Source organism: Malaclemys terrapin, chromosome 1 (assembly GCF_027887155.1).
Source record: "Malaclemys terrapin pileata isolate rMalTer1 chromosome 1, rMalTer1.hap1, whole genome shotgun sequence".
Classification (NCBI taxonomy): domain Eukaryota; kingdom Metazoa; phylum Chordata; order Testudines; family Emydidae; genus Malaclemys; species Malaclemys terrapin.
Genome location: NC_071505.1, coordinates 102,467,433 through 102,755,790, shown reverse-complemented (window position 1 = coordinate 102,755,790; position 288,358 = coordinate 102,467,433). Strand labels below are relative to the sequence as shown.

Sequence of the window (288,358 nt, the reverse complement as noted above, 5' to 3'; positions counted from 1 at the left end):
TTTATTAAATGACATCAAGAGATGGAGAATCCACCACTTTCCATGGTAGCTTCTTCCTGTGGTCAATCATCCTCGCTGTTGAATATTTGTGCCTTATTTGTCATAGGAATTTGTCTCTTTTCACCTTCCAGCCATTGGGTCTTGTTCTGCCTTTCTCTGCTCGATTAAAGAGCCCTTTAATACCCAATATTTTCTCTCCATTAAGGCATTTCAACACTTCAGTGAAGTCACCTTTCAATCTTCTTTTGATAAGGTAAACAGGTTGAGCTCTTTCAATAGCTCACTAGAAGGCATTTTTCTCCAGCCCTCAGAACATTTCATGGCTCTTTGCTGCCCCAGCTCCAATTTCTAGGACCATCTTTTTCAAAGGAGGACACCAAGACTGGAGGCAGTATTCCAATAGCAGTCTCACTGCTGCTGTGTCACCTCCCTATCCTACTCACGGCTCTGCTCCTACGTCTAATGATGGCTTTAGCCCTGTTCACCACAGCATCACACTGGGAGCTCATGTTGAGTGGCTTCTCCACTCTGGCCCCTAAATCCTTTTCAGAGTCACTGCATTCCTGGATACACGTCCCCATTCTGGAGGTGTGGCCGGCGTGCCTTGTGGCTACGTATAGGACCTTGCATTGGGCTCTGCTCAAACTTGTTTTCTTTGAATGGGTCCAGCTGGCCAAATGAGCCAGATCGCTCTGTATCACTGCCCTCTCCCCATCAGGAATTACCACTCTGCCTGTATTTTGTCACCCCTCAATCTTATCCGCAGTGATTGTATGTTTTCTCCCAATTCATTGATAACAATTATTTTAAAAAATTAGTCCTTGAGAGCTTCTTCAGACCGTTAGTACCCAGGACCTGCTCCCCACAGCACAGTGAGAAATGCTGTCCAGCCCTGCTGGTACATACGGGATAAGCAGAGAACAAACACACTTTAGGAGCTGTGTTGTCCATAGGCTCTGAACAACATGTGGGGGTCAGCAGATTACAAATGCACGACAGACCTGTAGTGTAGACAGGTCCCAACTGTGTCTCGGTTCCCCACCCTGCTCTAAGTTTAGTCACAGCCGCCATGTCTTTTCCGCCATGTCCCTTAACCCCACGTCACTGCAGAAGAGAGATTTTCTGGTAGCCAGCTGGCTCTCCTACATGCGGATTTCGTTCCAAAAGACGTGCTCTGACTCAGTCCCATGCTATGGTTGGCTGAAGGAACCACTTGGTCACATTCTAGGCCCTGAGTTGTACAGGAGGGGCGACTAGATGCACATAATGGTCCTTTCTGACCTGAACCTCTATCAATCGCTACATTTTCTGCTGCTAGGAAGAGAACTCTGGACCTATTTTCTCTCATTCACTTTCAGTCGGAATAATTTCAATCCAGGCCAAAGGATTTCCTCTTCCATTGTGTCTTCAGCACCTTTGCGAGCAAAGAGTTACTGTTACCCACAGGTTACCAGTTTCAACCTGTCCCTGGGTGAGATGGCCAGGAAAGGGGTTGGAGCTCAACTGCACCTGGCCCAGGTGATGCAGCTCCCTAGGGTGAAGGGAATAAGTGTGGGGGTCACGTGACAAGACGCAGCCTGTGACTAGGACCCAGGCCTGCTGAGAGATAGAAGGGCAGCCTGTGCTCAGCCAGGAGAGAGACCCCAAGGGAAGCAGGCATGGGAGGGGCTTGGAGCGTCCTTTAAAGGTCAGGGACAAGCTGGGAAGGGGCCAGGCTGAGCACTAAGGACAAGGCCCTAGGAGGGAAAGACAGGACAGTTTAGGAGATGGGGCAGATAGTCCAGTTGGTTTCGGCTCCCAGGACCAGACACCCAGAGGTGAAGGTGATTGTCGGGGCTTCTGTCCTTCTTCCCCAGTGTAGATTTGATAGTGGAGAAGACTGATGCCGTAAGGGGGAAGTGAGTTACCCCAAGGTCACCCAGTGAGTTTATATCACAAATGCATACTCGGAAGGATCCAATAGAAACATGGATTTTCCAGTCTCTTCTTTCTAGGAGTCCCCAGGGCTAAGGTAAAATCCCTGCGGCCCCTCCCCATTCTGCTCACCTCCAAGATGTGCTGGAGTTTGTCTGTGCTGAGGGGTGCTGTCAGCAGGATCGAGAGCTCGTCATCCATGTTCTCTGGGCAGGCCTTGCTCAGAGCCTGCCAGCGGAGGGAGACCAGGGGTCAGGATTATGGAACCTGGGGTGACAACTGCCAGGATGACAGCAGGCTCTGTAGTCCTTGCCCAGAGCAGCTCTCTTGAGAGAGTCTGGTGCACAGCAGTGTAGGGAACAGCCAAGCTGCTAGGGATGGGAGCTGGGCTTCCTGGCAGAGTCCAGCACCCAAAGCCCAGCATCTGCAAGGAAGGGATTCCCCACAGAGGGGCAACACCATGTCCCACACACAGGGAGTCTCCCCCTGACACTTGATTCATCCTATGGCCTGTTCCCATCTCTGCCCACCACACTCCCAACTCAGCAGCTCCAGCTACCGAAGGGAGCACGAAGCAGAGGCCTTCCTGCTCCTGGGACAGAGGAGTAGGTTGATGATCTACCTGGATGTGAGCGTTGGCCTTCCCCATGCCCAGGGTCTGGACTCCATTCAGAGCAGCGCACAGGAACTGCGATTCCTATTCTGGATCTAGTGGCAGCTTCAGTTTGCTGGCAGGAGACTGTACATGAGACCTTGCAGTTGCGGGGGTGACACAGGCACTAACATGTGCATGGGAGTTTGAGCAACAGGGCAGAGGCCTGTGTGGGGCAAGGAGGGCAGGGATTTGGGAAGCAAGAGCAGAGGATCAAACCCTTTCTTAATGTGGGTCGGGATGATCCCCATTTCAAAGATAGAGAAAGTGAGGCACCAGGTGGGAGAGTGACCTGGCCAGGATCACGTTACCGCTCAGTGGCAGGACTGCAAACAACCCATTCCCTGATCTCCTCACTGGACGCCGCTGCCCCTCCTGTATAACCCCTCCAGCCATCCTCGCCCACAGGCCATCCCCACCACTCTCCAATACCAGGCTGTTTCCACAATGGAAGCAGGCTTGTAACAGAGTTCACTCACCGATAGGTGCCCCTTCCTTCAAGGCCTGGGGTCACAGATTTCTTGGGCTAGCACGCCCGCCAGCAGGTTTTTGGCTGGGAACTCAGCCCTTCGACCAGGCGACTATCTTTTAGTCCCACTCCTTCCTGGGTCTCGCTCATCCCAAACGAAAAGTCAAAAAATGTCTGTAACTGAAACAAGATCCTCTGTCCCTTGGGGGCTTTTCCTTAGCCTGACTTTGGCTCGGCCTGCCCTTGCTGGCCTTGGTAGCCCTTTCTATGGCCCTGTACATCCCCTTCCTTAGAGACCGTGGGAGAACCAGTCCTACCCTGGATTCTAGGTTCTGCCCCAAGGCCCTGTACCCAACAGCTAGGCCTGCTCCTGTACCTTTGTTGCGGTTTCCCCTGGTTTCCCCTCAGCTGGAGCTCACTCTGTAATCCATTTGGCCTAGCTCCAGGCTTTATAGCCCACAGGCCAAGCCCCCCGTTATATACCCTCCTCCTTAGAACCTGGCCCACGCGGGGGCAAGTTCTATTCTTCTCCAAGCTTCATCCTTCCTCATCTCATCGCCGTCACCGGCTGCGCGCTTGTACAGCCTGTGCGCAGTGTCTGCAGCTCCACTGCCAGCTCGCTCGGGGCAAACCTTCTCTTATGCAGTATCCCAACGCTCTTCCTGCAGCCACTCAGTCTCATGAACAGCTGCTTGCAGAGCCTGTTCTGAAGCCTTTAGCGTCTTCTGTTGCCTTTTTGCTACTGCCGCTGCATATGCCAAAACCTTTTCGGTCAGGGTCTGAGAACCCACCATGGACTGCTCCACCCTTGTGTTTGTCCCTCCTCCAGTCTGCTTCATCTCTGGACCAATCATTTCGTCCTTCATCTCCCTGCAGCACCCGACAGGGTGTGTTGGTGGAGGGTCTGCAAGGTCCATGGCCACCCCAGCCACCTCCACCTTGCCTGCCTCATGGGGGTTTGTGTCAGAGGACACCTTCTCCTTTCTTTCTAACTTCTTAGGGCCCTGGCCCCTCGTTCAGCCACTCAGCAATTTCCTAAGCAGGCCGTGTCTTTTGATATGGCCTGCTTCTCTGCCCCCAAAACAAAGAACTCTTGCTCCCATCTTGGCATTAGGCCACGCTTGTACACTTTCTCATGCCCTTCTCCCTGGGCTAACCTTCTCAGCACAGCCCAGGCATGCTCTCCTTCTCTGCTCTTTTTGTCCATGGGCATAGCAGATCCTGGGTTGATTTCCCTTTGCAGGATCTCTCACAGGTATTGCGGCTGCTGCGTCTGTAGCTCCATCTGCACTTCCTTCTGCGTCTGTTGGTTTTCTAGGAGCTGCTGGAGAAACCCCTAGATCTGTTTTGGCTGCTTAGCCAGTCCCTGGAATTGAAGTGGGAAATCCAGCGACCAGCTTGGTCCCTTGATACACCTGCTTGGGGGAGGGATAGCTCAGTGGTTTGAGCATTGGCCTGCTACACCCGGGGTTGTGAGCTCAATCCTTGAGGGGGCCATTTAGGGATCAGGGCAAAAAACTGTCTGGGGATTGGTCCTGCTTTGAGCAGGGGGTTGGACTAGATGACCTCTGGAGGTCCCTTCCAACCCTGATATTCTATGATTCCTTCAGCAACCAAGACTTCCCTCACGGATCACAGGGGGAACTCAATACTACCAACTATGCCAATCATAAATGAATCTACTCATTGTTAGGTGCCCCCCGGTGGCCAGGCATGGCATCACAGCCCTCTCGCTGGGCTAGCGTCCCCCATCCATGGTCGCTCCAGCACCACGGCAGTTTCTCTGCCTGGTAACTCCGGCCAGGTCACCACCTTTAGTCCACCCTTCTGGGGCCCAGCTTGCCTCACACTAAAAGTCCAAAGAGGTCTTTCCACAGACAGAAGTCCTTCTGCCATCGCTGGGGCACTTGCTCAGCCTGTAGCCCCCTTGCTGGACTTGGGAACCCTCTCCAGGTGCGTGTACGCCGCCTCCTCTGGGGCCGGTAGGGGAACCCAGTCCCACCCTGACATTGATAGCAGCCCAGGGCCATGGACCCAACAGCTAGGTCTGCACCTTTCTCTTTGCTGCACTTTTCCAACCTCTCTTCTCAAGTTCCCCTCCAGGCTTTCCTTGCTGCTCTGAACTTCCTACCTCGTTCTCAATCCTGTTGCTACCCCAGCTGGGCTGTATCACCACTGAAGTCTGGCTCTTTAGGGGGGGGCGGATATGGTGCCTCTCAGTTCGGGCTCATTCTGTAATCAGCTTTCTGTGAGTGCCAGGGGGCTCCATTTCCCCTTCCACTAGCTCCCAATTTACAGAGAGCGAGAGCAGTACCTGCAGCAGGGAGCGGGAGTTGCTGGTGGCCTCAGAGGCACAGGCCCTGCATCGCCTCAGGCACCTGGCGCAAGTGCCGCATGATACGGAGCTGGCGCATCACATTGACCGTGACGTCCTCCTGCTGCAAGGGAACGAGAACCTGTCTGAGACTCAGACGCCTCTGAGGAATCAGGGGGGATTAACGGCCCCTGGAACCAGCAGCATTTCCACCCAGCCCCTGCCCACCTCTGAGGGATGGATTCCCCCTCCTGACTCCCAGGATGGAGTCTTGTTGTCCTTCCTAGTGACCTCCAGTGGCAACCCCCCTCCTTGTACGGGGAGCTCCTGCCACTTCCCCCGTCAGTGCCCCTGACAGCTGTTCCACCTCCAATCCACAGCTCAAGTTCTCAGACCCCTCTCCTCCAGCCTCACCCAGGTTGGGTAGGGAGGGGACTGTAGCTGGGGGGGGGCAGGAGGGATTCTGGCAGCAGTGAAGTGGGATGTGGGGAGGTTGAGACCTTTCCCCAAGTCACCCCAGCCACTAATGCTGAAGCCGCAGGATGGCAGCCCTGGTGAATGGGACGGATCGGCAGCCCCTGCTGACTGAATCCTCCTGTTCTCTCCAGCAGCGCCGGCTTTAGGAAGGGCGGGGCCCAATTCAAACATTTTTGGCGGGGCCCCGGCAGGGATGACTAACAAAAAAAATAATGGAAAAAAAAGCTTTTCATTTCTTCCATGTATTATTTACTTTCCATAACTATATAAATAATAAAATTATATATTCTGTACATTGCATCATATATGCTGTTGATCGGTTATTAATGAGCTCCGTTTCATGTGTGTGGGTCCCCGCCACTCCCGGGGGGTGTGCTAGGGTGACCAGATGTCCTGATTTTATAGGGACAGTCCCGATTTTTTGGTCTTTTTCTTATAGGATCCTATTATCCCCCACCCCCTGTCCCGATTTTTCACACTTGCTGTCTGGTCACCCTAGTGGTGTGCACATGTGTGGGTCCCAGCTGCTCCCTGCCCCCCTCATTGAAGCAGGTGTGCAGGGTTACTGCCCTGGGAACTGCAGGGCACCAGTGGATATGGGGCTGGCTGGAGGCAGGGCAGGGGCTCACTGGAGGTAGGGTCTGGCTGCAGGCAGGGCAAGGGGTGCGGGGCTGGCTGGAGACAGGGGTGTGTGGGGCTGGCTGGCTTTGGGCAGGGCCGCAGGGGGGTGCGGCAGGGGTTGCCTGGAGACAGGGCAGGGGGTGCGGCAGAGGCTGGCTGTGGGCAGGGGGTGCAGGGCTGGCTGCAGGCAGGGCAGGGGGGCGGGGCTGGTGCGGGCAGAACAGGGGTGGCGGGGCTGGAGGTAGGGCAGGGGTGCAGCAGGGACTGGCTGCGGACAGGGAGTGCAGGGCTGGCTGGAGACGGGGCTGGCTGCGGGCAGGGCAGGGGGTGCGGGGCTGGTGCGGGGACGGGGTGCAGCAGAGGCAGCTTTAAATAGCCCCCGAGTCCCCCGCTATCCCAGGGCTCTGGGGGCTATTTAAAGGGCCCAGGGCTCCCCTGCTTCTACCGCCCCGGCCCTTAAATAGCCGCGGGAGCCCTGGGGAAGCAGCGGGGCTCCAGTGGCTATTTAAAGGGCCGGGGCGGTAGAGGCAGCGGGAGTCCCGGACTTTTTAAATAGCCCTCAGAGCCCCGCAGCCCTACCGCAGGGCTCCAGCAGTGGGGGTCTGGTGGCAATTTAAAGGGCCTGGGGCTCCGGCCCCTGCTGGGAGCCCTAGGTCCTTTAAATTGCCCCCTGGGGAAGCCGGACCACCCTGGTACAGCGCACTGGCTCTTGCCTGTACACCGTACCGGGGCTTGGGCCTGGGGCCCGATTCAGGGGAATTGGTTGAATTGGCCTAAAGCCGGCCCTGGTGGGGGTATGGCCACAGAGCCGCAGGGAGGGGAACCCTGAGGTGTGGGTGCTGGGTGGGTACTGGGAGTTCCTCCTGAAGGGACGGGGGTTGGCCAAGGTCACTCAGCCCCGGGGTGTGGGAGGGGGACAGGCTGAGGGCACTCAGAGCCCCAGGAAGTGGGGGGGGCTGAGGGGAGGGACTGGCCAGGAGCACTCAGAGCTCGGGGAAGGGGCTGTCCGGGGGGGGGCACTCACAGCCCCAGGAGGTGTGGGGGGGAGGAGCACACAGGATTTCAGGAATTCCCTGGCAGTGAAGAGCTGCTGGCGGCAGGCAGGAGCCAGCCGTGACAATCCCCACTTGGGATCCCTGGCTGGGCTAGAGGGTATGGGGGCCCGTGGCCAAGCTGCAGCGGAAGGTGACCTGAAGAAAATGCCTCGGCCTCCTGCTAGGAAGGGCCTGGGCCAGACAATGACCCACCGTGCAGTGTCCCAGCTCCCTGCCCCACACCTGTGGGGCACGGCCCCTCCTCTGCAGGGAGGTTGGCATGTACCTTAGGGCTTGTCTATACTTACGCGCTGGTTCGGTGGCAGGCAATCGAACTTCTGGGTTCGATTTATCGCGTCTTGTCTGGACGCGATAAATCGAACTCAGAAGTGCTCCCCGTCGACTCCGGTAATCCTGCTCGCCGCGAGGAGTACGCGGAGTCGACGGGGGAGCCTGCCTGCCGGGTCTGGACCGCGGGTAAGTTCGAACTAAGGTACGTCGACTTCAGCTACGTTATTCACGTAGCTGAAGTTGCGTACCTTAGTTCGATTTGGGGGTTTAGTGTAGACCAAGCCTTAGTGCTGCTTCCTCCATCCCCAAAGGCCTCTCCCAGCCAGTCTCTGGCAACCCCTGCCGTTCAGTACGCACATTACCCTGCTGTGACATACCGGGGGGGGGAACCCCTCGGGGATGTGGGGGCTGTCACACAGCTGGGCAATTTAACCCGGCTGGGCAGGAGTGACTGTCTCCCTGGAGCGTTGGTCTCAGCCCAGGTGTCTCTCTGTCCTTCCCCCCAGTAGCGCCCCACATTGAGTTCCAGCCCCACATTCACACCCACAAGTGCTGGTGGGTTCCAATCCCAGCTGAACACGCCCACCCGGCCCTAGTGCGGAGCAGAAGGGCCCAGCGCTGCCCCACAGACCCTCTGGCTCTCCGAGCCAGCTCTTACCCATCACCGCAGCACGTCTGGCCCATGCTGAACGCTGCTGCTCTGTGCAGAGAGGCTGGCACTTGTGGCTCCTGCCGTACGAGGGGCAGGTGCTGCTACCGACTGCTCCCCCTAACCTCCGCCCTGCTGCGCTCTGGGGATGCTGCCCTGCTGTGGAGCTCTCAGGTGTCTTGAACTGGAATTTGTTTGGAGAGAAACTGCTAAGGAGCCTTATCAGCCCCGAGCAGAGAGTACCTGGGAGCCTGCCTGGGTCGGGCGGGTCTGGTACAGCCTCCCGCCAGATAAGGCTCTTCCCTGGACCTGCCACCCATTGGAATCTGGAACGATTCCCTCCGAGGTAACACCCGGGGCAGCCAGGGCAGGGCACGGCCTGCTCCCCTGGAGCGTTAGGGCTTTCAGGAGTCAGAGCTGCCAGCAGAGCAGGTTGTACGTTAAAGCAGCGAAGGCGTTGGGGGGCAGAGGAATTGGGTGCTTTGCCATTGCACTTGATCAGCTCAATTTGAAAATTCTTTCAAAGGAAATCCAGATGTATACATCTGACTGGGGTACATGTACACACATACACACGCACACTCACATGTGCACACACTCATGTGCACATACACGTACACGCATACATACACACATGTACACATACACATATGTACAGATGTACACATACACGCACACACGCTGTCCCTGGAGTGCCCCAGGATGCGACTGACGGGGTGGCTGGCTATTATGGAGGCAGAAGGGGGTTGGGAGAAAATAATCAAGAAGAACTTTTGCTGAAAATGCAAACCTAAGCTGGAAATCTGTGCAGGGCTGGGTCAGCGAAAATGATCTTTTGAGCTGTTCTTATTAACCGTGGTCCTGTACTTCCTGGTTTGCGTCGGACCCAGGCAGGAGACTGGGCTGCTCTGAGCTGTAGAAGCCATTGGAATGAGCCAGGTCGGAATGAGCCAGGCCCTCAGAGCCTTCTGCCACCAATCGCCCCAGCAGTCACTGATCCACACCAAACCACGTCCTTCCAGTCAGGCAGTTTCATATGCACACGTCAAACCCTTGGTTTGTCACTCAGACACCACGGTGATGGGCACAGTAAGGCCCGAGAGACGCTAAACAGGCAGACAGACAAGGAAATAGTGGCCCTGCCTACAGGTGTGTGTGTGGTGCAAACTTATGAACACCAGTTGCTGGCTGAAGGCACAACCTTAATTCCCACATCTCCTTTCTGTCAGCTATCGTTCGCTTGGCAGCCTGAGCTCCGATTTCTAACGCAGCGTTTTGCTCTGGCCTATTGTGGTTCTCATGTCCGGGGGCGCCTTGGCCCCTGGTATCAGGAGCGGTGCTAAGGAGGCTGCTTTTCAAAGGTCCTTAAGTAGGGTTGTCAACTTTCTCCTTGCACAAAACCAAACGCCCTTGACCCAACCCCTTTCATGCCCTTCCCCAAGGCCCCACCTCCATTCACTCCAGCCCAGCCCACCTCTCTCAGTCGCTCGCTCTCACACCCTCACTCACTTTCACTGGGCTGGAGCTGGGGGTTGGAGTGCAGGGAGGGGTGAGGGCTCCGGTGGGGATGCGGGCTCTGGGATTGGGCTGGAGATTAGGGGGTTGGGGTGCCAGAGGGGGATCCAGGCTGGGACAGAGGGTTGGGGTGCGGACTCTGGGAGGGAGTTTGGGTGCGGGATGGGGCTCAGGGCTGGGGTAGGGTATTGGGGTGGGGGTGTGGGGTCTGGGAGGGATTAGGGTACAGGAGAGGGTTCCGACCTGGGGCAGGGGGTTGGGGTGCCGGGTGTGAGGTCTGGGAGGGAATTTGGGTGTGGGAGGGGGTTCCGACCTGGGGCAGAGTTTCTGGGTGCGAGCTCCGGCCAGGCGGCGCCTACCTCAGCCAGCTCCTGGTCAATGGCACACCGGTGCTAATGCAGGCTCCTGACCCCTGGTCTCCCTTCGCTGGCAGGCTCTGAGCAAGGCCTGCCCAGAGAACATGGATGACGAGCTCTCGATCCTGCTGACAGCACCCCCCAGCACAGACAAACTCCAGCACATCTTGGAGGTGAGCAGAATGGGGAGGGGCCGCAGGGGTTTTACCTTAGCCCTGGGGACTCCTAGAAAGAAGAGACTGGAAAATCCATGTTTCTATTGGATCCTTCCGAGTATGCATTTGTGATATAAACTCACTGGGTGACCTTGGGGTAACTCACTTCCCCCTTACGGCATCAGTCTTCTCCACTATCAAATCTACACTGGGGAAGAAGGACAGAAGCCCCGACAATCACCTTCACCTCTGGGTGTCTGGTCCTGGGAGCCAAAACCAACTGGACTATCTGCCCCATCTCCTAAACTGCCCTGTCTTTCCCTCCTAGGGCCTTGTCCTTAGTGCTCAGCCTGGCCCCTTCCCAGCTTGTCCCTCACCTTTAAAGGACTCTCCAAGCCCCTCCCATGCCTGCTTCTCTTGGGGTCTCTCTCCTGGCTGAGCACAGGCTGCCCTTCTATATCTCAGCAGGCCTGGGTCCTAGTCACAGTCTGCATCTTGTCACATGACCCCCACACTTATTCCCTTCGCCCTAGGGAGCTGCATCACCTGGGCTAGGTGCAGTTGAGCTCCAACCCCTTTCCTGGCCATCTCACCCAGGGACAGGTTGAAACTGGTAACCTGTGGGTAACAGTAACTGGTTGCTCCCAAAGGTGCTGAAGACACAATGGAAGAGGAAATCCTTTGGCCTGGATTGAAATTATTCCGACTGAAAGTGAATGAGAGAAAATAGGTCCAGAGTTCTCTTCCTAGCAGCAGAAAATGTAGCGATTGATCGAGGTTCAGGTCAGAAAGGACCATTATGTGCATCTAGTCGCCCCTCCTGTATAACTCAGGGCTAGAATGTGACCAAGTGGTTCCTTCAGCCAACCATAGCATGGGACTGAGCCAGAGCACGTCTTTTGGAATGACATCCACATGCTGGAGAGCCAGCTGGCTAGCAGAAAATCTCTCTTCTGCAGTGACGTGGGGTTAAGGGACACGGGGGAAAAGACATGGCGGCTGTGACTAAACTTAGAGCAGCAAGGCCAGGAAAACCAGGGTTAGGTCCCAGGCCTGGCTATCAGATCTGCTGTTTTCTATTCCTGGCTTTGGGACCATGAGCGAGTCTCTGCACCGCTGGGTGCCTCGGTTTCCCCAGCTATCAAATGGAGCTAATCAAGGTTTTGTTTGTTCTCCCCATTTTACAGGGTGGGAAACCGAGACACAGTTGGGACCTGTCTACACTACAGGTCTGTCGTGCAATTGTAATCTGCTGACCCCCACATCTTGTTCAAAGTCCTATGGATAACACAGCTCCTAAAGGTACGTTTGTTCTGTGCTTATCCCCTATGTACCAGCAGGGCTGGACAGCATTTCTCACTGTGATGTGGAGAGCAGGTCCTGGGTACTAAGGGTCTGAAGAAGCTCTCAAGGACTAATTTTTTTAAATAATTGTTATCAATGAATTGGGAGAAAACATACAATCACTGCGGATAAGATTGAGGGGTGACAAAATACAGGCAGAGTGGTAATTCCTGATCGGGAGAGGGCAGTGATACAGAGCGATCTGGCTCATTCGGCCAGCTGGACCCATTCAAAGAAAACAAGTTTGAGAAGAGCCCAGTGCAAGGTCCTATACGTGGCAACAAGGCACACCAGCCACACCTCCAGAATGGGGACGTGTATCCAGGAAAGCAGTGACTCTGAAAAGGATTTAGGGGCCAGAGTGGAGAAGCCACTCAACATGAGCTCCCAGTGTGATGCTGTGGTGAACAGGGCTAAAGCCATCATTAGACGTAGGAGCAGAGCCGTGAGTAGGATAGGGAGGTGACACAGGAGCAGTGAGACTGCTATTGGAATACTGCCTCCAGTCTTGGTGTCCTCCTTTGAAAAAGATGGTCCTAGAAATTGGAGCTGGGGCAGCAAAGAGCCATCAAATGTTCTGAGGGCTGGAGAAAAATGCCTTCTAGTGAGCTCTTGAAAGAGCTTAAGCTGTTTAGCTTATCAAAAGAAGATTGAAGGGGACTTCATTGAAGTGTTGAAGTGCCTTAATGGAGAGAAAATACTGGGTATTAAAGGGCTCTCTAATCTAGCACAGAAAGGCAGAACAAGACCCAATGGCTGGAAGGTGAAAAGAGACAAATTCCTATGACAAATAAGGCACAAAGATTCAACAGCGAGGATGATTGAACACAGGAAGAAACTACCAAGGAAAGTGGTGGATTCTCCATCTCTTGATGTCATTAATCAAGACTAGATGCCTCTCCGGAATGTGTTTGCCCCAAAAGTAGCTATTGTGGTCGACAGGAGGCCTGTGATATGCAAGGGGTCAGATTAGACGCTCTAACTGTCTCTTCCGGCCATAAAGTCTACTCATTTCTGAGAAACCGAGTGTAGCCTTGGGAGCAGCCTCTGATGTTTTACTGTCTAGCCGGCTTGCTTCCTAGAATGAACACTCATTGAGCGGGGTGATCCACAGAGAGTAGCTCAAACCTCCAAAGGGTCTGGCCTGCGGCAGGACATTAACACTGCAGGGGAGGGGTGGGTGTGGCAGTGACATCACAAAGGCCTTTTGCAGGACATCAGCCTATTGGCCAAAGGTGCAGGGGAGGTGGTGACCTCACAGAGGGATGCTGACATCAGCCAGGCAGGACAGGGGCGCAGGGCCAGGGAAACCTCAGAGACCCCTGTGTCTTTGCTTCAGCAAGTCTCCTTCTCGAGGTCTCTCTTTGAGGTCTGAGAGAGTATTTGGGTTCACGTACGTGAGCACCAGGAGGAACCTCTTTTGAGTTTTCTCCTTTCTTTTTCCTGATTTCACTAGAAAACTGAGGTCCCTGTTTAGAAGGTAAGAGCCTCCGAGAGGTTTGGAACCTGTTCAGTCTGATACATCTGGCGCCAGCTGAATTTTAGGCATGGAAAACACTAGCTTAAGGTGGCCGAATTTTATTCCGCACCTGGGATTTTGTCCCTTAGAATCACTGGGGACATTAGGGTTTGTTCTTTTTCTTTTACCTTTTCCTCCATCCCTCCCTCCTTTCTCTTCATCTCTTACTTCTTTTGTCCTTTCCCCGTTCCTCTCCCACCACCAGGAGGGGGGGGTGTGTGTCGTGGGGGATGCTCTACAACTCCCATTGTGGGAGGTCCACCGAAAAATGTGGCATTGAAATAGTGCTCAGACAGTGATCCCCAGCGGTGACCTGGGCCATCCTTTGGGCTCTCTGGTGAGAACCCTCATCCTCCCGCCCCTCGGTCGCTACCCTGATTGGCTGAGCAGGGGGTTATTGACAGGGAGGAGACTCAGGTCCCTGTTGTTTTCTTTTAAGACCAAGAAAATAGTCATAACCAGTCATATGTTCGACAAATTTTGCTGCTTCTCTGCAGTTCATTATTTTCTCTACCATTCCAGTTCTCCTAAAATACTTGCTGAATAATTACTATGAACTCTTGCTGGTCTGGAACTCACTTTATTCAGGTCATTCAATGTCTGAAATTCAAGATCTGATGGTTAGTTTGAAAATCAGGGCTCTTGGGTCCTATTCCCAACTCTGCCACGGACTGGCTGTGTGACCTAAGACAAGTCAATTCTCCTTTCTCAGCCTTAGCTTCTCCCTCTTTCAAGTAGGGATAACAATCCGCTCCTACCTACCTCCCGACAGGTGGAGGATGGGGATCTATTGGAGAGTGTCACTAGGAGCAGTGCATAAGATGAGGTGTCCTATCACGTTTACTCAGATCAGATTAGGACATAATAGAATGGCTGAAATAATCTATTTTATTTGTATTTTATTATGTTGCAATTGTTAAGAGCAGCAACTACTTAGCTCAGACTGAAACATCTTATCTAATTTTTGAGATCTAAGTGTCTCCTCTTTGTGTGCAACAAGACAAACACGTACTCCTGTTCTTTTTGTGACACAGAAGATGCTTTTGTTTTGCAACAAAATATTTTTGCAAAGAATTTTCATGCCACTTGATATGATTTCAAGAAACAAACTGGTTTAGTTTGAATGGGATTTTCGGACAGAAACGGTTTCAATGAAATTTCCCCAGCATCTCGATTTCTGGGCTCTATCCCTGTCTTTGGGGGGGTTGCTGTCTGTTAGAACAGGAGTCTGATTTGGATAGGGATAGAGATCTCTTTAATGTTTTTAATGAAGTAAATACTAATGGGAATTGTGTGATCATGGGAGACTTTAACTTCCCAGATATAGACTGGAGGACAAGTGCTAGTAATATAATAGGGCTCAGATTTTCCTAGATGTGATAGCTGATGGATTCCTTCACCAAGTAGTTGAAGAACCAACAAGAGGGGATGCCATTTTAGATTTGGTGTGGGTAGTGAGGATCTCTTAGAAGAAATGGTTGTAGGGGACAGCCTTGGTTTGAGCGATCATGAGCTAATTCAGTTTAAACTAAATGGAAGGGTAAACAAAAATAGATCTGTGACTAGGGTTTTTGATTTCAAAAGGGCTAACTTTAAAAAATTAAGGAAATTAGATAGGGAAGTGGATTGGACTGAAGAACATGTAGAGTTGGACCTTGCAAAGGGAATTCAAACCAATAGTAAAAGGTGTAAAAGGTTCTATAGCCATATAAATAAGAAGAAAACAAAGAAAGAAGTGGGACCGCTAAACACTGAGGATGGAGTGGAGGTTAAGGATAATCTAGGCATGGCCCAATATCTAAACAAATACTTTGCCTCAGTCTTTAAGAGGCTAATGAGGAGCTTACAGATAATGGTAGGATGACAAATGGGAATGAGGATATGGAGGTAGATATTACCACATCTGAGTTAGAAGCCAAACTTGAACAGTTTAATGGGACTAAATCGGGGGTCCCAGATAATCTTCATCCACGAATATTAAAGGAACTGGCATATGAAATTGCAAGCCCATTAGCAAAAAATGTTAATGAATCAGTAAACTCAGGGGTTGTTCCATATGACTGGAGAATTGCTAACATAGTTCCTAGCTTTAAGAAAGAGGAAAAAAGTGATCCGGGTAACTACAGGCCTGTTAGTTTGACATCTGTAGTATGCAAGGTCTCAGAAAATGTTTTGAAGGAGAAAGTAGTTAAGGACATTGAGGTCAATGGTAATTGGGACAAAATACAACGTGGCTTTACAAAAGGTAGAGCGTGCCAAACCAACCTGATCTCCTTCTTTGAGAAGGTCACAGATTTCTTAGACAAAGGAAACGCAGTGGATCTAATTTACCTCGATTTCAGTAAGGCATTTGATACGGTTCCACATGGGGAATTATTAGCTAAATTGGAAAAGATGAGGATCAATATGAAAATTGAAAGGTGGATAAGGAATTGGTTAAAGGGGAGACTACAACGGGTCGTACTGAAAGGTGAACTGTCAGGCTGGAGGGAGGTTACTAGTGGAGTTCTTATATTATGGGAACAAGTAAATAACTTTTCCTTATTCACTTTCTTCACATCACTCATGATTTCATATACCTCTATCATATCCCCCCATAGTCTCCTCTTTTCAAGCTGAAAAGTCCTAGCCTCTTTAATCTCTCCTCATATGGGACCCCTTCCAAACCTCTAATCATTTTAATTACCCTTCTCTGAATCTTTTCTAATGCCAGTATATCTTTTTTGAGATGGGGAGACCACATCTGTACACAGTATTCAAGATGTGGGAGTACCATGGATTTATATAAGGGCAATAAGATATTCTCCGTCTTATTCTCTATCCCCTTTTTAATGATTCCTAACATCCTGTTTGCTTTTTTGACTGCCACTGCACACTGCGTGGAAGTCTTCAGAGAACTATCCACGATGACTCCAAGATCTTTTTCCTGATTCGTTGTAGCTAAATTAGCCCCCATCATATTGTATGTATAGTTGGGGTTATTTTTCCCAATGTGCATTACTTTACGTTGTCCACATTAAATTTCATTTGCCATTTTGTTGCCCAATCACTTAGTTTTGGGAGATCTTTTTGAAGTTCTTCACAGTCTGCTTTGGTCTTAACTATCTTGAGCACTTTAGTATCATCTGCAAACTTTGCCACCTCACTTTTTACCCCTTTCTCCAGATCATTTATGAATAAGTTGAATAGCATTGGTCCTAGGACTGACCCTTGGGGAACACCACTAGTTACCCCTCTCCATTCTGAAAATTTACCATTTATTCCTACCCTTTGTTCCCTGTCTTTTAACCAGTTCTCAATCCATGAAAGGATCTTCCCTCTTATCCCATGACAACTTAATTTACATAAGACCCTTTGGTGAGGGACCTTGTCAAAGGCTTTCTGGAAATCTAAGTACACTATGTCCACTGGATCCCCCTTGTCCACATGTTTGTTGACCCCTTCAAAGAACTCTAATAGATTAGTAAGACATGATTTCCCTTTACCTAAACTATGTTGACTTTTGCCCAACAATTTATGTTCTTCTATGTGTCTGACAATTTTATCCTTTACAATTGTTTCAGCTAATTTGCCCGGTACTGACATTAGACTTACTGGTCTGTAATTGCCGGGATCACCAATAGTGCCCTTTTTAAATATTGGCGTTACATTAGCTATCTTCCAGTCATGGATACAGAAGCTGATTTAAAGGACAGGTTACAAACCATAATTAGTAGTTCCGCAATTTCACATCTGAGTTCTTTCAGAACTCTTGGGTGAATGCCATCTGGTCCCAGTGACTTATCAGTTAATTCCAAAACCTCCTCCAGTAACACCGCAATCTGTGACAATTCGTGAGATTTGTCAGCTACAAATGCTGGCTGAGGTTTGGGAATGGCTGGAAGGTGAAAAGAGACAAATTCCTATGACAAATAAGGCACAAATATTCAACAGCGAGGATGACTGACCACAGGAAGAAGCTACCAAGGAAAGTGGTGGGTTCTCCGTCTCTTGATGTCATTTAATAAAGACTAGATGCCTTTCTGGAATGTGTTTACCCCAAAAGTAGCTATTGTGGTAGACAGGAGGCCTGTGATATGCAGGGGGTCAGATTAGATGCTCTAACTGTCTCTTCTGGCCATAAAGTCTACTCATTTCTGAGAAACTGAGTGTAGTATTGGGAGCAGCATCTGATGTTTTACTGTCTAGCCGGCTTGCTTCCTAGAATGAACACTCATTGAGTGGGGTGATCCACAGAGAGTAGCTCAAACCTCCAAAGGGTCTGGCCTGCGGCAGGACATTAGCACTGCAGGGGAGGGGTGTGTGTGGGAGTGACATCACAAAGGTCTTTTGCAGGAGCTCAGCCTATTGGTCAAAGGTGCTGGGGAGGTGGTGACCTCACAGAGAGATGCTGACATCAGCCAGGCAGGACAGGGGCGCAGGGCCAGGGAAACCTCAGAGTCCCCTATAGCTTTCCTTCAGCAAGTCTCCTTCTCGAGGTCTCTCTTTGAGGACTGAGAGAGTATTAGGGGTCACGTACATGAGCGCCAGGAGGAACCTCTTTTGAGTTTTCTCCTTTCTTTTTCCTGATTTTACTAGAAAACAGACGTCCCTGTTTAGAAGGTAAGAGCCTCCGAGAGGTTTGGAACCTGTTCAGTCTGATGCATCTGGCACCAGCTGAATTCTAGGCATGGAAAACACTAGCTTAAGGTGGCCGAATTTTATTCCCCACCTGGGATTTTGTCCCTTAGAATCACTGGGGACATTAGGGTTTGTCCTTTTTGTTTTACCTTTTCCTCCATCCCTCCCTCCTTTCTCTTCATCTCTTACTTCTTTTGTCCTTTCCTCTGTTCCCCTCCCACCACCAGGAGTTCTCTGTGTGTGTGTCGTAGGGGGTGCTCTGCAATGGGAACAGGGACAATTCTCCAACTTTGGGCAGTCGAGAGCCTGGGTGAGATAAGGGGCGTTAAAGCCCTTTGTAAAGGAGAAAGGGGAGTTTCACAGTGTTGAGAACCAAGGAATTCTAAACTTTGCTAAAACATCTAATCTGCAGAAACCAGAAATGGTCGGGGCCACATTGTAACCATTGTCCTTTTTAAAGCCCATTGAGGGATGTGAGTCCCAATCTTTTAGGTTTCTGGGGTGCTGGGAGGAGAGAAGAGGTGCCTGTCTCCATTTTATGGCCTCAACAAACTAGGTGCTGTGTCCCAGTTCTCGTCAAAGATCCCTGAAAAAGAACATCTTCCCATCCATTAACATACCTGGAAAGATACTGGAACTCCTTATTAAACACTCAGTTTGTCAGCACCTACAGGACAATTTGGTTCTTAGGACTACTGAGCATGGACTTGTCAAGAACAAATCATTCCAAACCAATGCTAGCTCCTTCTTTGGCAGGGTTACGGGCCTAGTGCAGGTGGGTAAACAGTAGCTGTGATCCATCTTGGTGTTAATAAGGACATTCTCACAAACAAACTAGGGAGAGGTGGTCTAGATGCAATTAGTATAATATGTGTGCACAGATGGTTGAAAGCCCGTACTCCAACAGCCCGGAACCAAACACTCCTCCTCCTGGGCAGTGCGCTCCGACCTCTAATGGTCAGATGCTGCTTAGCACTGTCAGAGCAGCTTTTGCTGGGGGATTCTCCCAGCACTTTCCAATAGTGGGAAAGTATGAAATCCCCATTTGACTGCTGGGGACAGAGCCTAGAGCGGGGAGCAACTTACCCAAAGTCCCACAGGTCAATAGGAAACCAGCAATGGAACCCAGGAGTCCTGACTCCCAGTTCCCTCCTCCAATCACTCCAGCGGAGCACACTCCCTCTCAAAGCAGGGGGACCGGACATGAAGGCCTGGTTGTAATTGCCAGCTATGGGAGAGAGTGTGCAGCAATGGTTAGTGAAGGAGCCTGGAAATAAGGACTGCTGGGTCCCATCCCTGGCTCTGACACTTGGTGTGACCCTGAGCCAGTAGCTTCCCCGCCCCAGGCCTGTTTCCCATCAGTAGGGTTGGGGTAGCAGCCCCTACAGACCAGGGGGGTTGGGAGGCTCCAGGAAGGTGTGTAAAGTGCCGGGATGTCAGGATCCCGGAGGTGCTGTCACCCCCGCATTAGGCCAGTGTTCTGCACCCCCTGCTGCTGGCCGAGTTTCTCTGTCCCTTGGCAATAAGACAGACTCTTGTTTTCACAGCCAGTCGATCGCCCAGTGCTATCCCCCTGCCTGCTGGCTGGGCAGGGTAACTCCTCAGGTCACCACCACCCTCTCCAGCCTGCCTTGGCTTTGGGGAGTGAGGAGGAGGGCGAGGGACGATACTGAACATCCTCCATCCATCGCTCCGTCAACAGAGCAAGTGAGTTGCATTAGGGTTCCCCGTTGGTGTCTCCTGTCTGTCTGGGGAGAGGCAGAAAGAGGGGGAAGGAATCTCTCCCAAAGGAGATTGGATTTGCAAACCGCCCCCAGGAGCCCCTCGCTCTCAGACCGGGGAGGGGCTTCTCCAGAGCCGTCTCCAGTGTGTTTGGAAAGGTCCCAGCAATGGGGCTCCCAGCCCTTCCCTTGTGGGAGACCGTTCCCCAGGCTGAGCGTCTCTGAGCTGGGCCAGACCCTGTGAGCTGCTGAGCATGGAAATCAATGGGAATGGCAGGGGCCCTGGCCTTGCTCTGCCTCGGGACTTTGACGTGGGGAATGGTTTCCCAGGAGAAATCCGGACTCCTGGGTTCTGTTCCTTCTCTAGCCTGGGGGGAGTGTGGCCTGGGACGGCAGGAGAGAGCTGCTTGTCCAAAGTGACTGAGCCCAGTGATGGAAAAGGAGGAGACTCCCCGGGCATTGCAGCCCCAGGGGTGACGAGGGGGAACGCTGGGAGCAGATCATGCAATGATCTCATGCCAATGCGTGTAGATTGCATTACGTGCACCCCTGTGGGGGAGGAAGAGCTGCTCTGGATGGGGCAGGGATGGGGAGGGACCAAACAGGCTGGTTAGTGAGAGGCTGCCTTGACCCCAGAATCACGCCCGCTCCCCGCTGGGTTCCAGGATGGCCAGGCTCCTGAGGAGGTTCAGGAAGAAGGCTCTGCAGGTGGCCCCAGAGCCTGAGGGAAGCAGCTGCCATCTTCCCCCGGAGCAGAGCGGCCCCTCCGTCCCCACTGGCGGGGAAGGAGCTCCCGGCCAGGCCAGGAGGTGGAAGTGCCCAGCCTTCTGGCGGAGAAAACCCGCTCCCAGCGCAGGCGCCGAGGTGGGAGAGGCCAGGTCGAAATGGAGCTGGGCCAGGCTGCGGCTGGGCAGGCGGGACCCAGCTCAGGAGGGGAGCCGGGCAGGGTGACTCTGGGGCATGTTGTGTGGGCAGCAGTGGCCCCAGGAGCCCAGCCCTGATTCCCAGCAGGAGGCATCGCCCTGCCCGGTCACTGAGGACCTTCCAGCCTCCCCAGGGCAGGAGGTGGAGGATCCCTGTCCCACCACCAGCAGCTCGGCCCGCTCCCCATGGGACACCAGCAGTGCCTGGGACTCGGGCAGCAGCGAGGCTGATGGACGCCGCTGCTTTGTTCCAGGTGAGAAGTCAGGCTGGGCTCAGGGAGAGGTGAGGGTGGGGCTGTGAACACCCTGGGCCCAGGCCCTCGATCAGTGCTATGGGGGTGGGTCCCCAGTCCAGGGGTCTGGCTTGAGCCACATGAACCCCACTGACACTAGATGCTGCCACTTTGGTCCTAGGAGCTCCAGTTGGGGGGAGGCACCTCCCAGGGAGTCCAGGACAGCGTGGGGGGGTCTCTTTGCTATGGGCTCCTGAAGGAGTTGGGGGCTGAAGGCATCACTGAGAGGGGGGAGTGTGGAGCCCGATCTGCCCTGGGTCCCGGAGCTGGGAAGGGGACACATTACCTCACCGTGCCCCTGTCCTTCCCCCGAGTGGCAGCAGGCGTCACCCTGTCCCCTTCTCTAGGGTTACCATACGTCCTCTTTTTCCCGGACATGTCCGGCTTTTCGGCAGTCAAACCCCCGTCCGGGGGGAATTGCCAAAAAGCGGAACATGTCCGGGAAAATGGCGGCTCTGTTTAAGAGCCGGGCTGCCTGAACGCTCCCAGCTTCGGGCAGCCCCGTGCCTGGAGACCCTGCGCCGCCGGAGCCCGGGAGGGGAAGTGCCCGGCTGGGGGCGCAGGGTCTGGAGGCACGGGGCTGCCCGAAGCCGGTAGCTCTCGGGCAGCCCGGCTCTTAAATAGAGCCGCGGGGACTGGAGCCTCCAGCCGCCGGGGCTGTGTGTAACTGACACAGTGTCAGTTACACAGAGCCCCAGCCGCTGGCGGCTCTGTTTAAGAACCGGGCTGCCCCAGAGCTACCGGCTTCGGGCAGCCCCCTTGCCTCCGGACCCTGCGCCCCCAGCTGGGCACTTCCCCTCCCGGGCTCCGGCGGCGCAGGGTCCGGAGGCACGGGGGCTGCCCAAAGCCGGTAGCGCTGGGGCAGCCCGGCTCTTAAACAGAGCCTAAGAGGAGCAGAGCCTCCAGCTCTGGAGGCTCTGCTCCTCTTCGGCTCTCTGTAACTTATACAGTGTAAGTTACGCAGAGCCGCCGGAGCCCCGGAGGGGAAGTGCCCAGCTGGGGGCGCAGGGTCCGGAGACATGGGGGCTGCCCAAAGCCTGAGCGCTACCGGCTTCACGGTTTGCCGGGCAGCCTCCAGACCCTGCGCCCTCGGCTGGGCGCTTCCCCTCCCGGGCACCAGCTGTGCTGGGGAAGCGCCGGCTGGGGGCACAGGGTCTGGGGGCTGCCCGGGAAATCGTGATGCTGGTAGCATTGGGGCAGCCCTTTCCCCCTGGCTGGGAGTGGAAGGGAGGAGGGGGCGGAGTTAGGGTGGGGGAAGGGGCGGAGTTGGGGCGGAGCTAGGGGTGGGGAAATGGGCGGGGCCATGGCCCGTGGAGGGTCCTCTTTTTTTATTTATGAGATATGGTAACCCTACCTTCTCTCCCTGGTGCAGGGACCGCCAGGGACTCAGGGGACGAGCAGGAGGAATGGGTGGACATGGCCACAGAGGAGGCTGCTCTCAATAACATCCGAGAGCAGCTCCAAGACGGAGAAAAGGTACAAACGTTCCCCAGCTGTGCTGGAACCGAGACTGTCCTGCCCCTTCCCAGCACCTGACCCCCTGCAGAGGGTCTTGTCCCTGATGATCCACCAGCCCTAATGGGGACCTTTCTCCTCCATGATCTGGGACCCCAGAGGTGGGGGTGTCTGTCACACACCAGCCGGGTCTCCTCCCCCCACAGGCACTGTCCCAGTTCCTGACCCTGCTTGTGGTGGAGTGGTGGGTGATTTGGACAATGGGCGGGTCCCCACTATCCCCCATTCAGGCCTGAGTCCTGCAGCTGCTGTGTGGGGGCAGGGAGGTCCCTGGCTAACTGGCTCTCTCTCCCCTAACCCCACTCCTGGTGGGTGCAGGAGGAGGCCCAGCAGCTCGTGTTCCTGCACGCCATCCACCCCGCGTCTCGCTGCACAGCAGAGAGGGCAGGACACACTGGAGCCGCACTGCTGCAAAGCGGCTGTGGCGGAGAGGATTGTGGTGAGCGAGACACGGTGCCCAGCAGCTGGAGGAAAGACAGAGACATAGGAGAGGCAGGGGTCTCCCCAGGCCAATGGATGGGGGATGGCTGGTGCTGGAGGGGCAGCAGAGGGCAGGGATTGCTGGGGCTGAAGACTGGGGAGAAGAGACGGGAGAAATTCGGAGAGTGGTCACTATTGGGCAGGAATCGGAGGAGCAGGGGGCAGGTGGGGGGATCCTGCTGGCTGTGTGGGGTCCTGGCTGTGTAATGGCTGGGAAGTGTCAGTGAGGCCCGAATCTCACACGCTCCTTTGTCTCCTTTGGGTCTCACAGGAGCTAATTGAGGAGCTGCCTGATAACTCTCTACCCGGCGCCGTCCTCGCTAACTCCCTGATTGCTGTGGGCAACCTCAGGTACCGAGACCATCCGGCCCGGTTCCCCTAACCCCAGTGCTGCTCAGGCCCAGGGCTGGGAGTCACTGCCCCTCCCACTCCAAGGTCACCGCCCAAGGGTGGCTCCTCTGGCAGAGGTGCGGGGAAGGTTCACTCTCTCCTGGCTGGGCTGTTCTTTTCACTCCAGTAACATTGCAACGGCTTTGGGGAGAGGCTCACTCCCAGGATCAGATACAGGAGGGGCAGCAGGGTCCAGGGAACAGGCTATTCCTGCCCTGCCACTGTCTGTGTGAGAAACCTTGGCCTTGTCATTCCCTGGCTCAGTGCCTCAGTTTCCCTTCTTGCCAGCCTGTGCCTATTTCGCTGCAGTTTCACCTGAGTCTTGGTGCCAGTCCCATCCCCGCACTGCACAGTCTAATGCCGGCTCCTCCCTCTTGCCAGCACCATGACACCTGCCGTGGAGCTAGAGCTGGAGAGCCACCTCCTCCAAGCTGCCCTGCACGCCGTCTTCACCCTGGGCATGGAGAAGGACACCGCCCAAGTGCAGGTAGATCACCCCAGCTTCCTGACTCCAGGGGTAGGTGGGCTGCCTCCGACGGGCTGTAGGATCTGCTGCTGCAGGGGCTGTGGGTTAGGAGTGTTCCTCTTGGGGAGGCAGAGTCAGAGCAGAGAGTGAGCCTGGCTTGAGTCAAGTTCTTCTTGTCCTAGTTAAGTGGTGACTCTGGGCTTTTAAGGGGACTGTGCTCCAGGTTCATGCCTCCCTGTCATCCTGGAGCAGCTGGGGAAGCAAGTCCTCATGGAGGCCCCTGCCCACAGCCCTGTGCTCCAGGCTTCCTTGGGGGCAGAGGAAATTAAGGGTCTGGCTCTAGCTCCTATCCTCTAGCATCTCCTGCAGAGGGGCTGAGGGGAAGGAGAGTCCTGGCCCGGGGGGGACTGGGAGCTAACAGGAAAATGCTGATGGAGTCCCCTCTCCCGTCCATTAGAACTCAGCGGAATTCCCCAGGATGGGTCACCACATGGCACAGCTGGCTCTGTCCGTCAGTGACCAAGCCAAGGACATCAGCCGGCAGGCCAGGGAGGGGGTTTACCGGCTCTACCAGCTGCTGCTGCACCAGAGGGGTAAGGAACCCAGCTGGGAAATGGCACCCGCTAGAAGAGTGAGACTGGGACCCCAGCCAATTTCTCTCAGACTGACCCCGGCTGGAGGATGACTCTCTCTATCTCTTTCTGTGTTCCACACCACGCCCTGCAATTCTGTTGGGCCGGGCACGCAGCGAGGACTCTGCCCACTGTGCAGCCACCAATGGGATTGGAAGGACACAAGCCCTGCAACCAGAAGGACAAATGTGTGTGTGTCTCTTTCCCTGTCACCTACTCCCTCCTGGGGGAAACCCAGCAGCTGATGGGGGACAAGGTGAGCAGCTGCATTAGACTCAGGAGATTGGGGCGGGGCCCAGCCTCATTCCCATCCTGTGGCCATTCGCTGGCCTGGCACAAGGAGCCTGGTGGGGAATGAAAGGGAGAGCAGGTGCTCCTGGGAAGGGAGATGAATTCACCTCCATGAGCAGGAGCGAGCCAGCTTGTCGCCGGAGCAGTTCCACCCAGCTCTTAAGCCAGGCTAATTAATGACAAGCTTTGCCTCATCCCAGACTTATGTTCCTAGGACAAGCTGCTAACGCACTTGGGAAGGGCAGGAGAGTCCCCCAAGTGCCCTCTGCGAGACTCTCCTGTCCCACAGGGCCGCACCCAATTCCTAGTGGTCTGGTGTCTGTGTCACCCGAGCCACCACCCAGAGTTCCTCCCATCACTGGCAGCCTGGGAGGCCAAGGACTGACGGGTGATGGCGTCTGACCAGGCAGGGCTGAGGCACATGGGCACGGGACGCTAGTCCTGCTACTGGCAAGGCTGGACCTGTTTTGGAGAGAACAGGAGGATTCAGTCAGCAGTAGGGTTACCATGTCTAATAAATAAAAAAAGAGGACCCTCCACGGGCCCTGGCCCCGCCCATTTCCCCACCCCTAGCCCCGCCCAAACTCCGCCCCTTCCCCGCCCTAACTCAGCCCCCTCCTCCCTCCCACTCCCAGCCATGGGGAAAGGGCTGCCCCAGCGCTACCGGCTTCACGGTTTGCTGGGCAGCCCCCAGAACCTGCACCCCCGGCCGGTGCTTCCCCAGCGCAGCTGGAGCCTTAAACTCTGAGAGGGGAGGAGCGGAGCACCTCAGCTGGAGCCTGGGAAGGGAAGTGCCTGGCCCGTGGCTCGGGGTTCGGAGGCGGGGGGGGGCTGCCCGAAGCCGGTAGCGCTGGCTCGGGCAGCTCGGCTCTTAAAGTCTGAGAGGGGAGGAGCGGAGCAGAACAGCCGCAGGAGGGGAAGTGCCCGGCTGGCATTTTCCCGGACATGTTTGGCTTTTCGGCAATTCCCCCCGGACGGGGGTTTGATTGCCGAAAAGCAGGACATGTCCGGGAAAAAACGGACGTATGGTAACCCTAGTCAGCAGGGGCTGCCGATCCGTCCCATTCATCAGGGCTGCCATCCTGCGGCTTCAGCATTAGTGGCTGGGGTGACTTGGGGAAAGGTCTCAACCTCCCCACATCCCACTTTACTGCTGCCAGAATTCCTCCTGCCCCCCCCCGCTACAGTCCCCTCCCTACCCAACCTGGGTGGGGCTGGAGGAGAGGGGTCTGAGAACTTGAGCTGTGGATTGGAGGTGGAACAGCTGTCAGGGGCACTGAGGGGGAAGTGGCAGGAGCTCCCCGTACAAGGAGGGGGGTTGCCACTGGAGGTCACTAGGAAGGACAACAAGACTCCATCCTGGGGGTCAGGAGGGGGAATCCATCCCTCAGAGGTGGGCAGGAGCTGGGTGGAAATGCTGCTGGTTCCAGGGGCCGTTAATCCCCCCTGATTCCTCGGAGGCGTCTGAGTCTCAGACAGGTTCTCGTTCCCTTGCAGCAGGAGGACGTCACGGCCAATGTGATGCGCCAGCTCCGTATCATGCGGCACTTGCGCCAGGTGCCCGAGGCGCTGCAGGGCCTGTGCCTCTGAGGCCACCATCAACTCCCGCTCCCTGCTGCAGGTACTGCTCTGGCTCTCTGTAAATGGGGAGCTAGTGGAAGGGGAAATGGAGCCCCCTGGCACTCACAGAAACCCTCTCCCCTCTTTGTGGAGCAGGGTCCTTTCCTCTGCCCCCAAATTCCTTCATCTGGGACAGGAGCTCTTTCCCTCACACCCATTCCCCTCCCCCCTTTCCTTGATCTACCCCCATCCCATTCCCCCTGCGCCCAGGCAGAGCTCTGCCTGCCCCATATGGTGCAGAAAGGCCTGTGATATACAGGGGGTCAGATTAGACGCTCTAACGGTCTCTTCTGCCCATAAAGTCTACTCATTTCTGAGAAACCGAGTGTAGCATTGGGAGCAGCCTCTGCTGTTTTACTGTCTAGCCGGCTTGCTTCCTAGAATGAACACTCATTGAGCGGGGTGATCCACAGAGAGTAGCTCAAACCTCCAAAGGGTCTGGCCTGCGGCAGGACATTAGCACTGCAGGGGAGGGGTGGGTGTGACAGTGACATCACAAAGGCCTTTTGCAGGAGCTCAGCCTATTGGTCAAAGGTGCTGGGGAGGTGGTGACCTCACAGAGAGATGCTGACATCAGCCAGGCAGGACAGGGGCTCAGGGCCAGGGAAACCTCTGAGTCCCCTGTAGCTTTGCTTCAGCAAGTCTCCTTCTCGAGGTCTCTCTTTGAGGTCTGAGAGAGTATTAGGGGTCACATACGTGAGCACCAGGAGGAACCTCTTTTGAGTTCTCTCCATTCTTTTTCCTGATTTTACTAGAAAACAGACGTCCCTGTTTAGAAGGTCAGAGCCTCCGAGAGGTTTGGAACCTGCTCAGTCTGATCCACCTGTTCCACAAGTCCTTCAGTCCAATCCACTTCCCTAACTAATTTCCTTAATTTTTTAAAGTTAGCCCTTTTGAAAAAAAAAACCCTAGTCACAGATCTATTTTTGTTTACCCTTCCATTTAGTTTAAATTGAATTAGCTCATGATCGCTCAAACCAAGGCTGTCCCCTACAACCATTTCTTCTAAGAGATCCTCACTACCCACACCAAATCGAAAATGGCATCCCCTCTTGTTGGTTCAGCAACTACTTGGTGAAGGAATCCATCAGCTATCACATCTAGGAAAATCTGAGCCCTATTATATTACTAGCACTTGTCCTCCAGTCTATATCTGGGAAGTTAAAGTCTCCCATGATCACACAATTCCCATTAGTATTTACTTCATTAAAAACATTGAAGAGATCTCTATCCCTATCCAAATCAGACTCCTGTTCTAACAGACAGAAAACCCCTCCCTGAAAGGCAGAGATAGAGCCCAGGAATCGAGATGGTGGGGAAATTTCATTGAAACCGTTTCTGACCAAAAATCCTATTCAAACTAAACCAGTTTGTTTCTTGAAATCATAACAAGTGGCAAGTAAATTCTTTGTCACAATGTGTTAACTTGTCTCGTGGCACTCAAAGAGAAGACACTTAGATCTCAAAAATTAGATAAGATGCTTCAGTCTGAGCTAAGTAGTTGCTGCTCTTAACAATTGCAAAATAATACAATACAAATAAAATAAACTATTTCAGCCATTCTATTATGTCCTAATCTGATCTGAGTAAACATGATAGGACACCTCATTTTATGCACTGCTCCTAGTGACACTCTCCAATAGACCCAGCAGTCCTTATTTCCAGGCCCCTTCACTAACCACTGCTGCACACTCCCTCCCACAGCTGGCAATTACAACCAGGCCCTCATGTCCAGTCCCCCTGCTTTGAGAGGGAGTGTGCTCCGCTGGAGTGATTGGAGCAGGGAACTGGGAGTCAGGACTCCTGGGTTCCATTGCTGGTTTCCTATTGACCTGTGGGACTTTGGGTAAGTTGTTCCCCGCTCTAGGCTCTGTCCCCAGCAGTCAAATGGGGATTTCATACTTTCCCACTATTGGAAAGTGCTGGGAGAATCCCCCAGCAAAAGCTGCTCTGACAGTGCTAAGCAGCATCTGTTTGCTTGTGAGAATGTCCTATGGGACTGTGTCAAAAGCCTTATTAACACCAAGATAGATCACATCTACTGTTTACCCACCTCCACTAGGCCCCTAACCCTGCCAAAGAAGGAGCTAAGAACCAAATTGTCCTGCAGGTTCTGACAAACTGATTGTTTAATAATCAGAGGCTGCTCCCAATGCTACACTCGGTTTCTCAGAAATGAGTAGACTTTATGGGCAGCAGACACCGTTAGAGCATCTAATCTGACCCCCTGCATATCACAGGCCTCCTGTCTACCACAATAGCTACTATTGGGGCAAACACATTCCGGAAAGGCATCTCGTCTTTATTAAATGACATCAAGAGATGCAGAATCCACCACTTTCCATGGTAGCTTCTTCCTGTGGTCAATCATCCTCGCTGTTGAATATTTGTGCCTTATTTGTCATAGGAATTTGTCTCTTTTCACCTTCCAGCCATTGGGTCTTGTTCTGCCTTTCTCTGCTCGATTAAAGAGCCCTTTAATACCCAATATTTTCTCTCCATTAAGGCATTTCAAGACTTCAGTGAAGTCCCCCTCAATCTTTTTTTGATAAGCTAAACAGGTTAAGCTCTTTCAATAGGTCACTAGAAGGCATTTTTCTCCAGCCCTCAGAACATTTGGTGGCTCTTTGCTGCCCCAGCTCCAATTTCTAGGACCATCTTTTTCAAAGGAGGACACCAAGACTGGAGGCAGTATTCCAATAGCAGTCTCACTGCTGCTGTGTCACCTCCCTATCCTACTCAATCCAATAGAAACATAGATTTTCCAGTCTCTTCTTTCTAGGAGTCCCCAGGGCTAAGGTAAAACCCCTGCTGCCCCTCCCCATTCTGCTCACCTCCAAGATGTACTGGAGTTTGTCTGTGCTGGGGGGTGCTGTCAGCAGGATCGAGAGCTCGTCATCCATGTTCTCTGGGCAGGCCTTGCTCAGAGCCTGCCAGCGGAGGGAGACCAGGGGTCAGGATTATGGAACCTGGGGTGATACCTGCCAGGATGACAGCAGGCTCTGTAGTCCTTGCCCAGAGCAGCTCTCTGCAGAGAGCCTGGTGCACAGCAGTGTAGGGAACAGCCAAGCTGCTAGGGATGGGAGCTTGGCTTCCTGGCAGAGTCCAGCACCCAAAGCCCAGCATCTGCAAGGAAGGGATTCCCCACAGAGGGGCAACATCATGTCCCACACACAGGGAGTCTCCCCCTGACACTTGATTCATCCTATGGCCTGTTCCCATCTCTGCCCACCACACTCCCAACTCAGCAGCTCCAGCTGCCGAAGGGAGCACGAAGCAGAGGCCTTCCTGCTCCTGGGACAGAGGAGTAGGTTGATGATCTAGCTGGATGTGAGCGTTGGCCTTCCCCATGCCCAGGGTCTAGACTCCATTCAGGGCAGCGCACAGGAACTGCAATTCCTATTCTGGATCTAGTGGCAGCTTCAGTTTGCTGGCAGGAGACTGTACATGAGACCTTGCAGTTGCGGGGGTGACACAGGCACTAACATGTGCATGGGAGTTTGAGCAACAGGGCAGAGGCCTGTGTGGGGCAAGGAGGGCAGGGATTTGGCAAGCAAGAGCAGAGGATCAAACCCTTTCTTAATGTGGGTCGGGATGATCCCCATTTCAAAGATAGAGAAAGTGAGGCACCAGGTGGGAGAGTGACCTGGCCAGGATCACGTTACCGCTCAGTGGCAGGACTGCAAACAACCCGTTCCCTGATCTCCTCACTGGACGCTGCTGCCCCTCCTGTATAACCCCTCCAGCCATCCTCGCCCACAGGCCATCCCCACCACTCTCCAATACCAGGCTGTTTCCACAATGGAAGCGGGCTTGTAACTGAGTTCACTCACCGATAGGTGCCCCTTCCTTCAAGGCCTGGGGTCACAGATTTCTTGGGCTAGCACGCCCACCAGCAGGTTTTTGGCTGGGAACTCAGCCCTTCGGCCAGGCGACCATCTTTTAGTCCACTCCTTCCTGGGTCGCGCTCATCCCAAACGAAAAGTCAAAAAATGTCTTTAACTGAAACAAGATCCTCTGTCCCTTGGGGGCTTTTCCTCAGCCTGACTTTGGCTCGGCCTGCCCTTCCTGGCCTTGGTAGCCCTTTCTATGGCCCTGTACATGCCCTTCCTTAGAGACCGTGGGAGAACCAGTCCTACCCTGGATTCTAGGTTCTGCCCCAACGCCCTGTACCCAACAGCTAGGCCTGCTCCTGTACCTTTGTTGCGGTTTCCCCTGGTTTCCCCTCAGCTGTAGCTCACTCTGTAATCCATTTGGCCTAGCTCCCGGCTTTATAGCCCACAGGCCAAGCCCCCCATTATATACCCTCCTCCTTAGAACCTGGCCCACGCGGGGGCAAGTTTTATTCTTCTCCAAGCTTCATCCTTCCTCATCTCATCGCCGTCACCGGCTGCGCGCTTGTACAGCCTGTGCGCAGTGTCTGCAGCTCCACTGCCAGCTCGCTCGGGGCAAACCTTCTCTTCTGCAGTATCCCGACGCTCTTCCTGCAGCCACTCAGTCTCATGAACAGCTGCTTGCAGAGCCTGTTCTGAAGCCTTTAGCGTCTTCTGTTGCCTTTTTGCTACTGCCGCTGCATATGCCAAAACCTTTTCGGTCAGGGTCTGAGAACCCACCATGGACTGCTCCACCCTTGTGTTTGTCCCTCCTCCAGTCTGCTTCATCTCTGGGCCAATCATTTCGTCCTTCATCTCCCGGCAGCACCCGACAGGGTGTGTTGGTGGAGGGTCTGCAAGGTCCATGGCCACCCCAGCCACCTCCACCTTGCCTGCCTCATGGGGGTTTGTGTCAGAGGACACCTTCTCCTTTCTTTCTAACTTCTTAGGGCCCTGGCCCCTCGTTCAGCCACTCAGCAATTTCCTAAGCAGGCCGTGTCTTTTGATATGGCCTGCTTCTCTGCCCCCAAAACAAAGAACTCTTGCTCCCATCTTGGCATTAGGCCACGCTTGTACACTTTCTCATGCCCTTCTCCCTGGGCTAACCTTCTCAGCACAGCCCAGGCATGCTCTCCTTCTCTGCTCTTTTTGTCCATGGGCATAGCAGATCCTGGGTTGATTTCCCTTTGCAGGATCTCTCACAGGTATTGCTGCTGCTGCGTCTGTAGCTCCACCTGCACTTCCTTCTGCGTCTGTTGGTTTTCTAGGAGCTGCTGGAGAAACCCCTAGATCTGTTTTGGCTGCTTAGCCAGTCCCTGGAACTGAAGTGGGAAATCCAGCGACCAGCTTGGTCCCTTGATACACCTGCTTGGGGGAGGGATAGCTCAGTGGTTTGAGCATTGGCCTGCTACACCCGGGGTTGTGAGCTCAATCCTTGAGGGGGCCATTTAGGGATCAGGGCAAAAAACTGTCTGGGGATTGGTCCTGCTTTGAGCAGGGGATTGGACTAGATGACCTCTGGAGGTCCCTTCCAACCCTGATATTCTATGATTCCTTCAGCAACCAAGACTTCCCTCACGGATCACAGGGGGAACTCAATCCTGCCAACTATGCCAATCATAAATGAATCTACTCATTGTTAGGTGCCCCCCGGCGGCCAGGCATGGCATCACAGCCCTCTCACTGGGCTAGCGTCCCCCATCCATGGTCGCTCCAGCACCACGGCAGTTTCTCTGCCTGGTAACTCCGGCCAGGTCACCACCTTTAGTCCACCCTTCTGGGGCCCAGCTTGCCTCACACTAAAAGTCCAAAGAGGTCTTTCCACAGACAGAAGTCCTTCTGCCATCGCTGGGGCACTTGCTCAGCCTGTAGCCCCCTTGCTGGGCTTGGGAACCCTCTCCAGGTGCGTGTACGCCGGTAGGGGAACCCAGTCCCACCCTGACATTGATAGCAGCTCAGGGCCCTGGACCCAACAGCTAGGTCTGCACCTTTCTCTTTGCTGCACTTTTCCAACCTCTCTTCTCAAGTTCCCCTCCAGGCTTTCCTTGCTGCTCTGAACTTCCTACCTCGTTCTCAATCCTGTTGCTACCCCAGCTGGGCTGTATCACCACTGAAGTCTGGCTCTTTAGGGGGGGGCGGATATGGTGCCTCTCAGTTCGGGCTCATTCTGTAATCAGCTTTCTGTGAGTGCCAGGGGGCTCCATTTCCCCTTCCACTAGCTCCCCATTTACAGAGAGCCAGAACAGTACCTGCAGCAGGGAGCGGGAGTTGATGGTCGCCTCAGAGGCACAGGCCCTGCAGCGCCTCGGGCACCTGGCGCAAGTGCCGCATGATATGGAGCTGGCGCATCACATTGGCCGTGATGTCCGCCTGCTGCAAGGGAACGAGAACCTGTCTGAGACTCAGACGCCTCCGAGGAATCAGGGGGGATTACGGCCCCTGGAACCAGCAGCATTTCCACCCAGCCCCTGCCCACCTCTGAGGGATGGATTTCCCCTCCTGACCCCCAGGATGGAGTCTTGTTGTCCTTCCTAGTGACCTCCAGTGGCAACCCCCCTCCTTGTACGGGGAGCTCCTGCCACTTCCCCCGTCAGTGCCCCTGACAGCTGTTCCACCTCCAATCCACAGCTCAAGTTCTCAGACCCCTCTCCTCCAGCCCCACCCAGGTTGGGTAGGGAGGGGACTGTAGCGGGGGGGCAGGAGGGATTCTGGCAGCAGTGAAGTGGGATGTGGGGAGGTTGAGACCTTTCCCCAAGTCACCCCAGCCACTAATGCTGAAGCCGCAGGATGGCAGCCCTGGTGAATGGGACGGATCGGCAGCCCCTGCTGACTGAATCCTCCTGTTCTCTCCAGCAGGGCCGGCTTTAGGAAGGGAGGGGCCCAATTCAAACATTTTTGGCGGGGCCCCGGCAGGGATGACTAACAAAAAAAATAATGTAAAAAAAAGCCTTTCATTTCTTCCATGTATTATTTACTTTCCCATAACTATATAAATAATAAAATTATATATTCTGTACATTGCATCATATATGCTGTTGATCGGTTATTAATGAGCTCCGTTTCACGTGTGTGGGTCCCCGCCACTCCCTGGGGGTGTGCTAGGATGACCAGATGTCCTGATTTTATAGGGACAGTCCTGATTTTTGGGTCTTTTTCTTATAGGATCCTATTATCCCCCACCCCCTGTCCCGATTTTTCACACTTGCTGTCTGGTCTCCCTAGTGGTGAGCTATAAAAGCCACCCTGCCCTTATAGAGTCTAAAGATGCTATACGGCCCCTTTGACGATCCTATTCATACACCTCAGCCGCTAAACAAAACGCTGGGGGGGCGGCAGGGGAGAGAGATGGGCCTTCTGCAGCAAAATCCAGATTTCAGGTTGCAATAGGTGGCGTAGGCAGGTTAATAACCAGCCTCCAGGGAACTGTAATGATACCCCAGAGGGTGAGAACATAAGAACATCAGAATGGCCGTACTGGGTCAGACCAAAGGTCCATCCAGCCCAGTATCCTGTCTACTCACAGTGGCCAATGCCAGGTGCCCCAGAGGGAGTGAACCTAACAGGTAATGATCAAGTGATCTCTCTCCTGCCATCCATCTCCACCCTCTGACAAACAGAGGCTAGGGACACCATTCCTTACCCGTCCTGGCTAATAGCCATTAATGGACTTAATGCAGAAGGGCGGTATGGATGGACTATGTAGAAGCTGTGATTATGTATGGAGGCATAACTATAATGTGGAGATGCAGAGCAGCTTTCATTGCATGGGAGCCCGATGCATTTTACAAACGGTCTGTATAAAACTCACTATACCCACAAGAGAAGTCCAACCACCTCTTCCAGGGGGGATGGGACATAGCAGGCGTTTAACAGCACCATAGTTAACCTCAGGTAAGCAAGCATGCAGCATGCAGGTGGAATATAAGCTAGGGTGACCAGATAGTAAGTGTGAAAAAAAGGGATGGGGGTGGGGGCGTAATAGGCACCCATATAAGACAAAGCACCAAATATTAGGACTGTCCCTTTAAAATTGGGACATCTGGTCATCCTAATGGAGTGCAAACCTCCAAATTAGATGCTACGTTCCCATGCTTGGAGAGAGTCCCAAGGATCACGACTTTGGTTTTATGCCCCGTCTGAAAGATGGAACATCAGAATGGAGCTGCCACATGCTCCTGGTAGAGCGCCCCTTGCTGGAGTGTTTGGCCACCACGTGCTTTAAACTGCCTGAGTCTGAGCAGAGTTCAGGCACTGCCTCTGTTTGAACCCAGAGCGTGTCTCTATGCAAACTCTTGGGGTGCACATGCTCTGTCTAGCATCCCTTTCTGGGAGTGGAGACCCCACAGTCCAAGTGCCTAGGCACAGAGACTAGCGCCAGCTCCCCGGTCACGTAAGCACACCCTTTCCAGAGTCCCAACCCTGGAGATCCTCACCCCTGTAGCTGAACCACGTAAGACAGAAGCTTTGCAAAAAGGGCTTCTAAAGCAGCTACTCTTTACTTTAGACAGGACACAAGATATACAGCTCCAGACCCAACAATCACCTTCCCTCCCTCAGTTCCCTCCCCACTCTCAAGTGTTTTTGGGCCAGGCCAGAGTCTTTTAAGGAATTCAGGGTCCCTCCCCCCTACAGCTCATGGCTTCTCTGAATCATGGAATCTCACTCTTTTCTCCTGCTAATTTCCTTTGCCCTTGGTCGGCCCCCGCATCCTTTGTTTTTCCTGGGAGCCCCCTCCTCACCCTGTCTCTGGTGCCCTACTCCCCAGCCCCCTGCACAGAAGTTAGAGAAAACTGACCATCCTCATTTCAGGGTGCTCCCATATGAATGGGAGCCATTCAGGTTAATGACTCTCCATTGTCTCTGCTCTGGGAGAGATGAGGGTGGAGCCCACGTACACCAGCGAACTCCCTTACACAACAATTTCATGAAGATCAGCCAGAATTCTGAAGTTGCACCTAGATTCCCCAAAGTGTCCCATCGGCACTGGCTCAGTGCTGACCCAGAGGGAAGAGCGCCACCTATTGACTCACCACCACCACTTCTGGCGGCACCCTGGGCTTTCCTTGGCGCTCTCCCATCCAATACTAGCGACAGTAGAACCTCAGAGTTACGAACACCAGAGTTATGAACTGACCTGTCCACCGCACACCTCATTTGGAACCGAAAGCAATCGGACAGCAGCAGAGACACACACATGCACAAAATCAACTACAGAACCGTACAGTATTGTGTTAAACGTAGACTACTACAAATAAATAAATAAATAAAGGGAAAGCGGCATTTTTCTTCTGCATAGTAAAATTTCAAAGCTGTATGATGACCATGTTCCTTTGTGAACTTTTGAAAGAACAGCCATAATGTTTTGTTCCGAGTTATGAACATTTCAGAGTTATGAACAACCTCCATTCCTGGACTCCCAATCCTGCATCCCTTGCGACAAGGTCACAGGCAGGGCTACCTGTTCTGGGCGAGTAGATCTCTGGACCCAAAGCTTGGTAAGCAGCATGGACATGTGGGCACGGTTGTGGTGGCGTAAAACTGCCCATTCCCAGCAGACTCGTCCTGTCCCCCAGCTGTGCAGAACAGAAGTACTCTGCTGACACCTCCTCTGGGCCTGTATGATATCCTCAACTGATTAGAATTGCACCTGGCTGCCAAACTCTCTAAACCTAATGGTGAACCTCCTCTTCCCCCGCCCACTCCGATTAGCTCCCCAGGGCAGCGGCTAAAGCTTTGCAGACAGTGACAGCCTGTTATACAAGACTTAGGCATTGTTTCCTTTCTGATCTTTCTCTCTCTCGGCAGGTTGGCATCACAAAGCAGGCACCAGGCTGCAGAGCGGAGATAACAGATTTCAGAGTAGCAGCCGTGTTAGTCTGTATCCGCAAAAAGAAGAACAGGAGTACTTGTGGCATCCGAAGAAGTGGGCTGTAGCCCACGAAAGCTTATGCTCTAATAAATTTGTTAGTCTCTAAGGTGCCACAAGTACTCCTGTTCTTCTTTTTTTGGAGATAACAGAGACCATTAATTCCATCAGGGCTGGGACGACAGCTCATTAGCGGCCGGAGAGGAGACTAATGGTTCCCTTTGTTCCTGCCATTTCCTTCCCTGAGCGGTGACCTTTCTGGAAGAAAGCCCCTGGCTTGGGGAACGCCACCCCCTTTGAGAGAGCATCTCAAATTTAATGGTGTACCATTAAATCGCTGCCTTCCCCCAGGACACCTTCCCCCCCAGAGCTGCTCTCCCAGCCTTGTGAAGAGTCCAGGGCCCTGTCTGTGCGAAGCCCCATCTCCTCTAGCCAGAAGGAGCAGCTCAGTAACTCGGCTCAGGAAAGCTCCCTGCAGCGGGTTCCCAGCTTTGTGACTCATCCCACACAGGATTTCAGGACAGACTGAGCATTGCTTCCCCCTGGCACTACATTGAAACGGTCTCTGATTTGCAGAGCACGCGGCTGCCTCTCCGTGAGATGCTGCTTCACTCGGATGCCAGCTCAGCCGGGGATAAGGCTGCCGCCAGCACAACGTGCATCATCACCTGGGGCTAAAATCCTGGGTCAGGACTGCACGCAGCCAGGGGGAGGCAGCCGGTTCATGGAAGGCCCCATGGACGCCGGGTTTTACCTAGAGGGAAGCTGGGGAGGGCGCCAGGCAAAACACTTACCGGGAGTTGGAGTGTAGCATTTGTAAAGCCGATTTAGGGGCCAGATGCAGAGCCCGAGCGCCTGAGACGGTTCCCACATTGTCTGGCAAAGTGCCTCAGCCCCCATGTGAAGGAGCCGCCTGAAGGGGATGTGGGAATACCCTGACTGAAGACGTTCTAGAGCAGCCCTGGGAACGGAGGGCTGGTTGGGTGGTGAAGACAGTAACCTCTGGCTCAGGGGTCTGGCTTTGAGGTCTACCTCTGCCTCTGAGGCCTACCTCTGCCTCAGCATCCCTGTGTGAAAGGGCACGTTCCTCAGGGCCAGACTTTCAAACATACTTGGGTGCCACCTGCTTCTGGAAAATCCTATCTGCAGCTCTAGGCACGCTGAAAATCTGGCCCTTGATCGCTCTTGGCCGCAGGCCCCCTGTCTGCAAAATGGGGACAATGAGCCTTCGTGTGTCTGGCTTGTCTTTTTAGGGGCACGGACGGTCCCTCCCTACGTTTGTGCAGCACCTCGCCCCGCGGGGCTCCTACCTGCGAGGGTCATCTCCGGCATGGACAGCAGCACAGGGAGCGGCAGAGCCGCTGTTGTGAACCGGGGCTGGGCCGTGACTGGAGAATGCCCAGAAACGCCTCGACTGATGGCTTACCTGTAGAGGACGGATCCGGCTGTCATCCCGTGGAGCTGGACTCCTCGCCTGCTGTGGTGGGCTGTGCATTTCAGAGCCCTGGCCGTGGCATGCAGCAGGCCAGAGGTGTGGGAGGCGCAGGCGGAGGGAGCTCTGATCAGGCTCCGGGAAAGGTCGGTTTGTTCGGACGTCAGCGCGTGCCGCTGCTTCTCCCATGTTTTCTGGGCTCGCCACCGGGCGGGTTTCTCCAGAGCGTTCCCTCAATGGCTGCATAGGAGTCCGAGGCAGGCTGAGAGCAAGAGGGGAAGGCGCTGGGGAGCCCTGCCCGGAGGCTGTTAATCAGACTGCAATGCAACGTGGGCTCGATCCTCAGCTGGTATAAATCACTGTCCACTGAGGCCAATGCAATTACCCCAATTACCCTTCCAGCTGCGGCTGTGCCCTGGCGTGGGGGCCGCCAGGCTGTGGGATGCTTTTATTAACTGCCAGGCGTGCCCAGGGTGGCCCCATTTTAACCTTTTCTGTGCGTCAGGGCCAGGGCCGGCTTTAGGAAGTGCGGGGCCCAATTCGAACAGTTTCGACGGGGCCCCAGCAGGGATGACTAAAAAAAAAAAGCCACTTAAAAAGAACCCTTTCATTTCTTCCATGTATTATTTACTTTCCATGACTATATAAATAATAACAAAATTATATATTAATTAGCTGATTTTCACCTTCATATTAGGAAAATAATTTATGTTTTGATAGTTGTACAACTGATTTTCTTCAATAATGTTTATTTTATTAAAATTTATAAAATATTTCCTTATTGATATAAAATTGTGCCCTCCTCCTCCCCCCCCCCCCCCCCAGCGCCTCCCGGCCCACGGAAACAAACTCTGCTTCCCCAGGGCCGCCCCGCCGAAACAGCTATGGGCCGAAAAGGAAGGTTTGGGGGTGGGGGGGTGACATAGGGTGACCAGATCACAGCAGTAAAATAGGACCCGACCCCTCCCCGCTCGGCCCCACCATCACACCCCTCTTCACCCCCTAGCCCCCCGCTGGCTTGCTGTGTCCCTCCTAGTCAGTCCCCCACCCACCACTTGCCTCCTTTCACCTTCTCCCTCCCCCGCCAGAAACCCCCATGCCCCCATCCCCTAGAACCCCTGCTGGCTCACTGCTTGCCTCTTTGCCCACCCGCTGCTTGCCCACCCGCTCGCCGCCCCCAAGTATAAAGCCTCATTCAAAGACCCAGGGGTCACTATATTACTGCACACAGCAGTCAATCAGTGCAGTTGAAGATAAATCTCTGCATTATGCATTTTTGTATAACTTTTATATGACTTTGTATTGAACCTTGGTAATGTTATAGCTGGCCCCTAAGGTAGTATAATTAAGGTAAAAGAAAAATGTCTTTTTGCTAGAAGTAGAATAAGTTCTTCCCCCACTTTGTAATCACTTGACCTGTTGAATGAATGAGGTGTGAATGAGGAAGGTGTGGAAGGCAGGCACTTCCAGACAGCTGCAACCCTTGGAGAGGGGCTGGGAGCCAGCCAAGGAGAGCTTTGCCCAGGGCTGAGTGGGACAGAGTTTGGGTGCAGGCTCTGGGCTGGGGCACGGTGTGGGGTGCAGGATGGATGGAGGGGTGCAGGCTCTGGGAGGGAGTGCGGAGGGGTGGGTGCAGGCTCTGGGACAGAGTTTGGGGGCTGGAGAGGGGGTGGTGGGTGCTGGGGGGAGGGGACTGCCATCACATGTGGCTTCCTTCCTCCCCTGCTGCCCCTCACCATAGCCTCGGTGGGGGATGGGGCTGCCCCTTGCCCAGTGTTTGCAGGAGTGGTGGCTGGGGGGAAACCCAGTCAAACTCTGGTTTTATTCTTTCGTTGATGGGTCACTTTAACCCCTTACAAACCCCTTCCCGCCTCTCTCACCCCCCTTTTCTACTGGGCTTGCTTGATCTTTTTGGTGGAGCCAGATGAAAACCACAAACCCCAGCGAGAGCAACAGGCTGGAAGACTAGACTGAACCCACCACCCACCCAGTCTAGTCCATCCCAGAGCCCAGGACTGAGGGCAAATGTCCCCCCACCCCCGGGCCACGTGCTTCCACTCCTGGCCTCTCCTAGCGCCGCCAGAGATTCTGTGTGGCTGCATCAGGTGGGATTTCAACCGGACCCCCCCCCTGCTAAATTCACCCCTGTTTTGTGACCACTCTGCACCAAGAGCCCCTTCCTTCCCTACCCTAGAGCTGCTGGATGGCTAGAAAGCTGAGCTGGGCGTTTGATCGATCTGGAATGTTATCGTGCCCCCCCCCAAAAAAAACCTTAATGTCCACACAGCTTGGGGAGGGGGGATATTCCTCCCCCCCAAGCCAGTCTATTTTATTGTTGTAGGGCAAATGAAGGAGCCAGAGTTTAATGGAAATATTCAGCCCCTACAGCAGTCTTGCAGCAGGGGAAGCAGAGTTGATGGGAAGGGAACTGGTTTGGATAGGAGCCCCCCGTCCCCCTCCTTTGCAAAATAATTTGGGGAGGGGAATCAGATCACTCCGTGCCTCAGTTTCCCCTCTCTCAGGGGAGAAGGGAGAGATAAAAGTCTCAGCCTGCCGTGTTGCAGACCTTTCGCATTCTCCCCTCCTGATGTATTTGATTTCCTCCTCCAAACCTCCCTGTCTCTCTCTCTCTCACCTGGAATTCACAGCACTAAGTACTGGCTCGGGGCTTTCTTCCTGGGTTACATGATCCCGAGTTTAGTTTTGAAACAGACGCAGGCAGGCACAACTCACCCTCAAACAGCAACACCACCGAAAACCACAAAACCAACCCAATATTACACACCTCTGGGGAATCACGGGGTCAAACTCTCACCGACCGAAGCCCCAGCAGCTGCTAAGGTGAGTGAGGTCCACTGCCGAGATTCCTGTCTCCCACCGGACCGGAAGCCCCCTCGGTGTCTCCTCCAGGTGAGTGCTGGGGGGAGGGGAGGGGAAGGCTGCAAAGCACATGTGCCTTCTCCTCCCCTCCCCCCTCCTGACCTGCAACAGCCGCCGCTGCCTCTGCTGCTTCCGGGAGAGCCACAGAGCTTTGCTTCAGGCAGGGACACTGCCCGATCTGCAAGGGGCCCTCTTAGGGGCGGGGCCCAATTCAGGGGAATCGGTGGAATCGGCCTAAAGCCGGCCCTGGGTAGGCAGTCCCGGTTGGAGAGCTCCCATGTCCTTCATAACGGCATTCACTGCACGAAGATCATGGAGTAAGCGCCACTTCCCCGATTTTTTGGGAATAGTAAAGATGGGGGTATTCCAAGGGCTCACGGAGGGTTCAAGGTGGCCCTTGCTCAACTGTTCCTGGACCAATTTTCGTACATGGGCGAGCTTATGGGCTGGAAGCGGCCACTGAGCGACCCATACCGGAGTAGAGGTCAACCACTCCAGCTGCAGGATCGGCTGCCCCTCAATGGCCGCTAAGCAAAAGGAGAAGTCTGTAGTACAATCCCCCACTGGCTTAAACAATCACGTCCCAGCAGCCAGACAGGGGCAGGGAGAACATATGGTCGTACTTTTGCTGTCACCGCGGGCTCTCCCTCATCAAAGATAGTGATAAAGTATGTGCTGATACGGGTCAGTTGAGTACCTCCAATGCCGTGGACCGACGACGTGGCGGTTTGTAAGGACCAAGACTCGGGCCAGTGCTGAGCGGGCACGATGGTCACATCGGCCCCAGTATCTATAAGGGCTTCATGTTGGAGTTGGCGCCCGTCTGGACCGATGAAACACACCTTCCGTAGTGGCTTTCGTTGCGTAACTGTCATGGTGAGGTTTATTTGCGGTGAGTCGGTGGATCCAAAACCACGGGGGCCGCGTTCTACCGCAGCGGTAGAGGGCACCGCACCCTGGAAAGGGATCAATTGTGCAATACGAGAACCCGCCACAATGTTAACCGGCGGGAAGAGGGCGCGGACCATGATTCCGATATTCCCGGTATAGTCGGCATCAATAAGGCCAGGTAGCACAAAAACACCTTGTTTGGATGTAGAGGACCGGCCGATTAAAAGAGCGCTAAGTCCGTAGCCCAAGGGGCCAAACACAGTGGAGGAAATAACATGTACCTTGTCATCTTCCAGTGTTACATCTGTTGCGGTGGCCAGGTCCACTCCGGCACTCCCTCGGGTGGCTCCGGAGAGGTATTCCAAACAACCGGCCTGGCACTGGGGAAGGTTTGTGTCGTCGCGCCCCCCCGCCGGGCGCTCGTCGTCCCGTTTCCTGGCAATGGGGTGCCGTCTTTCTTGAATCAGGACCGGCAATCAGAGGCGCGATGTCCAAATTTATCACACCGGTTACAGACACCGGCAAAAGCCTTTGGCCGATTCTCGGTCCCTATTTTACTATTTCTTGTAGGGCATTCACGTTTTAAGTGTCCAGATTTTCCGCAGGTAAAGCAAACCCCGGAGGGCCGGGCAACGCCCTTTTGGCCACGGCCCGTGCTTACCACCAGGGGGCGCAGCGCCACCGCCAACGCAGACGCATGGGCCTTGGCGTGCACTTCCGCCTTTTCAGCCTCCTCGTACACGGAGGCTCGATTACAAGCTTCGATCACTTCCATTAACGAGGCTGTTTTGGGTAGTGTTGCCAAAATGCGACGACAGATAGGGTTGGCGTTTTGGATGGCTAAATCAAGCCCAACGGCAGCTTTTGCTTCCGCCGTTAAATTGGGGGAACGATCGATTGCCTCCTGTAACCTATCCAAGAAGGTGGAATAGGGTTCGGAGAGGGCCTGGGTAACTTTGGCATATGGGGGGATTGGCTTACCCATTTGTGGAACTTCCTTGAACGCAGCCAACGCCAGTCCCTGTGATTGCTGCAGGATGCGCGGGTCGAGGCGCGCCTGGAGTTGTGGCTCCACATAGACCCCTTTTCCCATAAGCATGTCCTGGGTCGCGTAACGCAGCGGATTATCGTCAGGTAAGTCTAGGTTACGCACTATAGCCATCTCGACATGCTTCGCCCAGTTATCCTTCCACAATAATCGCTGTGTCGGCGTTAAAAGCATGTCAGCAAATTTCACAGAATATAAGGGCACATGGCCTGCCCAATAAATATCTGCTCGATCAAGGACTGCACATATGGGTTATGCATACCATATGACATTATAGATTTTTGGGCCTCCCGGACAAGCTTCCAATCTAAGGGAGCCCATTGCCGTCTGGCGGGGTTCTGTGGATCCGGTGTCACTACTGGATAAGCCTCGGGCGCAAATTCCCCTCTATATGGGCTTCCCTAATAAGTCCATGCCAACGCCTTACAGGGTCCGGGGGGCCCGAGCCTCCCGGGATATTGTCCGAAGCATGTCGCAGGGTGGAAACATCGGATGAGTATGCCGGAGGCTTTGGAGCAAACGGGTTGGCGACATCCAGTGGCCGGTGCGTGGACACGTTATCCCGTCCAGTGCACCCAATTGCGCAGCCCCACAAACCACAACGAGGACAGGGGGTAGCTACATCATCCGCCGGAGGGATCTTATCCGGTGTTTTTTTCCTATATGTCCTTTCAAAGTTAGATAAGCCTGGCTTCGCCATTCTTTCCAACCTATTCCGCAACTGTTCACCCTGCCCCGGGAACTCCGCCCGGAACTATGGGGTACAAACATCATTGGTGACAGGAAAGCTGGGCTGGTTCAGGGCTCGCAATGTGTGGGACTGCAGGGGATGGCTCTCACCGGCCAAATGGGACAACTGATTCAGCATGTCCTGTAGCTGAAGGCCCTGTTTGTACATTTCCGCCCAAAATTCTTGTAACTTATCCCCTTCTGGGCTCGTGACCTCCATTTTATCCGCAGGGTCGTCCGGTAACGAGACGATACTAGGATCAACTTCGGGTGCACTGGGGATGAGTGGTATGATAGTGTCCTCACCCCCAAAGAACTCACGGGCTCCCACCGGCAACACATAAGGCGGCTCCTCTTTTGGCCGAAAGAGGTCATTAATGGCCGACTGGACCTCGGCTTCTGCCGCAAGCGTCTCTATCAGTTTCTTAGATTTGCACCATATTTGGCTGAATGACACGGCCTCCTTGTTGCCGTGAGAGACCGACTCCCAGAGGTCAGAGCCTAGACTTTCCCAGACTGCCTTATCAAAGACAGTATCAGGAGTAACAAAAAACCTGCGTCTCTGCCCCCATTTCAACAAACGGGACAACGCATCAGAGGGAAGCTTCTCTCCCCGCTTTTCAGCGATGTGTAATAAAAAATCATGCACCGTCTCCTCCTCTGCAGACAAAGCAGAGCCCATTTTATCAAATGCAGCCGCTCACCTGTGAGCTCACGAACGTCTCTCTCGGACGACCAGGAGCTGGTATCCTCCGGTACCTCCTGCCGCGGCTGCCACCTCCGCCTTTTCTCACCAAACGCTTCAGTCGGCTGCCTCGATGTCCAAGCTGAATCACGTCGGGGTCACCATTTGTGGGGTCCCATGCGGAGCGGATAAAACACACGACCAATATGGTTGCAAGCTGAATCGAATCCTGTTCATTACAAGCTTTCTTTTATAGTTTTTCTCAACATTACATAACACAATTAGGCTATAATCACACATCTACGGATTGGACAAGAAGGAGAATCATGTGTTTATCACATGTATAGCCCCACACCGATTGGTTCAACCGTTCCTTACATAAGGCCATGATTTATCACCTTGTTTACCTCATCTTATACAATCCCTAGACCACCAGGGGGCCTTACATAAGGCCATGATTTATTACCTTGTTTACCACATCTTATATAATCCCTAGACCACCAGGGGGCCTTACATAAGGCCATGATTTATTACCTTGTTTACCTGCAAGGCCATGAGCCGTTGCCTGGCAAGTGTCCCATCGTGACCCTTACCTCCTCATGGAACTTTCCATTAGGTTGCTGTAAGGATGATACATCCCCACAGAAGAGGCGGGGCCAGGGCGGTGATTTGGGGAGGGAGCCAATGGGGGACGGAGGGGGCGGAGTCGGGGGGGGGGGGGCAAGAGCCCTTCCGGGAGGGCAAAATTGCTTGTTTGTCCAGTGTCCCGACCGCACATTGGTCGGGACGCGGGACAAACAAGCAAATATCGGGACAGTCCCGATAAAATCGGGACGTCTGGTCACCCTAAATGGGTCTAACTCAAAAATACCATTTATAAACAATCTACATTTAGATTAAAGTTAACACACCTTTACTTAACAATTTAAGAAAACATGATATAACAGACAGATTAAATGTCAATTTAAACCAGCAAGGGGCAGTTCAATAAATCAATTAACAAATGTAGTTTACAGTAATAAATGAAACTTATCTAATTTGCATTTACACTGCCACCATTTTTACACATGCCACTGATTGCATCTGCAGAGGTAAAAAAGAGCTGTTTATGGCACCCTAACCCTGGACCAGTTGTAAATTGTCCTTAGACTATGATACAGCAGCTGACTACAGCCCCAAAGGGCATCTGCGAGCTAGGGATTGCCATAGCACAGATTGCTTCAGACACCCCCCCTATCCATGGGGCTGCAAGTAGGGTTACCAGGTGTCTGGTTTTCAACTGCAACGCCTGGTCGAAAAGGGACCGTAGCAGCTCCGGTTGGCACCACCGACTGGACCATTAAAAGTCTGGTCAGCGGCACAGTGGAGACCCAGAGCTAAGGCAGGCTCCCTACCTGCCCTGGCTCCATGCTGCTCCTGGAAGCAGCCAGCAGAGAGGCTCTGCGCACTGCCCCCAGCACCAGCTCCGCAGCTCCCATTGGCTAGGAACCGCGACCAATGGGAGCTGTAGGGGGTGGCGCCTGTGGGCGTGAAGGCAAAGCACACTGCACAGAACCGCCTGGCTGCATATGCGCCTAGAGGCCACAGGGCCCCCTCTTGTATCCCAAACCCATCATCCCCAGCCCCACCCCAGAGCCCACACCCCCAACTGGAGCCCTCAAGCCCTCCCGCATCTCAACCCCCTGCCCCAGCTACGTGAAAGTGAGTGAGGGTGGGGAAGAGCGAGCGACGGAGGGGATGGAACAACCAGGGGGCGGGGCTTCAGAAGGGGCGGGGCAGGAGTGTTCCATTTTGTGTGATTAGAAAATTGGCAACCCTACCCTCAAGGGTGTAGCAAAGAAGCATGCTCTACTCTGCCTCTAAGCCCACTGAAAGTCTCTCATGCTGGAAGAATCCCCAGCCAGAAGGAGGCTGAGAGTTACTGCTCCCTTTGCTCTGCCTGAGCTGTGTAAAGGGAGCAGAGCTTTGGGGCAGGATTTGGGCCTAAAGGCCTACGTTAAATTCTGAAACCTCACGGCAATTCCAAAGTAATAATAAAATGCTGTTATTAATTAATATGTCCAGATGTCTAAACAAAGTCTTCAAACAGTTGGTACCTTGGGATCTGCTGTTGCCTCTAGAAGCCTAGGAGAATTTAGTGGAATGAATCTCAAATGTATTTCTAGAAGATTTAATTCTAACAGGCTTAGCTGAAGTCAGTTTCAGCCTTACTCTGAATTTTTTCCTTGTTTATGGGCCAAATTTTGCACTTAGTTAAATGGGTGGAAGTGCAGTTCCCACTAAGGTCAATGGAAGCTACACCCAAGTAACTGTGATCAGAATTTGCCTGTGTGTGTTTAAATCAGACCCATTTAACATTTCATAATGCTGTTTTAATGGGCTGGTACTCTGTAAGGCTGTCATTTATTTTGCAGAAAATAAGTTTATAGTAGAAAATCGATCTTTAAAAAAAACCCATATTTTTGCTCTATAAAGTGCAAGATTAATTATAGTGGCTGTAGCTAGGCATAGACTAAGCAGGTGTTGTGTAAACTTCCCCTTACTAGCTTTATTGCTGTTGTTTCTATCCCAGCCAGATACTCTGCTGTTCAAATATTCAACACCACCACCCCATCACACTCCTCCCCCCCCTCCCCTCCCCCCGTGGAGACAAATTGTTGAAGTGGTTTTGTGATGCAAAAAATGTTGTGTAAGGGCTAGTTTTTTTTTTTAAATGAAAGGCACCCTGTGCCTTACTTTCTCTATCCCCGATAATAATTCTAAAAGGGGCTTTATAATACTAAAAAATCTGTCACTGAACCACTTTTTCTGGTACATTCCTCTGCAAATAATATAATGATTTTCATAAAAACAGGAAAGCTTTAAAATCATAATCGAATCATTCATTTCTTTTCACTTTATTGTAATATTGTAAGTCACGATGAACTCTTGGTAGCTATAGAAGTATCTATGTGGTATTAATATGGGATTTGTCATCTAATATTAATTCAAAGAAAGCAGCACAAAGCCTGATTCTTGCTTCTTTACTCAGAGTGGTTTTAATTTCTCTTCCCTACTGAAAAGCACTGATCAGTGTCGCTACTTTAATGGACAATCATTGGTTACACATATATTCAATTAATTTAAACGATGTGTGAAATCAAAAAGACATTCAAATAATGGGGCCTAGTCTCTTCTTGCTGCATAATAACTTTGAGGAAGATCCACCTCCCTGTAAGGGAGAGAATGGGTAGCTGAGAATGTTCATCAAAGGAATAAAAGGCTTTAAAGCACACCACATAAAAGGCTGGGTAGAAGATACTTTGGATATGAATGTAGGCTTCAACAAAAGATGAGAGAGAAAGGGGTACAGAGAGAGCAAAGGCCTTTGTGCAGAGATGGGTAGTGCATACAGAAGAGGTTGCTGAGGCAATACACAATACCATGATGTAAGAGGGAGTATGCTGTAGGTACAGGGCTATGAGCAGACACAAAAGCATTTTGATGAGGGGACAGGCTGTGCAAAGGCAGACTATGGCTAGAGGAGGAATGAAGAGATCTGAAAAAGGAACAGGGCTTGGAAAATGACACCAATTAACTCAAGATAAAATTTGTATATTGCCACTGATGTAAAACAAGCATTCTTTCAAGTCCACAAATGGACAAAAGAAACACATGCAGAAGAAAAATGGGAGACTAATTGTGGCGTTTTAATTTCAATGTCTGTATTTTAATAAATGTTTTCCTTTTTCACATATCAAAAGCAAAAATATGGTTTTTGACCTGAATGAAATTAAAAAGCACCCAATTACTCATCAATATATATTGAAACAAAAATCATAACACTTCCTCACGCTTATAAAATACTACATGGAAGATGTGTATTCCTAGCAGAATCCAACTGATTATATTATATCAGAATATAATATAAACGGATTAGTGGTGCAGTGATTTAAATTATATCTACATCCACTTCTCCAGAGAAAGAAGAAAATAAATGCAAAGGATCAAAGAAGATGGCATTCAGGCAGCTCGGTGCTTTTACCCTTCTAATTTAGCATCATCTGAGAAGGGTTTAAAGAGCAAATAGAGCATTAATTTTATATCTAGCCAATATCTCAGCTTGCTATCAATAAGCCATTAATAGCCATAGTGGTTAAATATGTATTTAATAAAAAAGTGGAATTCCATTGAAATAACAGAATTGAGCTGCTGCAGCTGAAAGGATAAACTGACCCATTAATGATAAACAAAATACTTAAGTACTGAAATATTTAAAATTCTTAATTATGTCCTGGCTAAGAACTTTAGAAAGAAACGCTAAAATGTAATCAGTGCTGACTACTGTGAGGTTCTTACGCCTTTCTCTGAGGCATCTGAAACTGGCCATTGTCTAAGACAGGATCCTGGACTAGGTGGACATTGGGTCTGATCCAGTATGGCAATTCCTATGTTGCAAATACCATTCCTGCAGGTGCATTAATGGAGAAGTGAGTTCCAACACTACTGTCTGATTTCCAGATCAGCACCTGCTTAACCTATGCCTAGAATACAATAAAGACACTGTTGACATTTCAAGATGCATTGATCAGGCTCAAACCTTATAGTTCTTGTCTGGCTGTAGAATTTAGCCCTTAAAAAAAAAAAAGGAATTAGATTTGGTTAAATTCTTAGAGTTGGTCCACATCAAAGAAAACATAGATATGCTGGAACCAAACCCAAATTTTAAACTCACTTGTGAACTTTCCAGGTTATCGGATATGTCATGTCCCAAAGGTGTAGGGACCTGAAACTGGATGACACATCTCAGGTCAATGGCCAGGAAATTTTTCAGACATTTTTTCTCTCATCTGAGTGGCATTGTTCAAAGACTTATATCTGGAAAATAAAAAATAGCTTGAATAACCTTGAGAATTATCAAAACTCTTGTTCCTGTTTGAGCAAATTGCAAAATGTAGTAGCCAGCCAACAACTCACCTAGTGCCTTCTTCTGATGCGTCTGAGCCAATTGGAGAGACTGGATATCTCCTCCAATTGGGAGCCATGTGGGCAGTCCCTATGGTGATTTAGGGTCTACCAGCCCACACTCCCTACTGGTACTAGTGAGTTCCTGGGGTATGGCTGCAATCTGAGCACTGCCTGCAGACCTGGGTGTGAGATCTGCGAGGCCTCATGCTCCCACTCAGGTCACCTTTACCATGCACTATCCCAACTCTCTCCCCAGCCTTTATCTAAGTACTTTCTTGGCTGCTGGCCAATCAAAACACTGGGCTGCATCCAAACTCTAAATTCTCCTCAGTGGTTGTACTGACCTTCAGCCAAAATCTGGATGAGGAAACTCCAACTCCACATATGGGGATGAGGAGTTTATTTTGAAAGGGATGCCGGCAAATTTAGGTTGAGTTGACAGCTGTGTTTACATGGATGCCATATCTGTTGATGAAGAAGCCTTCTCCTTCTTGCTTAGGTTGCATATATAGTTTTAGAGCGGGAAAACATAATATTCTAGTGCTCTCAGACAAGTCCAAAATCAGTTCCTAGTCACTATCACAAAAACAGCTCCAGTAATATACCTTTAACCTTTTTACTCTTATCCATGTTTTCTCTGCTGTGTCCTGGAATTATCTGTAAACTATTGTTTATTTAAACACTGGATTTGCCCCTGTAACACTGAACTCATTGTTTTTCCTCCAGCCACAGATATTTCTCATAGCAGATTTTATAAGCTTTGAATAAGGTTATCCCTCTCCTCCTGATGATACTGTTTTAAAGCTAGTATATATGTTACAAAGGTGAGAACTAGGGCGGAGCAAAGGAATACTTTGCCAGTTGTTACATGTTGTGACCTTTATGTTGAAATGCCCCCAATTTATATTACATTGTTAAAGATAAGGGTGCAATAAAAACCTAACTAAGGCTACATCTACACTATGGACCATACAGTGACACAGCTGTACCACTGCAGCTGCGCTGCAGTAAGGTCTCCTGTGTAGCCACTCTATCCCAGCAGGAGAGAGCTCACCTGCCTGCCTAATTAAACCATCCCTAACGAGCGGCAGTAGCTATATTGGCAAGAGAGCATCTCCCGCCGACATAGCGCTGTCCACACCGGCGCTTTTGTCAGTGAAACTTATGTTGCTCGGGGGGGATGGAGGGGTTCACACCCCTGACCGACAAAACTTTTGCCAACAAAAGAACTAGTGTAGACAAAGCTTTAGTTTACAGATTTGAGCCTCTAGGTTGGTTACAGAAAAATTATTTAGTAGAGAACCACTAGGTGACACTGTGAATGAGAAAAATGAAACTTTATTTAAAAGGAAAATGATTAGTTAAGCAAACAGGCATGCCATGACCACTTACCCAATACTGCAATTATACTTACACTCAAAGATGAAATAATGTATCAATGGGTGATAAAGCCGTTGACAGCAGAGTGAAGTACAGCCTTATAATCCTGGAACCTAATGGTACCCTGCTGATGTTAGTTGGAGCTCTTCCCAAATTAACAAAACTACTCCTTTTATAATCCATTATCATACTAATTAACATTAAACTACGCCTTACCATAATTATATTTCTGATAACTCCTTATTGCCTCTTTACATTACACATTACTGTATTTAAATTGACATCTACACCAATGTCCTTCCCATACTATCAATATAGATAGCATTTAATAAAACATTCACAATTCTCAAAAACACTATTAAAAACCTTGTTTAAACCAGTTATAACCATAATGTAATGGCAACATAACCTTGGGTCATGTCCTTGCTAACTTCAATTTTCGCATCTTACTGTCTCCCACTTATCTGTAACTTTTCCACATTAGCAATCTCAATTTCCCATACTCCTCTACACTTAGGCTAAGTTTAGGCCAAAGTCTAATTTCTACTTAACATATTTTATATACTACACTGTTAGTTTTTCCAGTATATTATACCAGAGTATAGATGTGTGTGGCCCTTAAATAAGATAAATGTTTTGATGGAGCATCTTGGTTTGTTTTCAAGGGGCTGTATGTCTTTTAAACAAAAAACAAAACAAAAAATAGTTTGTGAGAACCCAGCTCTCGTGTCTTTATTTAAAAAGCCCTATTTACAGCGAAAACCTTAAATGTGTGTAGTAGAATCCTGAGAAAAAACAAAAAAAAAAGCTTTTAAAGCAAAAAAAAAAAAAGCTCCTATATTGTGTATAAAACAGGGATGTTTGAGACGTGTGTTTGAATACAATAGAGCTGACTCACCCTGTTGAATTGAATGGTTTAACCACACCCCTACTGACTCTACTGCCTTGAGTCTATAGGTGTAAGTCTAGATATGATTATCCACCTTTGTTTCCATCAGAGTTAAATGTATTAGTGATCAGTAATTAAGTTTGATGGGTGTACACCCACAGTAGGGAAGATGGGTGGGTGGGGATGGTGAGCTCTGATTAATGCTGCTAAATTAAATAAAATCTCAGGAGTTTGTAGAATGCTATTGGACAGTTCAAATAAAACCTCAGGAGTTTACACAAAGACACGAGTTCATCTGGGTTCTCACAAACTATTGTTTTGTTTTGTTTTTATTTAAAAGACATACAGCCCCTTAAAAACAAACCAAAATGCTCCATCAAAACTTTTATCTTATTTAAGGGCCACACAGACCTAACAGAAACACAGATAGTCACAAAGCCTTTTTCAATAGATATTTTTATTTACAGCTACCAAGCTTTATATCGCATGATTGTTCCCTCACCATTCTCTAACTTAATCCTTTTAGATTTCTTACAAATAGACTTTTTCTTAAGCAGGGTTCGGTAACTGTGCAGACCAGACGGTCAATATAATGCGCTAAGCGGGTATCCTCCGTTTTTGTCATTTTCTTTAAAACACTGTCGGGTGTCGAGCACTTTTCACAGCATTTACCAAGGTCACCCCTTGTGCTAAATTTTATTGGGTTAGGTACAGACATTGCAAAGCATAACCTATGGCAATAACAGCATTTAATAAGCTTTCCAAACACAGGTCAGCGCACAGGTCCCGGAACTTGCAGTTTATATCCTCTGAAGTCCAAGTCACACAATCATGGTGCCGTTGGCCTGGTGCGTCAATGATACAGCCCTCACAGTCTTTGAAAAGCAACAGAGGGTCCTGTGGCACCTTTGAGACTAACAGAAGTACTGGGAGCATAAGCTTTCATGGGTAAGAACCTCACTTCTTCAGATGCAAGTAATGGAAATCTCCAGAGGCAGGTATATATCAGTGTGGAGATAACGAGGTTAGTTCAATCAGGGAGGGTGAGGTGCTCTGCTAGCAGTTGAGGTGTGAACACCAAGGGAGGAGAAACTGTTTCTGTAGTTGGATAGCCATTGACAGTCTTTGTTTAATCCTGATCTGATGTTGTCAAATTTGCAAATGAACTGGAGTTCAGCAGTTTCTCTTTGGAGTCTGGTCCTGAAGTTTTTTTGCTGTAAGATGGCTACCTTTACATCTGCTATTGTGTGGCCAGGGAGGTTGAAGTGTTCTCCTACAGGTTTTTGTATATTGCCATTCCTGATATCTGACTTGTGTCCATTTATCCTCTTGCGTAGTGACTGTCCAGTTTGGCCAATGTACATAGCAGAGGGGCATTGCTGGCATATGATGGCATATATAACATTGGTGGACGTGCAGGTGAATGAGCCGGTGATGTTGTAGCTGATCTGGTTAGGTCCAGTGATGTTGTTGCTGGTGTAGATATGTTTGCAGAGTTGGCATCGAGTCTTTGAAAAGCTTCTCCTTTAGGCAGTGATTAAGGACAGCATAAACAGCAACACATACAATAGACAGCATGATTTTTTTATGCTCATGACACAGCACTGGCTCTGTTAGTTCTATGCCAAGGGTTCTCCTTAAATCCATATAGCTGTCATCCTCAGCGTCCTCATCAGCAACTTGTACCGGCATTGAGCAAAAATAAGATGGGCTCAATTCATCTTCGCTGTCTGATGCAACGCTCTCCAGGGCCTTTAGAAAGGTATCATTAAGCTGTCAAGAGATTTTCAGAAAAGAAACAACTGTAAGCCCCACGCCTATTTTTTTTTAAGATTTACACAATCCCGGCTCAGCTCCTACTGGTTCCATGCAGCTCATTGGTCTGCCTCACAAATGGTTGGGTTTTGGGGTCGGGTTCCAGCGTATCCATCAACAGCTGGGTCAAAAGGCTCCCTTCAGCCACTCCCTCCTCCTCCTCGGAACTATCTATCACTGATGTAGTGCTTTCTCTACAGGCATTTGAAGGCCTTCGGCGCTAAAACAAATTCTGAAGTTTTCACAGAGGTGGTGAAAGAGTCGATGTTTCCTCTCAGTGTTTCCACGATTTCTGAAACACGCATTCTTGAAATAAGATGGCCTCTTCTGTGCATCGCTGGGACTTACGGGCCGGGTTCTGCCAGCCGGCCAACCGTCAAGGTCCACAGATCGGGGGGGTTCCAGCTTAGACCTACGTGCTACCCCTATTCTGATTGGTACACATTTCCCTTTTGGGACAGCCTAAGGGGGCTGAAACCCACCCCAATTGGTAGAGAGCAATGGGAGGAGTTCTTAGAGGGGTCACATGACCCACTTCCAGATGGCTCACCCCACCCCCGAACTTCTCCCAATTGGTCAAATCTCCTCTTGGGGTGGTCATATGGGGGCAAAACCCATCCCAATTGGTAGAGGACGATGGGAGGAGTTTTTAGAGGGGTCAGAGGATACCCCTTGCTTTGAGTCATGTATCCATCTTGACCCCGGAAGTAATACCCCACATGGCAGGTCTTAGGGTGACAGATGGGCAGGGCCTGACAGGTCAGGGACGGGGAAAACATTTGATTGCTGGTAAGCCCCTTATAATATCAGCAAAGTGCTCCTGGTGTGACTGCAGTTTATATTTGCAAAATTGAGCTTTTGCAGGTAAAGCTTATTCAAGCCTCCCCAAGCAAAATAAGCTATCCCAGTGAATTTTTGCTGGTATGACTGTGTCTACACTAGGGACAGTTATGTCAATCAGAGATCACACCTCTTACACATCCCTAACCAACCTAGCTCTGCTGACAAATGTTTGTAGGGTAGACCTAGCCCTAGTTTAAATTGTAATGTTATGTCCTGGGAATCCCAGGATGTAGAAACTTGAGCTAACTTAGAGCTCCCCATTGATATTTGCAATTTTTACTGCATTATTTTGTTCACAGACATTTTAGACATGTAAAAAATCTATTAGCTCATTTTATTCATCCTTCTTACCATGCAGAGTTGTTCCCTGTTTTCTAGTGCTTTGCCTACTTTAGTTTAAATGATTAAAGCAATGGGGCTTCCAACATTTCCATAATAAGATAATTCCACAGTCTAAGAAGTCTCACTGTTAAGAAATACTTCCTGTTGTGTTATTTCAGTATATTCTAATGTGTGGGGTGAATGTATAGCTCATGAAACCAACTGGGCATAGTGCAGAAAAGCAATGTGTAAGCCCCCTCACACAATTTGCCCATGCACCTCCATTTTAAACTGTAACGCCCTTTACTATTCCATTTCTGAACCTGTCTCTAAAACTCCTAATTGTACGCAATTGTAATTAGTGTTTGCGATGCAGACTCTTATCCAGCAGGGACCAGGATGTGATCAAACAGACTTGGATCGCTCATTACAGTAGTTCTCAACCAGGGGTCGGCCTCAAGCAGGTTTCAGGGGGGCCTCCAAGCAGGGCCAGCATTAGACTCGCTGGGGCCCAAGGCAGAAAACCAAAGCCCCACCGCATTGGGCTGAAGTCCAGTCCCTGAGCCCCATTACCTGGGGTTGAAGCTGAAGCCTGAGCAATGTAGCTTTGTGGGGGCCCCTGTGGCATGGGGCCCCAGGCAATTGCCCTGCTTGCTACCCCCTAACACCAGCCCTAGCTTTTATATGCAGAAAACCAGTTATTGTGGCACAGGTGGGCCGTGGAGGTTTTCTAGTATGTTGGGTGGGGACTTTCAGAAAGAAAAAGGTTGAGAACCTCTGACTTATTACTTTGTAATGACTAAAGAAAGTAGAAAGCAACAGAGAGTCCTGTGGCACCTTTAAGACTAACAGAAGTATTGGGAGCATAAGCTTTCGTGGGTAAGAACCTCACTTCTTCAGATGCAAGTAATGGAAATTTCCAGAGGCAGGTATAAATCAGTATGGAGATAACGAGGTTAGTTCAATCAGGGAGGGTGAGGTGCTCTGCTAGCAGTTGAGGTGTGAACACCAAGGGAGAAGAAACTGCTTCTGTAGTTGGATAGCCATTCACAGTCTTTGTTTAATCCTGATCTGATGGTGTCAAATTTGCAAATGAACTGGAGTTCAGCAGTTTCTCTTTGGAGTCTGGTCCTGAAGTTTTTTTGCTGTAAGATGGCTACCTTTACATCTGCTATTGTGTGGCCAGGGAGGTTGAAGTGTTCTCCTACAGGTTTTTGTATATTGCCATTCCTGATATCTGACTTGTGTCCATTTATCCTCTTGCGTAGTGACTGTCCAGTTTGGCCAATGTACATAGCAGAGGGGCATTGCTGGCACATGATGGCATATATAACATTGGTGGACGTGCAGGTGAATGAGCCGGTGATGTTGTAGCTGATCTGGTTAGGTCCTGTATGGTGTTGCTGGTGTAGATATGTGGGCAGAGTTGGCATCGAGGTTTGTTGCATGGGTTGGTTCCTGAGTTAGAGTTGTTATGGTGCGGTGCGTGGTGATGAAGAGGTGTGATCCCTGACCAACATAGCTGTTCCAGCAAGAGCACCTAGTGTTAACACAGATATACTGGCAAAACATTTATGGGAGATAATGCTGCCCACTTCTTAATTACAATGCACCTGAAAGTGAGAACAGGCATTCTCAGGGCACTGTTGTAGCTGGTGTGGCAAAATATTTATGTTCCAGATGCACTAAAGATTCATATGCCTCTTCATGCTTCAGCCATCGTTCCAGAGGACATGCATCCATGGTGATGACGCTCGTCAAAAAAATAATGCATTAATTAAATTTGTGACTGAACTCCTTGGGGGAGAATTGTATGTCTCCTGCTCTGTTTTACCCACATTCTGCCATATATTTCATATTATAGCAGTCTTGGATGACGACCCAGTATATTGTTCATTTTAAGAACACTTTCACTGCAAATTTGACAAAATGCAAAGAAGATACCAATGTGAATTTTTTAAAGATAGCTACAGCACTTGATCCAAGGTTGAAGAATCTGAAGTGCCTTCCAAAATCTGAGAGGGACAAGGTGTGGAGCATACTTTCAGATGTCTTAAAAGAGCAACACTCTGATGCGGAAACTACAGAACCCAAATCACCAAAAAAGAAAATCAACCTTCTGCTGGTGGCATCTGACTCAGATGATGAAAATGAACATGCGTTGGTCTGCACTGCTTTGGATCATTATTGAGCAGAACCCGCCATCAGCACGGTCACATGTCCTCTGGAATGGTGATTGAAGCATCAAGAGACATATGAATCTTTAGCGCATCTGGCATGTAAATATCTTACGACACCGGCTACAACAATGCCATGCAAACACCTGTTCTCACTTTAAGATGACATTGTAAACAAGAAGCGGGCAGCATTATCTTCTGCAAATGTAAACAAACTTGTTTGTCTGAGCAATTGGCTGAACAAGAAATAGGACTGATTGGGCTTGTAGGCCCTAAAGTTTTACATTGTTTTATTTTTGAATGCAGGGGGGTTTTGTACATAATTCTACATTTGTAAATTCAACTTTCATGATAAAGAGATTGCACTACAGTACTTGTACTCAGTGAATTGAAAAATACAATTTCTTTTGTTTTTTACAGTGCAAATACTTGTAATAAAAATAAATATAAAGTGAGCATTGTACACATTGCATTCTGCATTGTAATTGAAATCAATATATTTGAAAATGTAGAAAACATTAAAAATATTTAAATAAATGGTATACTATTATTGTTTAACAGTGCGATTAATTTTTTTAATAGCGATTAATTTTTTTAATCATTTGACAGTCATAATTAATATATGTCTGCATATTATCTGTATCAATCTGCAACCTCCATTTGTTTTTGTTGTTGTTGTTGTTTTTGTGAAGGCCATTTTGATTGTAAATCTGTTCTGTGCTTTCACGCTGGCTCTGTAGCCTTCATATTGAGCTTGAAACACATTGGAGGTACCAGGAGAAATTCTTGCACCTAGCAGAGAGCTAACAATGGAGAGTTATTAAACCTTCAGAGTAACAGCCGTGTTAGTCTGTATCCGCAAAAAGAAGAACAGGAGTACTTGTGGCACCTTAGAGACTAACAAATTTATTAGAGCATAAGCTTTCGTGGACTACAGCCCACTTCTTCGGATGCATATAGACAGACCTGCGGGTGGCTATATTACAACAGAAAAACTTCAAAAACAGACTCCAAAGAGAGACTGCAGAGCTAGAATTGATATGCAAACTAGACACAATTAACTCCGGTTTGAATAAGGACTGGGAATGGCTGAGCCATTACAAACGTTGACTATCTCCCCTTGTAAGTACTCTCACACTTCTTATCACACTGTCTGTACTCGGCTAGCTTGATTATCACTTCAAAAGTTTTTTTTTTTTTTTTTTTTTTTTTTTTTTCCTCTTAATTAATTGGCCTCTCAGAGTTAGTAAGACAACTCCCACCTGTTTATGCTCTCTGTATGTGTGTATATATATCTCCTCATTATATGTTCCATTCTATATGCATCCGAAGAAGTGGGCTGTAGTCCACGAAAGCTTATGCTCTAATAAATTTGTTAGTCTCTAAGGTGCCACAAGTACTCCTGTTCTTCTTTTTATTAAACCTTGGTGACTTCCATTCAAATGGAAGTGCCCTCAGATAAAGGGCTGATTACCACCCAAGGAAATCCACTTCTCCCAGGTGGGCTGGTAACCAAGCAACAAATCACCTGATGGGAGATTTTAGTCACCTGATGGGCACTTGAAGCAGATCAGAGAGGTCACCTGACAGACACCATTGGAAGTTATAAAATGGCATGGTCTGCTCTGAGTAGCTGTCTCTCAATGACTAGAGTAAGAAGGCAAAACTGAGTTGGAGTAAGGAAGAAAGGAGAGGGGATACAGCAGACTTCTGGACTTCCTGAACAGACACTGACTGAATCCCAAAGGACTCTTAGAGTGGTGAGTAAAGTGAGGCAGGGATTTGCATGCAGGTGTTTCTTATTTTGCATAGATCTGAATATCTCTTGTGTTGTCTATGAGTAAAGTTTGATAGGTTTAGAACTCCTCTGGCAAGGTCTGTGTTTTCTTGCTTCAGCTATCACCTGTGTTCCCAAAGGGTTAAACTATAAACCGGAGAACCCACAAAGACAAAGTTCTGAGAAAGAGTGTGCTTGAGCTACTGGGATGTCTTGGGGAATCAGCACTGGTCCTGGAGCATAGGGCAGCTGTATGTTGGGGGTCTCTCTCCTGAGAAGTGATACCAGACAGAGCGTCTATGTCCAGGAAGTAAGCCTAGAGGCCAAAGAGAGAGTGGATGAAGCCTGCTGAGACCCAGGGGAGCTCAGAAACACATCAGATCCTAGGTTTGGATCCAAGCACAGCAGCCTGGTGAGAATCCAGCAAGGGGGAGTTCACTCAGGTCTGTGACACTACACTTCTGCAGGTATAACTCATTTCCCACAGGGGGGCTGGAATATAAAGCACAATATAAGATGCATCCATACTAGGACTGCTTTGCTGGTATAGCATACTGGTATCACTATACCAGCAATGCACACCTAGTGTAGACCAGGCCTCAGAAGTATAAGACCAATTTTCCAAGCTTATGCAAAGCAGATACTTGATGAGAGAGATAGCAGAGCATCTACTTGATGCCTTTACTTTCACTAGTTAACATGCAGGAAGCACAGTGATTCCAGATTACGATATCTAAAATACATGAAGAACTTTCCCAAAATTCATGTGTTCAAATGCAAAGCTCTGGTTTTAGTCCATATCTAAAAGTGGCTAAAGCTTTGTCTTCTAAATTTGGCCATGACTTTCATGTTCTTTTAAAGATATCCATGACTTTTAAATATCAAATGAGAGGTGTACTAATAATATCTTTTCAACTAGATGGATTACTGGTTTGACGTTTTATGCAAGTGGATGAATGTGATAGTGTGGTGATTTGGGGAACTTATGAATACAACTTATGAATTCTCATTGATGTTATGAAGTTGTCACTATGAAAATTGCTGTATCATGAATGTGCCTCTGTGTGAGACAAGATGGTTGAGGTAATAGCTTTTACTGGACCAACTTCTGTTGGTGAGAGAGACAAGCTTTCAAGCTACACAGAGCTCTTATTCCTGGGATCAACCTCTATCTCTATGTCCACTGTTGCTGACGAACCTTAAGTATGCATCTCCCAGACCAGGTACAATGATGGGTCTTTAGAACTCAAAGACCACCTGTTTCAGGTGAAGCACTTTTGGACAGTGAGTTTGCTGGAGCCTAGGAGAAGATACTTCCTCCAGTGGTCTGAAGAGAGGAGGAAGTAGAGAGAGTGGAAATCCCCCAAGCAGGACAAAGGGAGAGAGGTGACCAAACAGAAGGTTATAAAAGGGGAAGACTCAGACATGCATGAAGTTTGGGCGGAAGGGGACAGACAAGCCAAGGTCAGAGGAGGCAAGCTTGGGGAGAGGGGAGGAGAAGGCATCGCATTTCAGAACTCCAGGCATGCACTGCAGCAGAGGAAACTGGACGGCCCCAGACAACCATGATTCCACCTCAAAGAACGTTCTGGAATGGTGAGGAAACCAAGGCAGGGAAATGCATGGAGGGTTTATTATTTTTATATAGACTTGTGTAATTCTTGTGCTATTAAAGAAAGAGCAAAAGTGCTGTAGAATCCTGTGCTAAGTGTCTGTGTGTTATATGCTACTCCTATCATGTGCTCTCTTCAAGAGGTAAACCAGAAGGCTCATATCTTGAGATAGAAGTCTGGGAGAGGATGTGTTTAAGCTATGGGGAGGGTCGGAAGGGTCAGCATAGGTTCAAGAGGCTGGCTGGGCAAGGGGCCACGTGGTTGCAGCTTTCAGGAGGGGATGCCAGAGAGTGTGCCCAGGGGCCCAAAGACAGCAACAGTGCCTGAACCGCATTCAGATTCTGGGATCTTAAAACACGCCGGGACTCAATGGCTGGGTCCCCACACAGCAATCCAGTGAGTGACCAGAATTGGGATGGTCATCTGGACCTGTGACAGACAGTAATAGCTATGAGTTCAGATTCACTGAGGTCTGCAAAGTTACTCCCTGGCATTCATAGGTGACTAAAGGTCTGCAGGAACTCCATGGCAAACAGCCAAACCTGTCTGGTTCTCAAGGACAGCTTTAAATCCACAGAGTGAAAAGAGAAGTGTAAAAATAAACAAACAAAACTTAGCCAGGTTGAGTTTACAAAGGTCAGATCCAGCCTAGCAATTTCTCTGTTCAAACCTATTAACTCAGGGGTGGACCGGCCGTTTCACAGGCTAGGACATTATGCTACAACCCCAAACAACATGCCAACAGTCTCAAGTGTCTTAAGCTGCTTAAACAGCTTAATGGCTTTAAGCAGCTTTGAAGACTTAGGCACTTAAAGCTTATAAAGGAGCTTAAGCTACTTATGCCACTCTAGGACTTAAAGATGGCCCAAGGGTGTTGCTCCTCCACTGGATGAGTGAAGTGGAGCTGGCCCTGTGCAGTTGAATGAAGGAGTGCTGCTGCCACTTCCCTGCCAGAGAGGGAGTGCAGAGGAACCATCATTGGTGCTACTCCCCAGATGGGTCACCAAAGGCAAGATACCATATCTCAACTGTACCTGTAGCTTCTGCCACGGTGAGCCAGATTCTCACCTGGTATAAATCAGTGTAGCTCCACTGAGGCTGAGGATTCTGCCATGTGTGTACAAATATATGAATAATAATTGAGTTTTGTCATATTTTGACAAAAATGTTCTTTCAAATAATAATTAACAACTTACTCTATCTCCCGGGTTTTTTTTCCCCTCCTTCTTTTACTTCCAAGGCTACTTACCTTCCCCCCATTCCCCCCTTTTCTTCTGTTTGGGTGTCTCCTTTATTCAGTCTCTTTCAGTCTTTGTTTCCTCTTCAATGAGCTCTTTTCTAAGAGGTCACTAAAGTGATTCCACTACAGTGATGTTCCCCTGTGAAGCAACCAGGCTTTGAGCCAGTCTGCCCCTGCAGCAGACCCAGGCCACCAAGGGGCAATTCTCCATACCCACCACAGATTCATGTAATTTTAGAACCTCCATCATGTCAAGAAGAGCATGAGTCGGCAAAAGCAATCTAGCATATCCTAGCCATACAGCTAGAAAGGATCAGTGGCAACCAGTCAGAACTCCCATTTGTGGATTACACAGTATACTGGATGAGGAATTGGAGCTAGACTTCAGGGGAAGGAATGTGCTATCCACAAGCTGCATCAAAGGGCTTGTCTACCTGCAGTGCACACCAGGGGCATGTGATTTATGGAGTGTTCAAATGTACTGTGCTCCTACTGCCTCATGTAGACTCTGCTGACATGCTCCAAGAAATACCTAGATTGTGCTAATGGAGTCCCGCGAACTAGGTACCTCTTACAGCATGACAGCAGAATCTACGTGAGGCAGTTGAAGCACTGTACATTTGAGCATTCTATAAATCACACATCCTTGCTGTGCACTGCTGGTGCTGTGTAGACAAGCCCAAATTTCCTCTGGTGCCAGACAAGCCCTTTGATGCAGGTTGTGGGCTCAGGAAGGAGGCATTATTGAGGGAAGGTGGAGAGCTGGGCTGTTACCTCTTGATGCAGGAACCATCTTTTTGTCCTGTGTTTTTACAGCACCTAGCACACTTGGGTCCTAATCTATGACGAGGGCCTCTAGGTGTGATAGTAATACAAATAATTAGTAGTAATAATAATAATAATAATCCAGGGAAACAGCTAGTTAGTTTTCCAACAAAGCAACACATATTTACCTATGTGTGTGTTTCTGGTAGTGCTCCAGATTTAGTAAGTGCTGTACAAACACACAAGAAGGCCCAGTCCATGCCCAAAAGAGTTTACACAATTTAGAAACTAGACAGTTAAGTACAATTGAGTGACTCATTATTGTGTTGATGGGCATTACCGTCCTGCAGTCCCATTGCCAATTGTCACGTGTGTTTCTGACCCATAGAAGCAGGGTGGTGATTGCCACCATGACACCAAGTAATGTGTTTAGGCGTGTGTGTTGAGTATGTTTCCCTCAGTTGTGCACTGCTGTAGGTCCCACTACAGACTTGCCTAACCCTTGGCTTTCTGACACTGGCTACAGCTTGCCAGCCTCCCTGGTGGAGTCTCTCTAGGTTTTGGCTGTCTACCCAGAAGGATGAGGACAGTGGCTCAGACTCCCTTCCTCTCTCATCCCTTGTCATCTAATTAAAGTTGTTCCTGTCCTTAGCTTGCCCTTCTCCTCCAATGAGAGAGACACAGAGGAAGTCCGGGGAAGGAAAGCTAAGCAGCAGGTTGGGTAAGGTAAGAGATGGCATTACAACAGCAGCAGCAGATTCTAAGAAGTGGACTCCGAACAAAAAAAGAAGCCTGTGTATGACATAATGGATAGGGAAGGGGGAGAAGAGAGAACGAATGGGGGAACAATAGTGGATATTTGGTGGGGAAGAAGAAAAGAAAAGATACTTGATAGAGAAGATGTGTAGATGAAACATAGTGTGAGAAGACTGAAGAATATGGACGGTAGAGATTGGTTTGGGGAGAGTTGTGCCATGAGGTGCCTACTTTATGAGAGTACATGTAAATTTGCATATGTATTTATGTGGAAATTTTTCTTAGGCTTTTTGCCTAGCTCATGTACGTAGGTCTGCTCCCTAGTACACTTATGCACAGCTCTGCTGCTGGAGTGGAAACAATTTGCTAGTTGCTAGGCAAATCTTTGTGGCTTCTGAGTTTGGGGCCCACCTGAAAATTATGGCAGAAGAAAACACAATTCCTGTTCATTTTCCTTAAGCTATATACAGTATGTGGGACTTGCTGGCAAACATCAGTGCATTGCTAAAGCAGATGCTGTTATACCATTCATGCCTGCAGAACGGATCAGGGCCAATTGAGGGGGGAAATTCTGGGGAATTTGGGCTCCACACAAAGAGCAAGTTAAACCCTAAGTTGGTGCAACTCCAGCAACAGCAGTGTAGCTACACTACACCTGTTTACCCTAGGCCTTCATTAGCCCAAATAATTCTTATCTAATCTTGCGGGAATATGAGAGGACCCTGTTCCATTCAAATATTTTGTGACACAATTGAAATTGAGGAAAGTTTTGGGGGATTTTTTCTTAAGCATGTGACACTCCAAATATTACATTCATGCAATATTAAGATCTCAGACTTAAATAAACAAGCCAGGAAATGCAATAATGAAGATATCTCATACATAATTCATCCACATTGCAGATACTGAATATTTAGATATAAAAATAACAGAATAGCTAATCATCTAAAATATTTTGCATATGCAATATGCATAGCGATTGTTACTATGAGGTTTGTTATATTTTGCAAGTCTTATCTTCTTTATTTGAATGTATAGCTTTAACCTGGTATAAATGTAGGTTTTTCCATTTAATTTTTTGGGGAAATAGATGTTATTTTTGGTCTTCTAAGAAAAGGTGTGTGGGAAGGGGGGGGAGAAAATACTAGTTTTTAATCATTTTAAATGGCCCTCCTAAGCACATTAGTTATATCCTCTCTGATGTGAATGGAGGATGAGTTGAAACCTTTTCTGCTGCTGTTTGCCTGCAGTATAGACAGTTTTCTGCAATGGTAGATTAAACAAGCAGCAGCATATACAGCTATATTGGGAAACCACTCTCTTCAGACTGTCACACACAGCCCTGATAAAGTTCCCTCTGCTGGACAGACACTCCCCTGACTCCATTGTTGGATCTCTAGACCCAAGGGCTCTTAAGCTTTCCTAGGTCTCAGTTGGCTGCAGCACTGTCTCTCCCCTTGGCCTCTCTGGGTATGTCTACACTGAGCACTAACCCTAGGTCTGTGGGACCCAGCTTGTGGACTTGGTGTTTCCAAGCCAGTGCCTGAGCATCCATACTGCATTGTAAACCTGGGTTTACACTTGCTGGACCCAGGTCTCACAGCCATGCTAACACATCCATACTGCTTGACACAGACCTTCTGACTCAGGTGTGCAGCTGCGTCGACACTGCAAAATGAGATGGCTTGAGTTGCAGTGGGACTCAGGTTCCCTAGCACAGTACTAGGACCAGAGTCCTGAGTACTTGTTGTCCTGATTCAGGCTGATTTGCAATGTGGATGGAAGGGTGGCTTAGGCGCACACCCAGGTCAGATCCTGAGCTTAGTGTGCAGTGTAGACATACCCTCCGACGCACTACTTGGTACAGACTCTGTTTGTTACCCCCTCAGCTGCCCTCCAGCCCCAGGAGAACTACTTGCCAGTCCCAGATATCTCAGTATCTACTTGCCGGTCCCAGATATCTCAAGCACACCCGCTTCTAGAACTCCAACATTGTGGACACTCTGGGTTTCTAGTTTAACTCTTCAGGGACACAGGATAGGGGAAGAAAACAGACACAAAGATAGGCTCTGCAAAGGTTTCTAAACAGCCACTTTTGACTGTAGCTAACATAAGGAATATACAGTTCTAGACAAAGTAATGAACACACCTATCTGCATTTCCCTGTCACAATTTCTTCACCTTGAGTATTCCCTTGGCCTTAAATCTGTTTTCTAAGGAGCTTTTTCTCTCCTCCTTGCCCTCCCACACTTGACTTCCCCTCTGAAAAATGGAAAGAGTGAGTCTGTCCGTTGTATTCCCTCTTTTTCTTCTTTTTTTTTTCCTTTCTGTCACTTCTTCTCAAGTGGCCAATGAGAGACCCTCTCTTTTATAAGCTCCATCCCCTTTGTCAAGAGACCCATGAACAATCTCCCCAGATGATTTAAGTCATCCACCACGCAATCTGTTGCTCAGTTACCAGTCCTCTAGAGTTCAGACCTGAAAAACTCTTGTGCCATGGGTGGAAGCCATCTCTTTATCCAAGAATGCTCCATTTGAATGGACGATCATTAAAATTTAACGACAGTCTATTGTTAGCCCTTGTAATTTTAGTGCAAGATGGAGGTAAAAGACAGCAGAAAGGCAAAGACCAGTCTTACAATCAAAATGGAGTTTGCAATCTGATACAGACAGTTCATAATCTCAAACAGAATTCATAAATTGTATATGACAAATTCCCCAAATCAGACTTTCTACAATAGAATAATATAGAAACTACGGAAGTTTAGGATTTGCACAAAGTTGTGGTATGTTGCAAAAATCACAAAGTTGTGGTATGTTGCAAAAATCACATGATCAGTGTGATTTTCTTCTGTCCCTGATGTCACATAGTTTTGAGGGAGAGCTTTGCTGTGATTTTCAGTGAGTATGTCTACATTGCAATTAATGACATGGATGGCCATGTCAGTTGACTCGGGCTAAGAGGCTCGGGCTTAGGGGCTGTTTAAGTGTGGTGATAAAATAATCAAAATTTACAGATAGGCAAAGTAAGTAAAATGCTGTTCGAGAAATTATTAAAGTTTTGATTTAAGGATACACCTCTACCCCGATATAACACGACCTGATAGAACACAAATTCAGATATAACGCGGTAAAGCAGCGCTCCGAGGGGCGGGGCTGCGCACTCGGGTGGATCAAAGCAAGTTTGATATAACGCGGTTTCACCTATAACGCAGTAAGATTTTTTGGCTCCCGAGGACAGCGTTATATCTGGGTAGAGGTGTATTTACTTGTATATTTTGACATATGATGTTGACAATTTGTGTTTTAATGGTTATAAAATGTAGACTGTTGGAATCTCATCACCTATTGTCATTATATTATTATTCTCTGATCCTCCATAATTTCCCAAAACTGTGATAATTTAAATAGATACAATTTCAAAAAAGTTTAAAACTCCTAATCAACAGTGAAAATTGAATCAGTAAAAATAGGAAAAAATGCTTTAAATAAATATTATCGATCAAAAAGATTTAAAAAAACATATTCTGCCAACCGTATACATATCTTAGTAGTTGCCTATTGAACATGTTCTGAAGACTAATAATTTTGTTTTCAAACATAGTTTGTTTTAAACAAATAAATACATTATCCTACAGTCATCACCACAGACACTATAGCATTATTATTGTAAGAGTTAGTGTTTTGGATCATTGCTGTAGAATAGAGTAATATCCTTTATTATACTGTCCCTCAAAGAGGACTAGCCACATGTTAAGTGCTATAGCTTAGCTGTTCTTAAATTAGTGGTGAGAAGAAAGAGGGGAAAAACCAACAACAAAACAAAACATAACTGTTCTTTTTTTTCATTCTGAAAAGGTGTATGTATTTTTTCCTTTCTCAATAACTCAGTAATGGCCTTAGGGATTTTCCTTAAATTGGAAAAGAAAACTCATCCTTGGGTTCAGCCTAAGTTTGGAAAGTTTCAGCCCTAAAAGAGAATTTTTCTTAAATATAAGCAAGAGAAAACAGGGAAGTTTCTATGCAACCTTAACTATAGTATTTGTTATCACAGATAGCATTATGCATTATACCACGTATACAGACCATGATTCAGCAAAGCACTTAAACCCGTGCTCAGCTTTAAACAGGAATTTAATTCTCATTGGCTTCTATGAAACCTTAACTTATGGTTAAGTGCTTTGCCGAATCAGGTCCATAGTTATGTTTCGGATTCACATTCCACTGTGTGTCTTGACTGATAACACTTTTTTATTTATTTATTTTACATTTAACACTGATCTGATTAGTAAGATAACAAATATGCACTGATCAGCTGATGCACATGAAGCTCTCAAGCCTGTTGCCGGGCAGATCACCAGGTGCTAGAAATTGCCCAACCCTGTTGCCAGGCAGATCACCAGCTGTTGTTGAGCTGCCAGGCATTTGTTGGTCCAATTACTAGCTGCTCACACTACTAAAATTAAAGGGCCGGTATCCTTATCCTTCCTCCCTCACAGCAGGTCCACAATCTCCTTGAAGATTCTTTTGTTCCTCCTGTTTAGGATTACAGCTGACCTCTTCCCCTCCTTTGAGCTCACCCATTTCTATCGGGAACCAGGATAATATGTGAGAGCATGAGCAAAGTTGCTTCTTCTTGCTGTTCCCCTCAATTTCATCCCTTGCTCATCTCACCCCGAAGCTTCCCGCTTCCTATGCACCCCTAACTTTTTAAAATAATGTTTTTAACCCTATATAGAACTTGCTAACTTTTAAAAACAACCTTTTTTCCTCACTACTGATGCTTTTGCAGACCACACTCCCAGAGATGGCTTCATCTAACTGCTGGATATAGAGTGGATTTTCTGTGTACTTCAAAGCACACATTTGTGGATGTTGAGAAATGTATGGAAATCTCAGCACCAACCCAACTCTTGTACTCTGCTCAAAGCCAGACCGAGAGCAGGGTTGGTTTTGATATTTTAGGACAGGAGCCAGAATCCACAATATTAATCCTGCTTGACTGACCTTCCCACTCACATTCTTGAGTATACAATTTACCCTAGCTGCCAGCCACCACTGTGTTCACTTCAAACACATACGCCCCTTACTTTGATGACTACGGGGAATGCTGGGTGAACAGGTCAGACAGTCATCAACTAAACTGAGTCAAGGACTTTGCAGAGGCCCCCCCGCCACCAAATTGCCACCGAAGACCCGGTGCTTCGGCGGCGGGTCCCAAGGTGGAAGGATCCCCCGCCGCGGGTCTTCAGGGCACTTCGGCGGTGGGTCCTGGAGCGGAAGGACACCCCCCCCCGTCACCGAATTGCCACCGAAGACCTGGAGTGGAAGAAGCTCCGGGGGCCCGGGCCCCACGAGAGTTTTCCGGGGCCCCCAGAGCGAGTGAAGGACCCCGCTCCAGGGGCCCCAAAAAACTCTCATGGGGGCCTGGGGCAAATTGCCACACTTGCCCCACCCCGGGCGGCCCTGTGTAGAAGACACAACAGGAGCAATCATTAGACAGGAGAGAGAATGTGAATGCACAGCAGATGTTCCAGCCACCTATGGGGCAGGTGACAGAATTCAGAGAAGAAACTACAAGATGTGTGCATATCAGCTCAGTCTGAGCACATTTCACCAGCAGCTAGGCCACCCAGTTCTTACTTAATATTATCACTGCTAGTACAGTACAAAAACTGCTGCATCATATGGTATGCTGTATGGGCTGTGATCGTTTGCTCCTCCCTGAGAGAACTCATCATCGGTTGGCTTTGAACAGCAATAGTGTTCTAGTTAACTATGAAGTAAATGGACTTTTGTTTGATTTGTAACCATCTGATGCTATAACACATTCCCACTGTGGAAAATCAGTGCCATAATATTTTAACCACTGTATATTAAGTTTTAACAGTCTAGCTAATTGAAAATATTATGTATGTACAATGTGGCTAAGTTATGAGAATCAATGTTTCTTTGCTTATAGTTACTAGAAAATCAACCTGTATATACTTGGATTAGCTCTCTGCTTTCTTTGTTAAAGATAATTTGCTTTATTTAAGATAATTTGGTTTATCAGCTATTATGGGAGCGAGTTGTTGTGAGCCTTTCTGAAGAGAAGGAAAATTAAGCTCTTACCTCAGCGAAGTAAAATGGAGTTAAAGGTATTCAGTCTGAAGTACTCTGTCAAATACTTGAGGGAGCAGGGTTGCCAAAAGATGCTGCCAAGTGTACGTTGCCAAGTGCTTGCTGTAGTCACAGTGGAGCAAAGGGAAAAGTCTAGAGGACTAGAGAGGGTGGCAGGTGTAGGGGACTGCTGGTGACAAGCCACAAAGGAAATAAGAAGATCCGTGACTACAGATTTTATCATCTCCCTTATTGTGTTCTTAGATATATCTAGAGCTTGATAAAATTTGATCATGGAATGAACAAGGTATCTTTTAATAGTACTGTGTGACATTTCAATACTCTTGCTTGTGTCCTATCATTCATTTCTTGGGAATAATACTGTAGCACAAGTGGTAGACCTATGAAATCAATGATTTAACTGAAACAAATATCTGAGATGACACTTCCTCATAAGTAAGGTGACCAGATGAAAAATCAGGACAGGGTTATAGGTGCCTATATAAGACAAAGCCCCAAATATTGGGACTGTCCCTATAAAATTGGGACATCTGGTCACCCTACTCATAAGTGCATGTAGGCATATGTGTCAGCCTTTACATGTTCAGCAATAGCTCCCACACAAGCTGGGACATTAGTACATGTTTCATTGAGAGAAGGAATTTTGGCCAGGACACCAAAAGCTGATCCCCTTTTTCTTTTGAAAAGCATCATGAGATCTTCAACTTACTCCTGGCCAGCCCCCAGAAATTGGTCTTATTTTGTAAGTAGCTTAGAAAATGTTCTGGATGCTGTACAGACATTCAGGAAGACAGTGGCCGTCCCAAAGAGTTTACAATCTACAATGTACAAGAAAAGTGATCATGGTGATGGCTGGCATGTGACTTGTTAGTAACAATGTATTTTTATTCTACACAGTTATAAGTTTATTGTACGCAGTTATATTCCCTCGGTATTTAGCACTGATGTGACTGCTACTGGAATACTGTGTCCAGTTCTGGTGCCCACAATTCAAGAAGGATGTTGATAAGTTGGAGAGGGTTCAGAGAAGAGCCACAAGAATAATTAAAGGACTGGAAAGTGTGCCGTATAGTGATAGACTCAAAGAGCTCAATCTATTGAGTTTAACAAAGAGAAGGTTAATGGGTGACTTGATCACATTCTTAAAGGGGAAACTAAAATTGGATAATGGGCTCTTTAATCTAGCAGAGAAAGATGTAATAAGATCCAATGGCTGGAAGTTGAAGCTAGATAAATTCAGACTGGAAATACAGTGCAAATTTTTAACAGTGAGGGTAACTAACCATTGGAACAATTTACCAAGTGGTATGATGATCGTTTATCCGTCACTGTCAATATTTAAATCAGCATTGAGTTTTTCTAAAAGATATATTCTCTAGTTCAAACAGGAATGTATTCAGGGACGTTCTATGTCACACAGGAAGTCATAATGATGACAGTAGTCCCAGCTATGCTTACAAAACCTCTAGTTCCTTATCCCAGTCCTAACCTACCTAGTCCCAGTCTCCATTCCTCAGCCTTCTCATCTTAGTCCCAGCCTCATTGCCCTGCCAGCTCCAGTTCCACATCTGGCTCCTCATCTGATCTATCTCTTTCCCTCACTCTGGCCGCCAGTTGCCCTTCCCCACCCAAGTTCCCTGTCCCCACTAGTTTCCAGCCCCAATCTCCCTCCCTGGGCTCCTTGTCCAATTTTAATGTCTCCCCACCAGCCCACTCCCCCAGCTCCTTGTCCCAATCTTTGCCCAGCAAGTCTGTTTTTCCTCTACACCCTGGCTCCTTGTCAGCTCTGTCACCCCTGCCTCTTCACCTCCATCCTGCAGCCCCACTGGTTCTCAGTCCTAGTCTTCTTGTCCATCCAGACCCAGTGTCCCCCCCCCCAAGTCCCTCATCCATTCTCAGTCCTCCCCTCATCTACTGGCTCCCAGTCTCCACCCAACCCCTATTTGCCTCGCTTATTCCTAATACAATTCTTTTAGCTCCGCTAGTTCCAGTGTCTCCCTCCACCCCTACTCCTAGTCCCAGTTTTCCTCCCCACCCGCCTCAAATACCTAGTTACCCCCCCAGCTCCTTGTCCCAATCTATTCCCCATATCCCCCTGCCCCCAAGTCCAGCTCTTGTACCCTCTGCATTTGAATCAAGCAGCTCCCTCCTCCATGCCACCTGGGCCCAGCAGTGGGGTTAGTGAGAGCATAGGAGAGACCAGCTTCCTGCTCTCATTATGGGTGCCTGGCCTTGGCATGGCCCACAGCAGCTCAGATCTGCAATGGCACGGAAAATCCTTCAGAGCCCCAGGCTGGAGCATGCCCTGTGTAGACAGACTCTTCTGGGGATTCAACTGCTAAAACCTAGGGAGCATGTGAAACTGGTGACTTTTTCAAAGGCTTATCCCTTGGTCAAATTTAGACAGATTTTTATAGGGACAGTAGCAGGTATATTCCTGACTCAAAGACCGCCAGCTGCCAAATGTCAAGTCCCTTCTCCAAAGCATGGAGGGTTTTTTAGAGATTTTCAAACAAAGGTGGTCAGAGTTTATTGACATGGTCAGAAACAACACATTTTTCTCTAGCCTCTCTTTTGAAGATGGCAAAATCATTTTGGATGAAACTTTGCAGGGGGAAAAAAATCAGCTTGAGGCTGAGACCTGGCATGCAAAAATTTCAGCTGAACGGTTAAAGTTTGGCAAAGTTATAAGCAACTGACAACAAGGTCTTATAATGGGAAGCCTCAGGCAAACTTAATAATAGGTGATGCTACCATCACAGCTTATAATATAAAAAACTGCCTTAAAAGACATTTTTAAGGTTACAAAGCAAAGCCCTTAAAAGTTAGGAATCACCTGAATCACAATTGCCTGTACAGTTCCGAGCCTGTTACACAATCTTAATTCTGCCCCTTATGAATGTGTGTCATGTTACACTCTTTAATTACATGATCACATAATGTTTAGGTAGGAAGAATATGGAGTATAATCAAGACATTAGGGTTAGCACCTTTAATCTTGTAAAAAATGTCATAGCATCTTTAACCACCCTACTGACCCTTATTACTTGTACATGCATAAAGTATGCCCTTGCAAGAAAGAAAGGTTATCATCTGAATCACCTTATGCCATGCTGGAAGATGACTCACTTCATGCCATGATACTGACTCACTCTGTGTAAGTGACTTCCATCATTCTCTGCTCTAGTATGGGCCTGACTTATGTTATTATCTAGCATTGGTACAGTTAAATAGGAGAGAATTTACTTTATAGAAATGTATTTTATTCCTAAGGAATGCTCATTACTAACTACTATACATACAAAAATATTTTTCCCTTAGCCTAGTAATTTTTTGGTAAGGAAATGGTGGCTCAGTATCATAGTAGGAAGTGAAACTGTAACATATGAGATATTGTGGACATTCTTTCAACCTGCATCTAATCTGATGTTTGAGAGATTAGTCTATAATGAGGAACCTGTAACCAAAATATCCTATACAGAATTATTAGAAAATACAAGATCAGTCCTACGTTTGATGGGGTCCCTCTTGTAGTAATTGGGCCTACAAAATTACCCACTATAAGCTCAACTGTAAAAGGTATGTAAAAGTTCATAAAATGTCACAATAACCTATAACAACAAATTTTGATGGGGGAGAGAAAAATTGAATTAGTTTAAACAAAAAGGCCTACTGATATAACTCAAGGACTATGTTAAAATCATGCTTGGTTAAAAATAGAAGATATGGAACCAGAAATTAATGAACCAAAATTGGTGTGTCTGACACTAGGCCTAATTGGTGGACAAAATAATGAGGGGATGGACTAGTCCTTTGTGGGTCCTTTTAAAAAAAAGAGGGGGTGGGGGTGGGAAATAGAGAAGAACAAATGTACACAATTGGAGTGAACTTTACCGTCCTCGCTACCACCCTTGGTTCCTGGACCCCAGGAGAAGACCTGACCAGACTAAACTAAAGAGAGAGAGACCCAAATAACATTGCCACCATGATCAGCTACAGCTGAATCCCAAACACTACCAGAAATGAAATGGGAATGGATTTTAACAACCAGAGTAACAACAACAGCTCCAGCCCATCTCAACTAACTTCTTCTCTTTTTCCCAAAAGGACAGTTATTACCATCTTTGTTATCATCTAAGAGACTGTCAAATAAGGGTTTTTTCCTTCTAAAACCCTCTCCAGCTAAAGGGAAAGGGACCAAGGGATGTTGTTAAAATGAAAGCCTTATTGAGTGCTTTACATTTCAAATACTTACGCTGTTTTTTCTTCTTTTCTGTATCTTTAAGAAAAAGTTAAAAGGATGTTTAATGGTGTGTTTGCCATGGTACTAGGTAGGCTAAGGTCTCTATACCAAACCCTGAACCTTGTTTAACACTGTTTAATGTTGGACAGAGAGTGGGTTAGGTTAACATCTTTGCTCCATTTTTTCCATCTAAATTAATACAATGCCCTTCCCCTCCTCCCCCAATGGACACAGTTATTACACTCTGCAACTCAATTTATTCTGGCACATTTGCCCTTTATCATGTGCAGATAATACTTGTGTGATATATTGTGTCAGTGCCAAAATATTTTTAATATAAAAATGTCAAATAAGAAAAAGACAGTTCAGCCATACAAGGATGTGATTGCTACAAAAACAGCCACAACAGAAAAGAGTTAGTTTACAAGGTCAGAGTATGAAAAAGGCCCTGTTTGTGCTAACTGGCCTCTCTTCTCCCAGAGTTCAGAAAGCCACATATCAGAACCAGAGCTGGTCAAAAGAGGATTTTGTTATTGCAGTTTATTTTTTAGTGGAAAGTTTACCAAAAAAATAGTTTTTTTTAATTAAAAATATAAAAACTGAACATTGTTAAGGGTTTTGGAAACAGAAATTGGATATTTTATTTGGAATTATTTGAACATTTGTTTTGTTTCCTTTGGTTAAAGCAAAACAATTTTGAAAAAATGTTTTGCAAAAAAAATTTTTTTTTCCACAAAGCCATTTTTTGTCAAGTATCTGTTCAATCTGCTCACATGGGAATCTTGAATGATGGTAAGGAAGTCAGAATCCGGGCATAAGCCAACCTGTGACCACTGGAGAACAAAACTTTCCTTGGGGTCAGATTTTCCCATAACTACCTACTCCAAGTCGCTTGCAATTTCCTCTGAAGCATCTAGTGCTGGCCCCTGTCAGTGACTTCATCATGGACTAGCTGGACCTCAGGTCTGATCCAGTCTGGCAATTCCTATATGCCAAGACAGCCCTGTGCCTTGATTACTGTGCTATTTAAATAGCTAACTTTTTCCTAGTACAGCTGGATTTATTTTTTCACTTACCTTTGTTTTTAATATGTGAAGTTTTTTGGATCACATAGATATGAACGGTAATGCTTTTTTAAATTGTGCTCTATTCCCTATTAGGTGAAATCCAAAGAGAGTTCAAGTGGGACTTAAGTGGTGTAGTGCACATGTGCTGGCCCTCTGTATAGGGGTGAATTGCACTCTGTTGTGACTCTCAGTTGTGCCTGGGGTTCACAGCACAATTGTAGAACTTAGGTTCCACCACTGAACTTGTTCCCCTTCACCCAAATACCTCCATTAGTGCATGAAGTTATATCAGTGGCTCCCAATCTGTGGGATCTATTACCAGTGTACATATTTCAGGCCATTCTGAATTTGATGAGATTCTCTTCTGTGATGTGAACCTTTTGTGGGCCTGGCGCCAAATATATGTGTGGGCCCCCATGGCAGCAATGGAGCATGACATGGGGAAATCAGTCCCCGGAACGAGGGGCTGGCCAGGGACATGGTATGGCAGGGGCGGCCCTGCTCCGCCCAGCCTAGTGCAAAGGCACTATTTTTTGCCAGACGCAGTGTCCTACCCGGCCCTGTGCTGCCAGCATGCCCCTTCCTGTCCGGGGTGGGCCTATGCCGTGCCACACAACCACCCCGCCCAACACTCCCACCCCCGACTCCCTATGGCCAGCACCATCCCCGAGACCCTCCCACAAATGCACAGCACCCTGCACAACACCACCGCTGCCCATAGCCCCACCACAACTGCCCAGCACCTCCCACAGAGTCCCCACTCCCTAGTGCCCCAACACACACAGATCCTTTCCTCCCCTTCACAGCCCAGCACCCTGACCCAGACCACCCAGAGACCCGTGACCCCACTCCCTGACTCCTGGCTGCACTCACTGGTCTTGCTGGGAGGCGATGGTGTTTGCCGGGCTGAGCCGACATCATAGCCAGGGCTGGTCCTGGGATGGGGAATCACTCCGGCCCCTTGGGAGTGGCACAATCAGCCAGGCCTGGACCTGCCGTAGCCGGCCTCCCTCCGGACCCACTTGCCTGGAGGGGCCCAGCCCCTCCCTCCCTCCCCTCCCCCCTGACTGCCAAGACTGGACAGGCTTCTGTATCAGTCCCAGGTGGCTCAGCTCCGGGGAGACAGGCAGGGCCCCACAGGTGGTGGGAAGCAGAGACTGCCTAGGGCCAGAGGTGCACTAGGGTCCAGGCAAAGGGTGGAGAGGAGCCCTCAGCTGGGCCAGCAGGCAGGCCAAGAGGAGTAAGTGATGTGGGGTGGGGGAGCCAGTGGGCTGGCAGGGTCTCTGGGCACAGTGCAAGCAGAGCAGGCCAGGGCCCCTTCTGAGCATGGGCCCGGCTCCATGGCAACACTGGCGCCATTGTAAACCCGGCACTGGATGTAATTGGCCATTGCAGCCCACCTCCTTTCAGTTCTGTTAACTCTAAACCAAAGTGGAGTTTGAGCTATTTCAAACTGATAAAAGAACTGGGGTATTAGAGGCAGCATAGTCCAGTGATTGTGGTACTAGACTTGGATGCAGGATATGTGGGTTCTCTTTCCAGTTCTACCATTGACCTGGTATGTGACCTTGGGCAAGTCACTTTGCCTATTTGTGCCTCTGTCTCCTCTCCCAATTAGGACCCATGAAATATTCATGAAGTTCTAACACCTTAATATACACACACTTTGATCTAGGATTATTTAATTACAGGGATATACATAATGTCATGCAATAGCAATCAACAGGTTTATAGATAAGTGAAGACAATGCCATTAACATACCCTTTGAACTAAACTAAAACAAATGACTTGGTCCATGCATACTAATACACTTACCATTTCTTTGCTATTCACACACAAGTGAAATGGTCTGGCTCCAAACTGTCAGCATCACACTTCTAAAAGGTGGTATTGCAGAATTAAATGTTGAATCCACAATGTTAAATTGGCTTTCTGAATTCAGCAAATCAGATGATGTGTTTGTTTGTCCTGTAGAACAAGGTTGTTGCAAGACAACATTCTGTTGTTACATTGCAACAAAACTACAGATAAACATTATGTTACACCAGCCAATAGTAAATGTCAGAATATTTTAATCGGATTGCAGGTCATGGGATAATTCCTTCAAAATTAAGACTCTCCTGGAAAAATTAGGATGGGCAGCAACCCAATGCCATTGTCTCTGATAAAAAGTATATCATTCATTCCCCTATTACTACTATTCTAATCTTTTAGTAATGCTGATGTATTTCTAAGTGTTTTTAATTTTTAGAACTCAGGAACTTATTTTTTATAAAGGCTGCCTGATTCACTACTATTTTTCTGATGCAACTGGAATGCTGCTTGATAACATCATTTCTTTTATGTATAATGTACCAGTACATAACTGTCACAGGACTGAGGTTTGACTAGGGAATTACTGTAATATCACTGACATCTAGCTTGAGATATTTGTGGTGGCTGTTTGTATAGAACTTTGAATAACTAAGATTTTAGTAGATTGTAATGTCACTAAGGAATTTCTCTCTCCTTGTTTCTGTCTGTCACATTTTTTCTGACAACAGTTGATGTGTAGAGACATTTTCTCTTCATTTTAAGGATTGTCTCTCTTTGGCACCATGTGATTTTTCTTCCCCCAAACTCCTCAGAAACTTTCCTTAAACTATAGTGAAATTTTCCCTTAGCTTGAGATACTTAACGTGGTCATCTAGACAAATTACTAGAAAATTGATTATACAAAATAATTCTGCTCTGGCTGAGTCTAAAGGATGGGCTACAGTCGATGATTTAATAGTCCCTTTCTATTTTTGTCTTCTAGAATCTTATAGGCAACTGACTGTATATATTTACATAATTTTGTCATAGCTGGCTTGTTCTAGCTGAAAAATGTATTGGCTTTTTTTCTAGAAGATAATTTAAGACTGCTTTTACTACACTCCTGTTTTGTTTATATTATTCCCTCAGGGCAAAAGGTTGTCTCCCTGACACATCTATATCAGTTGTAAGAAAGTAGCATATTATCACAGGTTCATTTTTACATTAGTCCATCCTGGGTTATCAGTCTTGACTGTGAATAATCAGAGAGAAGTTAAGAAATGAAATGATACATTTCATACTATTTCAAACATTCTTCACTGCAAACTAAGGAAACAAAACAATAGCCATAAAAAACTACAAATAGGAACATTTGGCCAGATCCTCCAGAGGAGTAAATTGGTGTAGCTCTATTTACTTCAATGGGCTATGTCAATTACACTAGCTGAGGTTCTGGTCCCTCACGTACCCTTATTACAGAAGTAAACAGTTTTTATGTTCAGGAAAATTGATGAATAATATTTGTCCTCTCCTAAAAACTTTATTTTTTCCTTGCAAGCTTTTGTAAGTTCCATTCAACCCAGTTACACCTGGACTCGGAAAGACACACTGTTTGCTGCAGTTTCCAAGGCTTGGTCTATACTACCAACATATGTCAGTATAACTATGCCATTTGGGTGTGGAAAATCTGGGATGTGTTATTATACTGACAGAACTCCAGGCATAGACAGCACTATCTCAACCTGAGGGCTTCTCCTGTCAACACAGTGACTGCCTCTCGGGAGAAGCTCTCCTGTTGGCATAGGCAGTGTCTTCAATAAACGCTACAGCAGTGCAGCTGCACCAGTGCAATTGCGTTGCTGCAGCACTGTAAGCAGAGAACCCATTCAACCCTTCTTCCCTAGGCCAGCATCTTAGGGCATGGCTACATTTGCAGATGTAGAGCGCTGTGAGTTAAACCCACCTTCGGAGAGCGCAGTAGGGAAAGCGCTGCAATCTGTCCACACTGACAGCTGCTTGCACACTGGCGTGGCCACATTTGTGTCACTTGCAACGGCATTGGGAGTGGGTGCATTATGGGCAGCTATCCCAGCATGCAAGTGACTGCAACGTGCTTTACAAAGGGGGGGATGAGGTGGAGTGGGACAGGGAGTGTGTTGTGTGTATGTGGGGGGAAAGAGAGTAGGGTTTTGGGGGGCTGTCAGCATGCTGTCTTGTAAGTTCAGACAGCAGCAGACCCCTCCTCCCCCCCACCTCTCTCTCACACACAGCATTCCACACTAATGGCTTGCATGCTGGCTGTCAGAAATGGAGCTTTGAAAGGGCATTTCCGCATTCCTACAGGAGTTCAAAACAATGACAAGAGTGGCCACTTGACTTAAGGGAATTATGGGACGTTTCCGGAGGCCAAACAGAGCGCAGTAACCCAACACCTCATTCACACTGACGCCCATGTGTTGTAGCCAAGGCGCAGCAAATGGGGGGAAGTGTTGGTCCCTGTCATGGTGGCAGGGCGGCTGGCACAACCCCGGGATGCAGTGAGAAGCTGTCACTCAGCACCTCCCCAAGGGACTCCTTCCCCAGGGCTGGGAGGTGGGAGGGCTGGGATCCAGCAGCTGTGGCTTGCAGGAGAATGGACCAATCGGGAAGCAGACCAAATGGGGGTTCTTTCTGAGCTGCCTCTTGTCTGCTCTACAAAAGAATCCTCTGTCACCCCAGACATTTCATGTTATTTGAAAACCCCATCCGGTCAGAGAAAGCAGGCTTAAAAAAAGTGTCTGTCCGGGAACTCCGGACGTATGGTAACCCTATGAGATTACAGATATATAACAGCAGAAGCTGTGCTCCCCTCTCTTTCCTCCTGCCCAGATAATTCCTGAGTTTCTTAAAGTGAATCTGGTACACTAACAGTGTTACTTGCCCTGCTGGGAAAAGCTATTTCTGGCCTTTTATGTGTCAGAAGAGAAATTGGTGTGATGGATTTGGAGCTGCCCTGTGATAATTTATGAATATGTTATGTTGGTCTGATTATTGGGAGGTCTGAGGTATGAATATCTGGGTTTAACTAACTAGTGTTGGTCTGGAGCACAGGCAGGAAGAAGGTGATCAGACCAGAGTCCTCAGGGCCATTGGCTTGGCATTATCCAGTAATGACTCTAAAGTGTCTGTTGATGGATGGCTATCTGGAGCCATCTCCCCCTGCCTGCCTGCCTGACCAAACCTCTAGTGAGTTAAAACACAGATATTCAAACAGAAAACATCCCTATAACCAGGCCAACATATTGCATTCATACATTATCACAGGGCAGCTCCAAATTCATCACACTGGAATTCCACACTTCCATGCTGCACAGCCACGGATTTGAGGATCCTCCAGGGGCACAGATCCAGTGCTGAGGTACAAAGCTTCTGCACAGATAGCCCTAACCTCCTGCAGATCCCCCTATGTGGAAAACCTTTTAATTGGTTTTTATGTGTTTTCTCTGTATGTTTTTATCATGAATAAATGTGCTGCTTAGAAAGAGCTGTGTGGTAACATATAACTGCTGGCATACACTGTTCGTTGCCCTTGGAAAGAAAGCAAAGCACAGCTGCTGGACTCAGTCATACCTGCTTGTTGGGGAGAATCACAGTGAACTTCAGCCAACTCTTTAGTTTAACAAAGGTGAAGTGGTGTTTTGATTACCAGCTACGAGTACCTCCATGGGGAACAAATATTTGATAATGGGCTCTTCAATCTAGCAGACAAAGATATAACACAATCTAATGGCTGTAAGTTGAAATTAGATGAATTCAGACTAGAAATAAAACATACATTTTTAACAGTGAGGGTAATTAACCATTGGAACAATTTACGAAGGGTCATGGTAGATTCTCCATGACTGACCATATTTAAATCAAGATTGGATGTTTTTCTAAAAGATCTGCTCTAGGAATTATTTTGGGGAAATTCCATGGCCTGTGTTATACAAGAGGTTAGACTAGATGATCACAGTGTCCCTTCTGGCCATAGAATTTATGAATCTATAAGATCCACTGGGGCTTAGGGATGGGACCTGCAACTGCTCCATAGGTGGGAGCAAACCTGCCCTCTGTGGAACAATTGGGTAGAACACTGCAAGAGAAAGTTCACTGAGATTTCCTCCCCTTTAGGTCTCACCCCTGGAATTTTCCATGAGAGAGAGCCATGAGGCCCAAAATGAGGGTTGGACTTAAACACATTTTTGGTCACTCTCAATGGGAGCCCTAACTAAGGCTATATCTGCATTGGCACTTTTGTCGGTAAAACTTTTGTCAGTCAGGGGTGTATAAAAAACACCTTTCTGACCAACATAAGTTACACCGACAGAAGTATCAGTGTGGACAGTACTATGTCGGTGGGAGATGCTCTCCTGCCAACATAGCTATCGCTGCTCATTGGGGGAGTTTAATTATGAGCAATTACACAAGAGCCCTAACAGCTGTGCAGCGATGCTGTTGTAAGCTCTCTAATGTAGACATAGCCTAGGAGTAGCCCCCTGAGTTTTAACTCCATGTCTGACCTTGGGCAAGCCTTTATCTCCTCATCTGTAAAATGGGGTCATAATACTTCATGGGGTAGCATGAGAATGAATTTGTTAATGTTTGGCAACTTCTTTGAACATGTAATAGAATGCGTCCTTGGTAAGCATTATTATTCCTTACTTAACTGGAAGACATATTGGAAACAGTATTTTACTGGGTTCTTGAGAATGGATTTTAGAAAGATTGGAAACAAGCCTAGACCATATTGTGCATTAATTCCTAAAATAGCCACTACAGCCAATGATGCACATATATTTATTCACTGCTCATTCTAGCTATTCTGGCATAATAGTCCTTCCTTGTTCACTGTAGCCAGAAAGGCTAATATATTAAATCTGTCTATGTATGAATTTCTAATGCAGTCATCTGGCCCACACTGCACATTTTTTACATTTTTGTGGTATTCATTTGACAACATAAATAATATATTAAGGAATCCTTTAATCAAGAAAAACTGGAATAGGAAACAATGTATATTTTGGGCCAGACCATCCAATGGCTGCTTTGTGCTACATAGCTGGTAGATTCTGGCCATAGAGCTGACATATCCAGCTCTAGGATAACCCCAGTGCAAAGGGGATTCTTCAGTGGCATAGGTCCAGCACAGAGGCACCTCCACTGCTGCCACATAGAAGGTGTGGCTGAGACACCCTGATAGAGCTGCGATCTCCAGGTGTGATGGGAGCCATTGGCAACCCATGGAAGCCATAGGCAACCAGCATAGATTAGAGCAGCCCTCCAGCCAAGCAGAGTGTCTCACAGCTACATGGATGCTGCATATTCAGAAGAGAAAGCACTCACTAGTGGTGGCTGCAGGAAAAATGTGAGGTTTGTGCATTTAAAAAAGAAAGCCACCGCTGCTAGAAAATTTAGAAACTCATGAGAGGAAGCAGCCAGAGGTAAGAGCAGAAATTTGGACCCTCCAGACAAATTCTGGTGGTTACACAGCTTCTAATTGCAGTAGAACCTCAGAGTTACGAACTGACCAGTCAACCACAAACCTCACTTGGAGTCGGAAGTATGCAATCAGGCAGCAGCAGAGGCATACACAAAAAGTAAATAGTGTTAAACATAAACTACTAAATAAAGGGAAAGCAGCGTTTTTCTTCTGCATAGTAAAGTTTCAAAACTGTATTAAGTCAATGTTCAGTTGTAAACCTTTGAAAGAACTATAATGTTTTGTTCAGAACTCTGAACATTTCAGAGTTACAAACAACCTCCATTCCCGAGGTGTTTGTAACTCTAAGGTTCTACTGTATACTGTCTATGAAAGGCACTACTGAACAAGTGAGCCAATATATTCTTCAGTAGTTGAAGTATTTTAATTGTAACCATGGGCGGTGAGTATAATAGTCCAGGGGAGACTAAGTCTCCCAAACAGTCCCCACTGCCTTTGAGTGTGCGGACATCTGGGTCATGGTCATGCCTGGGTCATGGTCCTGCCTGCACTCCACCCCGAAGCCAAGCTCCTTCTCTTCCCCCGTGGCCCTGCCCGTGCTGTTCTTCTGCCCGTCCCCACCCTATCTCTTCCCCTGAGGCCTGCCCTCATTCTGCCCCTTCCCATCCCCCTCCGCCCCTTCCCCCAAAGTTACCACCACCTACCACTCACTGAGTCACTCTTCTCCTCCACCACCCTCTCTTGAGGCCCCTGCTTCTCACTGAGTCACTCCTCTCCTCCACCCCATCCCCCGAAGCCCCCACCCGCTGAGTCGCTTCTCTCCTTCACCTCCCTTCTCCTGAGGCCCCCACAGCAGAGGAGAGTAACTCAGTGGGTGGGGAGGCCAAGCAGGGAGGGGGGGCGAGTGGGAATGGGCCCTCGGGCCGAGCTTGGGTGGGGCCTGGGGCAGAGCAGGGGTGGAGCATGGGCAGGGTGGCTGGGGCGGAGTGAGGGTGGAGTGTGGGTAGGATCTCGGGAAGAGGAGGTCGAGTGGGGGTGGGCCTGGGGGCAGAGCCATGGTCTGGGCACCACAGGAGCTTCTGATGCTCACGCCAGCCTCCCCAAATACTGAAGCCATGCACCGCCTATGATTGTAACTCCACGTATACACTGCAGTAATCCAGTCTGAAGGTGACAAAAATATGGATTGTAATAGAAAGAGCATGAGATATAAGGCCTAAGGCCCAAATAGAGTCAAGCCCTGCAAAAAAGCAGATGCCTGCCTGCAGGTTCACTGCCCAATACATGAACTTGGCAAGAACAAAGCTGGTGTTGCAAAAACACAAACACTCCAAGTGCTAGGCACAGGACACTCACGTAAACACCTTACAGAAGAGTAGTACCAGAACACACCAATACCAAGCATGGTATAAACACACTCCCTGAAGATAATAGGGGCATACCCCCGCTCCTAAAGATAAGGTCAGGATGACAGCATGATGGATAGAGATGTTTCAATCAAACCAACATGAACAAAGTAAAGGGTGGTAATTAACCATGTCAAAGGGGCAATATGTAACTTGGTTATATCAGGGTATAAAAGAAGCATCGCAGAGGGTGTGTCTTTGTGTGGCCTAAAGGGGAATGGAAAGTCCCACCATTCACTGAGCCGAGTCCATTGCAATGAGCCTACATGTGTTAGTGTACCTGTAACCATTGAGCCAGGGCATTAGGTCCGTGCTTCATTGTCAATAAACCCGGCCAAGCGCCTTCGCTATGGAACCGAGTCTGTGGTCCTATTGGGCAGTTCAATCAAAGTCTGCTGTGTTCCCTATCTGCGCAGAGCTGTGACAGCACACAGAGAGAACACACACATGCAACCAACAACTGACTACATGGATTACTGTGGCAAGGTCTACATCCAAAATACCAGGCCAACTGCAGATGGAAAAATGTCACTCTTGGAAAGTGCTGTTATCTGGATACCTAGCTGAGGATTGAACAAAACTTATAATTTGTGAACATGAGTAAAAAATAGCAGGCAAGCCCCTGAACTGACGGAGCTGATCTCACTATTTCTTCTTCTTCTTTTCTGCATCCAGTAAGCATAACCTCCATATTATCTGTGCTGAATATCAGCTTGCTCTCATCTTCAGCCACCACTATCAACTTGCTCCATTCACAGCTAGATATTGGAGAAACCATTAAACCGTACTCTGACTCTGATGAAAAAGAGACATTGAATTAGCTGTCATTTGGCTATTGAAGATAGCGCATGCCATACTGCCTCACCAACTCCCCAAACAACTGTGGTTACAGTAGATTGAAACAGGAAGAGGAGCTCCCATCATGCCAGACAAAGAGGAGAGATGCACAGCTACTTCAAGTTAGTGAGAGGAGGGGCAACTCTTCCTCTTCTTTACCAGAGGAGGCGAAGCTGAGCTCTCCCATATTTTAACAATGTCACAAACGTGTTGACAAATTGATGAAATGACCAAATAGAACCCTGTGGCACTCCACATGAAAATGGCCTTGGGACAGATGAACAATCTCCCAGGGCTACTGTCTGGGTCCTCTGAGAGAACAAAGAATGGAGCAACTCAGAAGTAATTCCATTTGCCCCAAACAGGTATAATGACTAAGTCCCAAAATTATGAGTTATTACTATTTAAGAATTGCCCAGACAATTGCACCACAGAGGGTCATAAAGTGATTTATGGAGGTAAGTTCCTGACCAGAGCAAACCAGCCAGGGTTCAGCCTGTGTCCCAAGATGATTGAACCAATAGCTATGGCCTATCTTGTCTTATACAAGCTGATAGAATAAGACTGGACAATTCCAGCCTCACTTGGAAGAACTCAAGTGTGATGCCTCATTCCCTGATTGGATGGTGAGAGAGGATAATTCTCATTTTGACTGGACATTTCAAATCTTTGGAAGGAGTATGAGTCATCATCTGATTGGTCCACACCAGCATCTCTAAGAAGAGGAACCATGTTGGACCACCCTATAGAAATGGGATAAAAGGGCCCAGCTGCTTCAGCACATTGTTTCCTGAAAGCAGAAGACACCTGGAAGGGAGAAGACTGAGGTCCTGGGCCACCCACCTGGGAGTCCTCCTGGTGATATCCAGTACCTATCTTATATAGGCACCTTTAACTGTCTCTTTCTATTTTCCAGCCATTTGGGTTATCTGCTAGCACACCAGGAAAAGACTGTAGTCACGTCCATCCTTCACTCCAAATGTATTGCAGTGTCAATCCCTTCTGTGGATGGTAGCTGAGCTGAAAGTTGATGCTGAACACAGATCTGATCATAAGTAACACAGATATTTTCTCCTGGATGATAAATCAGTCAGTTGACTACATCTGGAAATTGGGTAGCTAATTAGTAAGGAAGAGTACATACTTGTGAAGTCACAGAGTTACAGTATGTGTCTTTTTTTTTTTTTTTTATTTTGGTAACAGATTGCTGTAAAATAGCTTTGAATATGAACTAGTTACCATGGTTAACTAACATTGTGAAACACTATGTGTCTACCATAGTTAATGGTTTCATACTGTCTTTCAAATTCTAGACATAAAAGGAGACCAAGCGTGCAAGACTCTTGAACTCTTCTCAGTCTGTACAACTTGTTATAAATGTAACAGTTCATGTTAGGTAGTTAGGAGAGGACCTATTCTGAGCGACCTACTAAAAAAACTAAAGAAAGTCACCTTCTCAGGATAGTGGTTAAGTAAGTGTCATTTTCTATTGTGATTGTGTTTATTTGATTCTGAAAACCTGGATAGTTATTGCATCAACCAATTTTCTAGTTTATGTTAGTAAAATTATAGTCCAATATAATTTTTGCCTTCTTATAGACCAGAGGACTAGTTGCTGTAGTTAAGGATAGTTAATAAAACTCAATAAAATTAAATTAAACTCTGGAGTCTTTGCTTCTTTATTTAAGCAATCAAAATTCAAAGAACCCTGAGAAAGGTGGTATGGGTAATCAATTTTGTTTTGTACCCTTTCTTTCTTACACTGGGCTTGCAATTATGTCAATGACTCGTTGTGATCACCAGCAATCTGGCAACAAAGCCATCAAACAGATCTAAAAAAAGGAGAAAAAAATTCAGCATGCTCACTCAATCCTCATCCATCACCAGAAGGAGATGATTGATCAACAAAATCAATATAGTATTGATGCCATAGGCAGGTCTAAAATGGGATTGATCAGGGACAAGGAACTCTATGGACTTCAGATATTGTCAGGGTTGTTTTGCTACCACTTTCTCCACACATTTTTCCAAAGAAGGGAGATTAGAGATTGGGTGATAATTAACAGGATTCCCAAAGTAAAAAGTTTATTTCTTAAGCAAAGATCTAAGGATCACCATTTTAGGAGGAACTGGCCCTCACCTTCTCTAAAGTCTTGTCTACATGGGAAAGTTATACCACCATAAGCAGAGCCGGCTTTAGGAAGTGCGGGGCCTGATTCGAACAGTTTTGACGGGGCCCCGGCAGGGATGACTGAAAATAAAAAAAAAACACGTAAAAAAACATGTGGGGCTTGTTCTCACTGGGTGGCACTCATAGTCTTCGGCGGTTTGTCCTTCACTCGCTCCGGGTCTTTGGTGGCACTGAAGGACCTGCTGCCGAAGTGCTGCCGAAGACCCAGAGCGAGTGAAGGACCCGCCGCTGAAGTGCCGCCGAAGACCTGGAGCGCTGCCGGGTGAGTAAAAATTAAAAAGGAGCCTCTAGCCAGGGAAGGGATTCTCGGCCACTTGCCCTGACCCCGGTGGCCCTGCCACTGGGTGCGGGGCCCTCTTAGGCGCGGGGCCCGATTCGGGGGAATTGGTGGAATTGGCCTAAAGCCGGCCCTGACCATAAGGTTGGGTGTACATTTAAAGTGCTACAGTTGTACCAGTATAACTCTCCATATGCACACACTTCTTTTGATATGAGTGCCTTTTTTCAGTTTAGTTTGTCACTTTGGGAGGGGTTTAAGATAAACAAACAAAAATAATTCCACTTATTCCAAAATAAGAGTCCACCTGGGGGTTTATATCAATGAACTATAGCGGTTTTACTATAATGTTATATTATCTCGGTATAACTGTTAAAACTTTCCAGGTAGACAAGACCTAAGGGAGGCATTGGCAGTTCCCTCCAAAAAAAGGACCTAATGCCTCTCTGCTACATTTCAAGAAGTGTGTTTTGGAAGTATTGTTAGAGGTAGGGTTAAACTTTGTTATTATGGATTGGATGTAATCACCAGCTTTCAGTCAGAACAATTGTGAAGAAGTGGCTGAAACAATAGCAGTAGCAAGCACCCAAAACACAGGGGCATAGCAAAGCTTAAATAGAAGCAGAACTATGTGGCTAAGGGATTTCAAATGCATGGGCAAGGGCTTTGACTGGAGAAACTGTTTTTATCTGTGTGTGTGTGTGTGTGTGTGTGTGAGAGAGAGAGAGAGAGAGACATAATCTTGACCAGAAAGCCAAGCAGATGGTAACAGAAGCACAGGTAATGTGGACGTGGGAGAAGGCTACGAGAGGAAGCTCTTTGGGCATAGAGTGTTGGCTGGAAAGGTAGGTTTGAAACAGCAAACAGAGGAACTGTCTCCTGCTGTTTGATTACTGTGTTCTGGGAAACTGGACTGTATGTACAATATTTGTAAATAAATAAGATTGCATCAAAGGAAATACCTGGCTGGCTCTATCATCAGTTTCTTTTCTTAGTGGCAGGGCCGGCTCCAGGCACCAGCTTACCAAGCAGGTGCTTGGGGCGGCCACTTCGGAGAGGGGCGGCACTTCCAGCTGTTCAGCGGCAATTCGGTGGACGGTCCCTCACTCCTGCTCGGAGAGAAGGACCTCCCGCCGAATTGCCGCTGCAGATCGCGATCGCAGGGTTTTTTTGTTTGTTTGTTTGGCTGCTTGGGGCGGCCAAAACCCTGGAGCCGGCCCTGCTTAGTGGAAACAACCTGCAGGACCCTGAACTTGACCAGCCACTTGGATAAAAAGGGGTAACAGCGTGTTATTCTCTTTTCAATTTCTAATGGATACAAGTGTATTCAGGGCTTGAGAAGTAGACTGAGTTTGATTTTAAAAGTGAGACTGGGAAAAACGTTTCCTATTCTGGTTTATGCTCCATATGCAAAATTAAGGCCCAGGCACTCTAAGGTCTGGTCTATACTACCCGCCTGAATCGGCGGGTAGAAATCGACCTCTCGGGGATCGATTTATCGCGTTCCGTCGGGACGCGACAATCGATCCCCGAATCTGCGCTCTAACTCCACCAGCGGAGGTGGTAGTAAGCGCCGCCGACAAAAAGCCGCAAAAGTCGATTTTGCCGCCGTCCTCACAACGGGGTAAGTCGGCTGCAATACGTCGAATTCAGCTACGCTATTCACGTAGCTGAATTTGCGTATCTTAAATCGACTCCCCGCTGTAGTGTAGATGTACCCTAAATCAGTGTTCAGAGTCCCAACTCCTCTAGCCATGAGATTACATCAAAATCTCAGCTTCCATTACAATACAAGTAAGTTTCTTGTCTTTGTGGTTATGGAGAATATGAAATGGGTATAACTGAGTGAGGCATGCAGTGTAGCTGAAGCCATGTCGGTTACCCGAAGAAGAGCTCTGTGTGGCTCAAAAGCTTGTCTCTCACCAACGGAAGTCGGTCCAATAAAAGATATTACCACACTCACCTTGTCTCTATAATTGAGAAATACAGATATGTCTGCCCAAGACAGCAGACACATTAAAACAATAGCGCTAACTGGGAGAAAACTTTCAGAGTAACAGCCGTGTTAGTCTGTATCCACAAAAAGAACAGGAGTACTTGTGGCACCTTAGAGACTAACAAATTTATTAGAGCATAAGCTTTCGTGGACTACAGCCCACTTCTTCGGATGGACTACAGCCCACTTCTTCGGATGCATATATATATATATGCATCCGAAGAAGTGGGCTGTAGTCCATGAAAGCTTATGCTCTAATAAATTTGTTAGTCTCTAAGGTGCCACAAGTACTCCTGTTCTTTAAAAAGACTTCATATTACTGCCTCTGCCTTTCTTGGAGGGGTCCTACCACCATGCCTACCATTGTGCCCACAAGGAAGAGTGGGGGCTTGCTGCTATTTTTGCCTGTTCGAGGATTTGAGATCCCATTTTTCCAAAAAGGAGTGGTGGGAGAATCCTCCTCCAGCAGCCAACTTTTGTGAGAGAGGGCCCTGCCACTGATAGGGGTGGGGTCATAACATGGAGATATGGAGGGCCTGTGTTGTGGTGTGCATAGGATTGCCTTAATCCAGCCCTGATATTTCTTTATGACCAAAGAGGAAACAAAGATTTTAAAACTGCATCAAGCAACGGGGCAGAAAACCTAAAGAAGAGCTCTGCATAAGCTTGAAAGCATGTCTCTTTCACTGACAGAAATTGGTCCAGTAAACAATATTATCAACAAAGAGTCTGGTGGCACCTTAAAGACTAACAGATTTATTTGGGCATAAGCTTTCGTGAGTAAAAACCAAAGCTTATGCCCAAATAAATCTGTTAGTCTTTAAGGTGCCACCAGACTCTTTGTTGTTTTTGTAGATACAGACTAACACGGCTACCCCCTGATACTAAACAATATTATCTTACCCATTTTGTTTCTCTAGGAGACCAGTTAAAACATTTAATAATAAAAAGAAGAAAAATACTTGACAAAAGAGTAGTAACCTTTTGTACTTTCAGTATCCATATCTGTAAAAAAGGGCAATGCAATTTTTAGTGTACACACTAAATTATCTGAACTGCTTCCCACTGTGACTGCTCCAGTCTGCAGACCTAAATATCATTTTTTTATTTCTTGAAATACAGCAATTGCCTCTGAAATCAATTTGCAATAGAGTGAATTTTCTATTTTTACTGTATTGTAGAATATTTTCCTGTTTCATATATTGGCATGCTTTTGAGGTAAAAATTTTTATATGAATTTCAGTGAAGACTAGTTTAAAAATGTATCTATTTGAGGATGTCATAACAGACCTGGTGTTTACTATCCCTTCTCTACCATGTAAATGAAAGGTGAAAAAGAAACTGCTGGGGTTCTTTTACAGGCAGAAAAAAAATGAACTGCATTAATTAGTTTTTTTCAGTACTCAACTACTGCAATTCCACCTTGAATGGCTTTTTGTTTCACTCTATTGCAATTGACCGGTTCTATTGCAATTGCAAGTCAATAGCTACTTATCTTGCAATGGCTATTCCAGTTCCCCCTTAAATGGCTTTTTGTCTTGTTCTGGATATCCCACAACATTTCCACCTTAAATGGGAAGAGAAGGGGGAGGAGGGGAGACGAGAGCGTTAGTGAAAGCTAGTGTATATTAATATTAATGACTGAAACTGAAGACCCCACCCTTCTGTTGATTGCTCTAAGCAAGGCAGGGAGATACAGCAGGACTGGAGAAAAGAAGACATGCAGAAGACAGATGAGCTGGCTGGCCTCGTTCTTATTAACATAAATAAGACAGAAGAGTTAAGAAAGAGTAACCTGGCCGTGTGGTGTTATTCCCAGGAAGAGAGTGAGCTTTACCTCTTAACTGTCTCTCTATTTAAATCCAAAATTGCTTCTGTCCTGAAACAACTTGGTGGGATCATGTGCTTATTACTGTAATTGTTGAGGCTGGATCGTGAAGATGAGCATGCTTACTAAGCATTGTTCTGTGTGGTAAAAAAAAAATAGTCTTACATCATTAAAAGCTTTTTACACTAATACTCTTCGTGTGCCCATTCGGCTGATTAATTATGTCCCTATGCGGAGGCAGTGTCTTTTGTGGGTGGGGAGGAGAGAGATAATTAGGTTAGCGCTCACTTCAGTAATAGTATGGCTGCATTACAGTGGAAGTTTTTTTTCCTTCCACTTTGAGTTAATTGATTTCTAATTAACTTCAAGTAGTTGGCACATCTGTAAAGGCTAGTCTGGACACGCCCCACATGCTTGTTCCAGAGTGTAAAACGTTTGTGGTTTAGCGTAGTTTGAGCCTTAGGGTAAAAGTGGTGAAGAGGAGCCTTAAGATTTTTTACTGGCATGACAAGCTCTACCAAACTCAGCATTTAAAAAAATAAATGAAGAGAGAGCGAGAGAGACAGTCACTGTGGCTAGGTGCTGGAATTAGGTGGGATCCTTCTAAATTGTTTGGGGTTTGAGCCCCTGTATCTGTGAACAGTCCTCATCTCTGATGGGTTGGCAGGTTGCTACACAGCATAATGCCCAAGTAGGGTGACCACATGTCCTGATTTTATAGGGATTGTCCTGATATTCAGGGCTTTGTTTTATAGAGGCACCTATTATGCACCACCCCGTCCTAATTTTTCTCACTTGCTGTCTGGTCACCCTATGCCCAAATCTCTGCATCTCACTAATTCTGGCCAAAGGCTAGGGAATGGGAGAGCCAGCAAGTGTCCCTGGGACAGGTGGAGGAAACAGCTAGTTGAAAAAAGTGGGAGGAAAGGAGGGCATTAGGCTTACCACCTAGCCTGTATTTGAGCGGCCTGGATGATTTTTGTATGGATTTGTCAATGGCCAGAAAAAAAAATTAATCTGCTGGGGTTTTTTTTTATGGGGGTCTAAAGATTTGCATTATTATCACAATACACTGGGATAGCTAATGTTAAAAGTAGGGCTGTCAATTAATCACAGATAACTCATGCGATTAATCGCAATTAATTTTTTATAGTTAATCTCACCTATAACAATTCTTGCATCTGAAGAAGTGAGGTTCTTACCCACGAAAGCTTATGCTCCCAATACTTCTGTTAGTCTTAAAGGTGCCACAGGACACTCTGTTGCTTTTTACAGATTCAGACTAACATGGCTACCCCTCTGATACTTGACACCTATAACAATAGAATACCAATTGAATTTATTAAATATTTTGGGATGTTTTTCTACATTTTCAATATTGATGTCAATTACAACACAGAATACAAAGTGCACGGTGCTCACTTTATATTATTATTTTTTATTACAATATATGCACAGTAAAAATTATAAACAAAATAATTAGTACTTTTCAATTCACCTCATACAAGTACTGAAGTGCAATCTCTTTATCGTGAAAGTGTAATTTAGAAATGTAGATTTTTTTGGTTACATAACTGCACTCAAAAACAAAACAGTGTAAAACTTTAGAGCCTACAAGTCCACTCAGTCCTACTTCTTATTCTGCCAATCACTAAGACAAACAAGTTTGTTTACATTGACAGGAGATACTGCTGCCTGCTTCTTGTTTACAATGTCACCTGAAAGTGAGAACAGGTGTTCGCATGGCACTTTTGTAGCTGATGTTGCAAGGTATTTACATGCCAGATGTGCTAAACATTTGTATGCCCCTTCGTGCTTCGGCCACCAATCCAGAGAACCTGCTTCCATGATGATGGTGCTCGTTAAACAAATAATGCGTCAATTAAATTTGTCACTGTACTCCTTGAGGTAGAATTGTATGTCTCCTGCTCTGTTTTACCTGCATTCTTCATATATTTCATGTTATAGAAGTCTTGGATGATGACCCGGTACATGTTTGTTTTAAGAACACTTTCACAGCAGATTTGACAAAACGCAAAGAAGGTACCAATGTGAGAGTTCTAAAAATAGCTATAGCACTGGACCCAAGGTTTAAGAATCTGAAGTGCCATCCAAAAGCTGAGAGGTACGAGGTGCAGAGCATGCTTTTAGAAGTCTTAAAAAAACAACACTCTATGCGGAAACTACAGAACCCAAACCACCAAAAAAGAAAATCAACCTTCTCCTGGTGGTATCTGACTCAGATGATGAAAATGAACATGCGTTGGTCTGCACTGCTTTGGATCGTTATCAAGCAGAACCCATCATCAGCAAGGAAGCATGTCCTCTGGAATGGTGGTTGAAGCATGAAGGGACATATGAATCTTTAGCGCATCTGGCATGTAAATACCTTGCAACGCCAGCTACAACAGTGCCATGCGAACGCCTGTTCTCAATTCCAGGTAACATTGTAAACAAGAAGTGGGCAGCATTATCTCCTGCAAATTGTAACCAACCTTGTTCATCTGAGTGATTGTCTGACCAAGAAGTAGGACTGATTGGACTTGTAGGCTCTAAAGTTTTACGTTGTTTTATTTTTGAATGCAGTTTTTTGTGTGTATAATTCTACATTTGTAAGTTCAACTTTCATGATAAAGAGCTTGTACTACAGTACTTGTATTCAGTGAAATTGAAAAATACTATATTGTTTATTACAGTGCAAATATTTGTAATAAAAATAAATACAAAGTGAGCACTGTACACTTTGTATTCTGTGTTGTAATTGAAATTAATATATTTGAAAATGTAGTTTAACAGCATGATTAATCGCGCAATTAATCATGATTAATTTTTGTATCACACGATTAATCATGATTAATTTTTTTAATTGCTTGACAGCCCTGGTTAAAAGTTTGTGTGTCCTGTTAAAGATGCTGCAGTGTTCTCATTTCTGCAGTTTAAGCGCTAACAGATCAAAACAGTTGAAAATACAGCAGCTGTCTGACCACCAACACTGTAAGCACACCACGCAGGCGTGTGAGAGGGTTTGAGTCAGGTGCGAGTGAGGAGATGTGCAATGGTATCAATCTTTTCTATGTGTGTTTTCTCTGTAGATACTGTAAGTGACTGTTGAAGGGGTGGGGGTTGTAGAGTTGCCTTATGGTTGGTGTGGGGGTGGGCTGGCCTTCTGGGGGGTGGGTGCCAGTTTTTTTGCTTTTCAAAGGTGGTAAGCCTAGAAAGGGTAGGGAAGAAGAAAGGGGAGGGATAAACCCCCTACTTCCCCCCTCCCCCCAGGCCAGGTGTATTGTCCTGAGAGGGAGTACAGTTTCACTTTAGGAAGGAGTGTGGTGTGATGAGGAAGCCAGGCAGAATTCAGTCAGAAGCCAGCCAGGAGGACTGCAGAAGCAGGACTCCCAGGCCAGGGACACCCATAAGAGGGTTGGGGGGTGGAGCTAGGGAAGGGGACGGGGCAGGAAACACTGGTCTACAATTTTTGAGAAGTCGTCTGCTTCAGAGATAAAATGTGCTATTTATTATGTATTTTGATGTGCTGAATTCAAATATGACAATTAAAACAACTGATTGGCTACTGTTTCTAAGATATTTAAGTTTTTACATTTTATGTCTATGTATATTGTGTAGATAGTAGAGTTTTAATCATAAATTGTAAACCTAGGTCTTTTCATGTGTTTATGGTTGCTTTACATGATGATATTTCACCTGTCCTGTTTATGTAACACTTTAAAAATCAGCAAAAAGGTTATATAAATAAAATTTATTATGAAACAAAAGGCAAAAAACTATTATGTACGTAGTTTAGTCCAATTCAGTGTCTACTCGGCGCTTCTTGGCTTGTCTCTTGTATTCATTAAATGGAGCATCTCTTGTCACTGTCCAGCAATAGTCTGCAAGCATTGATGGGCTCCATTTGCCCTGATAGCGTTTCTCCATTGTTGCAATGTCCTGGTGAAATCGCTCGCCGTGCATATCGCTCACTGCTCCGCAGTTCGGTGGGAAAAAATCTAGATGAGAGTGCAAAAAATGTATCTTTAGTGACATGTTGCAACCAAGGCTTTTGTATGCCTTGAGGAGGTTTTCCACCAACAACCTGTAGTTGTCTGCTTTGTTGTTTCCGAGAAAATTTATTGCCACTAACTGGAAGGCTTTCCATGCCGTCTTTTCCTTGCCACGCAGTGCATGGTCAAATGCATCATCTCGAAGAAGTTCACGAATCTGAGGACCAACAAAGACAACTTCCTTTATCTTAGCTTCACTTAACCTTGGAAATTTTCCATGGAGGTACTTGAAAGCTGCTTGTTTTTTGTAAATGGCCTTGACAAAGTTCTTCATCAGACCCAGCTTGATGTGTAAGGGTGGTAACAAAATCTTCCTCGATTCAACAAGTGGTGGATGCTGAACACTTTTCCTCCCAGGCTCCAATGACTGTCGGAGTGGCCAATCTTTCTTGATGTAGTGGGAATCTCTTGCACGACTATCCCGTTCGCAGAGAAAACAGCAGTACTTTGTGTATCCAGTCTGCAGACCAAGCAAGAGAGCAACAACCTTCAAATCGCCACAAAGCTGCCACTGATGTTGGTCATATTTTATGCACCTCAAAAGTTGTTTCATGTTGTCATAGGTTTCCTTCATATGGACTGTATGAGCAACTGGAATTGATGGCAAAACATTGCCATTATGCAGTAAAACAGCTTTAAGACTCGTCTTCGATGAATCAATGAACAGTCTCCACTCATCTGGATCGTGAACAATGTTGAGGGCTGCCATCACACCATCGATGTTGTTGTAGGCTACAAGATCACCTTCCATGAAGAAGAATGGGACAAGATCCTTTTGACGGTCATGGAACATGGAAACCCTAGCATCACCTGCCAGGAGATTCCACTGCTGTAGTCTGGAGCCCAACAGCTCTGCCTTACTCTTGGGTAGTTCCAAATCCCTGACAAGGTCATTCAGTTCACCTTGTGTTATGAGGTGTGGTTCAGAGGAGGAGGATGGGAGAAAATGTTTGTTCCTGTGACATTGATGGTTCAGGACCAGAAGTTTCATCCTCTTCCCCTTCCTCGTCTGACTCAAGTGAGAATTATTCTGGTACATCAGGAACCGGCAGTCCTTCTCCGTGGGGTACTGGGTGTATAGCTGATGGAATGTTTGGATAATGCACAGTCCACTTTTTCTTCTTTGACACACCTTTCCCAACTGGAGGCACCATGCAGAAGTAACAATTACTGGTATGATCTGTTAGCTCTCCCCAAATCATTGGCACTGCAAAAGGCATAGATTTCCTTTTCCTGTTCAACCACTGGCAAAGATTTGTTGCACAAGTGTTGCAGCATATGTGTGGGGCCCACCTCTTGTCCCGATCTCCAATTTTGCAGCCAAAATAAAGGTGATAGGCTTTCTTAACCGTAGTGGTTATACTGCACTTTTGTGATGCAAAAGTCACTTCAGCACAAACATAGCAGAAGTTATCTGCACTGTTCACACAAGTACGAGACATCTCTGCTCACTTTGGCTAAACAGAAATGTGTCCCTTTGCAAAATCAAACACTGACAAATAAGAGAGCACGACACTGTATGATTTCTAGAGCTGATCTAGGGCAATTTGTTCAGCAGAGTGATGTAAGCTTTGTTATGATTGCATCATCCATGACTTCTAGGAATAACATGATGCAATTCATATCATGTATGACGCAATACCAGCTTCAGATTGCATCATTCATTGTTTTGCCTAAAAAGCAAGTACTGTCCAAACCCAGTCATAGATTTATTCAAAGATGTATTTTAGTCATTTCTGGTTTAAATTGAGATCCCTTCTCTTTATAACTCACTTATCCTCCGCCATTCCCAAGTCAAGGGTCGTGTATACTGACCCAATAGCATATCTTGAAAACTAGAGCCAATCAACAATTTTAAGCATCATTTTCGTTCTTAGTGACCCAGAATTAGTCAAGTTTGACTACATTTATTTCAGAAGCATTTTGGCTGTAGAGCAGTGAAACAGGTTGTGAGTGGAGACAGGGGGGAGGGCGGGTAACCGTGCGCAGAGGGGGCGGTGCTGAGGGTGGAGCTAAGCGGAGGTGGGCGGGGTCTCCAGCGCGCGGTGAAGGGGAAAGGGCTGAGCCAGTGGGAGGAGCGGGGCGGGGCTAGGCGGAGACCCATCTCCTAGGAGGGGGCGGGGCCCGGCTAGCCGTTGGCCGTGTCGCGCGGGTGCAGTTGCAACCTCCGAGGATAACAAACACCGCGGCGGGCGGCGGGGGCAGGGTCCGCTCGTGGGCGCCGCGGCCCGGGGTCTCGGGTGGGGATCGGCCGGTGGAGTCGCACTCCCCCCACCCCCGGGGGCGGGAGGCGCCGGGCGGCGCAAGGACAATGGAGGCGGCGGGGGCCTGGCCGGCGGATCGAGCGGGGGCCGCGGCGCTGAGCGGGGAGAACGAGGCCGAGAGCCGGCAGGGCCCTGCGGAGCGCGGCGGGGAGGCGGCCCAGCTCAACCTGTTGGACACCTGCGCCGTGTGCGGGCAGCACATCCAGAGCCGGCGGCCCAAGCTGCTGCCCTGCCTGCACTCGTTCTGCCTGCGCTGCCTGCCACAGCCCGACCGCTACCTCATGCTGCCCCCCGCCGCCCCGTCCCCCTCGCCCGGCCCGGGCACCCCCAAAGAGCTGCAGCCGCCGGCGTCGCCCTGCTCGCCCGTCCCTTCGCCGACCTCACCCCTGCACTGCACACCGGGTAAGTGCCGCTCTGCCCGCCCCCCCGTATCCCTCCCCAGGCCGGGCTGCTCGCCAGGGGGCTGCCGCGTCGCCACAGAGCTGGAGGGCGAGAGGCGCCGCTCGTGCGACCGCTCTCCCAAGCGCCGCGGCGGCCCCCTCTGGAAGGGGAGGGCAGGTGCTCGCGTGGGTCGCCGCCCTTTGGCGGGCAGGGGGAGCGGCCTGTGGGCTCTGGCCGCTCCCACCGTGGCTGTGGTGTAGGGAGGAATTGGTCAGGGTGGTGAGTGAGTGCCTGGGTCATGTCGCGATACGGGGGAAGGGGGGCTATTGAAAGGGAGCCCGGCCCCTCTGTTGTGTCTGCTCTGCAGGCAACTTCCAGGAGCAAATGGGGGGTTGTGATTTTTTTTTTTTTTTTTTTTTAACTACTACTCTTCTGTCGGGGACCTCATCATTGCCGCTGTTCGTGCGGTGCGTCCTGTGTTGTTAGAAACGAGAGACGGGAAAACCCTCTGATACCCTGTACATCTTCCACCCCCCTCACGCTGCTGGGTTGCTCTCTGCCTGGTGTTCTCCGGCACTTGACTCTCTCGATCTAGCTCTGGTTCTTGGAAGGAGCTTCTATTATTTCCTTTTGGTGCCACACCCATAATCGTCTGTAACAAGTTGCATGTCCTAAACGGAAGGCGAGAAAGCCGAACTGTGCAGTGAAGTTTGTGATGTGGATGTGTTTGTGGTTTTGCATCTTCTTACTGATCACTTTTGCACGTTGAAGAGATTTGATTTGCTCCGTACTGCAAAAGGTAGCTGAGAAGGGCTTGTGGTAGGGAGAAAAGAAGTATGGCAGTAAAAGATCTGTCATTTGGTGGTGAGAAAGTTGTTTGTGTTCCGAAGTTTAACTATTCATGTTAAGAGCAAGCTTTTAAGCAGCCCTAGATGGATTTTTTTTTACACCTTTTATAGGTGTGACATTGCACCAAGATGAAGTTGTCTATAAGGGAATGTGAAGATTGTAAAGATCTTTGATCTCTGATATATTTCTAGGAAATAGATGCATAGTACCAGAAATCTAGTACTTTGTTAGTAGTTTGTCAAAAAATGGGGAAAACAGTTTAAAAATAATTTCCTGATCTCCTTTCTTATGCATAAATTCATCCTGAAGAAAAGCTCAAACAAGCAGCTTGGGATGGAAATGAGTGAAGTTGATATATTTATTGTGGGGGAAAAAGAAGGTGTAACAAAATTAGAGCTGCTCTGTAATAATGTAGGTAGACCTATTATTGGGATGGTTACTCCATGAGTAAACTTAGTTCAATAGGACTGTGGTTTTCAAACTTTTTTGGCAACCCAGTTGAAGAAAATTGTTGATGCCCACGACCCGATGGAGCTGGGGATGAGTGGTTTGGGGTGCAGGAAGGGGCTCTGGGTTTTTGGGGAGGGGGCTCAGGGCTGGGGCAGGGGATTGGGGCATGGGTTTACCTCGGTGGCTCCCGGTCAGCGGTGCAGCGGGAGTGCTAAGGCAGGCTTCCTGCCTGTCCTGGCACCATGGATCGTGCTATGCCCCGAAAGTGGCCAGCAGCAGGTCTGGCTCTTAGGCAGAGGTGCGCAACCGGCTCTGCACAGCTCTCACCCGCAGGCACCGCCCCCCCCCGGCTCCCATTGGCCGGGAACCCTGCCCTCCTCCCCTCGCTTAGGAGCCGGACCTGCTGCTGGTCACTTCCAGGGCACAGTGCAGTGTCAGAACAGGTAGGGATTAGCCTGCTTTAGCCAGCAGCACTGCCAATGGGACTTTTAACGGCCCAGTCAATGGTGCTGACCAGAGCCACTGCGACCCAGTGCCTTACGTTCCGCGACCCAGTACTGGTTTGCGACCCGCAGTTTGAAAACCACTGCAATAGGAAACACTAAAGTGGGGGTCGGGGAAAGCAGGAAGGGAATAGAATAGCTCAATATAAGCCATCCCTCAGCAAACAAGGATTGTTAAGGGGCAAGGTCAGAACTCTAGCTCTGAATATTTTACTTCCTCCTAGCCAACCCGCAAAACTAGATGGAACCACAAGAAAGGGACTGCTTGTCACTGAAGGGCAGATGTTCTCTGTGATAAGTTAAACTCCTCTCCCAATAGCTCATTATCAGGAACTACTCCTTACAGATGTTTTCTGTCAATGACTTGGTTACATGTGTCTTTAGCTTATCAATTAGATAAACCAGATATGGTGAAAAGAGCTCTGTGGGTCAATGTGTTTTCTTTCTCATGAATGATTACCTGACATCTTGTATTATTTGAATCCATAAGAGGATGGTGAGCCATTAGGTAAGATAGACTTGCATGTAGACTTGTTTTAAAAAATTTTCTCTGGAAGTTTTGTTTCTACTGTGAAATAAACATTTTGGTTTTAAGAAGATGGTTTGGTCACTACATACGCTAAAGGCATTAGACTTTGCATGGGCTGAACCCAGTCAAACTTATTGGGTAAGCATTGTTGATATATAGGTTGTTCTAGCCCAGGGCCTGCTCTAGGGGTGGAAGGATTGCAGAGCTCCACCCAGGAGAGGTAAAGGCATGTGACCTGACACATGAGGTGGTGCATTCAGAGACTAGAAAGGGGATAGGGTTACAGCCAGCCCTGTAACCATGACAGTGGGGTTAGGTCATATAATCATCTTTTGTTGGTGTATTCTCTTGAGTTTTGAGGTCATGAGCAAACACAGCCCCAATGAAACGTGAATCCAAACTGACAAGTTAAATATAGAAGAGGTCCATAGTCAGGAGACAGATAAGATGTAGGGAAAGAGTGAAAAGATTCGGACTGTTCAGAGATTACTTGAACAAGAGGGACGTATAGTAGAAGTACATAAAATGAAAAAAAATGGAAAGCGTAGATTGAACACTTCTGTCTTTTACCTTTTTTATGATTGTGGAAGTGATGGCTGCAACTGTAGTTTAAAGATTTGGTTAAGGTTGCTTTTTTCCCTCCACTGTAAGGCTAGCCGGGATGCTAGCACAGGCTGGGGCAGGAACAGGCACAGTCTGAGGAGCAGTCTGTCAGAACTACCAGGCAGCTGGGAATCCTGGCAAAGTGTGGCACTCTGTACATCAAAACAGCACCTTGGAACCCCCATATTCACACCTGTCATGTAATTATGATATATTTCATACAAAGCATGCCATGTAAGATGTCATATGAAGAGTCATGATCTGCTGAAACCCATTGTTATGGGAAAAAAAGTATATCATTAGTATGTATTAAGTTATGAGATTTTGCTATATATTATTGAAATGTGTTATAAGTTTGCTAGTGACAGACAAAGAAGGCAAACCACTCCTATGAGGGTGTTCGGTGACCATTAATCATCGGGGGAGTTGTAATCAAGGGATTTACAATTCAATGACAATTGCGCAAGCACCACACAATGGGGACTGCTCAACTCTAGGACTCAGTTGCACAAGACCATACCAGGGAGATTGCTCAACCCTGTGACTCATCAAAGCCCACCAGGACATGTCTGGGCTAGTATTTTCCAAGCACGTGAACTGAGGATATAAAATAAGGGACAGTGGCATCGTGCCTTGGCCTTTCTCCTCCCCCACCTATGCTTGAAGCAACAAGAATGTTGAAAAGACCGACTTCAACAGAGGAGACTGGCCCCAGGATAGAGAGAGAAGCCTTTGTATTAAGTATCGTAACTTCTAGTGGGGTGAGAACTGCTTGATCTAATAAGGTTTAAGATTTAGACTGATTTTCTTGGTAACTGTCTCTGACCTTTTATGCTTGCCACTTATAATAACTACAGAAAGATAAATTTTAAGTTAATAAATCTGTTTTATATTTACCTAAAACAGTGTGTTTTGGCTGAAGTGCTTGGGAAATCTCAGCTCGGTTTACAAAGGCTTGTGTATGTCCTCTCCACATTGAGGGGGGGCGGACTAGATAATAAACTTACACTGGTTAGGCTTCGGACCAGGGCAAGATGGTACAGCTCTGGGGTGCAAGGTTGGAAAGCTGGGGGAAGTTGGCTGGTGTCATTTGTGAGTGTCTGGCAATCTTATCTGGTGGGCTCCACATGCTGTTGTGCTGAGTGATCACAGTACCTGGAGGGGTTTGCTGCTAGTAAAGTATTGTGAGAGATAGCTCATACTGGAGAGTAAAGGGGGCACAGCAGTACCCCAGTTCCAGGTTGTACCCTGGGGATCCTGTCACACAAGGTAGCAGTCTTGTGCAGGCTGAAGTGGCTTGTTTCCTAAGGAGCCTATATACCTTGTTTTGGGGTCTCCTAAAGTTAGGCTCTTGCTTGTGGATTGTCTGGGCCCTGATTCATTAGCATGGGCCTATCAGAGGACTTGCAGGTAATTACCTCAGAACACTCACTGGCCTCAGGGATGACTCATCACACCCACTTCACAAAGAAGTTGAATCCCTGCTTACCTTATTGAGAATACAATGTATCTCCTTTCAACACTTACCGCATTATAGTTCAGGTCCATTGTGACATGAGAACTCTTGACCAAACTGAACCAGAGTCACTTAATGCATTATGCCTACACCTACGATGAAGTTGAAAACTACTGCTTATGAAGCTAGTTATATGTAATGCTGGTGCTGCAGTGGTGGTTATACCACATATATGGAATGAAACTGTACTAATGTTGGGTGAGTTTTACCACACGCTTGGGGTCAAGACACTCAGGTTTATTAATTCAGACCTTTGTTTGAACCAAAAACATGGCTTTGCAGTTGCAATTACTATAAAAGCAATGAATGACAGCTACACAGAAAAATAAATTGATCCGTTACCTTCTCCTGGGGCATAGATGGGTCACAAGAAATTTCCCTTTACATTCTAACATCTATACCATTCCAGATTATATGACCATCCAGTCAACATTAAGCATTGTTTTACATAGCAAATACAATACCATGTGAAAGCTTCAGTTTACATACATTTTTCTGCCCATGCTATTTCTCTGTCATGTTTCGTTTCTTATTACCACTAATCATGCATGCTGGCCAGGCCTTTCACCTCTTACCAGTGTAGGGACTTCTTGGCAGTACATTTTGTGTGTTCATTGTACTGATAACTTCCTCTTATCTATATAATGTCCTTCAGCTCAGTACATTCTGTTTAAAAAAACAAAACAAAATTTTTTAAAAAATCACCTTTGTCCTGTACAACAGCTATAAGCATCATTAAGCAAGTCCACATAAGGACATATTAGTAACCAAAGACTAGGCAGAAGCCAGCTACTTTAGCATAAGTATTACCCTGGCCTGTCCAATGACACTTCCAACCATGACTAGGAGTCATGGCTCTGGCGAATGGATGTATTAAGCAAAAATGTAAACTGCTTTATTGTTCTAACTGCAAGTGTGATTGAATAAGGTGTACTTGTGGCACCTTAGAGACTAACAAATTTATTAGAGCATAAGCTTTCGTGGACTACAGCCCACTTCTTCGGATGCATATAGAATGGAACATATATTGAGGAGATATATATACACACATACAGAGTGCATAAACAGGTGGGAGTTGTCTTACCAACTCTGAGAGGCCAATTAATTAAGAGAAAAAAAACTTTTGAAGTGATAGTCCACGAAAGCTTATGCTCTAATAAATTTGTTAGTCTCTAAGGTGCCACAAGTACTCCTGTTCTTCTTTTTGCGGATACAGACTAACACAGCTGTTACTCTGAAACCTGTGAATAAGGTGTGTTGTACAGCAAGTATAAGAAAGTAGCTAGAAGCAATCATGGTATATCAGATTTTCAAATGCTTTCTCTTCATGTTAAGTTTTACTGTGGAAACTTACTACTCAAATTATTGTAACTTCTGTTCTTTGTGTAGGGTCTGTCAGAAAATAAGACTTATGTTCTGTTGAGGTTTATCAAGTTTTCAATCAACCATCTGTAATTCCATACCTGGTAATCTATATTGAGTCTGTTTGGTTTACAGATGCCTCTGTGTCTTGCAAACCTTGTATGGAGCTAGGTAAAAAGGTCTCTGGTAATACAGAGGAATTTGTGGAGTTTTCTATCAATTGTAAACAAGTATGGCATAAATATGGCTGGGTTTGAATGCATACCTTAGAAGCAGGCTTACAGTGCAAGGTGTAATACTGCAAGACTGTTTCCTGAAGAGGGCAATGTATGTATGACTGTGACATTACACAGGGTACAATCTGGACTGATGGATAGCTGTGTCCCCTCAATTCTCCAACCTGGGGTGCCTTTTACATTGCTTCATTGTAAGAGCAACCACTCATGGTCTGCTTCCACACCGCCTCCAGCATGTAAATCACTCCCAGATATACTGTATGAGTGTTTATAGCCAGCCACTCAGGAACTACACTGCAGGGCAACACTAGCAAGTTCCCATTCCCAGACTTCCCCCCCCCCCCCCCCCCAGAAGTGTGTGTCTTGTACTATCAGCACCCTCCTGAACAATACAAGGTCATATAAAATCTGTAATTTCATTAATAGAAAATGATATGCACAAATCCTGTTATCCCAAATAAAGTTTCCCGAACACACACTGGTTTAGATAAAACAATAAAACAAATAAAATTTTTCTGTAGTTATGAGGCATAAAAGTCAGAATTGGTTACAAAGCAATAAAAGGTAAAATGTAGCTAACACCTAGCTTAACAAGCTAGAGTGAATTCAAAACAAAGGTTTCTCTTGCCACATGCTTCAGCAGTCTTACTGGGTGCATCCTTTCAGCTAGGTCCCCCTCCTCCAGTTCAGTGTTAATTTCCTTATCCTTCAGGTGTTGATGCCATGGGCAGAGAGAAAGGGAGGAATATTTTGGGGTGTCTGTTCCCCTTTCTTATAGTTCTTTTTTTTCTTTGAAAATCATCTCCAGCTGAGGTTCAGGAGACAAAGTCTGTGGAGATGAGAACCTGCAGCTGTTTCTTTGCCAAGACGTAAATTTCTCGCTCACACCTTTTTTCTTGCCAAAGAATGGCCATTTGACCAGGTGATAGTCCATTTGATCTTGTTGACACCTAGCTGAGCTGTCAGTTTGCTCTTTCTTTCTGAAGAACTGGTTTGTGGCTGTTTTTGCAAACTTGGACTATGTATCAGGCTTTGTCTACACAAGCACTTTTGTTGGTCCTGGGTGTGAAAAAAACAGTCCCCTGACTGACATTAGTTTCACCGATAAAAGTGCCATTGTGGACAGCGCTATGTCAGTGAGAGGTGCTTTTTAAATACAATGTTGCCACACACAAGACAATAATGATCAACAATTGAGTTTTCGATGATCAGCCATACTTTTCACAAAGCATACTTTTTACAAAATGTATCATGGTCTTGTAAAAGGGGTAAATGTAAGGTTACAGACTGTCACAGTGACTTTTTGTGTTCAGTCTTGTCTTCAACTACTTGGCTCTTCTCTGTGTCAGTTGACCCCGTTTTCTCTGTTCCTAAAAGTTTGATGGCTGTATGCTAGCAAATTAAGACTTAGATTCACTAGTATGCTCCAGCTGCCTTGCATTTCATAACGTGAAACAGCTGTGAACCTGGGTTTAAGTGACCAGTATGCTCCAGCTGCTTTAAATTGCTTCTGGCCTTAAAATGAAAAGAAACAAACAAATTATTACATATCTTCAACTAAATAGAGATATCATATGGTAGCATTCTTCCAAGTTTCTTATTCAGTGTTAATATATGAAATTTTAAATAAGTACTTTGTCTAGGAATATTTTAATCAGTAACTTTAAGGTAAAAACAAGTACAGGGCGAATTATCCCACCAGCATTGGAAACTGAGGGAATTCAGATTTAGTGCTTGATTAAAGGAAATCAAACACTTTTAGGTATGGAAATGACACCCAAACAACCTTTGTGTCCTGTATTGATGCTATAGGAGGTTGGTGTGGGAAATCTGAGACCTCAAAGATGTCATAATTAAGGCTGCGTGTCTGTCACAGAAGTCATGGATTCCGTGACTTCTGCAGTGGCAGGTGCTGGCTCAGGGCCAGCCTGAGCCAGGCAGCCCTTGGGGCGGTTTGGCTGTGGGAGGGGGTTGGGGTGTGGGGGGTGCTTACCTGGAGGGGGCGGGGGGAGTCCCTGGCTCCCACTGGCATGTTCCTGCAGCTCCTAGGTGCAGGAGCCAGAGAGGCTCCATGCACCGCCCCTGCCAGCAGGCTCTGTCTCCGCAGCTCCCATTGGTAGCAGTTCCCGGCCAATGGGAACTGTGCCTGCGGAGCAGGTGCTTGTGGCGGGAGCAGCATGCAGAGCCCCCCTGGCCACCCCTCCCCCTAGAAGCTGCAGGGACACGGAGCCAGGTAGGGAGCCTGCGAGCCTCACCAACCCCCCCCCAGCACCTGCGGGGTCCTGGATCTCAGGCCGCGCGCCATGGCCTGCCTTCCCTCCCCCCTGCAGGGTTCCCTGGCCTGTGCACTGCGGCTTAGGCACTCCCCCTGCACCAGCAGGAGTCCCGGGCCACCCCTGCAGCACCCTGGATCCCCCCAAGAGCACCTGCGTGCGCCCCCCCCCTCCAAGTTTTAGTTAAGGGTATACAGTAAAAGTTATAGACAGGTCACGGACCTTAAATTTTTGTTTATGGCCCGTGACTCATCCATTACTTTTACTGAAAATACCCGTGACTAAAACGTAGCCTTAGTCATAATCAGCATCGGTTGTTTGCATAGCATCGGTATAAAAACAAAAGAAAGTTAAATGAAATTGAAAGGTAGTATGCATTAATATCCTCTAGGAATTATTTTGGGGGAATTTCTATGGCCTGTGTTACACAGGAAGTCGGACTAGACACATGTAACCAAGTCATAGCTTAAATCTGACACTAAATATTTTGGTGGGGGGGGGGGAGGGTCTCTGTCCTACAAGTTTTAGATACCCTACACCTTGTGTGGAGGCCTTGTCTCCTATGGCATGAGAAGCCAACTTTGTAGAACCTTAATTTGTATTGTTTCAGAATTAAGAATGTGCCTATTAACCAATTAGTAATGTTAAAGAAATATAGAAAGCTTTGCAGCTCAGGATAATTGACGAGACTGTTTTTAAAATTAAAAGAAAAGCATACACCATTGTATCTGTTCAGGTAAGAGATGCAATTAACTGGAGGGGTGTCTGGTCATGAGTTTCAGGTTTGTTTTTACACTCTTGGTAGTGATGCTTCTTTAAGCCATAGACTAAGGAAATATATCTTACCTTATGGGCCTTGTCTTCTCGGGGGATGAGAGAGAGAGAGAGAGGTGAATTAACTAACTTGAGATAAAATCCTAGTGAAGATTGAAGACAAGACCATTGGTAGTCTTAACACAAGTTAATTTATGTGAAGATTACAAATTACCTATTCCTCATTAGAATTTTACCTTAAATTAGCTAACTTGAGTTAAGAACACACCTTCCCCTCTCCACCTCTCCAGTGAAAACAAGGCCATGGTGTTTAGTGCACTGTTTGGACACTAGAAACATTCTTTCAAAGCCAAAGGGATACAGGAGTTTGCATCTACCTGCTGTGGATGGAATTTCCGTGTAACATGGGTGGAATTGCCCAATTATGGTACATCTATAAAGTTGGTATTGCTTACTGCAGCTGAGCCCCTTATAGGGTTGGGGAAATCCTGAAATATTTAATCTGTCAGAAGTGAATTTTGACTTAATTGTATGAACAACCTCTGATGCATAACTGAACACTCAGACTTCATGATGGTAAATACTATGAAAGCTCAATTCTAATAGTACACTTGATTTTAAAATTTGCCATTTATGCTGTGTGATTTAATCAAATAACATTTTACGGTGGATTCTGCTTAATAGCAATCACAATTTTAACAACTTCCCCTTAATAGCAACAATTTGCCAGGAACTGATCCCATCCCATTGACTTTGATATTAATGGGATTTAGATATTGGCAACAGGAATACCACTTCTTCTCTTTTTAGAAGAGAGGTCCTACCTGTAATCGATTTTCTGGCTCTCAACCTGGGCAGCAGAGCACTTCTGCTGCAATGTCATGGTGGACCTCTCTCACTGACCGAGCTAAGGTTCGGGAGGCCCTATGTGAGCCCAGTTCTACGCATGAGTGGGTAGCTGAAAAGCTTGGTGTCTTGAAATCTGTTTTGTGCATTGTTAAGAATAGCAGTGATATTTTAATAGGAGCATGAGAGCAGCACAAACCAAGGCTTCAAGTAGCAACACAATGGCAAGGAGGTGGACGTTAGTGACATTAGTGAAGTCTTGCGGCTCTGGTTTCAACATATACCTGTCGCCAAAGTACTTGGATTTTTTCCATGCTGATATTGAAACAGAAAGCAGCTCACCTGGCAGCAGCTCAGGGAAAGGAGTTCAACCCTTCTGATGGCTGGCTTAGTTGCTGGAAAGGCCAACCCTATGTTCTTCAGTGTAAGGAGCATGGCAGGAAACAAGACACTCACCTTCCAGCAGCTCTGATTTGGAGGGTGGACACCCTGGCCAGCTTTCTAGTCCGGTTCCAGCCATGTGACTTCTTCATTGCTAAGTCTGCTCTCTTCTGCCTGGCTTTCTAGACAGAGGCCTTGGTTTGGTGAAGAAAGAGTTTGCAGGACGGGGGGGAAAAAGCCATGGGCCTCATTACATTGTTATGTTGTGCATACATGGCTGGGACAGAGAAAACTGCTTCATATGGGGACTGGAAAGAGCAAGCACCAATTTTGTTTCCTTTAAGATCATTCAGAACTGCCCATAGCTACAGAAACTCTATCAATGCCTGGAGGACTAGTTTATTTGAAGAGTGGTTGAAGACTTTTTGAACAGGGAGCTGCACCTACAAATAGTCACATGTGCCTGTTGATTAACAGCTATCCTGGTCATTAGTTACAGCTGTCACACATTGTGTTTAAAATTTGCCTCCCAACACCACATCAGGCATGCAGTTGATGGACATGGTGTGTAATAAAGAACTTCAGAAGTGTCTATCAGACTCATCTGAATGTGTGTATCGTTGCCTCTCTTGATGCTGACCCACACCTACAAGTGGTGGATTTTGCAAAACAAAACAAAATATCCTTTAATTGATGCAGCACATCTCGCTAAGGAGTCATGGATGCTGTTCTTCCCAAGACTGTTTACAACTGCTTCAGAAAGAGAGGGTTTGAATCATCCACAGAAAATACTGGCCTGGTGGACAATGTGTTGTCCCAGTAATCTAACAGCAGAGGAATTTGAAGCCATTATTGAGCTTGACAGTCACCTGGAGACAGGAGGTGACTCACAGATGCCAAACTTCTTGTGTCTGTTTAGCACCCAGAGGCTGAAAAGCCACAAGAGAGTAATGTGTCACATAACAAACTTTGCTTCCAGAACAAATATGTGCAGTGGACATTTTCCGCAGGATATTCCAGTATTGTGACGTTGACAGTGACTACAAGGCTGCATGCAAAATTGAGAAGGATTTACAGCTAGAGGTCGCAGATCATAAAAAGCAGGCAACATTGGACATATTTTAATTATTTTTTGGTTTTATTTTAAATTTAACTATTTTGATTTGTTCATAAAATTGTGTGCTGCTTCACCCCCCATGTCTCACATAAGTACTACACAGGATATACCAAGATTTAAATTTTCTCTGCTTCTTGCAGTGTAACACTTATGATCCTTCAATGAGAGGATGGTATTTTTTTTCCCTCCTGTGGCCTGATTTTTTTGGTAGACTACTGGCTGTGGTGGTGTCACTATCACCATTTCATTGGTCACAGAGGCAGGCCAATCACTTTGCAATATTGTTTCCCTTGAGACATGCACCAGGGTGGATTGATTTAAATAATCAATTTTAATCGTGTTTTGTATTTGTACTTTTCTATAGGAAAATAATTAAAAGGTAGGTTCTCGATGTTTGGTAATCACTAGGACATGTTTATTTGCAACTGAATATAGCCTTTACATTAAATTTGGTGCTTCTTTTTGCTAATCAGGAAGTTGTTTGATATCTATACACATGTATATAAGCAATTATATAGCTTAATTTACATTTTTATCTTCGAAAATGAACGATGCATTTCTTATTTACTAGACTGTTTTTTTTTTTTTGTCCAGCTCCATTTTAATGAAAATTCAAATTAAATTAAATGCACAAAAATATCACTTCAACTTTTTATTGAATAAAGCTATCTTAAATGTGCTGGATGCAGAAGACAAAAAGAGATATTTATCAAAATAATGTTTTGCATTTAAAAAACGGATTTATTGAACAAAGGAATGATTTTTTGTAGTTAGATATTGAACTGATTTTGTTTCTGTCACCGTGTCTTTCAAGACTTTAGAACTAGCAGAGCTCATCCTCTTACATCTAGTTTTTATTCATAGTTTGGAAGAGGAAAACAACTTTTTTCCTGTTTTTTTTCAAAGCCCCAGTTGGTTTCTTAACTTCAAATGAACTTGTCATTGAACTGAACTAGTCAAATAAACTGAAATGAAAGAAATATTCCCTACACCCACAGAAGAGGCTCAAATCAATGAACTGGTTTAACTTTCTTTAAAACTTGGCAGTAAACATGTACTGCTTAATTTTTTTTGTATTTAATTTCAATGATTTTTAATAAATATTTGGGCAGAGATTCCCCTGAAATATTTAATGTCAGAGGAAGTTATATTGATAGGTGGCACTATGTAGTCACAGTTTGCTATCCTATCATCAGCATATTTTTTCTTTTAAATGCGAAATGTTGATTAATTGGACATACCTTCGATAATTATATTTGCTAAGTATCTGCTATATCAGTTTAATGTTGAAAAGCCAACATGAAGTGGAAGTCTTCAAAATGACCCATTGAAAGTGTCATAAAATACTTGTTTATTGCTAATGCCTTGTCTACACAGGTTTTCTGTAGATTTAGATTCGTGTGTGCTAACTTGTGGAATTACTATCCTGCAATAATTTCATCCACATGGCTGGCTTTTACTTACCTGCCTCCAAATCAGTGCATATACATGGCAATAATTTTTTTTTTTCTGTCTAAGTATTCAGCATTCCAGACAGGTGCTCTGTCCTGCTGCTGAGTTCTGTACATTCTGGGATTTTTCTGATGGCATATTGTGGGATATCGACCAGAAGCTGTTGGAATTCTGGGATTTGGGGTCACAGTAACAAATTCCCATGATTCCTCTCCTTTCATTCTAGATGTCTTTTGTAAGTTAGCACCACTTTCAAACTTTGGTGCGCTGGAATGCAGGGCACATTGTTGTATGTCTTAGTTGAATCATTTAAATTGTTGGTCAGGAAGCCTTGATTTAATCATGAATTTCTACACAAAAGTGCATTCGTGTTGGTTGTTATAATTTTAATACATATTCGTCACAACTCAGAGATAGATGTAGGTTTCATTTTTAGAAGGTACGCACTATACATTTTTAAAGTGATTTATTTTGAAAACTTTTCAGATTAGTTTTACAGCTATATCAGAAAATGAATGATTTGGTTATTTCATTTACCAAAGGTAATTGAAGCAGATAGTTCACCTCCCAATGACTTAATAAATATCTCCAATTCAACAGGTTAATCATTAATATTTCCAGAATTTTCTTGCCATGCTGTATTAGGAGGAGAACATCACCAGGCAGACATTTAAATTGTTTTATTTAACTAAAACAACAAAGTTCCGTATTCTGGATTTTTTTTCTTCAACAGCAAGCATATAATATTTTAACAAAACAAGCATATGAATTTTTGAATTTAGTTGACCATTCAAGTTGTTTTAAAATGAGGTTTGTTTTTGTTCAAATTGTTTTTAATTAAAATAGTTAAATGAAATTTAAAAAAACAACAACAAAAATTAAATTGATTATGTCAGCCAGGTCAACATGAGAAACTTAACATATTGGTTTCTGCAGCTAACTCAGTCGTCTTCACCTTCATTTTCCTGTTTGTTCATAATCTGGAAGAGGAAAAACAAGCTTTCCTGCTTTTTCAGGTCCCAAACAATTTCTCAATTTGGAATGCATTAGTCCAAAGGGAGAAAATATTCTTTCTTCACCGTCAGGAGAAGCTACTGCTGTTAAAAGTGAGATTCTCACTTCAACAGTCTCTGAATCCAAGTGCATTAGTGACTTCCACCAGTTCACTGGTGTGACTTTCTTTAAAACATAATCAGCAAACATATTTCTTGAATGGTTCACCCTTAGCTCTGAAGTTTATTATAGTTGGCATTATGGAGGGATGATTGCTGAATGTCCATGTCATAGCCAACTCCTCTTTTTCAGCATTTATGGTTTAACCCTGGTACTGAGTATTGAGAATATTTGCAAGAAAATAAGCTGGAGATAATGCTTGTCCCATTCATTTTTTTTTTAAATGCTTGTAATTTAACTCTGTCATTGCATGTTTCTCTTTTTAAGATCTCACTCCGTTCCTTCCAGTTTTCAACAGTGTCGGCAATAAAACAGCTATTTCCCTGCATTTTGTTCAAGGCTACAGCAATAGGCTTCGGGGTACTCAGCATGTGTTCAACATTTCTCTTAAGCCCAATGTTGAGAACTTTGGCTGTGACACTGCCATCTATTTATTTCACCATTTTGTTCACAAACTGTTATCAGATTAAGCCAGTTCTTGATATAGTGCTCAAAACAGGCCACTGCTGAATTCCTTCGCACATCTTGTGGGAGAGTTAGCTTGGTTCCTCCCACTTTTTTCAGAGCAGCTGCTGCAAAGTGGTTGTTACGGAAGTATTTTGCAATTTCAACAACATTAGCCTTTATTTCTGGAACACTGAAGTCTTTGGCTAGGAGGTGCATCAAATGAGCACTGCAAGTGCATGTTGTTAGCTTGGGACTGTCTTTTAAATAATTTCTTCTCATCTAAGGGTATGTCTACACCCAGCCGCTAATTCGGCGGCTGGCAATCGAAGTTCTGGGTTCGACTTATCGCGTCTTGTCTGGACGCGATAAGTCGAACCCGGAAGTGCTCGCCGTCGACTGCGGTACTCCAACTAGACGAGAGGAGTACCGCGGAGTCGACAGGGGAGCCTGCCTGCTGCGTGTGGACCGAGGTAAGTTCGAACTAAGGTACTTCGAACTTCAGCTACGTTATTCACGTAGCTGAAGTTGCGTACCTTAGTTCGATTTGGGGGTTTAGTGTAGACCAAGCCTTAGATACATTTGCAGCATTGTCTGTGACCAAGCTGCGTACTAGACATTTCAGTTTTTTTTTCACAGTTTGTTAAAACTTTTACTGCTACTTCTTGTAAGTATTCTGCTGTGTGTGCATTTCCTGATGTATCCCCTTTTTGTAATCTGCTGGTTCTTATCACAGATTTATCTATGGTTGTTCCTGGATGATGGAGATTTTTTTTCTCTTTGTGCTACAGGTGATATACTGTGGCTATGGGACATACATGATATGACTGAAACACTATATTTGGCAGATAACTCTGAAAGTATAGAAAATGATGGTGATCTTGTAGGTAGATAGCCTTCAGAATCCTGTATGTTGAGAATGGATTCTCCTAAACACAATAAGTCCATTCAGTTATTTATTATTACTGTACTGCTCATTTAGTATTACTCATTGCATTCACTGACACTCAGTACTACTTTAAAGGTGAAATTGTAAAAGGAAGATCTGCCTATTTCAGCTATTTATTTTTTTTATCACAACTGCATCGAAAATAATAGTACCATAGAGTAACAACTATATTTTTTGCTCAAACATGAGAATTCAAGAATAGTCTAGAAAGAATACAGGCAGTCCTTAAGAAAGAAGTATGAAATAAAAAAGTTTACCAACCTGAAGATCCTTCATGTTCAGACAGGTTCCTTTTATCATCTTCAACGCAGCTTCCTCCTGAGAAGGAACACTTCTCATGATTTTGTTTCATTCGGGCAATCAGGCCTTGCATTTCTTTGTTGCACTGTTTGCATTTTGCACGCATGCCTGTCTTACCCACAGGTAGAGGAACTTCATTAAAATATTCCAAAACTGGGTCTCTTTTATGGCCTGCTGCCATTATAGGTTTTCTCCTCTAGTGACAAAATGGTATGGTAGATCTCAAATCAATGAAGGCTACACTCAAAAAGACCTCAAGGCTTCTGGAATATGCTGCTCAAACAGTTTCACTTTTGTTTCTACTGCCTGTCCCTCCTTTCTCACATTTATCTCCAGACTTCTTCTCCTTGTCCAGATCTATTCCACCCACAACAATCTTCTATTCATTGAACTTTTTGAAACTTTGCACTTCGAGAGAGAGGTAAGGGATTGACTCTGTGTGTACACAAATTTTCAGTGGGACAGTAGGGTTGAGGTCTGTTATTTCTCACCTCTATATATTTATTTAAAAATGCTTTTGCTGTTAACAAGCATGTTATCTATGGGGAGCCAAATCCACAGTTTGAGAACTGCAAAACTAAGTATCTCTGATGGTATCTTCTAGACTGAGCACTGAGTCCCATTGGGTAGATAGATTAATCTAAATAATCTATACAGAAGCCCCTGGAACTCCATAGAATGGGTCCCTAATCCATGAACTATTGGAACTAATTTACAAAACTTTTCTTAAACATTACAGGAATATATTGTCTCATACTATAGAACTAGAACTTACAATCCCTATTTCATGATGAGATATCTTTGAGTGAGAGAGTTTTAATTAAGAAACAATCTTTAGATAAAATGCTTTTTGAAGAAAAAAATTATCAAAAAAATCTGGGATTTTTATTTTTTTTAAATCATTGATTTTTATCCACCCTGACTAATACACAGAAGCTTTGCCCATGTATTTGCAGTCATACAGCCAAGGGACTTTGGCTTTGGAAGCCAGCCACTGTATTGCTGAGATGATTTCAGAGGAGGAAGAAATCAATCAGCTAACTGGGAAAAGTTTTCCTGGAGTAGCGTTACTCTATTGAGTACCATTACTGCTTTTGGGAAACCAATGGCTGGTAGGAAGTGATAGTGTTGCATTCTTGGGATGACCAGAAGTGGAGGCATAATTTCTGCATTACTTTGCTAGAGATCTGTGTGGAGCTCACCTTGGAGCTGCAGTAGCATCACACCAACATGAGAGTTCCCCATGGTGTGGAGAAGTGTGTGGCCATCTCCATCTGGAAGTTAACCACTACTGATTACTGCCGGTCAGCAGCTAGTCATTTTGGGTATTGGTAGATCAGTGGGTCAGGGCTGTTGTCGTGCAGGTTTGTGCTGCTTTAAGATGCTGATGATACAAATCATAAGGCTGGCAATGTCCAGGAGGCTATTGATGGATTTTACGGAGCTAGAATTTCCTAATTGTATTACGGCAGTTGATGGAGCCCAAGTCCCTATTGTTTTGCGCTCCTTCTCTCCCCCCCCTCCCCCCCCCCCCCCCAATCCGCACAAGGCTTCAAAGTCCATCAACAAAAAGGGGTACTTCTCCCTGGTGCTCTAAGGCCTGACTAGCACGAGTATTAATCCTGGGTGATCTGGAAAGGTCCATGATGCTAAGATCTTTAAGAACTCACTCCTCTTTTCTTTAATGACAAATGGAAAATTTGCTGCCCAGACCACTGTGGATATTAGTGCTGGTGTGATTCTCCCCATCGTGCTGGGATTCCCAGCTTACTTTTGCTTCCCTAGCTTATGAAACCTTTTACTGGACACTTGGATAGGAGAAAAGGCCTCTTCAGCTGAAGAATGAGTAGCTGAAGAATGACAGTGGAGTGTGCATTTGAAGGGTAGATGGCATCTTATGACAAGGCTGAAGGTTACTGAATCGTAACTTCTTGCTGTATTTTGCACAGCATCTGTGAGAGCAAGGGAGTCTCACTGATTGGTGGGAGGTAGAGTTGCAGAGACTTTCAGGACACTAGGAACTTCCTGAGAGGCTTTCTCTGCAAACTGAAGCAAATCTTCAGGGCCTCAGGGTCAGGGATACCCTGCCCTGTACTCCTCCTTTAAGGTAAAGAGCTGAAAGGTTGCAATGTAATTTTATTATGCTCTATTATACCAAGCTTTCATTACTCGGTGTATAGATTAAGTGAGATAGAAGTGTATTTTGCTTTTTAAATGCTGTGTTCAATGATTTTTGGAGAGGGCACTTTGTTTATATGGTTTACAGTAGATTCTGCTTAATAGCAATCCTGATAATAACAACTTCTCCTTAAGGGCAACATATTGCCAGGAACCAGTCCTCTCCCATTAACATCGTGTTAATGGGGTTTAGATATTAGCAACAGGCATGTTGCTTAATAGCAACTCTTTTAGAGGGGAGGTTCTATGTGTAATCAGTTTCCTGCCTCTGAGCATACACAGCTGAGTGCTCTCACTGTGTGCTATCTCTTGCTGATAAAGTTCAGGTCCTGTAGACCCTGTGTGAGCCCACTTCTTGTGGGGCTAACTTAGCTGATGTGAGCAGGCCCAAGTTAAGACAAGCCTGAATAAGTAATTGCTGAAACTACTGATTATTGTGAATGTCTATAGTAAATAAAGTAGGCAGGAACACCTGCACCTGAAAAGCTTACCTTACACAATCTGCAGATGATTGCTCACAGTATAGATGTTAATCGCTAGGAAAGATGTATATAAAGTTTTTTTGGTATGTGAAATAAATTGGAATTGTGGTATCACTTTGTACCTAAATCCCCAGTGTCTGGGCGTGGCCAATGTTGGCAAAGAGCTGCTACATGCCTAATATGATAACCTGAATAACGAGGTGGAGTCAAACTGAGGTGTGTTTTTTTTTTTTTTTTTTTTTTGATCCCGGAGAATTGGATGAAGTATTTGTCCATAACTGGATGTGTTCTGGTTAAACTGAGTGGAAAGGTCTTGGAGGGAATCCCAACAGTGCTAAGCAAGTGAGAGTAAGTGAGGGGTGTGGTATCTCAAAGTTTGTCTTGTGCATTCAGAAGAACAGCCAGAACATTTTACAGGAGTACAGGAACTATATAAACTGAGGCCACAAGTGCCAACATAAGGGAAAGGAGGCAGGTGTTGGTGACGCTCTGTGGCTATAGTTTCAGCATAAGCTTGAATAAGATGCTGGACTCTTGGGCTACTGCTGAAACAGAAAGCGAGGCAGCTGACGGCAGAATAGGGGAAGGACGTTAACTCTCCAGATGGCTGGTTCAGTTGTTGGAAAGCCCATTGCAACATGATTCAGCATAAGGACCACAGTGAGAAACAAGACCCTGACCTTATGGCAGCTACTGAATTGCAGGCAGACATCTTACCCACCATTCTAGAGCAGTACCAGTCACATGACATCTTCAGGGCTGACCAGACTGGTGTATCCTACTGGGGTTTTCCTGACAGAGGCCTTGGCCTGGGAAACAAGCAGGGAGAATTGGAAGTCCTGGCACAGTCAAGGAATTATGATGTGATTGGAATAACAGAGACCTAGTGGGGTAAATCACATGACTGGAGTACTGTCATGGATGGATATAAACTGTTCATGAAGGACAGGCAGGGCAGAAAAGGTGGAGGAGGTGCATTATATGTAAGAGAGCAGTATGACTGTTCAGAGCTCCAGTATGAAACTGTAGAAAAACCTGAGAGTCTCTGGATTAAGTTTAGAAGTGTGAGCAACAAGGGTGATGTTGTGGTGGGAGTCTGCTATAGACCACCAGACCCAGGGGATGAGGTGGGTGGGGCTTTCTTCTGGCAACTAACAGAAGTTACTAGATAACAGGCCCTGGTTCTCGTGGGGGACTTCAATCACCCTGATATCTGCTGGGAGAGCAATACAGCGGTGCACGGACAATCCAGGAAGCTTTTGGAAAGTGTAGGGGACAATTTCCTTGTGCAAGTGCTGGAGGAACCAACTGGGGACAGGGCTCTTCTTGACCTGCTGCTCACAAACAGGGAATAATTAGTAGGGGAAGCAAAAGTGGATGGGAACCTGGGAGGAAGTGACCATGAGATGGTTGAGTTCAGGATCCTGACACAAGGAAGAAAGGAGAGCAACAAAATATGGACCCTGGACTTCAGAAAAGCAGCCTTTGACTCCCTCAGGAAACTGATGGGCAGGATCCCCTGTGAGAATAACATGCGGGGGAAAGGAGTCCAGGAGAGCTGGCTGTATTTTAAAGAATCCTTATTGAGGTTGCAGGAACAAACCATCCCAATATGTAGAAAGAATAGTAAATATGGCAGGCGACCAGCTTGGCAAATCCTTGCTGATCTTAAACACAAAAAAGAAGCTTACAAGAAATGGACGATTGGACAAATGACCAGGGAGGAGAATAAATATTGCTCAGGCATGCAGGAGTGAAATCAGGAAGGCCAAATCACACTTGGAGTTGCAGCTAGCAAGGCATGTTAGGAGTAACAAGAAAAGTTTCTACAAGTATGTTAGCAACAAGAAGAAGGTCAAGGAAAATGTGGGCCCCTTCCTGAATAGGGGAGGCAATCTAGTGACAGAGGATTGGAAAAAACTAGTGTACTCAATGCTTTTTTTTGCTTCTGTCTTCATGAACAAGGTCTGCACTGGGCAGCACAGCATGGGGAGGAGGTTACCAGCCGTCTGTGGAGAAAGAAGTGGTTCAGGACTATTTAGAAAAGCTGGACGAGCACAAGTCCATGAGGCTGGATGTGCTGCATCTGAGGGCGCTAACGGAGTTAGCGGATGTGATTGCAGTCATTGGCCATTATCTTTGAAAACTCATGGCGATCGGGGGAGGTCCTAGATGACTGGAAAAAGGCTAACATAGTGCTCATCTTTAAAAAAGGGAAGAAGGAGAATCTGGGGAACGACAGGCTGGTCAGCCTCTCCTCAGTCCCTGGAAAAATCATGGAGCAAGTCCTCAAGGAATCAATTCTGAAGCACTTAGAGGAGAGGAAAGTGATCAGGAACAATCAGCATGGATTCACCAAGGGGAAGTCTTGCCTGACTAACCTAATTGCCTTCTATGATGAGATAACTGGCTCTGTAGATGAGGGGGAAGCAGTGGACATGTTATTCCTTGACTTTAGCGAAGTTTTTGATACGGTCTCCCACAGTATTCTTGCCAAGTTAAAGAAGTATGGGCTGAATGAATGAACTATAAGGTGAATAGAAAGCTGGCTAGATCGTCGGGCTCAACGGGTAGTGATCAATGGTTCCATGTCTAGTTGGCAGTCGGTATCAAGCGGAGTGCCCCAAGGGTCGGTCCTGAGGCCGGTTTTGCTCAATATCTTCATTAATGATCTGGAGGATGGTGTGAACTGCACCCTCAGCAAGTTTGCAGATAACACTAAACTGGGAGGAGTGATAGATACGCTGGAGGGTAGGGATAGGATACAGAGGGACCTAGACAAATTAGAGGATTGGGCCAAAAGAAATCTGAGGTTCAACAAGGACAAGTGCAGAATCCTGCATTTAGGATGGAAGATCCCATGCACTGCTACAGACTAGGGACTGAATGGCTAGGCAGCAGTTCTGCAGAAAAGGACCTATGGGTTACAGTGGAAAAGAAGCTGGTTATGAGTCAATAGTGTGCCCTTGTTGCCATGAAGGCGAACGGCATTTTGGGCTGTATAAGTAGCGGCATTGCCAGCGGAACGAGGGAAGTGATCATTCCCCTCTATTCGGCATTGGTGAGGCCTCATCTGGAGTACTGTGTCCCGTTTTGGGCCCCACACTACAAGAAGGATGTGGAAAAACCGGAAAGAGTCCAGCAGAGGGCAACAAAAATGATTAGGGGTCTGGAGCACATGACTTAAGAGGAGGGCCTGAGGGAACTGGGCTTGTTTAGTCTGCAGAAGAGAAGAATGAGGGGGGATTTGATAGGTGCTTTCAACTACGTGAAAGGGGATTCCAAAGAGGATGGATCTAGACTGTTCTCAGTGGTAGCAGATGACAGAACAAGTAGTAATGGTCTCAAGTTGCAGTGGGGGAGGTTTAGGTTGGATATTAGGAAAAACTTTTTCACTAGGAGAGTGGTGAAGCACTGGAATGGGTTACGTGGGGAGGTGGTGGAATCTCCTTCCTTAGAGGTTTTCAAGGTCAGGCTTGATGAAGCCCTGGCTGGGATGATTTAGTTGGGGATTGGCCCTGCTTTGAACAGGGGGTTGGACTAGATGACCACCTGAGGTCCCTTCCAACCCTGATATTCTATGATTCTAAGAAGGGTTTGCAGGAGGGGAAAAAAACTATGGGCCTCATCACATTGCTCTGTAGTGTAAACATGAATGGGATGGAGAAGTGGCTTCTTCTGGTGATCAGAAAGATCAAGTGCCCTCATTGTTTCCCTGAGGTCCAGTCAAAGATGCCTATGTTCCACTGAAATTCGGCCAATGCATGAATGACAAGTTTGCTGTTGGCTTAAGAACTGGAGCAGGGAGCTGTGGCTAGAAGATCAAACTGTGCCTCTTATTTGACAATTGCCAAGCTCATTCAGCTAATGCAGAACTATCACACATTGTGTTAAAATTCTTGCCCCCAAACATAACCTCTGTCAAGTAGCCAATGGACATGGGCGTCATTAAAAACTTCAGACGTCACTACCGTGCTTATCTTAATGTGCACATTATTGCCTCTCTGGATGCTGACCACGTCTACAAATAGTGGATGTTACCAGAAAAGCTGATTGATTGCACTTCATCTCACTAAGAAGTCATAGGCCTTCGTTCTCATACAAACTCTTCTAAACTCCTTCAGAAAGGGAAGGCTTTCATCAGCAACAGAAAATGATGGCCTGGTGGACATTGATGTGCTGGCTCACGTTTCTGTTCCTGAAGATCTAACTGCAGAGGCCATTGTTTAGTTTCCCAGTTATTTGGGATGAAAGGTGAGCTTTCTGATGCTGAGTTTCTGGAGACAGTAACAGCTGGAAAGCACCAACAGACTGAGGCACAAAAGGATAGTGCATCTGATGATGAACCTGAAGAGCTTTCCTTCACAGTGCAGCTACATGTAGTGGATATTTTTTGCCAGTCATTGCTTTGAACAGCTGCATGCAAAATTAAGAAGGATTTACAGGTGAAGGTGGCAAAATATAGAAAGCAGATAACATTGGACAAATTTTGTTCTTAGATTTTTTTATTGTTGTAAAATCTTGTGTGGTTTTAATTTGTGTTTCATGTAAGGATCCCTAACAATAAGTATAGTACTGTTTCGCTTACAGAGACAATATACCGTAAGTTTTTTATAAGTTTGCTTTATGGGGTTTTAAAAGCTCTTTCTTTATATGGTACTGTAGAATTGTGTCCTGCTTTACAGTAGCACCTGTGACACATGGCAAGCTAAAATTTCTTGTTTGCTCTAAGCACTCTGGTACATTGTACAATGTATCCATACAACGTATCATTGATATGTTCTTGTTTTTATGTGCCTGCCTCCCTCCCCACTTCCCACCTCCCAAAAACAGTACCTTTTGCTTAGTACTATCATACCTGGGTTTTGGGAGTTGTCTGTTGTTGTAGGGCTGCCTTGGGCTCTTGTGTGGGGAAGAGATCCTAGCCTTCAGGGGAAATCTCATCAGAATCCTGGCAGGGGTGTAGAGATTCTCCTTTGGTGCTATCCACAGCATACCAGGGCTCAGTTGCCTCCCTGGGAAAAATCCAGTCAGCTTTTCAAAGTAGGGCAGGTATTTGGAGCACTGTCAAAGTCCTGTTTCTGTCCTTGTGTGTGTGTGTGGCCTTTTTTTTTTTTTTTATTAATAATTCCGTCAGAGCTGCTTGTGATATTGAGTGTTGTCCTGGTAGTGACCTTTCTTGATCATATGCTTTGCTATGCACACATATATTTTCTTATTACAGTGGCTGCTGTTAAGGCAGGACTGAACAGTTTCCTCTGCCTAGATCACAGTGGAATCCATGACCTCTGCATGGCTCATGCAGATGCACGAGGCATGGCTGTGATAATGCTGAGAAGGGTATGTTACTCCAGGAGTGCGTGACTGCAAATAGGGCATGCCTGGCTGTGCATCATATTGTAAACAGGGAGGTGACATCCAGTCATCGTTACTCCAGTAGAGTGCACATGGGTAAACAGACAGGTCAGTCTTGGTGTGAAGCAATGCAGTGTGGAATAGAAGTGAGGACTGAAATTAATCCCGAATATATGCTTGTCCGCACAAACCTTTTCCTATGTTAACTTTATTTCAAAATCTCTACTTGCAAAGTCACAGGTGCCGGCTTCTAATTTTCCCTGGGGGTGCTCAATCCCAGGTCATGCCCCTACTCCACCCCCTCCCCACCTCTTTCTGCTCCCTCCCCTGAGTGTGCCCCATCCTCACTCCTCCCCCTCCCCTGCAGCACCTCCTGCATGCCGCGAAACAGCTGTTCTGCAGCCTTCAGGATGCACTGGGAGGGAGGGGGAGCAGTTGATCGGGGCCACTGGCGGATGGGAGGCACTGGGGGGAAGGGGAGAGCTGGCTTCTGGTGTGTTCTAAGCACCCACCAATTTTTCTCTGTGTGCTGCAGCCCTGGAGCACCCATGGAGTCAGCACCTATGTTCAAAGTGGATTATCCAATTGGCACTAATTGGTCAGTTAATTCAGAAGAAAAAATGTGATGGGTGGATGCAGGACATTTTAATGGGAAAAACCTCTTCTGTTAGTGTGAAATAATACCGTTGTATAGGCAAGTCATAAATGAGGCATGGATAGCTCAGAAACTCACAGGTGATTAGTTTCTTAACTGTAATGCAAAGGAAAGCCTGCATAACTTATACTGCGCAAGGGGGTGTTTTTTCACACCCTTGAGGTAGTGGTAGTGTAGACATGGCCTGAGTGCTGCACTTGCTGATTACCACGGAGGGATTCCTACTCATGGTCAGAACTGGAAAAAAAAAAAAATTGCCACAGGTAAGCACCTTATTTACCTGTCTTTCTACTTTGCTGTCCCTAACAGAAGAGTGCAGCAGTAGTAGAATAAAACAAGACTACAGCTGAAATACCACCTGAAACTGAACTGAAATATCAAGCAATCATTATGAATTGTCATATTAGATCAGTCTATACTCCAGCTCTATGTTGTAAAGAAAGCACGTACTTTCTTTTTACCCAAGTGACTTAATTATTTAAATATTTTCCAGAAAGTATGTACCTGAATTAAAAAGCATGTCAGTTTTAAATGTATAATCTAGACTTTTTTGTTTACTAACAAACTGCACCTCAGTACCTAGAAACTTTGAGCCAATCAGAGATTAAAATGTGCAGATGGGAAGTACATTGTTAGTTCACCATAGCATTAGTTTAACGGGAGCTTTACATATGCATTGTAAAGATATTGGAGAACTTGCATGCCTAGTTCATGACTTGTGAGGCCATTGATTTGATAATCTCTCAGACAAAAGCTTGAATTAATTTTATAACTCAGTTAACCAAGTGATAAAACAATTGAAAAAGAAATTTCAAAGTTCATAGTAAGCTAAAATTAGGATTGCAGGTTACCTGTAATAATCTCTACTGGTCAAATTCAAGAGGATTTAGAAATAACTTCTAATAGGTAGTAATTTAATGATGATTGTGAGTTTCAAAAAAAATACCCCACAACCCCACAGAAAATCTGGGAACGCAGTTTTGTTTTGAAGCTTCAGTAGTTAAGTAACTGTTCAAATTTGTAGTATGTAAATCTTGTTTAAATTCACACCAACAATTCTATAACTTTTGGCAAATCTGTTAAGGCTCTATTTGAATATTGACTTTAAAATCACCCACTCATGAATATAGAATTTGAATAAGTTTATCATTGCGGTAAGACTTTGATAAAATTTGAATGTGGTGTGATTGGATATACTTTAGTAAATTCTCATGTTAAATTCTCTTAAGTTTGCAAGTATTAGCACTGAGTAACTTTTTATTTATTTTCTGTAACTTACTTTGGAAGGGATTTTCAGAGACACTCTGTTGGCCTAACTCTGCTTCCAGTTGACTTCACTGGAAACAGACTTGGGCCAATACTAAATGCTCTATAACAAGGGTGACCACACTATGGCTCTTTTACCATTAAAGTGCGGCTCATGGAGCCCCACACCCCTCCCTCCCCATCTCCACCTACCAAACTGAGGGTGGGTATGGGGAGAGCTCAGGACCTCTGCCTTGCAGCAGGGTGGTGGGGTAGGGGCTTCTGCCCAGCGGAGAGGGTGGGTCTCGGGGTGCGCCCCGCCTCTTGAACTTCTGAAGATTGTCCTGTGCGGCTTGGAGGGTCAGTAAGTTTGGCCACCCCTCCTCTATAAGTCCACCTGTTTAGCTTTTCAAAGTTGTGTTTTTGATTAGTAAAACATAGCTACAGGAAGTCTTGAGATTTTAGTTTGGCGAAGTAACCTGAAGTCCAACAAATTTGCAAGAAATGTGATGTAGGTAACTGATTAATCTTAATGACTTAACCAAAATTACTTACCCTTCTCTGACCCTGTGTGTCTTGTCTATTTAGGCAATATTATTTCCTTGTACTCCGCAGTCTGTCTATCAGTCTGTTTTCCCTTGTCTTACACTTGGATTGTAAGTTCTTTGGGGCTGGGGCAGGGACAGTTTGTACAGTGCCTAGCACATTGAGATCCTTGTCCATGACTGGGAGTTCCTAGGCACTACAGTCATACAAATAACTATTACCATAATGTTCTCTCAAACTCCCTTCCTGCTTTCTCAGGCAGGGTGTGTCTTTAACCTCATGCTTTTGTTCTTATGCTTATCTCCTCCTGCAGTTTGAAGAGTGAGAAATTAACGCTGATGAGGGCTATGTCTACATCAGCACTTTTGTCAGTAAAACTTCTATTGGTCAGTGTGTGAAAAACCATCCCCCGATGGACATAAGTTACATGACCGAAGCACCTGTGTGGACAGCACTATGTCGGTGGAAGATGCTCTCCCATGAACATAGCTACCACCGCTTGCTGGGAGTTGTTTAATTATGCACCACCTACAGGGGAGACCTGACAGCGGTGCAGCTGCATCGGTACGCTGTGCCACTGTAAGGTCTCTAGTGTAGACATAGCCTTAGATTTGAAAAATCGTGCCCTAAACCTGATCAGTACCTGATTATTTTTTTTTTTTTAGAAAAAGCATGTGGCTAAGAGAGCAGAACCTGGCTTCTGGAGACTTGTGACTTTTGTCTCCCAACAGCCAATAAAAAAAAGATGGGAGAAATTTTCCCTGTTAGTCCAACAAATTAGAGAGATGACTTATGCTTTTCTTGACAGGCTGTGGATCACATCAAACCTTGAATCGCTCTGTCTTGGGACCCACATGTATCGGAGGTACCCCCAATACCTCTATGCTTTTTAACCTGTTTGTGGGTGGAGAGGATAGTAGTGCTGTATGGAGGCCCAGTTAATAAGCAACTGTCTCGGCAGGATGGTGTTGGAAATAACACAGCTATGGGAGAATGGAGGTATGGAAGGAGTAAGTAGTTGACTCGGGGATGATCAGGCATCTTGGGGGTATCTGCTCTCAATTAATGCTCCATATTAACACCATCTCCTTGGCCTGAGACAAGATGTGTCCTGTCTCTCCTCCCCCCGCTCCCCTCCCAGCATCATTGACAGAGAGCAGATTGCTGTGGGAGCAGTGCTCTCTCCATCAAAATTTAGAATTTTTGTCCAAGGGAGAAGTTGACTTGGATGGAGCTGCTGGCTCTGCTCTTGACCTGCCTATAATTGCAGCTTTCCTCCCCTGTTGGCTTCCTTTGTAGAACATCTGTTCATCTTGAGTTGAAGGACACTGCTCTTTAGACATTCCTTCCTTCTGGCTTGTGCTGTCTCCCTCCCTTTTGACGCTTGATCACAACCTTATTTGTAGAGGTACTTGGTACCCCCATGCACTGCAGTGAGGGTTAGAAGTCTGTTCAGCCAGATTTTCTATAAAGAACCCGATATTCTTACTTTGGGGGTCCTGTACTCTCTGCCCTCTTCATATGAAGAGATTGTGATGTTCCTGTCTCCCCTGTTTTTTAAAGTGCATGCATACCGACAAAAACCTTCCTAAAAGACACCACTAAAAATGGACATTGTTGTATCCTCATCTCTTTTTGATAGAAAATGGATTAATGATATCACATTTTATCTAAAAGAAATCTCATCACTTGTGCACGTACACACAGCAGTGTCCTTGTCTCACTGTTCAATGACGTGATCTTGAAAGAAATTAAATGTTCATATAACTTCTCAATAAAAAAATACTTTAGTTGATCCAAAATAGTCATATGAAATCTTTTTAATTGCATCTTTAAAAAAAAAAAATTGAAAATGGTCCATTTCACTAATCTTGGACAAACACTTTCTCAAAACAGGGAAGGTTTAGAAATTCTCACCTTTTGACAGAACACTCTCTAGTGTAGCAGTTCTCAAACTGTGGGTTGGAACCTAATTTTAGTAAGGTTGCCAGGGTTGGCATTACACTTGCTGGGGTCTGGGGCCAAAATGGAGCCCCACCGCTGGGGGCTGAAGCTCTTGGGCTTCAGCTTTGGCCTCCCCCATCCAAGGTGGTGGGGCTCGGGCAGGCTCAGGCTTCGGTTCCCCCCTCCTGGGGTCAAGTAGCAATTTTTGTTGTCAGAAGGGGGTCGCAGTGTGATGAAGTTTGAGAACCCCTGCGCTAGTGCCTATGTGTATTTCTCAAATACCATTAGACAAATTGTACAAATCTTTAACTTCAGCATATTAAAAGTAGCATTAATAAAATGTTTTGCTGCCTATATATGGTAGTAACAGTTGTATTGCTACTATTACCTGCATTTAAAAAGATTTCTATGTTATTACTTTTACTAGATAGTAGTAATGTGCAACATTGATACATGACTTGGAGTTCTGTGATACTAAAATACACAATTATGTGACTATAACAGTATTTTAAAGCTATCATGCATATAACAGATGACTCCAGTAAAAAAAATCTTAACAATTACTGTTTGAATGTGACCCAAGGTCATAGTGATTTTACTGTGTTGTAATACAAACATAAATTACTTGGCAGTTCAGTTGTGCTCTTTCATCAAAGGCTAAGTGCTTCATAAATAACTAAGTTTCAACACTTCTATGAAGTAGAGAATTGTTTATACCTGATTAACAGATGAGTTAAGTGACTTGCCCAAGGTCTTACAATGGGTTCATCTAATTAGATGTTCTGTAAATTTCTGCATTGGAGTTATCAACTGTGTACACAGGGTGCAGAGGTTTTTACTATACTGTTATCTAATGTTGCAGTAAAATGGGTAGGAAATCTTCTAGTATAGACAAAACCAATGAGTCAATGGCAGAGCCTGAAAAGAATGCAGGAGACCCAGTTCCCAGCTCGTTCAAACTAGAAAGAACTCCTTCCAAACACTAATACATTAAAAATTCCAAATTGCACTTCAACGCCATGCAACTTGAGGATGAGTTGGGCAGCAATCAGCATAGATACCCTCGACAGTGCTGAACAATCTCCCAGAGGAAATGCTGCTTAATAGAACTAGAAGAAATTACTTCTAAGAGACCAGCAATATTTGGCAGATTGACAGTTGTGCTGTCGCACAATTCAACAGCATCTTCAAACTTGGAAAGCTTGTTTCTCTGACATGACAGCTCTGTATTGGCAGCAGTTGGGGAATCTCTGGATTGTTATTCCTCTAATGTCCCAATAGCGCTACAGATATTTCCCACATTAGTTTCTTTAATAGTTAACAGATTTTTACTTTGTCTTTCATTTGCCGTCATAGCTACTGTCATTTTTTTTTTTTTTTTTTTTTTTTTAAGCTTACTTCATTGAGTAAATCTTTGAGTGACTCCTTTGGCACAATAAAGGTTGGCATATGAGCGAAAAAAATTTAAACCATTCATTCAGTACACAAGCCTATCTTTATCTTTGCTCTGATTCACTGTAGCTGAAATAAAGTGAGATTATCAATAACTTCTGTGGTTATGTACGGGTGGTAACACAAGAGGGATGCAGGGTTGGTTCGTGCTATTATCTAGTCTCTAATGGCTCTAGTAGGCAAACAGAAGCCATCTAACACTAAAGGTATGTCTACACTACGGGATTACTCCAATTTTACAGAATTCAATTTTTGACAACAGATTGTATAAAGTCGAGTGCATGTGGCCACACTAAGCACATTAATTCGGCGGTGTGCGTCCATAGTACTGAGGCTAGCATCTACTTCCGGAGTGTTGCACTGTGGGTAGCTATCCCATAGCTATCCCATAGTTCCCGCAGTCTCCCCCGCCCATTGGAATTCTGGGTTGAGATCACAATGCCTGATGGAGCAAAAAACATGGTTACGGGTGGTTCTGGGTACATGTCGTCAGGCCCCCCTCTCCCTCCCTCTGTGAAAGCAACAGCAGACAACCATTTCGCACCTTTTTTCCTGGGTTACCTGTACAGACGCCATACCACGGCAAGCATGGAGCCCGCTCAGCTCAACGCAGCAGTCATGAACATTGTAAACACCTCACGCGTTATCATGCAGTTTATGCTGAACCAGAACCTGCAAAACCAGGCGCGGAGGAGGCGGCGACGGCAGCGTGGCGACGAGAGTAATGAGGACATGGACACAGAATTCTCTCAAACCGTGGGCCCCGGCGCTTTGGAGATCATGTTGTTAATGGGTCAGGTTCATGCCATGGAACGTCGATTCTGGGCCCGGGAAACAAGCACAGACTGGTGGGACCGCATAGTATTGCAGGTATGGGACGATTCCCAGTGGCTGCGAAACTTCCGCATGTGTAAGGGCACTTTCATGGAACTTTGTGACTTGCTTTCCCCTGCCCCGAATCTCCAGAATACCAAGATGAGAGCAGCCCTCACAGTTGAGAAGCAAGTGGCGATAGCCCTGTGGAAGCTTGCAACGCCAGATAGCTACCGATTAGTCGGGAATCAATTTGGAGTGGGCAAATCTACTGTGGGGGCTGCTGTGATGCAAGTAGCCAAAGCAGTCACTGAGCTGGTGCTACCAAAAGTAGTGACTTTGGGAAACATGCAGGTCATAGTGGATGGCTTTGCTGCAATGGGATTTCCTAACTGTGGTGGGGCGACAGAACCCATATCCCTATCTTGGTACCGGAGAACCAGGGCAGCTAGTACATAAACCACAAGGGGTACTTTTCAATGGTGCTGCAAGGACTGATGGATCACAAGGGACGTTTCACCAACATCAACATGGGCTGACCAGGAAGGGTTCATGACGCTCGCGTCTTCAGGAACACTAGTCTGTTTAAATGGCTACAGCAAGGGATTTACTTCCCAGACCAGAAAATAACTGTTGTGGATGTTGACATGCCTATAGTTAACCTTGGGGACCCAGCCGACCCCTTAATGCTCATGAAGCCATACACAGGCAGCCTGGACAGGAGTCAGGAGCTGTTCAACTACAGGCTAAGCAAGTGCAGAATGGTGGTAAAATGTGCCTTTGGACATTTAAAGGGTCACTGGCGCACGTTACTGACTCGATCAGACCTCAGCCAAACCAATATTCCCATTATTATTGCTGCTTGCTGTGTGCTCCACAATCTCTGAGAGAGTAAGGGGGAGATGTTTAGTGTGGGGTGGGAGGTTGAGGCAAATCACCTGGCAGCTGATTACGCCCAGCCAGACACCAGGTCAATTAGAAGATCACACCAGGAAGCGCTGCGCATAGAGAAGCTTTGAAAACCAGTTTCATGACTGGCCAGGCTATGATGTGAGTTCTGTTTGTTTCTCCTTGATGAAAACCGCCCCCTTGATTGACTCATTCCCTGTAAGCCACCCACCCTCCTCCCTTGATCACAGCTTGCTTTCAGAGGAAATAAAGTCACTATCGTTTAAAAACCATGTATTCTTTATTAATTGATTATAAAAATAGGGAGAGAACTGACAAGGTAGCCCAGGTGGGGTGTGGGAGATGGGGAGGAGGGAAGGAAAAGGCCACTTCAAAACTTGTTGAATGACCGACCGCCTTTTTGCTTGGGCTGTCCACTGGGGTGGAGTGGCAGGGTGCACGGAGCCTCCCCACGTTCTTGGGCGTCTGGGTGAGCAGGCTATGGAACTTGGGGAGGGCGGTTAAACAGGGGCTGCAGTGGCACTCTGTGATCCTGCTGCTGTTCCTGAAGCTCCACCAGACGCTGGAGCATGTCTGTTTGATCCCGCAGTAGCCCCAGCATTGCATCCTGCCTCCTCTGATCTTCCTGCCGCCACCTCTCATCTCGAGTGTCCCTCCTGTCCTCACGTTCGTTGGCCGCTTTCCTGTACTGTGATACTGTGTCCTTCCACTCATTCAGATGAGCTCTTTCATTGCGGGTCGACTGCATGATCTCAGAGAACATTTCATCTCGCATCCATTTTTTTTCCGCCGCCTTATCTGAGCGAGCCTTTGGGACGGAGGAGGGAGGCTTGAAAAATTTGCAGCTGCAGGAGGGAGGGAAAAAAGGAAGAGAAGTATTTAAAAAGATTCATTTTACAGAACAATGCTTATACTCTTTCACGGTGAACAACACTATTCACATTATATAGCACATGTAATTTCGGTACAAGGTCGCATTTTGCATCTTAATATTGAGTGCCTGTGGCTTTGGTGTTAGAGATCACGGATGCAGGGCCGGGCAACAGAATTCGGCGTGCATGCAGCCATGGTAAGCCATTGTCTTTCAGCTTCTGCAACCTTCATAAAAGCAGCGCCCTCCTTTCCCATACCAAGCAAAGCCCGTTGAGTGCTGCAGTTTCGTGTTAATGTGCAGCAGCAGAAACCAAACTAAATCTCACCCCCTCCCCCCATCCAATTATCTGGAATGATCGCTTTACCCCTTCCCCCACCGCGTGGCTGGTATCAGAGAAGATCCCTGCTAGCCAAATGCGAACAGCTCAGTGCCAATGGCCCCCCTGCCCCCGCTTGGCTAACTGCAGGGAAGGATTTCTTTTCAGCCACAGGCAAACAGCCCAGTAGGAACGGCCACCTCTGTCCCCTTAATTAAATTCCCGTATTTCAACGATATCACTCTCCTGAGGATAACACAACGAGATAAAGAACGGATGTTGCTTGAATGCCAGCAAACACTGGGACCATACGCTGCCAGGCTTTGTCACGCAATGATACCAGATTACTTACATGGTGTGGTCAAGTGTCCTACCATGGAGCATGGAATAAGGCTGCCCTGCCCAGAAACCTTCTGCAAAGGCTTTTGGAGTACCTCCAGGAGAGCTTCATGGAGATGTCCCTGGAGGATTTCCGTTCCATCCCCAGACACGTTAACAGACTTTTCCAGTAGCTGTACTGGCCGCGAATGCATCCCAAGTCCTCAGGGCAAATTAATCATTAAACGCTTGCTTTTAAACCATGTTTTATATTTACAAAGGTACACTCACCAGAGGTCCCTTCTATGGCTTCATGGTCCGGGATACCGCCTTGGGAGGGTTGGGAAGGTACTTCAGTCAGGCTGAGAAAAAGATCCTGGCTGTTGGGGAGAACGGTGTGCTCTCCGCAAGCTCGTCCTCGTCCTCCTCCTCATCTTCCCTGTCCGCAAAATCCTCAGGCATGGCTGAGAGTAACCCCTCATCAGAATCCACAGTCAGGGGTGGGGTAGTGGTGGCGGCCCCCCCCCTAGAATTGCATGCAGCTCAGCATAGAAGCAGCATGTCTGCGGCTCTGCCCTGGACCTTCCATTTTTGCTTCTTTAGTTTTCTGGTACGCTTGTCTGAGCTCCTTAACTTTCACACGGCACTGTAGTGAGTCCCTATTGTGGCCTCTCTCCATCATGCCCTTGGAGATTTTTTTCAAATGTTTTGGCATTTTGTCTTTTGGAACATAGTTCTGCTAGCACGGAATCGTCCCCCATATAGCGATCAGATCCAGTACCTCCCGTGGATAATGGACTATGCTGAAGACCCCAGGCTTTAAAATCTCTGCCTCCTGTCTGCATTCCTTGTTGGTCAGTGAGGAACATGAATGCTGCCTCTACTGCTTGGGAGAGGGCTACATTGCATCCAGGTGCAGTATCTGCTAGACGTATCCGAGAATGTCAGGCTCTGCCTCAGGAAGCATTTCATGGAAGTTGCTATGAGGCTTCGTTCGAATACCGGCCGGCGACTCCCTGTACGTCAGCTTGAGACAGCCAAGAGTGCCCATCTGGCAACAGAGTCTGAGTCCAGCACTATGGACCCTATGCCAGGGCCTAGTTGGGAGACTCAACCTCTCCACGCTTGTCCAGACCCTTTATTTCTAGGGAGATTGTACCTCCCCCCCTATAGACATGCCACATTTGGCTCACGGCTCATCTCCCACTCGGGTGGTCCGCACGCTTCCACCAGTTCTGACAGTACCTCCTATGAAACCAGTCTCCAAGTTGTCATCTTCAGATGAGTTGGATGATGGGCAGGGTCTGTCCATCACATGGCGCCGCCACCACCAGGACTACTGCAGGAAGCTACCTACACCATGGCAGTATCCTCTGTTGCAGCCGCCATGGAGCCATTGGTTTCCCATGCCATGGGTTCTTCTGCAGCCCCCTCCAGATTAGTCATGCTGCCCATGTTGGGGACCTTGGCCCCAATACCCGCCATTGGAACCCATGTGATCAGCAAGTGAGATTTCTCCAATTTCCCCATCCCATGCTCCTTCCAGCAGGTGCTTGGAACCAGTGATAGAAGAAGAGCCACTCAAACTAGTTCCAATGGTACTGATGGAGCAAGAGATTCGTAGACTCATAGACTTTAAGGTGAAGGGACCATTATGATCTTCTAGTCTGACCTCCTGCACAACGCAGGCCAGAGAATCTCACCCAACCACTCCTGTAACAAACCCCTGACCTATGTTTCCATCTTCCTCTCTGGACACAGCACTTGCGTCAGTGTTCACTTTACCGCCTGATGACTTCTGCCAGGATATAAAGTACCTTTATAACAGTGTATTGCATCTACACTAGAGATTTTACTGGTATAACTATTTTGGTTTTAAAGAAAATTACCTCCCCCATCCTATCAAAATATTTACACTGGTATGTAACTTTTAAGAGTAGATCAGGTCGTAGGTAAGAAAAGTACATTAAGCAGATCCACATCAGTGTTTCTAAAAGTATTGGGTATGAAGAACTACCTGAAAGGATGAAGATGTATAAATTAAGTTGGGGAGGCGTTAGCAACACAGTGAGGACAGTAAGGGGTGCTTTTGGTTTAAATTTCCTGAAGGGAACTCAGCGTTTAAAAATTTGGAAAGCTGTCTTAAATAAAACCCAATTTTTGAAGGGTAGCCTTGAAAAGCTCTCAGAAATCTACTGATGGAAATTGCCAAAAGCAATATCGCTTTTCTTAATGAGCAAGTGTATCAAAATAAGGATTTTCCAAAGTAAGTGTTTGTGCTTTCTTCACTCTTATCCTGGGGCAAATACTATTGCACACATGATTTTAAAAAAATCCCAGGTTTATTGTGAAAACAAATCTCAGCTCTAACATCGCAACCTTAATGGCAACGGATTAGTAATAAAGTGAAACCTTTGCCTTATAAAATATTTAGAAGTTGTTGATAAAGACAAGTTAGAAAGTTGTGGGTTTTTGTTGTCATTAGAGATACAAGTGTGCTGGACATTGTACTTTATGGTGAGTATACAGTTATGTCATCAGTGAATAGCTTATTGCAATGACACTGTAATTAGCATGAATTATAATTTTGGGTTGGAGTCTAAAACTTCCTTTAAAAAATAAATGTTTTGTGTAAATGTGATACCTATTAGTTTATTTTATATCAACACAAGCTGGAGTTACACTGCAGAACAGTAAGGATAAATGGATGATATTTCTAGAAGCGAAGTTAATCTAAATACTGATTCAGCTCTGTAGTTTCTTTAGTTGGAATAAATTACTTAGCCGTGGATGAATCAGAAATGACACTAAGGGTACATCTACACTACCCGCCATATCGGCGGGTAGTGATCGATCTTTTGGGGATCGATTTATCGGACGCAATAAATCGATTCCCAATCGCTCTGCCGTCAATTCCTGTACTCCACCACGGCAAGAGGTGGAAGAGGAGTCGACGGGGGAGCAGCGGCAGTCTACCCCATGCCGTGAGGACGTGAGGTAAGTTGACCTAAGATACGTCGACTTCAGCTACTCTATCCTCGTAGCTGAAGTTGTGTATCTTAGGTTCATCTCTTTCTCCCCCGCACCTCCCCCATCCCCAACCCCTGTAGACCAGGCCTAAGGAAGCTAGGTTTGCTACTTGGTAACCCAGCTAAATATTTGACTCTCATTAGTGTCTGTGAGACAAGTCAGAGTTGTAGTTTCATTTTTCTATTTGACAGGGATATTTTGTCCAACAATTCCCTCTCATAGACTCTAAGGTCAGAAGGGACCATTATGATCATCTAGTCTGACCTCCCGCATGATGCGGGCCACAAAAGCTGACCCACCCACTCCCGGAAGAATTCTCTCCCTTGACTCAGCTGTTGAAGTCCCTAAATCATGATTTAAAGACTTCAAATCACTGAGAATCCTCCAGCAAGCGACCCCTGCCCCATGCTGCGGAGGAAGGCGAAAAACCTCCAGGGCCTCTGCCAATCTACCCTGGAGGAAAATTCCTTCCCGACCCCAAATATGGCGATCAATTGAACCCCGAGCATGTGGGCAAGATTCTCTAGCCATACCCTCTGGAAAAAGTTCTCTGTAGTAACTTTTAATATCCCATCATTGACCATTGTTGCTAATTACCAGCAATGGCACATTATTGACCTATTGACTAAAATCACTTTATCCCATCAAACCATCCCCTCCATAAACTTATCAAGCTTAATCTTAAAGCCAAAGAGGTCTTTCGCCCCCACTGTTTCCCTCGGAAGGCTGTTTCAAAACTTCACCCCTCTGATGGTTAGAAACCTTCGTCTAATTTCAAGCCTAAACTTCTCGACGGCCAGTTTATATCCATTCGTTCTCGTGTCCACATTAGTACTGAGCTGAAATAATTCCTCTCCTTTCCTGGTATTTATCCCTCTGATATATTTAAAGAGAGCAATCATATCCCCCCTCAGCCTTCTTTTGGTTAAGGTAAACAAACCGAGCTCCTCGAGTCTCCTTTCATATGACAGATTTTCCATTCCTCGGATCATCCTAGTGGCCCTTTTCTGTACCCGTTCCAGTTTGATTTAATCCTTTTTAAACATGGGAGACCAGAACTGCATACAGTACTCCAAATGAGGTCTCACCAGTGCCTTGTATAACGAAACCAGCACCTCCTTATCCCTACTAGAAATACCTCGCCTAATGCATCCCAAGACCGCATTAGCTTTTTTCACGGCCACGTCACATTGCCGACTCATAGTCATCCTGCGATCAACCAGGACTCCGAGATCCTTCTCCTTTTCCGTTACTTCCAACTGATGCGTCCCTAGCTTATAACTAAAATTTATCCCTAAATGCATAATCTTACACTTCTCACTATTAAATTTCATCCTATTACTATTACTCCAGTTTACAAGGTCATCCAACTCTCCCTGCAGGATATCCCGATCTTTCTCCGACTAACAAAACAGAAAACCCAAAACAAAACAGAAAACTCCAAAAAATCCAAAACAAACTGTGTATCCCTATCCCCTAATATCCAAACCTGAAGTATCAGATCCATAGGTTAACAAACTTGCCTCTATCTATTCTCTGTATATGCTGTCCTCCTGGGGTGGTGTGTGTATGTACAGGTTTTTCCTCTCTGCAGTTATGTAATTTCTTGATAAAACTGATAATCCTCATTACAATTACATCAGGTTTAATCTGTTGCAATTTAAGTACTGTGGAAAATGAAGATATTGAGAATTACCTGCCCTGCACAATGGCCTTGAGGAAATTTAAAAATTGATATCAATGTAGCAAAATACAGATTTCTTGTTTTGCTTCTTTTTGATATATGAAGACCTGAAAATAATCTGAGAGGTATCAGCAACATCAAATCTTATCTTGTTTTTGCTGGAGGACTCCTCTAAAGTCTAGAAAGTTGTGGCAAATAAGGCAGCCTTGAATAGAAGGGGTGGGATGTCAGAATTATTAAAAACGAGGAGTCCTTGTGGCACCTTAGACACAAATTTATTTGGGCAGATTTGATACAGACTAACACGGCTACCACTCTGAGAATTATTAAAAAACAAACCAATAAACCCCCCAAACCACTTTTTCCTCATGTGTTTGAATTAAAAACAAACACAAGACAGTGTTAAAATGGCAGTTAATAGTTTAACAAATACAAAGAACACATTCAGTTGAGGTTCCTCTCTTATGAGGTCATCCTACTAATTTTCTCATCCTACAAGTTCTCTCTTGGTTTTTACTGGACAAGACCCGATACTCTTAATGTAAAGACAGGCAGAACAAGTTTTGTATGGTGGGAAGCAACTTTCAGGCTTTCTTTATATAAAATAACAAAACAAGCTTTTCTTGCTGTTTTCCTTTTAAATGTTAATCCATTATACATCTTTACCGACTTGTATAGTAGATCCTTTTTAACTTCTCCTCCAGCAGAAATATGCTAATTATTCAATTGTTCCACTTATCAAATTTATAAAAGTATATCATGCTGGTATATATTCTGTTTGATTTCACAAGCTGCTTTAAAATGAGCCTTTAATTTTAATTTTTTAAAAATATCTTTTGATTCATATGGTTAGCCAATATTTCGGGTCTTGGTGGTTGTTTTCATTAGGAGAAGAAATTGATAGGTACACCTCTACCCCAATATAACACAAATTTGGATGTAATGCGGTAAAGCAGTGCTCCGGGGCGGGGAGGCTGCGCACTTCGGCGGATCAAAGCAAGTTCGATATAACGTGGTTTCACCTATAACGCGGTAAGATTTTTTTGGCTCCCGAGGACAGTGCATTATAGGGGTAGAGATGTATTCCTTTGATGCAATCTTGTTTCATTATAAAGAATGTACCCAAAGTCCTGAATGCTGTAGAAATCAAACAGGAGACCGTTTCCCTGCTTAGTATTCCAAGCCTTTTTTTCCCAGCAAGCACTTGACCCAAAAAAGCTTTCTCTCAGGGTTAGTCTATACCAGTGGCTTTCAACCTTTCCAGACTACTGAATGCCTTTCAGGAGTCTGATATGTATAGCATACCCCAAGTTTCACCTCACTTAAAACTACTTGCTTACAAATCAGACATAAAAATACAAAAGTGTTACAGCACAGAATTACTGAAAAATTGCTTACTTTCTCATTTTTACCATGTTATAAAATCCATTCAAATATAAATATTGTACTTACATTTCAGTATATAGAGCAGTATAAACAAGTCACTGACTGTATGAAATTTTAGTTTGTACCGACTTCGCTAGTGTTTTTTATGTAGCTGTTGTTAAATTAGGCAAATAACTAGATGAGTTGATGTACCCCTTGGAAGACCTCTGGATGAGAACCACTGTAGTAGACTTTGCTGGTACAGCTATACCAACAATGTACCAAAGTGGAGATGTAGCTTATATCCTTTTGCTGTTATAGTCAAACCACCTCCCCCCAAATGACTGTATCAGCAAAAGGACTCTTTTGCCAGTATAAGATATGTCTACATGGTTTTTTTTGTTTGTTTGTTTGTTTTTGCTGGGGGGGGGTGTTTTTGCTTGCATTACTATGTCTGTTAATGGTATGATTCTCCTCCCCCCCCCCCCCAACACTATAGCTATGCCAGCAAAACTTTGTGGGGTAGACCTGGCATCAGGTCTGGCTGTCCTTGGCTTTCTGCGCTCTTCTATCTTCTGTGGCATTTCTGACTGCATCTGTATTCTCTGTCTTCTCTCCACTAAACCAATACCCAGCCCTCTATTTGCATTCAGCCCCCAGAGAAACTCCTACACCTGAATAGGTCAGCTTTTATCAGGGCATGGCTACACTTGCAGATATAGAGCACTTTGAATTAAACCAGCCTTCGTAGAGCACAGTAGGGAAAGCGCTGTAGTCTGTCCACACTGAGAGCTGACAGCGCTGTGGCGTGGCCACATTAGCAGCTCTTGCAATGGCCACAGAGAGCAGCACGTTGTGGTAGTTATCCCAGCATGCAAGTGGCTGCAATGTGCTTTTCAAATGGTGTGGGGGGTGGAGTGTGACAGGGAGTGTGTGTGTATGTGGGGGGGGAGAGAGAGTGGGTTTCTGGGGGGCTGAGAGCATGTCAGCATGCTGTCTTGTAAGTTCAGACAGCAGCAGACCTCAACGCCCACCCCCCGTCCCCAGCATTCCACAGTAATGGTTGCTTTGTCTCGGAGCAGATAAGCATGCCGGCTGTCAAACGGAGCTTTCAAAGGGCATATCCAAAACAATGACGAGTGGCCACTTGACTTAAGGGGTTTATGTGACATTTCTGGAGGCTGATCAGAGCGCAGTAATGCAACACCTTGTTCACACTGATGCTGGAGCACTCTAGCATCAAACGTTATTCCTCTCGCCGAGGTGGAGTTCCAGGAGCGCCGTAGCCGTGGAGTCCGAGCGCTCTACATGCCTTTCCAGTGTGGACGGATAGTGAGCTAGTGTGCCTGGGGCTCCTTTGATGCGCTGTAACTCACAAGTGTAGCCAAGCCCTCAGAGTTGCATGTGGGCTGGGTTTTGGGCGTTGGCTCCTGTTTTTCAACTATCTCACTCTAAAAGGAAGTTAACTGCTTCTTACACCTAGCCTGAGTGAAGGACAGCTATTATGTCCACCAGTTTCATGATGATTCACTCAACCCCCCAGCACAACAGTGTTTAAGTTCATGGTACTTACACTCAAAATAAAACTGAGAAGCAGGATAAAGCAAACAAAGATCCATACAATACACTTTATGCTAGTAAATACCAGCTAACACGTGTTGTCTGCACAGCATATGTACACACAGATTTGTAATGATACAAGGTGTGAATTAAAACTGATTTTAGTTACTTTGGTGCAAGTTTGGTATATACCAACACTTGAGATAAGTAAAGGGTTACTGGCAACAGAGCAAGTATGGATTAATGCACGAAGATGAGAGAGAGAGAAGGCGACAGAGGGAGGCTGCTGGGAAATTCAGTGGAGAAGAGTAGGTGGGGGGTGTTGTAGAAGTATTCAGAGATGATTTTGTTTACATAATAGTGCTTTAAAATGAAGTCTTTATTCCTACGTTCAGCTAAATATGTAGGAAAAGATACTGCTTTTTCAAAACTCTTGGCTTATGCAACAATAGTGAATCTGAAACTTTATTTTGTGAGCAGTATTGTCTCACTTCAAAAAACAAATGCCTGGATAATGTAGACTGAGCCCAATTAAAGACTAGATGGCTCTGGGCACTGATGCACTGCCCACAGGGAGCATGCAGCCCATCAGGGTTTTGTTTGGAGCTGTGGGGCAGAGTCTCTTCAGGCACTCTGTAAAAGCAGCACTGCTATTTGCTTCTTGGCTGCTCTTTCCTGCAGGGAATTGGCATTGACTGATCGGTTGTTCAGTGCTGAAGTAATATCACTGGACGAGCATGAAAAAATTAAGCCGCTGGTATCAGAGGCCTACAGATGAGTGCAGAAGAGCCTTGGTCTCCTAATGATCATCATGACCTGGATAGAGAGAGGGCTTGTCTCAGGGTGGATTTGATTTAAATCATGATTTAAATCTCTACTCAGGAAGACTCGGTTTAATCATGGATTTCTACATAAAAGTGCATTCTTGTTGGTTGTTATAACTTTAATACGTATTCTTCACAACCCAGAGATAGATGTAGGTTTCATTTTTAGAAGGTACACACTATACAGATAGTTTTTCTCCCAATGACTTCATAAATATCTACAATGCAACAGGTTAATCATTAATATTTGGAGGATTTTTTTGCCATGCTGTATTAGGAGGAGAACATCACCAGACAGACTTTAAAATGTTTTATGTAACTAAAACAACAACATTATGGATTCTGGATTTTTTTTCTTCAACAGCAAACATATAATATTTTAACAAAACAAGCATATGAATTTTTGAATTAAGTTAAACATTCAAGTTTTTTAAAATCAGGTTTGTTTTTGTTAAAATTGTTTTTAACTAAAATGGTTAAATGAAATATTTAAAAAAAACCCCAACAATCGACTATCAGCCAGGTCAACATGAGAAATGTAACATTGGCTTCTGCAGGTAAATCAGTCATCTTCATTTTCCTGTTTGTTGATAATCTGCAAAAGAAAAACAAGCTATCGTGCTTTTTCAGGTGCCAAACAATTTCTCAGTTTGGAATGAATTAGTCCAAAGGAAGAAAATATTCTTTCTACACCGGCAGAAGAAGCTGCTGCTGTTAAAAGTGAGATTCTCACTTCAACAGTCTCTGAATCCAAGTGCATAAGTGACTTCCACCAGTTCACTGGTGTGACTTTCTTTAAAACACCATCAGCAAACATATTTCTTGAATTTTATTATTTAACTCTCAAGTTTATTATAGTTGGCATTATGGAGGGATGATTTCTGGATGTCCATGTCATAGCCAACTCCTCTTCTTGAGCATTTAAGGTTTAACCCTGGTACTGAGTATTGAGCTTATTTGCAAGAAAATAAGCTGGAGATAATGCTTGTCCCATTCATTTTTTTTAATGCTTGTAATTTAACTCTGTCATTGCATGTTTCTCTTTTTAAGATCTCACTCAGTTCCTTCCAGATTTCAACAGCATCGGCAATAAAACAGCTATTTCCCTGCATTTTGTTCAAGGCTACAGCAATAGGCTTCGGGGTACTCAGCATGTGTTCAACATTTCTCTTAAGCCCAATGTTGAGAACTTTGGCTGTGACACTGCCATCTATTTATTTCACCATTTTGTTCACAAACTGTTATCAGATTAAGCCAGTTCTTGATATAGTGCTCAAAACAGGTCACTGCTGAGTTCCTTCGCACATCTTGTGGGAGAGTTAGCTTGGTTCCTCCCACTTTTTTCAGAGCAGCTGCTGCAAAGTGGTTGTTACAGAAGTATTTTGCAATTTCAACAACATTAGCCTTTATTTCTGGAACACTGAAGTCTTTGGCTAGAAGGTGCATCAAATGAGCACTGCAAGCGCATGTTATTAGCTTGGGACTCTCTTCTAAATAATTTCTTCTCATCTTAGATACATTTGCAGCATTGTCTGTGATCAAGCACATACAACAGGATCATTGTGGACATTGCTCCACCCAACAAGACTCAGGTTAACAATTTTACCCTCTAGACCTTTTGCACACTGCTCTATTTCTCTTTTGTACACTTTATCCTGGTCTTAATGACTGAACCATGTTAATGAAGTGTGGGTTCTCAATCATAGAGAAAGGAGAGTTTGTTGCATAAACAAACTGGGCAATTTTTTCATCAATTACCCTTTTTGTAATCTGCTGGTTCTTATTACAGATTTATCTATAGTTGTTCCTGGATGATGGAGGTTTGTGGTTTTTTTTTTGTTTTTTTTTTTTTGCTACAGGTGATATACTGTGGCTATGTGACATACATGATATGACTGAAACACTATCTTTGGCAGATAACTCTGAAAGTATAGAAAACGATGGTGATTTTGTAGGTGGATAGGCTTCAGAATCCTGTATGTTGAGGATGGATTCTCCTAAACACAAAGTCCATGCAGTTATTTAATTATTATTACTGTACTGCTCATTTATTACTACATGTATTACTCATTGCATTCACTGACACTCAGTACTACTTTAAAGGTGAAATTGTAAAAGGAAGATCTGCCTATTTCAGCTATTTATTTTTTATCACAACTGCATCAAAAATCGTAGTACCATAGAGTAACAGCTATATTTTTTGCTCAAACATGAGAATTCAAGAATAGTCTAGAAGGAAGACAGGCAGTCCTTAAGAAAGAAGTATGAAATAAAAAAAGTTTACCAACCTGAAGATCCTGCATGTTCAGACATGTTCCTTTTATCATCTTCAACGCAGCTTCCTCCTGAGAAGGAACACTTCTCATGATTTTGTTTCATTCGGGCAACCAGGCCTTGCATTTCTTTGTTGCACTGTTTGCATTTTGCACGCATGCCTGTCTTACCCACAGGTAGAGGAACTTCATTAAAATATTCCCAAACTGGGTCTCTCTCATGGCCTGCTGCCATTATAGGTTTTCCCTTCTAATGAGAGAATGGTATGGTAGATCTCAAATCAATGAAGGCTACACTCAGAAAGACCACAAGACTTCTGGAATATGCTGCTCAAACAGTTTCACTTTTGTTTCTACTGCCTGTCCCTCCCTTCTCACATTTATCTCCAGACTTCTTTTCCTTGTCCAGATCTATTCCGCCCCCAACAATCTTCTATTCATTGAACTTTTTGAAACTTTGCACTTTGAGAGAGAGGTAAGGGATTGACTCTGTACACAAATTTTCAGCGGGACAGTACGGTTGAGGTCTGTTATTTCTCACCTCTATATACACGTCTACCCTGATATAACACTACCCGATATAACACTAATTTGGATATAACGCGGTAAAGCAGCGCTCCAGGGGAGCAGGGCTGCGCACTCCGGTGGTTCAAAGCAAGTTCGATATAAGACAGTTTCACCTATAACGCGGTAAGATTTTTTTGGCTCCCGAGGACAGCGTTATATTGGGGTAGAGGTGTATTATTTATTTATTTAAAACATTTTTGCTGTTAACAAGCATGTTATCTCTGGAGACACAAATCCCCAGTTTGAGAACTGCAAAACTAAGCATCTCTGATGGTATCTTCTAGACTGAGCACTGAGTCCCATTGGGTAGATAGAAAGATTAACCTAAATAATCTATACAGAAGCCACTGGAACCCTGTAAGAATGGGTCCCTAATCCACAAACTATTGGAACTCATTTACAAAACTTTTTTTAAACATTACAGGAATATATTGTCTCACAATGTAGAATTAGAATTTATAATCCCTATTCCATGATGAGATGTCTTAGTTTTAATTAAGATGCATTATAGCTCAATCTTTAGGTTTTTTTCCCTCAAAAATCTGATTTAAAAAAAAAAATCATTGATTTTTATCTACCTTGGCTTGTCTACACTTGAAATGCCACAGTAGCACAACTGTTGTAGGGGTTCTCCAGCTGTTGTAGGGGTTCTCCCGTTGAGATAGGTAATCCACCTCCCTGAGAGGCAGTAGCTAGGTTAATGGAATAATTCTTCCATTGATTTAGCACTGTCTATGATGGGGGGTTATATCAGCGTTCTCCTGAAGTATCCACAACCCTGAGTAACGTAATTAAGTCAACTTAATGTTCTAGTTAGACTATGCCTAAAACAGCTTCAGTTGTGATCAGCCTGGGTGTTGGAAGGGGTTGAGGAAAGAAGGTGCCACTCTTGTTGCCCACTTACCTGGTGGTGAGAGGGATCAAAGTCCTCAGACAAAGAGGGATGAGGAAACAGGGTAGAGTGGAAAGAAATGTGAACTTAATGGGAAAGGGAGAAAAGGTCATGAAGAAAAAACGTGGGATGCGGATTAAAGATTGAAAAGAAGTTTTCCTTTTTTGTAAGCTGTTTTGTAACATTAAGGTGTCTAATGTAAACACAAAAGTCAGGAAATGGATTAAAATTTAGCAATGGATGTTAATTTTGCTATGAGAATCCTGAGTACTACCTCACTGTTACATGATCATTTGCAACATATTAATTGCAAAACCTATCTTAATGCATTTTTTAAGGTTTCCAAATGCTGTGCTGTGGCATGAACATGTTACAGTACTTGAATTGAAACTACTGTACTCCTGGAAGTCTTCTAGTGGCAATCTTGTGTCGGAAATGTTTCCTAGTGGGTACCCAACGATCTTCTACCTAGGCCCTGAATCAAGTAAGATCTCTATATAGGATGGCATACCAGCATGTGGTTACATCACATTGAAGTCTGGCACCTAAAGTTTATTCACAGGATCGCTTTCAACCTGACCACTATTATGAATGCAAAATTCTTCGAGTTCTCTCTGCAGTATTCATTAGATCAATTTGTGTCAGATATGACAGTGTCCTGAAATATCCTGGATAAACCTTAGTGAATATCTTTGAGGTTCATTGAAAAATGCAAATGTTTATGTACTATTGCGGGATTGTATGGAACTTCTTTAACGGAAGACAGGATTAATGTAATCTTTGGTGATATTAAGACCTTTTGGGGACAACGCGTGAAGTGAATTTCCTAGGAAGTACCTGGGAGTGAAGTGAATGCAGATGGCCCACTTTGGAGCCATCCTTTTGAAGCTACATCCTGGGGAGAGAAACTATCTGTTTGTTAATTATCTGGTCAAGTGAAAAATTCTCTAAGTTATATCTGCTTCTGTAAACTCCAGTTCAAAGACCACCAAACTCTCTAAAGTTGAGAACTAACTTTTCTTGGGGTTCTAGTTCTTGTTGGGATTCCCTCTGAGACCACTCTTTCACTTGGCTTCCTAAGAACTCAGTTCGACTCCAGATTTTGACATTTAGGTATCTTTATTTTGCATAGAGCAAAGCTATGCTGAGTTGATCAGACTCAGATGCAAGGATATATCACAAAGCTAAGTTGCACAGAAAAACCTCTTCCTTTATATATATTTACCCATTACATTGCGTCACACATTTTGGAGTTTGGCTTGGTTACTTTGCAGTAACCAATCCGCGTACAACATGCTCTGTCCACACATTGTCCATGCACGACTTACTTTTTACCTCATCCTGTGTCCTAGGCTTATCTTGTCCATTGTTATGTTGTCCATTGCAAATGGTTCCCAGGATGTTTCCCCTTGTGTTAGCTAGTTCAGATGTTCTGTCTCTTAGCTTAGTGACCCATTTACCTATCTTGGCACAGACGTTTCCAGTCTGCTAATCTACTTACCTCTCTAATCCTCTCTTCCCAAGAAATGAGAAATGAGTCTCCCTCATGTCCAATTACTCATGTCAAGTCAAGCCTGGAGTTTTGAGCTGAAACTGTTATGAGCTTGTGACCACAAAAGAGACCTCTTTACAGGGTGTTAAGGAATCACCTTTATAGAGCCCATGTTGGAGGCAGTTGAGGGGATCTCTGGTAAGCTTATTAGCAGGGGTGTAGTTTCTTTTGATTTTTTTTTTTGTTTGTTTTCTCTGTAGTGATTTTGCTTTAAAAAATAAAATAAGCTTACATAGGAAATGCTGTGTGGTAACTTATAACTGTTTCAATTACATTGTTATTAGTCTCTGAAGAGAGAGCCTATTTAAGTAGATTGTCTTTTGCTGGGAATGACACTGAAGGCAGGGAACTGGTCGGACTTGAAATACCTGCCTCTCTCCCTTCTGACCAGGGCATCCACCAAAGATTGGGCAACTAGTAGGAAGCCAGGAGCCTGACAGTGGATGCCCTTGCTGAACCATTAAGGAGAAATACAGGTGCAGTTGCCCTGAGCTGTGATACATCTTACCTGCAGAGTGGGGTGGAAAAATCAAGATAGAAAGTGCTCACAGGGCCCTGATCCAAATACTAGTGATAGCTGTCTCTAAACCTGTAATCAACCAGTTTCATAATTTTAGTGTCTACCAGAGGATCTTGGCTGTAGCAACAGGAAAGAATATCACCTCTCAGAGAACGTACTTTTTCATCTGCTATGTAGGCAACCAAGGTCTCACTGCTCTGAAGTCTTCCTGAATCTTCTTTTTTTTTGTGGTGTCCTGCCTGGGATTGGCTCTAGCTTCCTAAAAGACAGTGTCTTTCTACTTCACCATAATCACAGCTTCCACTACAACACCAAAGGTGTTAATTAGTAGTGGGAGACTGAAATTTCACAGAATCTAGACTTATAGAACTCAATGCCAAAAGAAATAAAAAATATTACTAACCTTGCCATCTTCAGAGCTAAATGTAAGACCCACCTCTATGCCAGTTTTTTGGTAAGAGTTCTTTTACAGCAACACTCTCCCACTTAAATATATTTATTAATAACCATAAACTTGTGTTGTTGGTTTTTTTTTGTTTGTTTTTTCTTCTGGCAAGCAGAGAGGAAAGGGGAGCTATTGCTTTCCGTACTCTGGAGAAGCACTGGGGCACTATATCCTTGACCACCAATATAAGACCCAGGAATGTAGATATATAAAATTTAGATTTGCAAAATATTATTTCAGTGGCATTTATGTAAGGTTCCTAACAGAAGCTATAAGCCTAGGCAGTATTAAAACTACAGTGGATGTCAGTCTTAGCAATCCGAATATTAATGACTTTCAGTTCATAGCAACATTTTGCTGGGAGCCATTGACTTTGAGCCTAATGGGGTTCAAGTATTGGCAACAGCCATACCGCTTATCGAGAATATCTTTTGGAAGAAAAGCCCTGGCCTTAGGGAGGTTTGCGGGACTGCAGCCAGGGAAGGAAATTCCGGGGCATGCCTTCCCTGGCTGCAGCCCTGAAAACTTGCCCACAGCTGGGGACCTGTTACCCTGTAAGGGAGTTCTCTGGGGGCCACAGGGCTACATGTTACCTCTCTCTGTGCCCTTCCATGGCACTAGAGGCCTGGGCTTTGCACATCCCAGTGCTTCCTTCCTTGGCTGCAGCCGCAAACCTGCCTTTCACTTATTGGCAACCTTCAGATTATAGCACCTCTTTGCAGGGAACTAGAGTTTTCAAAGTTAGAAATTTCTTTTTAGAACAACAAATTATATCAAATTTAACAAAAGTCTCTCTTTGAAGACTGTTTTGTCTTGTGAAATTGGATTCATTACATATCCGATAAATATAAGCATTGGAGCACTTGTAGATTTCAGGACACGAAAAGATATTTCTTTAATAGTCATAATTTTAACAGCCATCACAATTGGTGTAATTGTTGGTAGTCTTTAGGTCAAGGTTTAGTTGAGGACAGGGAGGTGAGAGGAATTGTACACCTTAATGATTAATGCTGGTCTGGCATTGTGGCACTTCTCATACCACTAACATTGTCTTTTAAAGAAAATAAATTGGAGAAGAAATACTCTTGCTTGCAGCCATACATTTTGCATTCATAATGTTATAAGTTTCAGTGCAGCACAACAGTTGCAAAATCTGTAGGTTGATAGTTAAGTGAAACATTTAAAGGCTGGCATATGTGGTAAAAACAATAAGTCACTTTGCAGAGCAGCTGAAGTATTTTTAATTCTGCTCTGCAGTGCTTTCCATTCCAAGAAAGTCAATGCACTGCTGCATCAAAACTGGCCTGTAACACTTTTTCAGAGAGGGGGATTGCAATCAGGTAGTCTCTTATCTTTAATATATTAATCCATTTTATATGATGTTTAAATACACCATTCAGATTTTAATAAACGAATTTGCTTGATTTATAGGTTGGCAGTTAGAGGCAGGTTTCCTCTAGAGACACGTGTGCTTGTTGGTTTAACCTATTTGAACTCCATTAGAAGCAGCAGACTGCTAGAACTAGATAGAAGCAGTTTTTCTGGAGGAAACCAGTTTGAAGAAGTTGTTAATTTTGCCAGCACAGGATTGACTCACTGAGGAAAGGGGTATCTTTTTAAAATGTATTTAGGCTTATTGCGAGTAGTAGTATCTTCCAGTGTTATGTCTTTTGTTAAATGTTACACAAAATTTATTAAAAATGTGACCTATATGAGGACTACAACCAGTTTTTCCCCCACCCATATATATGTTTAACAATATTTGTGTAATATTAATGGGAGTTATGTGCACATATTAAGGCAAGGAAGTTCTTTGTTACAAGTGAAACTTCCTTATTTTTGAGTTAGAAACAGTTATGGGTTGGCAATGTTTTAAGACTTAAAATACCCGGATTTTTTTCTGTTAAAACTACCATGTCCATCTTTAAATCCTGGTTTCTGTACTTATAACTCTTCTTCAGTATTTATAATACTATACTTTTTTAATTAATCAGTTATAAAGATCTTGCATCAACTAAGAATTTTCATGCTCTGAATTTTTGTGAAGTTGGAAAATCCTGTCTTGCTGAAGTTCTGTCATTTTACCACCTTTTACAATGCTAACTAATCTGCCTAACCATAGATATACTTGGGGAAAACAAAGGTCCCCGGTTGCTCCCAAGCACTCTTCAGGGGAAATGCCCTTTAAAACAGGTAACAGTTAAGCTTTGGCTTGGATTATTTTGGCACTATTTAACCATTAAACCCCTAGAATGTTTATAGGACATTTCCTCTCCTCAAGCAAAACCGCCCCAAATCTCCAAATGGCTTACAACTGGTTTAATTACCATTTGGAACGGGCTATTTTTCAGCAAGTTTAACTAGTTTAGTGCAGTGCTAGTGCACGCTAGATTTAACTAATTCAGCTGGTCTTCCCACTACTGTCGCAGAGTGCCTTGCGAAATCTTTCCATATTGCTTCTGGGAGCTGAGTTGGAAACTGTGGAATAGATATCCAAAGGTAATTGAAACTGAATGGTTTAAAATAGTGCTAGTGTGGATGCCGGGCAAAATTCTTAAGGGCCTTGTTAGTTAAGAACACAACTTGTTCATAGCAAAGACAAGGATAGACTGATTCCGCTTGAGTAAAGTGGACACACTGAGCTCTTTGTGCTTAAATCAGTTCAATTACAAACTGTTCAATTTTCTCGTGTAGACAAGGCCTCTTCACTTAACGCTTCTGAGACTAACCTCAAAGTACAGGCGATGAGAAAAATCAGGTCACTAACTAGAAGACTTACTGTACTTTCTGTTGGTACTCTAGGGATATGTCTACACTCGAGTTTTTAACCTGAATTAACTGATTACTGATTAACTTGCTAGTCTTGCCACTCCACAAACACTTGTTCCAGGGAAACCACAAAACTGTCTTGTGAATTGGATATGGCTGTTATATTTAAAAAAACATGGTGGCTATCATTCTTGAGAACATTCTACCTCTGCATGCCCTTAGGACCAAAAGCCTCCCTTCTTCTGACCAAAGAGTAAACTTGTGTGTGCTTAGACCATTAAATTGCTAAATGAACTTCTTAGCTTCTAAGTCTTCAGTTCTGTATCTTCAGTATGTCAACTTGTAATCTAATTGCTCTTCCTTCTCAAAAACCAGCAAGGGCCAGAATCAGTCCTGGCTATGTGTGTTTTTTGGTTTTCATCCCAGTTTCCTTCTGCTGAAATGTACTCTAGTTTTTGTCCTTGCTTCACAAAGGATAGTAAGAGCAGAAACAGGTCTCAACCGTCTCTCTCTCTCTGATAGATCCATTTTATTCAGTACATCTGAGCAAAGAAACTCATTAAATAAATGTTTTTAATTAAAAGGGAGCTAAAGTTGGCTAGCAGTGCACTAGAACACAGAAGTTGGCAGCTGAAAACTGAAACCTCCTGGGAAGCTGGAAATACATCAAAACAAAGCACTAACATTATAAAACCAGAAAGTGCAGGGTTAAGGTAATACCTGCCATACCTTACTCCCACGCAACCTTAACTCTGCCCCTGTGACGATTTCAGTAAGTACTGTGAATATAATAGAACTTTACCCATCCCTAACAATAACTGCTGGTTTTTCGATGCCCACCACAACTCCAAATCCTCTCCTCTTGCATTTACACTACATTTCTGTGCAGTCAAGCCCAAAATAGACTCACGGTGGAATATAACAGCTGTCTGTGCAGATTTAACAGTTGAAAAATTTTCCTTCTAACATTGCAAGAGCATTGTGCATTGCAGTATCAACAAGTTTGAGCCTCGTATTTACATGCTGAGTTGAATGCACAATCTTCTGGCCCAGAGGCAAGTGTCACCTAATGATCTTCACCAATAACTAGTATTTCACAATGTAATTGTAGATATCTGGCTTTCTCATGTTTTTCATTGTTGGCAGTGCAACGTGATGCAGCTGTAGGCACTAAAGAAGAGAGAGAATGACTTGTTCAAAATGCCAGACAGCAACTTAGCTTACCTCTTATAGGTAAGTACCTTCTAGTGTAGTGGGCACTTACCCTGAGGAAAGTTCCAAATGTTTCTTTGCCCATGAAAGCTTCCTTTAATGTACAGTTTGATCCACTCACTGTCTCAAAGCCCTTTACAGCAATAATAGTGTTAGGGATGAGGTTGCGTATTAAATCTTTCTTGTGGAATTTAAGGACTGTTGTGATATCAGTTTGACATCCCCTCACCCCCCTTCGTATTCAGTGTGGCTGAAATTTTGACCATGTACTGTAACTTTCCTTCAATTTTACTCATGGGGTTTCCCATGAAAGTCAGTAGGTGCATTCTGAGTGATTGAAATGCAGAGTTGGCCCTGTGCATTTAAGTTTCATAGATTATAGGACTGGAAGGGATCTCGAGAGGTCATAGAGTCCAGTCCCCTGCCCTCATGGCAGGACCAAATACTGTCTAGACCATCCCTGATAGACCTTTATCTAACCTACTCTTAAATATCTCCAGAGATGGAGATTCCACAACCTCCCTAGGCAATTTATTCCAGTGTTTAACCACCCTGACAGTTAGGAACTTTTTCCTAATGTCCAACCTAAACCTCCCTTGCTGCAGTTTAACTCCATTGCTTCTTGTTCTATCCTTAGAGACTAAGGTGAACAAATTTTCTCCCTCCTCCTTATGACACCCTTTTAGATACCTGAAAACAGCTATCATGTCCCCTCTCAGTCTTCTCTTTTTCAAACTAAACAAACCCAGTTCTTTCAGCCTTCCTTCCTAGGTCATGTTCTCAAGATCTTTAATCATTCTTGTTGCTCTTCTCTGGACCCTCTCCAATTTCTCCACATCTTTCTTGAAATGCGGTGCCCAGAACTGGACACAATACTCCAGTTGAGGCCTAACCAGCGCAGAATAGAGCGGAAGAATGATTTCTCGTGTCTTGCTCACAACACATCTGTTAATACATCCCAGAATCACGTTTGCTTTTTTTTGCAACAGCATCACACTGTTGACTCATATTTAGCTTGTGGTCCACTATAACCCCTAGATCCCTAGGGGGTTATAAGTTGTAAGAAGCTTTGCTGTCACAATAGCAACAAATGTAATTTCTACCTCTCCCATAGTTTCCTTCATTTAGGGAAGACTCTGTTGGTAAGAGAAATAAAAGCAAACAATGAAATAAATTGAACACTTAGTATAATACTATCTGTATGTGGGTTCTCCAGGACTTACCCAATTGGGACATATGTTGATGTAGTTAGGCATTGCATAAACACAAGTTGATATAGTCCCCACATTGAAAAGATTACGGTAACTTCAGGCAAAACACAGGCAGTGAGGGTGACCAAACAAGGAAGGATGAGGTTAATGAAAACAAGATAATACAGTTGTACATAAGTATTGTACAACTTCATGTTTCCAAATCTTAGATTTAAAAAAAAAAAAAAAATCAGTTTGCCCTCACTTCTGCACAACCTAATCATTGACTGACAGACTTGTAGGCGTCATAGAAGTGCGTCTTGAAGAGGGATTTGAGGGAAGAGAGCTTAACTGCCTCATGGATTAATCCCTATAATATCATTACATTCTTAAGGAACAACTTAACAAGAAGTGAGGAGATGTTTTGTGGGAGAATTGTATAATGAGCAATAAAGGCTGGCATCACGAGAATGACAGATTAAATCCTTCTCCTTTTTCTAGAACATTCTTAGTTTGATTTGTTAGGCACTTATTTTAGAGAGGTTTTTCACTGTTCCTTATCTAAAATGGATATATATAGTTTTTCTTCTTTAAAGTGCTCTATCAGTACACAGTGACAAATACTGTCTGTTTCTGCCCCCTGTATTTAGACCATTACTTCTACTTATTCTCTAACTGTAAAATATGATAAAAAGTCACTTCAGCAATTTTAAACTCAGAAGCCTAAATCAGTTTCCAAATATGTATTGTGAACTAATGAAGATAATTTTATTTAAAAAAAAAAATAGAAATTTATTGATTGTCAAAAACAGTGCAGAAAAACGGTGTGTAAAAAAAACAAAAACAAAAAAAAAAAAACAGGCAATGTAATACAAAATTTAAATATAAATTAACAGATTAGGACTTCAAAATTGGAAGAGCAGGAAATGCCTATTTCAGTGCACAAACGTAGCTTGTTGTGGCTACGTATACACCATCCAACAAGAATCACTGTTTGTGTGTGTGAAGCTCTAGTCTTCCCTGGCATGCAGTGGTAAGGGTAAGGATGGAGCCCATGATGGCACGTGTTATGTTGAGGGGCTAGGGAGCTGCTACCATGGAGTTCTCCGTGCTGTCTGCCATGTTGGCCCTCCAGGCCCTTTGTTCGGTGTCTAACACAGCACTAGCTTGCAGGATCTCCTGAACATGCCATCCCTAGTCCTCTTCCTTTTTCCTCATCAGGGTCAGGAATTCTGTGGCTATGGAAGGGGGACCCCTCAAGGCTGCAGCGGCAGCAGTGGCTGATTAAAAACAGTCAGTTGTATCATTGGATTTACAGTCACAACAGAAAGAGAATAAGGCAAGGGAGTTTTGCCTTATTCCCATAACAACTTTTAATAAGATATGCTTATTAACACTTCAGCTTTGGAGAGCCTCTACACAGCGTCGCTCTACAGTCCCAGCCACGGTGAGTATGGCCCACCAGGGTGGGGCGGTAGGGAGGAGAAGGAATTTTGGTTGCATGATGCACTAAAATTTCAGTCCCTATTCCACAGGACTGTGGCACTTAATATTGACACCATTTTCCACATGCAATGGTGGCTTTAGCTGATCTCTCACTACTAAGGGTAATAAAGACACAAAGTCCAGCTGCTACTAGCATCCTGAAGTTGCCTGGCCCATATGCTACTAGCCTGTTTACTGCAGTGGTGCCACCTGAGCTCATCACATAGTGGCATGGGAAAATGTCCTGCCACAGAGGAACAAATAAGGCAGCCATCCCTAAAAACTTTCAGGAGAGAATTTGAGTATTGCCATGAAAGTTTCCTCTAGATGTTCTGCATGATGCCCCCTCCCAACCCACCCCTCCCCTTCACTTATCCCATGAGGGGAACGAAAAGCAGATGCCAACTCTACCTCTCTGTTGTACTACTTTATGAGTAAAATAATGGGAAGTCAGTACCTATGTCTTTTGGGGGTGGGCCAGTCACCATCTTTAAATTTTAAACATTGGACAATGCACACAACAAGGGAGAGTTTATAGGCATGCTTGCCAAGGTGGGCAATCACCAAAAGCAACACTTACATTGGTCAGAGACAAATTTGAGTGTAGACATGTGCAAAAAGAGCTTATAAGTTGTCTTGAGTCATCAACTGAACTTTGTAGTATTGACCAGGCCTGTGTTTCGGTATTGTTTGAATTTAGCTCCAGAGTTAAGCTCTAGAGTTATCAGACTTCTTGAAAACAGAGTTTGAGTTATATCCAGAATGATGGTAATAGATTTCTACTTCAGTTTTGACTAGGATGTAGAAAGTGTGCGCGCAATCCATTGGTGAATGTGTGTTAAAGATCCTTCTACGTGCTGTTCCACAGTGAAAGAGTTGTTACAACCTGCAGCTATAAAGTATTGGCTATTTAGCTGAAGGTGTAGCATCTCATGCTTTCAGTTCCAGAGGTCCCCAGGTCAGTTCCTGGTCTGTCTGCCAAGAGGGCAGCTATCACACACATGTCTAGTGATGCAGTACAACTGTCTTTGGGATATGTAAGCTGTTCATCCTTCCTCTTTGCTAAAGATTTGGGGCCTGAAATAAGAGCTTAGCATATCTACGATCATATGCATAGAAGTAAATGTATTTTGTCAAACTCAACTTTAAATGTGATGAGGTGGAGGTAAGATGCAGTGCACAAGTCTGAACTCTGTATACTCTGTGTTAAATGAATGTCCAGATCACAAAGCCACTCTGAGAAAATCAATGGGCTTGTATCAGAAAAGGCCTAATTCTTGTATAGGAGGGAGGTTAGTAATACCCATTAAGATACATTGGTAGAATTTTATGGGGAGGCTTGTGTAAAAGGCGAGTTCAGAGCACTGACAATGTGAAACATAGTTGATTATGTAGTAAATTTATATATTTTAACTCTCTACTTCTACATCATCTTTTGTTAGTTTAAAAGACTTAACTATGAAGTGGTGTATCAGGTGTCACAGTTACCAGGTTAACTGCCCCTCTGACCCCTCCTGTTTTCAGCACACCTTCTCTCAGGTCTCTAGCTGCCCCTTATATTAGGGAGACAGTTTTCTTAAAGCATAACCAAAGCAATTAAGAGAAAATAGATCTTAAGAAAACAAACCAGTCTATATTCATGCCTGCATTTCTCTAAGGTTTACTGTTCCCTGGATCTGGGGAAGGTCCCAACTCAGTCAACTCCATAGAGCCTCTCTGTGGGCATGTCTACACTGGCAGAGTTACAGCGCCAGAGTTATAGCACTGCTCAGAGAGCTCTGAAGGGAAACTGCAGTTGTGTGTTCACAATGTCAGTTGTCTGCGCAATAGCGTGTTCACACTTGTAGCGGTATTCAGAGTGGTACACTCTGGGGAGCTATCCCACAGAGCATTTCTTCCTCTTCTGCAGCTAAGAGTTGTGGGAAGACGGAGGGGGTCGCGGAGCATCCTAGGTCCTGTGATGCGTTTCTTTGCATCCCAGCAATCCCTGTGCTTCTGTCCACATTTGGTGCCATCTTTCAATGGTTTGTGTACTGCGCGCCCAGCTTCTTTGGGATGCAGGGATGGATCCCAAACGGTTGACCTCTATGCTGCTCGCTCTGACTAACACATCACGAGTGAAAGTGAAGTTACTCCTTAAACTATAAAGGCAAGAGGAATGTGACATTCATCTCGCCACGTGTACTAGCTACGACATGAGATTGCGTATGGCATTCATGGAGGTGCTGACCACAGTGGAACTCTGCTTTTGGGCTCAGGAAACAAGCACTGAGTGGTGAGATCACATTGTGATGCATGTCTGGGATGACGAGCAGTGGCTAAAGAACTTTCGGATGAGGAAAGCCACATTCATGGGACCGTGTGAAGAGCTCGCCCCAGCCCTGCGGCGCAAGGACACGAGAATGAGAGCTGCCCTGCTATTGGAGAAGCGCGTGCCGATAGCACTGTGGAAGCTGGCTACTCTAGACTGCTACCGATCGGTCGCTAACCAGTTCGAAGTGGGAAAGTCGACCGTTGGACTCAAGTTGACAGAAGTGTGCAGGGCCATTAATCACATCCTGCTCCGAAAGACCATGACTTTGGGCAAGATGTGTGACATTGTGGATGGCATTGCACATATGGGCTTTCCTAACTATGGAGGGGCGATACATGGCATGCATATTCCAATTATGGCACCAGACCACCTAGCTACCGAGTACATTAATCGCAAAGGATATTTCTCCAGGGGCTTGTGAATCGCTGTGGGCGTTTCAGAGACATTAACGCAGGCTGGTCCAGAAAGGTGCATGGCACACGCATCTTTTGGAACACTGGCCTGTTCAGGAAGCTGCAAGCAGGGACTTTCTTTCCGGACCAGAAGATCACCGTAGGGGAAGTTGAAATGCCCATTGTGATCCAAATGCAGCATGACTGTTGAGTGTGCTTTTGGCCTATGTGGGAAGCTGGATCTGGCCAAAGGCAATATTCCTATGCTTACAGCCATGTGCTGTACACTCCATAATATTTGTGAAGGGAAGGGTGAAAGCTTCACTCAGGGCTGAACCACAGAGGCTCAGCTCCTGGAGGCTGAGTTTGAACAGCCAGAGTCCAGGGCTATTAGAGGGGCGCAGCACAGGGCCATAAGAATCACGGTTGCCTTGAGGCAGCAATTTGAAGCTGAAAGCCACGAATATCTGTTACTATACTTGGAAGTGCAGTGTTTCTAATGCTAGGAGGTGATTGTGATTGGTGCAGGTGGTGCAATATGAAGGTTTAACATAATTTTCTGTTTTGCAGGGCTCTGTTTGCTTTCAATTAATTAAATAAAGATTGCTTTCAAACCAACACAATTATTTTATTAAAAAACAACAACCGGAGGAGAGAGTTAAACAAAAAAAAACCCATCAGCAGTGAGAGGATAGGGGAAGGGAAGGTCCCAGGAGGAGGTGGGAGTGGCTAAAGATTTGTGTATGTCCAGGGATCATAGCCAACCTTCTCCTTTTGGAGTACAATGCAGCAGGTACTGTACTTAAGCAGGGCCAAACTGCAGAGGGATGGGTATTGAGTTTAGTGGGAGTCTGCGGTGCTGGACTGTGTGGGGGAGGAGTGGAATGCCAGAGTATAGACTGAAGCCAGGAGGTTGATAACAGTGTGTTGGCGATGTCTGGTGGGAGCATGGGAAAGAGTTTGCGACAGCAGCTGCAGGGGAGGGTGGGCGCGGGGCTGCTCGGTTTGAAGAGGTAGTATCGCCTGCAGTGTGTCTGCTTGGTGTTCCATACCTTTGAGAGCCGCTCTGTGGCTTCATTCTGGCGTGCCACATTCTCCTTTCGGCCCCTCTTCTCGCTGTCCCACCACTCCTTCAATTCCTGTTTCTCGGCCAGGGAGTGCATCATAACTTCATGCAGAAAGTCCTCCTTAGTTCTTCTTGGCCGCTTTCTAATTCTGCGCAGCCGTTCAGCCGCCGATAACAAAGAGGGAGGTTGGGCTCCCAAGGTAATCTCTGTGAAGTTTAAATGCGACATTTTACAGAAGCAGTATTGTTTGCAACACAGTCAACACTGATTCAGTGCTTTAAAACACAGCCAATACTCACACATCTGTCACTAACTGGCTGACCCCAGGCAAACACACATGAGCCACAAGACCCCCAAAATGATGAGTAGCCGCAGGGGAAGGATAAATCATTCTTCCCGGACTCTGCTGTACACTGGGCATTTAGCTCTCTGGGAGAGCCAGCACGGGGGGGGGGGCTGATAAATCATTCGTGTCCCCACACTTTCCACAGGATGTGATCATTATGGAAGATAACTCGCTGCTGAGGGTAATCAGGGAATCAAGGGAGGTAGTCTCTAAGCCTGTGGCTTCCACCCTGGCCCCTGTGTATCTCACCTGTGTGCAGCAATGCCCCACCCCCCACCACCCCCCGATGGCACAGTGGCATGGGAAAGTTACTGTTAATGGGGCAAGAAACAAAGCAGCTCCGTCGAGGAACCTGCGGCAGTGGATTGCCCACTGTCTCCATGAGAGTTTCCTGGAGAGCTGAGGCAGATTCCCAAGAAGTGAGGGAGTCAATCAACAGCCAGTTCAGCCATTCAGACTAGGAACGCAGTGGGAGACGCACCTGATTTCTGCAACTCTCCTGCCCCCAACAACTTGCTTGAGCGAGTCTCAAAATCAAATCCACTTACCAGGGGCCTCCTCTCCTGTTTGCGGTTCGCCAACATCTGACAGCTGTGATTGGCTAGCCAAAGAGCTCCTGGCTGCATGCATTGCTGACCTCCGAGTCATCCTCTGCCTCTGGGTTCCCCTTCCCCTCCACATCCTTGTCCAAGGTTTCCTTTTCTTGGCTCGGTCCACTCTCGACTGGCATGTGAGCCACCGAAGTATCCACAGTGGTTTTCGCAGTGGAGATGGGGTTGCTGCCAAGTATCGCGTCCAGCTCCGGAGTGGCGGTTTGCCTCCTGCGCCTCATGGGCGCAGCTCCTTCACTTCAACCCTGCACTGCAGTGTGTCCCAGTCATGGCCCCTTTCTATCATGCATCGTGAAATCTGTCTGTAGGTATCATAATTCCTACGGCTGGAGCGCAGCTGGGACTGGACAGCCTCCTCTCCCCAAATGCTGATGAGGTCCAGCAGCTCAGCATTGCTCCCAGTGGGGGATCGCCTGGTGCGTGGAGCAGGCATGGCCACCTAGAAAGATGCACTGAGACCACTGCACACATCACCGAGCAAACAGAAAGGGGACTTTCAAAATTCCAAAGGAATTTACGGGGTGGGGATGAAGGTTGGTCACTTCAGGGCAGTAGAGTTCAAACTGATGACCAGAGAGGTGAGAACAGACATTGTGGGACACCTACTGGAAGCCAATCACAGTACTGTATTCGACCACAGTGTCTACGCTGGCACCACAGCGCTGTAACCCTGGCGCAGAAAGCTGTACGTCTCTTGTTGGGGTGTTTGTTTTTTACAGCGCTGCAACTACACAGTTTCTGTGCACTAAGTGGCTTGGCAGTGTGTACACCTCAGGAGTTACAGCGCAGAACGCTGCTTTACTGCATAGAAACTTGCCAGTGTAGACGGGGCCTTTGTTAACCTGTCCCCTTGACAATTGACAGCTCTTTAAGTGTTTATAACCCTTTGATCTATGAGTTTCCAGACTGGTAAAATGTCTGTCTCACTTTGGGCTGGAGCCTGGAAGTACGCCATTGTTTTGTAATTATAGCTATTGTGTTGTTGTCCTGCTTGCTTTTCCTGAAGCCCCCTATTAATTAGAACAGGAAAGTCTTATAACCAATATACAGTAACTTCTCCTCATTGACCAGACAGTATTTTGTATTCATAAAATTATCTCAATACTCGTAGATTATTACACAACAATTCCATGCCCATCACATCACTATTGCAGTTATGTACCTCTAGTCCTGCTGAATGTATCTGGTACCTTACAAACTGACTCTCTAGTCATTTTGCAACAAACTGCTCATGGGAAGACATGAACCTTTGAGTAGCAAAGGGGTGAAATCAGTGGAAGATTCACAAAAAAAGAAGGGGAAGGGATAGCTCAGTGGTTTGAGCATTGGCCTGCTAAACCCAGGGTTGTGAGTTCAATCCTTGAGGGGGCCATTTAGGGATCTGGGGCAAAAATCTGTCTGGGGGGTTGGTCCTGCTTTGAGCAGGCGGTTGGACTAGATCTCCCTGAGGTCCTTTCCAACCCTGATATTCTATGATTCTAATAAAACTGATTATTGAAACTAAAGTGTCTGAATCCCACTAAGAGCTGAGATACTCAGCCACTTTCAGGCAGAGACAGTGGCGACACCAGCGCACCAAGCACCCGCCTGGGGCGGCAAGCCACAGGGGGCGCCCTGCCGGTCCCTGCGAGAGCGGCAGTCAGGCAGCCTTCGGCGGCTTGCCTGCAGGAGGTCCGCCAGTCCTATGGATTCGGCAGCAATTCGGTGGCGGGTACGCCAAAGCTGCGGGACCGGCGGACCTCCCACAGGCATGCCACTGAAGGCAGCCTGCCTGTCGTGCTTGGGGCGGCAAAAAAGCTAGAGCCGCCCCTGGGCAGAGACCCAAAGTCTGTGGGTTGGCAGTGGATAAGAATTGGCATTTTATCCCTTGGACTCTAGAAATACTAACTGAAAGTTTTCAGAAAAGTATATCTCTCTAAAAATTATTTGATTAAGATTTGTAAGCTTATCAATTTAAGATTTCTTACCAGTTGAACTTGCTCTTTATTTTTCTCTCTAGTTGGTGTTATCCGCTGTCCAATTTGCAGCCAGGAATGTGCAGAGAGACACATCATAGATAACTTTTTTGTGAAGGACACCACAGAAGTTCCCAGCAGTACAGTGGAAAAGTCAAATCAGGTGAGTACATTAAAATGTAACCCCCTCGGCATCCTTTGTATACCTAGGTATGTCCTGAGCTGCTAGCTGTGTGGCCTTCGTTGCTTATTTTGTATTGGGTTCAGGGGGGAGGGGAAAGTAGAAAGAGCATTCAGATAGCCATTCATTGTATTTTATGACTGCCATCAAAAATCAGGTAGTGTGTTGGGAGTGCTGGTGATGGTAACTTCTGATTTTAAAAAATAATTTTAAATTTCTGAGATGAAGTAACCACATGGTGACACCAAAATAAGAGAAATAAAATGTGTTAGACTCAGACTCATAGACTTTAAGGTCAGAAGGGACCATTATGATCATCTGGTCTGACCCCCTGCATGCTGCAGGCCACAAAACCATCCCTACCCCTTCCCCGGACTCTGCTGTTGAAGTCCCCAATCCTGTGTTTTAGTGACTTCAGTTGGCAGAGACCCTCCTGCTAGTGATCCCTGCCCCATGCTGCGGAGGAAGGTGAAAAACCTCCAGAGGCTCAGCCAATCTACCCTGGAGGAAAATTCCTTGTTATCTTACTACAGTGAAATTTTCTGAACCCAAGACAGAACATTTCCCGTGGAGGACTCTAAAATGGGAGAACTCCTAGCACAAGAGACCAGAATGATGTTAGAATAATAGAATCATAGAAATGTAGGGCTGTGTAAACGTCCGGTGCGGGGGTCGGGCCCTCTCAGGGGCCGTCGGGGGCCAGGCCGCCTCACTACACGGCCTGGATCGGTCTCAGGGTTCCGCCCCTCTGGCAGGGACTAGGCCAAAGGTACACGGCCTCTGCAATGAGCTCCTGCTCTCCGTCAGGGTCCGGCAGTAACTCAGGCCCGGGCTCCGGTCCTCACTGCCGGAGCTGGGGATTACAAAGTCCGTCAAGCCCCCGCGCTAGCTCAGGGCGGGGCAATAAACAATAGTTCGGGCGCTCAGCTCCGTGGATCCGGAGCTGAGCCCTGACAAACTCAGGACGTCCCAGGCCCTTATTCAGGGGAGGGCAACCCCCAATAGTCCAGGGCGCTCAGAACCTTCCTTCAGGCTGAGCAGTAAAGTCAGGGGTTCAGGCCCGGCCCTCAGTCAGGGCGGGGCAGCACACAATAGTCCAGGGGCTCAGGACCTTCCTTCAGGCCGAGCCCAGGCAGAGTTAGTAGCCCCAGGCCCTCAGTCAGGGCGGGGCAACAAACAATAGTTCAGGGGCTCAGGACCTTTCTTCAGGCTGAGCCCAGACAAAGTTAGTAGGCCCAGGCCCTCAGTCAGGGCGGGGCAACAAACAATAGTTCAGGGGTTCGGGTTCAGGTCTGGGTATCAGGAGCTGAGCACGGACAAACTCGGGACGCCCCAGACCCTCAGTCAGGGTGGGGCAACAAGCACTCGTTCAGGGCAGCAAGCGATAGCTCAGTGGCGGTGCCAGAGCGCTGGCTGGAGGGGGAGACTGCCACCCGTTAAGTGGGGTGGCAGGGGGGACACAGGCCCACCCACTCCACTGTGTCCCAGCCCGGGGCCCTAAGAGCGGCAGTCAGTCTGCCGCTGTGTTGGTGGGGTCCTGACCGCAACACACCAACATTGGTTCGCTCTCTGTTGTAGCTAGACTGGGGTCAGCTACCCCCGGGCTGCTTTCCATTTCCCCCTCCATTTGTACCTGCTCCCCGCTGGGCTCGGCAGCGGGGTCCCACACCATGGGTTCCTCACTTCGCAGAGGGTCGTCCGGGTCGGGTTGCTCCTCCGGTCTCCGGTCAGGGGGGCGCTCGGGCCCCTCCTCGGGGTACCGTGCTCGGGGCAAGGGTGGCCAGTCTACCTCGGGGTACCTTGCTTGGGGAAGGCTTGGCCAATCCGCGTCGGGGTACCTGGCTCTGGGGAGGTCCGGTCGGTCGGTGTCCGGGTATCTGGCTCTGGGGCAGCTCGGTCCGTCCGTGTCCGGGTACCTGGCTCTGGGAAGCCTTGGTCTAGCCGGAGCTCGCACCGGCACGTCTGGCCTCTCCGGCTGCTGGGCTCTAACTGAGGGCTGGGGCCTGGCTCTTATACTTCCTGTCCCGCCCCTTGACTTCCGGGGGGCGGGAACAGGTGGCGGTGGCTCCGCCCACTTGGGTGCCAATTCAGGCTCCTCTCCCTCAGGGGCCGTCGGGAGCCGGCTGGAGTTTTCTGTGCTCCCTTCTCCCTCCGTCCTCCCTGGCCCCTTCCTGCTGCTGCTGTTGCTGCTTTTGCTGCCGTTGCTGCTGCTGCGTGCGTGAGTGAGGAGTGCGGAGGGGGGGGCCTTGCCGGCCTGCCCCCCCCCTCGCCCTCGCCTCCAGAGGGAGAAGCATCGGCCCCCCAACGCCAACACCGATACCATCTGGGGGCCCACCTGCCTGCTTGCTTGCCTGCCTGGCCGGTTGCCCGGCCGGCTGACTGCCGCTCGCTGCTGCTGCTGTTCCTGTGTGGGAGCCGCTGCCTCCGTCGCGGAGTGCGAAGAGACTGCGTCCCTGGTTCGGGAGATTGTGGAGGGGGTTGTTTGAGGACTGTGTTTTGAGTGACTTTGCCATCTTTGCTCCTGGGGTGGTGGTGCCCCCAGTCGCGTTAGGAGTGTGGACGGTACTGAGCCTCTCGTTTGTAATTCCTCGGACTGGAAGCCGTCGCTTGCCAGGAAGCTCCGAGGTCGACTTGGGATCCTGCTGTCCCGTCCCCCGTAGCGGACTGTTGAAGGGGGTGCGGGGGGGGGGTGCGGTGCCCCCCCCTTCGTTCATCTACTCCCCCTCTACCACCACCCCCACCGCCGACAGCTGCCGACAACCCCTCCACCGCCCCGCGTGCCACCTGGACCTGCTTTTCGCCCCTCGGCAGGGCTGTTTGCTCCCCCCGCCATTTCCATCATCCGGGACTGTTTACTTGCAGCAGTGAACGGCGGAGCCTGCGCTTCGCGAACGCTGTGGGTGCACCTTTTCCTTCGCCCTGGATTTCTCCTGCCCCCCAACTACGTTTCGCTGGTGGGGTCCCCTCCCTGTAGCCCCCTTTGTATTAGTTGGCCCTACCCTACCCCACTCCTTTTGAGCCCCTTCGGTTTATTTTGTTTGGTGCCCATTTCCCCCCCCCCCCCTCGGTTCCTAGCCTGCTGGCTGTGTTCCCGGCCCTGTCCTTGGGCTGCGGCTGGCTGGAGTTTTTCCTCCTACCCCTCCTTGTCCTTGGGCTGCAGCTGGCTGGACATTCCATTCTGTTTCCGAGCCGCTGCTCCGGTGCACCCCCCCCCTTCGCCCCCCCGTGCGCGCTTGTGCCCCCGTTTTGTTGCCCCCCCCTTTTGCACTGTTCACCCCCCCTTTTACTGTTGTTGTAGTCCCCCCCCCGCCCTAGTGTAGCCGGGGGAGCCGGCTTTCCTTTTTTGGCACTTGTGCCCCACCCCTCTCTTTTCGCTCCTGTGTGCCCTCTCCATTGGCACCCTCCTCCCCAGCCTGCAGCCTAGCAGGGGGGAGTGGTTGCCTTTCCTTTGTGTTGTCTTTTGCCTAGAGGGGAGGAGCGGCTGCAGGTTGTGATGGCGGGGGACTCTGCCCCTGCCCCGTCGTCCCCGCCCACCCCAGTGGCCGGCCCCTCGGCTGGCCCTGTCCCGGATACCGCCGCTGCCACGGCTGCCCCCTCCACCGGCAGGAAGGGCCAAGGGAGGAAGAAGGGCAAGGGCCCCGCCCATGGAGCCAGACCTCCTGAGGGCAGGACTACGGTCCCCGCTGCGGCCCCGACACCGGCCGCAGCCCCTCCCTCTCCTGCCGTCCCTTCCACCAGCTCTGGTGGCGCTCCACCTCCGGCCCCCAGAGCATACGCCCAGGTGGCCGCCGCCTCTTTGCGTGCCGCCCCGTCGTCCGCCCCGACCGCCGCCTTTGGGCCTGTCCCTGGTGACCACGGCCCCTTCCCCTCGCTGACTAGGAGGCATGGCGTCCGTTGCCATTTGGTGCCTGCCTCGCCCCACATTGAGACCTATGTGCGGGCGTTGGCAAGGGTGGTGGGGCCTACGGCCATCGTGGCGGCCTCCAAGATGTACGGGAAGGCCGTGTTCTTCCTGGCGTCGGTGGCCGCTGCGCAGGAGGCGGTGGAACGAGGCCTGGCGGTGGGAGGCGTGTTTGTGCCCTTGGAACCCCTGGAGGACCTGGGCGTACGGGTGCTCTTGACCTCCGTCCCGCCCTACCTCCCCAACGCCGCCCTGTTGCCGGCCCTCTCCACCCTGGGGAAGCCCATTTCCATTCTGAGCTCTCTCTCATTGGGCTGTAAGGACCCTGCCCTCCGGCACATCCTGTCTTTCCGCCGGCAGGTCCAGCTTCAGCTGCCACCGGCGGCGGGTGCCGGAGTGGCGCTCGAGGGGTCCTTCCTGGTGCCCTACCGGGGGGTCCATTATCGGGTCCACTATTTGACGGGGGAGGCCCGGTGCTTCCTCTGCCGGGCGCCGGGGCATGTCCGGAGGGACTGTCCCCTGGCCCGGCCTGGAGGGGCGTCCGAGACCCCCGGGGCCCGGGAGGGTGCCGGCCCTGTCATCGCCGGCAACCCTGGCGGTTCGGACACTGCTGCTGCCGCCGCCCCTCCTCCTTCTGCCGCGGTTCCCGCTCTGGCCGCGGAGACGGCCGGGCGGGCGGGCCTTGCCGTCGCCGACCCTGGATCGGCGGGGCATGTGGAGGAGAGGGCGGGGCGGCTTCCGCCGGCCGCGGGGAAGGGCCCGCCCCAGGGGGAGGTTTCCCTCGCCCCTGCTGTCCCTCCGACCCTGCCGCCCCGAGCCCCGGAGCCATCGCCCTTGCCCTCTGGCCCTGCCCCTGCTGACCGGCCCTCCACCTCCTCTTCCACCTCGGGGGGCTGGGTGACCGTCCAGGGGAAGCGCGGTGCCCGCAGGTCGCGGGCTCTCTCCCTCCCCTCTGATGAGGAGGGAGAGCAGGCCCCCCGAAAGATGCCGCGGGGGGCCGACGTTGTTAGTTCTGTTTCCGCGCCCCCGGACGGTGCCCAGCAGGAGGTGCCGGCCATGGAGACCGTGGATGCCGTGGCAGTGGCTGGGGAAACTTCTGTCCCCTTTGTTGAGCCCACACCTGAGGAGGCTTCCGTAGCGGTTCTCCCGGCCCTTGCTCCGTCCGTGCCCCCCGCCACCGATGCCGGGGCGGCCTTTGTCTCCGTGACTGGCGGGGAGGTCGCCGGGGCCGAGGGGACCGCTTTCGCCTCCATTTTCGATGAGATCGAGGCCCTGGGTCTGACCCCGGTTACCCAAGGGGAGGACGACCCTCTGCCAGCGGGCCCCGATCCGGGTGCTGGCTTAGTCCCGCCCCCTTCTCCTGCTCCCGGTTCCTCGCCCCACTCTGCCGCTCCCGACTTAGTCCTGGGAGAACCCTTAGCCCTACCCGCCAGCCCGGCCGCGACTACCATCTCGTGCACGGCCGCCGAGCCCCTCGGGGCGACGGCCGTTGCTGAGCGGCCGGTTCCTATCCCCGATCCTGCCCCTTCCATCGTTCCTGCCCCTGAGGCTTCCCCTGCCCCTGCTGCCTCCGTCCCCTCGGATGCTGACCTTGGCCGAGGGGAGCCGCAGTTTAGCGGCTTGGCAGCGGGAGATGGGGAGCCCGTTCCCGTCCCTGATCCTGTCCCCTCTCCTGCCCAAGTCCCTGTTCCCGTCTCCAGCCCCGCCCCTACTCCCGCCCTTGCCCCAGATCCTGTCCCCGAGGTGTCTCCTTTTGCCACCTCTGGTGTTACTGCCGCCCCCGGGGTTGTCGCATCTTCGTTGCCTGCAGACAACCCTCAGGGGGCGGTTTTCGTGTCTCCCCTTTCTGCCACTGTTGGGGCTGCGTTGTTCCCTCAGCCGCTCTCTCCTTTGCCGGGGATGGGGACGGGCTGCCCAGCGCAGCAGCGCCGGAGCTCGGCCCCTTGTTTGTCCGTCACCGTGGGCCGCGAGGACCCTTCAGGGGCCCCGCCGGAGGATGGCGGCGGCTTGGCCGCTGCCTCCCCCTCCGCGCTGCGGGATGAGCTGCGCCTCTTTCTATCGGATTCCCGTGGTTCCCAGGGTAAGGTGCAGCTCGCCCTTCAGCGCTGGGGGGACTTCCATCTCGTCCTCCGGGCCGTGAAGGCGCTTTTGGGGGAGGGGCGGGGGTCCGGTCGGCGGGACATCGCGGCCTATCGGCGGGCCCGCAGATTCCGCGACTCCCTTTTGACCTTTGGAGTCGAAACCGGGATCTTGCGGGGCCCGCTGGGGGCCGATGATCCCTCCGCCCGTGAGGATCTGCCCCAGCCCTCCGTATGACAGCTACCACCTTTGCGTCGTTGAACGCCCGGGGCTGTAGGGTGGGTTTCCGCAGGAGCCAGGTGCTCTCCTTCCTTCGGGAGGGGGGGTACTCTGTGATTTTCCTGCAGGAGACCCACACGGCTCCGGCCGTCGAGGCTAGCTGGCGGCTGGAGTGGGGAGACGGGGTTTATTTTAGCCACCTCAGCGCCCATTCGGCTGGAGTGGCCACCCTGTTCTCCCCGGGGCTGCGGCCTGAGGTGCTGGGGGTCGCCGAGGTTGTGCCAGGCCGCCTGCTGCACGTCCGTGCCCGTGTGGAGGGGCTGGTTCTGAACTTGGTCAACGTCTATGCCCCGACCACGGGCTCGGAACGCGTGCCTTTCTATCAGCGGGCGGCGGCCTTCCTCGGCACTCTGGATTCTCGCGAGTGCCTGGTCCTGGGCGGGGACTTTAACACCACCCTCGAGGACCGGGACCGCTCCGGGCCTGAGTCTTCCCAGGCAGCCGCGGGCGTCCTCAGGGAGATCGTAGACCATCACTCCCTGGTGGACGTCTGGCGCGACCACCACCCGGACGACGACACCACCTTCACCTATGTCCGGGTGGAGGACGACCGGTCGCGCCACTCCCGGTTGGACCGCATTTATCTGTCCCGTTTTCATCTGGCGCGGGCCCATGCCTCCAGCGTCCGGCCGGCCCCGTTCTCAGATCACCACCTGGTGACCGTGACGGCCTCTCTCAGTTCCGAGCGGCCGGGGCCGGCCTATTGGCATTTTAATAATAGTTTGCTGGAGGACGTGGGCTTCGTGGCATCCTTCCGGGAGTTCTGGCTGGCCTGGCGGGGGCAGCGACGCGCCTTTCCCTCGGCGCGGCGGTGGTGGGATGTGGGGAAGGTCCGCGCGCGGCTCTTCTGCCGGAACTACACCCGGGGCGCCAGCCGGCGGCGGGATGCGTTGTTAGGGCAGTTGGAGCGGGAGGTTTTGGAGCTGGAGAGGCGTCTGGCCTCCGGCCCCGAGGATCCACCCCTCCGCGCGGCGTACTGGGAGAAGCGGGAGGAGCTCCGGGCCCTGGAAGACCACCGGGCCCGGGGCGCGTTTGTTCGATCCCGCATCCGTCTCCTTCGGGAGATGGATCGCGGCTCCCGCTTCTTCTACGCTCTGGAGAAACGGTGGGGGGCCAAACAGCATGTCACCTGCCTCCTGGCGGAGGACGGCGCCCCCCTCACGGATCCGGAGGAGATGCGTGGCAGGGCCAGGGCCTTCTACGCCGCTCTTTTCTCCCCAGATCCGACCGACGCCGAGGCCTGCAGGGTGCTCTGGACCGAGCTCCCGACGGTCAGCGCGGGCGGCCGAGACCGGCTGGAGCTGCCTCTTTCTCTGGCTGAGTTCTCGGCGGCCCTCCGGCTCATGCCCACTAACAAATCTCCAGGCATGGACGGGCTGACCGTGGAGTTTTACCGCGTGTTCTGGGACGTCCTCGGCCCAGACCTCGTCACCGTCTGGGCCGAGTCCTTGCAGAGCGGGGTCCTCCCTCTCTCGTGCAGGCGAGCAGTGCTCGCCCTGTTGCCGAAGAAGGGGGACCTCCGCGATTTACGAAACTGGCGTCCCATCTCGCTCCTCAGCACGGACTATAAGGTCGTAGCGAAGGCCATCTCGCTGCGGCTGGGGTCCGTGCTGGCGGACGTGGTCCACCCCGACCAGACCTGCGCCGTCCCGGGCCGGAGCATCTTTAACAACCTGTACTTGGTCCGGGACCTATTAGAGCTGGGACGTAGGGATGGTCTGTCGTTCGCCCTCCTGTCTCTGGACCAGGAGAAGGCGTTCGACAGGATGGACCACGGGTACCTCCTGGGCACTCTGCGGGCATTCGGCTTCGGGCCCCAGTTTGTGGGCTTTCTCCAGGTGCTGTACGCTGAGGCGGAGTGTCTGGTCAGGCTCAACTGGACCCTGACCGAGCCGGTCAGCTTTGGGCGGGGAGTACGGCAGGGGTGCCCCCTCTCGGGCCAGCTGTACGCTCTGGCGATCGAGCCCTTCCTCTGCCTCCTCCGCCGGAGGTTAGCAGGGTTGGTGCTCCGGGAGCCGGAGCTGCGGCTGGTCCTGTCGGCGTACGCCGACGACGTGCTCCTCGTGGTCCAGGACCCTGAGGATCTGGTGCGGGTGGAGGCCTGCCAGGCCGTTTATTCGACCGCCTCCTCCGCCCGGGTCAACTGGGCCAAGAGCTCTGGCCTGGTGGTCGGGGACGGTTGGCAGGCGGGCTCCCTCCCACCCGCGCTTCAAGCCATTCGGTGGAGCGCGGGCCCGCTGCTCTATCTGGGCGTTTATCTTTCCGCCACGCATCCCTCTCCGCCGGAGAACTGGCTAGATTTGGAGGCCAGGGTGCGTGAGCGGTTGCGGAGATGGACGGGACTGCTCCGGTGTCTCTCCCTGCGGGGGAGGGCGCTGGTGCTGAACCAGCTTGTCCTGTCCATGCTCTGGCACCGGCTCAACACCCTGAGCCCGACCCCGGGACTCCTGGCCAGGCTCCAGAGGATAGCCCTGGAGTTCTTCTGGCCTGGACTGCACTGGGTCTCTGCGGGGGTTCTGAGTCTTCCCCTGGAGGAGGGGGGACAGGGCCTGGTCTGCCTTCGTAGCCAGGTCCATGTCTTCCGCCTCCAGGCCCTGCAGAGGCTCCTTTATGGTGAAGGTAGTCCGGCATGGAGCACGTTAGCGCACGCCTTCCTCCGCCGCCTCCGAGGGCTCCGATACGACCGGCAGCTCCTTTTTCTTCATCCGAGAGGTCTTCCGCGAGACCTCTCGGAGCTGCCGGTCTTCTACCAGGACCTTCTCCGGACCTGGAAGCTTTTCTCGGCGACCAGGTCCATTGTGGCCACCGAGGGCGCGGATCTCCTCGCGGAGCCCCTGCTGCACAATCCCGATCTTCGTGTGCAGGTGGCGGAGTCGCCCTCGGTGAGCCGGAGGTTGGTCCTGGCGGAAACCACCAGGGTCGGAGACCTCCTGGACTACACCAGAGGGGACTGGGTGGATCCCCGCGCGCTTGGTCGGCGCATGGGGCTCTCCACCCTCGCGACCCCTCTGCGTGTACTCCAGGAGGTGGGCGCTGCATTGTCACCTCCTGCTCTCAGCTTCCTGTGGCGGGCCCTGCGGGAGGGTGTTCCCCGCCCACCCCTCACCCCGGGCCCTCCGGACCTTTTTCTCGGGCCCCTGTTCCATGAGCCCCCCCGGCTCTCCCGCTCCCATAACCCGAGCCGGCTGCGCGCTTTGCAGCCGGTCCAGTTTCGAACCGCGCCTAGGGACTATCTGTACGCGCTCGTGCTTCACACGTTGCATCACCTCACCCTCGTGTCCCGCCCCGACACCAAGTGGAGGGACTATCTGTTACCTGTGGAGGGTGAGGAGCCCCGGTGGGCCAGCCTTTATTCCACCTTAGTTCCAAGGCCCGCCGGGGACATTGGTTGGCGGCTCCTTCATGGGGCCGTGAGCACGGGCGTGTACTTGGCGCGGTTCACCCCTATTCCTGAGGCCTGCCCATTTTGTGGCATTAGGGAGACCCTGGCGCACGCTTACCTTGAGTGCGCCAGGCTGCAGCCCCTTTTCCGGCTTCTCCAGAACCTCTTGTTGAGGTTCTGGCTACACTTTTCCCCGCACTTGTTTATTTATGCACACTCTGTCCGTGGCCCCACTAAGTCGCGAGACCTCCTCGTCAACCTCTTCCTGGCCCTGGCCAAACTCACCATCTATAATACCAGGGAGAAGATGTTGGACGAGGGGGTGCTTTGCGACTGTGGGGCCTACTTTCACACCTCTTTGGTTTCACGTCTCCGTGCGGAGTTTCACTGGGCAGCGTCCGCTGGCTCCCTTGCCACCTTCGAGGAGCAGTGGGCGCTGTCCGGGGTTCTCTGCTCGGTGTCCCCATCTGGTTCCCTGATTTTGAACCTTTGACCGTCACCTCGCTCCCTGTTTTTTTTATTAGTTGTACCACGTAATCATTTGGTACTGGGTCCAGTGGTCCCTCCCGCTAGGCTGGGGGAGGGGCCTTTAGTAGTGGGCGGCTAAGTCCGCCCACTTCCCGGTTTGCCAATATGGCCTCACTACAGGCTGGAATGGACCTTTTAGAGATTATCGAGCCCAGCTGCCTCTGCTGCGGCAGAACCAACTATAGACATCCCTGACAGGTGTTGGTCTGTTCGTAAATACCTCCAGTGATGGGGATTTCACAACCTCTTGCAAGCCTATTCCAGAATTTGACTACCCTTATAGTTAGAAAGCTTTTCCTAATATCTAACCTAAGTGTCCCTTGCTGCAGACTAAGCTGATTACTTCTTGTTCTGCCTTTAGTGTAAAACTCAACTTGGTGTGGTCAGGACTGGGAAAATAGAACCTAATTAGTGTCATGTTTTCCCAATATTAAATAGCTGGGATCGCTAAACAAGAAGTTCTCAAATGTTGTAGTGGAGACCATATCTTACTTGTGTGTCTATGGTCCACTGCTCTCTCCATTCACAATTGCATAATGAGTTTTAATGTACTTTTAGTTTCTTTTTATGCATTTTAGCAGCAAGATACAAGAAGAGGTGGTACCAAGTAAATAGCCAGTGACGCATATGGCTACAGTTTAGGAATCTCCGGCATTAGAATTTGCCATCCTTCATTTTGGGCCAGTGCCAAGATAAAAGTCCATGTGCTTTATAAACTTTGTTAGACTTTAGGAAATTATTTTAAGTCATTTACCATAGATGGCTTTCTTTATAATGGCAGGAAGAAGACAAGACCCTAATTGCAGAGAGACTTTTGTCTATACTATTCTCTTTTAAAATAAAGATTTAAAAAGATTTAAATGGGGAGTATTTTTGGTCATGCATATTTTGCATGTGTCACCCAAAGAGTCCCCAAAGCGACCTCTGATCTTTAATTATGAAGTGATTGATCACTGCTTGAACTGGAAAAGTGATCACCTTATCTTTAGTCAGTTAGCTCTTCTAGCGAGTTTGTTGATTAGGAGGAGAGGCAAGAAGGTATCAAGTTCTAGAAGTGTTATAAAGAATTTGATACCATTCAGAAGTATTCCCAAATTTTCTTAAACTTATGGGAGCCCATATTGCTGTCTTTTTCCAATTTATGTAATGAGCACTAGGGGTTATAATGGATCACGAATTGAACGAATCAATGTGATGCAATTGCAAAAAAGGCTGATATTCTGGGTTGTATTAGGAGTATCATATGGAAGACATGGGAGACAATTGTCCCACTCTGCTTGGCACTGGTAAGGCCTTAGCTTAGGGTTACCATATTTCCACAAGCAAAAGAGGACACGGGGGGGTGGAGCCCCGCCCCTGCCCCACCCCCATCCACTCCCTCCCACTTCCCACCCCCTGATTGCCCCCCTCAGAACCCCCAACCCCCCCCCACTCCTTGTCCCCTGACTGCCCCCTCCTGGGACCCCTGCCACTAACGCCCCCCTAGGACCCCACTGCTTATCTAAGCCGCCCTACTTCTTGTCCCCTGACTGTCCCCTCCTGAGAATGCCCTACGACCCTACCTGTCCCCTGACTGCCCCGACCCTTATCCACACCCCCACCCCATATTCACACCCCCGCCCCCAGACAGACCCCCGGGGACTCCCATGCCCTATCCAACTGCTCCCTGCCCCTGACAGGACCCCCAGAACTCCTGACCCATCCAACCCCCTCTGCTACCTGCCTGCCTCGACCCCTCTCCACACCCCTGCCCCCTGACAGCCCCCCAGAACCCCAGACCCATCTAACCCCCCCGCTCCCTGTCCCTGACTGTCCCAACCAATCTCCACACCCTTGCCCCCCGACAGCCCCCCCTGCCCCCCAAACTCCCGACCCATCCAACCCCCCTTCCCTGTCCCCTGACCAGGGCCGGCTTTAAAGAGCCCAGGAATTGGGCTATGCTCCGGCTGGGGTTGTGGGGCTTGGGGCCGGGCCAGAGGTGCTCGGCCGGTGCTGCTGAGGCCCGAGCTGGGCTGGGTCCGGGCTGGGGGTGCTGAGGCCCGAGTTGGGGGCGGCCGGCACCGCTGGGGCAGCCGGGCGCCGCTCGGCCAGGGCCGCGCCTCCCCGGAGCTCTCCTCCTCGCGCCTTCCCGCCCCAGCTTACCTGCTGCTGCCTCCCGCTTGCCCCTGCTTCTTTTCAGACTTCCCGCGAAGATCTGATTCGCGGGAAGCAGGGGAGGGGGAGGAGCAGGGGCGGAACGTTCAGGGGAGGGGAGGAGGGGGAAGACAGCTGCGGGCCGGACAGCATGGTAAGGCTGCAGGGGATGGGGGGAGCCGGGAAGGGGCTTTGGGTGCCCAGCGGCGCTTGGCCGCTGCTTTTCTATCTATAAATAGCTGACCGGGGGGAAATCCTGGACATTTTTAGATTTTTTTTTTTTTTAAATTCCCCCCGGACGGCTATTTATAGACCGAAAAGCCGGACATGTCCGGGGAAATCCGGACATATGGTAGCCCTACCTTAGCTGGAGTATTGCAGCAAGGAAGATTTGGGTTAAATATGAGAGAGAACTTTTCAACTATAAGGGAGTTAAGTTCTGGGAGAGTCTTCAGAGGAAGGTTGTAGAATCCCAATCATTGGAGGTTTTTAAAGACTGGTTGGACAAACACCTGCCAGGGGCGGTCTGGGTTTATTTTGTCCTGTGTCAGCACAGGGGGCTGCATTAGATGACATCTGGAGGTCCCTTCCAACCCTACATTTGTATGATTCTATAAGCTTCCCAGAACCTTAGTTCAGAGAGCTATGACAGAACTAGTTTAGTTAATCTTATTGACAAGATCAAGGGTGTTTTTATTTGTAATTTCCTTTCAACGTTCTATCACTGGTATCTCAGGCATTGAGGCTTTTTTGACTAGGGTGCAGATCACAAAATCTGTGTAGCAGGACTTCTATCATCATTCTCAAGGTCTTGAGTCTCTAAAAATTATGGAGTTCCTTCAGGAGTCATGGCTTAGCATCTGAGCATTTCTGAAACTCAATAATAATGTACACCCTCGTGGATTAGAAAACAGATCCCCATTGTTCCCTGGATTTTAAGTCTTTCGGATTGCCTGCTGGTCTGCTCTGCTGCAGAGGATACAAAGATACAGTGCTTCAAAGTCTTCCATTGGAAGCTGGATAGTCTGAGTGGGCTGCAGGGAAAGCCCTATGTAGATATTCTTCGAGTGCTTGCTCATGTCCATTCCACGTTAGGTGTGTGTGCTCGCCACATACACCAGTGCCAGAAGCTTTTCCCTCAGTGGTATCTGTAGGGGATTGGCTCTGGTGCCCTCTGGAGTGGCGTGCACATGCCGTGGTATAAGGGGCGCTGCTGGCTCCTCCCACCCTCAGTTCCTTCTTACTGCCAGTGACGGTGCTATTCGTTGCTTCGGCAAATTCTTCAGTTCAGAATTGTTCATTGCAAACTTTTCCTGTAAATAGATAATTTTTATAAATAGTTCCCTTAGTGTCGTTAGTTAAACTAGTTGGTAGTCCCGGATGGGACTTAGCCCAGGGATGGGGCATGCCCCGGTCTTCAAACCCTGCTACAGCTGCAAGAAACCTATGCCAGTCAGCAACCCACGCAGTAGGTGTCTAAGGTGCTTGGGGGAAACCCACATCAGCGACAAGTGTCGCATCTGCAAAAGTTTTAAACCTCGGACGAAGAAGGAGCGGGGCATTCGACTTCGGGCGCTCCTTATGGAGTCTGCTTTAACACCAGAACCATCTAGGTCGGACCCTGCACCTAGCACTGCAGCCTTGGTGTGGAGTGCGCTGCCGGCGCCGTTGTCGGACTGGCGTCGATCCCTCGCCCCGGTACTGACCGGGAAGAGGAATAAGATGGGAAGAGGTCGTTCTGCTCCCCGCAAGAACAAGGAGAAAGCCAGAGGAGAGCAGAGACCCATGAAGAGCAGCTCATCACCTCCAAGAGGGAGTGGGGCCCCAGCTGTGGGTGAGTGGGCTAGCCCATCCTGGGCTACCCCAGATAGTGACACCGGCACATGATGGTATTGTTGACCCTGGAAGCCCTGCAGGCCACGCAGGAAATCATGTCCCTCCCAGAGCCGCCCACACCAGAGACAGCAGCTCCTAAATCCAGAGGTAAGCCTGCTCTGGGGCCGTTCCATCAGTCCCCTTCAGTGCGGCACCGCTCCCCACCGCAGGGAGTGTCCCATCAGCGTTCACCCACCCAGAGCCACCGTGCCTTGCACACGGGGCTGCCTACTGGAAAGAGCCCCTGGTGTTAGTCCCCGGACTCAGGGCATTGCTCTTCGGGCTCGAAACACAGGTCACCGGTGGCGTGGCGTAGACCTGTGGAGGCACGCCAAACCCTGCGGCCTCGGTACCGAGTGCGTTGCAGTCACTCTCCAAGTGATCGGCACCACTCCTGCGAGGGTCGTAGTCAGTCTCGGGACTCTCGGTACCAGTCCCCAGTGCGCCAATATGGGTTGACATGGTGTCGATGCTCCTCGTCTCGGCATCGCTCCTGCTCCCACTGTCGCTCGACGGACTGACACCGCTCGCAAAGTATTTGGCGTCCATTGCTGGAGTACCATCACGGATACACCAAATGCCAACGCTGGTCTCCGGGTTCTTGATGAGGAGGATCGTCGCCCTCGTACAGATCCCACTCAGAACATGGGGGAGGACACCACCGGAGTTGAGGTGCCTGGTCAACCTCATTGCGGTGGTGATCTCTGGAACACAGACCATCCTCATCAGGCTCTGAGTTGAGCCAGAAGTCCCTACCAGCGGGACAATGTCCTCCCTTCAGAGCTCCAGCTCTCCCTGCAGTACCTCCAGGGGCATCCAATGCCATGGCATCCTTGGAACCCATGGGGGGTTCCTGCAGAAATCCCAAGGGTGCAAATTGTTGTCTGGAGTCTCATAGAGTTCATCGGCACGGTACTTGACTCCACAAGGGCCCGGGCGTTCCTACCTCAGGACAGATTCCAGATGATGAAAACTCATCGCTGGAGTCTTTCCCCTCACCACGGCCAGAGCCTGCCTTCGGCTACTAAGCCACATGGCAGCATGTACCTATGCTGTCCGCCATGCAAGGTTCAGGATGCGACCTCTCCAGCAGTAGCTGTCGATCTATAACCTGTCCAGGTGATCTCTGGACAAGGTCATCACCATCCCACCAAAGGTACTCGCCTCTGTACAGTGGTGGACTGACCCAGGGGCAGTCCTCGAAGGAGTGCCATTTGACAACCCACGGTCCTCTGTCTCATTGATATCTGATGCCTCTGACCTCAGCTGGGGAGTGTTATCTCCGCACAATGCAGACCGGAAGGACATGGTCCCAAGAAGAGCTGATGTTGCATATAAACGTCAAGGAGCTCAGGGCAGTCCACTTAGCCTGCGCAGTCTTCCTGCCACAGTTGACCAGTCAAGTGGTGCGAGTGCTGACGGACAACACGGCCTCGATGCTCTACATCAACAGGCAAGGGGGAACACTCCGCTTGTGAGATTTCCGCATCCATTATGCGATCCATCTGGAGGCCTGTCACCTCCCCGGCATAAGTAACGTGCTTGGCGGATCGCCTCAGCAGGTCCTTCTGCTCTCACCATGAATGGTCGCTCAATTCAGAAGTGGTCCAGATGCTCTTCCAGAAGTGGGGAACTCCCTGAGTGGATCTGTTTGCCACCAGACAGAACAGGAAGTGTCATCAGTTTTGCTCAAGTTGGTGTCCACCTTCCATGTCAAGTAGGATATCTTCCTCCCGGTATTCTGCCCTAAGCCGCACAAGACTATTGAGGAGAAGCAGCTGCACGCCTTGGATGTTTGGCGTGCCTTGGCATTCTACCTAGAGCGTACCAAACCCTCTGCAGGTCAACCCAGCTCTTCATTGCGACAGCGGATATGATGAAGGGCCTTCAAGTGTCCTCTCAGAGGATCTGTAATTGGATTACCTCCTGTATCCGGATCTGCTACGTGCTAGCACAGGTCCAACCGCCGCCTATTGTGAAGGCCCATTTGACGAGAGCTGAAGCATCCTTGGTGGCCTTCCTGGCGCATGTCCCAATCCAGGACATTTGCAGGGCCGTGATGTGGTCTTCAGTGCACATGTGCACGGCACACTACGCCATCACACAGCAAGCTAGAGACAACGATGGGTTCGGCAGAGCACTGTTGTGATCTGCACGCCCGTGAACTCCTACCCGCCTCCGATGGTACTGCTTGGGAGTCACCTAACATGGAATGGACATGAGCAAGCACTCGAAGAAGAAAAGACAGGTACCTTTTCCGTAACTGGTGTTCTTCGAGATGTATTGCTCATATCCATTCCATGACCCAGCCCCCTTCCCCACTGTCGGAGTTTCTGGCAAGAAGGAACTGAGGGTGGGGGGAATTGGCAGTGCCCCTTATACTGTGGCATGTGCGTACCACTCCAAAGGGTGCCAGAGCCGGTACCCTATGTATACCACCAAGGGAAAAACTTCCGGCACCGGTGCATGTGGCGAGCACACACGCCTAACATGGAATGGACATAAGCAACACATCTCGAAGAACACCAGTTATGGAAAAGGTAACTGTCTTTTCACCCTCCTTTGTGTTAGAAAGAAACTATGCATCACAACGTGGATAAAAATTAGGGTTTTTAAATTTAAATTGGATTTTAAAAAAAAATTTTCAGTCAGATACAGATTTTTTAAAATCTACTTAAAATTAAATTTTAAATGTCAACCTATGTTAAGGCTTAAACTTAGTATGGTTTATTAAACTAGTTAAATTAATTAAAAAAAAATTAATCAGTACGTTTGCTGCCAAGTTTTGAAGAAAGTCAAACCACTGAACTGGTGGAGTTCTTTGGCTAAGCACCTGAATCAGTCTGTTGACATGCTAAGCCAACTTTTGACAGCAGTACAGGCGAGTCGCATCATACGCGCATTTAACTTACGCGAATTCAACTATATGCGCTCGGCAAAAAAAAAGAAAAACAACAAGATACCTGTAAATAGTGCAGGCGATTCCATCCAGTCAGCGTATGCTCCGGAGTGAGCGTGAGATGGGAGACATGAATCTGCTGTTCCCTCAGTCAGTCTCAGTTCCCGTGTGCCTCTCATAGTGTGAGCATCTCGCCGCGCTATGTGTGATTCTAGTGTTTAAAGAGGCGTATTTTTCGTACAACATGGCCCCTAAACGCAAGCCAACTACTTCATCTGGTGCTCAACCGAAGAAACAGCGGTCTGTTCTAACGCTGGAGGAAAAACTGGCTGTGTTGGACTTATTGAGAGACGGTTTGTCAGTCTCCAATGTGGCACGTAAATATGGCGACAACAAATCTAACATCTGTGCCATCAAGATTAGAGAGAGAAATTCGTCAAGCCGTGGCATCAAGTGCTCCAGTAACTGTTAAGGTGACGAGCCAGGTGCGTGATAAGACTTTAGTGAAGACAGAAAAGGCATTCAACTTATGGCTGGAAGACATGAATTGTAAACATGTACTTATCGATGGCAACATGTTGCGAGAAAAGGCTCTTAGCCTCTACACGCTGTTCAAACCTCCTGCCAAAGAGGGACAGCCTTCGGATGAGAAGGAATTCAAAGCCAGCCAAGGTTGGCGTAACAGTTTTAGGAACCGCTTCAACCTCAAAAACGTGCAGACTACTGGTGAAGCTGCATCTGCCAGTCATCAGACGCTACCGGTGTGGTGCTCTGCTCTGTTCAATGTTGATATCAGATGGCTGTGTGCGTGTGTTCCCTCTGTGTGCTGCCCCAGCTCTGTGCTGATAGCTGACCCAGCAGACCCCAAGAGAACCCCCAATGACCACAAACTCTAGTAAGGTCTTAACGCACCCGGGCCAGATTTATTGTCGAAGAGAAACAGTCTCCAGCTCCCCGGCATAGAAGTCCAAGGTGCTGCTAAGGTGCTGCTAGCTAGTACTTATGTGCTCCCTGACAGTGGACTCAGCTCAGTAAGTGGCGGGACTTTCCACTGCCCCCTAGGCCAGACAAAGACGTCCACTCAGGAATGCATTCTTATACACAGGTACAAACAGATTACACATCACTCCTGACATATTGAGGTGCAACCCCTCTACGTATCAAGGTACAACTCCTCTACGCAGTAAGGTGCCGCCTCTCACTTTGTACATGTTGGTTCGAACAAAACAACTCTATCCATCATATTACCCTTTTGCCCCTGTCCTTGTTATCTGTGTGGAATGTGCAAGTATGCGAATGTTCTGATATCTGGTGTCCAGTACCTTTTAGGTATGACTCTTTCTTTTTGCAGCATCAGCCCTTTCCTTGCCAGCTTCTGTGAGCAGGGCCTGCCTCTGGCTCACAGCTTAAATTTGCTTTATGTTAGCAAAGTAGTGACCATTACTTTAGTTCAGGCCTTAGGCCTCATATTGGGCCTCTGATACCAAGGTTTATATCTCAGGCCTCCTCTTACTACACTGCCAGTGAAGAGGCAGCAAAAGCCTACCCCGAACAATTAAAGAAAATCATAGAAGAAAAGGACTATCTTCCGGAACAAATTTTTAATGCTGACAAGACTGGGCTCTTCTGGAAAAAAATGCCCAACCGCACTTACATTTCGAAATCAGAAAGACAAGCCCCTGGCTTCAAAGCAACTAAAGACTGTGTGACTGTTGTTTTGTGGCAATGCGGCTGGGCATTTAATAAAGCCGGGCTTGCTCTACAGGGCTGCAAATCCCCGTGCCCTAAAAGGCAAGAACAAAAATCTCCTGCCTGTGTTCTGGCAATCAAATAAAAAGGCTTGGGTGATGGCAGCATTATTTCTGGATTGGTTCCACAAGTGTTTCATTCAAGAGGTCAAGCGGTACCTCGAAGAGAAAGAACTTGACTTTAAAGTGTTGCTGATTGTAGATAATGCTCCTGGCCACCCTGCAGCACTCCGGTTTGCACATAACAAGGTTGAAGTCGTCTTTCTCCCCCCAATACCACCTCTCGACCAAGGTGTGATTCACTGTTCCAAGGCCATGTACACAAGGCATACGTTGTCACGGATACATAGCACTATGCATGCTGATCCCAATCTTAATGTGATGGAGCAGGGGTCGGCAACCTATGGCACGCATGCCAAACACGGCACGCGAGCTGATTTTGAGTGGCATGCAGCTCCCTGCCACCGTCCCACCCCCCAGCCCCACTCAGCACCCCCCCACCCCCCGCTCTCCCCTGTGGGGGCAGGAGGCAGAAGCTTGGTCCTGTGGCAGCCAAGCTTCCCCCCTCTCCCGCTTCTTCCCCCAGCATGGTGCTTTCCTGCCCCGCCTCCTCTCCGTCCCTGGCCAATCAGCTGATGGCCCTAGCAAGGGAGAGGGGAAAGAGCGGCAGCGTGTACACAGCTCCGTAGAGGACCCAGAGAGAGGTAGGGATGGAGCCAGGGGGAAGGGAGTGGAACAGGGCATATCCCTTCCAGTCCCCTGCCATGAGCCACTCAGGGCAGGGGGCTGGGAGCATCCCCACGAGCCGAGCACCCAGCCTTCTGCCCTGCACCCCCCACAGCCCCATCCCTCTGCCCTGCACCCCCCACACCAACACACACCCAGCCTTCTGCCCTGCACCCCCCCCACCCCAGCCTTCTGCCCTGAACCCCTTCCCTCTGCCCTGACCCCTGAAACACCCCCCCCCCCCCCAAGTCTGGGGTCCCGGCCGCAGGCCCTGATCAGCCCTCTGCCGGCCTAGGTGAACAGAACCCCAGGCTGGCAGTGAGCTGAGCAGGCTGGTGGCGTAAGATCAGCATTTTAATTTAATTTTTAAATGACACTTCTTAAACATTTTGAAAACCTTGTTTACTTTACATACAATAGTTTAGTTATATAATATAGACTTATAGAAAGAAACCTTCTAAAAATGTTAAACTGTATTACCGGCATGCGAAACCTTAAATTAGAGTGAATAAATGAAGACTCGACACACCACTTCTGAAAGGTTGCCGAACCCTGTGATGAAGTGTTGGAGGTCCTTCAACATTGCTGATTGCATCACTTATATTAAACAGGCAATGGATGCAATCACGCCTGAAACAGTCAATGCATGTTGGCGAAACCTATGGAAAGAATGTGAGAATGATTAAGATTTTCCCAACCATTGACAAAGAAGTGAAACGCATTGTTCAGGTGGCCAGGCAAGTGGGTGGTGATGGCTTTGTCGACATCCTTGAGGAAGAAATTGAAGAATTGATTGAGAGCCATAGAGAAACATTGACTAACGAAGAGTTAGAGGAACTGATAAAATCGTCTGCAGAAGACTAAGATGATGACGACAAACAGGAAGCGCCAGCAAGTTGGAATCTTCATACATTTGCTGAAGTGTTCCAAGCAGCGAAACATGTGAATGATTTAATTTCTGAATACGATCCCTCTATGGAACGAAGCCTCAAAATCACACGTCGTATTACGGATGATTTGAGACCGTATCAAGAAATGTTTGAGTAGCTCAAGAGACAACAGTGACAGTTGCTGATCTCCATGTTTTTCAAGGAAAAACAGCCAGCAGCAGATGAGCCTACGCAATCAACTTCTCGAGCTGGACCAGAGCCAACCACTTCGTCTACAGCTCGCTCTCTGTCACCTCTGGTTCCTGGATTGACATCAAGCCCTGACGACCCCCTGTAATTACCGCCTGTAATTAAAAATACAATACTATAAAATTATATTTTGTATATGTACTCTTTATTATATACTGTACATTACTGTATACATTATGCATATTACTGTACCGGGTTGTATACACAAAACCATGTACAATATACTGTGCTTTATGGGCGATTTAAAGGATTTTCAAGGGTAATTTTGACTATACGCAATTTTCGCCTTACACGCTGACTTTAGAACCTAACTCCTGTGTAAGATGCTACTCCACTGTAGCCTTTTCTGCAGGTTCAAAGGGGATATTTTCTTTGTTTATTCAGCTAGCTCAATGAGAGTTGATTCAAAGTTAAGAAACCAATGTGAAGTTGAAAAGGCAGGAAAGCTTGTTTGTCGTCTCTCTCTCCCCCCCCCCCCCCCCCTTTGAATAAGAACTAGGTGTAAAAGGATGATCTACTTGTTCCAAAATCTTGAGGGACATGGTGACTGGAAACAATCATTTGAATTCATTAACTACAGATGATACTTCCTTTATTTAATAAATCAGTTTTAAATGACACACATATTTTGATAAACTTTTTTCTTATGTTCCATTACTTTTAAGGTAGTTTTATTTAATAAAAAAAAATTAAAATACTATTCATGTATTTTTAATTGAATTTGAATTTCTGTCTAAATGGAGCTTTACACAAACCCCATATAAGAGATTAATCAGATACTAGAAATAAATATATCATTCACCCTTTGAGTTTTAGATTTTTTTTTTTTTTTACATTAGAAATCTGAATAAAGGTAAATGAAGCTACATAATTGCTTAAATAAACATGTATACATATAGTTTAGTATAAAGAACCACCAAATTTAGTATAAGTCTATAATTAGTGTAAAGGCTTATCTTTAGTTGCAAATGACATGTTTTAATGGTTATCAACTAATGAGAACCAACCTTTCTGTAGGAAAAGAACTAAAAAATAGAAATGGAAATCATGATTAAAATCAGTGATTTAGATCAAAGTTTCCTGTTTTCTGATTTATATCACTTTGATTTAAATTAGTCCAGCCTGATGCACAGTTCTGTTTGAATGGATCTGCTCTGGAATGTGATCCTAAAGGAAAAGGATCACAAACTTTGTTATATGAAAGTTGGATTTCTGGAAATATTTCCTGCCTATATAGATATCCACCCCATTGCTTAGTTAAGTTTGTATTTAACAGTTCATCAGATATTCTTCAAGACACTTCCGTTGGCGAGAACAAGCCAGGGCTGCTATACAAGAGGAAGTGGCTTGGCCCAGTGATTCTTTTCAGTAACTGGCTTTTACACCCAATATATCAAGAAGGAGCAGTTTATTCTAGGTTAAGGAGACTTTTCAAAAAATACAACTTTCTAATAAGAGCAAAGTTTCTTTGTTTCAAGTTGTACTGTGAAGGCAGTAGAAATCAGAATGTGTTAAGTAGTCCATTGTTTACACCTGCTGCGTTTCATCAGGTACATAAGGGATCAGGGAGCCTGCTCTTCACAGAATAATTCCAGACATAAGAGTGGTCATGGGTCATGTTAATAAAACCGTCCAAAGAAATACTTGTTACAGATAACCTATTGTATCTAGCCATTCCTTGAATGAAAGACTTATTTGAAACATTTACAATGCAAAGAATCTCATCTTCTGGGAATGTAATTTAAAATTTAACTTGGGAAGATAAGAGAGCATTCTCTTCTTGACTCGCTGAACAATACATTTATTACAAGGGAAGTGGGAAGTAATCAAAATGTCAACATCCTCCCTCCCCCTCAAAAAAAAAAAAAAAAAAAAAAAAAGCAGTGTGTTCAGAGCTGACTTTGACTTATTAATGAAAGTTCCTGGGGAATATATCCAGTGTAGTGGGTCTTCCTGGCTGTTGCATGGCTGGATTAAGGGCCCAGCATGGAGGGCATATCAGAGGGAGAGGAGAAGAGTGTCTTTAGTGCCATAAACAATTGCTAGTATTATCAGCACACAGCCCCTGGCTAACCCTAATGTAAATATGCTGGATGAGTAGAGGAAGGGGCAGATCCTTTGGGTTTTTTTGACACTCTGACTTACTGAAAGACTTTGAAAATAATTGAATGTTGAGGTTTTGAAAATAAATAGGGTAACTGGGTTGTGTACAAAGAGAGGGAGGAGTTCCAAGACTACAGGACAGCTTTGAAGAAGACAGAATATTTTAAGATTATTAAGAGCACAGACGGGAAGAACTAGAGATGGAAAGAAAAAAAGAAAGGGTGAGGTAGAGCAAGGCCTTGTGAGAATGAAGTTTTATTTTGATTTGGAAAAAGGAGAGGAAGCTATTAACAATGTAGGAATTGCCATGCTGGATCAGACCCATGTTGTGCTTAGTCCTGTGTCCTATTGTCAGTGTCCAGCACCAGAACAGGGAAAGGACGTTTTAATTTAGAAGTATTTTTGTATAGGTTGGACATAACAAGGTATGTTGCTTTGCTTAGTATGATTGAGTTGCAAATGAAATATGAAGGGTTTTGTTGTAGGAATAGAGAAGAGAAAATGGGTTTTGTTTGAGATGTCAAAAAAGAAGCAAATGGATTAGAGCTTGGGAGTGGAAAAAGTGGAGAGAGAAGTCTAATCCAGGCTTGCTGTGCTAGTGTCTGTGATGGAAGTAGAGTGGAGCAGTGAAGGGGGTAGAAGGGTCAGGAGGAAAAATCAGAGTTTTGTTTTTTTTGTCACGTTGTGCTCATGAGAGGGGAGCTGATGAATACTGTTGAAGAAGGGAAGTGGTGGGGTTTGGAATACTCAGCACATAGCTCATAATTAGAGCCATGTGTGGTTGAAGGTGCCCAGAGAAAGGGAGAAGAGTTCTAATAAATGGATGTTCTTGGTGATTTTTGTTGTTTTGTTCACATTAAATCAACACGCAATACAAATGCTAAGAAGTGGCATTTCTGAACTTTTTGGAATACTTGGTTTCATATTTTTTCTCATCTTCTGGTGTGGGCAATTAGATGCAGCTAGTTAAGACTGGCAAATTTTGGAACACTGGGTGATCTAATAATCCTCCAGATTTACCTGCTCTTTGGCATTCTTCCTAAACTGGAAACTTTTGCTTACTGTACCCCTTTGCTACCTAAAATATAGTTAGCTGATTGCAGTCAATGCTTTCTAAGTCTCTAAGAGGATGTTGCCTTACCTGGATTTTCAAAAGTCAATTTAATTTTTTTGTTAATAGAAACAATCATGTACAAATATATTTATATTTATGGACCTTTCTGTGATGTGATGAGTATCTTCAGATTTTATTGAAGTACCTGTGAGTGCTTGAATGAGCCCCTTGTGCTATTACAAATATTATAACTATATATTATATAATAGCTATAGGCTTTTCCTGTAAGCATAATAGTTAATAATACAGAACTACCTTCTAATCTTGATCAAAAAAGACAAGAGCATTTAAAAGAGGTAGCGAATTACTAAAATAGAGGACGTTTTGAATAACATTAAGGACATTTTTTTTTTCCCCCTGTAGAGGAATTTCTGTGAGTATTGTTAAAACTGTACAAAGTCCCATTTTTGTCTTTTTCAAATGGAAAATGGATTGAAACAAAACTTGGTTACCACTTAAGAGTTGTCTGAGGACATGAATTACTGCTTCTTATTCTTGTTTTTTAATGAAATATAATTTGAGAACTCTGACTTTTGCTTGGTTTTTTAGGACATTGCACAAATAAAGGATAGTATGTGCTTTGTCCCATGGAGGAGAGGTCAAGCTTTAGTTCATTTGGCAGCGCCTGCTTGGCAGTTATTGAACAGCATCTTCAGCATCTGAAGAGACTGGTAGGGCTTTCAAGCCCTAACAACTTTTACCATCTGAGAAAACTGAAGTGTGTCAGAAAAAGACAAAGATCTTCGAATCCTAGGAAGGCTATTTCATTTCTGAAATCCTTTGAACTCATTTAAATGTTCTGGCTTGTAACAAGTTTACTTGCTAAGACTGTTAAAGGTGACCTGAAAGGGTGTTTTCTGTTTTTGTTTGTTTGTTTTTGTTTTTGTTTTTGTTTTTTTCATTAAAAAAAAGGGAAAAAAAAAAGGCTTCTATCCTTTTTGCTGCTTTAAGATATAAAGAATACCTGAAAAATGTTTAAGGTCCCCCTCCACCCTCCATATCCACTTGTTTTGCACTTTAGAAATAAAAGGAATGTCAAATCTCCCCTCTTCTCTTCCCTCCCCTTTTAACAAGGTGCTAGAATGGGCAAGTAAATATCCTTTTCTAACACCTTAGTTAAAGGTGCTGAATCTTTAACAATGCTTCCTTTATGTAAAATGTCATTGAAGTTATACATGACTCAAGGAGAACAAATAGAAAGTTTTAAACAGTCTGACTAAAACTCTCTTCCTCTCTCCATTGTTCCTTTCATTTTCTAGGCGCTTGTGATATCACCGTTATTTTTTTAATTCTCCATAGTTTTGCAGCCTAGAATAGGACCTGAATTCTTAGCAGAAAATTGTTTTTTAAAGCTTTTCTGACCTCCTTTATTACAAAGAATCAGAAAAAGGACACAAGCCCAGGTTTTTTTTCTTTGCATGACACATTTAATGAAAATCAACAAGTGAAAGCAAGAGGTATCCACAATCCCTGCCTTAACTTCCTTCTAGAAGATTCTCACCTTGAGAGGCAACATGATCTAGGAGAGCAATAATAGCTTTGGGAATTTGGAACTCCTGAATTCAAATCCTTGTTCTGTCATTGACTTGCTGTATGGTCTTAAGGTATCTCTTTTCCCTAGTTTTCTCCTTCTGTAAAATGGGGATAGTTCTAAGCATATATAAAGCATGCCTTCACCATCATATATAAATGCTTGCTTCCTCTTAACCCTTGTCTACAATAGCGATCATTGCTAACATTTTCTCGTTGCTCCCATCAGTCCCGCACCACCAGTGGGGACTTTAGTGAATATAGATTTCCAGACAACTTGAGGCTACTGCTTGGAATAGGGCTAAATAGTATGATGGCTACATGGAGACCTATTCACACTAGCACACCCATAATTGTTACCACCAGTGGAAAATTATACCAAAAATCCCATTACAGGTACGGACACAGAGGTGTTGTAAGGATTAGTTAATACTGCTACAATGCTATGAAGAGGTCAAGTGTTATCTAGGAGCTAAGTATTTATCTTCAGTCCATTTAGTTTTATTTCCAATTTAAACAGTTTTTAGTTTCTTGAATAGTAGTAGAGGAGAAACTCTTGCTGATTAATGAGAGTATTTCTAGAAAGCCGAACCAATCCAATGGATGCTACTAGATGCATTGAAAAGCTTTCAAAGTCAGCCTTACTCTGGTTAAATACTTCTCAAGAGCAGTTTACTAAATATATAGTACAAGACAGAAGGAATTGATTTGATTTGATTTTTAGCTAATTCATTTTTTAAAAAGTGTTTTATTGGCTATATGAGTATTTTCTTGAAAAATCATGTTAAATTCTGTATAGTTAAGGAGGTATCTAATGGACAGAGTTGTAATATGTTCTGTACTTCAGACGGTATTTTTCTTCCTTTTGAATCACTTACCAGAAATAATGCACAAGATGCATTTACAACTTGAGGTTATCTGTTACTTTTATTTTAATAACTGTTTTGCATTCCCCCTTCTTGCCAGGTCTGCACAAGCTGTGAAGACAATGCAGAAGCCAATGGTTTTTGTGTGGAGTGTGTAGAATGGTTATGTAAGACCTGCATCAGAGCTCACCAGAGGGTTAAATTCACAAAGGACCATACAGTCAGACAGAAAGAAGAAGTATCGCCAGGTAATACATTTTGCTTTCTTCTTCACTCTGGGTGCAAATCTGGCTTGGATAATTTTATTTAAGCCAGTATACTTTTTTAGGAGGGCATGCACCTTACTGTACATTTAAGAACCTCCTTCCCCCCCCCCCCCCCCCCCCCCCCGTTAAACATGACGGAATAAATTCATCCCTGGTGTAACTCTACTGAAATCAAGGGATTACGTTAGGTGTGAGCTTGGTCCAGAGAGACTTGAATCAGGAAAAATGAGGCAAATGCATGCTTAAGATATTGTTCCACACTAAATGGTATTAAACTGTTTTTTAGCCTTTCCCAAATTGATTACACAAAAGATAGTCTTTCGAACAGTCATCTCCCACACTGTAGAGCTCTACCAACTATTAACATTAATTTACTGCAATAAGCCACCACAGGGAGCGCAGCAGTAGGTTGTTGGTGCTTTCCTTTGGCATTCAGCTGCTGAAGAATTGCACCTCTATCTACTAATTCACATCTTGGCATGACGTATTGCTTTTAAAGTGTGTAGCTTCAGTTTATAATTTTACTGTATTTTTAAAAGATTTTAAAACTGTTTTTGAGGCAGTAAGTTAAGCACTGTGAAAAGTACTTGTTGGCTGAAAAAACATTAGGGAAAAGGTTGTAAATACTTTATTTATTGCAAAGTTATTTTTCTACAATTTTAATAGGTTTGTTGTACACATTTGGTCTGTTCAGACTGCACTCATTCTCTCTTTGTCTCCTCTTGCCCCCCCCCGTGTCTTGCGTACACGTGAGCTTGACTACCCTTATTCTTGTACATAGCCAAATGGTAGCTTTCAAACCAGCTACTTATCTTCAAAACTAAGCTGAAAGCTACTGTATTTAATATTCTTGGGGTGTTTTTTTGTTTTTAAGGATACAAGGTGAGTCAAAAGTAATAGGCAGCTGAACTCACAGGGAGATGATAAAAGCAGTAAAACTGCATTTTTTTCTTCCAGTTCCTACTAACTGCCTTCTGTACTGTTTAGCTCTCAACTGTCCTTGCTATAATTTGTTTTAGCTAAATAACTAGAGTTCCAAGTTTAACTGTCAGCCATCCGGTTTAGATGCTTAACAAATTATCTGAGTTTTCAAAGGTACTGAGCACATGCAGTATGGTGTGGTATTATTTCTTATGTTATTAACACTTGTCCACTGAAGCTAGACAGAGACTGCCAGTTCATTTAGAATTGGTTACTGGTCAGCTGTTAGATGATAACTTCTGGTTACTACTGTTCTTGTCTGGTTTTAACAAGTGAGTAAGAAGTCAAAGATTCTGTTTCCCATTATCAATCCCCTGAGCTGTCTGACATCATGGTCTATGAGTGACTTGAGCACAATAAAATGTGAATGACTGTTCTTTTATTATCAAGATATTATGAAGAACTGCCAGTTTATAGTTGGTTCTGTCATGAGAATTCACTGCCTTGTCAGGCTTAGACTATTGGGTTTTTCTGACTTTCCTGAGTCCCGGAGTCAGGCAAGTAATTGTTTTGTTTCCAGTGCAAATCTGCCTTCAACTCCCTCTACAGGTATGCTGCTGATATTCCCCCATCTTCTACTCCATGCTCAGTCACAGAGCTGTCTGCAGAAGCTCTTTCTGAGGGCTCTTTTCCCTCAAGATTGTTAGCTAATTTTTCACCATCTCTTCACCTTCATCTCCAGGTGGCAAGAGGAGGGTCTTCAGGTGAATACTTCGAGGAAGGCTAGGAACTCCACTGTTCCTATAGTTTTACCACGTCATGTTTGATTTGTGCCCTGTCAGCAAAGCTTAAGTTCCCATTCTTACATTCTGCTCCATGTGCTGGCAGACCACTTGCATACCCCTTAGCTTCTACGCCTTCATTTTCAGCCTGACCCCATACCATTTTTCCCAACATAGGTCTTTCTCTTTCTCTGCTCCGGGACCATGACAGCCAGCAAGCTGCAGTTCAATCAATGGGGGAAGTAGTGAGAGCTGTGTGGGAGTTCCCAAGATGTTGTGCCAACCAGCTTCTATTGTCTATAGTGCTCTAGGAAGAGCTGTCACACCAATGCCTTTTTTCTGCCTTGCTTCCCTCACTATTTTCCCTCCGTTCCTTTCAAGGATTTCTGAGACATCAAAAGTATTCACTATAATCCTTGCTGACAAAGAGGAACTTTCCTCCCATTTGGTAATTTGGGTCACCCGCCATCTAAGGAACCCTTGGAAGTCTTGGAGGAATTGATCAGTTCCACTTTTACGATAACTGAACCAGCAAACCATTTTCCTCCAAGTCCTTCTCCTAGCCAGGACTCCTTGAGATGAAGCGGTAAAAAGATCTGTCTCCCTGTACTAGAATCTTTTGAGAAAATTCTCTCTCAGTACTCCTACCCTGGCAAAAAGAAGTCCATTAATTATACCTCTATGAAAATCCAGTCTGATAAGACCACCTTTTCTTCTGTTCTGAAGATGGATTGCTTTTTCATATTAGGATTCTTCTGAGGTAAAAAAGGTTTTGAACCCAATTTAATGGGGCGAATTCTCCAAAGGACTTTGTAGACCAGAAGACTGAAAACTTTTTAAAAGGGACTTTGAATTGTCTTCCATGTCTTTTGTGGTACCACAATATGTATAGTGTCTGCTCAAATGCCTCTCAATATCACCCATTCTCTCTAGTACTTTCAGAAGTACCATAAAGATCAAAAGAGGGAAACTGAACCCCCCCACCAAACTGAATACTAGCAAAATGACACTATCTTTTCGTCTTCAATGCTTTGTGTGACATCACCAGATTCTTCTCCAGATCTTTTTTTCCCCAGAAAACCTTGGCCGAAGAACCTGGAACACTACACCTGTGGGTAGGGTCACTACTTCCACCAGCAATCTGGTTCAGTTGCCCTTTCAAAGGTCAGAAATGCTTGACAAGTCCCTAGCAAAATCCTTAAGAATTCTTTGGATGTCTGGATATAATTTAATTCTGGTCTGTAGATGTCCGGGGTGGGGCTCGTCCCTCGCAGGGGCGACCAGGAGCCAAGCTGCCTCACATTACGAGGCCGGGAAACCGTTCAGTCTTGCAAGTCCAAGCCCTAGGTCGGGGCGGGGCAGCAAACAAGCAGTAGTTCAGGGGCTCAGGCCCTCAGGCAGGGCTGAGCCAACACACAGTACTTCAGGGGCTCAGGCCCTCAGGCAGGGCTGAGCATTGGCATGAGGGTAGGGGAGGAGGAGAGACTGCCACCCACTCCACTGTGTCCCAGCCCGGGGCCCTAACAGCAGCAGTCCGTCTGCTGCTGGGTCAGTGGGGATCCTGACCGCAACACACTGACATGGGCTCGGGGTCAGTTATCCCTGGGCCACTTCCAATCTCTCCCTCCATGGGTACCTGCAGGTCCTCAGTCTCCTCCACCGTGTCCCAGACCATGGGCTCCTCAGGGCACCGAGCGCTGGGTAGGTTGGGCAGCTCCTCCAGACCCTCGGCGAGGGGAAGCTCAGGCAGCTCCTCGGGACACTGGGCTTGGGGCCGGCTTGGCCAGTCCTGCTCAGGATACCGGGCTCGGGGCAGACTCGGCCAGTCCTGCTCAGGATACTGGGCTCTGGGTAGGCTCGGCCAGTCCTGCTCAGGATACCGGGCTCGGGGCAGGCTCGGCCAGTCCTGCTCAGGAGCTCGGGCACCTGCGTCTGTCCTCTCCGGCGGCCAACTGAGCGCTGGGGCCGGGCCTTTATACTTCCTGTCCTGCCCCTTGACTTCCGGGGGGCGGGGACAGGCGGCGGTGACTCCGCCCACTCTGGCGGCTGTTCTGGCTCGTCCCTCGCAGGGGCGACCGGGAGCCAGGCCGCCTCACTACAGGGTCCAATGTCAAGACATTTACTGGAGTTCAAGTCACTTCACCTCAGCTGCAATTTCCAGTCCTCACAAAACCACTAATCTTTTCATCCCTTTCAAAAAACCGGGGCCAAGAATTCTTCCCCAAGTCAGCCAGAGGGGCCTCTCCAGAAGAGGATTCTCTACAAGATAAGCTCTGCTGATTTGAGCCCACCTACCTGTGGCAGGAAAGCCTAAAAATATCTTCTTAACCTGGGCTGATACCACACACTGTCAGGATTCTCAGACAAGGTCTTCTCATAGACTTTCAGGAGTCACCCTCTCTAACTTGTCTTTTGCCTCTTCTAATTTGAAGACTATGTGAAAAGATGAGGGTTTCTAGACTGTAGTGCATTTTCTTTCCCTTAGAGCAATAATCTTGGTTCCATCATAAGAAAGGTTTGTTCTCTCTTTGTGTTAATTAAAAGATCCAATAGATGTTCATCCAATTCTGGAGCTGTCCAGCCTCAATCATCACAGGTGCAAAACTTACTTCAGAATGAGGCTTTAGCTTTTCTAATCCAAGAAATTTCTCTACAGAATGCTTTATGATCCATAGTGTAGGAGCTGATCTGTTTGGGGTCTTTTGACCATTTTCACCAGCTCAAGCAGAGAAGTTACTGCAGGAGCATGTATAGGCAGGGGGAACCTTGTTTATCTAAACTCAGACCTCCAAAGGACTCCCAAGGGAAGGGTGAAGTAAAGCAAGGGATGTTGTGTTCAGGATGTCTGTCTTCTTGTTACGTATTCTGTTTTATCTGTTAAGTAAAGAGCAGTGGTGGTCTAGAATCTTGTACAAAGTTTGTCTATGTGTGAAGTGTTACACCTACCTACACTTCGGTTGGAATTCTGGAAGAGAGGTACAGGGGAAGAGGGATTCTAAGGAGTCAGCATTGGTAATGGGGTAGGCTGTTTGACTGTGGAGGTCTCAGCACAGTTTGCAAGACAGGGGTCTACAACATCCTGAGAGTGTGCCTACAGACCCCAAGACAGAGGCAGTCCTAGATGCTGTTAAAACTCTGGACACTCAAAACACCTAGGGATTCAGCAACTGGATCGCCACACAGTGAGTGGCCAAAAGGGGGCATTCGACTGGACTCATGACGTTCCTATTTTCTGAAAGCAGCATCACTTCAAGGACCCCCATGGAGCCTCAATTAAGTGTTACACACACATACTAAATAACCCTTTAAGTCACCAGGAAAATGTTCGTCTTTTTCTAACTCAAATGTTTGTCTTTCTTTTGGCCATCAGAAGATTAGCATATTTTGTGGTTTCTTTGCAACAAGTAGTCTTACTTTAAACTTTTTTCAGATAATGTGGTTGGAAAGGCAAGTTCCCCATTTCATTTTGTAAGAGAAATTTAACCTTCCATTTAAGCGAGTCAGTTTCCTTGTCCTCTTTGTTCTTAAAGCCTCTCTCATCCTGAAGCTAGCGCTTTTGTAGAATGGTAAAATTCAGCGTGTATAGAATTGTAGTGTGGGGGAAGCCCAGTGCTTTATTGGTGGTACTTACTTCTGCACCTCTTTCTTCATCCAGCTGGATTAAGGCAACTATCTTCCAAGCTTCTAATCAAGATCTTCCAGAAATAGAAGTGTTCACTAGGGATACAACTACTTCATGGACAGAACTTGCAGGGTAGCTACTCAAGGGTCCCAGTCACAAGACAAAGCAGACATGCTTTGTGTTCAAAGGCAGCAGCACTGGATGAACAGAATCCAAGGCTTTCATGGATGTTCTTCCATGAAAACCCTTGCTACAACAAAGTCAAAGTATAAATTTTCAACTGTTTGGCTTGAAATGTCATCACTTTAGCACCTCATATGTTTGTACTCCAACTGTTGGAGGGGAGTGCTATTGCAGTGAAGGAGGAGGAGATCTGTTGTCTGCCTCCAAGACTCGAAGAAAGTAGAAAAGTCCAACAGTTCCAAGATGGAACAATGGACTACAGTTCAAAGAAGACAGAATGGAGACATGGAAACTAACCAACTTCTCATTCTAACCCAAGCAAATAAAGATTGTTTCAACTTGCTAATAGAAATTTTAATCCTCCTTTATTCTACAGAGGCAGTTGGTGTGAACAGTCAGCGGCCTGTTTTCTGCCCTTACCACAAAAAGGAACAGTTGAAGCTCTATTGCGAGACCTGTGATAAACTTACATGCCGGGATTGCCAGTTACTGGAACACAAAGAGCACAGGTACCAAAGTAAATTACATATTTTTATACAACTAGTAGCTGATGCCTTATGAAAGATGTTGAACTAATTCTGAATTGGTTGCAGTACTAGCCTAGGTTATATTGTTGAGCAGGGCTCCTGCTAAAATGCAAAATTATTTTTTAACAAAAAGACCCATGAAGAAACTGAAGTTCACTGCTGAAAGGTCTTGCTAAAGAAAGTCTGTGGTAAAGTTGAAAGTAGAATCTCTTGATCTTCCAGCTTCTAACCCTGTTGGGCCTTCCATTATTGGCAGTTTAATTGCAGTAGAATCTCAGATTTACGAAAACCTCAGGAATGGTGGTGGTTTGTAACTCTGAACAAAATGTTATGGCTGTTCTTTCAAACGTTTACAACTGAACATTAACTTAATGCAACTTTGAAACTTTACTGTGCAGAAGAAAAATGCTGCTTTCTCTGTATTTTTTGAGTAGTTTACGTTTAACACAGTACTGTACTCTTTTTTTTTTTTTTTTTTTTTTGGTCTCTGCTGCTGCCTGATTGTATACTTCTGGCGGCAAATGAGGTGTGTGGTTGACGGGTCAGTTTGTAACCCTGGTGCTCATAACTCTGAGGTTCTACTATAGATGGAAATCTTTGCTTTGTAGTTCTTCAAACTGAGAACACTTAAAAGCACCGGGGCTATATTATGTAACTATATGGTCAAACATAACTCTGTTTGCCGTTGAACAGGATGGTTGTTTAAGAGGACCTTACCAAACCTTTCAGAAAGGGGAAATGTTCATTTCTCTCTGAAGAGCATTTATTAGAGGAAATCTAAAATGTCACTTTAATGGCTCTCACAAAAACTAATACTCTTCATTTCTATGAAGAAAATAATTACACAAGAAAAATACTTTAAAAATCAGGCATATTTGCCTTTTATGGGCTTCCTTGGTGTTAAACTCAGTCTTTTAGCAGTGTTTTTAACTGGAGTGATGATTCTGTTGGAGTGCAGTCTGTTTTTTAGTAAGTGTAGTTCAAAGCTCGTTCTCATGTTTAAATAAATAGTACTGATTATTGCAGGTACCAGTTTATAGAAGAAGCTTTTCAGAACCAGAAAGTGATCATTGATACACTAATCACCAAGCTAATGGAGAAGACTAAGTATATAAAATATACAGAGAAGCAGATCCAAAACAGGTATGTATCATGTTACTAAAGAATATTGACATACACTGAACATAAGAATATTACCTAACTCACCAAGGCTTTCAAATTAAAGTATTCCTAAATGGATTTTGTACATAATCTCTGCATTGTTTTATACTTCCAAAAGGAAATAATTTCCAAAATGTTTTCAGTAGTGAAATATGAAATTCTTACATTTTCAGTTGGTTGTGGTAATCCTTGTGGTATTTGTTAACTTAAACTTGATGTTGGTTACATAACTATTCTCTTTAGCCTGTAAACTTCCAGGACAACAGGAGGGCAAGCTCAGCCAAGCAGGCTGCTAGGAGATTTTTAGAAGGCAATTGCGGTATCTCTTCCCTGCCCACCCCCATTTTTAGTTTTTCACGATATATATCTCTCCTATAAATGAGATGTTATGGCTTAGGTTTTTGTAAATAAATGCATGTGACAGATTTACTTGAAGATCATTTGTGGAATAACAAGGTGATCAGGGTTCATACTTGACACTTGCAAGCCAAAGGCATAACCACGGTTGCAAGTACATATCAAAGTGGGTCCTAGCAAGTACCTCCACAGCACTATTCAGATGCAGTACCCTGGGAATCTAAGTCCAGTCTTCCCCCTAGTTTTAGCTTTGGGAGATGAAGAAGTTTTACTGTTATGCTTGTTCTCTCCCCCTTCTCTTTCACCACATCTTGGATGCTGGATGCAAACCACAGTCTCCCTCCCTCCCTCCCCTTGCTCCTGGATGGCAGGAGAAAAGTAATACTCTTCTCCTCCCACATGGAATCCAAGTGTCTTTCTCTCCTTCCTAACTTCTTCTGCCTGGTGTTTTTAAGCACCTGTACCAGGTACTCAGCACTGCCTGATACATAGGCATAAGGTAGTAAAAAGCGTTCCCTGCTCTCTCTCATTCACCCCACCAAAGAGAGGGTAGAATGAGCAGCATATTGATTGTGTCAGCAGTGTAGTAGCAATATTCACATCACTAGATAGGGCTGCAAGCAGTACTCAAGCAGGAATACAATTCACCATTGGCAAGTGTATTGTTTCAAGCCGTGCATTAAAAACACACACAAATGCAAAGGCTGCTACATTGCTGGATATCTTCTTTCTGGAGAAACTTTCTATGTTGGGGGAAAAAATGAGATCCTGAATTCCTGTGACATATGGAGACTTTTGTATTCCCTGCCAGAAAGGCTTAGGAGAATATTAAAATCAAGACTCTTTCAACCATTCATTTTTAATCAATAAAATTCCCTTGCTTATATAAGTGTCCTACTTTTCTAGTTCATATAATTAGAATTTCTCAGACTTACACCAAGGTCAGATGCATTCCTAAATCTGTGTTTTATTTTTTTTTTAAACTAACTCAGCCTGATAATTTTCCTGGCTAATGGCAACATCTGATCCCATATATACTACTGGATGCATGTGAGCAGGAATCCACTGCATTCTGTGCAACAAATAAGTCATTTCATTTGTTGAGTCAGGATGAGCTTTGGTGGCAGTTTCTTAAGGACACTGGGCTAAACAGTTCTAAATATTTATTCTTTACTTACAGAATCCTTGAAGCGAATCAGAATCAAAAGCAGGTGGAACAGGACATTAAAGTTGCCATATTTACACTGATGGTAGAAATAAACAAAAAGGGGAAAGCTTTGCTGCATCAGTTAGAGGTAAATTCACTTCTAAGATTATAAGTAACAGTCATCGTGCAAGTGCTTTTACAGGGGCTTTGAATGATAATCTATCAAAATTCAAACACCGCAAAAACTGTCTTTCAGCATGAGTTACATGATGGTACTGCTTAATGAGGAAACTTCAAATAGGGCCAAGCAGAGAAATATTTCATACAATAGCAATTTACTTTGCCAGTAACTTTGAATTTCTGTTTGCATTTAGTTTTCACGAATCAGGGCTGCCCTCCCTCATAATCAAGCAAAAGAAGCTGGGCTGTGCAGTGAAGTCGCAGATCTATGTATGATGCAGGAAAACTGAGGTTGAGATGCCACAAATTCAGCTTTCCAACTTCATTGTAATAACAAGTAGGATAGGACAGTCTGTGAGGGAAACCTATCTAAACACTACTATAGAGTAAAAACCCATAGAAACGTCTTTCTGTCACTAAAGAAAGAAGATGGGAATCTGAATACACAGTGGGCTGATCTCTTGAGTAAGAGTGTACCAATTTTAGTCACTTTTCAGAGTATATAATCTCTCTTTAAATCTCTTCTGAAAAATGAGGTGAAACCATTTGATATTTTTGAGGATTATCATGTTTATGGATTAGCAAGTGAGAGCTAATACATTGAAAATTTCACTGGAAGTGCTTTACCCCTTTCAGAGTCTGTCAAAAGACCATCGGATTAAGCTTCTGCAGCAACAACAGGAAGTAGCAAGTCTTTCTAAACAGCTGGAACATGTCATGAATTTTTCCAAGTGGGCAGTTTCCAGTGGCAGCAGTACAGCATTATTGTACAGCAAACGCCTGGTAAGACTAGGAAAGACAGTATTTCTTAGTTGCTAAGGGGCTATAGCTAAGTCAAACAAGTGAATTTTCTGCGTCTTAAGTAAAGTCAAGGAATTAATCTTGTTGATTACTTCAGTATATTGCAGCACAAGTGTGTAATATACATTTTTTCCCCCTACAACAGCACAAGTTGAGGAGGATGTTAAAACTTTGACTTCTGATCCCTCCTAGATATTCCTGAAAATTTTAATTGTTGCAAGTTGTCTACTGAGATAGGGATTGTCCCACTTCTGTGGAAGTGTATGAATCACTACTATTAACCTTTTTAGGATGAAGCATGTCTGTGTGTATACATGCTCATACTATTAGCACAACTTTTTCAGCTTAAGGATGAGGTGATCCAAACATAATGGATAATGTAGATATAGCTTTTTAATGTAAAATTAACATGTTGGCTCCTCCACAGTCAGTATAACCTTCCATTGAAAGGTTCTAAGACCTTGTCTTCAGACTTGCAAGTATGCATTAAGTACCTGATGGACTGAAGTAGTGATGCTATAGGTTGATACATACTAAAGTGAAACTTTTTCATTTTAAAACAGAAACCAAGGCCTAAACATACAAAGGTCCTGCTACATTACACATACAATTGTGATTTTTAAAAAAGATTAGAGATATGGGCATTTACACAATTGCAGATAAATGGAATTGTGTTATATCCACACACTGTCTTTTTTGCTGTCACAATTGTTTGCTCATCCACACCTACCAGGCTTCCTAACCATGATTGTATCAGTGCATTCTGGGCAACTATCCCATCATGCCTCAGCAAGACACCAAGGGAGACTTTCAAAGCACAAAGGGAGTTAAGTGCCTAGCTCCTGCCAAAGGCAAAGACATTTGAAAGTTGGATGCCTGGCTGTTCTGTGCCCTTAGAAATCTACTCCAGAGGGCATACACCTGTACAGAGCAACATGCGAGGCTGTGCACTGTGGGGTATCCTACCACATAGAGCTGGGAAGGAGTATAACCTAGCCAACTACATTACACAGATTACTGCTAGGAAGCCGTATCCACACTGCAGAAAAGGGAATGGACTGAGCAGGTTGCAGGAAGACATCTGTGTGCCAACCTAGACTTCTGGCATGACCAACACACTGTTAGCTACTGTGAATAATTGTAGTAGCTAACAGTTTTAGTCTTGTAATGAATAGATAAAAACCATATGTAGAGCCAGGTATGCCATAGACAGTTTTAAAAACTCTCATGTGAACATGAACTAAAATTGAAGCAATCCTGTGACGTTAGTACCCCAGCTACTGCTGGTGTCCACAGGAATCCTGCTTTGCCTGCATTCAAATTGGTAGTGATTACAGCTTTGAACATTCTCACATCCCCTTTTAAAAAAATATATTTTGTCATGCATTTTCACACTGGTTAGGTATTCTAGAACTGACCTACCTAAAGTTTAGAAAACTACAAGTAAATAAGGAACTCTATGAAAATATGTAGTAGGTAATCCATGTCAATACAAGTAGGGAAGTTAATTTAACCAAATAGTATGAGATTAAGAGGCGTCTTCAGTAGAATTTTTTTTTGGGGGGTGGGGGAAAGAAAAGTTTTCAGAGGAATTGATATTAGGAGGAATCCAAAAGGAATAGGTGTGTTGAGTTGGCTAGCTTTTTCCTGTCTGAAATTATGTCTGTATTATGGTATAATTAGTACTTGGATTAATGTGTCAGCCCTTGCTTGTGTTTCCCTGGGCCTTTTCCCCCAACATTTTTCCTTCCTAATGAAACCTGAATTTTTAATTGTCTGACCTGAAGTATTCTACTCTTATAATATTTTCTCTCCGATTGTAAACATAATCTAATCCTTGAAACTAAGGGCTTAGAAAAGCTCTTAGATATTAGAACATTTCAGAGAATTCTTGTATATTAATTCATTTCTTTATTGGAGGGAGGGAGGATAGAAAAAATTTTATTCTGAGATAACATCCTTTCTAATGAGAATAGTAAGATCTGACACAAGTGAGAACAGATAATTTTCAGACAAGGAATGATCACATAAAGAACAAAATTTATTTGCAAATATATTGGGTCATTACGTTGTCATCTAGGGATGACTACGTATCTCTACAGTTAGAAAAACATAATTTCTTTTATACTATAGTTAATGAGTGTTGAAAATTACTTTTTGTGTGTGGGGGGGTTAGGGTTAAGGGGAGAGTGGGAAGCTGAAAATCCATGCTTTTAGTTGGTTGCACAAACTTATGTTCTTTTCACTCCAATTCAAGGCATTTTGCTCAGATAATAAACATTAAACCCTGTTACTGTCTTGTGGGAAAATTAGTACAAGTTAATCAGGGTTTTTTCCTAGAAGAGAAAAATGTGTTTTGTACAAGGTGTTTTCCTGTTCTAGATTACATATCGTCTACGGTATCTCCTTCGAGCAAGGTGTGATGCTTCACCAGTGACTAACACCACTGTCCAGTTTCACTGTGATCCTAGCTTCTGGGCTCAAAATATTTTCAATCTAGGTATGATGTGGCTCCTGCTTGTTTTATCAACTTCTTTAGAAACTGGTGGTATCACTAAAAATAGTTTTGTCAGCTGACCGGCCTCCCAGATAAATAATTGAGTGTATTTCTCATGTGTTCTTTAATATATCTTCTATCTGTGGACAGAAATTAATCTATAGGGCATGTCTGATCTGACTCCATATTGGATGCTGTTCCAGGTAGTAAGGCTAGATAGGCAGTGCCTAACTAGTTTTAGCTAACTGAGGTGGGGAGATGAAAAGGAAAAAACTACAATGGGAAACTACAATGAAACTGCATCAGGTACAGAAAGCAGTCTTTTGAGCAATAGTTTTCTGTTGGAGTTGGGTGCTTTTTTTCCTAGCTCTGTAGATTTTGCTTACTGTCCTTGGCAAATTGTTAAAGCATAAAGCTCATAAAGCAAGCAAAGATTGACCATCCCCACTGTACCATGTTCTCTAGGCAGGCTGGATTCCTACCTTCAGACTGGCATTTGCATTTTCTCTTCTATCTGCCACTGGCTAGGTTTCTGCTTGTACATCCTATGATAGGGAGTTTTGTGAAGAGCCTGTTCAGTATGATTGACTAAGTATACGTACTCAGTGTAATGAAGACATGCAGCATAGGAACTGCCCTGCTAGGAGCAGGAATTGGAGGCTAGAATGTCTCTATCTTGAGGAATTTGATAATTTTGTCGTGCCTCCCTTGTTTTCAATATCTGCAGGGTTTTTTGTCAGTGTCTCCATCTTTCTGTTGGAGAGTGATTTTGGATGTACCTTTCAGGCATTTTGGCCTTTGGTCAAAAAGTGCAACCAGCTTTGCATTATAACTAGGGCCCTACCAATTTCACGGCTGTGGAATCAGCCCTTCTCTATGAAATCTGATCTCCCCTGCTGCTGGGAGCCTGGGGCTCCTAGCTGCTAGTCCGGACATGCTGAGGAGGGACAGGAGTTGTCCTTCCCCTGCATGGCTGCTTTTGGTGGGGAGATAAGACCCACCTCCAGAGGCAGCGCAGAAATGAGGGTGGTACACCCTCACTTCTGTGCTGCAGCAGCCCGGGAGATGGGCTCCTGGCTTGTCTCTTCTCCCTCCGCCCCAGTTCTGGGCGCCAAGCTTGGGGCTTCCTCCCCCAGCGGCTCCTCCCGGGCTGGAGGCTTCTGCTCTCGGCGGTTGTAGCTGGGGCAGCCTGGGGTCTGGGCTTCTGCCCCCATCTCACGATTCCTGCCACAGCTCGGGGCATCTTCCCCCCCAGTGGTTCCTGGGGCTGAGGGCTTCCACTCCTGCTGGCTGCAGCCGGGGCAGCCCAGGCTCGGGATTTCTGTCCCCCAGGGCTCCTGCTGGGGCTCAGGGTGACCCGATCGGGGCTTCTGCCCTGGATCTTCTTCTGGGGCTGGGGCACCCATTTTTCCAGGTTGGGGGGCTCAAATTGACAGGGGGACCCTGCCTTAATCTGTCACTGGCCTGGACTGGCAGCTAGGAGCCCCTGCTGGGGTGCTCCTAGCAGCATGCCGGAGAGCCTCTCCACCTCCGAGAACCTCCTCTAACTGCAGGAAGCTCGAAGGCTGCTGCCTAGGCAGCACAGAAGTGAGGGTGTCAATCTTGGTACCCTTCCCCCTCCCCCGGCACAGCAATTTTGCAACCCCCCTACGACACCATTTTGGGCCAAGACCCCCACCGTTATAACACCCTGAAATTTCAGATGTAAACATCTGAAATCATGAAATTGACCAATTTTAAAACCCTCTGGCTGTGAAATTAACGAGAATAGACTGTGAATTTGGTAGGACCCTAATTATAACAAAAAGGTGGGGAAATGTTGGCATAAGAGGATCTTGTCATGACAGCACTTTCTCACAGGTACCGACTAACTACTCGATTCTGTTTCAAGTGATTGCATGTGTCCATTCCACTTCAGGTATGTGGGCGCTCAATGCATTAGCATCTGGGACTTTTCCCTTAGTGGTACCTGTTGGGGTAGTGCATGCACCTTCTGCTGTCTCATGCTGCTGTGCGAAGCTGTAAAGGCAAAGCTGTCCCTGACCTCCCTCAGTTCCTTCTTAGTGCTGTGACGGTTGTCGGAGCACTTTATCTTGTTGCTGCAAGTGTTTCCCTTTCTTAGTCTTGTATATAGTGCGCACTTGTTTAATAGTTTGCTTTAACAGAATTTTTTGCTATTAAGTTTCCTTGTCCTGGGATACTTATTAGTATGTTCTTCGGTTCCCACCACAGGGGTATTAGTGCCCAGTGTTGAGGCATGCCTCGGTCTCTGGGCTTCAGGCCTTGTGATGCATGCAAGAAATCAGTGCCAGGCAGTGACTCTCACTTCAGGTGCCACACATTGGAGACTGGTGCCAAATGTGCAGGGACTTTAAGCCCAGAATTAAGAAGTACAGGGAGGTCAGACTAAAGCACCTTATGGAGGCAGCCCTCCATCCACCCTGGGAGCATCCCCATTTAGAGCATGCACCAAGCGAGTCTCCTTCAGTTAGGAGTGGTTGCCTGTCTTCTCAGAGTCTCAACACAGATCTTCTCTGGTACTGAAGAGGAGGCACCGTAAGCTGGCATCAAGGGACTCAGCGCCCAGGAGATTAAGGTCTCTGGCACTGAAGTCCAGCAAACAATCTGGGAAGGAAAGTAGAGTGTGCTTGATGCAGAGGCACTCCCTGCGGTAAATAGCACATCAGGGAGGGTTGTTGACTGATGCTGATTGCAGCCTTGTTGAGACTGACCTCTAAGGTGATACCATCTTTGACTCAGCAGTATCAAGAGACTGTCCCAGTGCCAACAATACCTCAGGTATATGCTGTGACACACGATCTGCTGAGTCTCTCAATACCAGTGTCACTGGCAGTTTAGGAAACATCTCAACAGAACCTTCTAAAAAATGTGACTTCCTCCCTAGACATGCAGGTGGAGGTAGTTCAGGAGAACTCACACAGATTGGTTGATATTGTGGGATCTGTGGGGCCTTCTTAAGTGGCAGTTTGCATAAACAAGGCTGTTCTGGAGTTCACTAAAGTGTTATGGCAAACTCCATCTTCCATGCCTCCTACAGCTAAAAGGACGGAGCAGAAGGATTATGTGCCCTCATGGGGGTTTGTACATTTTTATGTCTTTCCATACCTGGAGTCTTTGGTTGCTTCAGTTTCTAATGAGAGCATGCACCAAGGTCAGCAGGCATCTACTTGAAAATTAAAAGTTGCAAAATAGCTTGATCTTTTTGTGGAAAAAATACATTTGACAGCAGGATTACACCTCCGGATTGCTAATCAGCATGTATTGCTGGGATGTTATAACTTCTCCCTCTGGGACAATATTTTAAAATTAATAGACAAGTTGCAGGGGGAGACCAGGCAAGAGTTTCCACACTATGGTTAATGAGGGAAAGATGATGGCCGCTTCAGGCTGCATTGGATGCTGCAGATTCTGATGACCGAGCCAGGGCATCGGCTGTTACAATAAGTAAATGTTTGTGGCTCCAGGCATCAGGTCCTCCTCAAAAGGGCCAACAAACCATTCAAGATCTCCCCTTTGAGGAACTATAACTATTTGCACAGCAGATCGATGACCGGCTTCATAGCCTGAAACAGACTCTAGGGCTATGCACAAGTCTATGGATATTTACGCTCTTCTGCCAAAGAAGCAGTGGTTCTGTCTACAGTAGCCTCATCATTATGCTTTCTGTATGTCTCACCATCAGGACCTGGCCTATAAAGAAAGGGAGAAGTTACAGGAGAATACCTCTGTCTACTCTTTTTTTTTTTTTTTTTTGGTCTGCTATAAATTTGTCCAGACAGGACAAGAACACCATGCAGTCATTTTGACATTCTGGTTGAGGACAGCTTACCAGTTTTCAGTTTGCCAGCTTCTCATACCCCGATTTCTTCCAACAGACTATCCCACTTCATAAGTGCTTGGACCCATATTTCTACAGATCAATGGGTTTTACACATGATGGAATTGTGATACACTCTCCAGTTTATTTCTACCCCACCACCACCACCTCTGTCCCCCATCCCTTTTCAGGGACCGTTCTCACAAAGGTCATCTCTGAGGTACAGTCTCTTCTCCTGTTGGGAGCCATAGAAGAAGTTCCTCTTCTGCACAGAGATAAAGGGGTTTTATTCTCGCCACTTCCTAATCCCAAAAGCAAAAGGAGGTCTCAGAACTGTACTAGACATGCAGGAGCTCAATAAATATCTAAAGAAAATAAAGTTTTGCATGTTCACTCTGGCTTCCGTTATGCCCTCCCTGGATCCTGGCAACTGATGTGCTCACCTTAAAGGACACACGTTTTCATGTCGCAATAAATCAAAGCAACAATAATTCCTCAGATTTCTGGTGAGCCGATCCCACTGTCAGGCTAAATGGCAGGTCTGCAAACTATCTGTGACCCCATGTGTTTTTACAAAGTGGATGGCAGTGGTGGCAGTGGTTCTGAGGAAATCAGAAGTTCAAGTAAACAACAAGGAGTCTGGTGGCACCTTAAAGACTAACAGATTTATTTGGGCATAAGCTTTCGTGGGTAAAAACCCTATTTCTTTAGATGCATGGAGTGAAAGTTACAGATGCAGGCATTATATAATGAAGTTCAAGTGTTTCTATACCTGGATGACTGGTGGGTGAGAGGCCAATCCAAGAGCCAGGTAATATCTAGCATGACCATGATCCAAACCACCTTCAGCACAGTAGGATTACTGATCAAAGAGGAAAAGTTAGTCCTCTCTCCTGTTCATAGGATAGAGTTTATAGGAACAGTCTTCGATTCTATGGAAAACAGGGTGTTCGTTGTGCAAACAAGATTCCAGACGATGCTGGCCATTTTATTAGACGTGAAGGCCTGTCCTACCACAACAGTTCAAAATTGCCTCAGACTTCTGGGGCATATGGCCTCACGTATTTACATGGTTCAGTTGGCCAGGCTTCATCTCAGGAAGCTGCAGAGCTGTCTTAGCTTGATGTGTTCTCCAATTTGTCATCCAATGAGCATGGTGGTTTGAATAGCCACCTGGATCTTAGCCTCTTTGGACTGGTGGACTGAATGTGTGTGCGTGCTTGTTACTTTTGCTCCCTCGCAATCTATTTTGACTTTGGTTATGGACGCTTCCGCCCTAGGTTGTGACAATCCACCTGGGTTCTCTGAAAACTCAAGGGCTATGGCCTGGCCAGGATTAGTTCACTACATAAATGTAAAAGTTGAGAGCCATTCATCTAGCTTACCAGACTTTTCTTCTCCATATCAAGGGAAGGAATTTACTAGGTTTATGGACAATACAGTGGTCAAGTTCTATGTGAACAGACAGGAAAGGGCATGATTGGCACTTCTTTGCCAAGAGCCAGTGCTGCTTTGGGACTTTTGTATCAACATCTCCATCCATTCCCTTCTTCCAGGTGTCCAGAACAGTCTGGTAGACCAATTGAGCAGGTATTTCACCAGTCACTGAGTGGTCTCTCCAACCAGGTATTGTGTCAGGTTCATTTTCCAAGTGTGGGAGTTCCCCATATAGACCTGTTTGCAACATGCACCAATAGAAAGTGCCATCAGTTTTGTTCACAAGCAGGTCACAGTACAGGATCTGACACCTTCTATTCTGTTACCCTGGACAGACAATCTCATGTATTCATATCTTCAGGTTCTGCTCCTGCCCAGGATGGTGTTTAAAAATCAAACTGGACCATGCTCGAGTGAAACTCAGAGCACTGATGTGTCCTGCCCAGTCTTGGTTTTTCCACTCTGCTGAGCATCTCAAGCAGGTCTCCATTGACACTACCACCAGACCTAGACTTGATTTCACCAGGCCATGGTTACCTCTTCTATCCCAATGTGGAAGTCCTTCACCTTACAGCATTGAAGCTCCGTGGTTAACCCCTCAAGAGGAGATCTGTTCAAAGGAAGGTACAAAACATCCTCTTGAATAGTAGAAGGCTTTCTACTAAGGATGCTTATCTATCGAAATGCAAGAGATTCTCCATTTGGTCTCAGAAAAAAGGGGTTTCCTCGGTCTGGGCTCCAATACAACATACACCAGACTGTTTGTTATATCTGAAACAACAAGGTCTTGCTGTTGGTTCCATGAGGGTTCACCTAGCAGCTATCTTGGCTTTCTGCCCTCTGATTGGTAGTCATTCTTTTCTCCATCATCATGTCAGTCAGGCTTAAAAGAGTCTGGACAGGTGTTATACCCAAGTAAAGGATCCTATTCCTCCTTGGGACTTAACCTAATGTTAGCAAAACCAATGGGTCCTCCCTTTGAACCTCTGGCTACCTGTTTGTTGCTCCATCTCTCAATGAAGGTAGCCTTTTTGGTCGTAATTACCTCAATGAGGTAACTGGTGAGTAGGTGAACTGAGAGTTCTAGTATTTGATCCACTGCATACAGTCCTCTACAAGGACAAAATAGACCTATGCCCTCATCCGAAGTGGTTTCTCACATCCATATCAGTCACTTAGCAGCTTGCCAACTTCCTTGCCTAAGTTTCACGCTTAGGAGGAGGAGATACTCTACCTATTGGATGTTAGGAGAGCATTAGCATTCTACTTGGACAGAACTAAATTGCTTAGGTTGTCCTCACAGCTGTTTGTGGCACTCACGGACAGGATGAAGGGTCTTCTAGTCTCATTTCAGAACCTTGTCATGGATTTCCTTCTGTATACATTTGTGTGATGTCCTGGCCAAAGTAACTCTCCCAGATAGGGTGCTGGCATGTTCACTGAGATCTCACGTGGCCTCAGCAGTGTTTCTATACTGGACATTTGTAGCGCTGCAGCTTGGTCATCAGTACATACTTCTGTTTCTCATTACGCTATCTCCCAACAGTCTAAAGATGATGCCAGATTTGGACGTGTCCTACAATAATTCAAGTAGACTCCAGTGCATCTCCAGATTGAACTGCTGAACCTGAAGTGGAATGGACACGTGTAATCACTCAAAGAAAACAGTTATTAACTTGTTCTGTAACTGTTCGAGACTTGTTGGACATGTCCATTCCATGACTCGGGGGTCAACAGGACAGCGGCTCCACCCTTTATACCATCATACAGCTAATGCACTGGACAGCCATTCACCTGAAGTGGAATGGATGTGTGCAACACATTTTGAAGAACAGTCATTACGGAACAAGTTAGTAACTGTTTTTTGTTTCTCTGCCTGTACCTATCTTTGGAAAAGAGATCGCAAAAGAGGTGTATCTGTATTTTTCCTCAGGGGTGAACCTTCCAGCCATGTGAATAAGGTGTATGTGAATAGGTATAAAATAAGCTGTTTTTCTTTATTTCCAGGAAACCTTTCTTTCCTTCCTTCTGATATGCCTTTGAATTGTTGGGTTCTGCTCCCTTAAAGTCTGAGAGATACTGAAATGGAAACAGGAATTCCATGTGGGAGCCTGTGTGTTTCAGGCTATTAGAATGGTTTCATGAATAATAATAATAATAATTTAGCACTGGCCCTTTTTGGTGTGTTTCCATGGTTTATTACACAGTTTCAGAAGTTGAAGCCTCCAGGGGTTAAAGCTTCAGAGTCAAGGTTGATCAGGGAACATTTTTTTTCCCCATAGACCATGTCTTGTAATAGTATATTGAAGAAACTCAGGCCTGAAGTTGTGTTGGCTAGAGTACTAGCTAGACCAGGGGTCTCAAACATGCGCCCGCGGGGCTCTTGTGTGTGGCCCGCCAAGCTCCCCATGCCCCCCGCCCCTCTGCCTACCCGTGGGATTGCCTCCTGATGCTGCGAGCCCCACGCTGCTCTCTGAAGCAGCCGGCAGCATGCCCCCTCGGGCCAGGGGGGAGGGGGAAGGAGGCAGAGGGCTCTGGCATTGCCTCCTTCCAAGCACCGCCCTCTACAGCTCCCATTGGCCGGGAACAGTGAACCGCGGCCAATGGGAGCTTCATAGGAGGTACCTGGAGGAGCGGCAAGAGCAGCACAAGCAGTGAACCCTGAGCCCCTCCCCCAGGGGCTGTAGGGACACGGTTCCAGCTGCTTCCTGGAACGGAGCAGCGCGGAGCCGGGGGCCAAGGCAGGCAGGGAATCTGCCCTGGCCCCAGTGAGTGCCACTGCCACCCTGCAGCCGCTCTAGGTAAGCGGCACCAGGCTGGAGCTCACACCCTGAATCCCTCCTGCACCCCCAACTCCCTGCCCTGAGCCCCCTGCCACATCCCGTACCCCTCCTGCACCCCAACTCCCTGCCCTGAGCCCCCTGCCGCATCCCACACCCCAACTCCCTGCCCTGAGCCACCTGCTGCACCCCAACCCCCTGCCGCACCCCTCTTGTATCCCACACACCAACTCCCTGTCCTGAGCACCCTGCACACCTCCTGCACCTCAACTCCCTGCCCTCAGCCCCTGCTGCACCCTTTCTGCACCCCCTGGGGGCAGCGTTGGGGTGGGGACTTCAGGGAAGGGATTGGAATGGGGCAGGGAAGGGGTGGGGCCTAATTGGAAGGGGTGGAGTGGGGGCGGGGCCACAGGCAGTGGCGGGGGTGTCAGTGATGCAGCCCTCGGGCCAATGCACTAGTCCTCATGCGGCCCTCGGGGTCATCTGAGTTTGAGACCCCTGAGCTAGACTCTTTACTGACAGTGTGATAATATCTAAAAGCTAACTGGCTGTTACTAAATAACTTAGTGATTGGGTGCTGTTTAGAATATATCTAAGAAAATGAAATAGCAGCATTTTAAAGTATCTCAGTTTAAGTTAAATAACCCATAGTTTTCAGTGTAATAGAAGGGCCCTCATTGTTATTGATGGCACAATAATGCATGCAGTTCTGCCGCCACTGACACTGATTCTGGAAAGAATTGTTTACCCATCCTTTAAACTGCAATTAGGAATGGTGGTCTGATGGCATAAAAAGTGGGAAATGATGAAAACCTGCATATCTCCAAAGAGTAAGGTGAACATTAAAACTTGTATTTTTATTTTTTACCAGGTTCTCTGGTAATTGAAGATAAGGAAACCCCACCACACATGCCCAAGAGCCCTGTGATGGAACCAAATTTACAGCCACAAAGTGGCTTACCTTCAAACCAACTGTCTAAGTTCCCAACACAGATCAGTTTAGCTCAACTACGACTCCAGCACATGCAGCAGCAGGTCATGGCTCAGAGGCAGCAGGCTCAACGCAGGGTAGGTCCAGTGGCTCTACCAAACCCAAGAATTCCAGGTCCCATGCAGCACACTCCTACTTCTCATCAGGTAAACTATCATTGTTCTAGAGAGAACACATGTCTGATTGTACTTGTTCTAACAGAATGATAACAGGGTGACTTCCAGTGACATTTCATTGGCACAGTTTTCTTTAGCACATATAGTTATAAGGAAGCCCATATTATATGTATTTACAGCATTTTTTCAAGATCTCAATGCCCGTATCTCGGGAACTTTCTGATCTCTAAGCATTGTAAAGAACTCTTATTCTTTGAGTGATGGTCCCTGTTGTATTCCGCTATGGATTACGCATCCGCCTGGTGCCAGAGAATTTGAAAGCAGTGTCCATTGGTCTGCACATGCACCCTGGCTCGCCTCGTGCCTCCAAGGGGATAAAGGATGGGGCGGACCAACTGCCTTTCCAGTTCCTTCTCACTGCTGCGTGGTCCGAACGGAACCTTTACGTTTCCACAGCTTCAGTTTAGTTCTACAAAATAAAAATCATCTAGTTTGTAAATAGTGTTAACAGTTCTAATAGTTTTTACTGTTTTAGCATTTAATTAGTCTAAAAACCCCGGGGCACCAGACTATGCCCAGGACTCCAGGCTTCAAACTCTGCTTCCTGCCCGTGATCCTTCTCAGTCAGCGGCAACTACCAGTGCTACCTGTACTGCCTTGGGGCAGCTCACTGCACCTCGCCGCGATGTATCGGCTGATCGTTCCCCAGCCATACCCAAGAAGTATAGGAATTTTATCTCTGCAAATACCTCATGGAGAAGGCCAGAGAAGAAGGACCCAGACTGGGGAACTCCCTCCCATATATAGGCCAGACTCAGCAAGGAGTGCACCTCCTGCCCCAAAGTCTGACTCTGCTTTGGGAGAATCTACCCTCATAGACCGCATGGCGGGATCTTTTCAGGAAGCTAGGAAGCACACTCATAACCATGAGACTGTCTTCCTCTAAGTCTACTTCAAAGAAGTCTGACTTGGCTGTAAACAAGCCCACTAGCTCGGCCCATGAGGACTTAAGATGTACTAAGTCCCAGTGGCACAACAAGAAAGCCCATAAGCATTGGGCTCCATTGGTAGCAGACTGTGTTCCATCAGTACTGTCATCCCTGGCATGTCCCAAAACCTGGGATCCATTGGCACCAACGAATTCTGATCACTGCCAACTTCAGATACCACCCTTCTCACCACTTCCAATGGCCTGGACAAGCAGAACTCCTCTCACACTGGGGAGATATGAATCTGTTGCCACCTCACAGGACATTTTCGCTCTCCCAGATCTGGAATCCCCTCCTCCACCGGGCCCTTCCACTTCCAGGGAGATATTGCCTCTGGGAGAATCAACTGCTGGAAGGAGCTTATCCGTCCCATATGCAGAATACATCTCCCCTCCAGCAGCATCAATGATACCGCCACTGGAACCAGAATCGGCCTTCTCCTTGGGAGATTCTGAACCCTCCGATGAACTGCTTTTCTCTGACCCTCCGTGTCCTCCACCAGCTAAAAGACCCATATTGGTTTGGGCCCAACCTCCGCCTCGTCTAACTCTGAGCTGCTGGTACCTCATGCCATGGGGGCCCCCACGACCACCTGTCTACCCCTCCGACTGGCCGTATTGGGGGGCCTTTGGACAGTATCCATTTGCAGAGTTGATCTGATTTTCTAAGGAGCTATCCCTTGCCTCCCGTCTAAGGAGACACTCCGATCTGCACCTGCATCCATCAGAGGAGGAGGAACATTGTGCTCCAGATCCAGCAGTTCTGCCAGAACCAGCAAGACTGCCATTGCCATCCCTAGACAAAACAGTGACTTCTGTGTCCCCTTCCCCCACCCACCCACAGTGACTTTGGGCAATTCCAGGACTTTCTCTTCAGAGTTCTTGGAGAGCTTCAAATTTCTCTTGAGGAGATCCAAGACTTCAAACTCTTAAACATTCTGCACACTTTTGGGCCCAACAGAATAGCTCTCCCTGTTAAGGAAACCGTACTGGTACACCCCTCTCCCAACGCACTGATGGTCCATGTTGCTTCTGAAAGGAGAACAACATCCCTGGTCTACTCCTGCTGGTCCAGGGCAAACGCCTGTATCTGTTGGGAAGAAAGGTCTCATCATTTATCCTCCAGGTCAAGATAGCCAGTTACCAGGCGCTATTGGCTAAATACAATTTCCTGAACAATGCCAAGTTTGCAGAGTTTACTGACAGCCCCCCACAACAGGACAGAGCACATTTTCAAGCTCTGATAGATGAAGGCAAACTGATAGCCAGGACTGCACTCCAATTTACAGTCGATACCGCTGATGCTTCCTCTAGAGCAGGTGTGACCAACCTGAGCCTGAGAAGGAGCCAGAGTTTACCAATGTACATTGGCAAAGAGACACAGTAATAAGTCAGCAGCCCCCAATCAGCTTCCCTCCCCTCCCCCCCCCCCCGGCTCCCAGCGCCTCCCGCCCCCACCGGCAGCCCCAACAATCAGCGCCTCACGCCCCCCCCCCCCCCAATCCCTCACTTCCTGATCAGCTGTTTTGTGGCATGCAGGAGGCTCTGGGGGGGAGGGCGAGGAGTGGAGAGGGTGCAGGAAGGGGTGGAGTGAGGGCAGGGCCTGTGGCAGAGCTAGAGGTTGAGCAGTGAGCACCCCCGGGCACACTGGAAAGTTGGTGCCTGTAGCTCCAGCCCCGGAATTGGTGCCTATACAAGGAGGAGTATATTAACTTCTGAAGAGCCGCATGTGGCTCCAGAGCCACGGGTTGGCCATCCCTGCTCTAGAGCTATGGCTACTGCCTTTGTCATGCACAGGGAATCATGGTTCTTCTTCGAGAGATGTCCCTGTGGGTGCTCCACTACAGGTGTTGGTGCGTCCCTGCGCCTTCGCCCGGAGATTTTTGCAGCAGTACTCATAGCGGCCACGCATGCTCAGAATCTGCCCCCCCACTGTGACTCTAGGGTAATAGAACGCATGCGTGGCCGGTCTCCTCAGTTCCTTCTCAACCGTCCCCGGCCTGAGACGGAGCTCAGCAGACTCATTAGAGAATCCTTCACTATTGCCTTAATTATCCTTTAGAAACCAGTTTTTTCTGTCAGTTTTCTCTGTTAAAATAGTTAGTTACCCAGTTTATCTTAAAAAAAAAAAAAAAAAAAAAAAAAAAAAAAATTTCCTGTCAGCCGCGGCTATGCCGGGCTCCACCGGTTTCAAGCGCTGTGCTATTTGTAAGGAAGCTATCCCGTCATCGGACGGGCACTCAAAGTGTATAAAATGTTTGGGGGAAGCTCACATTCCCCAAAAATGTGCCCACTGCTGTAAACTCAGTTCCAGGGCACGGAAAGACAGGGAGCTTAAACTCAAACTGCTCCTGCTTCAAAAATCTATCGGGTCAGTTTCAGACCCAGGCATTGAAGCCGGCTCCGCTACCCGACACAGCCCGCCCCCCCCTCAAAAAAGCTCAAGAAGTCTACGAAAAAGGGGCACCTTTCCTCACCGAGCAAGACTATGAGGCATAAAGTTTCTCCAGGCAGATCAACGATCTCTCTGCCTGTGATTCCTCGCCTCAGCAATTTTCACGAGCCAGGCTCCTCCGGAACAGCGCAAAAGCCGCCTGAGGCTTCAGCGCCACCGAGAAGCTCCGGTGCCGAGGCATCAGGCTTCCAGTTGCCTGCCTCAGGGACGGCACCGTTCGGCACCGCGAATGAGACGGTGCCGACATTCTACAGCACACCTCACCCGAGGCAGCCCGACATTTCTCGCCCGGCACCGACCGCGGCACCGACGCCTGCGGGGCATTCTGACACACAGATCACAGCCAGAAGCCCCGATCGCAGGAATGCTCTTGTGCAGCAGCCTCTGTCGGCTCAGCTTTCATCTCCCGCAGGAGCTGCTTTCACTCATTTTACCCAGACAGCTGATCTGCTAGTATCACCTACCTTGCAGTCTCCGCTCATGAATGCATATTCTGTTTCGATGCCTGAGTCAGGATCTGAGCAGTTTTCCTCCAGTGAGGAGGAAGCAGATCCACAGGGAGTTTTTTCCCCATATCATGACTCCCAGCCCCGGACCCAGAGCAATAAGGGCTATGGAAATACTACCTCATCCCACTCTCAGGACCCTGCCCCTTGGGGGATGAACCCCTGGATGGCACCACCTATGCCCTACCCGCCACCATGGCAATACTGGACACCATGGACATCATACCCTCGGGAACACATGCCCCGTGGCCATTCGACCAGGCGCAACACTGATCCAGTGCCGTCTCCTAATGCATATGCTAGTGACACGAGACGCCTGGCAACACAGCCACGTTCCCAGGATAAACCTAGCCCTTCTCCTGCTCCAACAGATCCGGAGTTAGCACCGGAGGAACCATTACTTCCCCTTCCTCCCACTCCCTCTGATGAATATACAAAATTCCAGGACCTCTTTAAGAGAGTTGCTAGTGACCTGAACATTAACTTGGAAGTGGTTCCCGAACAACAGCATGAGCTAACGAACATCCTACAGCCCCCTTCTTCCTCCAGAGTGGCACTTCCAATTAACGCAGCCCTTTTAGATCCCGCTAAGTCCATCTGGCAGACTCCAGCGACAAGCCTACCTACCTGCAAGCAAGCGGACAAGAAGTATTTTATTTCTCCAAAGGACTCTGAATTCCTTTTTACCCACCCAGCACCAAACTCATTGGTAGTGGACGCTGCGAACCAGAGGGCCAGACAACAGTATTCTCGTTCTGCCCCACCTAACAAGGATAGCAAACGACTGGACCTGTTTGGTCGCAAGGTCTATGCATCCTCCACCCTCCAATTTCGCATAGCTAATTATACTGCAGTCCTGGCAAAATACGACCATAAAAACTATAATAAGTTAATGGACTTTATTGATGACATTCCAGAACAAAGAAAACAACAGTTCAGAGCTATAGTTTCTGAGGGCCAAGCCATTTCACGCACCGCTCTCCAAGCAGCCCTCGATGTAGCCAACACAGCGGCAAGATCTACCGCTAAGCGATAGTCATGCGACGGGGCTCATGGCTCTCCTCTTCCTTTTTTCCTCGCGAAGTTCAGAACACAATTGAAGATCTTCCCTTCGACGGTGACAAACTCTTTGCTGCTAACACGAATGAAGTGCTTCATTCAATGAAAGACTCCAGAACAACCCTCCGGTCTTTAGGTCTCCAGACACCTACGGCAAGAAGATGACAATATCGATACCAACCATACCACCGGCCACGTTATCCCGCATTTACACAACCTTCCCATAGACCGCAGGAACAGCAACAGCCACAACGTCCACGACCAAGATTCCAGCGACGTTGCCCAAACTCTACAGGGGCGCCTCAACCCCCATCAGCTAATAGGCAGATTTGAAAACTTGGTCGAGGGTTTAGAAAGCAATGCCCTCACTTCAGCCGGCACACCAATCTTTGGACACCGCCTACGACCTTTTTTCCAACAATGGAGGAAGATTACCTCCGACAAGTGGGTCTTAGAGGTAGTTACAATTGGATACGTCATCCCCTTCCTCTCCTTACCTCCCACCCACCCACCCTCCCCGTCCCTCTTCAGGGACCCTTCTCACGAGCAGCTACTCCTCCAAGAGGTGCAACATCTCCTTCATCTGGGAGCAGTAGAAATCGTGCCAGAGCGACACAGAGGGAAGGGTTTTTACTCCCATTATTTCTTAACGGAGAAGAAAAATGGGGGATGGCGACCAATCCTCGATCTCAGGCGGCTCAACAGATTCATCAAAAAGCAAAAGTTCAAGATGGTGACCCTCAATACCATAATCCCAGCGCTGGAGCAGGGCGACTGGTTTTCTGCCCTCGACCTACAAGATGCCTATTTCCACGTCACTATACATCCGGCCCACAGACGTTTCCTCCGATTTACCCTTGGTTCCACACATTTCCAATACAGGGTACTCCCCTTCGGACTATCTACAGCCCCCCGTGCTTTTTCCAAACTTCTAGCTGTAGTCACTGCTCACCTCAGGAGACAAGGGGTAATAATATTTCCGTACCTCGACGATTGCCTCCTCAAAGCTTCAACATTCGACGAGGCGCTCCGGTTCACACGACTCACAGTCGAGTGCTTTCTTTCTCTCGGCCTACAAATAAACAGAGACAAATCCACATTACGCCCCACCCAGCACCTTCAGTTCATAGGCGCAGACCTCGACTCTCGGACCGGCCTAGCATCGCTCCCACCCGATCGCTACAATTCCATAAAACAACTGACCACAACTATTCGCAACAGCCCTCAGGTAACTGCCCGAGACTGCCTGCAACTACTAGGTCACATGGCCTCGTGCACTTTTGTCGTCCAGAATGCACGCCTACACATGAGGTGCTTCCAAGCGTGGCTGGCAACGGTTTACAAACCGAATATGCATTCTTTAAACAAGACTCTCTCCCTGCCTACTCCAGTCAAAGACTCGCTACGTTGGTGGACCGTCCACTCAACCTTTGTTCTGGAGTCCCGTTTCTTCAACAGGCTCCATCACGCATTCTGACCACCGATGCATCTATGACAGGGTGGGGTGCACATATGTCTCATCACACAGTACAGGGACTATGGTCACCAACCGAGACCTCCCTGCACATAAATGTACTAGAACTTCGAGCCATTCGCAACCCGTGCCGTCACTTCCTGCCACTAATCAAACATCATCACGTACGCATAATGACGGACAACATTGCTTGCATGTTTTACGTAAACAGGCAGGGCGGAGCTCGTTCCCATTCGCTGTGCACAGAGGCTATGAAGCTCTGGAATTGGTGCATTGTGAACAACATCCGGGTATCAGCTGCTTATCTTCCCGGAATCATGAACACCACAGCGGACGAACTGAGCAGACGCTTCCCATGGGACCACGAGTGGGAGATAGACGAGAAAACCATTCACAACGTATTCAGCATCTGGGGTTACCCAACAATAGACCTCTTTGCAACTGCAAAGAACAAGAAATGTCTCAATTTCTGCTCCAGAGCAGGACTGGGCAAACATTCCCTGGGGGACGCATTCATGATCTCATGGCACCGAAACCTATTCTATGCGTTTCCCCCGATACCAGTTCTCAACAGGGTTCTGATAAAAATACGAACGGATCGAGCCAAGGTGATCCTCATTGCCCCATCGTGGCCCAGACAACCATGGTTTCCCTTCCTCACCAGAATGTCAATCCAACCACCAATCTCCCTGCCGCTTATTCCGAACCTTCTATCTCAGCAGCACGGTCGTTTTCTCCACCCCAACCTGTCCATGCTTCACCTCAAGGCCTGGTTCCTACGTGGTTCTCCCAACGCGAATTAGATTGCTCCGAACAAGTTCAGGAGGTGCTCCTACATAGCAGAACGCAAGCTACTCGCAAGACCTATCTTCAAAAGTGGAAACGATTCACACATTGGTGTTCTGCCAAACATCTTTCTCCTACCTCGGTACCTCTTCCGTTTATATTGGACTATCTCTTGGGCCTTAAGCGATCCGGCCTTTCTTTCAGCTCCATCAGGGTCCATTTAGCTGCTATTACGACTTTCCACGACAAAATTGATGATACGTCTGTCTTTGCTCACGCTACTACGAAGCGTTTCCTCAAGGGCCTACAAACCTTATATCCAGACATTAAACAACCGACCACCCCCTGGGACCTTCATCTGGTACTGTCTGCCCTAACTCAGCAACCCTTCGAACCCCTAGCCACGTGCTCCCTTTTACACCTCTCCATGAAAACAGCGTTTCTAGTGGCAATTACTTCTGCCAGACGGGCAGGAGAAATAGCAGCTCTCATGGCTCATCCACCATATACGATATTTTTTAAAGACAAGGTTACCCTCAGATTGCATCCCAAATTTCTTCCAAAGGTTCACTCATCATTCCATATTAATGAACCCATACACCTCCCGACTTTTTTCCCGAAACCACATGCAAACTCCTTTGAAGCCTCAATGCATACACTAGATGTTCGCAGAGCCTTGTCATTCTATTTGGATAGAACCAAACCCTTTAGAACCTCCTCTAGACTTTTTGTCTCTGTTGCAGAGCGCTCCAAGGGCATGCCTATTTCTACCCAGAGACTCTCGAACTGGATCTCCCAGTGTATCCGACTGTGCTATCAGATGAAAGGGGTTGCACCTCCAGATGGCATTAGAACACACTCCACTAGATCTCTGGCTGCCTCCATCGCGTTCTTACGCAAAGTCCCCTTGGCTGACATTTGTAAAGCAGCCACCTGGTCATCTGACCATACTTTTGTTAAACACTATGCCCTTATTCAAGGCCCTTTATCTGACATACGCTTGGGCAGGGCGGTACTCTCGACGGCGTTCCTACCAGATCCGAAGTCCCTACCTCCTTAAGATACACTGCTTTTAAGTCACCTGTAGTGGAGCACCCACAGGGACATCTCTCGAAGAAGAAGAGGAGGTTACTCACCCTGTGCAGTAACTGACGTTCTTCGAGATGAGTGTCCCTGTGGGTGCTCCACTACCCACCCTCCTCCCCTCTACTTCGGAGTTGGGGGGCCTCCGTGGTAGAGAAGGAACTGAGGAGACCGGCCACGCATGCGTTCTATTACCCTAGAGTCACAGCGGGGGGGCAGATTCTGAGCATGCGTGGCCGCTATGAGTACTGCTGCAAAAATCTCCGGGCGAAGGCGCAGGGACGCACCAACACCTGTAGTGGAGCACCCACAGGGACACTCATCTCGAAGAACGTCAGTTACTGCACAGGGTGAGTAACCTCCTCTTCCTATGTGTCGGTTCCCTAGGGAGGTCCAGAATACTATTGAGGACCTCCCCTTTGATGAATCTCACCACTTTAATCAGAAGAGGAACAAGTCTCTCCATACCCTAAAGGATTCCAGGGCTACCCTCCACTTGCTGAAGATATACGCACCTGCCCTTAAGAAGAAGTTTCACTGCCCATTGGTTAAATCTAGACACATGGCTCAGCAGTTTTTCCTTCAGAAGGCCTATGAACCACCGCGGAGGAGACAGAGGTTTCAAAAGTCCTGCTTCCCTACACTCTCTGCAACAACCTTGGCATCTCAGTCTCAGCCACTGCCTTAACGTTATTTTTGATGGGCGCTCGAGAGCCATGAAACACACTCTTTTTCAACACCTGGAGTGTGATAACAGACAAATGGGTGCTAAATGTCATCCATTCTGGCTATCCAATTGAGTTTGCATCCCTACCTCCTCCAAAACCCTCACCACCCTTTAGGGGACCACTCTCACGCGAGTATTCTCAAGAGGCAACCTTGTTACTGCAGCAAGGAGCAATAGCACATGTCCCTCCTCAATACCAAGGAGGAGGGTTTTATTTGTCCTACTTCCTGATACCAAAAAGAAGGGCAGTTGGAAACCAATTCTCGACCTCCACCATCTCAACCACTTCATTTATAAACTCAGATTTTGCATGGTCACATTGGCAGCAATAGGTCCATCTTTAGAAAATGGCATATAGTTCACAGCTCTCAATATGAAGGATGCCTACTTTCACATAGATATTCATCCTGCCCACAGACGCTTTCTCAGATTCATGGTGGATTCTAACCATTTTCAGTATAGAGCACTCCCATTCAGAATAGTGATCGCTCCCAGAGTCTTCATCAAGATATTCTCCATAGTAGCAGCCCACATCAGATGTTGTGGTCTCATTGTATTCCCCTACCTCGATGACTGGCTCCTTGCTGCCAAGTCCTGCCAGGAAGCCTATGCATCAACTTCCCTGATGCTACACATCCTCTCCTCGCTGGGAATCAATGTAAACACCGAAAAATCTGTTCTCATTCCCATGCAATCTCTGAACTTCATCAGGGCAACCTTAACTTCTATCACAACAAGAACATACCTGCTCAAGGACAGGTTACAGACCATGAACAAGTAATCCTTAAGTACCAGTCAAGACATATCTGTCTCTTGTAGGTGTACATGGCCATCTGACCTAGGTCCCCACCCTTCGCTAGACCACCTTTGTTGGCTTCAAACATGGCTGCAGTTGATATACTCCCCAAGCCGCCATTCCACGAACCTCATGGTGACAGCTCCAGCCCAAGGTAGTGTCTTCCCTGCTATGGTGGACAAATCCTCATCAGGTATGCATGGTCATCCCCTTTCTCCCTTCCTCTGCGGACAGGACCGTTATTACAGATGCATCCCTATTAGGTTGGGAGAGCCACATGAACAGTGACACAGCACAAGGTGCTTGGATATCTCAAGAGTCCAGAATGCATGTCAATATCCTGGAGTTGCAAGCAGTCTTGAAGGCATGAGTCTCCTTTGTTCCCTTCATCCGTATTCACTTTGTCCGTATGTCAAATAACGTTACGACTGTCTTCTATGTCAACAAACAGGGAGGAGCAAGACCAGTCTCCCTGTGCGCAGAAGTGGTCAGCCCTTGGAACTGGAGTATCGGCAATCAAATCACCCTATTGGAAGCCTACCTTCTGGGGAAGCAAAATTTACTTGCAGATTCCCTCAGCAGACATTTCATCGTCCACCACAAGCAGGAGCTCCACCACTTGGTTCTGCACAATATTTTCCCTCTATGTGGAACCCCAACCAGGGATCTGTTCACCTCTGAAACAAACAGGAAATGCACTACATATTGCTTCCGAGGAGCCCTGGGTTGCCACTCCTAGGGTGGCGATCTGCTTCTTCCCTGGTTGGACCAGTACAGCTATATCTTCCCTCCGCTACCGTTCCTGCTACGAGTTCTGCGCAAAATCCAGGAGAAGAGTGGACGGGTCATCCTGATTGTCCGCTTCTGGCCCAGACCGTTCTGATTTCCCAACCTCCTACATATCATCCCAACCACCACTCGTCCTCCCAATGTTCCCCAAGCTCCTGACCCAGTGGCAGGGCAAGAACAAGCATTTTGATCCACATCCACCTCCCGTGAGTCCTCAGTATTTGGACGGGCATCATCCCTAGAATGTTCATGCCTCACAACCGTATGAATCATCCTCTCTAATAGTAGACAGAAGTCTACTAGAAAATGCTACCTAGCTAAATGGAAGCACTTATTTTCTTGAGTACACAAAAGAGGCATCCTCCCAGAGACTACTCTCTCCTAGTCATCTTGGACTGTATTCCATCTTTGAAAACATCAGATGTCTGTCAGCTCCTTGCGAATTCATTTAGCAACGTTCAGCACATACCAACCACCTTCGCAGGGCTACTTGGTCCCATCTATTCAGAAACCTACTCCCCAGTGAGACCTAAACCTCGTTCTCTCTGTACTCACGAGGCTCCACTTTGAGCCTTTAGCTACTTGCTCCATGTCCCTTCTTTCCATAAAGGTTGCTTTCCTTCTAGCCATCACCTCAGCGAGTAGGGTTGATGAACTTGGAGTGGTGATGACAGATCCTCCATACACAAATTCCATAAGGATAAGGTTTATTTGTGTATATACCCCAAATACCCTGTGAAGTAGCGTAGGAATTTAAGCTTAACCAATCCATTCAGTTACCTGTGATCTTCCCAAAACTGCATGCTTCCACAGAGGAATAAAGACTCCACTCCCTCAGTGTTTGGTGAGCCTTGGATTTTTACCTACAGAGAACAAAACCAATCAATTATTCCCCAAGACTGTTTGTTTGTCGCTATAGAAAAAAGAATCAGAGGGCATGTCCTCTCCACCCAGAGAATCTCCAAATAGATTTCTGGCTGCATTCTACTCTCAGCTTTCTAACCTTGTTCCACCAGAGCATAAGCAGCAACCATGGCATCTCTTCAAGAGGGACCCTTCCTAAACATCTATAAAGCAACCACATGGAGCTCGGTTCACACACTTGCAAGACAGCATGGACTGATGCAGGACTCTTCTGCTGATACCTCCCTTTGGGATGGTGGTACACTGCTCAGCCCTACCGTCTACATCCTCAAACCCTCCTCCTGCTTAGGTACTGCTTGTCAATCACCTACAGTGGAATGCAATAGGCACCATCACTCCAAGAAGAGGAGGTGGTTACTTATCTAGCTGGAGGTTCTTTTGGATGCATGGTCCTTACCTGTATTCCACTATACGTCGTCCTTCCCCCTCTGCTTCGGAACTTATCTGATTCGTGATAGAGAAGGAGCTGGAGAGGCGATCGGTCTGCCCCACCCTTCATCCCCTCGGTCAGAGGCACAAAGTGAGCCAGGGCGCATGTGCAGACCAATGGACACTGCTTTCAAATTCTCCAGCTCCAGGCACATGGTGTCCAGGCGTAACCCACAGTGGAATACAGAAGAGCCGCCAGTTAGAGGTAAGTAACGTCCTCTTTTCATATCCTTACACAATTTTCCCCAGTGATTAGTTCGGGTAGAATAATTAATTGTAACCTGTTATATCTTACTCTTAATTGTCAAGGTGCATCAGTGCTGAGATCTGATTTCATCTTGCATTTGAGTGAATGATTCAGTACTATATTTGTCATGTATTTTAAAAGTTAAAATGGGAGGTTGAGGAAAGTTTTTTCTGGAGTGTTTGGTGTCAGTCCTCAGACAGCTAACTGAGGGGATTGTCTGTCTCTTCCAGCAGCCACCTCCACGCTTGATTAACTTTCAGAATCACAATCCCAACTCTAATGGATCAATTCTTCCTGCTCAACAAATGAGGGGTCCCCAGAACCAGAATGTACCAAGACTAACAATAAAGCCCAACCCATTGCAGATGGCGTTCTTGGCACAGCAAGCTATTAAACAGGTAAACTTTTTCCACTCACCCACCCAAAAATAAAAATTGAATACTATGTATATTCGTTTTATAACTTACATTCCTTACTTTTCCAGGGTAGATTTACAGTGAATAGATTACTGTCTAGTCCAGTGATTCTCAACCCATTTACCATTGTGGGCTGCAGATGCAGCTCTCTCTATTATGTGGGCCGCATCTACACAATATGTAGAGTCTCTGGGCCATACAGCTGTGTGTTGATTGGGCTGCAAGTGGCCCGCAAGTTGAGAACCACTGGTCTAGTCCATGACAAGATACCTGATGATTTTGAAATGAGTTAATTGTCAAGTCCAGTCCATTCCAACTACTTTGACTAGTGGAAGAGTTAGACTTTGTCTACACAACATGTTACTTCGGTATAACTTATGTCATCGGGGTGTAAATAAACCATACCTCTGAGCGATATAAGTTGTACTGACATAAGCACTGGTGTAGACAGTACTATCTCTCTCGTTGGTATCGCCACCGCCACTAGCAGAGGCAGGAGTTACTAAGCCAATGGGAGAGTTCTCTCCCGTCGGCTTAGGGCAGCAGTGGGCAACCTGTGGCCTGTAGGGTAATCCACTGGTGGGCCACGAGACAGTTTGTTTACATTGATTGTCTGCAGGCACGGCTGCCCGCAGCTCCCAGTGTGTGTGGTTCGCCGTTTCCGGCCAATGGGAGCTGCACGAAGCAGTGTGGGCCCCAGGGATGTGCTGGCTGCTGCTTCCTGCAGCTCCCATTTGGCTGGGAACAACTAACTGCGGCCATTGGGGGCTGCGGGCAGCTGTGCCTGCGGACGATCAATGTAAACAAACTGTCTCGTGGCTCGACAGCAGATTACCCTGATGGGTCGCAGGTTGCCCACCACTGGCTTAGAGCATCTTCACCACAAGCACTACAGCAGCGCAGCTGCATCAGTGCAGCTGTGCCATAGTAAGTGCTGTAGTGTAGATGTCGCTTGAGTGAATTATGGTTTAAATGTTTGCTTTAATTTATTGCTATGTTTATTTTGTATCTATCACTGACTTCTGGGCGGCCTTCAAAACTTAACACAAACACACATTCTGTTCACAGCAGTCCATGAACAAATAGAGTAGAAAACCACGCCCTCTAATTTCCCTCCTGGGTACTGCACCAGTAAACAGGCAAAAGCCTGATTAAAAAGCTGGAGCTGCCACTAGGCTCTGGAGCTACCTGGACTCTTACAGATGAAGAGAGGAAAGAAATTCCACAATTGTGGACCTTCTGCTGCAAGTGATCAATCCCCAGCTGATCAGCAGTTATGTGGGGATAAGAGTGAATACTTCAGATACTTTCTAGCTGCTCAGTGAGGCAAATACCAATGAACCAACGACGATTTAAGGTTTGTTGTACGCTTAAAAAGAGCAGAGTATCTTGCCACCATAGGAAGGAATGAAACACTGGTCTGTGACCTAAGAAATGGAATAATAGTGCCATGGCTATCACAGTCACGTGAGTTGAATCAAAGAGAAGATTGATTGCTTTACAAGTCCTTTTAAATCATTTTTTAAAAAAAACCCATCCCAACTTCGTTCCACTGTCCATTTAAATAACAGTACCTAGTTTACAGTACTAAAAATACAGGAACAGCTTTTCACATTGAGCCCATTGTCGATAGTGCATTTATTCCACTAAAACTATTCTGTTCTCCACAGGAAATAAATTACATTTTAAGATTTTTAAAAATCTCATACATTTGTCCTACCTCTTATTTCTCTTTTTTTTCCCATTTCTAGTGAGTCACGATTTTAGACTACAAAGCAAATATGAATTTCAGTTCTAATTTCAACTCATTTTGCTTTTGTGTTGCCGCTTGCTTGGTTCAAACATATTAGGGTCAGATTATGTAATAGATGTCTTCTACCGTGCAAAAGAACAATGATGAATTCTGGTTGTGTTTTGTTTTGTTTTTTTGTTTTTGTTTTAGTGGCAGATAAGCAGTGGACAAGCTTCAGCTGCCCCGTCAACTGCAAGCAGCACCACATCCACCCCTTCCAGTCCCACTGTTACTAGTGCTGCAGGGTATGATGGGAAGACATTTGGTCCACCCATGATAGATCTGAGTTCTCCAGTGGGTAGTTCTTATACCCTACCGTCTCTTCCTGATGTAAGAGTAACACAAGCAATGGTTTACAGATTTTATTTTAAAGTGAATTTACTGTTTTGCAAATGGTGATCAATGGAAAGGTCTTTGACACTGAAATTCTTTACCTACCTACCAAACTGGTACAATACAGAAAGCAACAGTTCAGGTTTTCCTTCATGCTCCTACACTGTTCTGGAGACACTGCCTTTCAGGGATTTAGGACTGGCAGGAAGAGTAAGAATGAAGAATGCAATTTTACTCTTCTTATGTAGACACCTACTAGCCTTCATCTGTCTTCTTCTTCAGTTGCTGCTAATGAAAAATGAGTTTCCTCAGCTTTGGTCATCAATACCCATGACATGTAATAGTATATGCTATAAATCTAGGGTCTCAGTACTATATTACTGAGGTTTCTGTATAATTGAAAGTCTGTCCCATGTAGATATTAATGTACAGTGCTAGGCTGAAGTAATTTTTCTTCATCAGCACATTCAGTATTTTTTTTCCTATGGGTGGGAATGGGGGTTAGGAGCTCATCTCCCACAATTTTTGTGTGGTAGGAGGGGAAGGAGTGTCATAATCTTGCTGTATTTTATCTAATAGACTTTGAACTGGAATACAGCAAGAGTCTCTTTGGATTACTACATCTTTATCGGAGGGCCAAATAGAGATTTTGAGCTGTAAGCGATCTACTTCATTGTGTCAAAAATAAGAAAAGTGCACTTAAACAGCTCTCAACAGTTTATGAATAACTGAAATTTCATGATTTATAGTAGTAATTTGCTATTCATCCCTGTTTCTTCCTCCTGTCTCCTGGTCCTTGTGAGTTGCTCTCAAATCTTGGATAACCTTTTTATCTTTTATTTTTTTTAATTGAAAACATTGGCAGAGGCATTGTGATAACACAATGTAATGAACTGGATACCCCATCATTTAAAATTGTTTTAAGATACTTAGTTAACACACACAAAATACATCACACTGCAATCATAAACATATAATTGGAATCCGTGACAAGTACTTTACTATTGTTCTGCATGCATGTTTCACTTGTGTATCACTGACTACATGCTATTAGATACCTCACTATATTAGTAGTGTTTAAGAACAATATAATGTACTTTTCTGAACACTTCACAGTAGTCACAGGATCACACTAATGTATAGTAACTGTCAAAGGTCAGTGCAGCTGCTACAGATGAATTTGCAAGGTGCAGCTTGCCATGTGAATGCTTTAGAAAAGTATGATCCTAAAGTGATTTGTATTTTCTAGCCATGCTTATTTAGAGTATTAGTGTTTCAAAGGCCATTTCTCTAATCCTGCAGCATGTGTGACAATTTCAGTGGGCTGGGATGATAAATTGAGACTGGTTTTCCTCTAAAACAGGTATCTCATTGTTCTGACCTTGTGTCATGGCTGAAAAGACATAACCAATTAGCTGACACTTTCTACTTTTCTACTGAATATGCATGTCCTCTGGCCGGGATGTACTCCGCACATGTGGAACATGTTGGGTTGCTTATTGGGTGATTCTTTGAATTGTATATATTTGCATGTTGCTCATTTATTTCATTTAAATAAAAAAGAACATGTTGAAAATGGGTGTGGAAGTGCAAACTAAGATAAAGTCTGATAAGGTGGCTATATTGATCATGTTATTTTTGTCTTAACAATAACCTCCTTTCTTTCATCTTTTAGATTGAGTGTACGGGAAACATTACACTGGATAACATTGTAAGGAAAGATGGTATTGTGGAGCAGAGCCAGCCAAAACCCGCTTCAAACAGAACCGTCCAGTCACCAAATTCATCAGTGCCATCTCCAGGTCTCTTGGGTATGGTGATTAACCTGATTTAAATGGTGTAGTGGGGAATCTAGCACTTTACTCCCTGATCTCAGAGTTCCCATTTATCAACGTAATGTATTATAATCTAGCGTATTACACCATACTCACAAGTTCAAGGCAAGGGAGAAGGCTGACATTGATCAAATGGGAGATGAGGGCCTGACTAAGAGTTTTAGCATTGGGGTCAGAGATAAAAAGATCAGATCTAGTCTGACCTCCTGTATATCACCGGCCACCATGATCACTCAACCCTCGCACACTAAACCCAACAACTGAAATTATACCAAAGTATTACAGCCCACAAGCAACGACACTATTAAGTGCCACAAGGAGAGAATAGGAGGGACCGAAGTACATCAGTACCCCAAGCCCCCCATAATGACAGGGAACAGATATACCCAGATAATTTTTGTCAGTGACCTCTACCCATACACTGCAGAGGAAGGCAAACCCCTCACCCTTCCACAGTCACTGCCAATTTGATTGAGAAGAAAATTCCCTCTCAACCCCACATATGGAGATTAGTTAGACCCTGAGTATGTGAGCCACAAGATTTAGATAGCTGTGATGCGAAGCTCTAGACAGAGAATGGAGTCAAAGTTGATAACCAAGTTACAAGCCTGAGTGATAGGTATAATGGTGATGAAGTCTGCTGTGACAGAGAGAGTTAAGAAGCATGGAGGGCTTATAAGGGAAGACAAAATTTGGTTTGGGCTAAGTTTTGCTTTTGTTGATGGCAAGGGAACCAGAAAAGTCAGAGCAGTGAACTAATGAAGAATTGGGTGGAGAGAGAGAGATTTCGTAGTCAGCTGTACAGAGAAAATAGTTGCAGCATACAAATAGATGAGGTTACATAGGGAAAAGATGTAGAGAGGGAAAATAAAAGTGGGCCATTAGTGGCCTGGAAACTAATGGAGGGAAAAAGAAAGTAGTTCAGCCATTGAAAGGCTGAATGAATGACCACAGAGGTAGGAAAATTAAGACAGTACGGAATTGTGAAAACAACGGGAAGGCAACATTTTAAGAAGATGGAGTATGATCAGCTATTTGAAATGGCTGAAAAGTTGAGGAGGATGAGGATGGAGTAGAAACACCAAGGTTTGACCATGAAGAGGTAATTAAAGACAATTTAAGTTAAAGCAATTACAGTAGAGTGGGGAAACTGGAAACCTGTGTTGTGGTGGTGGGGAGGGTTAAGATCCAAGTCAGGGAGAGGGACATGAGGTGGTAGTTGTACAAGGTAGGATCTAGGATGAGGAATATCCTAGTGTTATATTGTGCGGTAAAGGTACCTAATGGTACTGTGAGGTTAAGGAGAAAGGTGAGGAAATTGCAGGAGGGGAGAATAAGTTTGTAATGGAAGAAGCTCTTGCCTCTGGGACTTTCTTCGGGGTGCTCATGAGTGGAGGAAGAGGAAATTGGGGTTAGTGGAATGGATTTTACTGAGAGAGACAGGTGAAGGAGTCCAGTATGATGGAGAGAATTGAGTTGAGCCACTGATAGCTGAGTCCTACAGCAGAGTGGTCTAGGTATGCTGAAGTCATGGATGTTGGATTGGAGGTCAGAGGTATAAGAGCAGAGGACAGATGGAAGATGCTGAAGAAGATGAGGTTGTGGTTAGAGAGGGAACTCTGCTATTGTGAGATCAGATGGAGAAGTGTTTAGTTGTGGGTTGAAAGAACACAAATACATTGCAGAAGCTGTGAACATCACAAAATGTCAGACTTTCTGCAGTTACTCCTTTCCTAGTTCCAGTAGCTAAAGTTATTTTAGCACTTTATAAATTCCTGTATTACAGCTATGTATTTGCTTGTTGTGAAGCATATCTTTCCAATGAACATACCTATAGCAGTGAAATCATTCTTTTTTCCACTTAGCGGGTGGTGATTTTTCCATCTGTCAGTAAGTGCATACTCACTCTCTCTCTCTAAATTTCATTATTTTGCCTTCTCTAATACTTTTTAAATAAAAAGAGTGAACAAATACTCTGGATTGGAAATGTGCAGGATAAGATGCCTCCTTCTTTTCTAGCCTTGGGTTAAATGAGTAAAGAATGACCAAAGTCACAGTAGGGGAGAGGAAGAAACCTATTCTGGTCTGTTTTACAAATAGAATGTGTAGGGTGGTCTGAACAATCCATATCAAGAGATCAAAATGAATACTTACACACACATCTCTGTTCTTCTCTGTAAGAAAATTTAAATGCAAGATTTCTTGTATGAACAAACCTGGTTGTGTTTCTCTCCCCCCCCACCCCCCCAATTTTCTGCTTTTTAGGACAAGTAACTATGACCAGTGTCCACCCTCCAATTCGCTCACCCAGTGCCTCCAGTGTTGGAAGCAGAGGCAGGTAAGCAGACCAGTTGGAAAAAAAACATAGCTTCAATCTCAAAGGACACTATATGTATGCGACTGCAGTTGACAGAACCTTTCACCAGTAATCTGTGTCGAGGTTTGCCATGTCACTTCCTCTGAGAGACCATTTCTGATGGCTTTATTGGAATACTCTTCATGTCTAATTTATTAATGGCACATTAAAGACTTGTAATGTGTTAAACTTACGGTAGCTGTGAGATTGACGCCTTGATCAAATGTTTTGATAACCGTGTACTGTAAATAATGATGTAAAGTTCATGACAGTTATACAACTGTTGTTGTTTTTTTTTTTTTTTTTAAATTCTGGACCAGAAAATCCTCACTGAACCATAAGTAACTTCAGATTTGAAGAATCAGCTTACAGAGAGGATTTATAAATAAGAAGCTTTAACCATAATACAGTCAGTTAAGTGAGTACTAGATATTTTGAGACTACAAAAATAAAGAAATGATTAGGGCGATTAATCGCAGTTAACTTACGTGATTAACTAAAAAAAATTAATTATTGCAGTTTAATTGCACGGTTAAACAATAGAATACCAGTTGAAATGTATTAAATATTTTGGATGTTTTTCTACATTTTTCATACATATTGTATTCTGTGTTGTAATTGAAATCAAATTGTATATAATTTTTATTACAGATATTTGCACTGTAAAAATTATAAACCAAAGAAATAGTATTTTTCAATTCACCTCATACAAGTACTATAGTGTAATCTTTGTCTTGAAAGTGCAACTTACAAATGTAGATTTTTTGTTTGTTTACCTAACTGCACTTAAAAACAAAACAGTGTAAAACTTCAGAGCCTACAAATCCACTCAGTCCTACTTCTTGTTCTGCCAATCGCCAAGACAAACAAGTTTGTTTAAATTTACAGGAGATAATGTTGCCTTCTTCTTACTTACAGTGTCACCAAAAAGTGAGAACAGACATTTGCATGGCACTTTTGTAGCTGGCATTGCAAGGTATTTACATGCCAGATATACTAAACATTCGTATGCCCCTTTGTGCTTCGGCCACCATTCCAGAAGACATGCTTCCATGCTTGTGACGCTTGTTTAAAAAAAAAATAAAATAAAATAAAAAAAAATTGCATTAATTAAATTTGTGACTGAACTTCCTGGGGGAGAATTGTATGTCCCCTGCTCTGTTTTACCTGCATTCTGCCATATATTTCATGTTATAGCAGTCTCAGATGATGACCCAGCACCTTGTTCATTGTAAGAACACTTTCAATGCAGATTTAACAAAACGTAAAGAAGGTACCAATGTGAGATTTCGAAAGACGGCTACAGCACTCAGCCCAAGGTTTAAGAATCTGAAGTGCCTTCCAAAATCTGAGATGAGGTATGGAATATGCTTTTAAAAAGTTTTAAAAGAGCGATACTCCAATGAGGAAACTACACTATCTGAACCACCAAAAAAGAAAATCAATCTTCTGCTGGTTGCATCTTGACTCAGATAATGAAAATGAACATGTATCGGTTTGCACTGCTTTGGATTGTTATCGAGCAGAAACTGTCATCAGCATGGACGCATGTCCCCTGTAATGCTGGTTGGAGCATGAAGGACATATGAATCTTTAGCGCATCTGGCATGTAAATATCTTGTCGTGCCGGCTACAACAGTGCCATGGGAATGCCTGTTCTCACTTTCAGGTGACATTGTAAACAAGAAGCAGGCAGCATTATCTCCTGCAAATATAAACAAACTTGTTTGTCTGAGTGATTGGCTGAACAAGAAGTAGGACTGAGTGGACTTGCAGGCGCTAAAATTTTACATTGTTTTATTTTTGAATGCAGTTTTTTTTGTACATAATTCTACATTTGTAAATTCAACTTTCATGATAGAGATTGCACTACAATACTTGTATTGGGTGAATTGAAAAATACTATTTCTTGTTTTTTTACAGTGAAAATACTTGTAATAAATAAAGTGAGCACTGTACACTTTGTATTCTGTGTTGTAATTGAAATCAATATATTTAAAAATGTAGAAAACATACAAAAATATTTAAATAAATGGTATTCTATTGTTTAACAGTGTGATTAATCGTAATTATTTTTTTAATTGCTTGACAGCCCTAGAAATGATGGAATATTCATGAACAAATAGTTAAACAATGCTGTCTGAAGAGCAGGTCTGTTAATGTGTTCCAATAAATCAGGACATAAAATTAATATAGAGTTAAGTTTTCATGTTGAGAAAAAGCAGAGAATGTGTTCGTGCTACTGGAAGTGGAAATTCAGATACTTTTAACAGAATATTTCTTGTTCTTTTATTTATATAGTAAAAGTCATGAAGGTGCTGTATCTTCTTATGATGTCCAAGTTAAAAGTTTTATTTATACATAAATTTTGAAATACATTAGATGTCTGCAAAATCTATTCACACAAATGATTGTCCCTGTAGGAGCTCCACGTGATGTGCATGCCCCCGTACACGCTTAACCATAGACTTTTCTGTTAGCAGTATCTGCAGGTCTGTGCCTTTATAGTATGCTTCTACATATTAGGGTATGAGGGCATGTAGGAAGGAGCAGACCTGCACCACTCCAATACCTTCTCAGTTGCCCATAGCTCAACACGGAGTTATGTAGTGTCTGCTATCTAGCTGAGGCAGTTGCTTCTTTATAATCTTTTTTTAATCTTTTCTTAGTAGCTTATTTAAGTTTTTAGTTCTTAGCAGGGTTTGTGCTTCTATTGTGTCCCTCTCCTTCCTGTGCCGCACCCGTCCTTTTTTCTTCAAGGTCAGATCCTTCCTTTTTTCCTCAGGCCTTCTTGACCATGGCTTGCTTAGCAGGTTATGCCAGAAGGCCCTAGGATTCACGCCTTGCTAGACCTGCCACAGGTCCTTCCCCCTCAGTGATGGAAATGCTAGCTGCCTCCACTCCCTTGCAGAAGCCCAGAACCTGTCCAAATGCAGGATTCAAGAGCAGATCTTGTAAACTGAGGGAAGACGGTTTAAAACTGCTCCTCATGGAGCGTTCCCTTAGACTTGTGGGATCCAACTTCCCATTTTGTACATCAGATTCAGCCACACAGAGTACTCCAGAGACTTCATCTGCTCTGGCTCTGAATTCCAGAAACCAGGGACTGCATTTGGTCTCTCAGAAGACTGCCAAACATAAGAGACCCCACTCCCCGATAGACTAAGAGGAGAGAGAAAAGTCTTCACTTGGATTTGGGATTAGGGAGACCTCATGTCCCAGTGTAGGTATCACTGAGTCTCCCACTGGGCATGGTGCTGAGATGTTAGTACTGTTGTTGGACTCCCCCAAATGGAGGAACGCCTCAAACAATATGGAGTCTTTGAAGAAACCATCTCTCCTGGCGCAGTCTGACATCACTGGGTATCTCCAGAGTGAGCAGGCCTATCATTGGTACCTGCAGAAGTGGAAATATTGCCAGATTTGATGCACCCAAAACCCCATATCTCCTGTCAAATCTTCCCTTACGTTCATTCTCTATTCCCGTCGGAATCTAAAACCTGCTGCGTTTGTCCCAGAACTCTGTCAATGGTCACTTAGCTGCTGTCACAGCATTCCACTTGCCAAATGAAGGATTCTCAGTGCTTGTCTAGTGAAGACCTGCTATATCGACTACAGATCGCTCTCCCGTTGACTCCTGTACTCCACCAGATCGAGAAGAGTGGAGGGAGTCGACAACATTGCGTAATGCGGACCCCACGGTAAATAGATCTAAGCTATGTCGATTTGAGCGACGCTATTCAGGTAACTCAAATTGCGTAGCTTAGATCGAATTTCCCCTGTAGTGAAGACAAGGCTTAAGTCTTCGCACATTCTACAACCATGAGATTTTGATTAAAAAACTAGAACAATATAAACTTAACATGGCACACATTAACTGGATTAAAAACGGGCTAATTGATAAGTCTGAATGTAATTGTAAATGGAGGATCGTCACTGAGCGGATGTGTTTGCAGTGGGGTTCCACAGGGATCAGTTCTTGGTACAATGCTATTTAACAATTTTATCAATGGTGTGGAAGAAAACAACATAAAATCATCACTGATAAAGTTTGCAGATGGCTCAATAATTGAAGAGGTGGATAATTTATGAAGAGGACAGGTCGCTGATTCAGAGGAATTTGAATTTCTTGGTAAACTGGATGCAAGCAAACAATGTGTTTTTAATATGGCTAAATATAAATGTATACATCTAGGAACAAAAAATATCATTCTGTACTTATAGGATGGGGAATGCTATTCTGGGGAGGCATAACACTGAAAGATTTGGAGGTTGTGGTCCAAGTTCCCTCTAAGCTGTGCGGCTGCGTAGCTGCCTATTAAGCCCCACACAGGGGCTCAGGGCTGCAGCAGTGAGAGATGCCTCTCCCCCAACCCCAGACCTGTCGCGGCGGGGTTTCTGGTTGAGTTTGGTCTCCCATGCAAACTTAGCCATGTAGGAAGCAGAATCTGTTTGTTGTGACCATGTTTTCCCAAGTCAGTTGGTACATGTCAAACGTGTCAGTTATTGCTGCATCAACAAAGTGGCTGTCAACAGGGGGGATGAATGTCCCATCAGCACAAAATGATGTGGATTTATTCGCTTTGAAATAAAAAAACAGAATGTCAAGAATCGGACGGTCCAAAGCATCAGGAGACTTGTCAAAAATCAGACCAGACACCATATTTCTATCAATTCATTCCATCAGTTTAGATACTAAAGTATTATGAGCTCAAATAAATTTGTTAGTCTCTAAGGTGCCACAAGTACTCCTGTTCTTAAAGCATCATTTTCTTTCAGATACTTATGTGACAATGCGGTTCTGGCGGAACCCAACTGAGAGCACCAACTCAGGACAAATTGCTAAAACAGGGCAGTTACAGCCCAAGGCTGGGGTTTTTCCACCTCTAAGGCAAACCAAACCAGCCAGACTAAGACTTCGGTTTCATCCCACTGGTTAACCGCAAGTCTCACAAGCAATCTCCTTAGACGCTCCAGTTTCCCAGTATTACCACCAGTGCCACTCGTTATGGGGACAAATGGTTATGAAAACCAATACCCCAGTAAAAGAAAAAGGTTCTCCTGATCCCAAAGGACCAAGCCCCAGACCCAGGTCAATATACAAATCAGATCTTACCCACAAATCACGCTGCTGCCAATTCTTTAGAATCTAAAATCTAAAGGTTTATTCATAAAAGGAAAAAGATAGAGATGAGAGTTCGGATTGGTTAAATGGAATCAATTACATACAGTAATCGCAAAGTTCTTGGTTCAGGCTTGCAGCAGCGATGGAATAAACTGCAGGTTCAAATCAAGTCTCTGGAATACATCCCCAGCCGGGATGGGTCCTCAGTCCTTTGTTCAGAGCTTCAGTTTGTAGCAAAGTTCCTCCAGAGGTAAGAAGCAGGATTGAAGACAAGATGGAGATGAGGCATCAGCCTTATATAGTCTTTTCCAGGTGTAAGAACACCTCTTTGTTCTTACTGTGGAAAATTACAGCAAAATGGAGTCTGGAGTCACATGGGCCAGTCCCTGCATACTTTGCTGAGTTACAAGGCGTATCTGCCTTCTCTCAATGGGTCCATTGTATAGCTGATGGTCCTTAATGGGCCATCAAGCAGGCTAGGCAGAGCTAATCTCAGCTTGTCTGGGATGTCACCCAGAAGCATAGCATAAGTTTGCCATACAGACAGTATAGAGCCAATATTCATAACTTCAACTACAAAACTGATACACACATATAGACAGCATAATCATAACCAGTAAACCATAACCTTGTCCTAGACACCCCATTTGACCCCCTTTATACAAGATTTGGGTGCCACTACAGGACCTTGGTTGCAACAATGATCTATACGGTCCCAGTTTGTCAATAACATCACAACTTACAAGTGAGGTTGTCTGCATTAGGAAGGCGTTTTGCTGCTGGACAGTATTGTTACACTAAGTCACCAATAGACCCCTCTGCAATTAACAGGTGTTATCCAGCAAAACAGAGCATGCACACGATCATGCTGTGTCCTCTTTCATTAAAGCCCTGGTGAAAGCTCCAGATATTGACTGTTTATCCCAAAGGTCACTTTCTTCTTTAAGCTACTTGTGTCACTTGCTTTTGACATGCTTCTTTATTCTGTCAGCATGAGCATTGACCTTGACCTCAATGCTGCAGTACTTGCAGCGCAATGCATCCTCTTCACTCCCATCTTTACTTTTCTTGCAAATTTCTAAGCACTGATTTTCTTTCTATATTCAGGCATAGATTTGCGGTTTTGCCCCATGTTTATCTTTTTTTACCTTCTCTGTTTTTATCTGTGGAGGATTGATCGTTTAAATTCAGTGCCACACTAAAATGGACATGAAGAAATAAGTGGGCAGCATTTCTTTGTGAGCCAATTTTAATTTCCAACCTTTGCCGCGTGTGTTCTGTGTTTTATACTGTGGATCTGCTTCAGTCTCAGAGCTTCAGGACACAATAATCAGATAAAAATTAGTGTTTAACAAAGATAAGTATCCCCCTAAAAATTGAGTGGATTGATAAATGGGTCTATATCGGTAAAAACTGAACTCCTTTAATTAAAATAACTGGTACTTTATTGCTGAAAATTGGTAAAAACTGAAAATGTGGAACACTATCTATCCATACTTCCCTTCTTGGGTCCTTAAAGAAACTTTGGTAGAAAAATTTGCTACTGGAGCAAGCTTCACCATCTAGCTGCCACCCCCACCTTCTCTTGGAACTCTGGGCCTTCATTATCCTGACCAGACCAGGACACAGAGAGGGAGTCAGATGACCTCAGCGCGCCACCAGGTCCGTCTGAATCCCAATCACCACCTGGAATGTGAGACATTGTCTCCTACCCCCACATATACTTTTTCCTTCCCTGTCTTATTTCTTTTTTCTCTCTCCTTTTTCTTTTTGTCTAAGGGCCTGGCTTAGCTCACCAGGCCTGTTTATTTTGCAACACTGCCATAAGCCTACAACCAGAAAGAGGAAGCTAAATGTCCTAAACATCCCATTGCTGGTACAAGTTTGCCAGTCTGAAGTAGCTGATAAGACTGTGCTGTACCTATGTTTTTTCCAGCAGCGAGGATGCAAGTAAGAGTCAACTCTGGAGACAGAACCTGCATTTTTTTTTATTTTTGCTGTTCTTTTCTCTCCCCCATTGTGTGCTTGTCCTGTTCATTCTTTTAGGGAATGGGATCAGACTTTAACAGCAGAAACCTCCAACACTGTTTACAATTGTTTAAAGTTGGACAGTGATTGGGTTATGTTAACACTTTTGGTACATATATTCTATCTAAATTAATACAATATGCTTTAGTATCTGCCTCCAGAGTTAACATGGCCTTTGAAGCCGTTCTGCACTGTACTGAATCCACCTCCTTAACAGCCTGTCTTCCATACTGAGTTACTGCTTGGGAGTCTCTTCACGTGGAGCACCCATAGGGACAATAACTCAAAGAAGGAAAGTTTACTTATTTTGGGCAGGGCCTGGAATTCTTCAAGGTGGTAGGTCCCTATGGGTGCTCCATCATCCACTGTCCTTTCCCCTCTGCACTGGAGTCCTACCATGCTCAAAAGTGGAGAAGGAACTGGAGTAGCATGGGTCCGCTCCTCCCTATAGGCTGTCATACTGGGGCACGAGGAGGCATACAGCCCAGGTGCAGACCCGTGGCCATTGCTAACTGAAAAATTTCTGATCATGAGTGCATGGGCTCATGCACATCCTTGTGTGGAGCATCCATAGTGACAAAACATCTCAAAGAATTCTAGTTACTGTATACAGTAAGTAACCTCTCCTTTTGGGTGCAGTCTCCTATGTTTTGAATTAAATTGAAATTCCATCGTAACTTAAGGTTAAGCTGCTGTCCTTTCTCTTTTTGTTATGATTATGCACAAAAGCAGTGACATGGAACCTGATTCTGAGGGAAGGACCATCACATAAAGTCACCTGCTGCTCTGCTAGGAAAGTCCTACATAGATGTGCTTCCCCTGACTGGATATAGTCCAGTGTGTGGTGTTTGAGTGGACATTGCTGGAATGACACTTACATTTCTCCAAAAATGTAACTGTTCTCCTTTCAAAAACTTCCCAAAATACTGCTATTTTTAAGGTTTTGTTAAAATTTATATTGGGTGGAGTTTAATGAGATAAGTGCATTCACCATGGGACCAAAACAAAACAAACAAACAAAAAACGCTGTATTCCAAACTTCTGACCTATAGAAAATAAAACTCTGAGCAGTTCTGCAGTCCTTGGATTAGATCATCATTCTCCCTCCCCACGCCCTTTTATTATCCTATTTTAAAAAACCTGAAGAAAGGTATGAACTCTAAATCTCAGATTTTGTTCTATGGTGGGTAATGCTGTAGCCTCAAAATGTAGAGAATGGAAAATACTGTAGTATTCCAGGGACGTGATTCTTAATCACTACAAGAGGTATGATTTTTCTGAAAGCACTGTGCTCTCTTGAATGGTGCAGATGACATCCAACAACTCACTGTTCTTCATTTTTCTTCTTTCTGCCTCTTCTCATCCTCTGTAGCTCTGGCTCCTCCAGCAGGCCACCAGGAGCTGATTCTACACACAGAGTCCCTGTTGTCATGTTGGAGCCAATCCGGATTAAACAGGAGTCTGGTACATCCCATGAGAACTATGATTTCCCAATTGTTATAGTGAAGCAAGAAACAGATGAAGAATCCCGGCCTCGGAATGTAATATTAACAATAATAAAGAATCTCTTCTGAGTTTGGGTTATGGGGAGGGTGTTTTGCATTTATTGGAAATAGAATAAATTACAAATATTCTGATAGAGCATTATTCGTAGGTGTTAACTTTAAGGGAAGTACCTCATGTATTAGTGGGTGTGTTTTGGGGTTTTTTGTTTTTGTTTTTTAAGGGATGAAGTGAGATTCCAAACCAGGTTATATTTCTTAGTAAACTGGGATGACTGAATAACTGACATTATCAGACTGCCATAGTCTGTGGGGACTTGGGAGATGGGGGGGAAGCGTATAAATACTGTAAGTTCTTTCACATGGTGTTTGGAGATTTTGCTATTACTAATGCATATGCTCAACTTTAGGAGTGCTAGACCTATTTGCTACTGGACGATTATTATATTTTTCTATTGGAAGCCGTTTCTTAAATGTCAGAGCTAACCTACTTGGGTACTGTTATACTAGTTTGCTGTATTAAATTAGCTGAAGCCATAACAGTGATAACTCCTGTGTAGAGGTTCTAAGGAGCATGACTAACAATACACATGAAATAGTAATGTGTTTATTGTCAATGTGTTTGTGTTGATAATTATACCTGACAGCCTGGAATCTAGATGTATCTTTGCGTTTTCCTACAGACCAACTTTTCAAGAAGCATACTCACCTCTCTGCTATTGGATAGCCGTCATAATACCACTTCTGACAAAACAGTCTTAAGAACAGATGCTCCAGATAGCACAGGTGACCGACCAGGGATACTTCAGGAGAACACATCCAGTGGGACGACAGCATGGATGGGTACCCCTCACATTGGAGACAGCAGAAAAGAGGATGACCCCAATGAGGACTGGTGTGCAGTGTGTCAGAATGGAGGAGAGCTCCTGTGTTGTGAGAAATGCCCTAAAGTGTTCCACCTTTCTTGTCACGTCCCTTCACTGATGAACTTTCCAAGGTAAAAATGACCAAATGAACTTTGTCCAAACTTTGCTCAAAAGAAATCACTTTTGGGTTGTGAGGCCAAGTACAGGAGTTTCTGCCCCAAAAGACAACTCTAAGGCTATCTCTACACTACAGCTTATGTTGGCATAATTCATGTCGCTCAGGGAGGTGATTAAACCACCTCCCTGAGCAACGCAAGTTACACCAACATAAGCATCGGTGTGGACAGCACTATGTTGATGGGAGAGCTTCTCCCACCAACATAGCTACCTTCTCTCACAGAGGTGATTTTATTATGCCGATGACAGAGCTCTTTCCTATTGGCATACAGCATCTTCACCAGACACACTTCAGTGGTGCCGCTGCATCAGTGCAGCTGCACCCCACAGCGCTGTGTTTGTGTAAACAAGCCCTAAGAAAGTTGAGTTGGTGAAATCCAGGATTTAACTAAATTTGAGTTGTGTAACCTGAACTATTATTGCTGCTGCAAAAGCTATTGTAAAATGCTGCAGTTTCTTGGAAAGATCGCTTATATCTGGGCCATCTAATATCATCTGTAGCCACAAAATTGGGCCATAGAATCACCATTCTAAACAGAATCCTTTAAGGACAACAGAAAGCGTTTTTTAAAATTCTTTTAAAGAAAAAGCTCTACTGATAGTATTAAACAGGAGCCATGTCAGCCATAGGGCACAGTGCTTGCTGTCTGCTGATAATATTTTAAAAACTACCTCAGTCAGCGCTGAGAAGAAGGAAGACTAATCTTTATAGGCCTTGATTGGTTTGTGGGAAGGCAACTATGCAATTTGCTCAGCCCAGTTGGAACCATCAGAAGGTTAAAAATCCATTTTTCTATTACGTATAAATGTTGTTTGACAATAGATACTTATCCTTAGTATTTCTAAAGCTTACTACCGTGTCAGCTACTTTGCCAAAGTAAAAATGACATTTTGTGACACTCTGGTATAGGAGCACTGGATAAAAGACTTAAGCTAATATTGAACAAGGATACAGCTATGTTTACCATAAGATGGTCAGTGTTCAATGATTTGATATAAATGTTAAATACTGGTTTAGTTTACAGTTTCTTACACTGTTCAGCTCTGCTTACATGCTTTGAGGAGAACAATTGCTAGTAGCACATCAGGCTTTGAAATACCAATTATATTCAAGTACTGTACTTAGTCTATGCACATCGACTATGTGCCTTTTGAATCTCCAAACCATGGGGCTGTCTTCCTTTAAATACAGCGCTGTTATTTTGCTTACCATAAAAGCTTTCTACAATTTTGTTTCCTCTGTGCATAAGCAAAGACTGTATGAATATGATGGATAGCAAACTGTTTTTTATTAGTTAAACGTGTAAAGGAAAATATCACTGTTTTCAAGTCACATTGTACAGTTATTGGGTTTTCTGAACATTCCAGAAATACCTTCCTAAAGTTTCAACTTTTCTTTGGCTGTGGCTTTTGCTGAGCTTATTCAGTGGGGCAAAGAGCAAATAAATAAGTTTCTAAGTTGTGCTCAAATCTGTAAAGTCCATAGTAATACCAGTGGCCAGTATTCTTAACTCTGAGCAGCACCATCACAGATACTGAGATTTCACCCTTTAACTCCATCTCTTAACCTGCCCCTCAGCCCCATCCCACCTGTCAACCTTCCCTCAGTCCCCCTTTCACCCCTTTTGCTCCTTACTGTCTTCTGGCCCATTCCCTTCAAAATAGTTGCCCTGGACTCCATCTGCCTCGTCTACTTGCAGCCCTTCACTCTGACATGCTGTTACAGCCATTGCCTTGAATTGCTCTCCTTGTACTACATCTTGAATCGCTTTCCACCTGACATCTGTTCTCTTCACTCCACCAAAACTGCTGTCATACCAAGTCCCTAATGTACTCTCTTCATGGCTAAATATGTGTGAAAAGCTGCTAGGATTCAGAGAATTGTGAGGTTTCAGAGTAGCAGCCGTGTTAGTCTGTATCCGCAAAAAGAATTGTGAGTTACTGTGTTACCCATCTTAGCCTCACCAAGTGAGTTTTGCTGCTGGTAAGCTGTGTGACAGCTCCCTGACACACAAGCTTCTCTGCCTTGCCAGCAAACTCTTCAGGACTCTGCTGTCTAAACCTTGCCTTGTGGGTAAGAGAGTGAACCCCAACTTGTCCAGAGATGTCTCCCTACAGCAGTGGTTCTCAACTTGCAGCCCGTGGGCCGCTTGCAGCTTAGTCAACACACAGCTGTGGCCCATGTGACATCCTCAGGGCCATACGAGTAGTATTGGATGCAGCCCACATAATACATTGTGGGTCACGTATACGGCCCACAATCGTAAATACGTTGAGAGCCACTGCCCTACATTGTCGCCCTCTCACTGAATACTTAGAGAAGTTGTTAAGTTTGTTGCTCCTTTAAAGAGTATACTGCAGGCAGGTAGCTTAACTGGGGTTAACACACCCTTCCCTTCAAACAGAGCGCTAAATTGGCTTATAGTAAAAGTAAAACAAGTGTATTTAACAAAAGACCATAGGATTAAGTGATACACAGTGTAAGGAATAAAAGTAGAAGGGTTGCAAGCAAATGAAGGTAAACATATGCTTTTTAGGATAAAACCTTATTTAACAAATTAGACTGTCTTGTTCACAAAGTCTCTTTTCCAGCGTGGCTAACCAGACACTCTGGCCAGAACCCTTCACAGATCTCAAAATGCTTGGTTCAGGCTCGCCTAGGAGAAACTAGAAAACTTTTAATTATCCTAATAGAATGTGTGTCTGTCTTACGGAGGACTTGTAGTTCTGCTGTAGGCTTTAACAGGTTTCACTGTCAAAAGTAATTTTAACTTGCTCCTGAAACTAACCCCAATGCCAAAGGTCATGTTTATATTATTAGATCAGATATGTGGTACAACACATGCATGTTAATACTGTACTTTTCATAATCAATCATAGCTGAATTCTGTCTTTATTCATTCTTGTAAGCAAGTCAATACAATTCAGCTGTATTGTGGTTATTCATGAAGATTCAGGTGTCTCTGTAAAGAATTTTACTAAACCACATGCATTAGGTTTGCTCAAGGATTTGAGGGCATCACTAATGATAAGGGGGAGAAGGGCAGTTAGCAAAAGTAGTTTGCGAACCATTATTCTCCTGCAATTTAGAGTCCCCCCCCCCCCCCAAGAATAACTGAGATTAAAAAAAAAAAAAAAAGCTGAGACGTTATTTTGTTAAGAATAGAAAAACTAGCCTACAGGCTAACTTCTAATGAGAAAATATACTTCCCACAGGTCCCAACCTCTCCGTTGCTCTATTTTCATGGTATTTCTGAATTTGTTTTGCACTCTGCCTATACTGTTCCATTTTTCATCCCTAAATTTTAATTGTTTTTCTCATTTCCTCTTATGTTTTTCTTCAGATTGCCTCCTAACCAGCAACTGCACCTACTATTAAAATTTGAATTTAATTTGTAAACCCATAGGAATGGTTTCAAAACTAGTGGAAATAGATGCTATTTTTGATGTAAAACTATTCCAAAAAATTAAATCCAGGAATGAGTGAGTTTTTCTTCCAAAGAGATGTCCCTTTACTATCCTTATCTCTCCTTTTGGTGGTTGCAAAAAAATTGACACAGGGCAAAAAGAAAATAGAAATGAACAACTTGTCCAAAAGTATTTGGAAACCCTCTATTCAAGACCATGTAACTTGATCAGGTGCCCAGAGTAATGCATCTGTTTTCCCCCTTGTTTAGAGGAGAGTGGATTTGCACATTCTGTCGGGACTTGTCCAAGCCGGAAGTAGAATATGATTGTGATGATCCCAATCAGAGCTCTGAAAAAAGAAAGCTAGAAGGTTATATGGGATTGGCACCAATAGATCGACGGGTGAGGATACATTGTTCGTTCAACCAGTCTGCTTGTCCGGTTGTTTAATAAATGCTGCTTTTTATATATTTGGTGGTAGTAATAAGAGTTCACTGGAGGATTTCTAAATAAGCTCTGAGAACTTGCCCAAGACTGGAAGCCAAGAATCACCAAGTGCTCTTTGGTTGTCTTGAGTAAGATGTTAAATATCCTTGCCTCTGTTTCCCCCACCTGGAACAGGCCTATTCTGAAGGCTGTTTTTCATTCATAGAGCTCTATGAAGTCTTAAATATTATTTTTTCTGGTGGGCCACTGCATATCCCCAATATTGAGAGATGCCCTGGTGTCGTAGTTGGACTAGTAGAAGCCTCTGGAGCAGGGCTTGTGTGTTGTGTTGTGTTGTTCTCCCTTTGTGGCTCTGAATATTAGGGTACATTTTCACTACCCGCCGGATCGATTCCCGAACGCCCTCCCCGTCGACTCCGGAACTCCACCAGGGCGAGAGGCGGAAGCGGAGTCGACGGGGGGAGCGGCGGCCGTCGATCCCGCGCCGGGAGGACACGAAGTAAGTCAATCTAAGATACGTCGTCTTCAGCTACGCTATTCTCATAGATGAAGTTGCGTATCTTAGATCGATCCCTTCCCCCCCACTTCCCCCCCAGTGTAGACCAGGGCTTAGAGGTGACGCTATAAAAGGTGGTGGGGTACGTCAGCCACCTCTGTTTCTTCCAACTGTGTGCAGAACAGAAACCCGGGCTCAGTCTCTTGGACCTAATGTTCTGGAAAAATTGTTTCCCAGAGCCTCTTGGTTTTTGTATTTTACCCAGTATTAGTAGATTAGTTTAGTAATTTTTATTTAATTTTGGGCCCTTTTTGCACTCTAGCTTAGTCTATAGGTATAAAGTGGAGACTCCTACCATAAGGAGAACTAGGTCTGAGATGTGCTTCTTACCCTGCAGTCTTTGCACCACCAGACACTCTCACTTTATATAGGCTCTAGAGCCTGGGCTTTAGTCCAAGTGGGAATGTCTACACTTCTACTTCTAGCTCCACAGCACAAGCCTGAGTCAGTTGACCTGGGCTCTAAGGCTTGGTGTTGTGGTGGTTGGTTGGTTTGTTTGTTTTTTGTTGTTGTTTTTGTTCATCATAGACATACCCTCTTTTGAGCAAGCCTCATTCAAAATTATCCCCTTAAGCAAAGCAAAAAGCTTTTGAACTGAAGTCTAAATCACAAACTCTCTACTCTGCCATGCTTAACAGGTGGCTTGACACTGAAAAAGACAGTAAAAATGTTATCTTACTATAGATGCAGTGTGTTAATGGTTCTGCGAGCTTCAGTGACAAAATGTTTTGCTGTTGACTTCTGCATAACACAGCTGAGAAAGTGTGAGCTAAATTGGTTTTGTCTCCTTATGGTTTATCAACAGAATTGTTGACTAAAATCCAGTTAGTAACACCTGCGTATACATTGAAAGTAAAGTGTTACTGAGGTCATAATTTGGCCCGAACCTGAGGGCGGGAGGAGAGGGGAGTTCTAGGTAGAACTGCGGCCAAGGGGGCATTCTCTTGGGTGGCACTATGTGGAAAAAACAGAATTGGGCTTCTTGGTAATGATGATTAACTTGCTTTCTCTGAATATCTGATATTTTCAAATGTGCTTGATGTTTTTTGGGGCTGGGGAAGTAGTAAACCTCTACCTGAATTTTTTAGCATAATAAACTATTAAAGGTAAAATCGCAGCCATTCTCTAATACACAGGCATGCTGTCTTTCCCTATATACAGAAATGTGAAAGGCTACTGCTGTACCTCTACTGCCATGAAATGAGCCTGGCTTTTCAAGATCCAGTTCCTCCTACAGTATGTACATTGTCATTTTTGCCTTATAAAAGAGTCCGAGCACTTGGCACCAGCACTTCTGTGGGCGTTACTGTTCCCAGTAACAAATCCATCATCAGAAGAGTAATCTACTCCAGATATTTAATGTAACAAATATCTAAATGTAGGATAGAGGTAAAAGGTTGATACTAGATGCATGGAATTTCCATGCTCATTGAATCCGAGCAGAGATTAAGGTGAGACTTATTTCCCAATTGCTGTCAATTAACAAACTTTTACTATAAAGTGTACACTACATCTTAAAATCGTGTGTCTTATGCATGAAACATGACTTAACCCTTAACTTCTGTTTTTTCCACTTCATCTTGAGTGTTGCTGCATTCTTTTGAAATGAATAGTAGTTGGCACATCATTGAATTGCACAAAGAATGGTGCTATTTACATTTAACAGCAATGAAACATTTAGGGCTTGTCTGCACTGGCAATTAACAGCGCTGCAACTTTCTCTCTCAGGGGTGTGAAAGAACACCCCCTGAGCACAGCAAGTTGCACTGCTGTAAAGCGCCAGTGTAAACAGTGCTCCAGTGCTGGGAGCTGTGCCCCTCATTGAGGTGGTTGCCCCTCATTGACCATACAAGGCACGTTAAAGTGCTGCCAGAGAAGTGCTTTACCATTGCCAGTGTAGACTAGCTCTTACTTGTGTGAACTCAAAATGAAACTCTGAAACTTGTCAAAATGGAAGGAGAGGCTTAGTCTACACTACCAATGTATGTCAGTATTACTAAGTCATTCAGGAGTGTGCTGAGTGACATAGTTATACCGACCTAATCACCAGTGTAGACCGCTCTATGTGGACAGGAAGGCGGCTACCATTGACATAACTACCACCTCGCGGGAACATGGAGTACCTACACCAATAGGAGAAGCTCTCTCATCAGCGTAGGTAGTCTTCACTAAATGCTACAGCTGCACTGCTGTAAGTGTAGTCGAGCCTTAAGGGAAGTCTCTATTTCTGTAATGTCAGTAGTACAAACGCATACTTTAATTCCACAACTTGGACTACATCTTAAAATTCTTCACAGATCTGCCTAGATTGTTGGTGGGTGGGGAGAAAAGAATGGCTTCTGGTTCATAAATAAGAATCTGGAATGTGAAATAAATTATATGTTCTAATAGTTGCATCTAATTGCAGAGAGAGAGAAAAATTGCACACAAATTGAAGACTAAATTTTTAAAGACAGAATTTTATTCACATCTCCTGCTGACATGCAAGTCAGGCTTTGCTCATTTTTTGTGCATGGGAGCCAGGCAGGAGCATACAAAGTTACATCTTTTAAAATTTGCCCCTTCGTGCCTTAAATACTCTCTATCCTCTTTTTAAAGTATCATATGTTTAATTAACACACACAGGAAGCTGCTATTCTGATAGTTTATTTCAGTTTGACAAAGGAAATACATCTTTGGAACACTTCATGTTGCTGTAAGGCAAGTTAACTTTTTTTAAAGTGAAGTTACATGAACCACTTTTTCATCTAGTCAAATATTGTGCTGTACTTCCTCTGTTCTAAAACTACAGCTGTCTATCTCCAGTTCATCGGTGGTGCCTATTGCTGTTATATCTAAGCACTGATGTATCCGTAAAATGGCAGATCTAAGTGAAAGAAAACTGCCCCTTTTATTGTGGAGATGTTGAAACAATGACACATTTTTGGAGTTAAATTTCCGATTTGTTTAAAATCAATATTTAAAAAGGAGGAGATGAAGAGATACATAAAGGTGTAAAATATTACTGTACATATTACTGAGTATTTCTACTGTAGGACACCGAGGTTTGTCTCTTTAAAAAATAGTTTTGAAAACTCATTCTTTTAAACAAAAATGTGCCCTGCATACATGGCAATAGAGATAAGATACATTACATTTCTTTATTTTTGAGAGCCTCACCTGCATTTTGCCCACTGATTTCACTCCAGACTGCTTCTAGCATTCCAACACTTTGAGCTGCTTTCTATCAGTTACTGTATTAAAAAATTCAAAAAATCTCTGCCTCAAAAATATTTGCTCTTCCTCCTGAGGCAGAGTCCTTACAATATTGAACCTAGATCAGTCACAGGTTTTTAGGTCCAATATCTTGTGAACCATCAGAACTTGAAATACAGATTCTATTCTATTGGATAGCAGGGAAATCACTCCACCCACCTTGAGTGCACTTTAGTTCTTGCCTGAGCAGGTTGTCAGATATGGGAGTTCAAAACCATGACATGAGTTTCAGAAAAGCTATCTTAAATTTGTAAATAGCATGTATAGTTGGACTCCCTATATGAAGACAGTTGTCCCCAAACTGTGAGGTGCACCCTGTTGAGGGGCACAGAGGAACATTCGGGGGTGCACATTGGCGGGGCCTAAGCCATCCCCCACGGGTGATGGGGTGAGGAAGGAGCCCCACTCTACCCCATCTCCATTCCTCCCTGAGCCCAGCTCCCCCTGCTCCACCAACAGCCCAGCTCCGCCCTCATTCCCTCCCCATCTCCAGCCCAGCTCCACATCTAGCCCCAGCCCCAGTTCTGCCCCCAGCTCTGCCTTCAGCCCAAGCTACTCTGCTGAGCCAACTGGGCAGTAATGGAGGGGGGCGCAGACAGATTCCATTACTGGTAAGGGTGTGGGGAGAACAGGAGAAGTTTGGGCACCACTGTATTATGACAACACCTGGCTTCACAGGTGAAAGGATTGAAGTAATAGTTTAAATCATGTATTGGTACTAGCATTTAAATATATAGCTGTTTATACCTCAAATGCATCTTTAACTAGTCTTGCCATTTTCATTTAATGTAGTGTAGAGAACACTTAAGGCATGTCTATACTACAAAATTAAATCGACTTAAGTTTGCTTGACCTACAGCCACTATAGTAATTACATCCGTTCTTTGTGTCCACACTATGCTCCTTCCGTTGGCGGTGCATGTCCTCACCAGAAGCACTTGCACCAACTCAAGTGGGGCATTGTGGGGTGCCAACGGGCTGTGAAAGGCAGCAACAGGCAATGTAAGCAAGCACAGACACTGCATCGACCTAACTACATCAACCTTAGCACTACAGCTCTGAGGTGGAGTTATTAGGTCAGCATAGCAGGCAAGTTAAATCAGCAGGAGGAAAATTGTAGTATAGACACTTACACAGCTAGGTCGACGTAAGCTGTCTTATGTCAACCTAACCTCTGTAGTGCAGGCCAGGCCTTAGTGGTGTAGAAATAAATCCAAATACACCCTTTATCGTATCATAAAGGTAAGCAGAGTTGTCTCTCACTACTCACAGGGAGCCTGTCTCAAGTAAGAAGGCAGTATGTTTACCTCTTAGAACTGTACTTTAAGAGTTAAAATGAATAGTATTTTGCCTGGAGATTATGATTAAAAGTGTGTGTGTGTGTGTGTGTGTGTGTGTGAAATATCTGATTGGTGATTTTTTTTTTTTTTTTCTTTTAGGTGCCTGAATACTACAAAATAATAAAGAAGCCTATGGACTTGTCAACAATCAAAAAAAGACTGCAAGTGAACCATCCACTGTATATGAAACCAGAAGATTTTGTGGCTGATTTCAGACTGATTTTCCAAAATTGTGCTGAGTTTAATGAGGTCAGAAAAGTAAAACCATATAGTTTTACAAGCTTACATATTTCCAAGAAAGCAGAATTTATGACAGGTGGTAGAATTTCTTGATGCAAATGATATAACAACTTTGTGAATTAATCTTGCTTTGGTTATGAGACTTATTCAATTAAGTTATAGATTTCACTTGAAATTACTTTTGTATTAGATTAGTATGTAGTAGAGACAGTTCCATAGAAGGAAGACGGGAAAGAAAGCAGTAGCAAACAGTTTGGTTTAATTGTTATTATATCAGGATTAAATATGCTTTAATTCTTCTTTGAGTAGATGCTGATGTGTATTCTAATTAGGTGTGTGCATGCCCCACGCTCCAGAGCCTTTTCCCTAGCAGTACCCATAGAGGAGTGGCATTCATGCCTGTAGCTCCTCCCCTGGATACATGAGGTGGCAGCGCCCCAAACCCACTTGGTTCCTTCATACTGCCCATTTGCTGGAGTTGGAGCTCTATGCAGTTATTGCTTCACAACCTCACAAGTTTATATCTTAGCGTAGTTTGTTGTATATAGCTATCCTCCCTTCTTTGTCTCAAAATGGCTTGCTTGCTGCTCTGGTTCTTCAAGACACCTACTTCCACGTGGCCATTCTACCGAGTCACAGGAAGTATCTTTGCTTCATGGTAAGAGACTGCCACTTTCAATACATGATTGTCCCATTTGGCCTCTCTTCTGCCCTCTGAATCTTCACCAAATGCATGGTGGTAGTCATGGCATATCTGAGGAGGAAGGAAATCCATATCTTCCCTTACCTCAATGACTGGTTACTGCAGGCTCCAAAGAGGAGGTTCTTGCCCACGTTGACACCACGCTACACTTCCTTGACCGTTTGGAACTCATTCTAAATATCATAAAGTCAACTTTGGCCCCCACTCAGCAAATAGAGTTCACTGGGGCCCTGTTAGATTCAACGAAGTCGAGGGCGTTCCTGCTGAGCAACCACTTCCAGATGATTCTACAGCTGTGCCTCAGTTTGCAATCACAGCTGTCAACAACAGTCCACATGTGCCTGAGCCTATTGGGTCACATGGGAAGAGGGAGCTGGACCCTCCCCCTCCACAACAGCACCCAAGTGGTCCATCTTGCCCAGTTACGCCTTTGTCCTCTTCAGATGGGGCTCAGGACGGTTTACAGCCCTGCTCTGTATTCGCTAAACAGGTTGGTTCACCTTCTTTCATCAGTCCTGGAGTCCTTGCACTGGTGGGAGTCCCCATGCAGTGTGTGCCAGCGGGTCCCCTTCACTCGGCCCTCTCCCACCAAATTAGTGGTTACCATCACATCCCTTCTGGTTTGGGGAGCACATCTGCACTCACTGGAGGTGCATGGTCTGTGGTTGGAACAGGAGACTTTGCTTCCTATCAACATGTTGGAGCTTCGGGCCATCCACAACACGTTGTGCCTTCTGGGACCAAATCAGGCATTCAGTGTTCACATACTCACAGATAATATTACCATGATGTGCTATGTGAACAAACAAGGGGGAGCCCACAACAGAGCATTCTGCCTGGAGGCAATCAACCTGTTGTTGTTCTGTATCAGATGATACCACCCCAGTAGCTATCCACTTACCAGGGGTCTAGAACCATCTCATGGATCATCTCAGCTGGGTTTTCTCCCTGAGCCATGAGTGGTCCCTGAAGACTGAAATCTTTAAGACGGTGTTCACAACATGGGGCGTCCCCACGATCGACCTCTGTGACAAAGGAAAACGAGAAATGTTGCCTATTTTGCTCTCTGGAGGGGCTCAGCCCGGGCTCCCTCTCCAATGCTTTCCACTGCAGATGGAAGTCAACTCCGCTGTACACCATTCTTCCCTAGGTTGTGGCCAAACTCAAGGCAGATTGAGCCAGACCTGTCCTCCTTGCCCCAGAGTAGCTGAGGTAGCACTGATTCTCTGATCTCCTCGCTCACACAGGACCATGGCCGCATCCAGCGACCAACTCCCTGCACCTCAAGGTGTGGCTCCTGCATGGCTGAATGAGGAGGAAGTGTTTTGCTCGGAGGCTGTCCAATAGGTCCTACTTAACAGTAGGAAGCCTTCCACTAGAACAGCCTACTTGTCAAAGAGGAAGAGGTTTTCTGTGTGGTCCTTGGCTCGTGTGACCCACTGGGCAGAGGCTTCCATCTAGGACATCGTGGAGTACCTTTTGCATCTTCAGGAATTGGACCTAGCACTCAGTTGTCTGAGAATGTACTTGGAAGCAATATCTGCATTTCATCTTGCCTGTCCATTATTTTCTCCAATGCCATGGTGATGAGATTTCTGAAAGGAATACTCCACCTGCCCCTTGTGGGACCTGAACATGGTTTTAGTGGGTCAGATGGGGCCTCCATGTAAGCCTCTTGCTTCCTGCCTCGTGTCCCAGAAAACTGCATTCTTGATAGCCATTACCTGTGCCAGGAAGTGAGAGAGTTGCAGGCCCTGATGGCTGGTCCTCCTTACACACAGTTTTCCAGGAACAAGATTGTGCTTTGGCCACATCAGAAGTTTTGTATCCAAGTTGGTCTCAGTTTCACTTGAACCAGGCAGTGTATTTGCCTGTATTTTTCCCCAAGCTGCATTCCTCCCCAGAAGAGCAATGCCTCCATACACTAGACGTTAGACACTGTCTAGCCTTCTGTCTGAACAAGACGGAACAGTTTTGTGCTTCGCCTTGCCCTGCTCATATCATATGCAGACCATATGAAGGGTCAAGCGGTCTCTGTGCAGACCATCTCTAGATCGATAATATCTTGCTTCAATACTGCATACGAGATAGCATCAGTTACACCCCCTCAGTAGATTTGGGCGCATCTGACGAGAGCACAGGCAACTTTGGTGGCGTTCTTCAATGACATTTCAATATTGGACATTTGTAGGGTGGTCACAGGGTTGTCTGTGCATACTTTTGACAGATCATTATGCTATCACTGCTTCTTCCAGAGCAGACACTAATGTCAGAAGAGTAGTCCTGCAATCCTTGCTCAGGTGGACACTAAGCCCCCCCCCCTCCAGATGGGGTTCGCTAATCATCTACTTGGAATCCATGTCTGCATCTACTCAAAGAAGACTAAACGATTACTTGCGGTAACTGTGGTTCTTCTAGATATGATGCAGGCGTGTATACCACAATCCACCCACCGTTGCCTCTGCATCAGTCTTCCCCCGAACATTCTATGCAAAGGAACTGGGGGGGGGGGGGGGGCTGGTCTTTGTCGCTTCATATAGCCAAGGGAGGGGCTACAAGCACAAAGCATGAGCGCCATTGTTCTACGGGTGCCGCTAGGCAAAAGTCTCTGGCTCCAGCATGTGCACAAACCTACTTGGAATACACATCTGCGTCACATCTCAAAGTGCAGTTACAGTCAGTAACCATTTCTTCTATGGAAATGGATAGGAGCAGATTTAATATGGCTTCTGTCTGGTGAAAGGCACAATCCACACCAGTTACTTAAGCTTAATTAGTTGAAAACTTTAAGAACATTTTAGGACACTGTATTACTACCTTAACTAAGTATAGAGCATAAATAAAGCAGATTAGAGCAGGATACAGCAATGATCAGTTACCCAGTCCTGTGGCACAGGTAGTCTGTTTCTGTTCTCATCAGAGCCATTCTCGTCCAATCTGGTAGGGGTCCTGCATTGCTCCACATGTCCTTTATACCTTGTCTCATAACATCATACAGGCACCAATTATTTAAAATTCCTTATCTGTAAACATTCTATTCTAAACACTTTCATATGCGCACTATCCTAACTCTAGTACATCTTTTACTTATCCTTCAAAAACTCTAATTGGTATCTCTTGTCTTTTTAACCATTGCTACCATACTCCTTACTCAATCTAGCTGTCTTTTCATTGCTTTCATGTGTCTTATTCTTATCTTCATCTTGTGACCTTGGACTTCACTAGTTCTGTCTAGTTAGTATCCATCCTCCCTAGTCCAAGATCTTCACCTGGCTAGTAAATCTCACACCTTGTCTGGTTTGCTTTGCCCTGTTATCTACACAAACCAAGAATCCACTGTAGATAAGAGACAAACCAGCTTTCTGATTTTTTACAACCGTGAAACTAGTTTTAGCAGAGTTTTGAGAGCAGTCATCTTGACACACACAGAAAACAGAAAAAATCCTTTTTTCATTTCTTAAGATTATTATGCAGACTTATCTAACAGTTATATATTTCTTTATCTCTCTCTCTCCACCTGTCTTAGACTCACTGCCTTTTGCCTCCTATCTGCAGAATAATATCCTTCCCACTGCCCTTCCTCCCTTCCCTGACCCCTCAATGAGTAGTGAGCCTTTCATTCCCCACCCTCCTTGTCCTGCCCTTCAGTCAACCTCTTAAGTACACTGTGGCTTCTGACTGCTATACCAAGATCTCCTTGGCCACTGCTGGCTTTCTTAGACATCTGCTGATTCCTCATTTGAAGTGAGGGGTGGAACTCTGGGGAAGGGACAAATGTCCCATGTAGGACAGGAAGGAAGGGTAGTTCTAGCAGGAAGGAGGGAAGACCTGACTAGAACTGGCTTTAGCTATTAGCCTCTGCTTAAACCAGGAAGCTGGCCATGGCTGCTGATGTGAAACACCTTGGGGCTGGTTAGTGTGCTAAGGTATAATCATCTATGTTAGTAACATTTTATATTCTGCAGTGTGTGTGAGAGAGGCGGGAAAAAAATTCCACTGGCCAGAAAAATGGCATAGCAGTCAAAGCATCTGGTACAAAATACTCTGTCTTCTTAGTGGCACAGTTGACCAAACCCTTCCATTTCTGAAGTGGATAAACTTTATATCATGTATGATCTCTTAAGTGGGTCTTTCAGTGGAAATCTTAAACCAATGATCCTGTCCATCTTGAACATTAGATTTTATGTCAGTTTTGTAAGAGAAGGAATTAGTTGTGGTGTTCTTGGCCAACATTTCCCCTCTAGCACTGATTTTTGCAGAGTTCTGTGTGCTGGTTGTTTGCCAACCATGTCCCAGAGATGTCTGTGTCTTATTGCTAGTTGATTTTAGCAGTTTGCACTTTGAGATTCTTTGGGTGCTATAAGTGTCAAACTATTTTATGATGCACTGATTATTGTAAACTCACCCAACAGCCTGATTCAGAAGTGGCTGATGCTGGCATGAAACTTGAAGCCTACTTTGAAGAACTACTAAAGACCCTTTATCCGGAGAGAGAATTCCCTATACAACCCTACTGTCGGAGTGAGAGAGAGAATCCAGAATTTAGTGATGACTCTGATGATGATTTTGTACAGCCCAGGAAAAAACGCCTCAAAGGAGAGGAGCGCCAGTTGCTTAAATGAATGAGTCGCATGTACTGGAATGAATTTTTTAAAACTAGACAAATATTTATCAACTGTCAGTTGTCAAGAGGAAAAGTCATGACCACTTTGACCTGTACATTTGTGGATGTTTACTAGACTTTATACCCTTCCCCTAAAACAGAAATCTACCAGGGATCAAGGCATTTGGAGAGACTGTTCTCTGAAGTTCAGTCCTTGCATCCTACTTGTGGAACGTCATTAAAACAGCGATCTGGAATAACAGCTGCTCAAATTCATTTAAAGAAAAGAATTTGTACAGAATTAAACTTTAAAATGTTACATGAATTCAATGTGTGACTTTCTCAGTTTCAAGAAAATGTATTATCACCAGACATTAATTTTACCAAAGGCATGTGGCTGGCCATAATTTGTTTTGTACTGTACTTAACCCCAAGCCATGATAGCACATGGTGTAATTTTGTTGTCCTAGGAGAATGACTGATACAATGGAAGTGTAGTTGCCCCCTAAAGAAGTTACTGGTGATTTAAAATGTAAAGGGAGGGCTGTATTAAAATCTACTTTAAAAAATCAGGGATTTGTTTGGGGTGTTTTTATAGGTGAGGAAGGTTGTTCCTTTCATCCCAGCAGTTGGATTTCTCTTGGTCAGTATGCATTACTGCAATGAGATGCACTAAAATGTCTCTGAAATGTCCTCTAAACAAGATCAGACAGATTCAATGTACATGTGCTAATGGAAGTTAATGGCATAGTTGCAAGGAAAGAATGATTACTTGTACCTAGAGTTGGTTAGACAATTTATTGAACTTCTGAAAATGTCATCTTTGGAATGCAGTCTTGCATTTCTCATTCCTTTCATAGAGGTGGTCGTAGTGATAGCTCCTGGATGATTGAGTCATCACTATAACAATACTTCTTCAAGTTGGAAAGCATGAGACACTGTTGTTCAGCTCTCCTCCTCCTCCTCCATGCCATTTACCTCACTAGCCCTCTTGTTGCACTGTTTGTGAAATATGTCAACCCATGCTCCCTTCTCAAGCAGTTATTTTCAAAGCACCACCTACCTATCTGTGAGTGCTCCACAGGCCAGTTAGAAGCCCTAATTCAGGTTGGTCTTATGTGGAAACTGAACTTCAGAAGCGCAGCTTTATCCAAACTATTCCCATTTGTGGAGCACTATGGTAGCTGTCTACACCAATACTGCAGGTAAGCAAACAGCTGTGATGTTCTGTATAGCACAGATAGGTTGCTGCTCCAGTGTACAAGATAGTTGTTACCACAAGTTTAGAGGCTGGCCACAAACATTGATGACTACGTGGTGGCACTGCTCTGGAGTGAGGGGAAGAAACCGACTAAAGGTGGGCATTATAGCAAGGTAAGTAGTATTTGCCTTAGTAGAAGGGTGGCTGGTAGTGCCCCTTTCTCTGTAGGTTACCTGCCATTTTTCATTATAAAATATTAGGAAGTTTGTAGCAGGCCCTTGATATGCAGCAGGGATGAAGTGAGAAGGAAAAAGGGCAGAGGCAGGGTCACCTCCCCTCTGGAATAAGAGCTTTCTGCTGCTGCCTCCTGAGGTACCCTAGAGCCCAAGTAGTAGTAGCAGTATGTATTCTATTGCTGGGGGTTCTAAACCCTCCTAATACATGAGGGGGGTTGCTAAAAGTAAACATTAACTATTTTTAAAAATCTAGGAAATTACCTACAGAAAAACTGTCCTTAAAATTAGTTTAGGTTTTAGAGTAATAGTTGCCTGTTTTGTTACTTTTATTTTGGTTCTCCAGAGTGGAGTGTAGGGCAGCTGCAATCACAAAGGAGTTTGGCGAGGGCTGATTTTGAGTGAATTATCAATGATTTTAAATTTACAAGTATCAGGGGGTAGCTGTGTTAGTCTGTATCCACAAAAACAACAAGGAGTTGGGTGGCACCTTAAAGACTAACAGATTTGTGGACATAAGCTTTTGTGGGTAAAAAACCCACTTCTTCAGATGCGTGGAGGTTTCAGGACTGTACATCAGTCAACTCACCCTTCGTGCCCTTGTTAATTTCATTGAAAATTGGTGTGACCATGGAGGGCAAAGGATGGACTGGGGAAGCGATTATTAATGTTCAAGGCCAGAAGAGACCATTGTGTTCATCTAGTCAGACTTCCAGTATAATACCGGTCATAGAACTTCCTTAAATTAATTCATAGTCCAGATCTTTTAGAGAAACAGTCTATGTTGATTTTAAAATGGTCAGTGATGGAGAATCTACTATGACCCTTGATAGATTACCCACTGTTAAAAATGTACACCTTCCAGGCTGCATTTGTCTAGCTTCAGCGTCGTCCTATTAGAGTATGTTATACCTTTCTCTGCTGGGCTGAACAGCCCATTACTATATTTGTTCCCCATTCAGAGACTGTAATTAAGTCATCCCTAAGTCATATCTATTTTACTTACAGTGAGTGAGTTCCTTAAGTCTGTTTTCTAACCCTTTAATCATTTACTTGACTCTTTAAACCCTCTCCAATTGTCAACATCCTTCTTGAATTGTTGACACCAGAATTGGACATAGTATTCCAGCAATGGTTGCACCAGTGCTAAATGTAGAGGTAAAATAGCCTCTCTATTCCCGTGTTTATGTAGCCAGCATCACATTAGCTCTTTTGGCTACAGTGTTGCACTGAGAGTTCATGGATACTCAGCTGATTATTCATCACCAACCCCAGCTCATTTCAGAGTCCGTTTCCTAGGATTAAGTTCCCCATCATGTAAGTATGTTCTTTGGTCCTAGATGTATACACTTATATGCAGTTGTACTGAAACAATTAGTGTGTGTGGCTAGGCCCCTGCCCTGTGGTTGCCGTTTGGTCAAGTGGCTGCAAAACACAACTTGCCTCAGGAGAGAGGCTATGCTGGAAGGCAAAGGCAGCACTCTACAGGTACACAATAGAGACGCTGGGCTATGGGTATTAATCTCTCCTTTCCTCAGGGCATTCTGAGAATTGCAGCTGCAGGGAGCCCCCCAGCTCCCAGTCCCTTCCCCTGGCAGTGTCTTCTAGTTGCAAGCTGTGCTGTCAGGTCCAGCAGCCTCTGTGGAGGCAAAGGAAATTCTGTGCAAAAAAAAGTTAATTTCTGCCCAAATTCTGCATGTGCAATAGCACTACTCACACAAGGAGTACTTCCCTCATATCATGATGCATCAGCTCAAGATTGTATTTCCATAGTGAGGCCAGTGTCCGCTGGCAATGTAATAGTAGCTTACTCATCTCTAACACCTAATTGTCAGTCTCCTCTCCACACTTTGAGATGGACCATTGGGGGAGGGGGGGGAAGAGGTGAAGTAACTCTCCCAAGGAGTCAGCAGCTCTGTGCCAGAGGCAGGATTAGAAATCAGGACTCCTGCCTGAGCCCAGTGGTCCATTAACTGAACCCTAGCCTATCCCTTTGATTAAAATAATTCTAAAGTGTTGCTGTTATGCTGAATGTGTCCATTAGCCTCAGTCTATCACAGACTGTGGCAGCCCAAGGGAAGCTTTACTTTTTCACAGTAATGAAATGCAGGTGTTTTGAAAAGATGAATGACTGTGGAATTTTTAAAAACCACTATAGTTTTCAGAGATCCAGCATACAAACCCACCACAGTTATGCAGATTCTGGGGGCCTGATCTGAAAAGCTGCCCTCTTCACCCAGCTTCTGTATAGAACCATATTTTGTATTTGCTGTTTTAAGTGGTTTCTGTACAAATTTCCAGTCTTACAGAAATATCCACTAGTGGAAGATGTATTTTTTTTTTTTTAAGTGGGGAGACCTAGCTTTGTGCTAGTATCCCTGCTTGCTGATAGAAAGCTGCCAGCTTCTCTCTCTCCTAATGGAAAAATTGCAGCCAACTCTAGTCCTGAGAACAGTGTAAGGGCCAGAGCAATCACCCGAAAGCCTCATTCTGAGGGCAAGGTGAGGTAGGTGAAACATGCCTGTGTGTCAGTCTCAGTGATGGGGGTATTTTTTCCTCGAGGAAGGGCTGTTGTATTTTATTAGTATGTACGTACTGTAAACCACATTGCCATGGCAAAAACCATATTCCACTCCTGAAGGAAAAACACCCTCACCATTAGTCCAGCTGTAATGCAGGTATGACACCACCATCCCAACTTGTCCAACACCAGTTAATCCAAGAGGGGACTAGGACCCATGTATTTTAGTAGCCATCTTGTGGCATAGGACTAATACTGAGAATAGTAAAGAGGCTTCAGGGGTGAAGGAGAAATCTATTTATTGAATCACAGGAAAGACCATGCACCCAGCAGTTTTTCCAAATGCATCCTGTAGATAGCATGTAGCTTGTATGCTCTTCAACAGTGATTATACCTCCTCCTTTCAGCGGTTGCTGGAAAGTTCCTTTTTCTCTCCCACAAGAACCAACTTTGAGTGTCTTCATTCATTTCATTTGCTAAAAAATGGAAAGATAAAAATGCAGAGTCAAACAAAGAATGGGGGCATATGGACCAGGAGCAGGTTCTGCTCTCAAATAAATTTTTTTGTGTCCAAAAATCCTGCCTTGTATCTGCACGACCCATACGCTATTCTGAGATTGTTCTAAGATTAGAATCTGATGCAGAGGCTGGATATTTTCAGCCTATATCTCTTTCAAATAACATTGAGCTGGCTTTTAAAATTACTCTTGAAATATAGCTGCACCACCACTACAAAGCAGATTTGGAAGGCACAATGTAGACATTGCCACCTGAAAACTTGACTCTTGGGATTAAATGTCATTGTGTGCTTACAATCTCGGTTCTTATATGGCCCCCTAGCCGTACTATCAGAGAGTGAGGGGCAATGCATTCATTAGGCCAGATTCTGAAGCCATGAGTAACTTTATAAACAGAAGTAATCCCATTGCATACTTGATTATTCCTATTAACATCAAAGTTACACATGCATAAGCATTGGCATCCTCCCTGCTGAAACTAAAGGCTGTGGCCCTAATCCAAGTAACTTTGCATAGTTGATTATTCCAATTAACCTCCATTGGACTAATCCTTTGTGAAAAGTATAACTGGTAGCAGAATCAGGGTCATAGATCTTGTCTGCAAAAATGATGTCTATTGAAACGTCAGCTGTGATATTAGCTCACAAGAATGCAGTCCAGTTTCAAGGAAGAGAGCCCACCTCATTAAACAGTCAGTTAAACTCCCATTTATCTATAGGTCACCATTAGATAAGGTCAGGTCAATTATAGATAGATCAAAGCTTTTCTCTTACATGTAATGCAATTTATTGGAGTGTTTTTGTTTGATTATTGCAATACCAACCATTTCAGGGTTTAAAGAGTATGCTAGCCTGCACAGGGCTGCCTTTTACCACAGAGGCAGATTAAACAAACAACCTTAAGTCCTTGTCTGAAACTGGATTTTTTGGGAGGGTGGTGGTATTCTGCCAAGAGAAAAACCCCTTCAGTTGGCAAGAGCTATGGCGACAGTGCTCTGGCAGCCAAGCTATGCCAGTATAGCTATAAGGGAAAAGCATTTGTAGTAGAGACAAGGGTTTAGGTAGAGCAGTCCAACCTGTGTGTGTAAAGACACTTCTTTTGGTTTGCATGCTTTATATGGATATAGGAGATGATGGTTTTAGGAGCCTCTAAACTGATTTAGTTAAATCAATATTTTCTCATGTGGACAAAGCTGTAGTTGTGTCAGAAATGAGCTATTACACACCTGGAGCGCCCTTCCTTTGGTCTCTATGGGCAGAGTGAAGGCAGAGATGGCACACACCACACACATGCCTGAGAAAAGGCACAGGGCCCCGAGGAACGAAGCACTCATGAGAACCTACAAACAAACAATTCAAGCATCAGCTCGATGCTGCAATACAAGATTAGTGTCAGGGGGCACATTAGGAATCAAGACCTGAAATGGACAAGAGACTAAAGGATTCAATGATAGACAAGAAAACAAGCTGTTCTAACAGCTTCCAAAAAGAGTAACACATGCTAACCAGTTCCATTCTGTACAGAGAGCTTTATACAGGTCAGGAGCAGCTTGGCCACAGGCTACCCAAGAATTCCCAAAAGCTACACAATACATTTTGCATATTCTTTTTCAGGTAACTGATAAATGTATACAGCTTTAAGGACAAAATTCCCAAAAGCTACACAATACATTTTGCATATTCTTTTTCAGGTAACTGATAAATATATACAGCTTTAAGGACAAAATTCCCAAAAGCTACACAATACATTTTGCATATTCTTTTTCAGGTAACTGATAAATATATACAGCTTTAAGGACAAATTATGATTTGCTATAAATGTCACAATCCACGCATAGCGACACACACCACTAGAAAGTTTGACGAACGTGGTGCTGCATGAGGCTCAAATGTTGGGAGAGTGAACGGTGCCTCAAGAAGCTGCCTTGTTACCATGACAATTTACTGAGTATAAGAGTCATTTTATCAGAATTGCTGTGGTAACCACTGCTTGGAGAGGCCACAGCTGGGGAATGATAGCAGTTGAGGCCAGGCTCAAGGAGAGGGGCAGGGGCCAGGGTTGGGGCCTGTGCGTCCACAGCCCCAAGGGAACTATGCATGTATACCAACAGCTGTTGTCCACTCCCAGGCCCCCCCTCATGCTCCACCTCCCGTTGTGGCCTGAGTAGCAGCTCCAGCTCCCAAGTCCTCCTGCTGCTACTACATTATAAATAAGATAAGCTTTTAATAGCTATTAAATTATACATTGGGGGAATGTAACCATTTTGTGATTTGTGTCTCACCTGTCAAAGTCATGAGCCACCACTGATGTGGGTCTATTGTTGGCAATGACCACATATCGAATCCTAGTTTCCACATAAATATCAAAGACCTAATGTCTTGGCAAAAACAAAGGTTAGTATGTACACGTGTGTGCACGGACCTATGCACTTCCAGGAGATCTGTGGGTGCATCTGAGGGCAACACTGGGCATAGAGTTTACCAAAAACCAGAACTGTGCCCACAAAAACAAAGGCCAGTGCTGAAAGCTCTTCCAAGGTAGCTGAAGAAATAGCAGCCTAGGGCTTTTTTTTTTTTTTTTCCCCATTCCCCATCACTGACAACCGCCACCTCATACCAGGATGATAACAGGAAAAGCATCTTACTTGTGCTATAAATGGTGCCACCATAGCTCCAATCCGACATAGTGAACCACTTGTCCCCATTCCCAGAGCTCGTATTGTGGTAGGGTAAACCTATAGCAAGACAAAGGGCTTAATTCAGTACCAGAAAGAACTATGGCATGCCATTGGTTCATGGGGGCTCACAGCACAAGAAAGGACAGCTGTAGGGGGAGATTTTCAAAGGGCAGTAAGGCTCCCAACTCTCTCTCTCCCCTGTTGAATCAGTTTAGGTTCGTCCAGTGGTTCTCAGCCAATGAGCCGCTTGCAGCCCAATCAGCACACAGCTGCAGCCCATGTGATATCCTCGGAGCCATACAATTAGTATTGAATACAGCTCACAGTGGTAAATAGGTTGAGAGCCACTGGGTTAGTCTAATTAAAGCTGGAGCAGACACTAAACTAATCCCTTAGCCTTAGAGGTGGTTGCTCAAGGTCAGGGTTGCAGAACAGAGATATTGGGGATGCTTCCATGGCCACGCTCCATATCTGGCAGAAAGGGAAAAGTAGTGTCCAGGGCTTTGAATCCTTACTCACGTATTAGACAAAAAGCAACCTAAAAAGAACCGTCAAGACTCCAAGGATTATGCTTTTTGCCGCGCCTAGGCCCTGTTTCAGCAAAGCACATAGGCATATGTTAAAGCATAACGTGGCGGGGGCTGAGTAGTTTATTGGTTAGAAATATGTTTGTAGAAGGACCAAGAGGGGTTTCAGTCTCACTAAGCCACTCCAAGAGAAGGATTCCCCAATTGCTTTCCTTCTGCGAGGGGAGCAGTCTCAAGAAGCATTTTCCAGGCATTGGATGGGCTTCATTGTCCCTTTTTGTTAAACGCTCTCAGGTTAGTGGTTTCTGACACATCCATATCTGATAATGGACTCCCACAATTCTAAACCACCAAAAGGTTAATATATTTATGCACTGCAGGTGCATTCTTATAAGCACAATTGTGATATACAGAATTATTAATGGTACAGAGATAGTAAAGCAGACTCTTAGATAATCATATAGTTACAGTAACTTTGCCACAGCCGAGTAACATGGGAAAATTCCTGAGAATAGGCAAATGTGCTTTTATTCATTTAATACACTTCATAAGAATAGCCATACAGGATCAGATCAATGGTTCATCTAGCCCAGTATCCTGTCTTCCATTAGTGGCCAATGCTAGGTGCTTCAGAGGAAATGAACAAATCAGGTAATTCCCATCGCCCGTTCCCAGCTTCTGGCAAGAGCAGCTTAATGAGGAACTTTCAGAAGGACCTACCTCTGCTGTGTAAATGTAGATGGTGTTGAAGTTTGCTGCTACCAAGGCACGCAGCATGAAGAGAAAACCGATCAGACCCGTACTAGGGAGAACGGGGTGGAGAGTATGGAACTAGCATCAGTGAACAGTTATTAAACACAGACAAAGCAAGTGGTTACTCACTGCACTAAGGAACTTCCCTCCAAAATAAGAATATAATAAGACATAAGTAAAATGTAATAGATGACAAATGTAACCTTTATCCATTCAATTGGCAAGGAAAGGTGGATGATTCACACTGAGGGACTTTCTTCACCAAGGGAGAGAGGACATCTATATATTCATTATAGCACGTCAGGTTGCATCTGCTAGAGTTAAGACTGGTTCTAACTTGCAGTCCTATCCCTCTTTCTCAGTTCCTTATCAACCTTCACAAATTCTATGCTTGGTTTCAGCCCACAGGTGAAGACTGAGCATAATTATTTCAGGTATTTGATTTATCAGACCACTGGAAAAGTACTTTACCCAGATACTCCAATCAGAATTTTGCATTCAAGTAACTATTGCATAGATTTGGCTAGAAACTTTGAATTTGGCTTGATTTCTAAATTTCCCTGCCATCCATGCAACAAGCCAAGTTTGAAGAAAATTATACTAGTCAGGGGCGCTGGAACAATTTGCATAGTGGGAGTGCTGAGAGCCATTGAACCAAACTGTAAACCCTATATATAATGGAAACCACTTCAAGCCAGGTGGTGTGGCACCACTAGTTCTAGCACCTGTGATACTAGTAGTTTTAAAGTCCCCATCTCAAACATGAACATAAAATTTCCCTATGCTGTTTTTCAGGCACCAGTAAAGCAGACCATTAGCTACTGTGCTTCATGGCGGTCCCTCACAGATGAAAGGTGAGTTTAAGGGAACCTTTAAGCTGAAGAGTCATTTCGGAGCCCTAGCTGCAGTCCTGGTCCACTTCAAAAAATTGACAAGCTCTGCCAACTTCACGGGGGGAGCCTGTAAATCACTTAAACTCAGTCTTTATGTAGTGAATACAGTCAAATCTTGCTAATTCATCCTGATTAGGGGAGACACACACAAACCCCACGGTGAATTATTAGTCTAAGGCAGAGGTGGGAAAACTATGGCCTGTGGGCCACATCCGGCCCACAGGACCGTCCTACCCAGCCCTTGAGCTCCTGGCTGGGGAGACTAGCCCCCAGCCCCTCCCCTGCTGGGCCCCCCTCCCCCGCAGCCTCAACTCACCATGCTGCCAGCGCTCTGGGCAGCGGGGCTGCAAACTCCTGCCAGGCAGTGCAGCTGCGAGAGCCGCCGGCCTACCCCGGTGCTCTAGACTGCGTGGTGGCATGGCTGGCTCCAGCCGGGAGGCATGGTTGCCAGTCCTGGTGATCTGAGCAGCATGGTAAGGGGGTGAGGATTGGGGGGGGGTGGATAAGGGGCAGGGGATCCCAGGGGGCAATCAGGGGACAGGGGGTGGTTGGATGGGGCGGAGGTTCGGGGTGGGCGCTAAGGGGATGGAAACGGGAGGCTGGATAGGTGTGGCATCCTGGGGGAGCCTGTCGGGGTGAGGGGGTGGATACGGGGCAGGGCAGTCAGGGAACAGGGAGCAGGGGGGTTGGATAGGGGGTAGGGGTCTGGGGGGGGCGGTTGGGGGACGGGTCCCAGGCGGAGGCGGTCAGGGGACAAGGAGCAGGGGGGGTTGGATGGGTCAGGGATTCTGAGGGGGACAGTCAGGGGGAGGGGGCGGATAGGGAGCGGGGGCCAGGCTGTTTGGGGAGGCACAGCCTTCCCTACCCAGCCCTCCATACAGTTTTGCAGCCCTGATGTGGTCCTCAAGCCAAAAATTTTGCCCACCGCTGGTCTAAGAGGATGTCTACACAGCAAAGAAAAACCCGCAGCTGGCCCATGCCAGCCAACTTGGGCTCATGGACTTAGGCTGGAGCCTGGGCTCTGGGACCCTCCCACCTCACAGGGTCCTAGATCCTGGACTCCAGCTCAAGCCTGGAAGTCTACGCAACAATGAAACAGCCCCACAGCCCAAGTTGGCTGGCTCGGGCCAGCCACGGGTTTTTCTGTTCTCTGTAGAGACGTACCCTAATGTGTTAAGTAAGCAAACAAACAATGAAAAAAATTATGGGCTTTGTACCTCAAAATGTACTTTGTATACTTATCTTGATGTGTGTTTTAGCTGTAATTATTTATAGCACTTCATAGCATGCTAGTAAATGTCCTGTCATATATTTTGTGAAATCCCCGTAGTCTCAGCAATACAAGACCTCATTACAGCTTCTGCTATTACATTTTTTGCTGGGAAGTGACAGGAAACTGCAGGAGATTATTTTTTTGAGAGAGAGAATTATCAGGACTGCTGATTAGCAAATTGAGAATTTAAGAGGTCCTGCCATCTGCCTATGGTATTACAAACCACCACAACAGTACTAGCATACTAATCTAATACGCTACCTTGTAGTGCAGATATTAAGGAAGAGAAAAAATAGTGCAGTGCATCCCATTGTTATAGACAGGCTCAGTCGTCTTCCTAGGAAATTGATGCCTAGAATGTTTAAGGGATTTACTGGAAAACAAAACAAAACAAATGTCAGACTTCAGGGTTAGATTATCTAATGATGTCTAAGCCCATACTTAGCTGTCATCATTTCCTGACACTATAAACCAGGAATTCCATCCCACCTTCCCAGTAGAAAAGATTTCACCCTCCAATACTCAAACACCATGATCTTCCTCTTCCTTATTTTTCCTTTTTTATTTTTTATGTCTGGAGTTTCTGAACTGGCCTCACTTGAGATTCTATAGAGGGAACTAAAGTCTCTCACTACTATTGTGTCACACTAGCATTATGGACTTGATCACTTCTTAGTATAATAGCAAGATGCTGGGAGGAAGGGTGGGGTCATGTGGTTAAGCACTGCATTTGAACTCTAGACACCTGGGTTCTATCCCCAACTCTCCCACAGACTTCCTGTATGAGTCAGGGCTCCAAGATGCTAAGCAATGTGGCCCCAGTCCAGCAAAACACTGAAGCACATGGTTAACTTCTAGCCTAAGTATGTGTTTATGCCCTTTGTTGGACTGAGGTCAGAGAGTTTGGCATCTTACAGGATCAACTTTTAATCGCTTTTTATCTCATTGCCCTAGATGTAAATGGGGATAAAGCTTACCTCACGGTAGTGCCATGAAGCTAAATCCAGTAATGTTTGCCAAGTACTTAGAGCGCCTTAGATGGAAGGTGCTATAGAAACATGCTATCACACGACACTGTTACTACCTAATACTGAAGCAGAGGAGATATACCAAGAAACATGTTGGTTTGTGTTACTATGGATGCATTGTGTACTTTCTGCTGTATTCCATTCTAACCTACTTTGAGCAGGTCTCTGCTGCACAGTACAGGGTGCTGGTAAATACCCTTTCTAAACTAAAGCACACCTTTGCTGCATTCAGTTGCCTACATATCAGTGATTGACTGCAATTCTTGCTTTCCAGAAGTCACTGTTCTAGTCTGAAAATTTGCCTTCAAGCCAATCCTGGCTCTCTGGTAACTTAGAACCTGATCTTCAAAGGTGATTAGGTGTCTAGTCTCCATTGATTTCAGTGCAAGATAGGTACCTAAATATCTTTGAGCAGAGCCGCCCAGGGGGTGGGGGGGGGGCAAGTGGGGCAATTTGCCCTGGGCCCTGCAGGGGCCCCCCCAAGAATATAGTATTCTATAATATTGCAACTTTTTTTTATGGAAGGGGCCCCCAAAATTGCTTTGCCCCAGGCCCCCTGAATCCTCTGGGCGGTCCTGTCTTTGAGGATCTGGACTTTACTGTTCAGATAGTTTCCTATGGTCATTTTAAAAAAGAAAGTTATTATGTATCCTCTGCATAGGGGCTATTTGGCTTTGCCAGTTAAATTTTCACAACTGTCCTTAAAGATGAATTAATTCTTCGCTGTGATGCCAGCACAAAGCATATGCAGCTACAGCAGAACCTCAGAGTTATGCGCACCAGTTACGAACTGACCGGTCAACCATACACCTCATTTGGAACCGGAAATACGCAATCAGGCAGCAGAGACCCTCCCTCCCACCCCCCAAAAAGCAAATACAGTACAGTACCATATTAAATGTAAACTACTAAAAAAATAAAGGGAAAGTTTAAAAAAACAACTTGACAAAGTAAGGAAACTTTCTGGGTTTGTTTCATTTAAATTAAGATGATTAAAAGCAGCATTTTTCTTCTGCATAGTAAACTTTCAAAGCTGTATTAAGTCAATGTTCAGTTATAAACTTTTGAAAAAACAACCATACTGTTTTATTCAGAGTTACAAAAAACCTCCATTCCCAGGGTATTCGTAACTCTAGGTTCTACTGAAAATCCCACTGAAGTAGTGCATTGCCCTTGGCTGGCTCTGTGCACAGGGTGAATTTCACCCAAACCCTATATTTTGTTTTGTGCACATGCATATAAATCTGCCAAGTTAAACACATTGCATAACACATTAAATAGCCACAGGAAGACAACTTGGAGATGTTTCTGTTACATGCAATCTCTCCAATTGTGCTGATGATCATGATCCGGTAATCCGAAGGGGCAAACAAGCGACAGTGACATGGGCTGCGGCTTTCCTCTGAATCATCCCCCAACTCCTTCACTGCTGTCTGCAAACTACAGACCATGTCCCGCTCCAGTAACTCAGCACTGGCCAGGATGACGCCATAATAAGCAAAAGATATTCCAAGCCTGGGGGAAAGAAAACCAATGTTGACAAGCAGAAAATAATCGCAGACTCATGGAACCATAGAGGAGTAAAAATCAGCAGATATTAAATGCCTAAGGACAATTACAAAGTAAAACAGGTAAACAACACTTAACATTTGGAAATCTTAAGTCCAGGGAAACCCCAGCAGTTATTTGTGCAACCAGCTGCAAACTGCTTGTCACAAACGTATTACACAATTGAACCTACCATATAAGTGCTCCTCTTTATTAAAAGAAAAAGCCCAGTTCTTACCTGGACTGTTATACTATTATTATTTATTTGTAACATGGTAGCACCTAGAAGTCCCTATCATGAACCAGGACCCCATTGTGCTCGGTGCTGTACAAACAGGGATGAAAAGACAGTCCCTGTCCAAAGGAGCTTACAGTCCAAATAACGCTGATCTCTGTGTGTGTTAGTTTTCCCATCCGTAAAATGAGTATAAATCTATCTCACGGGGGGTGAAAGTCACCTAGGTACAGAAAGCCAGCATAAGGTCAATGTTTCACGTACACCCTGTTTTGATGACTTAAGGAGTAGAACTTAAGAAGTACATAGGCTTTTGTTCATACTTTCTGCATAGGGGTGAAATTACCACCACTGAATATGAGCTTATTCCATGTTAAGGCCACAGAATAGCATACTGCTCAGCTTGAGGAAGTATGGCAGCATTGGGCCCATAGTGTTTTTAAAATTCTTTGATGCAGGGCTCTATATAGTGTAGTTTACAAGCTTTCATATAAAATATAAAGCCAAGATCCTGATCCCTTGTGGCTATTAAAATTCCCATGTTTCAGAGTACCAGCCGAGTTAGTCTGTATCCGCAAAAAGAACAGGAGTACATATATGCATCCGAAGAAGTGGGCTGTAGTCCACGAAAGCTTATGCTCTAATAAATTTGTTATTCTCTAAGGTGCCACAAGTACTCCTAAAATTCCCATGATACTTTTCATATGAACAGGAGGGTTAACCCTGAAGCCCTGGCCAAATGCCAGTCTGTATAGTTACAATCTCTTTCCCTGCCGTTTCAGTTAAAGACAATTTTTCTCCACTTGTATTGTGAAGAATTGCGGTGCACTGCTAAACAGCCACCGTGTTCTATACCAGAGGTGGGTGCATGGTGGGTGGAAATTATCACTTCATGTTTCTTACCTACCTTATAATATTTGCCAAATGTTTGAGACTCATTGATGAAAGGAGCCATGGTATTATTTACAGACTGGGGCAGTGGGCCCTAAAAATGTGTAGCAATACATGTTTGTGCAGGGACATTTTTGAAACATTCACTCCTGGAGGAATCTGTCCATTTAATATTTAAAACAAATCCCTGATGCTTCTTTTACCAAAGCCTAGGACCATCAGAGCTTCATTCTCCATTCTGTGCAGTGACTTTTAAAATCAATTTTAGGCACCGTCTGATTGGGGAAGCTCATATAGTGTCGTGCTTCTCTGTCAAGAGCAGAGTATTAACGATGGCAGCCTTGTTGCAACATCATCAACTAATTCAGCATGTCCCTCATCATAAACAGGCTGAGAAGTGATTTTCACTCTCCCGCCCCCCGGCAGTTGAAGAAACGAGCCTCAGAATTACAAGCTATCAAAAGACCTGCGTACTGAATGCAGGGAGAACGCTAAGTATACAGGGGATGGGAAAGTAAACCTATGGAGCCTATAAGCTGATTTATACGTGTGAAAAACTGTAGAAGAACTGTATTTTACAAAAATAGAAAAATCATAAAAGATTGAGGGACCGATATACAAAGATTCTGGGTCACTGAGCTTTCACACACCCGTTATCTGCACATTACAATTCTAGCTTGCAGTGGTGTCATAGCTGCGTTGGTCCCAGGATCTGAGAGACACAAGGTGGATGAGGTACTATCTTTTATTGGACCAACTCCTGTTGATTTGAACTACACAGAAGTTGGTCCAATAAAAGATATGACCTCACCCACCTTGTCTTATTATAATTCTAGACAATGGTGCCATTAAAATATATATTGATCTACAGGAGGCCTACTTATGAGACTTCAGATGATATTCATCTTCTGTTCACTTTTAATTTTCCAAAGCCAGTGGAATGAATAAGAGCTAACAACATTCGGTCTGAAACCTATTTCACTGGTACTCTGGCTGTGCTACCGAGGCAGCTGGTGGAGCACCAGTTCTCGTTTTGGGAAAGCCAAGGGTGAGAGAGCAATCTTAAAACCAATTCAGATGTTCCTTCCTGTTCCAGCTACACTGGATGTCTCTGTAGGTCACTCAGATCCTGATCCAACTCGCTTTCGAGTCAATGGGAGACTTTTAATCAGGGTCTTACCCCCATTCAAATGAAAGAATTATGCTATAAACAATAACCAAAACCAAATAACATATTTACCATATGATCCATATTTGCAAAGTGGTTCGTAAGTATTTGGAGTCCAATAGGTCACTGAATCTACCTCTTCTTTCCTGCAAATTATTTAATAGAAAACACAAGGTTAGAAAAGTATCTCCTCTCTATGGACTAATTTTCTGGTGCTGCCATGTATTTCTAATATGTTTGCTGAGCTGAAAGGCAGACATGTAACACTGCAGCTGCACACAGATGAACTTGGAGATTAAAGAGCACCAAAAAGGAAAGGCTGTGGAGAGAATGTGTGGGGAAGTTGCCATGATCCTGTAAATCCATGTGCAGCCCCACTGACTTCCATAGGGCTCTGCATGTTCCCAGGCTCCACTTGCCTGGAAAAACTTGCTGGATCATAGCCTAATCTGGGAAAGGTGTTGGTTACTTATTTGTTTCTGGTTTGAGTACTGTGTTCTGAACTGACCGCAGTTACCACTTGTGTTGTTCCATTTATGTAACAAGACATAAATGCCATAATGAGAAACAGAGTCAGAAATTAGAGGCTGTACGCTTGCTTTTGTATTATGCACCTAACCAGTTGTCAAACATTGGTCTAGCAGATATGAAAGTGAAGATATGTAGTAACAGCTAGAGGATTGGTACATCTAAGGCAAGATTCTCGCTGCCCTGAATGTGAAGCGAGTCAATTAATCATCTCTTGTCCGGGGGGAGGAGGAAAGAGTTCACATGAATGTTTCGAGTTGATTTTTTCCCTCTTTGTTTAACATGGCAGTGTGCATAACTTTAAACTTTAACAAAAACTTCCCAGAGCCAGTGAGATCTCTTTACAGAAATTCTACAAAGCGTATAGGGAAGGCCTTTCTCATTTAATCCTAACTAATGCCAATTCAATAGTACCACATTACATGAGTTGCCAAGGCCAATGCTAAGTGCTTGTGGGATTAGATAAGCAGCAAAGAGGTCTAGAAGAGGGACCCCTCCGAGCTGGGTGATGCTGTTGAAGATTCCCTTGGTTCAGGTCTAAGTTCCTTAGATCTGACTGCGGCCTCTTCAGCCACTCACACCATGATGTTTCCTTTCTGTTGATATGCAGGGTCTGAGCCATATGTAACCAATAATGACTGCTCCAGTGCTCCAGCACCTCAAAGTGCTCCAGCTCCATTCCCCCACATCTGCCACTGCCAGGGTGTTGCCTGTCAGGACTAGTACATGCTTGTCTTGCAGTTCTGTCTGGAAGGAAAGGAGCATATGCCCAGTTTCCCACAGTTCATGCAGTTTATGATTCTTTTTCACTATTGGTCTGTCTGTTCTCCCTGAGTCACTTGGCTGTTTCTATGTGCCCCTCCACCCACCATTGGAGGAGTTTGACTGCATACCTGGGGCAGCAAGCCATGCTCTGTCCAGCCCTGGCACAGGGAGGGGGAGGAGGAATCTTTGTAGCTCTTTATCTGGAAACGTGCCACCTGGAGAATTTCCACACTTGATACTAGCATGCCCTGGAGCTGCATGAGGAATCTTACTGATACCAGGGTGCAGTTGTCAATCATTGAGTCAGGCCAACAACCTGCAATGTCTCATGCCAGAGATGAAAACCTTCTCTTTGGCTGGGCTAGCATCACTCCGAGGTGCTGTGGTCTCTGATTCAGAACCAGGTGATTCTTCTCCATGTTCACCGACAAGCTATGCTCTTGCAGGCAGGTGATGGCTGTTTCTGTGTCCTGTCGGGTCATTTCCCTCAAAAAGGAGTTTGGATGAACAGATCTTCCAGGAAGGGAGAGACATGAATTTCCTGCACCCAGAGAGCTGCTGCCAAATCTCTCAGAAACTCAGAAAAGACTGCTAAGGGATCTCACCAGGCCAAAGGAGGTGCTCTCTACTCAAACCCTTTTTTATGGTAGCAAAAGCAAACATTTTCCCAGCATTATGTTCAGTTGAATGAGAAGAATAATATAATAAACAAGCCCATTAAAATTAAAGGGCTAAGATTACTCTTTTCGATAGACAAATGACAGCTTCTATCGTGGCATTCAATATTCCTTTGGAATGATGCCAGATATAGTAGAAAAGCTTAGAACATGAAAAGCTTAAGCAAGATAGCCCCATCTCCTAGAATCCCAGTAATCCTGTGTCCTGTGCCCCAGGACCTATCCAATCGATCATTAGCATGATGATAGAAGATATTTTAACTCTCACATTAACAGGCTCCACCAAGATCCCTTCTGGCATTACTGAGCGGTTCATCTTGGCAATCCTCTCCAGTGTTGCAACGGCGGCTTTGTTATTTCCAGTAGATACATTGTACCGAGCAGACTCTGGAATGAACTGCAAATACAGGTTGGTTAGGAAGAGCTTTTACAGCTTTAGGCAGCAAGACAGAGGGTACGTCTTCACTTACCGGAGGGTCCGGCGGCAGGCAATCGATGTTCTGGGATTGATCCTGGAAGTGCTTGCCGTCGACGCTGGTACTCCAGTTCGGCGAGAGGAGTACGCGGCATCGACGGGGGAGCCTCCATGCCGCGTCTGGACCCGCGGTAAGTTCGGACTAAGGTACTTCAAATTCAGCTACGTTATTAACGTAGCTGAATTTGCGTACCTTAGTCCGAAATGGGGACTTAGTGGGGACCAGGCCAGAGCTTTACTTAAGTGTCAGGAGACAATACACAGACCCAATAGTTATTGGATTTCCCCTTTTTTTGCTGTTTCCCATCTGCATGGTTCAGTTTTTCAATTCACTGAGAATGCACATTTGTAAATATAAAGCCAGACCCTCAGCTGGTGTAAATTGATGTAACTGCATCGACTTCAGTGGAGCTATATTGATTTACCCAACCTGAGGATCTGGTCCAGTGTATAAACAGTGCTAGGTAAGTGTTCTGAATAACAGCAATTCCTGGCACATATTCAGTGGGTTCTCAGAGAACTAACATAACTATTGATCTCTGTTATACAGCATTCTGGGACAGCCAATCAATAAAAAGAAAATGTCTTTTTTAAAACTGGGAGGAAACCAAACAAAACAGTGAAATAAAAATAATAATTAAAACCTAACTTGAATCTGACATTGTAAGTTGAGACTAACAACATACCGCTCCCTCGTAATAAAAGCTTCCCAGACTTCAAACAGATTTGGGGTTCATTTCAAGGGATGGACAGAATTGGGGGGCATTAGTTTAACCAAACTGTTTCACTCATCCCTCGTACTGATCACAAAATAAGTAGTACTGGGTGACCATTACAGAAAGAAGAGCTTGAATTTTTAAAGGCATTTGCTTGGCCAGGCTTGTGCCTTTTGTTTTGTTATTTCCATTAACAAATCATGCAGCCCAGTTTTATTAGCAGAGATATTCAGAGAAGTCAAATTTCAAGATATGGGTATTTAGAGATCCTAGTTTATATTTGCAAGCATAAGTATTTACCTCAGGCCATGTCTACACTGCAATCGAAGTTGTGATTGCAGCTTGGCTAGGCATAATATAGGCCTAAATATAGCAGTGAAGATGTAGGAGCACAGGCTTCAGCATGGATTTGGAAAGTGAATCCATATTCCAGGGGACCAGGCAGTTTGGTACAGCATGCCTTCACTGCTATTTTTAGCTGTACTAAATAAATTAAAACTAGAGCGATGATGTCTACCCAAGCTGCAAATCACATTTTTGCCTGCAGTGTATACATAGCCTCAGACATGTCGGGCACTCATTCAATCAGGGAATGGATTTTAACGTCTATGTGATTTATCTGACCAATCACAGCTAATCAACATAGCTCAAATAGTGATATTCACAGAGAATTGTTCACATCAGTCCAGAGAGAGAAAATATGCTCTGCCCTGAATAAATATGATGACACCACAACCTGTTAAAAGGTTAACTTTGTTGGGTACATTGTTTGTTGTGAATTATTCACTTAGTTCTACAAAATGTAAAGAGTTACGAGGCTGGGGTATATACAGGGATGACAGCAACAAAATCCTAAATTTGCCAGTGTATGAATTGCAAGCTTCTATGTAATCTAATCCAATCTAATCTCATCCATGTTTGCATGCCCTTCCCTCCCCTACCACCACAATGTCAGAACACAGTGTATGGATGCAGAACACCGGTGCCCTAGTCTTGGGATGCTGCTATGAAGGAGCAGCCAATCTGTAGAAAGAGGCTGTCTCCTGCAGGTCCCTGCTTGCTGGTGGCTGGTTTGGACTCTTCAAAGTTGGCATAAGAGGGTTGCTGTGGGTTATGGCAGTGATGAGTTGCCAAAATCTTAACAACCGGTTCCCTCCTCACCCCCGTCCCCCAGGACTCCTGCCCAATCCAATCCCCCACATTTGTTGATGCCCCCCCCCCAAGGACCCCTGCCCCATCCACCCCCTGCATTCCTTGATGCCCCCCCGGGACCCCTGCCCCATCCACCCCCCCTTCCCTGTCCCCTGACTGCCCCCCGCCATCCCATCCAACCCCTCCTCTCATTCCTGATGGCCCCCCGGGACCCCTGCCCAATCCAATCCCCCTGTTCCCTGCCCTCTGACTGCCCTGACCCCATCCACCCCACCACCACCCCCAAACTCCCCTGCCCTCTATCCAACACCCCCTCCCTGCCCCCTTACCGCGCTGCCTGGAGGTGGCTGGTGGCGCTACAGCTGTGCCGCTCAGCTGGAGCCAGGCCACACCACCGTCGCACAGCACCTGGAGCACCGGGTCAGGCTGAGCTCACAGTCTGCCGCCCAGAGCATGCGCCGGCAGCGGGGCGAGCTGAAGCTGCCGGGGAAGGGGGAAACAGCCAGAGACTAGCCTCCCCGGCTGGGAACTCAGGGGCCGGGCAGGAGGGTCTCGTGGGCCACAGTTGTGGGTGCCCACCCCGCCCCTAAAAGCCAGAGGGACCTGCCGGGGGGGGTGAGGTGGGGAGTCCTGGTGGTGCTTACCTGGGGCAGCTCCCGGGAAGCATCCGGCAGGTCCCTCTGGCTCCTAGGGGCGGAGTAGCGTAGCTATGGGGGGGAGCAGGGGGTTACCTGCTGTGGCATGGGCGGCCCTCCTCACGCCCCCCCTTCCCCCGGCTCACCTCTGCTCAGTCTCCACCTCCCTGGGCCTGAACATGAAGCCGCCGCTTGCTTCTCAGCCCTCCCAGGCTTCCTGAGCGAACAGCTGATTCGTGGGAAGCGGGAGGGTGGGGAGTAGAAGTGGGGCGGAGTGTTCAGGGGAGGAGGCGGAGGCGGAGCGGAGGTGAGCTGGGGCCGGGGGTGGGTTGGAGAGCTGCCGGAGCTCACGGAGTCGGCACCTAAGGCGCCACTTTAAATTTAAAAGCCCTTTTAGAACCGGTTGGACCACCGGTTCTAAAAGGGCTTCTAAATTTAACAACCGGTTCCCACGAACCAGTGCGAACATGCTCCAGCTCACCACTGGGTTATGGTGAAAACAGGACCACAGGGGCAGGCTACCAGGTTCTGATACTTATATCGGCTGATGGCAAAATATACCTAGAGATTCCAGATCTAGTGTGTTCTTTTGGGTGGGAGGAAGTGTTGTTCTCACCTTAAATGCCAGGATGAGAATGATGCCTGGAATAGAAGCGATTCTGATCAGCCAACGCCAGCCTATGGTCGGGTTAATCACTGATGCCAATCCAATAATTAATAAGGAGCCTGCCAACCAAAAAACCTTTCAAATGGAAAGTGAGAGGTTACAATAAAGGAGCCAATGACTATGGTTTGTATATTTTAACCCCCAGTGATCTCATTCTTGTCTGAGCAACCTTCCCTATCCACACCATTAAAATACAGTAGAGATTTGACCCAGACACAGTCAGGGGAGTTGAATTTTTGGAGAGAGGTGGGCCAAAGTTTTGGTGTGACTGGGCCCAGGATGGTTTCAGTTAGTTGTGGTTAAACACAGAAAACCATGTGTGGTTATCATTCCAAATGAAATCTGCTTCCTGGGTATTCATGAGCCTTTTTATTTGCTTCATTATTCATATGAATGAGCTTTTTTTTTCCCCCTTGTAAGAATGTTTGTGGAAGGCAGTAGTGCTATGAACACTAGTGCAAATAGTGAGCCATACTTTCCACTGATTTTACACCAGAGGAGAATCTGGCCCAATACCTGCAAACATGTGTGTCCTTGAAGTTCTCTTGTAGCCATTAGGAAAAATGCTTTTTTATTTACGCAAATAAGGTAAGCAACAACAAACAGCAAACAAATTCATAAAAGCCACAACCTGTCCCTGAGAAATCTGGGAGCAAGCGAAAATAAAGAATAAATAATAATCAATGGATTTCTCCTGTTTATAAATCTTAGGCGAGAACAGAAACAATGACTTAAGTGATCAAGCCAATGGCTCAAACAGAGAATAATGAAAAGCAAATACTCATTGCTACAAGGCCATGAATAAGCCAGAGGCCAATATATGTTTGCACAACTCTTGGTTGACAGGGGCACCAGAACTGGGGAAAAGGGAGGGTCAGGGGGCCAGGGCCCTTTCACTTTTTGAAAGTGGACGGGCCTGGCCGGTCCACTTTTTGCCAGGGTGGACCCTACCCGCATCCCCCCCTCTTCCCCCAAGGCCCCATCCCCTGTCCAGGCCAGCATGGAGCCCAGCCAGGGAGGGGAGCTGGGCAGTTGTGGGAGACGCGTGTGGACCCTCCACCTGCCCATGGTGTGAGGGGGGCTGAGAGCAGCCCCTGGCCCATGTCCTTGCCCCCCAGGCTCCCCGCCCGGCCCATAACAGGTGGAAGTGGAGGATCTCTGACTCCATGCCGGCTCCCCATGTGGCTCTCCCTGACCCAGCTCCAGCCAGAGGGGCTCGGAGTCCCAGCCCAGTGCAGGCAGGGAGCTGCAGCCCCTCCACCTGCCAGGGGAGGAGGGCCTGAGGGGTGGGGACACAGCCGGGATCTGCTCTCGGCGCCCCATCAGCCCACTGGGCAGGTGGAGGGACCCAGGTTCTCCACTGCTGCCCACACAGCAGCAGGCTTATCATGGCTGGGCTGCAGCTCCAAGGCCCCACCCCCTGGCCAGAGCCAGGTCAGGAAGAGCCCACACAGGCAGCTGTGGGGAGCTTGGATCCCTCCAGCTGCCCTGGGCAGGAGGCCTGGGGGACAGGAACACGGGCAGGGGGGCACGGGTTCCACGGCCCCGCTTCAGCTTCTGGTGGGGTAGGAGGTGGGGCTTCCAGGGGGAGAGGAGGGGAAGTGGGTGGGCCTCAGGGGCCCTGGGCCCCTCACTTTTGGAAAGGCTCCGGCATTCCTGCTGGTTGAGCAATTGGAGAAATTCCTGTGTATCAGGAGCTCTTTGCAGATAATTCCAGAAACCCATGGAAAAAGTGCTAAATGAATTGGACAAATCCTTCACAAGAAATAATTCAAGCAGCTCCAGATTTAATCAGCCCTTGCTAGGCAGTACAACCTGTCCCAGTACACCTCAGTACTAACTCGCAACAATCTATGCTGCTCCATTCCTGGTCACCCACGCAGTTCCGTTAATGGAGATAAGACCTGACCTACGGCACCTTTAGCTTGTCCACCTCCGAGTCTCTCCTGAACAGAAACTGCCTATTATGCCACACTATATGATGAGTTTTTGATGTGCATAAATTGGGGACTCGCATGGGACCACTTAATGAATCTCTTATTATTACCCAAATCAGATTTGGAATTCATCTCCAAAGGTATACGGCGCATGTGCTGATTCGTTTGTCCTGGGCCAGCCCCAGTTTGAGTACTGAAAATTGCTTCCAGATAGACAGAGTCCAGTCTACCGGCGTGGAGCACATTTCTGTTTCAATTTTTAGCTGCTGTATGTGCTATTATCTTGAAACGAGATCGAGCGACTGACCCAGCTCCTGACTGACAGCCTGTCAAGGGTGATACTGTTAGAACAGGCAACGGACGCATTTATCAACATAGCAACCAAAAGGCTGGATGTCAGCTGTCAATCAATGTCTCAATGCCATGTACAGAGCAGCCAATTATCAGAAAAGAAATTGCTTTTCCTCTGCACACCCGTGCACATGTTTAATAATGCAGTGTTCACTGTGACACACGCTGAGAATGAGATACCCTCACTGCGTGTAATACATATTCAGATATTGTGGAACACATTAAAACTGGCTAGAATTCTGCTTTCTGAGCCAGACACAGGAAATCTGGGACTCTGGGCTGTAATGAATTTTATCTTACCTGAGATAAGGGCAACATATACCCTCGATATTTTGTAGGCAAGAATTCGGTTTTTATGATAAGTCTGAAAAAAAAAATGCAGGGAGAGTGAGAATCTGCATGCAGCTGAAATGCCAGCTCAGTCAATTTTAGTCAGTAGAATTATAGTAGCTCTTTCACTGCTAGCAACTGAAAATTGGGTGCCGAACAAATAAATGTGCATAGCATTTGTGAGCATGACTCATTGCATACCATTGAGTCAGATCCTCAGCTCAAGTAAATGGGTGTAACTCAGCTGACTTCACTGGAACTGTGTCCATTTACAGCTGACGAGGGTTTGACCCTAAGCTTGTAATTCAGTGAAGAGTCTGGTCCTTTGACAGAGCGTATCCCCTCCTCCATGTCAGAGATCCTGTAATGTTACTGCTCCTGCAGCAAAGATTTCTGCCAAATCTCAACCTACTTTAACATGACATGCTGCACAAATATCTGCCCACAGGGACAAGGAGGCTATGTAATGTCAATCCAGTAGTACACTTGAGGACATAATTTCAGGATACAAGTATCTGAGTGCTGGCACTTTGCATCATGCACACCTCTAAGGGAAGGATCTGTGGGGCTGTTTGAACTCCATGTTTAAATGCTATGCACTCTGTGTGACGTGAAGTTAAAGAAAGGCTGGTTTTGGTTAGGTATCCCAAAGGGCTCCTCTCTTCCCCTGCCTATACCCAGAGCCTGGAGGTGAGTCATAACCTTTCACATTGGATTAAAGCCGCTTTGCAATTCATCAGTCTGTTCACTACCCGCCCAGCAGAGTCCCTGGTTGAGAACAGTAACCTCTGCAGGACCTTTCCCAAGGTCCAAGTGCCCTGCAGCATAGCACTACCAGTGAGAGCCAGTGGAAAAAAAAGGGGTGGGGGATAATGAAAAATTGTGAATGTTCTGATTTGTTTCCACATTGCAGGGTTTGAAATGAAACAGCTTTTCCATAAAAACTTTGGTGACATTTTTTTTTCCAACATTTTTTAAATTTTCAATATTTTTAATTTAAATTCACTTCTTTCCATTTTTTTTCCCTTTTAGCTACTGAGTGCAGAAAAAGGAATAATATGTGATTGGGAAGGGGTTCTTCACTTTTTCTCCCCACTATAACTTTTAGAAACATCTCCAACTTCAAAAAAGTTACAGAGTGACCAAGCTACAGAGTTTTATTTTTCCTTTTGCCGCTCTAACTTTTCCAGAATTGAATACGTTTCAAAAAGTTAGAGTGAGGGGAAATGGAGGGGTAGCTTATTCTCATGTAAACTGTAGTGTAGCCATAACCAAAGAGCTCAGGAAGAGCTCCGTGTAGCTCAAAAACTTGTCTCTCTCACCACCAGTAGTTAGTCCAAAAAAAGGAATTACCTCACCCACCTTATCTCTCTAATATCCTGACACTGATACAGCTACAATTACGCTGCATATACCATTTGATAAACCATTGTCATTCATTTAGAGTAAACTAGCTGCCCCACTCTAATCTAGATTGTTTAGAACTTTGGGAATGTAATTTAAGAGCTATGTTCTTTAATAAATTCTGGTAAAGTGGATGGGGGAATTTTCCTTCATTTCCCCTTTATTCCCAGCCCTCTCAAGAAGTCCCTGGTTGACTGTCTACTCCTCATGATTGCCCCTGCCTGCCTGAGGTGAAGTAAACTGCCTCCACATCACTCCATGGGCTACATACAGGGGGAAATAGGGGAAATTCTATGTTCTGATAAACACAGGAGGTCAAACTTGATCATGTAATGGTCCCTTCTGGCCTTAAACTCTATGAAGCATCCAGCCTCTACTAGCCCCAGGATGCTGTAGTTTGAACTCGTAATCTGCAGAGCACTACAGTTTGATAGAACTGTGTTATCACTTTTAACAGACTGAGTCTAACAAAATTAGATCAGTTCAAAGTGCATTCTAGTCTGGCTACCAGGGCTAACCGAGTACTATAGGTCTTATCCTCTTTGCCCTTGAACAAAAGGACACATTAGCCAGCTTGCCAGTAAGTTTTTCACTTGCTTACACTGGTTGGAAAATTTCAATGACCTTTTCTTTGGCATAAAATGAGAATTTATTTTTTCCACACACACCCCTCATGCAACCAGCTCTACCACTTACTAAATGTGACCCTTAATCACATGAGACATGGGGAGAATTCATCTGATCTCCTCCCCTTAAAAGGTATTCTTGATTTCTATTCGCCTATTGCTTCCAGTGCTACAGTGCTTGAAGTACGTTACCCTTGTGCGTGGCCTGACACACCGCATCCCACCATGGCCCGGAGGAAAACGAACCAGATGTACGATGGAGAAAACGATGTCAGCAAGGAGAAATAGGCCCCCCATAAGAAAGAGATCAGCAGAATCTGGAAGGGAAAGATTAGAAAACATCCCTGTTCAGGACAGCACTTCAAGCATTGGATTGAATGTTTTGCTGACTTGGGGCATAAATAAAGCACAGATCAGCTGACCCCAAATGGAAATTGAAAGCATCAGTCTCTGAGACCTTGTCTACACTACAGGTTACTTAAGAGGCAGGAGTTATTAAGCTGATAGGAGTGTCACCACCACCAGCAGTGCAGCTGCAAGTGCTGTACAACAGATGTAGCCAGAGAGACTCTTTAAATAAATAGAGGTGGGCCAGGGTTCCTTCTTCGTTAGCTCCACCTACAGCTCAGTTGGCCCCATTCGTCCACATTGACCTCTTGAAAGACCCTGATTCAAGACCAGGCTTTCAAAGGGCTTTAGATCAAGCTCAAGGGGAAGTGAAAGGGACCAAGGATCCATAAACCTTTGAATGCTTCTGAACCCTTCCAATAACCAACCACAGTGCAAATGCTATACTCTCTGTCACACGTGCTCATTGTCATATAGTCTGGCTGCCCATCACGAGAGACACAAGGGCTCTGCTTTCTGAACCAATTCTAACACTGAGATGTGGAGTGCTTAGGAATAGGGTAGTATCCCTTTAAATAGTTTGCGAGCCATCTAATGGTGCCCACCATGTTTTGCAATTACATTTCAGAGGCTTACCTGTAGGAAGCCAGGTTTGAAAATGTCCTAAATTCTCAGCCCAGCCCAGCCATTGATTCACTGTGCAGCCCTACACTGTGTGTAGAGAGGGACATGAACAACAATAGCCCCCTCACAAAGATTGATTAGGTGATGTGGTTAAAGATGTAACAGGCTGTGTCAGTGCTAACCTTGTTATTATTATGACAGTTCTGTCATCAGGCCTGGCTCTGTTGTTAAAAGCGACTAAAATGGAATGCTCCAGAACTTTCACTTACCTTCCAGCGGCCGTATCTGTCAGCTAAGAGTCCAAAGAGTATACTGAATATCATATAGCCAAAAAACACCATCTAAGAGGGATTAAAACATTGCCTGGGTTAATCAGCAAGGGTTTTTCCACACCTTGTACCTATTATGTGACACTGCTCTTAAATGTGTGGTTGAACTTAATACACCTGAAACTGAGGGATTAATAACTGTGACTTGAGCCATGTACATGATCAGGTTTCCCATTCACAGCTTACCCAAGCTGTCTTAATCCAATCCAGAGCTGTAGCATCCTCTACTATTTCAATCCTGGGACTGATACTTCGGATAAACTACGACAAATCTTTAAGAGGGAGAGGATGGTCTTGTGATGAAGGCACTGAACTCAGAAGATCTGGATTCTAACCTTGACTGTGCCACATGCTTGTTGTGTGACTTTGGGCTATTCATTTATTCTTTTTGCCTTCGTTTCCACAGTTGTAAAGTGATGATAACATGTCCCTCCCTCAAAGGGCTGTTGGGAGATTAAATTCATTAACATCTGTGATGGGTTCAGATACTGCCCTGTGGAACAGTCTATAAATAACTAAAATTAGTATATATTAGGTGACAATTTTCTTAGTACTCATATGTCCCTTTTCTCCATAGCATTTGAGCGTCTTCTGGTCTGGTCAAATGTGCATTTAAACTAAACCAAATAGCTCCTTCCCCTGGCAATGTTAACAGAGTACAAGCTTAAGGGGTTATAAATGCCACATACCGTTGTCACTAAAGCCACCTGCCAGTCATTAAGTTGCCACTCACAACGGATGAGTGGAGAAACAACAGCTATTAGCATGATCTCCATGGCTTCTACCACCTTCAAGAACAAACATGCACATTAGCAAAGTCTGGTTCCAGTGTCAGTACAGTAAACAATTCCTTTGCATACTGGGGGAAAAATCCCAGTCATGCTAGGGCTTGAAATCCTGGTAACCAAAAGTCAGGCCACCCATTTGGAACAGTACACGTACACTTTCCAGAACCAACCTGCAGTATTCTGCAGGCAGAGATGAAGGAATCATGGAACTGGCATCTCCCTCAGCCCCTGATATGGAGTATACCCAGTACCTCTACAATGTACCCTCCTCCCGCATTGGTTGTATTACCTGGAATCTCAGTCCTTCAAAGAACAGTTACTGTGGTACTGGACTCAGAGAATATAACCATTTACAAGGCCCGCTGGAGGACCCAGTCTTTGTCTTGTCCAGAAAATTGTGAACTCTTGGAAACATGGGGAGAGGGGTTCAGAAGGAAGCTTCTCAAATTATTTTTAGGAGGGCTGGAGACTCACAGGGTCCTCTCTTCCTGCCCATGTGTATTGGCGGAGGCTGCTTTGTCCTTCAGACTCTCGAAAAATCAAGCTACTTCTCTCGGTGTCTAACTATGAATTTAAGAGTTTTAACTCGAGGCACCCACGTTTGAAAATCTTGGCTGGGAAGTGCAATTGTACTATGTTGGTTTAATGCGTGTGACCATGTCGCCCACTAGTGGCTGGCGACAGCAAAGATAAGAGCCTGATATTTACTCATTGCTAATGGAGTCACGCTTTTAGCTCAAATTATAACGCTTTGGGTGCGGTCACTCATGTCTGAGCCCAGCTGACGACTGTGGTGTTTCCGTGTTTTTCAGGATGGCTCGTTACACAAAGAAGAAAGGAAAGGGAACCAAGAGTGACAAATGCTGACCCATGTACACCCATGCAACCCCAGTTAAGTCAATGGTGAGTGATAGGTGAGGTGAGAAGTGAGCCTAGAGTCTATGAATTCTGCTTCACATTAATATGGATACTGTAATATCACATTAATATGGATACTGTAATAGGATTTTTAGGCTCAAGTTAGTGGACAATGAAAACCTACACCAGTACTGCCCATGATCAGGAAAAGCGCTATATGAAACCGCCCAAACCCGATGGTTTCCACAGCCTCTTCCACTGTAAATGTCTTCTGCTCTAAACATCAAAGAGAAAGAGAGTGTTAGAACTGAGATCACCTCTAAGTACGTCCTTGCAAAACAGAACCACTTTTTGTTATTGTGTAATGGCAGGAAAGTTGTTGGAAACTCCATCTGTGCCCAAGATATTATATCAACTAAGCAGCACTAGAGCCCCTAGAGGCCAGGGTGGCTGGGCACTTTAGAGATTCAACAAAATAAGAGAGAGATAAAATCGAGAGATGATAGATAACCAGTGAGAATACAGAACATGCATGGAAGGAAGGAAGAGGTCTATCATCCAATGCTTTTCATATAGTATTCTGAGCTACTGTATGTGTTGCATAGACCAAGGAAGAATGGTTTAGGGTTAGAAAACTGTACTGGGATGCTGGAGCCTTGGGTTATTTCCCATCTCTACCACAGATTTCTGGTGTGACCGTGGGCAAGTCACTTACTCTCTGTGGGCCTCTGTTTCCCAGCCGTAATAGTTGGGATAATACTACTTTCCCCAGCACAGTAGGCATTTCAGAATGGGAGGAAGCCAGAACTCACTGCAGCCCAGTAATCCTTGTTATTTTAAAGGCCCCAGATGAAAGTTACAAGCTGACTGCTCTAACCTGTTCTATAGGTCAGGTCAGCCGCTGAAGAGCTTAGTGTCAACTTTACTTTTCCATCTTCAGCATAAGCATGGCACAGCTGAGGAGTGGGCCCAAGCTTCCCTTGCATAAATTGCTTTAAAATAAGCTTAATAGAAAGTGCTAAAATCTATGTTTAAACTATATAAGGGTAAAATTCTCTTGCTTGGTTGCTATCACAGAGTAGCATCCAGAGGGCTGGCTATTTATCACAGCAGATACTTGCTCATCACGTATGCAAGTGGTAGGGCTCTATGTGGGTGAAGTGCAGGGCGGGCTGGGGAAGCCACACCCAACCCCAACCCAGGGCCAGACTGCCCCTCCTTACTGAGAGGTGACAACCACCACCCTCAGTCCAGCTTATGTGAACCAACCTTTCTTGGGTTCTTGCCTCTCAGTGCCTATTTCCTCCAGGCCAATGGCATTTGATACTTCTTTTTGCTGGGTGGCCATCTTCAGCTCTTGTCGGGTTCCCAAAGATGACAATGGAGATTACTTTGATTTCACTTTCCAACCTACAAGATAGTCACAACCCTGTCTTAATAATGAGCCAAGAAGCAATTTCTAATGCAAGACTGGTGGAAGTGAGGGAAGTTTAAACTAAGAAGTTTCAGAGGATGCTAATAGGAAATGTTAAGGGTTCCCACCTACCTCCTCTTGGTGTGTGTTTAGATAAAAAATTAGAAGGGCGGTCACAGGACAATTTATTAAAATTGGCAAAGGTCAGTCACCACCCTGGCCTATACGTGAAAAGTCCAATGAAGCTACTAAAACAGGCTGGATAACACTCCTATACTTTTGTGGGGTATTGTGGAGGCTTTTTAATCAACATTTGTAAAGAGATTTGAGATCCTCAAGTGAAAGGTGCTACATGAGCAGAAGTCATTGTCTGCAGGGTGCCTAGCATGCTGTGGGTTTGTGTTCACTCAAGGAAAGGAAGGCAAGGAAGGAATCAGGTAACCTAAGTGGGAGACTGTATGCATGTTAACTTTCCAACATTTTCCTTAGAGTAGTAATAGACTGTCTCTTCACAGAGAGATGGTGTGGGTTTGCACCGAAATCTAAATGCTTCATGAATCAGGTTGATTTCACCAGAATTTTGTTTTGGAAGAAAACTGGAAAAAAGTTCCAATAACATTGAAACAACTTGTTTTCACGTTTTTGTAATGGAACATTTACATTTTTCATTACGAAAGGACTTTTCATTTGAATTTTGTATTATATTACATATTATGATGCATACAAAACATTTAAAGTGTCAAAACTGACTTGAAAACAAAAAAAACAAAATGTTTCAGAATTTTCCTTCATGGAGAATTTTGAAATTTTCTGGTTTTGCTCTGCTGCAGTACAAAGCCTAATTTAGAAAGCCCCAAATCCTTAGCAAAGTGAAATTTCCCTCCTCTGCGCAGTTCTGCTACTCACTCTTAGCCGCTGGGCTGGTTCTAGGGGAGGGTGAGCAGGGCAGTTGCCTTAGGCGCCAACTTCCAGGGGGTGCTGTGCCACTGTGATGCTCAGGTGTTTTTGGTTTGGTTTTTTTCGGCTCTTTGGAAGAGAAGTGGGGATGCAACAAAAACATTTTCTGCCCTGGCTGACAAAAGAGCCACTTCCTGCTTAGGAGAGACTCTCGTGTGACACAAATGAAAGCATAGCTCCAGATGAAGTCCCAGTAGGTGCAGGTTCCTGCACATGCACTGAGAATGTAGGAAAGAGGGTTGTGCTGTTTTGTGGGACTCCTTTGACTTGGAATTCTGCCTGCTTTTCCTGTTTCCTCAGAAACAGATCCACATTGGCTTTCACTTGAGGTACCAGCAGTGCTGGGGAAAGGACCAGACGGACAACATTAGGGATTTTCATCCTCTTTCTCTGCACGCAATGGGGATTAGCATGGGCAGCAGCAATGCAAGCTACCTTACCACTGCCCCCTTCCAGCCACCAGCGGCACCCTCGACCTTGCACTGAAAGGACTTCTTGGGGTGAAGACAGCTGTTGAGGCTGGGATTTGCAAAGATGCCTAAGGAAGTTAGGCCTTAAATCTTCCTTGTGTCTGTAAAAAGGGGACAATACCTACCTCACAGGAATGTTGTGGGGATTATTTCCCGCTGGCTAAGCTCTTTTAAAGACATAATGAGCTCTCTAATTGCTAATCATTATTATATCATGCTTTGAAATTAATCCCAGCAGGTTGGAACACCCTGCACACATATCAAAGGGGATCGCGCATCTGTGCTGTAAGCGCTCTTTCTTAAGCCCTTCGTACGCTGCCTGAGAACAACACTGCCAGTGTATTCTGTGCAACCTAAATCCCCATTATATAACCAGCAAAACACTGCCCGTTGTTGGTGCTGCTCCTCAATGAAAATAACATCATGAGGTTCTTTTACCCAGCTTCCTCAAACAGTTTTGACCCCCATCTCACATTCTGCTGTCTCAGGGGTAGGGAAATGGGTCCAAAAGGTCTGGATTGCAACGGAGGCAATCACAGGTCTCCTCTGCTGGCTGGGGAGTTGAAGCTTAGTGTTTTCACTAATGCTGCAGGGCTGTGAGCTCGCCTGCATTTGGGATGTGGGTCCAACTCCTAGTGAAGTCAATGGAAGGCTCTTTTTGACATCAGTGGGAATTCAGTTGGGCCCCTGGAGGGAGACACTAGGAAATTCACTCAGTCACCCTCAAACACATTCCACTTCCAGGCGCAGGACCAATGTGCTGTTTCCCATCCCAGTAGGCCTAGCAAGGGGAGAGAGGCAATGGAGGAGAGAAATGTTGACAGAGAGGGTTGAACACTGAAGGCAAAAATAGATAGAGACCAAAAGGCCAAATCAGAAAAGAAAATAGTTTGAAGAGAGTCAGACAGAGAGTTGAGATAAGAAAATGAACTGCGACATTTTTAAAAAAATGTAAAATGTCAATTATATTAGTTAGAGGGAAACACAAACACTGAACAAAGATTGAATTCTGGAAACATTCAAAATTAGGTCAACACTTTACACTGGGTTAATAATTGATTAATAGATGTTTTAGATTACAGAATCTTTGTTATAGATTGTTACAGAATCCAACAGGCCAATAGGCTGCTTATTGTATCGCTTATAACATCTCCCTCTGAGGTGTTTATAACTGTCCACAACACATATTACTCATATCTGTAATATGCTTATACCATCTATTCCCAATTCTTAACCATTTATAAGTGGAAACAATATAAATTGTGACTAAAATGGATTATCTAGAAGAGCCCTTGGAAAGAGAACAGTGCTTCATGCCAGGTTTGAATTGCCATCTTCACAACTATAAAGACTAGAGACTTATTTATCCTAAACAACTCTGTCAATACTTTCTGCCCTAATATTGCTGTGCACTGCTGAAAAGCTGCTGTGTGCCAAACCAGGGCTGGCTTCGATGCAGTGAAGTGATGATGATTATTACAGTGTTTGTGGTGGAGAGTAGGGGTTGGAAGGCAGCTAACTAGATCAGATGAAAGGAGAGAGAGATGGGAGGTCTTTTAGCTGGTAAGGGCCCAATCCAAAGCCTGCGGAAGTGAAAGAAAAATCTCTCATTGACTTCAGTAGGCGCTGGACGAGGCCCTAATGCCATGATTTTATAGTTCAGAGAAGGGGGGAGGGGAGAGAGAGAGGTGAGGTAATATCGTTTATTGGACCAACATCTGCTGGTGAGAGAGACAAGCTTTGGAGCTACACTGAGCTCTGCGTCAGGGCTGGGAAATGTACTCCCAGTGAGGTGTGGAGTGCCTTCCTCGGGTCTGCAGAAGAGTTCCATGCGCTTCGAAAGCTTCTCTCTCACGCACAGAAGTTGGTCCAATAAACAAGATTATCTTGCCCACCTTGCCTGTCTAAATTCTGGGACTGACGTGGCTACAACCCCACTGCATATGCTGATTCAGACAGTTTGATAGTGAGGTGCCCATCAGAACCCTAAATCGAGGGTAGCGCAGAGAAAGCATTTGGCAAATCAGTGTTAACAGAAGGCTCCACCTTTTTTAGTCACTCTCTAGTGCTCCCACACTGGCTGCATGCTTCACAGATAAATACACTGATAGATCTTTCGCAGTGCTACCGTGGTGGTCATGAGAAAAAGCCCCCGGCTTCACATCTACAAAGGAGCAGCAGTACAGAAACATGCCCTGTATGTTCATCTCTCTCTCCATACGGTGTCTTGTGCTGGATGCATCATGAAAGACACTATATACTGCAAACGTCTGTAGTACTACATGCCTTACAACAGCTTTTATGTCTAAAGGAATGGGTGAGCTGAGTGTGTAATTTTTATCCATATGTGAATACTTCCAAGAAATCTTCCTATACCTCTTACTAAAAGTGCAGGCTTACTCGCCCCAAACATTTCCAAACATATTTGCCCTGGTAGAAGAGCTAGAGTCTTCTGTCCTTCCTGAGGCTGTCACAAGAGTTAATTGATTAATAATTGTAAGTCACTTTGAAACCATTAAGTGCTGTATAAGTGATACATTAATAACCAGCACCACCACAACAATGCACTAGCTAAAGGGAGCAGCGTGAGTGATAAGTTCAGTGGTACAGAGATAACACAGAAAGATTAAATGACCCACAACGAGAACCCTGGCAGGATTTCTCAGCAATGGAGCTGGGGCCACAGCTGGCAGGTATAGGAAATACATTGCTGCTCACCAGGCCTTCGGATAACTTAGTCTCCATCACAGCAAAACACACAACTCTGATGTACAAACATTCAAACAACCCCAACCCACCTAGACAGGACTTGTTTTTGATTTTTGAGTAAAAGTTTCTTACCTTAGAAAGATCTCAAGCTTGGGGAAATGTCTCTTTCCTCATTTATAGTTTTAAATATTCCGCTCTTTTCATTTTATTGCACGAGCTGCATTGCTGCTTTTGGGGCCAGCTTCCATAAATTACTTTTCTTCCTAGCCGGAGGCACACACTTCCCCCTTTAAATCTTTCAACCCTGGCTTGTCTGGGTTTTAAACGAAGGGCTTCAAAACTTCCTCGTTCCTTTCCAAAGTAAGTTGCTGCATTTACTGTATCTTAATAGGTCAATTCACTCTGTGCCTCCAGGAAATGTTTTTAAGGAATTTACACTAAAATATGCAGGTTAATGTCCTTGAGTCACGCCTCCTCCACGACAACATTTCACCTGTCCCCTCTTAAAAGGGCAACACCAACCCATAATTTCATAGCATCTAATGCCAGAAGGGACCATTAGATCATCTAATCTGACTACCTGCCTATCACAGGCCATTACATTTCACACAGTTACCCCTATATTGAGCTCAATAATTTGGGTTAGATTAAAGCAATTTTAACTCCTCAGGAAACTAAACTGTTGTGTTCCACAAACAAAGAACAGGAGAGACCAAGGTGTCACCTATGCTCAAGGTCCCTGCAGTGGCAGGGAATTGATTTGGTGAGATCTGCCCAGGTGATCCCAGCAGGCAAACCAGGCCCCATGCTACAGAAGAAGGTGAAAACTCCCAAGGTTCCTGCCAGTTGCCCAGGGAGAAAATTCCTTCCTGATTCTGAAAATGGCAATCAGTTTGACACTGAGCACGTGAACATGGCGCACCAGCCAGGTATAGAGAAAAAGGCCTCCATATACCACCTCAGAGCACTGATCCATCCCATCTGTTGTTCTGTCTCCTCCTCTGGTCAATCCCTGATGCTTCAGAGGAAGGCAAAAAAAACCCCAACCCAACCTAACTCCCTTCCCATGCCCCCACCCCCTGCCCAAGACTACGTCTGGGCAATTGTGCATCGGGGAAAAAATTCTTTCTGACCCCTGCAGGTGACCAACTAAAGCCCTGAAGCATGAGATGTGATTATAGTCATCATCACAATGCAAAACTGCAAGTGGCATGAGCATGTTGTGGGCAATGCAGCACTTCCTGTTCTCTCCATGGCCAATGGGAATGGGAAAAATCATAGATTTACAGACTCACCTCAAACGCTGACAAACAGAAACTGATGGGAAGACATCCTTTGTTAAAAGAGAGAGGCCCCTAACATAATGATTGGGAGGGTCAGATTCCAAATGGTCTCCTCTGATGGTGGCATGATGGCCTGACATCTATTCCCATATATTTCCAGTTTAATACAAGCACTGTGTTTTGCAATAAGGACTTCTGAGTTAAGTAAAGGAGGGCAGTTTTCTATAGGTACCAGCTTCTCCCAATGTTCCCCAACAAGAGTAACTTAACAAGGAATGAAATAGAGAACCCCTGACACCCCATTAAAGATTAACACAGAATGGTAGCCCTTTCAAAAGTTATTACTAATTATTAGTAGTAGTATTAAAGTAGTGCCTAGGGACCCCAGCCAAGATCAGGGCCCCAGTGTGCTAGGACAGTTCCTACTCTTGAAGAGCTTACAATAAAAAATAGACAAGACAACCCAAGGGTGGGCGAAAGGAAGTGTTGTTATTCACATTTTACAGGTTGGAAACTGATGCACAGAGCAATTAAGTGACTTGCCCAGGATCAGACAGTGGGAGGCAGCTCTGGGACTAGAACTCACATCTCCTGAACCCCAATCCAGTGCCTTCTCCACAAAATAAAATAAAAGGAAATTACCAAAATAAGGAACAAGCAAAATAAGTGAGAGCACAATATGCCAGGCAAATGGGGATGCATTTGGTAAGAGTGCTGCAGATCAGTATTTCTGCTTCTTACAGTTATGTCAATGACTGAATGGGAGAACAACCTGACACATGATAGCGTCAGAGGCACAGGTCCAGAAGATGGTGGAAAGGCAGCTATGGCTGAGCAAGTAGATGTTAACACTTCTTTACACAGGACATAATCAGACTGTAGGGTTCATTGCCATTAGAAGGACACTGATCTAAGGGAGTAGCTTCATCAATAGTAAAGCCAGTCAGGACCTTTATGGACCCTTAGTCTGACCTCCTGGATAACACAGGCCACAGAATTTCACTCAGGGATTCCTGCAGCGTCTAGCACAGCACCTTGTGGTTGAAGAAGAACATCTCTTTTAGAAAGACGGCTGAGCTTGGTTGAAAGAGTCCAATTGATGGCGCATGCACCTCATCCCTGAGTGTGCTTGTCCAAATAGTAACCATCATCACGTGTTTCTAATTTCCAGTTGAGTTTTTTTTAAACTTCAGTTCCCAGCCATTGGATCTTGTTCCATCTTTGCCTGCTACCCAGTATCATCTCTTTATGTAAGTACTTGTGGGCTGTGGTCAAGTCACTGACAGATGTAGCAATTTCCTGAAACATCCTTGGGTGACCTTTTGAATTAAGTTCAAGTATCTTTGGGGCCCACTGTATTGAACGAATGGTGTATGTATTATTGTGGACTGGGATTGTATGCAAATTCCCCACCTCTGGTTGTGCAACCCCCCGGCCTTTTGAAGCTACACCTTTAGGAGCGGGCCCCTGTCTGCTGATCACCCATTACACGAGGCCAAGATCAAAGGCCCAGGCTGCATGAAGGAAAGTCTGAACTAGCCATAGGGGTGGGTGTCTGATTCTGAGACAGTTATGAATGTGTGGGTTTTGAAGGGCTGACACCAGAGCCCAAGCATGAAGTGGGGGCTGACCTCTGGTGAGATTTTTAGCATGCATGTAGATTGTTAATATATTTTTTCTATAATGGTTTCACCTTCTGAATAAATGTGCTTGCTTAGAAAGAGCTGTGTGGTAAATTACACTGTTCAAAACTCTGGGGAGAGAGCACGGACACTGCTCTGGCTTGCTGGGCTATCACCGTGTAGGCAGGGAACTCTGCAGCCTGAAAATCCCGGGTCAGGAGAGAAATGTGGGTTGCTCCCAAGAGAGGTGAAGGCTGAGGAGCCAGGACACTAGGGCGGGTGCCTTGAGGGACTACAGAAGGGGAATATAGGTGCAGTTGCCCTGAACTGTGACAATCACCTAGTAACTGTCTCTGCAATAGCTAAATAGACTGAACTCCTTAAGTCTCTCATTGTAAGGCATGTTCTTCAGACCTTGCATCTTTCCTGTGCCTCTTCTGTTAATATTCCCCCTTTTATTAACATCCCTGTTTAAAACGTGAACACCAGAACTGATCACAGTGTTACAGTAATAGTCTTACCAAAGCATTTTAACCTCATGCCGCATGGCCTCTGGGGGTCAGGAAGGAATTTGCTCCAGCCCAACATATAACATTCCATAGGATTATTTTACATCCTCCTTTTAAATGTCCTGCCCATGCTGAACTAGATGGCTCAGTAGTAGGATTTGGTGGGCCAGATCCATGATCCTATACCCACTTTGTAGACTGCTTTCAGCAAAATTGAAACGCTTCACATAAAATCACAGCATTTTGTAGAAATGTCGCAATGCCAACTTCCCCGTGTTAATGTGAACAATACTGGCCACAGTTCTGTGAAATTCCCAACCAGTAGAGACTCATAATTTTAGGCCCAGAGATCCAGTGTTCAAGCCCTACCAATGATACATCCAGGAGAATCGTGACAAATAATGTGCTATTGGAGGACTGAACTTTTGTGGATCTCTAATGCATGGGATGAGCTTTCCTGACCAGTGAGAGTGTGTAACCTACACGGACATTGTTGACTTTGTTCCCCTCTAGTGGCTAGGCTATGTAGAGAGATTTTTGGGTCTAAACGGCCTCCAAACTAATGCAGCTAATTCTTTAGCTCAAGCAGTAGAGGCTTGTGCATTTTGATCCAGAGCTCTCCACTGATGACCCACTTAGCAGCATGTTTATATAAACATATGTGAAGGAGTTCAGATACATTGTGCATTATTATTATTATTCAGATGCCCAGAGAAACTGGGAATAAACTGGCTAATAGAATGTGTGTGGGGGGGTGGGGAGGAGTAGATGAAGCAGCCGTGCTGCCTATTAGTATTCAGAATGAAGTGGGGCCAGATCATGTCCAGTGAGAGACGTGGATGTCACTTCCTGGGAACTTCAGCCATCCAAGAAATAGAGGTGCAAACACACACACAAAATTCTAGTGGGGCAGGGAGAGCAGGAGTAAAAATACATGAATCCTGCAGCTGCACTGAGAGGGACATCAACAGGATACACGACTGTAAGGTATTATATACGATGGTGATGAAGGCAATATAAGGGCGGGTACACAATAGTGCAATTATAATAACCTGGTGAGAGACACATTCCTCTCATCTCTGGCCCCAGTAATGCCTATGTCAGGCAGAAGGGGGAAGATGCATCTGGCTCGGCACTTGTACGTAAACAGGAATGGAAATGCAAAACAATGAAGATTTTGGATAAAGCAAATGAAAATAATACACCTCAATGCCTTTGTTGAACTGGGCAGCTGCCTTAAAGACTGAACAAATACAAGCCAGTGATGTGCATGATTGTGTCAGTGACGCGAGAATGAACACTTGGATGGCAGTGATCTGGATGGCTACGGGCTCATCCATTAATGTAATCAAGGCTTCAGTATAACAAACCAGTGTTAAGAAATGTGGTAACAAAAAGGGGCACTGTGTCGGAGCATGGGAGAGTCTGCATCATGCCACGCTGTCTGAGTTTACTCTGGAAAGAGAAGATGGTGAGGTTAGCAATGATGTGTCAGCCACAAGGCTTTTTTCAGCAATGGAAAGGAACCAGACCAGCTGGCAACCTGTGGTATTTTCTAGCATTGGTTTTTTTAAGTGGTTTTTCCAAGCTGGGGTGTGCTGGACTGCCAATGTTCCAGGCTGTTTCTCCACACAAGAGGTACAGTATGGGCAGCAGCACATCCAGCTTTGCCATCAACGTGTTTTCACTTCGCGCTAGCAGGATCACTTCTGGGGAGGAAAGAGGTTTTAACCGCCTCAGCTTTGGGATGCTAATTTGAAGCAGACTTCCTGAGGCTTGGCATTTCCTCTGCTCTGTGTGGATCTCAGGAAACGTGCGCTACAGCACTGGCAGGAGATACCAACAGTTACCATGGAAAATGTCATGAGGTGCTGAGATTTTTTTGTTTTTTTGTTAACCACCTCATGATATTGTGTAGCTCATGTCACCTCAAAGTAATGGGATGCATGTAAGCCTGGATACACAGGCAACAATTTCTTGCCAAGCTCTGATTGTGCAGTGCTAACCCCCATGTGCTAGGTGAGGATTGTTTTGTAGGCTGCTAGTCTTGGATCTGGCAATTATTAGTGACCGTGATCTCAGAGAGAGGACCTCTCTTTACTGTTTTAACAAGGTTTGAACTCGTGCAATGGTAGCTACTACTGTGCCTGTCTGCGCATCGCAAGAGGTCTTTGTTATATCACCCCAAGAGGCACCCAGATATCTGTGGAGCCTCAGGCTTTTGAGAACTTATTCCGAGATGTATATCCCCGTGAAGTCCTTACTCAGTCAAAATTCCAAGTGACTCCCATGGGAGTTGTGCCTGTGGTTAGCAGTGGGTAAAGAATGAACAAGGATTTCAGGTTTTGATGCTAAGACCTGCTAGTAAATAATTAT

General features: G+C 46.0%; 3 protein-coding genes and 2 long non-coding RNA genes across 6 annotated transcripts; 2 read left to right on the top strand and 3 right to left on the bottom strand.

Annotated features, from left to right (window-relative positions):
* The first annotated feature begins 95,617 nt into the window (after positions 1-95,617).
* Positions 95,618-248,914, top strand: TRIM24 (tripartite motif containing 24). The gene is made up of 19 exons (XM_054033664.1): positions 95,618-96,132; positions 157,053-157,171; positions 183,592-183,739; positions 189,642-189,774; positions 190,819-190,935; positions 192,491-192,605; positions 193,274-193,420; positions 195,821-195,938; positions 204,862-205,127; positions 217,591-217,758; positions 219,719-219,898; positions 221,577-221,712; positions 224,002-224,074; positions 232,618-232,786; positions 233,431-233,744; positions 237,468-237,600; positions 239,363-239,437; positions 242,896-243,045; positions 248,152-248,914. Exons 1-19 carry the CDS (start codon positions 95,778-95,780, stop codon positions 248,359-248,361), a joined length of 3,126 nt encoding a protein of 1,041 aa, XP_053889639.1. The 5' UTR covers positions 95,618-95,777; the 3' UTR covers positions 248,362-248,914.
* LOC128840107 (basic proline-rich protein-like) lies at positions 157,854-160,099 on the bottom strand. The gene is made up of 2 exons (XM_054033649.1): positions 158,823-160,099; positions 157,854-158,042 (listed from the first exon to the last, which is right to left on the bottom strand). Exons 1-2 carry the CDS (start codon positions 159,510-159,512, stop codon positions 158,031-158,033), a joined length of 702 nt encoding a protein of 233 aa, XP_053889624.1. The 5' UTR covers positions 159,513-160,099; the 3' UTR covers positions 157,854-158,030.
* Positions 209,932-211,248, bottom strand: LOC128840111 (uncharacterized). Its single transcript, XR_008445604.1, has 2 exons — positions 211,091-211,248; positions 209,932-210,253 (listed from the first exon to the last, which is right to left on the bottom strand). It is a non-coding gene; the product is annotated as an uncharacterized LOC128840111 (long non-coding RNA).
* Positions 248,915-252,457: 3,543 nt separating the features above from the next.
* SVOPL (SVOP like) lies at positions 252,458-285,500 on the bottom strand. 2 transcript variants are annotated; one of them, XM_054033616.1, is made up of 17 exons: positions 282,701-285,500; positions 278,288-278,428; positions 277,203-277,294; positions 276,062-276,160; positions 275,313-275,384; positions 274,264-274,388; positions 272,012-272,075; positions 269,373-269,498; positions 268,766-268,828; positions 266,047-266,175; positions 263,881-263,954; positions 261,282-261,481; positions 259,200-259,311; positions 256,740-256,821; positions 255,460-255,549; positions 254,041-254,154; positions 252,458-252,773 (listed from the first exon to the last, which is right to left on the bottom strand). In XM_054033616.1, the coding sequence occupies exons 2-17, from the start codon at positions 278,364-278,366 to the stop codon at positions 252,762-252,764; spliced, it is 1,533 nt and encodes a 510-aa protein (XP_053889591.1). In that variant the 5' UTR covers positions 278,367-278,428; positions 282,701-285,500; the 3' UTR covers positions 252,458-252,761. The 2 variants fall into 2 exon arrangements, with proteins under 2 accessions (XP_053889591.1, XP_053889600.1); XM_054033625.1 differs by lacking the exon at positions 268,766-268,828 and having other exon boundaries at positions 252,469-252,773.
* LOC128840106 (uncharacterized) lies at positions 256,838-282,693 on the top strand. Its single transcript, XR_008445603.1, has 3 exons — positions 256,838-257,626; positions 276,973-277,063; positions 279,690-282,693. It is a non-coding gene; the product is annotated as an uncharacterized LOC128840106 (long non-coding RNA).
* Positions 285,501-288,358: the final 2,858 nt, after the last annotated feature.

Coding starts and splice junctions, on each gene's coding strand:
- SVOPL (XM_054033616.1), bottom strand. CDS start 278,366: ATGGCCACCCAGCAAAAAGAAGTATCAAATGCCATTGGCCTGGAGGAA. Junction 276,161..277,202: donor TGATCATGGGCAGTACTGGT/GTAGGTTTTCAT, acceptor TTGTTCTTGAAG/GTGGTAGAAGCCATGGAGAT. Junction 259,312..261,281: donor CACAATTGGAGAGATTGCAT/GTAACAGAAACA, acceptor TTTGTTTTCCAG/TAAATCCCTTAAACATTCTA.
- TRIM24 (XM_054033664.1), top strand. CDS start 95,778: ATGGAGGCGGCGGGGGCCTGGCCGGCGGATCGAGCGGGGGCCGCGGCG. Junction 239,438..242,895: donor AAGATCCAGTTCCTCCTACA/GTATGTACATTG, acceptor TTTTTCTTTTAG/GTGCCTGAATACTACAAAAT. Junction 243,046..248,151: donor ATTGTGCTGAGTTTAATGAG/GTCAGAAAAGTA, acceptor CTCACCCAACAG/CCTGATTCAGAAGTGGCTGA.
- LOC128840107 (XM_054033649.1), bottom strand. CDS start 159,512: ATGGTATCGGTGTTGGCGTTGGGGGGCCGATGCTTCTCCCTCTGGAGG.